This window comes from Bufo gargarizans, chromosome 9, assembly GCF_014858855.1.
Source record: "Bufo gargarizans isolate SCDJY-AF-19 chromosome 9, ASM1485885v1, whole genome shotgun sequence".
Taxonomy (NCBI): Eukaryota; Metazoa; Chordata; class Amphibia; order Anura; family Bufonidae; genus Bufo; species Bufo gargarizans.
Window position 1 is genome coordinate 192,799,437 of NC_058088.1, and position 288,358 is coordinate 193,087,794.

The 288,358-nt window shown below is 47.6% G+C and overlaps 11 protein-coding genes across 16 annotated transcripts; 4 read left to right on the forward strand and 7 right to left on the reverse strand.

Annotated features, from left to right (window-relative positions):
* Positions 1 to 3,933: 3,933 nt before the first annotated feature.
* On the reverse strand, positions 3,934 to 5,568 carry FUT7 (fucosyltransferase 7). Its single transcript, XM_044268467.1, has 2 exons — positions 5,398 to 5,568; positions 3,934 to 5,154 (listed from the first exon to the last, which is right to left on the reverse strand). Exon 2 carries the CDS (start codon positions 5,147 to 5,149, stop codon positions 4,115 to 4,117), a length of 1,035 nt encoding a protein of 344 aa, XP_044124402.1. The 5' UTR covers positions 5,150 to 5,154; positions 5,398 to 5,568; the 3' UTR covers positions 3,934 to 4,114.
* A 40,431-nt stretch (positions 5,569 to 45,999) lies between these two features.
* ABCA2 (ATP binding cassette subfamily A member 2) lies at positions 46,000 to 123,259 on the forward strand. 2 transcript variants are annotated; one of them, XM_044306658.1, is made up of 49 exons: positions 46,000 to 46,323; positions 74,558 to 74,651; positions 76,876 to 76,878; positions 79,005 to 79,116; positions 81,298 to 81,461; positions 81,951 to 82,072; positions 82,310 to 82,417; positions 83,424 to 83,606; positions 83,688 to 83,906; positions 84,228 to 84,565; positions 86,096 to 86,255; positions 88,977 to 89,105; positions 89,283 to 89,450; positions 89,536 to 89,632; positions 91,115 to 91,288; positions 100,148 to 100,250; positions 100,338 to 100,452; positions 101,348 to 101,538; positions 101,837 to 101,987; positions 102,157 to 102,361; positions 102,695 to 102,859; positions 103,154 to 103,334; positions 103,693 to 103,905; positions 105,465 to 105,661; positions 105,743 to 105,913; positions 106,006 to 106,172; positions 107,869 to 107,989; positions 108,074 to 108,355; positions 108,768 to 108,974; positions 109,672 to 109,774; positions 110,065 to 110,390; positions 112,526 to 112,739; positions 112,820 to 112,925; positions 113,007 to 113,179; positions 113,261 to 113,435; positions 115,078 to 115,193; positions 115,625 to 115,772; positions 115,857 to 115,980; positions 116,732 to 116,864; positions 117,798 to 117,918; positions 118,498 to 118,676; positions 118,931 to 119,072; positions 119,187 to 119,321; positions 119,410 to 119,513; positions 120,001 to 120,093; positions 120,354 to 120,456; positions 120,560 to 120,697; positions 120,897 to 121,103; positions 122,468 to 123,259. In XM_044306658.1, the coding sequence occupies exons 1-49, from the start codon at positions 46,258 to 46,260 to the stop codon at positions 122,501 to 122,503; spliced, it is 7,482 nt and encodes a 2,493-aa protein (XP_044162593.1). In that variant the 5' UTR covers positions 46,000 to 46,257; the 3' UTR covers positions 122,504 to 123,259. The 2 variants fall into 2 exon arrangements, with proteins under 2 accessions (XP_044162593.1, XP_044162592.1); XM_044306657.1 differs by having other exon boundaries at positions 46,001 to 46,323; positions 112,523 to 112,739.
* A 5,289-nt stretch (positions 123,260 to 128,548) lies between these two features.
* CLIC3 (chloride intracellular channel 3) lies at positions 128,549 to 153,035 on the forward strand. Its single transcript, XM_044268292.1, has 6 exons — positions 128,549 to 128,696; positions 137,176 to 137,285; positions 147,464 to 147,589; positions 148,014 to 148,120; positions 148,341 to 148,516; positions 151,839 to 153,035. The coding sequence occupies exons 1-6, from the start codon at positions 128,661 to 128,663 to the stop codon at positions 151,998 to 152,000; spliced, it is 717 nt and encodes a 238-aa protein (XP_044124227.1). The 5' UTR covers positions 128,549 to 128,660; the 3' UTR covers positions 152,001 to 153,035.
* Positions 152,481 to 157,784, reverse strand: PAXX (PAXX non-homologous end joining factor). The gene is made up of 7 exons (XM_044268293.1): positions 157,656 to 157,784; positions 155,935 to 155,995; positions 155,771 to 155,817; positions 155,316 to 155,506; positions 154,578 to 154,652; positions 154,272 to 154,359; positions 152,481 to 154,013 (listed from the first exon to the last, which is right to left on the reverse strand). The coding sequence occupies exons 1-7, from the start codon at positions 157,754 to 157,756 to the stop codon at positions 153,980 to 153,982; spliced, it is 597 nt and encodes a 198-aa protein (XP_044124228.1). The 5' UTR covers positions 157,757 to 157,784; the 3' UTR covers positions 152,481 to 153,979.
* Positions 157,785 to 157,998: 214 nt separating this feature from the next.
* LOC122919887 lies at positions 157,999 to 177,598 on the forward strand. Its single transcript, XM_044269071.1, has 18 exons — positions 157,999 to 158,003; positions 160,281 to 160,349; positions 161,192 to 161,404; positions 163,087 to 163,267; positions 165,001 to 165,232; positions 165,480 to 165,574; positions 168,935 to 169,131; positions 169,722 to 169,800; positions 170,612 to 170,790; positions 171,899 to 172,600; positions 173,310 to 173,501; positions 173,580 to 173,652; positions 174,394 to 174,534; positions 175,052 to 175,269; positions 175,861 to 175,937; positions 176,015 to 176,212; positions 176,443 to 176,527; positions 177,461 to 177,598. The coding sequence occupies exons 1-18, from the start codon at positions 157,999 to 158,001 to the stop codon at positions 177,585 to 177,587; spliced, it is 3,063 nt and encodes a 1,020-aa protein (XP_044125006.1). The 3' UTR covers positions 177,588 to 177,598.
* A 45-nt stretch (positions 177,599 to 177,643) lies between these two features.
* Positions 177,644 to 182,642, reverse strand: COQ4 (coenzyme Q4). 2 transcript variants are annotated; one of them, XM_044268669.1, is made up of 8 exons: positions 182,324 to 182,642; positions 181,948 to 182,124; positions 180,682 to 180,778; positions 180,395 to 180,497; positions 180,134 to 180,263; positions 179,962 to 180,055; positions 178,866 to 179,019; positions 177,644 to 177,730 (listed from the first exon to the last, which is right to left on the reverse strand). In XM_044268669.1, exons 1-8 carry the CDS (start codon positions 182,400 to 182,402, stop codon positions 177,692 to 177,694), a joined length of 873 nt encoding a protein of 290 aa, XP_044124604.1. In that variant the 5' UTR covers positions 182,403 to 182,642; the 3' UTR covers positions 177,644 to 177,691. The 2 variants fall into 2 exon arrangements, with proteins under 2 accessions (XP_044124604.1, XP_044124605.1); XM_044268670.1 differs by lacking the exon at positions 177,644 to 177,730 and adding an exon at positions 177,772 to 177,869.
* A 283-nt stretch (positions 182,643 to 182,925) lies between these two features.
* Positions 182,926 to 195,133, forward strand: EDF1 (endothelial differentiation related factor 1). Its single transcript, XM_044306583.1, has 5 exons — positions 182,926 to 183,078; positions 186,477 to 186,528; positions 186,634 to 186,794; positions 193,680 to 193,773; positions 194,658 to 195,133. The coding sequence occupies exons 1-5, from the start codon at positions 183,001 to 183,003 to the stop codon at positions 194,717 to 194,719; spliced, it is 447 nt and encodes a 148-aa protein (XP_044162518.1). The 5' UTR covers positions 182,926 to 183,000; the 3' UTR covers positions 194,720 to 195,133.
* Positions 195,134 to 195,659: 526 nt separating this feature from the next.
* Positions 195,660 to 226,213, reverse strand: MAMDC4 (MAM domain containing 4). Of its 3 annotated transcripts, none has more exons than XM_044268307.1 (28): positions 225,837 to 226,213; positions 224,325 to 224,420; positions 223,915 to 224,088; positions 222,460 to 222,585; positions 222,176 to 222,318; positions 221,996 to 222,080; positions 220,976 to 221,095; positions 220,757 to 220,873; positions 219,700 to 219,782; positions 219,212 to 219,367; positions 212,821 to 212,905; positions 212,148 to 212,216; positions 211,082 to 211,153; positions 210,792 to 210,923; positions 210,574 to 210,704; positions 210,179 to 210,281; positions 209,112 to 209,219; positions 208,903 to 209,037; positions 202,918 to 203,039; positions 201,998 to 202,217; positions 201,781 to 201,918; positions 201,458 to 201,594; positions 200,736 to 200,826; positions 200,476 to 200,625; positions 199,870 to 200,004; positions 199,430 to 199,557; positions 199,245 to 199,353; positions 195,660 to 195,910 (listed from the first exon to the last, which is right to left on the reverse strand). In XM_044268307.1, the coding sequence occupies exons 1-28, from the start codon at positions 225,883 to 225,885 to the stop codon at positions 195,711 to 195,713; spliced, it is 3,414 nt and encodes a 1,137-aa protein (XP_044124242.1). In that variant the 5' UTR covers positions 225,886 to 226,213; the 3' UTR covers positions 195,660 to 195,710. The 3 variants fall into 3 exon arrangements, with proteins under 3 accessions (XP_044124242.1, XP_044124240.1, XP_044124241.1); XM_044268305.1 differs by having other exon boundaries at positions 195,660 to 195,916; positions 225,837 to 226,212; XM_044268306.1 differs by having other exon boundaries at positions 195,660 to 195,916; positions 201,458 to 201,591; positions 225,837 to 226,211.
* Positions 226,214 to 229,209: 2,996 nt separating this feature from the next.
* Positions 229,210 to 234,134, reverse strand: PHPT1 (phosphohistidine phosphatase 1). The gene is made up of 3 exons (XM_044306195.1): positions 233,958 to 234,134; positions 230,624 to 230,751; positions 229,210 to 229,648 (listed from the first exon to the last, which is right to left on the reverse strand). Exons 1-3 carry the CDS (start codon positions 234,103 to 234,105, stop codon positions 229,556 to 229,558), a joined length of 369 nt encoding a protein of 122 aa, XP_044162130.1. The 5' UTR covers positions 234,106 to 234,134; the 3' UTR covers positions 229,210 to 229,555.
* An 8,298-nt stretch (positions 234,135 to 242,432) lies between these two features.
* Positions 242,433 to 249,523, reverse strand: AJM1 (apical junction component 1 homolog). The gene is made up of 2 exons (XM_044305264.1): positions 249,474 to 249,523; positions 242,433 to 245,770 (listed from the first exon to the last, which is right to left on the reverse strand). The coding sequence occupies exon 2, from the start codon at positions 245,712 to 245,714 to the stop codon at positions 242,433 to 242,435; it is 3,282 nt and encodes a 1,093-aa protein (XP_044161199.1). The 5' UTR covers positions 245,715 to 245,770; positions 249,474 to 249,523.
* Positions 249,524 to 256,458: 6,935 nt separating this feature from the next.
* On the reverse strand, positions 256,459 to 280,792 carry RABL6 (RAB, member RAS oncogene family like 6). 2 transcript variants are annotated; one of them, XM_044306118.1, is made up of 16 exons: positions 280,692 to 280,792; positions 278,265 to 278,613; positions 274,653 to 274,787; positions 273,551 to 273,598; positions 273,145 to 273,200; positions 271,368 to 271,459; positions 270,889 to 271,029; positions 264,818 to 264,923; positions 263,326 to 263,429; positions 261,433 to 261,773; positions 260,953 to 261,103; positions 260,656 to 260,853; positions 260,385 to 260,583; positions 259,891 to 260,059; positions 259,743 to 259,798; positions 256,459 to 257,876 (listed from the first exon to the last, which is right to left on the reverse strand). In XM_044306118.1, the coding sequence occupies exons 2-16, from the start codon at positions 278,392 to 278,394 to the stop codon at positions 257,673 to 257,675; spliced, it is 2,130 nt and encodes a 709-aa protein (XP_044162053.1). In that variant the 5' UTR covers positions 278,395 to 278,613; positions 280,692 to 280,792; the 3' UTR covers positions 256,459 to 257,672. The 2 variants fall into 2 exon arrangements, with proteins under 2 accessions (XP_044162053.1, XP_044162052.1); XM_044306117.1 differs by having other exon boundaries at positions 260,953 to 261,106.
* Between the last annotated feature and the right edge of the window lie 7,566 nt (positions 280,793 to 288,358).

The following is a 288,358-nucleotide window of genomic DNA, read 5'->3' on the forward strand; positions in this document are numbered from 1 at the left end:
CAATAAAAATCATATATAACATAAATGAGAGGGAAAGAGAGGGGAAGGAAAGGGAAGGGTTGGGGAGTTTTCCCAACTCCGTCAAGGAAACTTCCTATATGTCTTCCAGGGTGACCAGATTTTCAGAAAGCGGGAACGCGTGCAAGATTCCCAATGGGCCAGCTCTTCGAATCTGTAGATCTGATCCACCTTATTCCTCCACATCGAAATAGTAGGAGGTTCAGTATCCTTCCAAAGCAGCGGGATGAGCATAGTAGGGAGATCAGATCTACAGGGGGAAAGCGAGTCATTAGGGCACCAAAGCAGGATCAGCTTAACCTGCTTAGCACACACCTCATTTATCAGTGCTTCTATACCAGACCAGAAAGCTGTAATCTTTTCACAATGCCACCAAATGTGTGACAGAGAGCCTACGTCTTTTCTACACCTCCAGCACTCACTTGGGAAGTCTGCATTAAGCCTATGCAAGAACTCCGGGGACTTGTACCTATAGTAGTTATATTCTTGTACATAGGAGGCAGTATTATAGTAGTTATATTCTTGTACATAGGAGGCAGTATTATAGTAGTTATATTCTTGTACATAGGAGCAGTATTATAGTAGTTATATTCTTGTACATAGGAGGCAGTATTATAGTAGTTATATTCTTGTACATAGGAGCAGTATTATAGTAGTTATATTCTTGTACATAGGAGCAGTATTATAGTAGTTATATTCCTGTACATAGGAGCAGTATTATAGTAGTTATATTCTTGTACATAGATGGCAGGATTATAGTAGTTATATTCTTGTACATAGGAGCAGTATTATAGTAGTTATATTCCTGTACATAGGAGGCAGTATTATAGCAGTTATATTCTTGTACATAGGGGCAGTATTATAGTAGTTATATTCTTGTACATAGGAGGCAGTATTATAGTAGTTATATTCCTGTACATAGGAGCAGTATTATAGTAGTTATATTCTTGTACATAGGAGCAGTATTATAGTAGTTATATTCTTGTGCATAGGAGGCAGTATTATAGTAGTAATATTCTTGTACATAGGAGCAGTATTATAGTAGGTATATTCTTGTACATAGGAGCAGTATTATAGTAGTTATATTCTTGTACATAGGAGCAGTATTATAGTAGTTATATTCTTGTACATAGGAGCTGTATTATAGTAGGTATATTCTTGTACATAGGAGGCAGTATTATAGTAGTTATATTCTTTATCAAATTTCTTTTTATTTGAGAAATATACATAGTCATGTAGAGAATCATACATCTTGTGTCCAGACGCAGCTGGAAAGGTGCATAATCAGCAAGCACAATATGTGCAAAAAGATGGCATACACGACTTCAAATAATAGAGTGACAAAAATGAACAAATAACTGACGAGGGGGGTTATAACAAGACAAAGGAAGGTGGAATAGGGGAAAAAGGGGAAGGGGAGAGTTGGATGTCAATCAACGCCTTAAGTCAAGACATGTCTAAACCTAGAATTTGCGATATAGCTTCCAAGGAGACCATACTTTTACAAAAACTGCTCTAGAATCGTTTTCCCAGTGGGCTAATTCTTCAAACCGATATAATTGGTCAATTTTTTCCGTCCACATCAAGAACGAAGGGGCTGATTCATTTTTCCATAAAAGAGGGATCAGCAGTCGAGCTGCTGTAATAAGCATGGTTGGTAGATTATACTTTGAAGGGGTGAGCGTGCTATTTGGGCACCAGAGCAGCAGGAGTTTCGCATCTAAAGTAATCTGGGTGTTACAAATCCTGTTTATAGCTGCCCCTACTTCAACCCAGAACGGTTTGATTTTCTCGCAGCTCCACCAAATATGAGACAAAGAGCCAATGTCTCCTCCACACCTCCAGCAGCCGTTTGGGATAGCGGGATTGAGCTTGTGAAGGAATTCCGGCGTCTTATACCATCTTGTAAGTAATTTATAAGAGTTTGCCTGGATTTTAATACAACGATTGAAACCATGTGAGTGTGTGAGGATGAACGCCTTTTCAGGTTCTGACAGAGTCAGAGACAGCTCCTTCTCCCAAGCTGCAAGGAACCACAGATCTGGAGGTGCGGAGGAGAGTAACTCCCTGTAGAACGTGGAGAGAGGTTTCTTGGGGCGAAGGGCGACAGAGATCTTCCCCTCCAACCAAGAGGGACCCACCGTGGGCCTGGGCAGAGATTTCAAAAGCGCCAAATCTTTCTTAAAAGCGATAAGCGATAGGAAAGAGGCTCCTTGAACCCTCGGGATTTCATATATTTTACTCCAATTTAAGGCACCTGATACAGTTATGATGTCTGTCAGTTTAAGGTTGCCTAGTATAGCCCAAATTCCTGTTGCAGCAGAGGTGGCCGGGTGTACATACGCCTGCAGCAGATCTAAGGGGAGACTCAAGCTTGGGAACCTAAGGGTAGTGGACCCATATAATTTGGTCCATTCCAGTAACAGACCTTTCCATAATGGTGAGGTGAACTTATTATTAGCAGTACATTTGCGCAAGCCCCAAAGAACTAACTTGTCCCTATATGAGAGCAGATGGCACTCCAGTCGGGAGACGAGGCCGAGAGGGCGCCAGGCGATGAGGCTCAAAGCTCTGTTCAGCATCGAAGCTTTGTAGTATAGGTATATGTCAGGTAGGCCGAAGCCTCCCAACCTCCTCTCCCGAGTGAGAGTGGCATAAGCCAATCTAGGGGACCCACCAGACCAGACAAAGGTTGAGATGACCCTGCGGACCTCCACAAAGAAGGAATGGGGTAGCCAGATAGGGAGTGTTTGGATGAGATACAGCAGTCTGGGGACAATAAAAGCTTTAATGAAGTTTTTCCGCCCAATCCAAGAGATAAATAGTAGTTATATTCTTGTACATAGGAGCAGTATTATACTAGTTATATTCTTGTACATAGGAGGCAGTATTATAGTAGTTATATTCTTGTACATAGGAGCAGTATTATAGAAGTTATATTCCTGAACATAGGAGCAGTATTATAGTAGTTATATTCTTGTACATAGGAGGCAGTATTATAGTAGTTATATTCTTGTACATAGGAGCAGTATTATAGTAGTTATATTCTTGTACATAGGAGCAGTATTATAGAAGTTATATTCTTGTACATAGGAGCAGTATTATAGTAGTTATATTCTTGTACATAGGAGGCAGTATTATAGAAGTTATATTCTTGTACATAGGAGACAGTATTATAGTAGTTATATTCCTGTACATAGGAGGCAGTATTATAGTAGTTATATTCCTGTACATAGGAGCAGTATTATAGTAGTTATATTCTTATACATAGGAGCAGTATTATAGTAGTTATATTCTTGTACATAGGAGCAGTATTATAGTAGTTATATTCTTGTACATAAGAGCAGTATTATAGTAGTTATATTCTTGTACATAGGAGGCAGTATTATAGTAGTTATATTCTTGTACATAGGAGGCAGTATTATAGTAGTTATATTCTTGTACATAGGAGCAGTATTATAGTAGTTATATTCTTGTACATAGGAGGCAGTATTATAGTAGTTATATTCTTGTACATAGGAGCAGTATTATAGAAGTTATATTCCTGAACATAGGAGCAGTATTATAGTAGTTATATTCTTGTACATAAGAGCAGTATTATAGTAGTTATATTCTTGTACATAGGAGGCAGTATTATAGTAGTTATATTCTTGTACATAGGAGCAGTATTATAGTAGTTATATTCTTGTACATGGGAGGCAGTATTATAGTAGTTATATTCTTGTACATAGGAGCAGTATTATAGTAGTTATATTCTTGTACATAGGAGGCAGTATTATAGTAGTTATATTCTTGTACATAGGAGGCAGTATTATAGTAGTTATATTCTTGTACATAGAGCAGTATTATAGCAGTTATATTCTTGTACATAGGAGCAGTATTATAGTAGTTATATTCTTGTACATAGGAGCAGTATTATAGTAGTTATATTCTTGTACATCGTAGACAGTATTATAGTACTTATATTCTTGTACATTGGAGACAGTATTGTAGTAGATATATTCTTATATGTAGGAGGTAGTATTGTATAGTATAGTAGTAATACATTTTAGGATTGACCTCAGCCCCCTTATGTAAACATCAGCATTAATTGGAATCATTCAATGTTTTCACTATTAAACCATGCCTCTATATCTGTGTAGACTTTGCTCTTGGGTAGACTCGGGTACTTGGAGCAGATCATGCAGAATCTTTCCCTCCAGTCAGTGTACAGTTTGACACCATATACTTGCCTCCAGCGGAGGAATTCTTGGTAGCGTAGTGGGGTCATTGTCTGTAAAAAGATTGCCAGATGTTTGGGAGATGGAAAGTCTGACACATGGATAAAGGAGTCGCGAGGTATAAACTTTTCATAGTTTTCCCGTGGTGGACCTAGTACAATCGGGACTGCCCCAGCGAGGAAGGCGTTCCTCCACAGCTTCTCTGTGATGTAGTCTTTATGGACAGAGTTCTCCAATGCCAGATAGAAGTAGTATTTGGACATCTTCTGGAGAAGACCTGAGGAGCCTAAAGGTTTCCTACTGGCTTTACCAAATACATCAACCTTGAGGTATGAAGAAAGCTCTTTGTAAAATTTTGCCCTTTCTTGAACCTGATGGTAGTTACTGACAACCCAGGAGACTAAACCTGTCTTCAGGGTGTCATTCCATCCCATGATCAAGTTCGGAACCATCTTTGCATACGGAACAAAGATATCTGAATCCTCTCGATAAGTCAATGTCCAGTTGAACGTGTTATTCCATTTCTCAAGACCTTTAGTATTGGTAGGAGATTCTAGAGTTGCCCAAACCCACATCTGCTCAGAAGGTCTAGGTCCAGTAGGCATCTTATGACCTACGGTCTGCAGTTCTTTGTGGTGGAAGACAACCACATTGCTATTATTGAACATGTTTCGGTCATCCGTCAGTCTACAGTTCTTGATGTTGTAGATGTTAAGGCAAACATCTCCTGAGAGGTTCATGGGCTTGTGGAATGGCCAATGCCAAATCAATATGGTGGTAATGGTGTTAGGAGAAGCCAAGTTTCCTTCAGAGTCCAAGAACTGAAAAAAATGGATGTTCCAGGCAAACATTGCCAAGGCAAAGATGCTTGCTAATGTAGACCCTTGCCTCAGTCTCCGCGTTATTGACATTGTACCTAGGGAAAGGCAGGAGATGATCCTGGTTAGACAGTCAACCCATGAAGACCTAAAACTATTTGGAACCCTACTGATCCCGAGATCATTGGCTTTGATACCTCTCAGTCATTTTAAATGAGGGTGATGACAACTACATGGCCTTCTCTGTATTTAGGGACACAATGGTGAGGAAGCCATAAGCAATTTCCACCATTCACTAAAATCTGAAATTCTTTCCCTTGGGAAAAGGTCCTTCAACCTACCTTAATGTGTAGTTGCTGGAGTCCCGGCTCGTAAAGTGATGAGTGTATAGAGGTCTGCAGTGTCATAAATCAGATTCATTGGCTGGAGGCAGTAAGTAGAGGCTCCATCACCCAGTGTCTACACCCCTCCGGATGGTTAGGTCCTGGGCAGGCACAGATTGTAGGCAGGTGTTTCAGTGGAGAGTCTGTGGGAAGTGTCTTCAGAGTTTCACACTCAGTTGCTTCTGCTTTTGGCCGTCTGTGCCCTCCTCCTTCCTTTCCACAAAACTTTGTACCCATAGTATTCCGGTGCTGATATGACTACACTCATCCGTTGCGCTATGCCAGTCATACAAGGACGACCTTCACCATAGACCATCAGTGGTAAAGTCTATGCCCCCATAGAACCTCATAATACACCTCAGCTTCAGAACATCATAATACACCTTAGCTGCTGCAGAGCCTCATTATACACACCTCAGCTACTGCAGAACCTCCTAATACACCTCAGCTGCTGCAGAACCTCCTAATACACCTCAGCTGCTGCAGAACCTCCTAATACACCTCAGCTGCTGCAAAACCTTTATAATACACCTCAGCTGCTGCAGAACCTCCTAATACACCTCAGCTGCTGCAGAACCTCCTAATACTCAGCTGCTGCAGAACCTCATAATACTCAGCTGCTGCAGAACCTCATAATACTCACCTCAGCTGCTGCAGAACCTCGTAATACACCTCAGCTGCTGCAGAACCTCATAATACTCAGCTGCTGCAGAACCTCATAATACTCACCTCAGCTGCTGCAGAACCTCATAATACTCACCTCAGCTGCTGCAGAACCTAATAATACTTACCTCAGCTGCTGCAGAACCTCATAATACTCACCTCAGCTGCTGCAGACCTTCTATCTGACATCAGGGGGCACAGTTTTGCTCTCTATGGAAAGCTACAATCAGGTGCCGAAAGTTATAACAGTAACTTGAGAGAATCACCCACAATATTTAGCAATCCGTACTATTACGGTAGCTGGTAAGTACTTCCCCTTTAAGAGCAGCATTTGCACTAGTTTTTATGTGGCACCGCACCCTGCTAGTGCCCTCTGCCACTGGGTCCTGGTTGAGGTTGGCAGAATAAACAGGAAACCAATACTCGGAGCAGGTTTGGTGGCATCTCATGGGCTTTTCATGCCCTTCGCTGGTTAGGATGAGCCAGAAGCAGCGTCTTATTGGAACATAAATTTTCCAATTTTTTTTTGCTGACTTTCAATAAATACATTTATTGGAAACAGTCAGCAAGCTGATGGACAGACAGGCCCCCGCAGCTTCTATAATGCCGGAGGGCATCAGATGTGTGTACAGAGCCTGGTATAAAGACAATGACAAGCTGTGTGCAGCTGGGAGATTTCAGCTCTGAAGCTTAACGCTTGCCTACATAGCCCTCCTTTGACATGCAGCCCAGCCCTCGTTGATATCATCAACATGAGTGAACAGGTCACCGTCTCCTACATTCCTCTCCTGAAATACTCTGCGCTGCTGGGAATGATCAGTAGAATGTTTGTCCAGATGACATCGTCGGGGCCCAGCACACTCCACCATGCTGGTGACATCACAATACCAGTGACATCACAATAGCTTATCCAGCCCTTTAAAAGCCCAAGCAGCTGGAGTGCCCCCATAACAAGACCAGAGTGCCCCATAAAAAAACCACCACCACCAATAGTAACAGACAATGGGATCCCCGATAACAGAAGCAGAAAGTCCAGAGAGGTCCTACCAGGAGCACAGAGCCCCCATAACAAAGCTAGAGCCAGAGTACTCACATGAAGGCCTTATTACTGGGCCTCAGTGCCCCATAATATAGTCAGAAGGCCTTATAACTGGACCAGAGTGCCCCCATAATATAGTCAGAAGGCCCTATAACTAGACCAGAGTGCCCCCATAATATAGTCAGAAGGCCCTATATCTGGACCAGAGTGCCCCCATAATATAGTCAGAAGGCCCTATATCTGGACCAGAGTGCCCCCATAATATAGTCAGAAGGCCCTATAACTAGACCAGAGTGCCCCCATAATATAGTCAGAAGGCCCTATATCTGGACCAGAGTGCCCCCATAATATATTCAGAAGGCCCTATAACTGGACCAGAGTGCCCCCATAATATAGTCAGAAGGCCTTATAACTAGACCAGAGTGCCCCCATAATGTAGTCAGAAGGCCCTATAACTAGACCAGAGTGCCCCCATAATATAGTCAGAAGGCCCTATATCTGGACCAGAGTTCCCCCATAATATATTCAGAAGGCCCTATAACTGGACCAGAGTGCCCCCATAATGTAGTCAGAAGGCCCTATATCTGGACCAGAGTGCCCCCATAATATATTCAGAAGGCCCTATAACTGGACCAGAGTGCCCCCATAATATAGTCAGAAGGCCTTATAACTAGACCAGAGTGCCCCCATAATATAGTCAGAAGGCCCTATAACTAGACCAGAGTGCCCCCATAATATAGTCAGAAGGCCCTATATCTGGACCAGAGTGCCCCCATAATATATTCAGAAGGCCCTATAACTCGACCAGAGTGCCCCCATAATATAGTCAGAAGGCCTTATAACTGGACCTTAGTGCCCCCATAATATAGTCAGAAGGCCTTATAACTGGACCTTAGTGCCCCCATAATATAGTCAGAAGGCCCTGTATCTGGACCAGAGTGCCCCCATAATATAGTCAGAAGGCCCTATAACTAGACCAGAGTGCCCCCATAATATAGTCAGAAGGCCCTATAACTGGACCAGAGTGCCCCCATAATATAGTCAGAAGGCCCTATAACTAGACCAGAGTGCCCCCATAATATAGTCAGAAGGCCTTAAAACTGGACCTTAGTGCCCCCATAATATAGTCAGAAGGCCTTATAACTAGACCAGAGTGCCCCCATAATATAGTCAGAAGGCCCTATAACTGGACCAGAGTGCCCCCATAATATAGTCAGAAGGCCCTATAACTAGACCAGAGTGCCCCCATAATATAGTCAGAAGGCCCTATATCTGGACCAGAGTGCCCCCATAATATATTCAGAAGGCCCTATAACTGGACCAGAGTGCCCCCATAATGTAGTCAGAAGGCCCTATAACTGGACCTTAGTGCCCCCATAATATAGTCAGAAGGCCTTATAACTAGACCAGAGTGCCCCCATAATATAGTCAGAAGGCCTTATAACTGGACCTTAGTGCCCCCATAATATAGTCAGAAGGCCCTATATCTGGACCAGAGTGCCCCCATAATATAGTCATAAGGCATTATTACTGGGCCTCAGTGCCCCCATAATATAGTCAGAAGGCCCTATAACTGGACCAGAGTGCCCCCATAATATGGTCAGAAGGCCCTATAACTGGACCAGAGTGCCCCCATAATATAGTCAGAAGGCATTATTACTGGGCCTCAGTGCCCCCATAATATAGTCAGAAGGCCCTATAACTGGACCAGAGTGCCCCCATAATATGGTCAGAAGGCCCTATAACTGGACCTTAGTGCCCCCATAATATAGTCAGAAGGCCTTATAACTGGACCAGAGTGCCCCCATAATATGGTCAGAAGGCCCTATAACTGGACCAGAGTGCCCCCATAATATAGTCAGAAGGCATTATTACTGGGCCTCAGTGCCCCCATAATATAGTCAGAAGGCCCTATAACTGGACCTCAGTGCCCCATAATATAGTCAGAAGGCCCTATAACTGGGCCTTAGTGCCCCCATAATATAGTCAGAAGGCATTATTACTAGACCAGAGTGCCCCCATAATATAGTCAGAAGGCCCTATAACTGGACCAGAGTGCCCCCATAATATAGTCAGAAGGCCCTATAACTGGGCCTCAGTGCCCCATAATATAGTCAGAATGGAAGCGTTTCGCTTGGGGGACGCATGGTGACACGGTCACTTTGGTTTTTGGTGGTTATGGTTGGTGGTTTTATTGTTTTGGTCTGTGTTGTGGTATGTGGTGTCCCCCCCCCTTGTTATTTGCTGGTCCAGGTTCTGTTTCTGCCCGGCGACAAGTTCTCTTGGGTCAGTTGTCCATTGGTCCAGATGTCCAGCAGCGGGAAGATGATCTTCAGCTGATTGGAGGAAGCCTTCTTCTGCGGGAAGCCTGTGGGTTTAAAAGAGAGGACATGGCCGTTAGATGGTCGTGACCAGCGCCCACCCGCCCTTATAGTCGTGTGGCTTATTTGGGCGATATTGTCGCCCAGCTAATGCTCGGTGGACTTATTGGCTGATATTTTATTGGTTATTGATTACTTTATTTATTGATGGTTATTTATTAATTATTTATTCAGTAAATATTTATTTATGTAATTTGGGTGAACCCGAATAAAGCAGCACGGCCGATTTATCCAAAGTTAAGTGTCTGGTTTCTTATTTATTCTCTTAATTGAAGTAATATGTGACCTGTGTCACCACGTCCTATAACCAGACCACAGTGCCCCCATAATAGAGCCAGGATGTCCTATAACTGGACCACAGTGCCCCCATAATAGAGCCAGGATGTCCTATAACCGGACCACAGTGCCCCCATAATAGAGCCAGAATGTCCTATAACTGGACCACAGTGACTCCATTATAGAGCCAGAATGTCCTATAACTGGACCACAGTGCCCCCATAATAGAGCCAGAATGTCCTATAACTGGACCACAGTGGCCCCATAATAGAACCAGAATGTCCTATAACTGGACCACAGTGCCCCCATAATAGAACCAGAATGTCCTATAACTGGACCACAGTGACTCCATAATAGAGCCAGAATGTCCTATAACTGGACCACAGTGACTCCATAATAGAGCCAGAATGTCCTATAACTGGACCACAGTGCCCCCATAATAGAGCCAGAATGTCCTATAACTGGACCACAGTGCCCCCATAATAGAACCAGAATGTCCTATAACTGGACCACAGTGCCCCCATAATAGAGCCAGAATGTCCTATAACCGGACCACAGTGCCCACATAATAGAGCCAGAATGTCCTATAACCAGACCACAGTGCCCCCATAATAGAGCCAGAATGTCCTATAACTGGACCACAGTGCCCACATAATAGAGCCAGAATGTCCTATAACCGGACCACAGTGCCCCCATAATAGAGTCAAAATGTCCTATAACCGGACCACAGTGCCCCCATAATAGAGCCAGAGTGTCCTATAACCGGACCACAGTGCCCCCATAATAGAGCCAGAGTGTCCTATAACCGGACCACAGTGCCCACATAATAGAGCCAGAGTGTCCTATAACCAGACCACAGTGCCCCCATAATAGAGCCAGAATGTCCTATAACTGGACCACAGTGCCCCCATAATAGAGCCAGAGTGTCCTATAACTGGACCACAGTGCCCCCATAATAGAGCCAGAGTGTCCTATAACTGGACCACAGTGCCCCCATATTAGAGCCAGAGTGTCCTATAACTGGACCACAGTGCCCCCATAATAGAGCCAGAGTGTCCAATAACCGGACCACAGTGCCCCCATAATAGAGCCAAGATGTCCTATAATCGGACCACAGTGCCCCCATAATAGAGCCAGGATGTCCTACAACTGGACCACAGTGCCCCCATAATAGAGCCAGGATGTCCTACAACTGGACCACAGTGCCCCCATAATAGAGCCAGAGTTTCCTATAACTGGACCACAGTGCCCCCATAATAGAGCCAGAGTGTCCTATAACTGGACCACAGTGCCCCCATAATAGAGCCAGAGTGTCCTATAACTGGACCACAGTGCCCCCATAATAGAGCCAGGATGTCCTACAACTGGACCACAGTCCCCCCATAATAGAGCCAAGATGTCCTATAACTGGACCATAGTGCCCCCATAATAGAGCCAAGATGTCCTATAACTGGACCACAGTGCCCCCATAATAGAGCCAGAGTGTCCTATAACTGGACCACAGTGCCCCCATATTAGAGCCAGAGTGTCCTATAACTGGACCACAGTGCCCCCATAATAGAGCCAGAGTGTCCAATAACCAGACCACAGTGCCCCCATAATAGAGCCAAGATGTCCTATAACCGGACCACAGTGCCCCCATAATAGAGCCAGGATGTCCTACAACTGGACCACAGTGCCCCCATAATAGAGCCAGAGTGTCCTATAACCGGACCACAGTGCCTCCATAATAGAGCCAGGATGTCCTAAAACTGGACCACAGTGCCCCCATAATAGAGCCAGAGTGTCCTATAACTGGACCACAGTGCCCCCATAATAGAGCCAGAGTGTCCTATAACTGGACCACAGTGCCCCCATAATAGAGCCAGAGTGTCCTTTAACCGGACCACAGTGCCCCCATAATAGAGCCAGAGTGTCCAATAACTGGACCACAATGCCCCCATAATAGAGCCAGAGTGTCCTATAACCGGACCACAGTGCCCCCATAATAGAGCCAGAGTGTCCTATAACTGGACCACAGTGCCCCCATAATAGAGTCAAATGTCATATAACTGGACCACAGTGCCCCCATAATAGAGTCAAAATGTCCTATAACTGGACCACAGTGCCCCCATAATAGAGTCAAAATGTCCTATAACCGGACCACAGTGCCTCCATAATAGAGCCAGGATGTCCTACAACTGGACCACAGTGCCCCCATAATAGAGCCAGAGTGTCCTATAACCGGACCACAGTGCCCCCATAATAGAGCCAGAGTGTCCTATAACCGGACCACAGTGCACCCATAATAGAGTCAAAATGTCCTATAACCGGACCACAGTGCCTCCATAATAGAGTCAGAGTGTCCTACAACTGGACCACAGTGCCCCCATAATAGAGCCAGAATGTCCTATAACTGGACCACAGTGCCCCCATAATAGAGCCAGAATGTCCTATAACTGGACCACAGTGCCCACATAATAGAGCCAAGATGTCCTATAACTGGACCACAGTGCCCCCATAATAGAGCCAAGATGTCCTATAACCGGACCACAGTGCCCCCATAATAGAGCCAGGATGTCCTACAACTGGACCACAGTGCCCCCATAATAGAGCCAGAGTGTCCTATAACTGGACCACAGTGCCCCCATAATAGAGCCAGGATGTCCTACAACTGGACCACAGTGCCCCCATAATAGAGCCAGAGTGTCCTATAACTGGACCACAGTGCCCCCATAATAGAGCCAAGATGTCCTATAACCGGACCACAGTGCCCCCATAATAGAGTCAAAATGTCCTATAACCGGACCACAGTGCCCCCATAACAGAGCCAGAGTGTCCTATAACCGGACCACAGTGCCCCCATAATAGAGCCAGAATGTCCTATAACTGGACCACTTTGCCCCCATAATAGAGCCAGAATGTCCTATAACCGGACCACAGTGCCCACATAATAGAGCCAAGATGTCCTATAACTGGACCACAGTGCCCCCATAAAAGAGCCAGAGTGTCCTACAACTGGACCACAGTGCCCCCATAATAAAGCCAAGATGTCCTATAACTGGACCACAGTGCCCCCATAATAGAGCCAAGATGTCCTATAACCGGACCACAGTGCCCCCATAATAGAGTCAGAGTGTCCTATAACCGGACCACAGTGCCCCCATAACAAAACTACAGCCAGAATACTGCATCGCCATGACCGACCTGTCCCAGACTCCACCAGTCGGTAGACATATTGTCGCAGACTATGACGACCATCAGCAGAGCTTGCCCACTTGATACAGAAAGCAGAAGCTCCGCCTCTAAATGCAGACCACGCCCACACAGAGTGCCCCCCACAACAAAGCCGACCCCCCCCCAGACTCGTAGATTGGTACGATGTCTACCTACAGCTGGGTTCTACTTTGCCCATACTGCAGGCTGACAGCCTGGGAGAGGCATGTGTAGGATACAGCTGGGTGCTACTTTGCCCATACTGCAGGCTGACAGCCTGGGGGAGGCATGTGTAGGGTACAGCTGGGTGCTACTTTGCCCATACTGCAGGCTGACAGCCTGGGGGAGGCATGTGTAGGGTACAGCTGGGTGCTACTTTGCCCATACTGCAGGCTGACAGCCTGGGAGAGGCATGTGTAGGGTACAGCTGGGTGCTACTTTGCCCATACTGCAGGCTCACAGCCTGGGGGAGGCATGTGTAGGGTACAGCTGGGTGCTACTTTGCCCATACTGCAGGCTCACAGCCTGGGGGAGGCATGTGTAGGAAACAGCTGGGTTCTACTTTGCCCATACTGCAGGCTGACAGCCCTGGAGAGGCATGTGTAGGGTACAGCTGGGTGCTACTTTGCCCATACTGCAGGCTCACAGCCTGGGGGAGGCATGTGTAGGGTACAGCTGGGTGCTACTTTGCCCATACTGCAGGCTCACAGCCTGGGGGAGGCATGTGTAGGGTACAGCTGGGTGCTACTTTGCCCATACTGCAGGCTCACAGCCTGGGAGAGGCATGTGTAGGGTACAGCTGGGTGCTACTTTGCCCATACTGCAGGCTCACAGCCTGGGGGAGGCATGTGTAGGATACAGCTGGGTGCTACTTTGCCCATACTGCAGGCTGACAGCCTGGAGGAGGCATGTGTAGGATACAGCTGGGTGCTACTTTGCCCATACTGCAGGCTGACAGCCTGGGGGAGGCATGTGTAGGATACAGCTGGGTGCTACTTTGCCCATACTGCAGGCTGACAGCCTGGGGGAGGCATGTGTAGGATACAGCTGGGTGCTACTTTGCCCATACTGCAGGCTCACAGCCTGGGAGAGGCATGTGTAGGGTACAGCTGGGTGCTACTCAGCCCATACTGCAGGCTGACAGCCTGGGGGAGGCATGTGTAGGGTACAGCTGGGTGCTACTTTGCCCATACTGCAGGCTGACAGCCTGGGAGAGGCATGTGTAGGGTACAGCTGGGTGCTACTTTGCCCATACTGCAGGCTCACAGCCTGGGGGAGGCATGTGTAGGGTACAGCTGGGTGCTACTTTGCCCATACTGCAGGCTCACAGCCTGGGGGAGGCATGTGTAGGAAACAGCTGGGTTCTACTTTGCCCATACTTCAGGCTGACAGCCTGGGAGAGGCATGTGTAGGGTACAGCTGGGTGCTACTTTGCCCATACTGCAGGCTCACAGCCTGGGGGAGGCATGTGTAGGGTACAGCTGGGTGCTACTTTGCCCATACTGCAGGCTCACAGCCTGGGGGAGGCATGTGTAGGAAACAGCTGGATTCTACTTTGCCCATACTGCAGGCTGACAGCATGGGAGAGGCATGTGTAGTGTACAGCTGGGTGCTACTTTGCCCATACTGCAGGCTCACAGCCTGGGGGAGGCATGTGTAGGGTACAGCTGGGTGCTACTTTGCCCATACTGCAGGCTCACAGCCTGGGGGAGGCATGTGTAGGAAACAGCTGGGTTCTACTTTGCCCATACTGCAGGCTGACAGCCTGGGAGAGGCATGTGTAGGGTACAGCTGGGTGCTACTTTGCCCATACTGCAGGCTCACAGCCTGGGGGAGGCATGTGTAGGGTACAGCTGGGTGCTACTTTGCCCATTCTGCAGGCTCACAGCCTGGGGGAGGCATGTGTAGGGTACAGCTGGGTGCTACTTTGCCCATACTGCAGGCTCACAGCCTGGGGGAGGCATGTGTAGGGTACAGCTGGGTGCTACTTTGCCCATACTGCAGGCTCACAGCCTGGGGGAGGCATGTGTAGGGTACAGCTGGGTGCTACTTTGCCCATACTGCAGGCTCACAGCCTGGGGGAGGCATGTGTAGGGTACAGCTGGGTGCTACTTTGCCCATACTGCAGGCTCACAGCCTGGGGGAGGCATGTGTAGGGTACAGCTGGGTGCTACTTTGCCCATACTGCAGGCTGACAGCCTGGGGGAGGCATGTGTGGGGTACAGCTGGGTGCTACTCTGCCCATACTGCAGGCTCACAGCCTGGGAGAGGCATGTGTAGGGTACAGCTGGGTGCTACTCTGCCCATTCTGCAGGCTCACAGCCTGGGGGAGGCATGTGTAGGGTACAGCTGGGTGCTACTTTGCCCATACTGCAGGCTCACAGCCTGGGGGAGGCATGTGTAGGATACAGCTGGATGCTACTTTGCCCATACTGCAGGCTGACAGCCTGGGGGAGGCATGTGTAGGATACAGCTGGGTGCTACTTTGCCCATACTGCAGGCTGACAGCCTGGGGGAGGCATGTGTAGGGTACAGCTGGGTGCTACTTTGCCCATACTGCAGGCTCACAGCCTGGGGGAGGCATGTGTAGGGTACAGCTGGGTGCTAATTTGCCCATACTGCAGGCTCACAGCCTGGGGGAGGCATGTGTAGGGTACAGCTGGGTGCTACTTTGCCCATACTGCAGGCTCACAGCCTGGGGGAGGCATGTGTAGGGTACAGCTGGGTGCTACTTTGCCCATACTGCAGGCTCACAGCCTGGGGAGGCATGTGTAGGGTACAGCTGGGTGCTACTTTGCCCATACTGCAGGCTGACAGCCTGGGGGAGGCATGTGTAGGGTACAGCTGGGTGCTACTTTGCCAATACTGCAGGCTGACAGCCTGGGAGAGGCATGTGTAGGGTACAGCTGGGTGCTACTTTGCCCATACTGCAGGCTCACAGCCTGGGGGAGGCATGTGTAGGGTACAGCTGGGTGCTACTTTGCCCATACTGCAGGCTCACAGCCTGGGGGAGGCATGTGTAGGAAACAGCTGGGTTCTACTTTGCCCATACTTCAGGCTGACAGCCTGGGAGAGGCATGTGTAGGGTACAGCTGGGTGCTACTTTGCCCATACTGCAGGCTCACAGCCTGGGGGAGGCATGTGTAGGGTACAGCTGGGTGCTACTTTGCCCATACTGCAGGCTCACAGCCTGGGGGAGGCATGTGTAGGGTACAGCTGGGTGCTACTTTGCCCATACTGCAGGCTCACAGCCTGGGGGAGGCATGAGTAGGGTACAGCTGGGTGCTACTTTGCCCATACTGCAGACTCACAGCCTGGGGGAGGCATGTGTAGGGTACAGCTGGGTGCTACTTTGCCCATACTGCAGGCTGACAGCCTGGGGGAGGCATGTGTAGGGTACAGCTGGGTGCTACTCTGCCCATACTGCAGGCTCACAGCCTGGGAGAGGCATGTGTAGGGTACAGCTGGGTGCTACTCTGCCCATTCTGCAGGCTCACAGCCTGGGGGAGGCATGTGTAGGGTACAGCTGGGTGCTACTTTGCCCATACTGCAGGCTCACAGCCTGGGGGAGGCATGTGTAGGATACAGCTGGATGCTACTTTGCCCATACTGCAGGCTGACAGCCTGGGGGAGGCATGTGTAGGATACAGCTGGGTGCTACTTTGCCCATACTGCAGGCTGACAGCCTGGGGGAGGCATGTGTAGGGTACAGCTGGGTGCTACTTTGCCCATACTGCAGGCTCACAGCCTGGGGGAGGCATGTGTAGGGTACAGCTGGGTGCTAATTTGCCCATACTGCAGGCTCACAGCCTGGGGGAGGCATGTGTAGGGTACAGCTGGGTGCTACTTTGCCCATACTGCAGGCTCACAGCCTGGGGGAGGCATGTGTAGGGTACAGCTGGGTGCTACTTTGCCCATACTGCAGGCTCACAGCCTGGGGGAGGCATGTGTAGGGTACAGCTGGGTGCTACTTTGCCCATACTGCAGGCTGACAGCCTGGGGGAGGCATGTGTAGGGTACAGCTGGGTGCTACTCTGCCCATACTGCAGGCTCACAGCCTGGGAGAGGCATGTGTAGGGTACAGCTGGGTGCTACTCTGCCCATACTGCAGGCTCACAGCCTGGGGGAGGCATGTGTAGGGTACAGCTGGGTGCTACTCTGCCCATACTGCAGGCTCACAGCCTGGGGGAGGCATGTGTAGGGTACAGCTGGGTGCTACTTTGCCCATACTGCAGGCTCACAGCCTGGGGGAGGCATGTGTAGGGTACAGCTGGGTGCTACTTTGCCCATACTGCAGGCTCACAGCCTGGGGGAGGCATGTGTAGGGTACAGCTGGGTGCTACTTTGCCCATACTGCAGGCTCACAGCCTGGGGGAGGCATGTGTAGGATACAGCTGGGTGCTACTTTGCCCATACTGCAGGCTGACAGCCTGGGGGAGGCATGTGTAGGATACAGCTGGGTGCTACTTTGCCCATACTGCAGGCTGACAGCCTGGGAGAGGCATGTGTAGGGTACAGCTGGGTGCTACTTTGCCCATACTGCAGGCTCACAGCCTGGGGGAGGCATGTGTAGGGTACAGCTGGGTGCTACTCAGCCCATACTGCAGGCTCACAGCCTGGGAGAGGCATGTGTAGGGTACAGCTGGGTGCTACTCTGCCCATACTGCAGGCTGACAGCCTGGGGGAGGCATGTGTAGGATACAGCTGGGTGCTACTCTGCCCATACTGCAGGCTCACAGCCTGGGAGAGGCATGTGTAGGGTACAGCTGGGTGCTACTTTGCCCAGCTTGTAGGCTGTAAGCCCAGGAGAGTAGGCATGTTAGAGTAGGCCCCATCTGATGAGAAGCCACCTTGACGTCTGGTAGACGGGCCCGACATATGTTTGATCAGTTATATGCGCAAAGAGCTTCCAGCTGCACTCGCAGTAAGTATGGCCACCAAGCCGCCATTATTCTTTCAGTGTTTGCTTATATCTTTGTGCAATTGACTAGCAGAGTGCTGTTACCTGTAGTTCTACCTACAGGACACGTGACCTACTCCCATCATCCTGTCCCTGGGCGTCGTCACCATGGAGGACGCTCCTCCGGAGCTGCAGCCAATGTTATCTGCAGACAGAGAGCGACTGGGAATGAATCACCTCAGCAACAAGATGTCTCCAAAGAGAAGATCATCATCATCATCGTCACCAAAGCTTCAGGCCGCGGCTTACATACACACTCGTGCCCACCGTCCTGGATCCAGGGAGACAGGCCCGACTCTTGGGGGGTGTCCTTCTGTCCCACTACCCCCTAAGCTCTGTTCTCCCCTTAAGGCCTCATGCACACGACCCTTCTGTTTTTTCCGGTCCGTGTGCCTTCTGCATTTTGTGGAACGGGCGGCCCATTGTAGAAATGCCTATTCTTGTCTGCAAAACGGGCAATAATAGGACATGCTATAATGTCCGCATCTTTTGCAGCCCCTTCGAAGTGAATGGGTCCGCATCCGAGCCGCCAAAACTGCGCCTCAGATGCGGACCAAAACAACGGTCGTGTGCATGAGGCCTAAGGGGATATCACACTGTGTGTGTGGGGGGGGGGGGCATCCTTCTATTTTGGAGGCCCCCAAAATGTTGTGGCACTAAAGGAATATCCTTACTATGCAAGGGGAGCACTAAGGGGGTATTCTTACTAAGCCAGTATGGCACTAAAGGGGTATTGTTGCTATGCCAGGGAGCACTAATGGGGTATTTTATTTATTATGGGGGGCACTAACGGGGTATTCTTAGTATGGAAGGCACTAGGGGGGGTATTCTTAGTATGGAAGGCACTAAAGGGGGTATTCTTAGTATGCCAGGGGGCACTAAGGGGGTATTATTACTATAGGGGGGCACTAACAGGGAATTCTTTCTATGGGGGGCACTAAATGGATATTCTTAGTATGGAAGGCACTAAGGGGGTATTCTTACTATGCCAGGGGGCACTAAGGGGGTATTCTTACTATGCCAGGGGGCACTAAGGTGGGTATTATTACTATGCCAGGGGGCACTAAGGGGGTAATCTTACTATGCCAGGGGGCACTAAGGGGATATTCTTACTATGCAAGGGGGCACTAAGGGGGTTTCTTACTATGCCAGGGGGGCACTAAGGGGGTATTCTTACTATGCCAGGGGGCACTAAGGGGGATTCTTACTATGCCAGGGGGCACTAAGGGGATATTCTTACTATGCCAGGGGGCACTAAGGGGGTATTCTTACTATGCCAGGGGGCACTAAGGGGGTATTCTTACTATCCAGGGGGCACTAAGGGGTATTCTTACTATGCCAGGGGGCACTAAGGGGGTATTCTTACTATGCCAGGGTCACTAGGGGGTATTCTTACTATGCCAGGGGCACTAAGGGGGTATTCTTACTATGCAGGGGGCACTAAGGGGATATCTTACTATGCCAGGGGGCACTAAGGGGGTATTCTACTATGCCAGGGGCACTAAGGGGATATTCTTACTATGCCAGGGGGCACTAAGGGTATTCTACTATGCCAGGGGGCACTAAGGGGTATTCTTACTATGCCAGGGGGCACTAAGGGGGTATTCTTACTATGCCAGGGGGCACTAAGGGGTATTCTTACTATGCCAGGGGGCACTAAGGGGGTATTCTTACTATGCCAGGGGGCACTAAGGGGTATTCTTACTATGCCAGGGGGCACTAAGGGGATATTCTTACTATGCCAGGGGGCACTAAGGGGGTATTCTACTATGCCAGGGGGCACTAAGGGGTATTATTACTATGCCAGGGGGCATAAGGGGATTCTTAATTGCCAGGGGGCACTAAGGGTATTCTTACTATGCCAGGGGCACTAAGGGGATATTCTTACTATGCCAGGGGGCACTAAGGGGGTTACTCTACTATGCCAGGGGGCACTAAGGGGATATTCTTACTATGCCAGGGGGCACTAAGGGGGTATTCTTACTATGCCAGGGGGCACTAAGGGGGTATTCTTACTATGCCAGGGGCACTAAGGGGATATTCTTACTATGCCAGGGGCACTAAGGGGGTATTCTTACTATGCCAGGGGGCACTAAGGGGGTATTCTTACTATGCCAGGGGGCACTAAGGGGGTTCTTACTGCCAGGGGGCACTAAGGGGATATTCTTACTATGCCAGGGGGCACTAAGGGGGTATTCTTACTATACCAGGGGGCACTAAGGGGGTATTCTTACTATGCCAGGGGGGCACTAAGGGGATATTCTTACTATGCCAGGGGGCACTAAGGGGGTATTCTTACTATGCCAGGGGGCACTAAGGGGGTATTCTTACTATGCCAGGGGATACTAAGGGGGTATTTCTTACTATGCCAGGGGGCACTAAGGGGATATTCTTACTATGCCAGGGGGCACTAAGGGGGTATTCTTACTATGCCAGGGGGGCACTAAGGGGGTATTCTTACTATGCCAGGGGGCACTAAGGGGATATTCTTACTATGCCAGGGGGCACTAAGGGGGTATTCTTACTATGCCAGGGGGCGCTAAGGGGGTATTCTTACTATGCCAGGGGGCGCTAAGGGGGTATTCTTACTATGCCAGGGGGCACTAAGGGGGTATTCTTACTATGCCAGGGGGCACTAAGGGGATATTCTTACTATGCCAGGGGCACTAAGGGGGTATTCTTACTATGCCAGGGGGCACTAAGGGGGTATTCTTACTATGCCAGGGGGCACTAAGGGGTATTCTTACTATGCCAGGGGGCACTAAGGGGATATTCTTACTATGCCAGGGGGCACTAAGGGGGTATTCTTACTATGCCAGGGGGCACTAAGGGGGTATTCTTACTATGCCAGGGGGCACTAAGGGGGTATTCTTACTATGCCAGGGGGCACTAAGGGGGTATTCTTACTATGCCAGGGGGCACTAAGGGGATATTCTTACTATGCCAGGGGCACTAAGGGGGTATTCTTACTATGCCAGGGGGCACTAAGGGGGTATTCTTACTATGCCAGGGGGCACTAAGGGGGTATTCTTACTATGCCAGGGGGCACTAAGGGGATATTCTTACTATGCCAGGGGGCACTAAGGGGGTATTCTTACTATGCCAGGGGGCACTAAGGGGGTATTCTTACTATGCCAGGGGGCACTAAGGGGGTATTCTTACTATACCAGGGGGCACTAAGAGGGTATTCTTACTATGCCAGGGGGCACTAAGGGGTATTCTTACTATGCCAGGGTCACTAAGGGGGTATTCTTACTATGCCAGGGGGCACTAAGGGGGTACTCTTACTATGCCAGGGGGCACTAAGGGGATATTCTTACTATGCCAGGGGGCACTAAGGGGGTATTCTTACTATGCCAGGGGGCACTAAGGGGGTATTCTTACTATGCCAGGGGGCACTAAGGGGATATTCTTACTATGCCAGGGGCACTAAGGGGTATTCTTACTATGCCAGGGGGCACTAAGGGGGTATTCTTACTATGCCAGGGGGCACTAAGGGGGTATTCTTACTATGCCAGGGGGCACTAAGGGGATATTCTTACTATGCCAGGGGGCACTAAGGGGGTATTCTTACTATACCAGGGGGCACTAAGGGGGTATTCTTACTATGCCAGGGGGGCACTAACGGGATATTCTTACTATGCCAGGGGGCACTAAGGGGGTATTCTTACTATGCCAGGGGGCACTAAGGGGGTATTCTTACTATGCCAGGGGATACTAAGGGGGTATTCTTACTATGCCAGGGGGCACTAAGGGGATATTCTTACTATGCCAGGGGGCACTAAGGGGGTATTCTTACTATGCCAGGGGGCACTAAGGGGGTATTCTTACTATGCCAGGGGGCACTAAGGGGATATTCTTACTATGCCAGGGGGCACTAAGGGGGTATTCTTACTATGCCAGGGGGCGCTAAGGGGGTATTCTTACTATGCCAGGGGGCACTAAGGGGATATTCTTACTATGCCAGGGGCACTAAGGGGGTATTCTTACTATGCCAGGGGGCACTAAGGGGGTATTCTTACTATGCCAGGGGGCACTAAGGGGGTATTCTTACTATGCCAGGGGGCACTAAGGGGATATTCTTACTATGCCAGGGGGCACTAAGGGGTATTCTTACTATGCCAGGGGGCACTAAGGGGATATTCTTATTATGCCAGGGGGCACTAAGGGGATATTCTTACTATGCCAGGGGGCACTAAGGGGGTATTCTTACTATGCCAGGGGGCACTAAGGGGGTATTATTACTATGCCAGGGGGCACTAAGGGGATATTCTTACTATGCCAGGGGGCACTAAGGGGGTATTCTTACTATGCCAGGGGGCACTAAGGGGATATTCTTACTCTGCCAGGGGGCACTAAGGGGGTACTCTTACTATGCCAGGGGGCACTAAGGGGATATTCTTACTATGCCAGGGGGCACTAAGGGGGTATTCTTACTATGCCAGGGGGCACTAAGGGGGTATTCTTACTATGCCAGGGGGCACTAAGGGGATATTCTTACTATGCCAGGGGGCACTAAGGGGGTATTCTTACTATGCCAGGGGGCACTAAGGGGGTATTCTTACTATGCCAGGGGGCACTAAGGGGGTATTCTTACTATGCCAGGGGGCACTAAGGGGATATTCTTACTATGCCAGGGGCACTAAGGGGGTATTCTTACTATACCAGGGGGCACTAAGGGGGTATTCTTACTATGCCAGGGGGCACTAAGGGGGATATTCTTACTATGCAGGGGGCACTAAGGGGATATTCTTACTATGCCAGGGGGCACTAAGGGGTATTCTTACTAGCCAGGGGGGCACTAGGGGGGTTCGTACTATGCCAGGGGGGCACTAAGGGGGATATCTTACTATGCCAGGGGGCACTAAGGGGGTATTCTTACTATGCCAGGGGGCACTAAGGGGGTATTCTTACTATGCCAGGGGGCACTAAGGGGGTATTCTTACTATCCGGGGGCACTAAGAGGGGTATTCTTACTATGCCAGGGGGCACTAAGGGGGTATTCTTACTATGCCAGGGGGCACTAAGGGGGTATGTCTTACTATGCCAGGGGGCACTAGGGGGTATCTTACTATCCAGGGGGCACTAAGGGGTATTCTTACTATGCCATGGGGCACTAAGGGGGGTATTCTTACTATGCCGGGGGGCACTAAGGGGTATTCTTACTATGCCAGGGGGCACTAAGGGGGTATTCTTACTATGCCAGGGGGCACTAAGGGGGTATTCTTACTATGCCAGGGGGCACTAAGGGGGATATTCTTACTATGCCAGGGGGCACTAAGGGGTATTCTTACTATGCCAGGGGGCACTAAGGGGTATTCTTACTATGCCAGGGGGCACTAAGGGGGGTATTCTTACTATGGCCAGGGGGCACTAAGGGGATATTCTTACTATGCCAGGGCACTAAGGGGGTATTCTTACTATGCCAGGGGGCACTAAGGGGTATTCTTACTATGCCAGGGGGCACTAAGGGGGTATCTTACTATGCCAGGGGGCACTAAGGGATATTCTTACTATGCCAGGGGGCACTAAGGGGGTATTCTTACTAGCCAGGGGGCACTAAGGGGGTATTCTTACTATGCCAGGGGGCACTAAGGGGGTATTCTTACTATACCATGGGGGCACTAAGAGGGTCTTCTTACTATGCCAGGGGGCACTAAGGGGGATATTCTTACTATGCCAGGGGTCACTAAGGGGGTATTCTTACTATGCCAGGGGGCACTAAGGGGGTATTCTTACTATGCCAGGGGGCAGGGGGCACTAAGGGGGTATTCTTACTATGCCAGGGGCACTAAGGGGGTATTCTTACTATGCCAGGGGCACTAAGGGATATTCTTACTATGCCAGGGGCACTAAGGGGGTATTCTTACTATGCCAGGGGCACTAAGGGGGTATTCTTACTATGCCAGGGGGCACTAAGGGGGTATTCTTACTATGCCAGGGGGCACTAAGGGGATATTTTTACTATGCCAGGGGGCACTAAGGGGTATTCTTACTATACCAGGGGGCACTAAGGGGGTATTCTTACTATGCCAGGGGGGCACTAAGGGGATATTCTTACTATGCCAGGGGGCACTAAGGGGTATTCTTACTATGCCAGGGGGCACTAAGGGGGTATTCTTACTATGCCAGGGGATACTAAGGGGTATTCTTACTATGCCAGGGGGCACTAAGGGGATATTCTTACTATGCCAGGGGGCACTAAGGGGTATTCTTACTATGCCAGGGGGGCACTAAGGGGGTATTCTTACTATGCCAGGGGGCACTAAGGGGATATTCTTACTATGCCAGGGGGCACTAAGGGGGTATTACTTACTATGCCAGGGGGCGCTAAGGGGGTATTCTTACTATGCCAGGGGGCACTAAGGGGATATCTTACTATGGCCAGGGGCACTAAGTGGGTATTCCTTACTATGCCAGGGGGCACTAGGGGGTATTCTGACTATGCAGGGGCACTAAGGGGGTATTCTTACTATGCAAGGGGCACTAAGGGGGATATTTCTTACTTAGCCAGGGGGCACTAAGGGGTATCCTTACTATGCCGGGGTGCACTAAGGGGGTATTTCTTACTATGCCAGGGGGCACTAAGGGGGTATTCCTTACTATGCCAGGGGGCACGAAGGGGGGTATTCTTCCTTACTATGCCAGGGGGCACTAAGGGGGTATTCTTACTATGCCAGGGGGCACTAAGGGATATCTTGACTATGCCAGGGGCACTAAGGGGGTATTCTTACTATGCCAGGGGGCTACTAAAGGGGGTATTCTTACTATGCCAGGGGCACTAAGGGGGTATTCTTACTATGCCAGGGGGGCACTAAGGGGATATCTTACTATGCAGGGGGCACTAAGGGGTATTCTTACTATGCCAGGGGGCACTAAGGGGTATTTTACTATGCCAGGGGGCCTAAGGGATATTCTTACTATGCCAGGGGCACTAAGGGGTATTCTTACTATGCCAGGGGGCACTAAGGGGGTATCTTACTATGCCAGGGGCAACTAAGGGGGTATTCTTACTATACCAGGGGCACTAAGGGGGTATTCTTACTATGCCAGGGGGCGCTAAGGGGTTTCTACTATGCCAGGGGGCGCTAAGGGGGGTATTCTTACTATGCCAGGGGCACTAAGGGGGTCTTCTTACTATGCCAGGGGGCACTCAGGGATATTCTTACTATGCCAGGGGCACTAAGGGGTATTCTTACTATGCCAGGGGGCACTAAGGGGGGTATTCTTACTATGCCAGGGGGCACTAAGGGGGTATTCTTACTATGCCAGGGGGCACTAAGGGGATATTCTTACTATGCCAGGGGGCACTAAGGTATTCTTACTATGCCAGGGGGCACTAAGGGGGTATTCTTACTATGCCAGGGGGCACTAAGGGGTATTCTTACTATGCCAGGGGGCACTAAGGGGGTATTCTTACTATGCCAGGGGCACTAAGGGGGTATTCTTACTATGCCGGGGGCACTAAGGGGATATTCTTACTATGCCAGGGGCACTAAGGGGGTATTCTTACTATGCCAGGGGCACTAAGGGGTATTCTTACTATGCCAGGGGGCACTAAGGGGGTATTCTTACTATGCCAGGGGGCACTAAGGGGATATTCTTACTATGCCAGGGGGCACTAAGGGGGTATTCTTACTATGCCAGGGGGCACTAAGGGGGTATTCTTACTATACCAGGGGCACTAAGAGGGTATTCTTACTATGCCAGGGGGCACTAAGGGGGTATTCTTACTATGCCAGGGTCACTAAGGGGGTATTCTTACTATGCCAGGGGGCACTAAGGGGGTACTCTTACTATGCCAGGGGCACTAAGGGATATTCTTACTATGCCAGGGGGCACTAAGGGGGTAGTCTTACTATGCCAGGGGGCACTAAGGGGGTATTCCTTACTATGCCAGGGGGCAACTAAGGGGATATTCTTACTATGCCAGGGGCACTAAGGGGGGTATTCTTACTATGCCAGGGGGCACTAAGGGGTATTCTTACTATGCCAGGGGCACTAAGGGGGTATTCTTACTATGCCAGGGGGCACTAAGGGGATATTCTTACTATGCCAGGGGGCACTAAGGGGGTATTCTTACTATACCAGGGGCACTAAGGGGGTTATTTCTTACTATGCCAGGGGGGGCACTAATGGGGATATTCTTACTATGCCAGGGGGCACTAAGGGGGTATTCTACTATGCCAGGGGGCACTAAGGGGGTATTCTTACTATGCCAGGGGATACTAAGGGGGTATTCTTACTATGCCAGGGGGCACTAAGGGGATATTCTTACTATGCCAGGGGGCACTAAGGGGGTATTCTTACTATGCCGGGGGGCACTAAGGGGGTTTCTTACTATGCCAGGGGTGCACTAAGGGGATATTCTTACTATGCCAGGGGCACTAAGGGGGTATTCTTACTATGCCAGGGGGCGCTAAGGGGGTATTCTTACTATGCCAGGGGGCACTAAGGGGATATTCTTACTATGCCAGGGGCACTAAGGGGGTATTCTTACTATGACAGGGGGCACTAAGGGGGTATTCTTACTATGCCAGGGGGCACTAAGGGGTATCTTACTATGCCAGGGGGCACTAAGGGGGAATTCTTACTATGCCAGGGGGCACGAAGGGGCGTATTCTTACTATGCCAGGGGCACTAAGGGGGTATTCTTACTATGCCAGGGGGCACTAAGGGGTATTCTTACTATGCCAGGGGGCACTAAGGGGTATTCTTACTATGCCAGGGGGCACTAGGGGTATTCTTACTATGCCAGGGGCACTAGGGGGGATATTCTACTATGCCAGGGGCACTAAGGGTGGTATTCTTACTATACTATGCCAGGGGGCACTAAGGGGGTATTCTTACTATGCCAGGGGGCACTAAGGGGGTATTCTTACTATGCCAGGGGGCACTAAGGGGATATTCTTACTATGCCAGGGGGCACTAAGGGGGTATTCTTACTATGCAGGGGGCACTAAGGGGGTATTTTTACTATGCCAGGGGGCACTAAGGGGATATTCTTACTATGCCAAGGGGCACTAAGGGGGTATTCTTACTATGCCAGGGGGCACTAAGGGGATATTCTTACTATGCCAGGGGCCATAAGGGGGTATTCTTACTATGCCAGGGGGAACTGAGGGGGTATTCTTACTATGCCAGGGGGCACTAAGGGGGTATTCTTACTATGCCAGGGGGCACTAAGGGGTATTCTTACTATGCCAGGGGGCACTAAGGGGATATTCTTACTATGCCAGGGGGCACTAAGGGGATATTCTTACTATGCCAGGGGGCACTAAGGGGGTATTCTTACTATGCCAGGGGGCACTAAGGGGGTATTCTGTGTCGTAATAATTATTGGCCCGAAACGAATCAAACATGAACTGCTATGTTTGATGCTGTGGCCTCTGGCCTCCTGTGATATGTGCACCGTGTTGTGTGCGTCTATGGAAAGGCCTCACGTTCCTGAAGTGCATTCTCATAGTTTTCTCTATAATTGTGTCATATTGGGAGCAATGAGGAAGATAGTGTGTCCTCTAATCGTCTGCTACTAATCCCCCCGCAGCGTCTGTCTGGTAATGAAGCAGGGGAACGAGATAAGAAACAAATCTGTGAAAATATATATATATACAGTGGATATAAAAAGTCTACACACCCCTGTATGTATCCTCTATATATATACAGTGGATATAAAAAGTCTACACACCCCTGTATGTGTCCTCTATATATACAGTGGATATAAAAAGTCTACACGCCCCTGTATGTGTCCTCTATATATACAGTGGATATAAAAAGTCTACACGCCCCTGTATGTGTCCTCTATATATATACAGTGAATATAAAAAGTCTACACGCCCCTGTATGTGTCCTCTATATATACAGTGGATATAAAAAGTCTACACGCCCCTGTATGTGTCCTCTATATATATACAGTGGATATAAAAAGTCTACACGCCCCTGTATGTGTCCTCTATATATACAGTGGATATAAAAAGTCTACACGCCCCTGTATGAGACAAAGATAAATCATTTCAGAACTTTTTCCACCTTTACTGTGACCTATAAACTGTACAACTCAATGGAAAACAAACTGAAATCTTTTAGGTGGAGGGAAGAAAAAATATACAACTAAAATAATATTGTCACGAGGGTATCGAGAACCACGCCTGACTCCGTTATACCCGGGGTCAGGAAGTCGCAGCGGTTGGCTGCACGATCTATGTAAGATAGGGCTGTTTTCCTTATGGTAGCTTTCTGGGTTTGCTTTACAAACCCTTTTGGCTCACTCAGGGATCCGTAGCTCCTTCTCCTCAGCTGTTCCTTGTCCAGCACTCCCAAACCTCCTTATATTCCTCTCTCACACTTCTCTGGTTGCCAGATATAGAGCTTCCTGCCTGGACATCTATACTGACCCACTGGAGCTGTGTTGCTGCGTTCTCGGATGGTTGTTTCAGAACGTTTCCCTCCGGATCCCTGTTGAACCTTTGTGGACTGCTGTGGTCGCCCACCTGGGTGTATGTGTTTGTCTGTCCTCTCCCTGGTGTTTCCCTCTTAGTGCAGTGGTGAGGACTAGCGATCCCACCGGCCCGTTCACTATCTAGGGCTCATTTCAGGGAAAGCCAGGGTTTAGGCACGTGATCGCCGCACGGGTGAGGAACCCGTCTAGGGACGTCAGGGCAGTCAGGTGCCAGCTGCAAGGTGAGTTAGGGGTCGCCACCTTTCCCTCTCCCTTGGGCAGGACTTTCACTGTTTTCCTCCCTGTGTGTGTTGTCGGTCATTACATTATCTCTGGCCCTTATTTTGTGTAGGTAAAAAAAAAAAAAAAAAAAAATTTTTTTTTTACCTACTTAGAATCCAGTATGGATCAAATTGCTGCTCTGTCCAAACAATTTCATGGCCTGTCTTTGGAGGTGGTAGAATTGAAGGCGTCGGTCCTCCAGCAACAGCAGCAATTACAACTGACCGCAAGCCCAGCGGTTGCTACTGGTAACCAGGTTGTTGCGGAACCCAAGGTCCCTCTCCCTGACAGATTTTCTGGGGGAAGGAACAAGTTTTTGACGTTCCGTGAGGCCTGTAAGTTATACTTTAAACTGCGCCCTTACTCCTCTGGTAATGAAGATCAGCGGGTGGGGGTTGTTATCTCCCTGCTGCAGGGAGACCCGCAGTCCTGGGCGTTCTCTTTACCTACTGATTCCCAGGCTCTTCGGTCAGTGGATGAGTTTTTCGGGGCCTTGGGTCTCATATATGACGACCCTGACCGAGTAGCACTGGCTGAATCAAGATTACGGAGACTCTTACAAGGAGAGCGGCCGGTAGAGGAGTATTGCTCTGAATTCCGTAGGTGGGCTACGGATACCCAATGGAACGACCCGGCTCTCAGGAGTCAGTTCTGCTCTGGGTTATCCGAAAGGGTTAAGGATGCGCTTGCATTATATGAGACCCCCGTTTCCCTTGATGCGGTTATGTCCCTTTCTATACGTATAGAGAGACGCCTTAGGGACAGGTTGAAAGAACCGGAGAAATTAGTAACCCCTCCCAAGCAGCAGTTAGTCTGTACGGACTTAGACGAGCCTATGCAGCTAGGAGGAACCACTCGTCAGGTCCGTCCTCCGGAGGTTCGCCGTAGGCGTGGGGTTTGTTTTTTTTGTGGGGAGAAGGGTCATTTCATTAATGTCTGTCCTTCTTTCCTCAGAAACAAAAGACCGTCGGAAAAACTACTAACCCCAGGCTGTGCGGAGGATGTCAGCCGGGGGGTATACGTCTCCTCCATACGTACATCGCAATTTGTGTTGCCGGCGGTTATTATTTTTGGTGATAAGACGGAGACTATTTCTTTCTTTCTAGACAGTGGAGCAGGGGTAAATTTGATAGATGCCCATTTTGCCCGCACTATGGGTTTGTCTCTCTGTACGTTACAGAGACCCATTCCCATATTCGCTATTGATTCTGCTCCCCTGTCTCAGAGAAACCTCACCCACATCGTTCATAATTTACACCTTCGGGTAGGGGACCACCATAACGAGATGCTTTCATGTTACGTTCTGGAGGGCCTTCCCACTCCAGTGGTGCTGGGTCTTCCCTGGTTGGTAGCACACAATCCAGTAGTGGATTGGCAGGCCAGGGAGATATTAGAGTGGAGTGAGCATTGCAGAGAGAATTGCTTAAATAGCAATTGCTTAGTCGCCTCCATAACTACCCTACCTACATTTATTTCGGATTTTGAGGATGTTTTTTCTGAAAAAGGTTGTCAGAAGTTACCACCTCACCGTCCTTATGATTGCCCGGTTAACCTTATTCCCGGCGCAAAATTACCCAAGTCCAGGTTATATAATCTTTCGGGTCCAGAGAGACAAGCCATGAAAGATTATATCTCCGAGAGTCTGGCTAAGGGACACATCAGACCCTCTTCTTCACCCGTGGCTGCAGGGTTTTTCTTCGTTAAAAAGAAAGATGGGGGCCTGCGTCCTTGCTTAGATTTTCGCGAATTAAATCGGATAACCATCCGAGACCCATACCCTCTTCCTCTCATTCCTGACCTGTTTAATCAGATTGCGGGTGCTAGGTGGTTCTCCAAACTTGATCTTAGGGGGGCCTACAATCTGATTCGTATTAAGGAGGGGGATGAGTGGAAGACAGCGTTTAACACCCCTGAGGGGCATTATGAAAATCTAGTTATGCCTTTCGGTCTGACCAATGCTCCTGCCGTCTTTCAACATTTCGTTAATGACATTTTTAGTCATCTAATCGGCAGGTTTGTGGTAATATACCTAGATGATATCTTAATTTATTCGTCTGATGTGAGAACACATGAGGAGCATGTCAGACAAGTACTGCAGGTCCTACGGACGAATGAATTATATGCTAAGATTGAAAAAAGTGTCTTCGCCGTTCAGGAAATACAATTCCTAGGTTATTATTTATCTGCGTCAGGTTTCCGTATGGATCCTAGGAAGGTCCAGGCAATTTTAGATTGGGATCTTCCTGAGAACCTCAAAGCACTACAACGGTTCTTGGGCTTCGCAAATTTCTATAGGAAATTCATTAAAAATTATTCGGTGATTGTAAAACCGCTTACTGACATGACTAGGAAGGGGACTGATTTTTCTAAATGGTCTGACGCCGCTAAAGTTGCTTTTTCCTCTCTAAAAGAGAGGTTTACCTCGGCACCTGTACTAGTCCAACCTGATGTCTCTCAGCCTTTTATTGTTGAAGTCGATGCGTCAGAGGTGGGAGTGGGTGCGGTGCTGTCTCAGGGTCCGTCTCCTGGCAAATGGTGTCCTTGTGCTTTCTTTTCCAAAAAACTATCTGCAGCAGAAAAGAACTACGATATTGGCAATAGGGAACTATTAGCTATTAAACTTGCGTTTGAGGAGTGGCGTCACTTCTTAGAGGGGGCAGTCCACCCCGTCACTGTGATTACGGACCACAAAAATCTCCTGTACCTCGAATCAGCTAAGCGTCTCACCCCTAGACAGGCTAGGTGGTCGCTATTTTTTACCAGGTTTAACTTTGTGATTACCTATCGTCCTGGGGCAAAGAACACCAAGGCTGATGCACTATCTCGTTGTTTCCTTGGAGGAGGTACTGTGAGCGATCCGGTGCCCATTCTTCAAAGAGGAGTGGTTGTCTCTGCGGTACACTCTGCTCTGGAGGGGAAGGTGTTAGAGGCCCAGGGGGACGCCCCGGTCTCTTGCCCCTCAGAGAAATTGTTTGTACCGTTGAACCTACGTTTCGAATTATTAAAGGAACATCATAATTCGGCACTTGCTGGGCACCCGGGTAGTAAAGCAACCTTGGAGCTATTGTCTCGTCGTTTTTGGTGGCCAAGGTTGCGTCAGGATGTATTAGATTTTGTCTTCTTGTTCTACCTGTGCGCGCGCAAAAGTTTCACATACACGTCCTGCAGGGTCTCTATTACCACTCGTCATTCCCAATAGACCGTGGACACATCTGTCAATGGATTTTATCACTGACTTACCTTTGTCTGCGGGTAAAACAGTGATTTTGGTAGTAGTGGACAGGTTTAGCAAAATGGTACACTTCATTGCGTTACCCACACTACCTAATGCTAAGACTCTTGCTCAGGTATTCGTCAGTGAGATCGTGAAGCTTCACGGGGTCCCTTCCGAAGTTGTTTCGGATCGGGGTACCCAGTTTATTTCTAAATTTTTGGAAAGCTTTTTGTTCCCGTTTGGGGGTACACTTGTCCTTTTCCTCAGCTTTCCATCCTCAGTCGAATGGACAGACTGAGCGTACCAACCAAAACCTTGAGACATATCTAAGATGTTTTGTGTCTGAAAACCAAGAGTTGTGGTCGTCATATTTACTGTTAGCTGAGTTTGCCATAAATAATCGTCGCCAGGAATACACTGGCAAGTCACCATTTCTTGGTGCATATGGTTTTCATCCCCAATTCTGTACTTTCAAAGAGGGGGGGTCTTCTGGAGTTCCCGAAGAGGAACGTTTTTCGTCATCTCTTTCATCAGTATGGCAGAAGGTGCAAGCTAACTTGAAAAATATGGGAGGTAAATACAAATGCATGGCTGATAAGAGACGGTCGCCAGGTCCGGACCTAGGAGTGAATGACTATGTGTGGTTGTCTACTAGGAATATTAAATTGAAGGTTCCCTCTTGGAAACTGGGTCCTAGGTTTATTGGCCCTTACAAAATTGTAGCCATCATCAACCCCGTGGCTTTTCGCCTGGAGTTACCTCAGACTTTTAAAATTCATAATCTTGTTCATAAGTCGTTACTCAAAAAATATGTTCCACCTCTAGAACCATCACCGCTGCCACCCCCTCCTGTTGTCGTGGGTGGTAATCTAGAATTTCAGATATCCAAAATTGTTAATTCTCGTCGGGTCCGCCGCTCTCTCAATATCTGGTGCACTGGAGAGGTTACGGTCCCGAGGAAAGAATGTGGGTTCCTGCGTCTGAGGTAAACGCCGACAGGCTAGTTCGGGTTTTTCATGCCTCTCATCCTGAGAGACCTGGTCCTGAGTGTCCGGAGGCCCCTCGTAGAGAGGGGGGTACTGTCACGAGGGTGTCAAGAACCACGCCTGACTCCGTTATACCCGGGGTCAGGAAGTCGCAGCGGTTGGCTGCACGATCTATGTAAGATAGGGCTGTTTTCCTTATGGTAGCTTTCTGGGTTTGCTTTGCAAACCCTTTTGGCTCACTCAGGGATCCGTAGCTCCTTCTCCTCAGCTGTTCCTTGTCCAGCACTCCCAATCCTCCTTATATTCCTCTCTCACACTTCTCTGGTTGCCAGAGATAGAGCTTCCTGCCTGGACATCTATACTGACCCACTGGAGCTGTGTTGCTGCGTTCTCGGATGGTTGTTTCAGAACGTTTCCCTCCGGATCCCTGTTGGATCTTTGTGGACTGCTGTGGTCGCCCACCTGGGTGTTTGTTTGTATTTGTCTGTCCTCTCCCTGGTGTTTCCCTCTTAGTGCAGTGGTGCGGACTAGCGATCCCACCGGCCCGTTCACTATCTAGGGCTCATTTCAGGGAAAGCCAGGGTTTAGGCACGTGATCGCCGCACGGGTGAGGAACCCGTCTAGGGACGTCAGGGCAGTCAGGTGCCAGCCGCTAGGTGAGTTAGGGGTCACCACCTTTCCCTCTCCCTTGGGCAGGGCTTTCCCTGTTTTCCTCCCTGTGTGTGACGCCGGTCATTACAAATATAGTTTCATAAGTGTGCACACCCTTAAACTAATACTTTGTTCAAGCCCCCTTTGATGTTATTCCAGCGCTCAGTCTGTTTGAGTCTATCAGCATGGCACATTTTGACTCTTTGCAGAAACTCTCCAAACCTGTCAGATTGTGAGGGCATCTCCTGGGCACAGCCCTCTTCAGATCACCCCACAGATTGCGAGGGCATCTCCTGGGCACAGCCCTCTTCAGATCACCCCACAGATTGGGAGGGCATCTCCTGGGCACAGCCCTCTTCAGATCACCCCACAGATTGCGAGGGCATCTCCTGGGCACAGCCCTCTTCAGATCACCCCACAGATTGCGAGGGCATCTCCGGGGCACAGCCCTCTTCAGATCACCCCACAGATTGCGAGGGCATCTCCTGGGCACAGCCCTCTTCAGATCACCCCACAGATTGCGAGGGCATCTCCTGGGCACGGCCCTCTTCAGATCACCCCACAGATTGCGAGGGCATCTCCTGGGCACGGCCCTCTTCAGATCACCCCACAGATTGCGAGGGCATCTCCTGGGCACAGCCCTCTTCAGATCACCCCACAGATTGCGAGGGCATCTCCTGGGCACGGCCCTCTTCAGATCACCCCACAGATTGCGAGGGCATCTCCTGGGCATGGCCCTCTTCAGATCACCCCACAGATTGCGAGGGCACCTCCTGGGCACGGCCCTCTTCAGATCACCCCACAGATTGCGAGGGCATCTCCTGGGCACAGCCCTCTTCAGATCACCCCACAGATTGCGAGGGCATCTCCTGGGCACGGCCCTCTTCAGATCACCCCACAGATTGCGAGGGCATCTCCTGGGCACAGCCCTCTTCAGATCACCCCACAGATTGCGAGGGCATCCCCTGGGCACAGCCCTCTTCAGATCACCCCACAGATCGTCAATCGGATTCAGGTCTGGGTTCTGGCTGGGCCATACCAGAACTTTCCTCTTCTTCTGGTGAAGCCATTCCTTGGTGATTTGGATGTATGCTTTGGGTCGTTGTCCTGCTGGAAGATGAAGTTCCTCTTCATGTTTAGCTTTCTAGCAGAAGCTTGAAGGTTTTGGGCCAATATTGACCGGTATTTGTACCTGTTCAGAATTCCCTCCAGCTTAACTAAGGCCCCAGTTCCAGCTGAAGAAGAACAGCCCCTTGGCATGATGCTGCCCCCACCATGCTTCACTGTGGGGATGGGATTCTTCTAGTGATGGGCAGGGTTGTTTTTGGGCCAAACATATCTTTTGGAATTATGGCCAAAAAGTTCCACCTTGGTCTCATCCGACCAGAACACCTTTTCCCACATGCTTTTGGGAGACTTCAGATGTGTTTCTGCAGAATGTAGCCCGGCTTGGATGTTTTTCTTGGTAAGAAGAGGCCTTTGTCTTGCCCCTCTGCCCCATAGCCCAGACATATGAAGAATACGGAGATTGTTGTCACATGGACCACACGGCCAGGACTGGCCAGATATTCCTGCAGCTCCTGTAATGTTGCTGTCGGCCTCTTGGTCGCCTCCCAGACCAGTTTTCTTCTTGTCTTTTCATCAGTTTTGGAGGGACGTCCAGTTCTTGGTGATGTCACTGTTGGGCCATATTTCCTCCACTTGATGATAACGGTCTCCACTGTGTCCCATGGTAGATCTAATGCCTTGGACATTCTTGTGTCCCCTTCTAAGAATGCTTCCAGCCCTAAAATATAGGAAGAATCTTTAAGTGTTAGACTGTGTTAATGAGTCTCTGTCCGAAGAAAGCTATGTTATTCTAAGTGTCTGCAAGTGTCCGATTATATTGGTATCTGTATCATAGATTTATGGTATGGGAACCATCACAATGGTTCCTTGGAGTCTAGAATATAATTGCTAGAAGTGTCAAAATTAATTCGTTAACTTTGATTTAAGCTTCCAAATGAGAGGTGTGTGTATTGAAGATGAAGTCAGACTTGCATAGTTAACTCTTTAGGGCTTGATGCTTATGACTTATACAACAGTGCCACCTAGGTATGAGTAGGTAAGAATGCAAAAATGCATTCTAAATAGTGTTATGATGTCATATTGCTTATCAATGTACACGCCTATCCAACAATGATTGGAAAGTTCCAAGCTAGAAGGTGTGCTCATCTGATACGTTTTTGGTTTTAGAAACCACATAGGGGTGGTAAAAAACAAACTAAGAGAGCCCCAAGGCTCTCGGAGGGACCAAGCAACCAGGAGATCAGAAAACCAAAGAGCTAGACAGCTACAGAGGTTAGAAGACAGGCTTAGACACACAAGGACATGTTGAGTTCTCAAGAGGGGGCTATCAAGATGAAAGTCATGGTAAGATATGCAATGATGGACCACCAAGCTTTCCTAGGAGCAGAAGTGAGATTCCTACTAGTCCTGCATACACAACTTTTGTCTCCACTCCAAAATCATCTTCTGAGCGGAAACATAACAAACCCCATTATAGTCTATTGGGTCCTATAACGGAGCAGGAGAACGGAAAGGCTGAACGCTGGTGTGAACTCAGCCTTAGATATAATAATAGCTTGTAGTTTGTCTTAATAGTCTTACCAAGGTCATATGTCTGAAAATAGTCCAGGATGGGGCGGAAGGATACAGTTATCTCTTCTAAGTCATATCCTTGAATGGATTTGCCCATTCTGGAGGTCATGTGATGTGTAGTTGGTTAGAAGGGGGCGGAATGTATTTAGCTAGGAGTGTGTATTATTGTATAATGCAAAACTACACCTCTAGCATTAACGTCATCTCACGTCTAAAGAACGTATTATCTGATGAAACAGTCGGACTCCGATGTGAATTGTATCGATTAGGTTGTCTACAACTCACCAGGTCATAATTTCAAGAAATCAGGACAAATTTCATAAATTGTATTTTTTCATGGTTAATTATTTTAAGACCATAATTAATAATTCTTAATTGAATTATTACCGCCCAACATCTGACAATGTGTGGGACACTGTTACTGTGTTGGGGTGGGATTGGGCGCATATAGATAAAAATTGGGGTTACGGGTTTGCATTAGTGCCGCTGATGTTGTCCCTCCTTGTTTTTTTTGTTTTTTTTAAGTTGGGAGGATTGCCTTCATGTGCAGGTGGAGGGGCAGGACAGTGCATCACAACTCTTCAACGAGTCAATGAAAGTCGGGTGTGAAAATCATGAAGAGTTTCTAGAACGTTCCGGACTGATTCATTTTTCACAGTTCCATCTTGTCGTCACATGGAGCCGTGCACAGCCTGCTATCTACCATCTGGCCACTAGATGGCGGCACAAATTACATTATGTGCAGAGCTCTCCATAGTATAACAGGAGAGGGACACCCCCAGGGACTGCAGGGGCGCTTGAGAAGGGAAGTGGATCTGACAGGAGTTGTAAGAATTCTGCTTACTGTCAGTGAATGGAAGAATTTATTAATGTCATTAAGAGGCTGAAAGCTTATCCAAATGACTGCTCATGGGTTTATGTGATATCAGGCAGCCCCTATACAACGATTTCTATAAATCTACTCAGTTTCTACCACTAATGACATGGCTGATAACAGGGGGCAATAGACTGTATTCTCCTGTCCTTCAGTCATCCTCTCCCCTGAAATGGCTGATAACAGGGGGCAATAGACTGTATTCTCCTGTCCTACAGTCATCCTCCCCCCTGAAATGGCTGATAACAGGGGGCAATAGACTGTATTCTCCTGTCCTACAGTCATCCTCTCCCCTGAAATGGCTGATAACAGGGAGCAATAGACTGTATTCTCCTGTCCTACAGTCATCCTCTCCCCTGAAATGGCTGATAACAGGGGGCAATAGACTGTATTCTCCTGTCCTACAGTCATCCTCTCCCCTGAAATGGCTGATAACAGGGGGCAATAGACTGTATTCTCCTGTCCTACAGTCATCCTCTCCCCTGAAATGGCTGATAACAGGAGGCAATAGACTGTATTCTCCTGTCCTACAGTCATCCTCTCCCCTGAAATGGCTGATAACAGGGGGCAATATACTGTATTCTCCTGTCCTACAGTCGTCCTCTCCCCTGAAATGGCTGATAACAGGGGCAATAGACTGTATTCTCCTGTCCTACAGTCATCCTCTCCCCTGAAATGGCTGATAACAGGAGGCAATAGACTGTATTCTCCTGTCCTACAGTCATCCTCTCCTCTGACATGGCTGATAACAGGGGGCAATAGACTGTATTCTCCTGTCCTACAGTCATCCTCTCCCCTGACATGGCTGATAACAGGGGGCAATAGACTGTATTCTCCTGCCCTACAGTCATCCTCTCCCCTGAAATGGCTGATAACAGGGGGCAATAGACTGTATTCTCCTGTCCTACAGTTATCCTCCCCCTGAAATGGCTGATAACAGGGGGCAATAGACTGTATTCTCCTGTCCTACAGTTATCCTCCCCCTGAAATGGCTGATAACAGGGGGCAATAGACTGTATTCTCCTGTCCTACAGTCATCCTCTCCCCTGAAATGGCTGATAACAGGGGGCAATAGACTGTATTCTCCTGTCCTACAGTCATCCTCCCCCTGAAATGGCTGATAACAGGGGGCAATAGACTGTATTCTCCTGTCCTACAGTCATCCTCTCCCCTGAAATGGCTGATAACAGGGTGCAATAGACTGTATTCTCCTGTCCTACAGTCATCCTCTCCCCTGAAATAGCTGATAACAGGGAGCAATAGACTGTATTCTCCTGTCCTACAGTCGTCCTCTCCTCTGAAATGGCTGATAACAGGGGACAATAGACTGTATTCTCCTGTCCTACAGTCATCCTCTCCCCTGAAATGGCTGATAACAGGGGCAATAGACTGTATTCTCCTGTCCTACAGTCATCCTCTCCTCTGATATGGCTGATAACAGGGGGCAATAGACTGTATTCTCCTGTCCTACAGTCATCCTCTCCCCTGAAATGGCTGATAACAGGGGGCAATAGACTGTATTCTCCTGTCCTACAGTCATCCTCTCCCCTGAAATGGCTGATAACAGGGAGCAATAGACTGTATTCTCCTGTCCTACAGTCATCCTCTCCCCTGACATGGCTGATAACAGGAGGCAATAGACTGTATTCTCCTGTCCTACAGTCATCCTCTCCCCTGAAATGGCCGATAACAGGGAGCAATAGACTGTATTCTCCTGTCCTACAGTCATCCTCCCCTGAAATGGCTGATAACAGGGAGCAATAGACTGTATTCTCCTGTCCTACAGTCATCCTCTCCCCTGAAATGGCTGAAAACAGGAAGCAACAGACTGTATTCTCCTGTCCTATTGCCCCCTGTTATCAGCCATTTCAGGGGAGAGGATGACTGTAGGACAGGAGAATACAATCTATTGCCCGCTGTTATCAGCCATTTCAGGGGGGAGGATGACTGTAGGACAGGAGAATACAGTCTATTGCTCCCTGTTATCAGCCATTTCAGGGGAGAGGATGACTGTAGGACAGGAGAATACAGTCTATTGTCCCCTGTTATCAGCCATATCAGGGGAGAGGATGACTGTAGGACAGGAGAATACAGTCTATTGCCCCCTGTTATCAGCCATTTCAGGGGAGAGGATGACTGTAGGACAGGAGAATACAATCTATTGCCCCCTGTTATCAGCCATTTCAGGGGGGAGGATGACTGTAGGACAGGAGAATACAGTCTATTGCCCCCTGTTATCAGCCATTTCAGGGGAGGGGATGACTGTAGGACAGGAGAATACTGTCTATTGCCCCCTGTTATCAGCCATTTCAGGGGACGGGATGACTGTAGGACAGGAGAATACAGTCTATTGCCCCCTGTTATCAGCCATTTCAGGGGACGGGATGACTGTAGGACAGGAGAATACAGTCTATTGCCCCCTGTTATCAGCCATTTCAGGGGACGGGATGACTGTAGGACAGGAGAATACAATCTATTGCCCCCTGTTATCAGCCATTTCAGGGGAGAGGATGACTGTAGGACAGGAGAATACAGTCTATTGCCTCCTGTTATCAGCCATTTCAGGGGAGAGGATGACTGTAGGACAGGAGAATACAGTCATCCTCTCCCCTGAAATGGCTGATAACAGGGGGCAATAGACTGTATTCTCCTGTCCTAGAGTCATCCCGTCCCCTGAAATGGCTGATAACAGGGGGCAATAGACTGTATTCTCCTGTCCTACAGTCATCCCGTCCCCTGAAATGGCTGATAACAGGGGGCAATAGACTGTATTCTCCTGTCCTACAGTCATCCCCTCCCCTGAAATGGCTGATAACAGGGGGCAATAGACTGTATTCTCCTGTCCTACAGTCATCCTCCCCCCTGAAATGGCTGATAACAGGGGGCAATAGATTGTATTCTCCTGTCCTACAGTCATCCTCTCCCCTGAAATGGATGATAACAGGGGGCAATAGACTGTATTCTCCTGTCCTACAGTCATCCTCCCCCCTGAAATGGCCGATAACAGGGGGCAATAGACTGTATTCTCCTGTCCTACAGTCATCCTCTCCCCTGAAATGGCTGATAACAGGGGGCAATAGATTGTATTCTCCTGTCCTACGGTCATCCTCTCCCCTGATATGGCTGATAACAGGGGACAATAGACTGTATTCTCCTGTCCTACAGTCATCCTCCCCCCTGAAATGGCTGATAACAGGGGGCAATAGATTGTATTCTCCTGTCCTACAGTCATCCTCTCCCCTGAAATGGCTGATAACAGGGAGCAATAGACTGTATTCTCCTGTCCTACAGTCATCCTCTCTCCTGAAATGGCTGATAACAGGGGACAATAGACTGTATTCTCCTGTCCTACAGTCATCCTCCCCCCTGAAATGGCTGATAACAGGGGGCAATAGATTATATTCTCCTGTCCTACAGTCATCCTCTCCCCTGAAATGGCTGATAACAGGGAGCAATAGACTGTATTCTCCTGTCCTACAGTCATCCTCTCCCCTGAAATGGCTGATAACAGGGGGCAATAGACTGTATTCTGCTGTCCTACAGTCATCCTCTCCCCTGAAATGGCTGATAACAGGAGGCAATAGACTGTATTCTCCTGTCCTACAGTCATCCTCTCTCCTGAAATGGCTGATAACAGGGAGCAATAGACTGTATTCTCCTGTCCTACAGTCATCCTCTCCCCTGAAATGGCTGATAACAGGGGGCAATAGACTGTATTCTCCTGTCCTACAGTCATCCTCTCCCCTGAAATGGCTGATAACAGGGGGCAATAGATTGTATTCTCCTGTCCTACAGTCATCCTCTCCCCTGAAATGGCTGATAACAGGGGGCAATAGACTGTATTCTCCTGTCCTACAGTCATCCTCCCCCCTGAAATGGCTGATAACAGGGGGCAATAGACTGTATTCTCCTGTCCTACAGTCATCCTCTCCCCTGAAATGGCTGATAACAGGGGGCAATAGACTGTATTCTCCTGTCCTACGGTCATCCTCTCCCCTGAAATGGCTGATAACAGGGGGCAATAGACTGTATTCTCCTGTCCTACAGTCATCCTCTCCCCTGAAATGGCTGATAACAGGGAGCAATAGACTGTATTCTCCTGTCCTACAGTCATCCTCTCCCCTGAAATGGCTGATAACAGGGGACAATAGACTGTATTCTCCTGTCCTACAGTCATCCTCTCCCCTGAAATGGCTGATAACAGGGAGCAATAGACTGTATTCTCCTGTCCTACAGTCATCCTCTCCCCTGAAATGGCTGATAACAGGGGGCAATAGACTGTATTCTCCTGTCCTACAGTCATCCTCTCCCCTGAAATGGCTGATAACAGGGGGCAATAGACTGTATTCTCCTGTCCTACAGTCATCCTCCCCCTGAAATGGCTGATAACAGGGGGCAATAGACTGTATTCTCCTGTCCTACAGTCATCCTCTCCCCTGAAATGGCTGATAACAGGGTGCAATAGACTGTATTCTCCTGTCCTACAGTCATCCTCTCCCCTGAAATAGCTGATAACAGGGAGCAATAGACTGTATTCTCCTGTCCTACAGTCATCCTCTCCTCTGAAATGGCTGATAACAGGGGACAATAGACTGTATTCTCCTGTCCTACAGTCATCCTCTCCCCTGAAATGGCTGATAACAGGGAGCAATAGACTGTATTCTCCTGTCCTACAGTCATCCTCTCCCCTGAAATGGCTGATAACAGGGGGCAATAGACTGTATTCTCCTGTCCTACAGTCATCCTCTCCCCTGAAATGGCTGATAACAGGGGGCAATAGACTGTATTCTCCTGTCCTACAGTCATCCTCCCCCTGAAATGGCTGATAACAGGGGGCAATAGACTGTATTCTCCTGTCCTACAGTCATCCTCTCCCCTGATATGGCTGATAACAGGGGGCAATAGACTGTATTCTCCTGTCCTACAGTCATCCCCTCCCCTGACATGGCTGATAACAGGGGGCAATAGACTGTATTCTCCTGTCCTACAGTCATCCTCTCCCCTGAAATGGCTGATAACAGGGGGCAAGAGACTGTATTCTCCTGTCCTACAGTCATCCTCTCCCCTGAAATGGCTGATAACAGGGAGTAATAGATTGTAAGATCAGCATGCCCCCTTAAATACTCTGTGCTGCTGTGATTATTTCCAGGATCTGATTGGCTAGGTGCTTTTTGTAAAAGTGATGACTCAATATGATGTCCTGGTCTTGGGCTCATGAGTTTGTTTCCAGCCATGGTAACATTTCCATGGGGTTTGCATACTGTCTATGTTTGCCTGGTGCTCTGAACAAGCAAAACCGTAGTGTGGACTCCAGTGTACAGTGCAGGTAACGCTCCATGTCACAGGAGACGCGGGGCCCAGGGATCTCTCCAAGTCTTCTTATGTGCTAAACACAAAGGTTCATTTATAGGACAGACGGGTGACGACGCTACAGGGGCCACCCATACAAGACATGTGTGATACAGTCTGCTGAGCCGTGTATCTAATCCTATCCTGTGTGATACTGTCTGCTGAGCTGTGTATCTAATCCTATCCTGTGTGATACTGTCTGCTGAGCTGTGTATCTAATCCTATCCTGTGTGATACTGTCTGCTGAGCTGTGTATCTAATCCTATCCTGTGTGATACTGTCTGCTGAGCTGTGTATCTAATCCTATCCTGTGTGATACTGTCTGCTGAGCTGTGTATCTAATCCTATCCTGTGTGATACTGCCTGCTGAGCTGTGTATCTAATCCTATCCTGTGTGATACTGTCTGCTGAGCTGTGTATCTAATCCTATCCCGTGTGATACTGTCTGCTGAGCTGTGTATCTAATCCTATCCTGTGTGATACTTCCTGCTGAGCTGTGTATCTAATCCTATCCTGTGTGATACTGTCTGCTGAGCTGTGTATCTAATTCTATCCTGTGTGATACTGTCTGCTGAGCTGTGTATCTAATCCTATCCTGTGTGATACTGTCTGCTGAGCTGTGTATCTAATCCCGTCCTGTGTGATACTGTCTGCCGAGCTGTGTATCTAATCCTATCCTGTGTGATACTGCCTGCTGTGCTGTGTATCTAATCCTATCCTGTGTGATACTGCCTGCTGAGCTGTGTATCTAATCCTATCCTGTGTGATACTGTCTGCTGAGCTGTGTATCTAATCCTATCCTGTGTGATACTGTCTGCTGAGCTGTGTATCTAATCCTATCCTGTGTGATACTGTCTGCTGAGCTGTGTATCTAATCCTATCCTGTGTGATACTGTCTGCTGAGCTGTGTATCTAATCCTATCCTGTGTGATACTGTCTGCTGAGCTGTGTATCTAATCCTATCCTGTGTGATACTGTCTGCTGAGCTGTGTATCTAATCCTATCCTGTGTGATACTGCCTGCTGAGCTGTGTATCTAATCCTATCCTGTGTGATACTGTCTGCTGAGCTGTGTATCTAATTCTATCCTGTGTGATACTGTCTGCTGAGCTGTGTATCTAATCCTATCCTGTGTGATACTGCCTGCTGAGCTGTGTATCTAATCCTGTCCTGTGTGATACTGCCTGCTGAGCTGTGTATCTAATCCTATTCTGTGTGATACTGTCTGCTGAGCTGTGTATCTAATCCTATTCTGTGTGATACTGTCTGCTGAGCTGTGTATCTAATCCTATCCTGTGTGATACTGCCTGCTGAGCTGTGTATCTAATCCTATTCTGTGTGATACTGTCTGCTGAGCTGTGTATCTAATCCTATCCTGTGTGATACTGTCTGCTGAGCTGTGTATCTAATCCTATCCTGTGTGATACTGTCTGCTGAGCTGTGTATCTAATCCTATCATGTGTGATACTGCCTGCTGAGCTGTGTATCTAATCCTATCCTGTGTGATACTGTCTGCTGAGCTGTGTATCTAATCCTATCCTGTGTGATACTGCCTGCTGAGCTGTGTATCTAATCCCATCCTGTGTGATACTGTCTGCTGAGCTGTGTATCTAATCCTATCCTGTGTGATGCTGCCTGCTGAGCTGTGTATCTAATCCTATCCTGTGTGATACTGTCTGCTGATTTAGTACTCAGAGTCTGATGAATTGGTTTATCTATTCAGCAGACAGTATCACACAGGATAGGATTAGATACACAGCTCAGCAGGCAGTATCACACAGGATAGGATTAGATACACAGCTCAGCAGACAGTATCACACAGGATAGGATTAGATACACAGCTCAGCAGACAGTATCACACAGGATAGGATTAGATACACAGCTCAGCAGACAGTATCACACAGGATAGGATTAGATACACAGCTCAACAGACAGTATCACACAGGATAGGATTAGATACACAGCTCAGCAGACAGTATCACACAGGGTAGGATTAGATACACAGCTCAGCAGACAGTATCACACAGGATAGGATTAGATACACAGCTCAGCAGGCAGTATCACACAGGATAGGATTAGATACACAGCTCAGCAGGCAGTATCACACAGGATAGGATTAGATACACAGCTCAGCAGGCAGTATCACACAGGATAGGATTAGATACACAGCTCAGCAGGCAGTATCACACAGGATAGGATTAGATACACAGCTCAGCAGGCAGTATCACACAGGATAGGATTAGATACACAGCTCAGCAGGCAGTATCACACAGGATAGGATTAGATACACAGCTCAGCAGGCAGTATCACACAGGATAGGATTAGATACACAGCTCAGCAGACAGTATCACACAGGATAGAATTAGATACACAGCTCAGCAGGCAGTATCACACAGGATAGGATTAGATACACAGCTCAGCAGACAGTATCACACAGGATAGGATTAGATACACAGCTCAGCAGGCAGTATCACACAGGATAGGATTAGATACACAGCTCAGCAGACAGTATCACACAGGACAGGATTAGATACACAGCTCAGCAGACAGTATCACACAGGATAGGATTAGATACACAGCTCAGCAGAGAGTATCACACAGGACAGCATTAGATACACAGCTCAGCAGACAGTATCACACAGGACAGGATTAGATACACAGCTCAGCAGAGAGTATCACACAGGACAGCATTAGATACACAGCTCAGCAGGCGGTATCACACAGGACAGGATTAGATACACAGCTCAGCAGACAGTATCACACAGGATAGGATTAGATACACAGCTCAGCAGACAGTATCACACAGGATAGGATTAGATACACAGCTCAGCAGGCAGTATCACACAGGATAGGATTAGATACACAGCTCAGCAGACGGTATCACACAGGATAGGATTAGATACACAGCTCAGCAGACAGTATCACACAGGATAGGATTAGATACACAGCTCAGCAGACGGTATCACACAGGATAGGATTAGATACACAGCTCAGCAGTCAGTATCACACAGGATAGGATTAGATACACAGCTCAGCAGGCAGTATCACACAGGATAGGATTAGATACACAGCTCAGCAGACAGTATCACACAGGATAGGATTAGATACACAGCTCAGCAGACAGTATCACACAGGATAGGATTAGATACACAGCTCAGCAGACAGTATCACACAGGATAGGATTAGATACACAGCTCAGCAGACAGTATCACACGGGATAGGATTAGATACACAGCTCAGCAGACAGTATCACACAGGATAGGATTAGATACACAGCTCAGCAGACAGTATCACACAGGATAGGATTAGATACACGCTGCAGTTTAGTGCCATATCTGAGACCCGCCGGCGGTTTTACTGTGCAGATTTTACGCGTCATATAAATGTGTTTCATCTGTAAAACCGCAGTAAAATTGTGTTAAAACGGTGCAGTTTTCAGCCGTGGATCTCAACCGCAATGTGTGAACAGACTCCTGTGGAGCAGCAACTGCAACAGATGTCCAGGGAAGAAGGCCCTGTGCCTTTAAGGGTGGGCGGGGCCCTGAGAGACTGTCAGAGGATGGGCGGGGCCCGGAGAGACTGTCAGAGGATGGGCGGGGCCCGGAGAGACTGGCAGAGGATGGAAGTGAATGCAGTAAGAGGAGGAGGAAGCGGAGATGAAAACACAGCTGATAGCGGCCAGACAGTGTGCCACCTCGGAGCATAGCCGGCCGCAGCGGGGGGCTGTCCCCGGAGACCCTCTTCTCCCACAATCCGTTGCTGCCCCGGTCTGCTTCATTGTGCTATGTACCTGATGTCCTGGACGGCGCTGTGCCCGCTGCCCGCCTCCCGGTAACCCCGTGCACTGTAGGCGGGGGTCTCGGCGCCCACCATGGGCTTCCTGCACCAGCTGCACCTTTTGCTTTGGAAAAATGTCACCCTGAAGCGGAGGAGCCCGGTAAGTGACCGCAGCCTTATACGGGCACGGCAAGGGTTAATGGCTGTGGGCACGGAATGGGTTAATGGCTGTGGGCAGCGGCAAGGGTTAATGGCTGTGGGCAGCGGCAGGGCCTACCGTGCAGCACGGATAGGGAGCGGGCACTGTGCTGCCACATGTATGGCGGGTGTCAGCGCTCTGGTCCTGGATGTCTCTTACCTTTGGCTTCTGCTCTATCCCTACTGTCTCTCACCCTGCTGTCTCTCACCCTGCACTCTCTCTGCTCTGTCCCTGCTGTCTCTCACCCTGCACTCTCTCTGCTCTGTCCCTGCTGTCTCTCACCCTGCACTCTCTCTGCTCTGTCCCTGCTGTCTCTCACCCTGCACTTTCTCTGCTCTGTCCCTGCTGTCTCTCACCCTGCACTTTCTCTGCTCTGTCCCTGCTGTCTCTCACCCTGCACTCTCTCTGCTCTGTCCCTGCTGTCTCTCACCCTGCACTCTCTCTGCTCTGTCCCTGCTGTCTCTCACCCTGCACTCTCTCTGCTCTGTCCCTGCTGTCTCTCACCCTGCACTCTCTCTGCTCTGTCCCTGCTGTCTCTTACACTACTGTCTCTTACCCTGCTGTCTCTCACCCTGCACTCTCTCTGCTCTGTCCCTGCTGTCTCTCACCCTGCACTCTCTCTGCTCTGTCCCTGCTGTCTCTCACCCTGCACTCTCTCTGCTCTGTCCCTGCTGTCTCTCACCCTGCACTCTCTCTGCTCTGTCCCTGCTGTCTCTCACCCTGCACACTCTCTGCTCTATCCCTGCTGTCTCTCACCCTGCACACTCTCTGCTCTGTCCCTGCTGTCTCTCACCCTGCACTCTCTCTGCTCTGTCCCTGCTGTCTCTCACCCTGCACTCTCTCTGCTCTGTCCCTGCTGTCTCTCACCCTGCACTCTCTCTGCTCTGTCCCTGCTGTCTCTCACCCTGCACTCTCTCTGCTCTGTCCCTGCTGTCTCTCACCCTGCACTCTCTCTGCTCTGTCCCTGCTGTCTCTCACCCTGCACTCTCTCTGCTCTGTCCCTGCTGTCTCTCACCCTGCACTCTCTCTGCTCTGTCCCTGCTGTCTCTCACCCTGCACTCTCTCTGCTCTGTCCCTGCTGTCTCTCACCCTGCACTCTCTCTGCTCTGTCCCTGCTGTCTCTCACCCTGCACTCTCTCTGCTCTGTCCCTGCTGTCTCTCACCCTGCACTCTCTCTGCTCTGTCCCTGCTGTCTCTCACCCTGCACTCTCTCTGCTCTGTCCCTGCTGTCTCTCACCCTGCACTCTCTCTGCTCTGTCCCTGCTGTCTCTCACCCTGCACTCTCTCTGCTCTGTCCCTGCTGTCTCTCACCCTGCACTCTCTCTGCTCTTACCCTGCTGTCTCTCACCCTGCACTCTCTCTGCTCTATCCCTTCTGTCTCTCACCCTGCACTCTCTCTGCTCTATCCCTGCTGTCTCTCACCCTGCACTCTCTCTGCTCTATCCCTGCTGTCTCTCACCCTGCACTCTCTCTGCTCTATCCCTGCTGTCTCTCACCCTGCACTCTCTCTGCTCTATCCCTGCTGTCTCTCACCCTGCACTCTCTCTGCTCTATTCCCTGCACTCTCTCTGCTCTATTCACTGCTGTCTCTCACCCTGCACTCTCTCTGCTCTATTCACTGCTGTCTCTCACCCTGCACTCTCTCTGCTCTATTCACTGCTGTCTCTCACCCTGCACTCTCTCTGCTCTATTCACTGCTGTCTCTCACCCTGCACTCTCTCTGCTCTATTCACTGCTGTCTCTCACCCTGCACTCTCTCTGCTCTATTCACTGCTGTCTCTCACCCTGCACTCCTCTCTGCTCTATTCACTGCTGTCTCTCACCCTGCACTCTCTCTGCTCTATTCACTGCTGTCTCTCACCCTGCACTCTCTCTGCTCTATTCACTGCTGTCTCTCACCCTGCACTCTCTCTGCTCTATTCACTGCTGTCTCTCACCCTGCACTCTCTCTGCTCTATTCACTGCTGTCTCTCACCCTGCACTCTCTCTGCTCTATTCACTGCTGTCTCTCACCCTGCACTCTCTCTGCTCTATTCACTGCTGTCTCTCACCCTGCACTCTCTCTGCTCTATTCACTGCTGTCTCTCACCCTGCACTCTCTCTGCTCTATTCACTGCTGTCTCTCACCCTGCACTCTCTCTGCTCTATTCACTGCTGTCTCTCACCCTGCACTCTCTCTGCTCTATTCACTGCTGTCTCTCACCCTGCACTCTCTCTGCTCTATTCACTGCTGTCTCTCACCCTGCACTCTCTCTGCTCTATTCACTGCTGTCTCTCACCCTGCACTCTCTCTGCTCTATTCACTGCTGTCTCTCGTCTCTCACCCTGCACTCTCTCTGCTCTATTCACTGCTGTCTCTCGTCTCTCACCCTGCACTCTCTCTGCTCTATTCACTGCTGTCTCTTAACAAGCACTGATGTGGAAGTCTCCAGATCTTCTTAAGCTGTCAGTCTTCTTCATCCTTTATGACAGTCTCTTATCTGCATAATCAGGGACTTTATTGCAGTCTCTTATCACTGTCACTTTTTGACTCACTGGGGGTCATTTTTTGACAGTCTCTTTACTTCCATTTACACCAGAAAATATTGTCACTTGGCCATTTAAAAAGTCGTGGGTCAATTTTACACCACAAAGTCGTAAAGCCGTTAGTAAATGACCCCCACTGTCTCTTACCTGTGTGTTGGGCTCTGTCTCTGCCTGACCCTTCTCTCTCCTCAGTCTCTTACCTGCATGTCTGTCTGTCTCTTGCCTGTACCTTTTCTTCTGTTTAGCTGTCTCTCACCTGTGCATTCTTTGACCGTCTTTTCTACACTATATTCACCTGTCTCTTACCTTTTGTACTGCTGTTTCTTTTACATTTATGTTCAGCTGTCTCTCACCTGTGCATTCTCTGGCTGTCTCTTCTACACTATATTTCGCTGTCTCTAACCTGTGCATTTCCTTGCTGTCTCTTCTACAATATATTCAGCTGTCTCTTACCTGTGCATTGTCTGGCTGTCTCTTCTACATGATGTTCCGCTGTCTCTCACCTGTGCATGTCCTTGCAGTCTCTTCTACACTATGTTCAGCTGTCTCTCACCTGTGCTTGTCCTTGCAGTCTCTTCTACACTATATTGAGCCGTCTCTCACCTGTGCATTTCCTTGCTGTCTCTTCTACACTGTATTGAGCTGTCTCTTACCTGTGGATTTCCTTGCTGTCTCTTACCTGTGCATTCTCTGGCTGTCTCTTCTACACTCTATTGAGCTGTCTTTTACCTGTGCCTTCCCTTGATGTCTCTTCTACACTATGTTCAGATGTCTCTTGCATGTCTAGAGTGCAGCTGTCTCTTTTGCGGTCTCCATTGATTTGGGGGGCAGCGGATAGAAGAATGCAGGGGGATGCTGCCCGTTTGGTGTACGCTGCCCCCCCCCCTCCCCCCCCTCCCTGCAGAACTTCATCATTCATCTTCATTACTGGGCACAGCTTGTCTATCCGCATAGGGTCTCTCATTTAGAGTGCAAGCTCCTGTGTCAAGGACTCCATCATTGCAGGCAGTGCACGTCCTCCCCCAGCATCTGCTTTACACCCCGATCTGTCCTCTGCTTTGATTGGCGGCCATCTTGCCTTACTGGTCACCTGCTTCAATACTGGTCCATTACTCAGATGCAAAGCTGCCCATGTGGACGTGCATGCGGTCGCCCATCACCTGTCTAATGATAAACGGGGGGGGGGGGGGGTACCGATACCTCAGATAAATACTCTGATGAAATATTTTTTTTTTAACTAGTAGGATGCTGTGACAGATAAAAATCCATGATTTAGGGGGTGTGAGTACTTTTTCAATCAACTGCCATATGGGCGTGTATATTTATGCACTCAACTAACAGTCATTAAAAATTGTTGCAATCTTCGAGGGGATGATCCGAGAGTGAAATCGGAGCACGAAACGAACCATTCTGCGGAGATGGGCTGTCTACATTGCAGAGGACAAGGCTTGTCACTGTCACTCCATGGATAGACCCCCCCAGGCCGTGATCGAAGGTTGTCTCTAGATGGGTAAGATGACGACGCTCCAGTCGTCGATGACACGAGGGCCTCGCTACCCCCTCCTGCGGTGCTGAGGAGCCGGAGCCGCAGCTTCTCAGCTCCACATTTCACATTCCGCCCCCTGCAAGACGAGAAGCATCTATAAACCCAATAACACCGTGACTCAGTTTGTGTTATGTACACACGGCGAGCGCTGGGGCTGTAACTGGGTCACATACCGTCTGTGTGCATGCAAATCCTCATGGCAGAAATCTGCTGTTCTGCTAAACTTAAAGGGCAACTCCATCTCCTATGGATGGATAGAAATCAGTGATGCAGCAATCATTCCGAAAAGAGATTTCAGGATTATTCTTTGGTCTCATCATTGTTATTCTAAATGCGCCGCCTTCCGTTATTACCTAAATGGAGAACAGATTTCATATATTTTATTTTTTTTATGCCGAGGAAATTTCATCATTGTTATTGAGTAATGTATGGGTTACCCGGAATGAAAGCTCAAGGGAAAGGACTGCTAATCTGGCCAAATACCACCCTGTGTTCTAAAATATAACATACTACTGCCTCCTATGTACAAGAGTATAACTACTATAATACTGCTCCTATGTACAGGAATATAACTACTATAATACTGCCTCCTATGTACAGGAATATAACTACTATAATACTGCCTCCTATGTACAGGAATATAACTACTATAATACTGCCTCCTATGTACAAGAATGTAACTACTATAATACTGCCTCCTATGTACAAGAATATAACTACTATAATACTGCCTCCTATGTACAAGAGTATAACTACTATAATACTGCTCCTATGTACAGGAATATAACTACTATAATACTGCCTCCTATGTACAAGAATATAACTACTATAATACTGCCTCCTATGTACAAGAGTATAACTACTATAATACTGCTCCTATGTACAGGAATATAACTACTATAATACTGCCTCCTATGTACAAGAATATAACTACTATAATACTGCCTCCTATGTACAAGAATATAACTACTATAATACTGCTTCTATGTACAAGAATATAACTACTATAATACTGCTCCTATGTACAAGAATATAACTATTATAATACTGCTCCTATGTACAAGAATATAACTACTATAATACTGCCTCCTATGTACAAGAATATAACTACTATAATACTGCCTCCTATGTACAGGAATATAACTACTATAATACTGCCTCCTATGTACAAGAATGTAACTACTATAATACTGCCTCCTATGTACAAGAATATAACTACTATAATACTGCCTCCTATGTACAAGAGTATAACTACTATAATACTGCTCCTATGTACAGGAATATAACTACTATAATACTGCCTCCTATGTACAAGAATATAACTACTATAATACTGCCTCCTATGTACAAGAGTATAACTACTATAATACTGCTCCTATGTACAGGAATATAACTACTATAATACTGCCTCCTATGTACAAGAATATAACTACTATAATACTGCCTCCTATGTACAAGAATATAACTACTATAATACTGCTTCTATGTACAAGAATATAACTACTATAATACTGCTCCTATGTACAAGAATATAACTACTATAATACTGCTCCTATGTACAGGAATATAACTACTATAATACTGCCTCCTATGTACAAGAATATAACTACTATAATACTGCCTCCTATGTACAAGAATATAACTACTATAATACTGCTTCTATGTACAAGAATATAACTACTATAATACTGCTCCTATGTACAAGAATATAACTACTATAATACTGCTCCTATGTACAAGAATATAACTATTATAATACTGCTCCTATGTACAAGAATATAACTACTATAATACTGCCTCCTATGTACAAGAATATAACTACTATAATACTGCCTCCTATGTACAGGAATATAACTACTATAATACTGCCTCCTATGTACAAGAATATAACTACTATAATACTGCTCCTATGTACAAGAATATAACTACTATAATACTGCTCCTATGTACAGGAATATAACTACTATAATACTGCTCCTATGTACAAGAATATAACTACTATAATACTGCCTCCTATGTACAAGAATATAACTGCTATAATACTGCTCCTATGTACAAGAATATAACTACTATAATACTGCCTCCTATGTACAAGAATATAACTACTATAATACTGCCTCCTATGTACAAGAATATAACTACTATAATACTGCTCCTATGTACAGGAATATAACTACTATAATACTGCCTCCTATGTACAAGAATATAACTACTATAATACTGCCCCCTATGTACAAGAATATAACTACTATAATACTGCTCCTATGTACAAGAATATAACTACTATAATACTGCCTCCTATGTACAAGAATATAACTACTATTAGCGGCCGCTGCAGCACAGGCTGCACAGTTTTCTTTTTCTTTACATTCCTCAACATTTTTAAGATCTCTGCTAGCTGTCAACCAATAGCTACATTTCTATTCCACATCAGGAGGCTGAGGATCTGTCCTATGCTCACAGCTGAGGGGTTGTTACAATTGTATCCAGCCAGTGCTGTACCTGGACTCCAGGTTGATACGTTGTACCTAACTGCTGGGACAGGAGACATTTGTGCTGCTGATTGTCCAGACTGGATACAGACAGCGTAGTGCAGTGCTTAAATACTCTGCAGTGCTGCTCCGAGTGTATTTGCTTACATCCATCTTTGTTTTATTTTTTATTTTTATTGCTGGCAGGGTAAATGGTGGGTAATCTTAGCGCTTACTGGGTATACTTAGTGATATTTTAGATCTGTGAGCGCCCAGCTGGGTGAGTTGGCATCTGGGTGAACCTCCTTTTATTAGGTTATTACGCAATTTATTTCACGCCTTTGTTATATTATATGGGGCGTTGTTTGGGCTCAACGAGCTGAAGGTAATGGAGTTCTTATCAATGCTATTAACTAGGACAGGTGACCTCTATGTTCCTGCTATAAGCCCTCATGGGGGGCTGCGGGGGGTAACAGTCTGCAGGCCGGTACTGCTCTGCAGATCCTGATGTCAGGGTATTTAATGGTCTCCACGCTGGGTTTTCTTAAGGGGCCCCTGAGACGTGGAGCTTGTTTATAGCAGCTGCCGCCTCCTCCGCTCCCCCAGGATGGGGCCCCGGGGGACGGGCCCTATAATAACCGAATGCCTCCAGTCTGTAGGGCAGAAGGGAAAGAGGATTCTATACCAAGCAGAAGATCTGCATTCTTAGTTCTATCTGGTCCTGGGAAAGCTGTGTGCAATGGCTAATATAATACTACCCAGAGGGGTATTACCCAGCTTTCCTGGACTCCTGAGAGTAAATCTTCCCAGTTTAATACAGATCGGTGTCCTAAATGACTGCACCGCCATACAGGACAAGGTGACAGCCAGCCTGTATCTTCAGCAGTATATGGCAGTACTATATGGGAAGGGAATGGTGGTATCACGTGGAATAGACGCGGCATGCTGCATTTTATTTGGCCACTATATGTTGGTGTCATGTGATCTGTATGTGGCAGTATTATCTTGGTATTTCAAGGTGGTATTATGTGCTCTCTAAATGGCAATGTTATATTGACACTCTCTGATAGTATTATGTGAGCTGTGTGTGGCAGTATTATCTTACTACCTTATATGGCCAATATAATATTGCCATAAAGTATTATTATGAGGGCTGTATATGGCAGTATTATCATTACACTATAAGGTGGTATTATGAGGTCTCTATATGGAAAAATAATATTAAAACTCTATGATGAATTGGGTTAATTAATATATATGGACCTAATGGGGATAATAAAAAGTTTTTTGAGGAAATAGGCGCGCGCCGAGGCACTTTACGGCAGCATAATGTTATAGTGGGAGGGGACATGAATACAGCGATGGAGGGCAGGGAGGATCGTAAATCGGCCAGACCAATTACACGGACAGTAGTAGGGAGAGAACGTGATCTCATGGACCCCTGGAGAACAGTTAACCCTGAAGGGCGAGAATATACTTTTTACTTAACGATTCATGGTCTCGTATCGATTACTTACTGGTTTCGTCCTCCATGTTTCACATGATTGACAACCCCAAGATCCTAGACATGGTAATCTCGGATCATGCCCCAATCCAGCTGGATCTAAAGGAACAAATACAAAAAGGGAGATGGAGGTTTCCTTCTTTTCTAGGGGAGAATGAGAACTTTAGAGACCTACTACGAGGCTGGCATTTAGAATATCTGACAGACACAACACAGAGACGATCCGACGTTATTATGGGATACTGAGAAAGCCGTTCTACGGGGTAGGATAGTGTCCTATGTGCAAAAACAAAGAAGAAACGAGGAGAAATGACAGATATCCTTAGAAAGACTTATTCAGATTTCCTTCAAATCCCATCTGAAAAAACTAAGCTAGAGTGGATAACGGCAAAGAAAAACTTAGAATTAAGGTACACCAGACGGGCGAGGATGTACAGTTCTCAGAAAGATTCCAAATTATTTAAATATGGGAATAAATCTGGAAGGCTGCTGGCGAGACTGTCTAAAGGTCCCCGAACCCAGTTGGTTTCCCCAACGTTATTAGATGGGCAAGGTAAACATCAAAATAAGCCGGAGAAGGTCCTGGAGATCTTTAGAGAATATTATATGGAATTGTACCCGGCAGGACCTGACACCCAGCCGTCCCTGGGCCATTATCTTGATAGGACTGATATACCGAGACTACAGGACAGTCAGCTACTTGGCCTTAATAAGCCAGTGTCACTGGAAGAGGTCTCAAAGACAATTAGCAATTTACCGTCAGGAAAAGCACCAGGACCGGACGGATACACAGGGCCGGACGGATACACAGGGCCGGACGGATACACTGGTGAGTTCTATAAATTATTGAAAGACGACATATCTCAAATACTGACAGAGAATTTGAATAAGGTGTTGGAGGGCAAAGTCTCACAACTGACTAATAAGACAGCATATATACGCCTGCTACCGAAACCTGGGAAGGATCAGCTATTGCCATCCTCGTACAGACCTGTCTCATTGATAAATGTAGATCACAAGTTACTATCTAAGATTAGCTGACATGTTGCCGAACTTGATTGGGCCCAGGGGCGTACCTAGAGCATTTGGCACCCGGGGCGAACCCTTTGTTTGGCACCCCCCCACCCCCCGCCCAAGAAAGTTAAGAAAACATGCACAAACTTTTTTCAATGTTTTCAATAATATTTATTACAAATTACACCCCCTCCCTCCCCACCTTAATTACACCCCCTCCCTCCCCACCTTTAATTACACCCCCTCCCTTAATAACACCCCCCCTTAATTACACCCCCTCCCTCCCCACCTTAATTACACCCCCCTTAATTACACACATCCCCCCCTTAATTACACCCCCTCCCTCCCCCCCCTTAATTACACCCCCTCTCTTCTCCCCTTAATTACACCTCCTCCCTTAATTACCCCCTCCCTTAATTACACCCCCTCCCTCCCCACCTTAATTACACCTCCTCCCTTAATTACACCCCCTCCCTTAATTACACCCCCCCTTAATTACACCCCCTCCCTCCCCACCTTACCCCTCCCTTAATTACACACACACATCCCTTAATTACACCCCCCACTTAATTACGCACACACACACCCCTTAATTACACAATTATTTACTCACATTTTGATGATGCCTCAGGCTCCGTCCGACCGCTGGTAATGGATCCTTCCGCTTTGGTGAAGGCGGCGCGGCGTCAGCGTCGTGACGTCATGTTGCGCGCTGCCGCAATAATCCTTCCACAGAAGCCGGCGCCTGGCGGAGTCGCGTCACGGTGCAGCAGTGGATGGAGGGGTGACTCCGTCATGGCACCCCCCTTGTGAGTGGCACCCGGGGCGGGCCGCCCCCCCCTTGGTACGCCACTGATTGGGCCATCTCAGGTGGGATTTGTAAGAGGCAGATCTGCAGTGTTTAATATGGCGAGGGCGCTGACTGTCCTGGACTCTGTGGCTAGTAGGCCTCAGCTAAATGAATCGCCCGCGCTTCTTACAATAGATGCCGAAAAGGCGTTCGATAATGTGAACTGGGGGTGGCTGGCAAAGGTATTAGATGCAATGAATATAAAAGAGGCCTTCCGAACCTATGTATCGGCTTTGTACTCAGACCCTAAAGCACAAATTGTATTACCAGGATTTCTTTCCCAATCTTTTCCACTCTTAAAAGGGACGAGACAAGGCTGCCCCTCTCGCCCTGGCTGTTCAGTATAGCCTTAGCGCCACTGGCTAGGTATTTACTAGGTATTTAGAAAAGTCAAGCTCTTTTGAAGGAATAAAAGTAGGGTCGAGAGAAGTGAAACTGTCATTGTTTGCTGATGACATTATGATGTTTCTGGCGAATCCTTCCAGAGATATACACAGTATATTTGAAGTGATAGAGGATTTTGGGAAAAGTTCAGGATTTAAAGTTAATATCGAAAAATGTGAGCTCTTATATATAGGAAGTGAGATCTCCAAAAATAGGCCAATAATACATGATTGCCCCGTTGCTGTATCAAAAAAACATATCAAGTATCTAGGTATTAAAATTGGACCATCACCTCATTCTCTATAGTCTCCATTATACACCATTGAGAAAACAAGAGCGAGAGAGATGGCAATCACTGCCTTTGTCTATGATGGGAAGGTGTCATCTGATAAAAATGGTCAGTGTCCCCAAAATATTCTATCCTATGCAAACATTGCCCATCCCGATTAAACATGGTGATCTACAGGAGCTAAATAGGGTTTTCTCGAAATTCATATGGTCAAAAAAAAGAGCTAGGACTTTATTTACCGGTGGAAAAAGGGGGGGGGTGAGGTTTCCAGATCTTAGAAGATATAATGTGGCTAGTCTTTTTCGTCATTGTAGGGATTGGCTGGCTAAGACATCTTACTATTCAAATGTGCAGCTGGAAAAAGAACTGGTCCAGGGATGGGATCTGGGAGCATTGCTTCACGCGCGCTTAGCTTCGCTACCAATAGATATTAAGAGCTCGGTACTATTGAGAGATACCATAGTAACGTGGAAGGAAGTGAGAAAATTGTATAACCTATCCTTTAGATCTGGCATGCTCAACCTGCGGCCCTCCAGCTGTTGCAAAACTACAACTCCCAGCATGCCTGAACAGCCTACAGCAGGGCATTGTGGGAGTTGTAGTTTTACAACAGCTGGAGGGCCGCAGGTTGAGCATGCCTGCTTTAGATCTTCTAAATATATGTATTTATGGGCCCATCCAGAATTTGAGGCAGGAAATGCTAACAAACTTTCCCAATACTGGAGGGAGAAGGGGATCGATACTGTTCTACACTTAATAAATATTCAAGAACAAAGGTATTTATCGCTACAAGAACTATGTGACAAGTATGGCCTTCGTAAAGGGCAGGAAATGCAATACTATCAGATGATGCACTTTTGCAAGGCTAGGCTGAAACAGGTCGCAACAGAATGTAGAGTTAGGGTCCATTCACACGTCCGTTTTTTCTTTCCTGATCTGTTCCGTTTTTTGCGGAACAGATCAGGACCAGATCAGGACCCATTCATTTTCAATGGGTCCTGGAAAAAATCGGACAGCACAATGTGTGCTGTCCGTTTCCGTTCCGTTCCGCATGTCCGTTTAAATATAAAACATGTCCTATTCTTTTCCGCAAAATTCGGATCCTGGTACAATACAAAGTCAATGGATCCGCAAAAACGGAAGACATTCGGATGTCATTCCGTACGTCTTCCGTTTTTTTGCGGAATCCGTTCCTGGAAACACATAGCAAATTTCTTTTTTTCTTTTTTTTTTTTTCAAAGAAATCCAAACAACTTTATTTGATTATTGAATGTATACATGTTTCCGTTTTTTGCGGATCCGCAAAAAACGGATGACATACGGAAACATTTTCAGGAACAACGGATCCGCAAAAAACGGATGACATACGGAAACATTTTCAGGAACAACGGATCCGCAAAAAACGGACCGAAATTCGGATTATAGAAAAATACTGACGTGTGAATGTAGCCTTAATGGATTTGATGCACTACTCAAACAGATGGGAAGCAAGTGGTCACTATCTGACATATACAGACAGCTCAGGGACAGGGATAATGACAAAGCGGTAGCCACGATTAGTAAGGATGGGGCAAACTGTTGGCGGGCGAGGAGACTGGAGAGAGAAGATAATGACAAGAAAAGCAGCAGTGTGTGAAAAATGGAGGGATGCACAGGGCCATATATGCTTTCAGCATAACTCATTGGGGTAATTCAGAATCGTGGATAAATAAATGCCCAAAGTGTGGTCTACCAAAAGCAGATTTGGATCATGGGATGTGGTTATGTCCTAAGGCACGACAATACTGGGAATGGATCAAGGGCACGTGGCATAGAGTTACCATGTGACCCAGGGGTAGTTCTGTTTCATATATTCCCAGACACGGTGCAGGTACCCAAATTGGTAGATGGGGTGTTACTTGTGGCCTTGAAATGCTTATTACAAAAATGGCGAGATCCTAAAACGCCCACAGGCACAGAATTCCTCAGTCTAAGGCCCCATGCACACGGCCGCTGTTCACAGCCGTGTGCGGGCCGTGGAACCGCGGCCTGGATCCCTCCTGAGAGCAGGAGCGCACGGCGTCACTGGTTGCTATGACGCCGTGCGCTCCCTGCTGCCGCCGCAATACAGTAATACACTGGTATAGATCATACCAGTGTATTACTGTACTGTGCCGGCAGCAGGGGGCGCACGGCGTCATAGCAACCAGTGACGCCGTGCGCTCCTGCTCTCAGGAGGGATCCAGGCCGCGGTTCCACGGCCCGCACACGGCTGTGAACAACGGCCGTGTGCATGGGGCCTAATGAGACCTTTTCTGCTAATGGATCCGTTAGATGCAGAGACCAATAAAAACAAAGGTTCAGCAGCTTTTTTGAATAAATGGTCAAAATTTATTGTCAAGCATCTGTCGACAGAAGACACAAAAACGCTCATGAACAACTTTAAACCTACTGAGTGGTACCTGCAGAAGGACATAAGAGGCACTTTGGGAAAGTTAAGTGACATAGGTATAGGAGGTGTATTTTAGATGTGGCTATCCGGATTAGGATTCATGTAGGCGAGGTAAAACGGAGAAGAAAGATGACATTAAGGTGGCGTTGCATCCAGACAGTAGGGGTTGGTGGGGGGAAGGGGTGTTGAAATTGGTTTATTATTCATTCACCGGATCTAATGCTCCTTATTTGGCTATTGTCAGAAACAATATAATTGCTATTAAGTGGCACCTAATACTTGTGCAATATATGTATCGTATATTTGTGAGCATTGATGTAAAAAGGAATAAAATGTTTTGAAAAAAAAAAAACTCTATGATGGTATTTGTGAGCTATATATGGAAATATTATCTTAGCACTATATAATGGTATTATGTGGGCTGTATATAACAGTATTATATTATCACTATTGGCAATATTAGGTGGGCTGGATGTGGCCGTATTACATTGCCACTGTTTAGTTGTATTATGTTGGCACTATATAGTGGTATTATGTATGCTGTATATGGCAGTATTTTATGTTGGCACTATATAGTGGTATTATGTATGCTGTATATGGCAGTATTTTATGTTGGCACTATATAGTGGTATTATGTATGCTGTATATGGCAGTATTTTATGTTGGCACTATATAGTGGTATTACGTGAGCTGTAAATGTCAATATTATCTTGGTATGATGTGGGCTGTGTATGACAGAATTATACAGGCACTATTTGGCAGTATTATGGACCGGCCCACTTTTCTTCAGAACCGCCCTTACATATGTCGGTATTTTCCTCCGATATTGATAGAAGCTCATCAATGGTAAAGGCGGTTGGTGACCCCGCGGATCCGAGACCTGAGCGCTCTTTGCAAACTCAATTGATTAAACTTGAATTGCAGAGCGGTGACTGAGAGTGCAGGGGACTGTGCGGACGCGCAAACCCTCCTGATTTATTGGCTGCTTCATTGAAATCCAATGTTCCCAGCATTGGGCGTAAAATGAGTGGATGGCGACGTTTCTAATTAACGTAATGTACATCGCAGCCGATGCGTAGGCTCCTGCCATTAGACTGCAAAATCCTCGACTGTTCATTTGATAATGTACATAGTGGAGAGCGGCCCAAATCCCCCTTCTATCCCATGGTGCGATGTAAGGACAATAGTCTGGGAGCCCTCACCTGTTATCCAGTGGATGCATGCATTAGGCTAGTGCTCCACCATGACATTTGTCGCACCAATGTCGCATGACAGTTTTTATAATAATAGTCTATGGTGTTGCACTGCGACATGCGACACAACACCGCGGCGTAGTTGTGCCCTATGGGGGCCGCGCGCGGCACAGGCCGCGGCGTAGTTGTGCCCTATGGGGGCCGCGGCGTAGTTGTGCCCTATGGAGGCCGCGCGCGCGGCACAGGCCGCGGCGTAGTTGTGCCCTATGGGGGCCGCGCGCGGCACAGGCCGCGGCGTAGTTGTGCCCTATGGGGGCCGCGGCGTAGTTGTGCCCTATGGGAGTCGCGCGCGGCACAGGCCGCGGCGTAGTTGATTTCAATCCAGAGGGGAAAAAAAGCCGTCTGGTTTGAGAGCTGCACTTATACAAGCAGGCAAATAACGCGAGTTTGTGAGCGTCCGCGTGTTTGATTTCCAGTGTGTGTTTGTATTAAGTGCGTGACTTCAGATTCAGGGACTTTAGGAGGAGACGACAGTAAGTTACATTCTTCTCACTGCACTGTATTGTATTGTATTTTTTCTCTTTTCTTGCTTATCCCCATTTAGTATGTGTCCGTTATTGACAGCGCCGTCCAGCGCACGTCTTGTCTGATGTCTGCAGTCCTGGAACAGCCGTTTTCATATCTTTGTTCAAAATGTGAGCAAATTGCCCGTCTGGAATCGCACATCGAGTATTTAACCGGGTGAGGGGGGTCTGCCTTTATGTAAAGTCCTGTCTAAAGCCCACAGTCCGAGAAGATATAAGTGAGGGACATGGACATGTGGAGTCTCTGTGGGGAGAGATACATGGAGGCAAAACCAGATAGACGCGGCAGCAGATCATAATGAGGTGGTTATTATGGGGGAACTCCGCAGATATAGACTGGGAAACTGAAACTTGTATATCTCATAAGGAAACTGGTTCCTGGCAATAACCGAAGACAATTACCTTTCCCAACTGGTCCAGGACCCGACTAGAGGGGCGGCCATACTGGACTTAGTATTAACCAATAGACCTGACAGAACACGAGACGTACAGGTCGGGGGACACCTGGGAAATGGTGACCAATTTTAAAATCTCAGTGTGAGAGGTACCTTATGGGAATAAACGGTTAAAGGGACACAGACAGGGCCAATAAGCATATTGAGGTATATATCTGGCAGTACAGGTCTTATAATGAGTATTACAATCATATAAGTATCCCCCCTGTCCACATTATACAAACGGTAAACTTTAAGTTTTATAACCTGCTCTAACGGTCTTTAATCTGCCCAACAGGCGGCGTTTCACCTCTCTTGCGCCCAGCCAGCCTCCCCCAACTGCCGATTTGAAGCACCGCCCAGCTCATGAATATTCAGTTTGCTGGGCGGCTTCTGCGGTCCCCGCTCTGAAGTGCTTCGCTTAACAGTGCCCGGCGCATGCGCCCGGATCTTGTGAAGTCCGGTACAGTAAGCGCCGCCCAGCTCATCAATATTCACTTCGCTGGGCGGCGCTTACTGTCCCCGACTTCACAAGATCCGGCGCATGCGCAGGGCACTGTTCAGCGCAGCGCTTCAGAGCGGGGACCGCAGAAGCCGCCCAGCAAACTGAATAATCATGAGCTGGGCGGCGCTTCAAAGCGGCAGTTGGGGAGGCTGGCTGGGCGCAAGAGAGGTGAAACGCCGCCCCTTGGGCAGATTGCAGACCGTTGGAGCAGGTTATAAAACTTAAAGTTTACTGTTTGTATAATGTGGACAGGGGGGATACTTAGATGATTGTAATACCCATTATAAGACCTGTACTGCCAGATATATACCTCAATATGCTTATTGGCCCTGTCAGTGTCCCTTTTAAGGAACAAGAAGAAACCAATGTGGATAAACAGAACTGTAAAGAAAGCAATAAATTACAAAAAGAAAGCATTTAAATCACTAAAACAGGAGGAGAGCGAGGAAGCACTGAAAAGCTACAAGGGAAAAAATAGAACATGTGAAAAACAAATAAAAGCGGCCAAACTAGAGACCGAGAGATTAGTTGTCAAAGAGAGCAAAATTAACCCTAAAATGTTCTTCAATTCACCACGCAACAAAAAAAATTACTTTTCATCTGCTACTGGGCAAAAACCGAGTGTGCGGATTACAGATCCGAAGTCAGAATTGTTGTAACGCGTCACAAAATTTTGCTAAGCATAAGTAAGCCTAAATAAATGAAGCACCTGGAAAGCATTGAATAATTTTGAACAGAACGAGTTTTACTCCAACAATTCCCTGATCTACATCAATGTTTGCGTAGTAAACGGTGTATGAAAATGTACTGGAATAACAACATTTCAAAAAGTCTCGTTTTTCAGTTTAAGCGTTTTTACTTGAGCGAGGCCCAGCGCTGGTGAAAGTGCTTCAGGCTTCTGCTTCTGCTTTTGTGAACGGCCATATTTTCCCGTTGCAAAAACCAGCAGTAGTCCCCCATCATGCTGGGATTCCAGCGGCCTCCATACCTGTTCTCCATTGTAGAAATATCTTTATGGAACCGCTCTCCATGTTCGTCACTTACGTGTCCCAAATTGGGTGGGAAAAAGTCAAGATGGGAATGTAAGAAATGCACTTTCAATGACATTCGGCAGCCAAGCTCAGCATAGTCTGCAGCTCGTCTGTTCCCAAGGAAGTTCTGCACTGCGAGCACAAACGCATCCCGAGCTGCAAGACGCACTCGCTTTGTCAGAATCTTGCGCTGATCATAAGTAGTGTATTTGCCACATATGTAGCAGAAATTGTCTGGATCGGTAACACATATAAGATGGATAAACGCAAGTTTCAAAACTGATAGCACTGTAACAGATCACTTTATCAAAATGTGTCCAGCTCACCTTATATACTTACTGCTGACATCAGCCTGAGTGCGTCTGGACAGGTCTATTGGAATATCTCCAATATAATGCACTAATATTATAACTGAATAGGCTTTTCATGTACGTTTCTAGACGTTTCAGGCAAATTCCGAGTTCATATTTGCAATCCGCGCACTGATTTTAGTATAAATCGCATGTTTTTCTCTCAGTAGCAAAATCATTGTTGTGCGGTGTTATATAAATGGTACAAAGTATAAATCTGAAGGTGTCGGCCCTCTACAGAGTGATGAGGGGGGAGTTGCAGAGAGCGACGAGGAGAAAGCAAAGCTATTAAATAATTTTTATTCCAATGTATTCACTGTCAGATGAAATGCAGAATGTAAAAGTAAATTCCCCTTTAAAAGTGTCCTGTCTGACCCAGGAAGAAGTACAGCGGCGACTTAAAAGGATTAAAATAGACAAATCGCCAGGACCAGATGGCATACACCCCCGTATCCTAAGAGTATTAAGAAATGTCATAGGCAGACCCATATTTCTGATATTTGCGGAGTCTATACTGACAGGGAGTGTTCCACAGGATTGGCGCATGGCAAATGTGGTGCCAATATTCAAAGGGTCCAAAAACAGAGCCTGGAAACTATAGGCCGGTAAGTTTAACATCTGTCATAGGTAAACTGTTTGAAGGTTTTCTGAGAGATGCTATCTTGGAGGACCTCAATGAAAATAAGCAAATACCGCCATATCAGCATGGCTTCATGAGGGATCAGTCATGTCAGACTAATGTAATCAGTTTCTATGAGGAGGTAAGTTCTAGACTGGACAGCGGCGAATCAATGGATGTCGTGTATCTGGACTTCTCCAAAGCATCTGACTCTGTACCACATGAAAGGTTAGTATCTAAAATGAGAATGCTCGGACTGGGAGAAAACGTCTGTATGTGGGTAAGTAACTGGAGGAGGGATAGAAAACAGAGGGGGGTTATTACTGGTACACACTCAGATTGGGTCTCCGTCACTAGTGGGGTACCTCAGGGGTCAGTACTGGAGGGGTCACTGTCACTAGTGGGGTACCTCAGGGGTCAGTACTGGAGGGGTCACTGTCACTAGTGGGGTACCTCAGGGGTCAGTACTGGAGGGGTCACTGTCACTAGTGGGGTACCTCAGGGGTCAGTACTGGAGGGGTCACTGTCACTAGTGGGGTACCTCAGGGGTCAGTACTGGAGGGGTCACTGTCACTAGTGGGGTACCTCAGGGGTCAGTACTGGAGGGGTCACTGTCACTAGTGGGGTACCTCAGGGGTCAGTACTGGAGGGGTCACTGTCACTAGTGGGGTACCTCAGGGGTCAGTACTGGAGGGGTCACTGTCACTAGTGGGGTACCTCAGGGGTCAGTACTGGAGGGGTCACTGTCACTAGTGGGGTACCTCAGGGGTCAGTACTGGAGGGGTCACTGTCACTAGTGGGGTATCACAGGGGTCAGTACTGGAGGGGTCACCGTCACTAGTGGGGTACCTCAGGGGTTAGTATTGGAGGGGTCACCGTCACTAGTGGGGTACTTCAGGGGTCCGTATTGGGCCCTATCCTCTAATATATGTATTAATGATCTTGTAGAAGGCTTGCACAGTAAAGTATCTATTTTTGCAGATTACACTAAACTGTGTAAAGTAATTAACACGGAAGAGAACAGTATACTGTATATATACTACAGAGGACAGTATACTGTATATATACTACAGAGGACAGTATACTGTATATATACTACAGAGGACGGTATACTGTATACTACAGAGGACAGTATACTGTATATATACACTACAGAGGACAGTATACTGCTACAGATGGATCTGAATAGATTGGACTCTTGGGCAGAGAAGGGGCAGATGAGGTTTAACACTGACATATTTAAGGTTATGCACATGGGAAGGAATAATGCAAGTCACCCGTACATACTAAATGGTATAACACTGACCTGGAAAAGGACCTGGGAATTCTAGTGAACAGCAAACTAAGCTGTAGAAACCAGTGTCAGGCAGCTGCTGCCAAGGCCAATAAGATAATGGGTTGCATTAAAAGGGGCATAGATGGCGGTGATGAGAACATAGTCCTGCCACTTTACACATCACTGGTCAGACCACACATGGAGGACTGTGTACAGTTCTGGGCTCCTGTGAACAAGGCAGACATAGCAGAGCTGGAGAAGGTCCAGAGGAGGGCAACTAAAGTAATCACTGGAATGGGGCAAATACAGTACCCTGAAAGATTATCCACATTAGGCCCCACTCACACGTCCGCAACTTTGTTCCGCATTTTGCGGGTGCGCATTTTGTGGATCCGCAAAACACGCTACGGACGTGTGAATGGACCCTTATGGTTATTCACTTTAGAAAAAAGACGACTGAGGGGGAGATCTAATTACTGTGTATAAATATATCAGGGGTCAGTACAGAGATCACTCCTATCATCTATTTATCCCCAGGACTGTGACGAGGGGACATCCTCTGCGTCTGGAGGAAAGAAGGTTTGTACACAAACATAGAAGAGGATTCTTTACGGTAAGAGCAGTGAGACTATGGACTCTATACTGTAAGAGCAGTGAGACTATGGACTCTATACTGTAAGAGCAGTGAGACTATGGACTCTTTACTGTAAGAGCAGTGAGACTATGGAGCTCTTTACTGTAAGAGCGGTGAGACTATGGACTCTCTACTGTAAGAGCGGTGAGACTATGGACTCTTTACTGTAAGAGCAGTGAGACTATGGACTCTATACTGTAAGAGCAGTGAGACTATGGACTCTTTACTGTAAGAGCAGTGAGACTATGGACTCTATACTGTAAGAGCAGTGAGACTATGGACTCTATACTGTAAGAGCAGTGAGACTATGGACTCTATACTGTAAGAGCAGTGAGACTATGGACTCTCTACTGTAAGAGCAGTGAGACTGTGGACTCTATACTGTAAGAGCAGTGAGACTATGGACTCTATACTGTAAGAGCAGTGAGACTATGGACTCTATACTGTAAGAGCAGTGAGACTGTGGACTCTATACTGTAAGAGCAGTGAGACTATGGACTCTGTACTGTAAGAGCAGTGAGACTATGGACTCTCTACTGTAAGAGCAGTGAGACTATGGACTCTCTACTGTAAGAGCAGTGAGACTATGGACTCTGTACTGTAAGAGCAGTGAGACTATGGACTCTGTACTGTAAGAGCAGTGAGACTATGGACTCTGTACTGTAAGAGCAGTGAGACTATGGACTCTATACTGTAAGAGCAGTGAGACTATGGACTCTTTACTGTAAGAGCAGTGAGACTATGGAGCGCTCTGCCTGAGGAGGTGGTGATGGTGAGTACAATACAGGAATCCAATAGGGGCCTGGATGTATTTCTGGAGCGTAATAATATTACAGGCTACAGCTACTAGAGAGGGGGCGCTGATCCAGGGAGTTATTCTGATGCCTGATTGGAGTCGGGAAGGAAGTTTTTTCCCCTTAAGTAAGGAAAATTGGCTTCTACCTCATATTATTTTTATTTATTTTTTGCCTTCCTCTGGATCAACTTGCAGGATGACAGGCCGAACTGGATGGACAGAGGTCTTTTTTCATCCTTATAAACTATGTTACTCTGTAATGGGCACCTTGTAATACTTCACTTCTCCTGTGGAGGCGCTGCAGGATAATTGAACACTTGCTGCAGCAGGTTACTGGTGACTACGTGGGTCCCAGCAGTGATTCGTTTAGTATCGGGGGGACCTTCTAACAAAAAAAAACAAAGCTTGAAGTGAATAAACCCTTTAGGCCTCTTTCACACTTGCGTTGTCCGGATCCGTTGTGTACTCCACTTGCCGGAATTACACGCCGGATCCGGAAAAACGCAAGTGTACTGAAAGCATTTGAAGACGGATCCGTCTTCAAAATGCGTTCAGAGTTACTATGGCAGCCAGGACGCTATTAAAGTCCTGGTTGCATAGTAGTAGTGGGGAGCGGGGGAGCGGTATACTTACCGTCCGTGCGGCTCCCGGGGCGCTCCAGAATGACGTCAGAGCGCCCCATGCGCATGGATCATGTGATCCATGCGATCACGTCATCTATGCGCTTGGGGCGCCCTGACGTCACTCTGGAGCGCCCCGGGAGCCGCACGGACGGTAAGTATACTGCTCCCCGCTACACTTTACCATGGCTGCCAGGACTTTAGCGTCCCGGCAGCCATGGTAACCATTCAGAAAAAGCTAAACGTCGCATCCGGCAATGCGCCGAAACGACGTTTAGCTTAAGGCCGGATCCGGATCAATGCCTTTCAATGGGCATTCATTCCGGATCCGGCCTTGCGGCAAGTGTTCCGGATTTTTGGCCGGAGCAAAAAGCACAGCATGCTGCGCTATTTGCTGCGGCCAAAAAACGTTCCGTTCCGGAACTGAAGACATCCTGATGCATCCTGAAGGACGGACTGTCCATTCAGAATGCATTACGATAATCCTGATCCGTATTCTTCCGGCATAGAGCCCCGACGACGGAACTCTATGCCGGAAGACTATAACGCAGGTGTGAAAGAGCCCTAATTGGGGAAGAGAGAAGTCCTCCTGTTTCTATAGGGTCGTGGGGCCTGGACCTCTGTATTCTGACCCTCTAAATGCCACTTTGAGGAATCCTTTATTGGTTGAGTTTTGCCCGTTTTAATTGGGTACATTTCAGGCTCCCAAATTTACAAGCAGAAGGGACGGGTTCCTTTAAATTCAGCTGGTACCTGTTCTCGTAATTTGTATGCAGGAGGCGCGCAGGTTTAGCTCTGGGCAGTTTCCTGTATCCTACACCTAAGCTGGTTGTTACTGGTGTAATAGTTGCTACGGAGGCGTTGGAAGGTAATGAGGGAAGCATGCATTTGGGGTGGAGTTACCCTTTAAGGCCTCCTGCGCATCAACTTTTATTTTTTTATTTTTCGTTCCATTTTTGCGGATTCCATATGCAGAACCATTCATTAAAAACAACGGAAGGTACACCGTATGCATTTCGTTTCCGTATTTCTATTCCGTTCAAAGATAGAACATGTCCTATTATTGTCCGCAAATCGCGTTACGTGGTTCCATTCAAGTCAATGGGTCCACAAAAAATCCCCGAATGCATGCGAAATGCATCCGTATGCCTTCCGTATCTGTTCCGTTTTTGCAGAACCATCTATTGAAAATGTTATGCCCAGCCCAATTTTTTTATGTACTAACTGTTTAAACATTTATTGTATGCTTCCGTTTCCGATCCGCAAAAAAACGGATCACAAACAGAAAGGCGGAACGGAAGCGGTAAAACTGATCCGTTTAAAACGGGCCGCAAAACCATACGGTCGTGTGCAGGAGGCCTGTATCTGTGATAAAGCTGTAGATCCTCTGGTGTATGGAGGACCAGATACTGAATGCAATACAAAGCCAGTATTGAGGTAACATGGAGGCGCGAGGTCCTGGCTGTTCTCACCCCCTCACACTGCTGAATTAATTGGGGGGCCCTATAGATAAGAATGGTCCGGGGGGGTCAACAAAGGTCCCCTTCATGGTCTCTGGGACAAGTCTCCGTTGTACTGTTGGATTTTTTGGCACGCTTGTGCGTTGTTGTGCTGCTTGGTAGGAGAATATTATGGAGAGTCATGTCCGAATTTAAAGGGGAACTCCACTCTTACAATATTATAAGTCAAAAACTCCATAAAATTCCTAGAAACTTTGTAAATACTTTGTTTTACTTATTTTACTTCTCCATTCACATCTAAAGCTGACCATAGATTCTGATTTTTTTTTTTTTTTTTTTTTACCCAGTCCGAATTCCCTGCCAGCAAGCAGAGATGTACTCACTGTTGTCAAGCTCCCTGGCAGTGAATGGAAACATGACCAAGTCCTGCTCTGTGTTTGTTACAATTGTATCCAGTTTAAACAAGGGAGCTGCACAAATTAGGCTCCTTTCCTGATACATTGTAACAAACGATCAGGTAATGTTTGGAGCTCACAGAGGATTGTCTCCCCTGGATACAATTGGAACACAACCTCAGCTGTGGGAAGTGCTAGGTACCTACAGGTTTTCAGCCTGTGTGTATGAGTAAGACTGGTTCCATTCCCTGATGGCAAGCAGAGATTTTGAAAATGGTGAAGAATTTAGACATAAATTGTATTAGAAAGTTGTGGAACCTGAACTTTTATTTTTCAGCCATTCACTGTCAGCAAGTAGAGATTTCCTCATTGCTGTTCAGGATCTCTGCTTGGTGTCAGTGAATGAAAACATTCTGGGTTTTCATTCCCTGGATGGAATTGCTCCTGCTCAGGGTTTGCTGCAGTTGTATCCAGTCTAGATATTTACCAAACATTGCCTGTTTGTTACAGTGTATCAGCACAGAGGATTGTCTAGACTGGACACTTTTGAAACAGACCCTCAGCTGTGAAAAAGGATTAGGCCTAGGCCTATAAACTAGGATGTTTCCATTCACTGACTGCAGAGGTCTTGAAAATGGTAAAGATTTACAGTTGTTACATTGTAACGCAGGATGAGGCTGTGGTGTAACATGCGGCTCCCAGCTCCCCCCTCCGCTCTTATAATGGTGCTTGGCGCTAACTGGAGTTTATAGAAATCCCCTTTCTTTCCCGGATAAAAGTCCCCAGTGTTGGTGCCAGGATGTTTATCACAGACGGGCCCCTCATAATTGGCCCCTTGTTCTTAATAGGGCACACGGATTAGATGTGGCACGCTTGCTTGGAGCCGGGCAAGACCGAATGTGATACCCTTTATTATAGGAGGGCAGTGTCCGACAACAAATGGGTGAGGCTTGAGTCGTCATCTGCTGAGAAGCTATGGAAAAGTCAGGTGACAGTATGGCCACCCTCCAATGATAAGCCACCACTCTTCAATTATTAGATACCCAGGCAGATGCCTTTCAGGACTCTAGAAAAGCTTGGTGGCCACTTCTGAGCTTCAGAAGTATTTTTAACATATTGAAAATCAGTAATATTTAATGGGGGGCATATATATTTTTTAAAGTGTGCCGGTCAGTAGGATCAACTCTAGAAAACCAGGCATAGTGTCTGGTAGGGTTAATCCTGGTGATTAAAATGATACCAGTCTTGTGAAAATCGGTTGTGGCGTTCCCAAGAAACAAGACTTTGATTCTTTGTGCAAAAAGAGGGTTTCAGTGCCCTGAGGGGTGTGGTCAGTACAGAGTGGTCAGGCCACACCCCTTGGGGCACTGCAGCCATAATTTGCACAAAGAATAAAAGTCTCTTTTCTCGGGAATGCTACAACCGATTTTCTCAAAACAGGGATCATTTTAATCAGCAGGAACAACCATATCAGCCAGTATGCATGGTTTAATAGGGTTGATCCTGTCTTTTAAGAGACATATCCAGGTAGAATAGAATATCTATGGATAAAATCAGCCTCTGTATAAAAGTAGATGAAGGGGTAAAGTTATAAAAGATCCCCCAAATGTTTTTTATTGATATAAAATTGATGATCATGATCCTTTGTGAAAGCTCACCCTAGAGTGGGATGGGCTTATATCAGTATGGGAGGGGCTTACAACATGGTTTGGGAGTGAGAACTAATTCTGAAATATGTAAAATATCCCTGATTTAATTCACATATGCCATAGTTGGAGTTACTAGGAGGCCCTGTGGAGTTAGGGTGCATTCACACGACCATATTGCGGATCTGCAAAAAATACGGTTGACATCCGTGTGATGTCCGTGCTGCATCCGTTTTTTTTGCAGACCCATTGTAACAATGCCTATACATGTCCGCAAAATGGACAAGAATAGGACATGTTATTATGTCTTTTTTGCGAGGATGAGAATGGACATACAAAAAATGCGGATCGGATGAGGACTAAAAATAAGTCTGTGTGAATTAGGCAGGTATATCTGTACCAGGGAAAGCTGGGTGACAACCAAAAGAGTCACTATTGTAACAGTGGCAGAGGTTGTCACCCTGAACAGCAAACCTTCAAAGCAGAAGGCATGCACTATGCAGGTGTCTAGGAAAGATAGGGGAAAACTTAAGTGTCAGCTGTGATGGTGGCCATGTGGAGTGTCACCCAGCTTTCCCAGAAACGGATACAACTAATAAAGGGGTTGTATTTTCTAATAATTTGAGTGAAGATGGCGACTCGTGGATTTCATGCCATTGGGATATTTGGGGTTTTGGGAGAAGATTCTCGTGTTTCTACCAATGGAAAGATAAAGCGACGGCGATAAGAGACTTCCGTTTTTTCATGTATTTCATGTGGACTTTGCCCCCGCTGCTGGGCGCTGCACCTGTCTCCTGGGCCTTGACTGCCCCCCCTTCATGGAGTGTAAATGGGTCATAGATCAATGTGATTTGGAGCATGAGGGAGGAGATGGCGGTACATGGCTGCCAGTGGGCGGAAATATCTGTGTGATCATCCTGCAGCCTCCGTACAGAGTCCTGATGACTCCCAACATCTGCTCTGGTTACCAGCTTAGCGTGTCGGCCACATGGTGCACACAGACCGCAGGGCAGGAGATCAGCCCGACAGTACACTGGCATCAGCCTTCCCTGCCTCCTCAGCTGCTGCCATCACATTCAGTCATTTACTGTTTAGTTTACAGTCACCTTATTAAAAATATATGTTTTGGGGAATTATTATTTATTTATTTTCTTTCCCAATTATCTTAGTTTTTATCTTTTCATATTTTTTTAGGATCTTTGATATTTTATTTTGTATATTATTTTTCAGATTTTATTATTTTGTATTGCGGACAAGAATAGGACATGCTCTATTTTCTCGCGGAGCTGCGGACCGCAAGATTGGTGGCGCGCTCCGGAAATGAGGATGCGAAGAGCACATAGTTTGCTCTCCGCATCCATTCTGTCCCCATAGAGAATGAATGGGTCCGCACGCGTTCTGCACAATTGCGGAACGGAAGCGGACCACACTTACGGACGTGTGAATGGACCCTAACGCTGTATTCTATGCTATTTATCCTCTTCCAATGAGATATATATAATTTTTTATTTTTTCGCTTTTTTAATATTTATTTACTTTTTATATTTATTTTAGGTTCTTTTAAGTTCACATCCCAAGGTTTGGTCAGTGAAAAATCGGACACATATTTTTGCTAAAGGACCCGGGGCAGAAATCCGATAATCCGTGCAGCAGGTTTGCATTGGATCTGCAGAAGGATTAACCCTTCAGTCTCTCTGGATAATCTGTGGCTTTTCGTCACGGATTGCAGGGACCCCAATTACTTTCGTGGGGGCAGATTGAAACGCAAACTACAAATCTACCACGGCACATCCCCCATTCTTGTCATAGTTACTGGGGATATGTGGCATCGGCTGTAGGAGAGCTGAGTGACCACCCCGTCTGAGTGGGGGTGGGGGTGGGGGAGTCTATATGCCTTTCAGGGCCTGAGAGCGGCAATTTAGGCTGTCTTCCAACATCTGCAACATAGCCGTTAAGTTTCAGAATTGTTGCAAATTGGAAAAAAAAGTGTAAACTGTGAACTCGCCCTTAGGCCTATTGCACACGAACGTGGGACTACATTTGCGGATCCGCAATACACGGGCACCATTGTGTGTGCATTCCGCATCACGGATGCAGACCCATTCACTTCAATGGGTCCGCAAATCCGGAGATGCAGAATGGTGCGAAACGGAACCCTACGGGAGCCCTACGGAGTGCTTCCGTGGGGTTTCGTCCCGTACTTCCGTTCCGCAAAAAGATAGGACATGTTCTGTCTTTTTGCGGAACGGCCAGATCGCGGACCCATTAAAGTGAATGGATCCGTTGCAGCTCCCCCACGGACGGTGTTCGTGCATTGCGGGCCGCAGCACGACCACGGGGCACACGTTCATGTGCAGGAGGCCTTAGAACTACTGTTTTCTAGACCTGCCACAAGGGGGAGCGCTCTACATACAAATGTATACAGCTACCATTGAAGTCAATGCAGTGAGTGAGCACACCTGCCTGCCAATATCATCCCTCTGCTCTGCCGGGTGTCTGAGAGATGTTCCCTCTTGTTGGTCACTACAAACTATTTGTATTCAGGTGGAAGGAAAAAATTAAGTTCACTAATGTTACTGACAAGCTGGCAAAATGTCTAATATGGGGGAAGCACACCACCATTTTGTGTTCCCACTCTGTCTTTCCTTGGTTCTAATCAACCAATCAGAAGCCTTGTTTCATCTCTCCAGGGCTGGTGAGGAGATGTCAGCTGAGTTCTGATTGGTTGTCATTATAAGCTGAGTGCTGATTGGTTGCTATGGGCAACAAACCCTGTCTTTTTCTGAGGAGGCAGTTTTCATACAATATGACCGCCATATTTGTTCATCTTATTTTGCCAAAGAGGTGCATGCAAGTGCCTGTAGCTGAGTATATTACGCTGGGTTCAGACCTGAGCGTTCGGGATTTCGCGGTCTGTATGCGCGAATCTACGGGCGTCTGAAATATGCGGCTCCGGAACAAGTGAACGCCTATTGTCGCGCGTTCCCGCTAAGTCTATGTACGGGAACGCACGACAAGACGCCCCAAAGGAGCTCATGTACTTCTTGGGGCGTCGGGCGTTTTACAGCGCGATCGTACGCGCTGTAAAACGCCCAGGTGAGAACCATTCCCATAGGGAATCATTGGTTCTTGCCTGTTGAGCGTTTTACAGTGCGTAGGAACGCTCTGTAAAACGCTCAGGTCTGAACCCAACCTTAGGGTTTAGCACCATTTCATGAAGTAGATAACAGTGTCTTGTGTTCAGTGAGTTGCACCAATTATTAAGCAGGTGACATTTTGAGAAAAACATCAACCATCTTGTCTTTTGTGAGTTTTTTTCATAATGGTCCCAATTAAAAGGACACGTGGAGGGGATTTTGTAAATGTGCTCTAAAGTGGACCTTTAGGTGGGATTATATGGCGTTCCTGAGTGTATGGCGCAAAATATCCGCACGCAGGTAGCCATATGTCAGACAGCACCCAGTTATTCCATGATTTGGCTTTGCCTGCCGTGGAATATCCATCATGTGCGTTTCATACACCTTTCTATGACTGTCTGTCTGATGATACAGAATTTCAGATAATCTGCCACCTCTGGGGTCCGGATTGAAGGTATTTCTCTGTATCGCCTTTACCATGTCACGTCTCTTCCTTGCAGTGGGTCCTGGCGTTCGAAATCTTCATCCCTCTGGTCCTGTTCTTCATCTTGCTGGGACTGCGCCAGAAGAAGCCCACGATCCGCATGAAGGAAGGTAAGTCCTGTGACCATGAAGGGTTAAGCTCGGCCCTGCTTTTGCTATCTCTTTGGCAGGGAAATCGGGTCAGAGCTCCTGATGAGCAGCGAAGTAAAACCGCTTATCTGCCTCGGTTTTATCAATCAGTGGCTGGCACTTTTTTACCTCATTTTTTCTATTTATTGGCTTTTATTTTTATATATTTTTTACCTCCAATTTTTTAAATACTTATTTTTTTACAATTTGACCTTTTTTTATTTTTACCCCTTTTGACCTTTTTTCATTTTTTTTCATTTTTTACATTCATTCAAATTCAATTTTTTACCTCTATTTTTTTATTTTTTTTACCTTTTTTTTACCTTCATTTTTTATATTAATATTTTACTCTTTTTGATGTTTCTTTTTTATATTTACCTATATAATTTTTTTAAAGTCTATTTTTCACCTTTTTTTTTTTTTTTTTTTTATAATTTGCTATGAGCCAGGACATTTTTGTGTGATCAGTGGGGATTAGAACTTTATTGATTACGTCCTTCCCACAGTTTGTCTGACAGGGGATGCACATAAGTCACGGATCATTCTCCTTGGTGGGGGTGTTTCTCAGGGTTAATTATGTAATGGGCCATGGGGTATATATTGTATATGTACTGACAGCTGATACTGGGAGTCCTGGCCTTCACCAGCTCCAGTGATATTTCACCTCCTCTGTCATTAGTAGCAGAGAGGCCCCGCATCCCACCCTCCTCTGCTATATACTGTACTACCTACACACTGGTGGCCATTTTGTATTGAACCACACTGTCCCCTGTCCTTCCATGAGCACCAAGCTTTTTTGCTTTTTTTTTGGGGGGGGGGGGGGGGATCGTTGCTTGATATAATTTCACCATTGCATGAAAATCATGTGAATTTTGCATTGGTTTTCTGAAATTATTTTAATGGCTCAGGAGAATTTATGAACTACAATGCAGGAAAAGATGGCACCCCCTCAGCTAGCGCCTCCTTGATTACCAACCATACTTTAAATGGGGTCTCCACTTTGGATAGTCCCCTAGAGATCACCTGTAATTTGTGGGAAGACCTGGCAGTAGGTGTTCAGTTTCCCTGCAGTGTCCCCGGAATGAGGTATTACAGTGTCCATTCACATCAATGGGTTGTCTGTGTAAAACAGGACAGGGCGTGTCCTCCAGAATGAATGACGCTCCAAGAGATGGGGATCCTGAACCGAGCCGAGCCCCTCCTAGTGTCCCCACAATCATTGATTAACACCAGCTATCTGTCTTAAACCCCCTTTGTTTACGTCAGTAAAAAGGCGTATTGGTGGTCACTAAGGGGTTAAGGGCAATCTCTTATGTGAATATCTTATAGGGTGGAGTTGCCCTTTAATCCACAGAGATGGTTCCTGATAGATAAGACTTGGCCCTGTCTTGCCATAAGTCAGGTAGGAACACGTCATGAACGCGGCAGCTGCCACGGTCGGGTGTTTTCCCCGGTCACTGATTACACTGCTCCTATATTACGGTGTAATTACATCGCGTCACTAATGGTGACTGGTTCTCCTTGTGACCCGGACATCGCCCTGCTGTATCAGCGTTATTGCTGCAGTGTCGGTGTAGATAGGTGTCCGCCTAGCCTTTCTGCTGCCTGATGCGAAAACTGAAACGGCGCCCCCCTTCCCTTCCAAATGCCAATTTCTTAACCTAACCTTTTTGCCACAATGAAAGCGCTCATTGCCCATGGCCCTTCCGCTGCCCCCCCCCCCCCCCCCTACCGGGTGCTGCCTGAGGCGATTGCCTCACCTGGCCTCATTGGTGGTGCGCCCCCGAGTGTAGATTATCCACACTACAGGGTCAGCCAAGAGAGCTTTACCATAGTAGAGTCTGATAAAAAATAGTCCGCTGTATGAACAGGACTAGGAAAGACGAGTTTTCTGCCTTCACTGACAGCAAGCAGAAGTCTTGAGAATGGTGGACAATTAGAGATTAAAACCTTATTGGAACGGGCAGAGCTAGGGTCTGACGGATGCGCTCACTGATTGAGGGGAGTGGCGAAATGCGTTGCTCCTTTTGTATTGGGGCCACAGATGGGCAGGTAGGGGCCCCTTCTTGCGTGTAGTCTTTATCTGTGGTTGGACATTTACATTGACGAATGTTTATTTATTTGCCTTTTTTTTCCCCTTTTTCCATGCGTTTGTTATATTTTCGTTCTTCCACATCACTGTCTGACTCCACATCGCATGCCGCAGTCTGTAAGTTGTCCGGTGGTATTTTGGGGGTCACCTTCATGTCGTAGAGATGCTTTGATTTACAGCCTTTCACCTCCACGTTAGTGCCACCTTTGTGTTCTCTGTGTTACAGCCTACCTTGGGTTCCGCGCGTTTCGGCTTTCAATATGGCACACCATTAGCTTTTAAGATGTGCCTTCCTAAAAAAGATGGCCATACTCATACAGGCCTCTGAACCCCCCCCCCCCCCCCCCCCAAAAAAAAAAAACCCAGCAGATAAAATACTCAGTTTTGGCCTTGGTTTTCAAAATAATCATAATGCGAAAAGTACATGAGAGACACAAGGGTGACGGCTGCCGTGGAGGTGGGAATGGCGCCTTCTCCTGTAGTAATCACTCTCTGCTCCTGACAGGCGGGGTATTGCTTCTGCTGCAGTATCATGGAGTACTCTGACTTCAGTGCCTCACCTATCACTGTCCTCACATGCACATTATTACTAGTAGTATATAGTGTGAGGGGGTGACCTCTGGTAGTGCCATACAGCTCCCTCTGCTGCATAGGCAACATCTAGCAGTGCTCCCTCTGCAGCGCAGGCAGCGTCTAGCAGTGCTCCCTCTGCAGCGGAGGCAGCGTCTAGCAGTGCTCCCTCTGCAGCGGAGGCAGCGTCTAGCAGTGCTCCCTCTGCAGCGGAGGCAGCGTCTAGCAGTGCTCCCTCTGCAGCGGAGGCAGCGTCTAGCAGTGCTCCCTCTGCAGCGCAGGCAGCGTCTAGCAGTGCTCCCTCTGCAGCGCAGGCAGCGTCTAGCAGTGCTCCCTCTGCAGCGCAGGCAGCGTCTAGCAGTGCTCCCTCTGCAGCGCAGGCAGCGTCTAGCAGAGCTCCCTCTGCAGCGCAGGCAGCGTGTAGCAGTGCTCCCTCTGCAGCGCAGACAGCGTCTAGCAGTGCTCCCTCTGCAGCGCAGGCAGCGTCTAGCAGTGCTCCCTCTGCAGCGCAGGCAGCGTCTAGCAGTGCTCCCTCTGCAGCGCAGGCAGCGTCTAGCAGTGCTCCCTCTGCAGCGCAGGCAGCGTCTAGCAGTGCTCCCTCTGCAGCGCAGGCAGCGTCTAGCAGTGCTCCCTCTGCAGCGCAGGCAGCGTCTAGCAGTGCTCCCTCTGCAGCGCAGGCAGCGTCTAGCAGAGCTCCCTCTGCAGCGCAGGCAGCGTCTAGCAGTGCTCCCTCTGCAGCGCCTAGCAGTGCTCCCTCTGCTGCGCAGGCAGCGTCTAGCAGTGCTCCCTCTGCTGCGCAGGCAGCGTCTAGCAGTGCTCCCTCTGCTGCGCAGGCAGCGTCTAGCAGTGCTCCCTCTGCTGCGCAGGCAGCGTCTAGCAGTGCTCCCTCTGCTGCGCAGGCAGCGTCTAGCAGTGCTCCCTCTGCTGCGCAGGCAGCGTCTAGCAGTGCTCCCTCTGCTGCGCAGGCAGCGTCTAGCAGTGCTCCCTCTGCTGCGCAGGCAGCGTCTAGCAGTGCTCCCTCTGCTGCGCAGGCAGCGTCTAGCAGTGCTCCCTCTGCTGCGCAGGCAGCGTCTAGCAGTGCTCCCTCTGCTGCGCAGGCAGCGTCTAGCAGTGCTCCCTCTGCTGCGCAGGCAGCGTCTAGCAGTGCTCCCTCTGCAGCGCAGGCAGCGTCTAGCAGTGCTCCCTCTGCTGCGCAGGCAGCGTCTAGCAGTGCTCCCTCTGCAGCGCAGGCAGCGTCTAGCAGTGCTCCCTCTGCAGCGCAGGCAGCGTCTAGCAGTGCTCCCTCTGCAGCGCAGGCAGCGTCTAGCAGTGCTCCCTCTGCTGCGCAGGCAGCGTCTAGCAGTGCTCCCTCTGCTGCGCAGGCAGCGTGTACTCCTCCTTCTGTGCAGGCAGTGTATAGCAATGCCGTTCCTATTGGATTTACTCTGCTAACCGATTAACCCCTCTACTGCTGGTAACCTGGTTTTGGGTGCTCTTTATGGGTGGGAGGTGTTGCATTGTAATTGTCTCTGTATTTTCCTCTTATTCCTGCTCTAATACGATTAGTGTCCAGTTCCCGCTCCTCGCTGTGCCTCCGTAATCCGGCAGGTGTCCAGTGTGTGTCCAGTGCTGCGGTCTCCAGTGACCGTCTCTTTCCATGTCTCGCTCTCACCCCTGTGTCCTGTCTCTCTCAGCGTTCTACACTGCGGCACCTCTTACCTCCGCCGGGATCCTGCCGGTCATGCAGTCTCTGTGTCCCGATGGCCAGAGAGATGAGTATGGGTTCCTGCAGTACACAAACTCCACGTGAGTAGTGACAGCCCGGCGACGTCACCTTCCTGCCAGCAGCCATTTTATTTACTGGAATTGTTCCTGTTTTCAGATTGAGCAATTTCCAAAAAATACTTCTCCCCTCTACGGTGACGTCCATTCTTCAGGACCTAAATGACTATTTACTGACTATACAGATGATTGCTGCATACATACAAGGGCTTAGATACATCAGAGGCTCCATAGACAGGAGCACACAGGATAGGATGAGATACACAGCTCAGCAGACAGTATCACACAGGATAGGATTAGATACACAGCCCAGCAGACAGTATCACACAGGATAGGATTAGATACACAGCTCAGCAGACAGTATCACACAGGATAGGATTAGATACACAGCTCAGCAGACAGTATCACACAGGATAGGATTAGATACACAGCTCAGCAGGCAGTATCACACAGGATAGGATTAGATACACAGCTCAGCAGACAGTATCACACAGGATAGGATTAGATACATAGCTCAGCAGACAGTATCACACAGGATAGGATTAGATACACCGCTCAGCAGACTGTATCACACAGGATAGAATTAGATACACAGCTCAGCAGACAGTATCACACAGGATAGGATTAGATACACAGCTCAGCAGGCAGTATCACACAGGATAGGATTAGATACACAGCTCAGCAGACAGTATCACACAGTATAGGATTAGATACACAGCTCAGCAGAAAGTATCACACAGGATAGGATTAGATACACAGCTCAGCAGACAGTATCACACAGGATAGGATTAGATACACAGCTCAGCAGACAGTATCACACAGGATAGGATTAGATACACAGCTCAGCGGGTAGTATCACACAGGATAGGATTAGATACACGGCTCAGCAGACAGTATCACACAGTATAGGATTAGATACACAGCTCAGCAGACAGTATCACACAGGATAGGATTAGATACACAGCTCAGCAGACAGTATCACACATGATGGTATTAAATACAAAGCTCAGCAGGCAGTATCACACATGATAGGATTAGATACACTCCTCAGCAGACAGTATCACACAGGATAGGATTAGATACACAGCTCAGCAGACAGTATCACACAGTATAGGATTAGATACACAGCTCAGCAGACAGTATCACACAGTATAGGATTAGATACACAGCTCAGCAGACAGTATCACACAGGATAGGATTAGATACACAGCTCAGCAGACAGTATCACACAGTATAGGATTAGATACACAGCTCAGCAGACAGTATCACACAGGATAGGATTAGATACACAGCTCAGCAGGCAGTATCACACAGGATAGGATTAGATACAGCAAATCAGCAGACAGTATCACACAAGATAGGATTAGATACACAGCTCAGCAGACAGTATCACACAGGATAGGATTAGATACACAGCTCAGCAGACAGTATCACACAGGATAGGATTAGATACACAGCTCAGCAGACAGTATCACACAGGATAGGATTAGATACACAGCTCAGCAGACAGTATCACACAGGATAGGATTAGATACACAGCTCAGCAGACAGTATCACACAGGATAGGATTAGATACACAGCTCAGCAGACAGTATCACACAGGATAGGATTAGATACACAGCTCAGCAGAAAGTATCACACAGGATAGGATTAGATACACAGCTCAGCAGAAAGTATCACACAGGATAGGATTAGATACACAGCTCAGCAGAAAGTATCACACAGGATAGGATTAGATACACAGCTCAGCAGACAGTATCACACAGGATAGTATTAGATACACAGCTCAGCAGACAGTATCACACATGGTAGGATTAGATACAGCATCTAGCAGATAGTCATGATGGGCAGAGATGCTGCAGCCCTACAGACAGTATAACACACAGGGATGAATGCAGCAGCTCTGTAGACAGTATCATGCATGATGGGCTTAGATACAGCAGATTAGTAGAAAGTATAACCCATGATCAGATTAGATACGTTGGCTCAGTAGGCAGAATCACATATATACTGTGATTGCACCCATGACCGTTTACAGTTGCCCCAGTTGATTGCAGGACTAAATAAATTGATCCCCTTTGTAATACAGTAAATCGGCTGCTCTAGACAAAGACTTTGGGGTCTCGTTGTACTGCATGAAAATGAGCCTCAATATACCCAACCTCTAAGGTGTCTGATGTGTCCCCATGTTGTGCCGCTCTGCAGGGTCACCCAGCTCCTGGACCGGCTCACAGAAGTGGTGGAGAGCAGCAACCTGTTTGATACAGACAGGCCGGGGTTGGAGGAAGAGCTGGAGTCTCTGAAGAATCACCTGGAGTCATTGGGCAGTGACCGAGGCTCCCTGGAGAACCATTTCCACCGCCAGTCAGGTACAGGCTTGGTAGAGTCCTGTGGGCCTCTAGCGTTACCCCCGCAGTCCTGTGGGCCTCTAGCGTTACCCCCGCAGTCCTGTGGGCCTCTAGCGTTACCCCCGCAGTCCTGTGGGCCTCTAGCGTTACCCCCGCAGTCCTGTGGGCCTCTAGCGTTACCCCCGCAGTCCTGTGGGCCTCTAGCGTTACCCCCGCAGTCCTGTGGGCCTCTAGCGTTACCCCCGCAGTCCTGTGGGCCTCTAGCGTTACCCCCGCAGTCCTGTGGGCCTCTAGCGTTACCCCCGCAGTCCTGTGGGCCTCTAGCGTTACCCCCGCAGTCCTGTGGGCCTCTAGCGTTACCCCCGCAGTCCTGTGGGCCTCTAGCGTTACCCCCGCAGTCCTGTGGGCCTCTAGCGTTGCTCCCGATCGTTTAAAAATAAAAATCCTGCACAGTACAAATGCCGTGACTGCCAGAACCATTATGTATGACCTCTGCTTTCTCTGCTGCAGGCTTTACTTTGGATTCAGTAGTAAAAAACAAGACGGATTTCCGTGAATTCCTCCAGTCCAATCTCTCCCTGCCCAGTAACGTTGTTGATTTACTGGCCGGCTCCAGTATAAATCTGCAAGCGGTAAGTGGACATAATTACTTGTATTATATAGTCTATCTTGTGTTAGACAAGATTAGCTCACTTCTTACCTGAAATCCTCTGTGCTGCCGAGGACCCTGCTCCTTCCACTATGTAACTCTGTGACTGGGGTGCCCTGTTCTTATTTCTGTGTTAGGCAGGGATCTCCCGATCCTCCCCACGGCCCTCCATCTGTCATGGTGTCATATTGAGCCCTGACCAATACCTCTGTCTCCTCAGGTTTACAACTTGCTCTTCAGCCCTTCTCACCTGTCGACTGAGGATTTGTCAGCTAAGAGCCCCTGGGATGCAGCCACATCAGCAGGAGGGCAGATCTTCAATCTCCATGTGAGTGTCTTCTGCTGCCGCTCAAGGAAAGAGACTAGGAAGGGATCCCCCCAAGATGGTAGGACTTGGGTCATTTGTACATGTAAATGCTATTGAGGTCCCTATAGGCAGCTGTCTTGGGGCTCTTATTGAGGTTGTCATCTCACTTCCACTACATTAGTGCTTGCATCCTATGGCTCTCCAGCTGTCGTGGAACTACAACTCCCAGCATGCTGTGAAAGCCTGCCACAGCTTGTAGGCTCCAGGTCGTAGACCACTGCCTTACATAGAAGGCTACTGTAACTCCAAGCTGAGCAGGAAAGCCCACCGGGCTGGGCCCTGGTCTCCTCTCTTACTATGGGCCCCAAAAGGACCGTAATCCCAGGAGCAAACTAAAACAAGTGGTATTCTTTAGGAATTATATTGTAGTATTATGTGGGTTCTATATGGTAGTATTACCTTGGCACTATATGTTGGTATTATGTGGGCATTACATGGAAGTATTATCTTGGAGTTATATGGCGGTATTATGTGGGCTCCATACGGTAGTATTTTCTTGGCACTATATGTTATATTGTGGGCATTACATGGAAGTATTATCTTGGAGTTATATTGTGCTAAAATGTGAGATTTATGTGGCATGTTTATCTTGGCACTATATGGAGGTATTATCGGGGCTTGCATGGCAGTATTATTTTGGTACTATATAATGCTATTATGTGAGCTCTATATGGAAGTATTATTTTGATGCTATATGGGGGTGTAATGTGAGATTTATATGGCAGTATTATCTTAGCATTATATGATTGTGTTATGTGGACTCTATCATGGCAGTATTATCTTGCCACTATATGGAGGTATTATCGGGGCTTGCATGGCAGTATTATCTTGCCACTATACGGCATTATGTGGGCTAAAATTCTGAGAAATAACTGTTCAAAATAGGAAGCAGTGACTTCCCTATTATTTTTTCTAGAAAACTGTCCATATGCGCATTGTAACTCCAGATGTCGTCATATTTTTCTAGGGGAACGTTCTAGGCAAATGGAAATCATTCCAGGAGGGGTTGATTCACAAGGCCCTCCGAGACCCTCTGAAATCCGAACACAGGGTGGCGCTCCTCAGGCTCCTGACCCTTGCACTCGGCCTTGCCATCCACGATGTGTCGTCTGAAAGCTACGACCCTCAGGCCGCGGTGAAGGAGATAGAGGTAGACCTGACGTCCTGCCCGCGCTGCGGAACATGTACGGTATGAACTTTCTCTCTGTTTCTTACTGAGGTGTCTTTTCAGGAAATTCTCTTCACTCCAAAAGAACTGGAGTTCCTGACTTGTGAAGGGAGTTTGGATCAGCTCGGGAGTATCCTTGGAGTATCTGAAGCCAAGCGACCCCTGCTCGCCTCCTATAAGAACATTGTATGTGATGGCAGTGAGCCTGCACGGATGGAGCGTTTCCAAGAACTGGCCGGGGAGCTGAGGGAGCAGGTGGACATACACAAGACGGTCAGCCGTGTAAGTGCCCTCAATTACCACCACCACTTCTGAGGCCACGTTCATGCTGCAAGTGCATGGTGCGTTAGGAAAATCTCCCTGTGTATACGTCCATAAGCCCCGTCCACCTGATTAAGGTCATGCGAGAGTACTTTTGGCCTGTTCCTTACGGAGGTAGCCAGTAAAAAAAAAGTATACCATGCGCTAGGAAATCCTGTTCAATCCTGCTTCATGAATAGCATGCTAGATCTTCAGTGAAGACTGACTTGGGCAGAGCAGTAGGGATGTCATTCTTGCACTGTAGACGCTGTCATTGTCAATGTTGTGCAACCTTCATTTCAGCTTCGCCTGGATGAGGTAAATGCCAATGAAACACAGCACCGACTGCGCTCGCTCCTGGAGGATCTGCTGCAAGTGGAGAAAATCCTGAAAGACGTGGATATACTCTCTGCCCTGGCCAAGCTGTTACCCAAAGGCGCCTGTGCCAGCAAAAGCAACCCAACGTCGGTTAATGCCACTAACTGGAACTTCAACACCACCAGTAATGCCAACTCCACCGGAGAAGAGGAAGAGGGCAGAGTCCATGGGAGCAAGGCAGATGAAGAAAACCCCCGCAGCCAATTTTCGGCCTTTGTTCAGCTCTGGGCTGGCCTGCAGCCCATCCTCTGCGGCATCAACCGGTCAGTACCAAATAAATAGCGCGGGCATGAAACTGTACCGAGCCCTGCATGCTCCATCCGTAACGTCCTCACCGCTGGTGCCCATGCAAAACATTGCAGACAGTGCATGTTGGCATCTACCTACTCCAGTTGGCATGCTTTCCTGGCACAGAACAGATGGTAATATAAAGCCTAGTTGCATCTATCAGAAGGCTTTAGGGAATTGTTTAACCCCTTAGTGACCATCAATATGCCTATTTACGGCAGTCTAGTCTAAGTGCTGCACGGGCTCCTACTCTAACGGGTACGACTGACAGAAGCGCAGATATGGGCTTTTTTTTTATATCAATAGTGACGTGGCATCTAAGGGGTTATGGAGGGAGTCCATGAGCACCCCACAAATGAGATTGCAGGGTGCCAGTGTCAGCCTGAGACCTAATGAAGGCCCTTGGCTTGCGTGTTTCTCATCAGGCTGCACCTCTCTCGCACACCAGCTCGGGTCGAGAAGACGCCCCCCCCCCCCCCCAGTGATCAACTGCATCAGAGTAGCTGTGGCACCTGAACTTCTCAACCGTTGTGCAGTGGATGGAACTGGTTGAGTAAAACCCCTTTAATCCATATCCTAGTATGTTCTAATAGGGTTGGCAGTGATGAATCTACATTTAAAGGGCTATTCCTATTTGATATCACTAGGATACACCATGACTTTTTAGTTTTATCGTACCTCGGAGACCCCCGCTGATGCTGAGAAAGTTGCTGCATCCCCTTCGCTGTATCTCCCCGCACCGTGGAGTGCTGGCTGCCCGCTGTACAAGGAACTGCTGCTCGGCCCTATCCAAACGAATGGGGCCACACTGCAGATCCCCGTTCAGCCAGGACCGCTGCTGTGCTGGGAAAACTTATAAGGGGACACCGCGCTCAGCTAGCACCGCTGCCCCTCTGTTAGGACCTGTGGGGGGGTCCTAGAGGTTGGTACCCCCATCAATAATGAAGTGTGGGCATATCCTAGCTGTATGCCATCGCTTTACTTGACGGGGATACCCCTTGAAAGTGGATCTTCGGTTTAACCTATAAAAGGTCCTGTGAGGATGTCCATGAGGATAGGACAGAATTTTACTTCCTGGCTGCCATTGGATCCATAGGAGAAGAGCGGAGGAGATAGCAGGGCCATTTATAGGGGGCGTGGGTGACTCTGTGACTACATCATGGCTGGTGTAACAAAGCATCTATTTGTCTGTAATAACGGGAGGAAGGTCAGGAGTAGAACTGTCTGATAACGGAGGATAACCTAATACAATAAATAGCCTCTGCGAAGCTAGGCTTGAATGATCATCCTGCCAGGGTTGCAGATCCGTGAATGGGTTTATCCGACAGTTCCCTCGGCCTATTGGGAGGTAGGCTTGATCATTGCTGGGATTCTTCTCCTAGATCCCCATGGCCTCTAAACGGGCTGCCTCTATAGTATGTGCACGATGTTCCTTCCATATCACACGACTCTTACCTGTTGTCCCTTCACCCCCTAAGCTTCCGTTTTTGGCTTTTGTCTCTCAGAACCATTGAGCCAGAAGCCCTGAAACAAGGGAATATGAGCTCCCTGGGCTTTACCAGCAAAGAGCAGAGGAACCTGGGGCTTCTTGTGCACCTCATGACCACCAACCCCAAAATCCTTTACTCTCCTGTAGGAACGGAGGTTGACAAAGTCATCCTGAAGGTACGCGTTCAGTATATGTCTTGCTTTTAAAGAGTGAATACCTTTTTACATGAGGAGGGGTTCAGGTGGAAACTGCTTATTTGAGTTGGCTATAGGTTTATGTGGGCGACAGAATTACCCTGTGGCCCCTGTGTACTCCACCCTCCAAGGCCAACACTGCAGATCATGGGGTAGGGGCAAGCACAGTGGGGTTCAAACTTTTTTGGTTTCGGAGCAAACAGAAATAGAAGATTAGAATAGAAGTATAGAAGTAGCACAGTGCCCGCAGAAAGTGATGCCCAGCAGATGCTTAGAAAATGCCACACAGTGCCCATATCACTAGTGCCACACAGTGCCCATATACAGGGGCAGATTTAGCATTCCTGGGGCTCCAAACAAATGTGTAAGGGCCACAGTATCTTAAAACCTGAATAAAACGCTTCCGTTTTATTTAATCCATCCGGATGCCTCCGTTTCGTCCGGATCCGGTTGTATTAAATAGAAACTGAACAAAATCATTATAATGGGTGCCGGGTCCGGCATCATTGACTTGCATTGATTTTCATTCCAGATCCGGTTTGTTAATTTTTCGCAGACCGGGCACAAAATCACAACTTGCAGCGGTTTTGTATCCGGTCAAAAAACGAAACAAACCGGAACAGAATGCATCCTGATCTGATTTCTCTTCTGTCCCCATTTACAATGAATGGGGACAAAACCCAAGCGTTTTGCCCCGGTTTTGAGATCATCTGCAAGACCACAAAACGCATATGTGGAAGTAGTCTAAGCTCCTCCTCATTACCCGGCTAAGTTTTACCCTATTGCACAGCTAAGCGCCACAACCCTCCGTTCGCTAAGTCCCACGCTCAGCTTAAAGGGGTTCTCCGGGAATTTGGAAAATGAAAATACTTAAATATTACTTTATTGTAAATATATTCCCATATACCTTTTCATTATTTATAACGGCTCATTTTGTTTAGGGAGCAATCAATAGGAGAAACAAAATGGGCGCCATCCTATTAATACACACAAAACCTGTCCTGTTCCTACAGGAGGACATGTTGCTTCCGAGCACTGAGGTTAAGAGCTGCCTCGTCCTTCTCTCCTACTTGTCTGGGGTTATGATCCTGAATACAGATTATAAGAACTTTAACTGAATCTCTGTAGGAACGGAGTCCATGAGGAGACATAAAGTACAGAGAGGACAGACTGTGGGAATGGAGACTGCATACAAGCGCTGCTACACATTATCCACATCACCCGCACCCTCCTCTCTGTACTTAATGCCTCCTCCTGAACTCAGTTTCTACAGAGATTTAGCTGAAGATCATATTAAACTGTATTCAGGATCATAGGAGATGATGAGGCAGCTCTTTAGCTCACTGCTCTGAAGTAACCTGTCCTGCTGTGTGATTAGGACAGGTTTTGTGTGTACTAATAGGATGGCAGCCATTTTATTTTTCCTAATGATTGCTCCATAGACAAACCGAGCCATTATAACTAATGAAAGCTATTTAGGAATATATTTATAATAAAGTATTTTCATTTTCCTAGTTCCCGGAGAACCCCTTTAAGATGGTGAATGGACTGGATCCATGTTCCGTCCGTGTTTCCGTTCTTTGCCCTCCATATGTATAGCAACACTGCTTGGCTGAAAATTTGTTTCCAGTGCATTTCCTACCAGTGTTCGGTGCAAATCATCACAAACAAAACACGGGTGCCATCCATGTTGTTTCTGTGGTTTCTACTGACTCGTAGACTATAAATACAACCATGAAATACTGGCCAAGGGGGAAAAAAAACTGAAAAAAACTAACGCACAAAAATTGCAAATAATGCAGTCTTCACGCCTTGCGTTTTTGCAGCTGTCCACATTATTTGCAATTTTTTTTTATATATATATTTTATGGTTGCATTATATATTTTCATGGCGACCGTGTTCCTCTTTATGGACACATTTTTCTGTGTAGTTTACAAGGGGATAAATGGAATCTGTGGGTGTAGTCGGAGGGGGTGGTTCTACATCTCTTCAGTGAGATTTCTGTAAAGTCTGTGACGTGATTTATGATGAGATAAGCTGTGATTAAGCCCTTTGAACTCTGGACGCCTGAGCCTCTTCATGGAGGTACGTCACATTTTGAACTTTGAATCCATTGTTTTTCGTGTTTCTGTATGGACGCCGGACATTGCTCTATTGATTTGGGATTTACTTCCCTGCCCCCAGCAAAGTGTTTTTGCGTGCATACTGCTAATCAGTGGCCGGAGGATTCTGCTTATGGAAATGGCGCAGTGCCCCAGTAGTGCCCAGTACCTGTCCTCACTTCTATAATGTGCCTGGATGTTTAGACCTTTTCAGACGGGTCACATAAGGGATTGGAGCACTTAACACCCGTCTGGACCTGTTTGGTCACGATGCTATTCATTTGTACACACCTAGCAACCTACCTACATAATTAGTAATATTAATAGCTCTAATGAGGCTGGTAGGATCTGTATGTGTCTGCTATTCAGCTACACGGTATATACCTCTGTATGCATATCGCCCTCTAGTGGCAGAAAACAAGATTACTATAAATCTCTGTGGAGTACTTGAGCTTGTTAAAAAATAAAAGTAAAATCTTTTTGGGTATGTGCACTGTTTATTGGAACCCCCAAAGTTTCACACATAAAAAAAACAAAAACAAATTTGGTCGTCATTTCCAAAATTCGTTGCCATTTATGTGACTTCTGTTTTTGTCATAGGCCAATGAGACGTTTGCATTTGTGGGCAACGTGACGCAATACGCCAAGATGTGGATGAACATCTCGGCAGAGATCCGCAGTCTGCTGGAGGACGGGATGCTGCAGCAACGTATCCAGCGGCTGCAAGAGGTGAGCGACAATACGTCTCTGTACCAGTGATGTAGAAGCGGAGCCAGATCGGGCACCCCTTACTCGCTCAGTTTGGTGGGATATCCTCCACTGTCGCCATCACGTTTATTTGCAGGACCTCCGGCACCCGCCTCCTGTCTCTTTAACCCCCGCACTGTCGGGTTTCATTTCTCGCAGGTTACCAGCTATCTGCAGAAACTTCCAGAGTTTCAGAACGGCTCAGACAGCGAATTGCTGCGCGCGGTGCTCAGCTCTAACTTCACCGCGCTCAACGCCAGCACCCTGCTGCAGCAGCTGGACACCATTGACAACGCAGCGTGCGGCTGGACGCGCTTTATGTCTAAGGTGGGACAGAGGTCGCAATGTGGCTTTGTGTTTTTACTGCAGGTTATGTCAAATGATTATTAGCTTTTGTTCTTTTGCCAAATAGGTCAGCGTAGACATATTCAAGGGGTTCCCCAATGAGGACAGCATTGTGAATTACACCCTGAACCAGGCCTATCAGGACAACGTGACGGTGTTCGCAAGTAAGTCTGTGCAACATATACAGTGACGGAGGATATCCTGGTGTCGGCCCCATGATGTCCCTCTTGTCTATTTTTCCCATTTGTGGTGCTTTAACAATTACAAGTGGACCCTGGTGTCTCTGGTAATGTAAGAGGAAGGGGAACATGCAGAGACACACAGACATGCAAGGCTAACTGCGTGATGATATTACCATTACGATAGAGCAATCTCATATAATTACGTATCAGGCGCATGACGTCACTAGCTGTTGGATTGTGTCATGACGTTCTAGATATCTAGTGAACGTGAAACTCCATGACATTCATTGTTGAGTATCTTTATATATACTTTGCTTTATTGTTTTGCTGTGATTTTAAGCTTTTTTTTTAATTCTGCTGGTTGCCCTTGGAAACAGACAGCAGTATGGCTCAAACCCGCTGTCAGACTGCGGGAAATCGTGCAAAACTTAAGAACTCCTCACACCACTAAAATGCGTACAAGATAAGTAAAGGATTTAGAAAGTAAGGGCTCATTCACGCTACTGTACGGTCGCCGTGCCCGTGTTGCGGTCCGCAATGCATGAGCATCGGCCGTGTGAATCCTGTATTGCGTTGCGAACCCCTTGACTTGAATGGATCCATGATCCGCAAAATACATAGGACATGTCCTATCTTTTGCCGTGCGGAAACACAAACCCGAACGCCCATAGAAGCTCTTACGAGTGTTTCCTTGGGCTTCCGTTTCGTGCCTCCGCTCCACTAAAGATAGGACGTGTCTTTTGGGGTATCTATTGAAGGCAATGGGTCCGCGTCCGCAGCACTGAGTTCACAAGGCCGGTGCCCGTGTATTGCGGACCATACGGTCGTGTGAATGAGCCCTACATAGTTTTAATACTATGGAGCAGTGGCATACTTGCAATGGAAGCAAACCATGCAACTGCTACAGAGCCCGGCGCTGGTCTGATGTGAAGACGACTGCAGTCACCACTAGGGGGAGTTAAGTGCAAAGAGATGGACTGAAATGAAAGCTGTAGTTATCTCTTTGCACTGAGCTCCCCCTAGTGGTGGCTGCAGGTAGCCAGCTTCGTAATAGATGGGAAGCAGGAGATTTATCTATATATTTATGGCAGTTATCTGGTGTGAATACTTTGAGAAATTATAGTGGTCAGACCCATATTTATAAAGCACCTGTTCAACTTCACTGACCTAAAGGTCAGATGTGAGGGTGGATGAGGGTGACTTTATTTTTTTTTTATTAAAATTTTGTCTTCTTAATAAAAAAAAAACATCATATCTGGGGTGTTTGCATTCTGCATTGCTTAGGAGTACTGTAATTGGAAAACTGGGTGGGGAAGGGGGCCCACATTAAGTTTTACTATGGGGCCCTATGAGATTTGTGTGCGCCCCTGCTGTGCAGTGTTGGAAAACTGCTGTTTAAAAGTGTTAATTACCTGTAAATTTTAAATCTGAGCGATTCCGTGAAGATGCTGTATTATTTTATAGGTGTCATCTTCCAAACCAAACCTGATGGTTCTCTCCCTCCGCACGTCATGTACAAGATCAGACAGAATTCCAGTTTTACAGAAAAGACCAATGAAATCCGCCGGGCGTACTGGAGGCCCGGACCCAACACTGGAGGCCGCTTCTACTTCCTTTACGGCTTTGTCTGGATACAAGGTCATTATAGTCTTCTATTGTCTTTCTTTCGTGCAGAATATTAACATGATAATGAACTTTATTTTTTCTGTTCCTCACCATTAAGATCCCTGTGAAAACAGTCATGTACCGAAAACCTGTCTCATGTCCAGCTGACACGTCTACATGTTCATACGGCTTAAAGTACACGTTGGTAAAATCCAACCTGTATTTGCCACAGAATCTGGGGAAGATCCAAGGCTGACTTTTTGGGATTTCTGCTGCAGATTTGCAGTTTGTCATGCCACGGGTCTGACCACGGATTAGCCCTGTTCAGTGGTGAATGCGCGCCCTAATCTTCATTTTAGCAATAAAAGGGAGGTTCTGCTTCGTCGCAAGTCCACAATGGAAATGGTCTCAATGGTATAAATATTCTTCTTTAATGGAAACAACGCTTTTCGGGGAGTAAAACTTCCCCTTCATCAGGTTTCATAGTATTACCATAGTATATATAATCTTTATTTTACCATATAAATATACCCTTAGAGAAAGGCCACATGTGGAGTCACTGATGTGGCAAAGATGTGAACGAAAAACCACAGCGGTCACATTTTAAAGTTGATTATTAAGTAGCCGCCTGATTTTGACAGAACACATCTGTTTCACCAGCAAAACCATACAGCAGATTGCAGGGGTGGACTGGCCATAGACCTTAGGGCAGGGCTGGACAACCTGCGGCTCTCCAGCTGTTGTAAAACTACAACTCCCACCATGCCCTGCTGTAGGCTGATAGCTGTAGGCAGACTGGGCATGCTGGGAGTTGTAGTTTTGCAACAGCTGGAGAGCCGCAGGTTGGCCATACCTGCCTTAGAGGGACAGTTCCCAGTGCGGCGATGCTCTTTGGGCCGCTGGCCGGGTACATAATGACCTGATGCTCTCAGCATTAATTAATAGTAAGAGCATCAGGCATATATGTACCTGACCAGCGGGCCGCAGGGTCTTCCTGAACTCACTGCATCACCATCCTTGGAAAGCTGTTACAGCTGAATACTGTGGTGAAATCGGAAGTATTTTATGCTCCACTGTGGTATTCGGTTCTGCTGGGGCGGTATTTTTTACTGCATTACAGTATTACAGACTCCGCTGACTTCTGATGTCTCTGCCTACTTGTGTTTCCCCACCTTCTGTCAATTTAGCCTCGCATACAATATGGGGACACTCTCTCTACGTTTTTTTTTTTTTCCAGGGCCTCTTTAAGTTCCCAGTCTGCCTAAGGGTCCATTCACACGTCCGTTGTATCTTTCCTGATCTGTTCCGTTTTTTGCGGAACAGATCTGGACCAGATCTGGACCCATTCATTTCAATGGGTCCTGAAAAAAAACGGACAGCACAATGTCAGATTTTTTTTCAGGACCCATTGAAAATGAATGGGTCCAGATCTGGTCCAGATCTGTTCAGCAAAAAACGGAACAGATCAGGAAACAAACAACGGACGTGTGAATGGACCCTAAGGCCTCTTTCACACGGGCGTTGCGGAAAAATGTGCGGGTGCGTTGCGGAAACACCCGCGATTTTTCCGCGCGAGTGCAAAACATTGTAATGCGTTTTGCACTCGCGTGAGAAAAATCGCGCATGTTTGGTACCCAAACCCGAACTTCTTCACAGAAGTTCGGGCTTGGGATTGATGTTCTGAAGATTCTATTATTTTCCCTTATAACATGGTTATAAGGGAAAATAATAGCATTCTGAATACAGAATGCTTAGTATAATAGTGCTGGAAGGGTTAAAAAAAAAAAAAAACGTTAACTCACCTTATCCCCATGATCGTGTAGTTCCCGGTCGGTCTCTTCTTTAGCTGTGGGCTTGGGCTGAATGACCTTTGGTGATGTCAGATCACATGCTCCAATCACATGGTCCATCACCATGGTGATGGAGCATGTGATCTGACATCACCAAAGGTCCTTTAGCCACAGCTAAAGAAGAGACCGACCGGGAACTAGGCGATCATGGGGATAAGGTGAGTTAACTTTTTTTTATTTTTTAACCCTCCCAGCACCATTATACTAAGCATTCTGTAGTCAGAATGCTATTATTTTCCCTTATAACCATGTTATAAGGGAAAATAATACAGTGAATAGACTGTCACCTAGAACCCATGCGTGAAAATCGCACCGCATCCGCACTTGCTTGCGGATGCTTGCGATTTTCACGCAACCCCATTCATTTCTATGGGGCCTGCGTTACGTGAAAAACGCAGAATATAGAACATGCTGCGATTTTCACGCAACGCATAAGTGATGCGTGAAAATCACCGCTCATGTGAACAGCCCCATAGAAATGAATGGGTCAGGATTCAGTGCGGGTGCAATGCGTTCAACTCACGCATCGCACCCGCACGGAAATCTCGCCCGTGTGAAAGGGGCCTTAGGCAGATTGCAATGATGGCGTTGTGCAACTGCCACAAAATTGTGTGGCTGCCTAAAGGGCCCCTGTCAGCAGATCTGTCCCTATGACACTGGCTGACCTGTTACATGTGCGCTTGGCAGCTGAAAGCATCTGTGTTGGTCCCATGACTATATGTTTTAATATATGCAAATGAGCCTCTAGGAGCAACGGGGGCGTTACCGTTACACCTAGAGACTCTGCTCTCTCTGCAGCTGCTGTGTCCTCTGCACCAGAGGTGATGACATTTTAACTGCCTGGCCCTGTCAATCTAAGTGCAGAGGGCTCAGCAGTTGCCTAGAGAGCTGAGCCTCTAGGTGTAATGCAGGGGCGTAACTAGAAGTGACTGGGCCCCACAGCAAATATTTGTAAGGGCCCCCTCAGCGCGCTTCGCATCTCCCTCCTCCTGTGTAAACCCCACTCCTTTGGCACAGTGTAGCGGTATACTGTATATTGTGTGGCACAGTGTAGAGGTATACTGTATATTGTGGGGCACAGTGTAGAGGTATACTGTATATTGTGGGGCACAGTGTAGAGGTATACTGTATATTGTGGGGCACAGTGTAGCGGTATACTGTATATTGTGGGGCACAGTGTAGAGGTATACTGTATATTGTGGGGCACAGTGTAGAGGTATACTGTATATTGTGGGGCACAGTGTAGAGGTATACTGTATATTGTGGGGCACAGTGTAGAGGTATACTGTATATTGTGGGGCACAGTGTAGCGGTATACTGTATATTGTGTGGGGCACAGTGTAGCGGTATACTGTATATTGTGTGGGGCACAGTGTAGCGGTATACTGTATATTGTGTGGGGCACAGTGTAGAGGTATACTGTATATTGTGGGGCACAGTGTAGAGGTATACTGTATATTGTGGGGCACAGTGTAGAGGTATACTGTATATTGTGTGGGGCACAGTGTAGAGGTATACTGTATATTGTGTGGGGCACAGTGTAGAGGTATACTGTATATAGTGTGGCACAGTGTAGAGGTATACTGTATATTGTGGGGCACAGTGTAGAGGTATACTGTATATTGTGTGGCACAGTGTAGAGATATACTGTATATTGTGAGGCACAGTGTAGAGGTATACTGTATATTGTGGGGCACAGTGTAGAGGTATACTGTATATTGTGGGGCACAGTGTAGAGGTATACTGTATATTGTGTGGCACGGTGTAGAGGTATACTGTATATTGTGTGGCACAGTGTAGAGGTATACTGTATATTGTGTGGCACAGTGTAGCGGTATACTGTATATTGTGTGGCACAGTGTAGAGGTATATTGTGAGGCACAGTGTAGAGGTATACTGTATATTGTGAGGCATAGTGTAGAGGTATACTGTATATTGTGTGGCACAGTGTAGCGGTATACTGTATATTGTGTGGCACAGTGTAGAGGTATATTGTGAGGCACAGTGTAGAGGTATATTGTGAGGCACAGTGTAGAGGTATACTGTATATTGTGAGGCATAGTGTAGAGGTATACTGTATATTGTGAGGCACAGTGTAGAGGTATACTGTATATTGTGTGGCACAGTGTAGAGGTATATTGTGAGGCACAGTGTAGCGGTATACTGTATATTGTGGGGCACAGTGTAGCGGTATACTGTACATTGTGGGGCACAGTGTAGGCTATATGTGTATAACATAAACATATTTCATATGAACACTTACAATTTCTTGGCTTGGCCCTTGGGGATCTCGGACGCCACTTCCACACTTAGCCCTTGGGGGTCTCGGACGCCACTTCCACACTTTGGCCGGGGGCTCGGCGGAGCTGATGTTGTGTTTTATCCTAATGAGAAAGATTTCATAATAAGGATTTGGAGAAGGGGCAGAGGGATAGCAGAGCAGGGAGAGGCTGGTGCTGCTACTAGGGGCTCATACCATGGGGGAGTAATAAAGCCCACCATAATGCCCACCCAGTTGTAATAATTCTCTTTATAATGTGACAGTGCAAAAATACCCCCTTGTAATGCCCCCAGTTGAGCTAATGTCCCCATAGTGCCCCCATAATGTGCCAGTATAAAATGCCCCTATATAGTGCCCCCAGTAAATTCCCCTATAGTGCTCCTCTCCCCCTTCCTGCTAGTGCCCCCCATAATGTACCAGTATAAAATGCCCCATATATAGTTCCCCAGTAGATGCCCCTCAGTGTCCGGCCTCTGATAGGCTGCCGGCCTAGTGTCCCCCATAATGCCCCCCAATAATGTGCCAGTAAGTGTCCCCATAGATGCCCCCCCATCATGTGCCAGTATCAAGTGCCTCTCCCCCCCCCCACATGTCCCAGTATTATAGTGCCATCTCCCCCCATGTGCCAGTATCAAGTGCCTCTCTCTTCCCCCCCATGTCCCATTATCATAGTGCCATCTCCCCCCAAAAAAAGTGCCAGTATTAAGTGCCTCTCCCCCCCCATGTGCCAGTATCATAGTGCCAACCCCCCCCCCCCACATGCCAGTATCAAGTGCCTCTCTCCTCCCCCCCATGTCCCAGTATCATAGTGCCATCTCCCCCCCCCCCCACAAAAAAGTGCCAATATCAAGTGCCTCTCTCCCTCCCCCTCCCCATGTGCCAGTATCAGGTTCCTCTCTCCCCCCCCCCCCCCATGTGCCAGTATCAAGTGCCAACCCCCCCTCTCCCCTCCAGGTGCCAGTATCAGGTGCCTCCCCCCCCATGTCCCAGTATCATAGTGCCATCTCCCCCCCCCCCCCACACACACACACACACAAAAAAAGTGCCAGTATCAAGTGCCTCTCTCCCCTCCCCCCCACCCCATATACCAGTATCAGGTGCCAACCCCTCTCCCCCCCCATGTGCCAGTATCAGGTGCCAACCCCCCCTCCCTCCCCCCAGGTGCCAGTATCAGGTGCCACTCTCCCTCCCCCCCCCATATGCCAGTATCAGGTGCCACTCTCCCCCCCCCCCCCATATGCCAGTATCAGGTGCCACTCTCCCCCCCCCCCCCATATGCCAGTATCAGGTGCCAACCCCTCTCCCCCCCATGTGCCAGTATCAGGTGCCTCTTCCCCCCCCGCCATGTGCCAGTATCAGGTGCCAACCCCCCTCCCCCCCAGGTGCCAGTATCAGGTGCCAACCCCCCTCCCCCCATGTGCCAGTTTCAGGTGCCTCCCGCTCCCCCATGGCAGTAACAGTCGGGTATTAAAAAAATAAAAAATAAACACTTCTACTTACCTCCATGTCAGCGATGCGATGCAGCCTCTTCCTGTGTCCCGCCTTGTATGTCCTTATATGGAGTCAGTGCTTGTATTTGAGAAAAGATTCTGCTGGGATTCGAACCCACGACCTTCTGCTTCAGAGGCAAAGCAGCTAACCACTAGACCATACCAGCTGCCTTGTGGCTGACTGAAAAAATATGAGACTTCTACTGTTATAGCTGGCTCACATCTATACACATGACAGCTGCTCATATATAGAGATATAGCAGAGCTGAATGTGCTGAGACAGCTGTCATATACAGATATAGCAGTATCTCAGATATATCTCTATATGACAGCTGTTCCAGCCCACTCAGCTCTGCTATATCTCTATATATGATAGCTGCCCCAGCAAACCCAGCTCTGCTACATCTATGCATATGACAGCTGCCCAAACACACCCAGCACTGCTATATCTCTATATGACAGCTGTCCCAGCACACTTAGCTCTGCTATATCTTTAGATATGATAGCTGCTCCAGCACACCCAGCTCTGCTACATCTATATATCTCTAAGTATTGCTATACAGTAGATAGATATATAGAGATATAGCAGAGCTGAGTGTGCTGGGGCAGCTGTCATGTGTATAGATGTAGCAGAGCTGGCTGTGTTTCGGCAGCTGTCATGTGTATAGATGTAGTAGAGCTGGGTTTGCTGGGGCAGTTGTCATATATAGAGATATAGTAGAGCTGAGTGTGCAGCTGTCATGTGTATAGATGTAGCAGAGCTGGGTGTGTTTGGGCATCTGTCATGTATAGATGTAGTAGAGCTGGGTTTGCTGGGGCAGCTGTCATATATAGAGATATAGCAGAGCTGAGTGTGCTGGTGCAGCTGTCATGTGTATAGATGTAGCAGAGCTGGGTGTGTTTAGGCATCTTTCATGTGTATAGATGTAGTAGAGCTGGGTTTGCTGGGGCAGCTGTCATATATAGAGATATAGCAGAGCTGAGTGTGCTGGGACAGCTGTCATATAGAGATATAGCAGTGCTGGTGTGTTGGGGGCAGCTGTCATGTGTATAGATGTAGCAGAGCTGGCTGTGTTTCGGCAGCTGTCATGTGTATAGATGTAGTAGAGCTGGGTTTGCTGGGGCAGCTGTCATATATAGAGATATAGCAGAGCTGAGTGTGCAGGGACAGCTGTCATATACAGATATAGCAGTGCTAGGTGTGTTTGGGCAGCTGTCACGTGTATAGATGTAGTTTTTTTTTTTTCTTTCCTAATCAGTTGTAATGCAGCCTTTATGGCTGTGAGGGTAAATGCTTTGCCACTGGTTCACTGATAGATTGGAGGTTGTGGGTTCGAATCCCAGACCAGGAGACTTTAGCAGACAGTAAGATTAGATCACACTAGCGGCTGCTGTGAAGGGGCCCTGCGCACGATATTTAACTAACTTGAAAATAAACTGTCACACACGCTGCTGGGGCGCCGGGCCCCGAAGCAGCTGCTTCCCCTGCTTCCCCGGTAGTTACGCCACTGGTGTAATGGTAACGCCCCCGTTGCTCCTAGAGGCTCATTTGCATATATTAAAACATAATTTTTCTCAGCAATGCGGGCACATACGAACATGGAACTAGGGCTGAAACTATTACTCGAATTAATCGATTAACTCGACACAAAAAAAATCCTCGAATCGATGATTCGTTTGTGACATGTGACCACAGAGTGTGAGTGAAGAGCTTGTTATTACTCACGTTCCGTGGTAACCCGCCTGCCCGCACAACGCTGCACTAGATCCTGACGTACACATATCGTCGGGACATTTTAGTTCACTGGCTCTGTGGCTGGGCACTGATGGCTAGGAGGGGCAGTGGGGGAACTGATGGCAGTGGGGGGAGCTGGTGGCACTGGGAGGGGGAGCAGCTGATGGCTCTGGGGTGGGGGAACGTGGAGCTGAAGGCACTGGGGGAACGTGGAGCTGAAGGCACTGGGGGAACGTGGAGCTGAAGGCACTGGGGGAACGTGGAGCTGAAGGCACTGGGGGGACGTGGAGCTGAAGGCACTGGGGGGACGTGGAGCTGAAGGCACTGGGGGGACGTGGAGCTGAAGGCACTGGGGGGACGTGGAGCTGAAGGCACTGGGGGGACGTGGAGCTGAAGGCACTGGGGGGACGTGGAGCTGAAGGCACTGGGGGGACGTGGAGCTGAAGGCACTGGGGGAACGTGGAGCTGAAGGCACTGGGGGACGTGGAGCTGAAGGCACTGGGGGGACGTGGAGCTGAAGGCACTGGGGGGACGTGGAGCTGAAGGCACTGGGGGGACGTGGAGCTGAAGGCACTGGGGGGACGTGGAGCTGAAGGCACTGGGGGGACGTGGAGCTGAAGGCACTGGGGGGACGTGGAGCTGAAGGCACTGGGGGGACGTGGAGCTGAAGGCACTGGGGGGACGTGGAGCTGAAGGCACTGGGGGGACGTGGAGCTGAAGGCACTGGGGGGACGTGGAGCTGAAGGCACTGGGGGGACGTGGAGCTGAAGGCACTGGGGGGACGTGGAGCTGAAGGCACTGGGGGGACGTGGAGCTGAAGGCACTGGGGGGACGTGGAGCTGAAGGCACTGGGGGGACGTGGAGCTGAAGGCACTGGGGGGACGTGGAGCTGATGGCACTGGGGGGACGTGGAGCTGAAGGCACTGGGGGGACGTGGAGCTGATGGCACCGGGGGGACGTGGAGCTGAAGGCACCGGGGGGACGTGGAGCTGAAGGCACTGGGGGGAACTGATGCACTTGGGCTGATCGCACAGGGGAGGATGAAGGGTGTGGAGACTGATGACAGGGGGTCTGATTAATTTTTATAAAGGAAAACAGTCTATTAATTCATTTTTTCTTATTAGAGTACTCAATCATAAAAGTAATCAGTAGAATACTCGATTTCTAAAATAATCGTTTACTGCAGCCCTACATGAGACCAACACAGATGCCTTCAGCTGCCAAGTGCACGTGTAACAGGTCCGCCAGTGTCAGAGGGACAAATCTGCTGACAGATGCCCTTTAACAATTAATTTGCGGCAGCCCCACACCACTGCAATTTATGGCCACATCCCGGCTGCCTGAATGCCGCATGTGGCCCGGCCCTTATACACAGTATTGATACATGCACATATATCAGCTGGACATGTTAATGGCAGTTTTCAGAGAAAATTTATTGACAAGAGGCAGAGATCTTGAAAACGGTGATGAACACACAATCTATTAGAAAGCTGAAGACCTTCTCACTCTATGATTAGCAATCACTTCTCATTACAGATATGATGGAGAGAGCGATAATTAATACCATTGTGGGCCATGATGTAGTGGAACCTGGAAACTATGTGCAGATGTTTCCATATCCGTGTTACACGCGTGACGAGTAAGCATGAGTTCGATATTACTATTATCGTGTATCGGGGCCCCATTTTTGGAACAGAGTTTAATTGCACGGAATATTTGCCTGCAGCTTCCTGTTTGTGATCGAGCACATGATGCCGCTGTGTATGGTCATCTCCTGGGTGTATTCTGTAGCTATGATGATCCAACACATAGTAGCCGAGAAGGAGCATCGTCTGAAAGAGGTAATGGAAGTGTCTTCCAAAATGAGATAAAAAAAGTTTAGCAAAAAGCACACAGAGTATGATTTGTAATACACTACAGTGGTACTATTGCCAATAGCAACAAATCGCCAATCCCCTGGCGCTCCCATTCCACTGCTTCCTTCCTGGGTACTCCTGACACACAGGAAATGTACGCTCGGCCAATCCCAGGCCTTAGTGGAGACCCGCCTCAGCCAGTGATTGGCTGAATTGGCATTTCCTGTGTGTCAATAGAAACCATGAAGTGTTGAAAGGGGAGCAACGGCATATCTGATGGTAAGTACCATAGGGGGGATTTACCAAAACCGGTGTCGTGTACGGCGGTCTTAATCTGCCCTGCACTAACGAAAGATGCAACAGATTGAGTAAGAGATGCGAACCTCTTGATAAACTTGTTGTTTTTTATGCCATCCATGCACCAGAAATAAAATCTACTCCAGCCCGGAGCTGAAATAGCTTTCTGGTGTAACGTGTGCTAATTTCCTGATGCACATGTTGAGAGTCGGGCTGCAGAGCCCCCGCCCATGGCCCACCTCCTTCTGCCCACTTTTTGGAAACGAGGCAAGTGTGTCCAAAAAGGTAAAAAGTTGCAAATTTGTCTCAAAATGGCACTTGCAACAAAATATGCAACTTTTCCACACCAGAAAACTGCCATAGAGCTTTCATAAATTTTTATTTTTTGTTTGTACCATTCTATAAAAAATATTAACCAGACAACCTCCTCAAGATAGATCTTTTTCACAGAATGCCAACAGCAAGTAAACCATTTTGCACATAATCATTTTTGATCCATGAGGCCAGTTCTATAATGCCGCTGGCATTGTCCGTGGTGCCATTCATTTCTAACCGACTGAATTGTCCTTTTTGTGGCCCTCAGGTGATGAAGATGATGGGTCTGAATAACGCCGTGCACTGGGTGGCCTGGTTTATCACAGGCTTTGTTCAGCTCTCCATCTCCGTGACCGCTCTTACCGGCATCCTAAAGTACGGCCAAGTCCTCATGCACAGCAATGTCTTCATCATCTGGCTCTTCCTCTCCATCTACGCTGTGGCCACCATCATGTTTTGGTGAGTATCACTGAAGATGAGCTCGGTAACAAACAAATGAAGGCTAAGCAGCCGCCATGATCTTTGGTCACTACTTTAAGGAGGCTATAGAGCAGGGATGCCCGAGCCGCTGTTCCAAAACTACAACTCCGAGTATGCCTGGACATCCTACAGCTACTAGGGCATGCTGGAAGTTGTAGTTTTGCAACAGCTGGAGGGCCGCAGGTTGAGCATCCCTGCTATAGAAGATGATGGGGGTGGGGGACATCCATAGACATTACTTGTCCTTACCCTCTGACTATAACTCGCCTCCCTGCAGCTTCCTGGTGTCCGTACTTTACTCCAAGGCTAAGTTGGCCTCTGCCTGCGGTGGGATAATCTACTTCCTCAGCTACGTTCCCTATATGTATGTCGCGATCAGGGAAGAAGTGGCACATGATAAAATCACCGCCTTCGAGAAGTGCATTGCCGTAAGTATGGTCATTCAAGTCACCAGTTTCAGGTGCATAATAAAAAAAATACCCAGGAAATATCATTATGTACGGGAAAAAAAATCACTAATCTCCTAAATATTGTGCCCTCTGCCTATATCATCAGCCAGGCCTTACAGATTGTGTTTGTCACCCTTTACCCATACAGTCGCTCATGTCTACAACTGCCTTTGGCCTCGGCTCCAAGTACTTTGCATTGTACGAGGTGGCAGGGGTCGGAATCCAGTGGAAAACATTAAGCCAGTCTCCGGTGGAAGGGGATGACTTCAACCTCATGCTGTCCATGATGATGCTGATAATTGATGCAGTAGCGTACGGCATTTTGACCTGGTACATTGAAGCCGTTCACCCAGGTATCGTCATGTTCTTGGAGTGGTTACCTTAGAGTAAGTTCAGACTTGGCGGATTCTGCAGGTTCAGCAATTTACAGCACAAGACGTATGTGGAGGGGGTTTTCAAAACGCCATCCACATGTAGCGGAACATTTCCAGCATGTTTATTCTTGTGCTAACATGCTGTAGATCTCAATCCAAGATCTTGACCCTTTAACATGAAATTTTGCAGTAAACCTACAACACAATCCGCACCTAACGCATGCAGATTAAGGCGGTGGTATCACCATAGTTTAAGGACCTACCTTTTAGAGGCTGGAATATATCATTTATACACAAATATTTTTTTTCTAGGCATGTATGGACTTCCCCGACCCTGGTACTTTCCCTTCCAACGATCTTATTGGCTCGGAAGTGGTCGTATAGAAACCTGGGAATGGTCTTGGCCATGGTCGCGGCCAACTCGTCTTAGCATCATGGAAGAAGACCAAGCCTGTGCCATGGAGAGTCGAAGACTAGGTATGTATTGTCCTAGCTAGGTTGCAACCAGGGTAAGGCTACACGGCACGCCTGGTGTTGTGGCCGGTATCGCAGGGGCATCACAGTGTAGCGGTGATCCCTTAGAAATGATTGAAGTCGCAATGCTAGTTTAAAAAAAGATCCAAAACTAAATCACAAAAAAGCGATATATTTTTATTTATCAGTCGCTGTGACCCAATTAATTTCTATGTGATCACCATTACATTGCAATGTAGCCGTAGGAAAAACCTAGTTGACCAAATTGACCTAGTTTTGCATTTTTGACCCTACCAGAGGAGACCCGCGGAATAGAAGAAGAACCCAATCATCTCCCGTTAGTTGTTTGTATTGACAAGCTGACTAAAATCTACAAGACCGGTAAAAAGCTGGCACTGAACAAACTGAGCCTGAATCTGCACGAGAACCAGGTGGTGTCTTTCCTAGGACATAACGGAGCGGGAAAAACCACCACCATGTAAGTCTTTACTCATTCTCCAAACAAGAACAGATTTGGCAGTCTTGTAAGACTAAGTTCAGATGTTACGGCTTTGTTGTCCATTTGCAGTACGGATTCTACACCAGTAATCTGCAGTAATTATAAACCCCATCTACATGAAGCAGAAAAAAAATCTGGCCCAACTTAAGGGCATGCCAGATTTTTACAGGACGTGCCAACACTTGAACAGGGAGGAATCCTGCAGCACAATATGCAGCAATATCTGCATTTAACACTTGCGGATTTTGCTGCAGATTCGCTACGGATTTCCAGCAAAATCTACGTCTGATTTCTTCTGCTACATCTGGACTCACCCTAGCACTCTCCGCCCGTACAGGTCCATCCTCACCGGTCTGTTTCCCCCAACCTCTGGTTCAGCCACCATCTATGGACATGATATTCGCACTGAAATGAATGAGATTCGGAAGAGTTTGGGCATGTGTCCTCAACACAACGTGCTCTTCGACAAACTGACTGTAGAAGAACATCTCTGGTTCTACTCCCGACTGAAGGGCATGGCTGAGGAGGCAATACGCAAGGAGATGGGCAAGTATGTACTGAGAAAACCTTACTGAGGTCATTTGAGTTTAGTTATGTATGTAAGTTCCAAAAGACATCATAGAGGGGGGTACCCCGCTCAGGACACCCCTCATGTGCCGCTTAGGGGCGCTTCACCGCTAAGGTCAGTGCACGTGATGATGGTCCAGAGGGGATCAGAAGCAGCGTGGACAGGACCCTTAGTGCTGGAACAGAGCGCCAGTGAATAGGTATGTGTCGTTAGTGGGGGTCAGACTTTGTGGCATGTCACGTGATGAGCCCCACCGCAACGCTATGCTCCAGTTTGCCTTTACGGCGGGTATACCGCTAGGTCTGCCTGTTCTCTGATATTTCTTTCTGAATCCCCAGAGGAGAGGAGTTTCTCTGAATCTCTTTTACTTGTGTAATTGTCTTCTAGATGCTGATGCCAGATGATTACCACGATTTGTTAAAAGGTTAAATAATTCATAACATAATGGAAGCCGTTTACAGATAATTGAGATTTATCTGTGGCTTTGACATCTCTGTAGACAGAGGCATTTGGAAGGATATAGACATTGCTGTTGGGCACATTCACCCACTGGCTGTATGCCACCTGCTGCCTTCTGAGGTCTGATGCATCCTCTGTCTAAAGCTGGCCATGCACATTAGGGGGCTTGTGGCCAAACACTCTCCCGACCTCTCCAATGGTTCAGCCAAGCATGCATGTGTCCTAAACGGGTAAAAAGCCACTGCCAGACACCTCTGGCATCGGTATATCTCCTCAAGGAGCAGCTTAGGCAGGGTGCTGAATCTCCTTGAAGAGACTAGTCCTGTATGCTCCATGGAAAACAAATATGCAAAGAGGTATCTCCCAGGAAAGAAAACCATCTCGGCAGCGCCACCTTGTGGAAGTGGCTCCCTGTGAGTCAAGATCCGACTTTTCAACAAACCTTGGGATTTGACATGGGAATATAGCCAAGCCAGGTATCCATCTGTAGATAGCTGTTTTGGGGTGGCACGGGCGAGATGGTTCTCTTTCCTTGGAGATACCTCTTTGCACATTAATTTCCCATGGAACACTTCCAGTAAGTCTCCATACAGGACTGCTCTCATCACCATGCCTAAGAAGCTTCCAAGGCATCTCCCTGAACCAGCCAGAATCCTACTTCTTACTGATGAGGGGCAAGCAGCCCGAAACAGCTGTCTACGGATGGATATTTGGCTTGGCTATATTCCCTTGTCAAATCCCAAGGCTTTGTGGAAAGTCGGATCTTGAATCATAGGGAACCGCTTCCAATAGTTGGCACTGGCAAAATGGTTGTCTTCCTTGGGAGATACCTCTTTGCATCTCCACAAGAACAAAAGGATTGGGCAGTAAAAATCCAATTGCCCGACCCTTCTTTCCCTCAGCATCTGACCTCGAGGGAGAGTCAGGAGGCCCACACATACACATAAGGTGGTTGGACGGTCCAGCCAAAATTGGGGGGGCTTCAGCAGACCTTTATCTAATGTGTACTGGTTGACTTGGAATTCACTAAACCTCATCAGGAGAGGTCCATATTTATTTTACCTCTATCCTGCCCTCTTCAGGATGATTGAAGACCTGGAGTTATCAAACAAGCGTCACTCTCTGGTCCAGACCCTATCCGGAGGAATGAAAAGGAAGCTGTCCGTGGCGATTGCTTTTGTCGGTGGGTCCAAAGCTGTTATATTAGACGAGCCAACAGCCGGCGTTGACCCCTATGCAAGAAGGGCAATATGGGATCTTATTCTGAAGTACAAACAAGGTGAGACCCTCAAGAGCATTTCGCTCTTTATTCATTTTCGGGGTTTCAATGGCGGCTTTTGAGCATTCGATTTTTCCGTAGGCCACACCATCCTCCTCTCCACCCATCATATGGATGAAGCCGATCTTCTGGGTGACCGCATTGCGATCATTTCTCACGGGAAGCTAAAATGTTGTGGCTCTCCGCTGTTTCTGAAGAGTACCTACGGAGATGGATATAAATTAACGGTGGTGAAAAAGCAGAGTGGCCCAGGTTGGTAATAGAGGTGCCTCCAAGTCACTGAGAAATGGGGTTCTGTAAGCAACATGAGTATTGCAGTATTATTATTTCTACCCACTCTTCAGATTTCGGCTCAACCTCCTGTATCAGTCCCTGTTCAGAACCGCGGGTGTCTCAGTTTATTAAGAAATATGTGGCCTCCTGTCTCCTGGTCTCTGACACAAATACGGAGCTGTCCTACATCCTCCCCAGCGAGTCCATCAGGAAAGGCTGTTTTGAGCGTCTCTTCCAGGTAGGTACCTGAGCTTTGAGCTCTCCTCGTCCAGTAAGGTATCTGAACCTTCCGTCAGATGCTGAGACTATTGCCTGGTGTATATCCACTGGGTTCCGAAATATGCCACTGTATAGGCACATTTACTATAGTGTTTGCACCTGTTTTTAGTTGAAAATATGGTGTTTTATATACCAAAAGTGCGTCTGTTTTGGAGGGTTTTGCGCTTCATTCGACTCATAGGTGCACATATTTTACGCATGAATTAGATGCATAAACAGTGTAATTCAAAACATTTTATTGAAACACACTTGCAAACTCACAAAATAGAAAATCTGATGACTCCATTCCAACACAAAGAATGGTACAATGTAAAAAATTAATATTTAAAACTTTTATAAAATACGTGTGTATATGTTACACCTGTGTCTTAATATTAATGTTATATATTTTTTTAATTTTTTTTATATTTATATGTACTGTATTTAAAAATTACAATAAAAATAATTTAAATAAAAATAATAATAATATTAATAAAAAAAGTCTCATTCAGTCTGGGCAACTCCACTCCAGGACTGGCTTCTTTTATTTCACAGTTTTAAGTGGTAAAGTGTGACCTTTTTTTTTGCATTAAAAGTCGCACTTTCAGGGAGCAACTTTTCTGTGCACAGATGCAACTATTTTTCATGTGCAAATATATTAGACCAGTCTAAGTGAATATGAACCTGTCTGAACTGAAAAACAACCACCAGAGGTCAGACTAATACCAATACTCCAAGTCTAATCCATCAACTGCTGTGTGACTTTTAATAAATACTCGGCAAAAGACTGACAACCGAATCAAATATGCCTGTCTGATTTTTATGTCTGAAAGCAGACGAGCTTTATAAATGTGCCCCATAGTGTTGCCTATTGACTCCTATGGTTAAAGGGGTCTCCGAGACTTTTATACTGATGACTAACCTCCAGCACTCCAGCTGTTGTAAAACTACGACTCCCAAGATGTACACTTGCTTGGCTGTTCTCAGAACTCCATAGAAATGAATGGAGCATGCTGGGAGTCGTAGGTTAGCCATCACTGTCATCAGTATCTGATCGGTGGGGGTCCGACTCATGGGACCGTGGCGATCAGCTGTTTGAGAAGTCCCAGGTGTTAGCACCACGGCCTTTTCCCAGATCACCACTCACAGCGCCGTACATTGTATAGTGGCCGTGCTTGGTATCACAGTTCAGCCCCATTAACTTCAATGGAGCTGAGCTGCTCCTAGACCACTTGACCGATGAATGTGACGTCACTGGTCTAGGTAAAGGTGGAAGAAGACTGCAGCGCTACTGCAAGCATCGGTGCCTTCTCAAACAACTGATTGGCGGGGCCCCCGCTGATCAGACACCGATGACCTATCAAGAGGACAGGTCATCAGTATAAACTCTTGGAAAATCCCTTTTAAGAAAACATAGAAAAGTATAGTACACATCTCGATACAGTAAAAGATATGCCAGTGTATACCAGGACACTGGGTGACCAGATCCTTGATGCCAGGAACTTTCCTGGTATATACAGCAAACATAGTCTTACTCTGATTGCCTAGCATTGTTAGTAGATTTTGACACTACACATGGTGCAAGGCGAAACTGATTGACACCATCACCACTCACGTACTACGCCTTTTAAATGTTTTTAGTGTTTTACCCCTTGCATTGCATTTATCCCTTCCAGCACCTTGAGCAGAGCCTTGATGATCTAGACTTAACCAGCTTTGGACTGATGGACACGACCTTGGAAGAAGTTTTCCTCAAGGTGTCAGAAGAAGACCAGTCCCTTGAAAACAGTGATGCAGGTTTGTCCCAGAATATTAGCCAGGCTTGAGTACTGGGTTGATGTCCTCCATATCCTTCTTCATCACGACCCTCTTGCCTTCTAGATATGAAGGAGTCGAAGAAAGACACTTTGCGGCCTATTATTCAGCCAGATTCCAGCACTGATCCATCATCCTTGACTGATCCAGAAGACAAACCCGAAGTAGAACTCAACAACTTTGCATCAGAAGTTCTCCCGGGTCTGTCCCCTGGTTCCCTGCGTTCTGGCTCATCCTCTTCTGTGGGATCTGTGAGAGGAGAGGAAGGTGGAGCGTACGCCGAGTTCTACGGTGACTACTCGCCGTTGTTTGATACCTCACAGGATGTGGAGAACCTAAGCCTGCAAGGTAAGTGGCTTAAAAACCAACACTTCAATGCAGCAATGCATCCAAAAAAAAACTAAGGCCCAGATGCATTAATGTGTCTGCACCAAAAGTCTGTTTAAAAAGTGGTGCAATTTGGCGCATCTAGGGTTTGTACCCTTTATTTTTCCAGACATGCTCAACAAGGGGGTGGTGCTTATAGAGAAAGGGGCAGGGCCTAAGATGCGCCATTTTGCACCAAAATTGTGCCACAATTCTGACAAATTGAGACAACCAATAGTTGGCATAATCTGTCTTTGCTCCAGATTCATCATCCAGCCTGAGCCCCTGTGACAAATCTGGTGCAGATCTAGACAGCCAGTCTTGGCTTACGCCATCTTCAGGGTTGGGACATCTGGGTCGTAGTTCGATATGACCATCTTTTCTTGATTTACAGATCCAGAGGTCGAGGAGCAGGTCATAGACGGTCAAGGCAGCTACAAGCTGGAAGGTTCCTGGCTGAAGCTGCGGCAGTTCCATGGACTGATTGTAAAGCGTTTCCACTGTGCAAAGAGGAACACCAAAGCCCTCTTCTCCCAAATTCTTCTCCCCGCATTCTTTGTATGCGTTGCCATGACTGTGGCATTGTCTGTGCCCGAGATTGGTAAGTGACGGTTCTGTATTTCTGGGTTTTGCTTACTGTGCCAAGACCCCCCATAATACGGAACTGCAATCTGCCATTTTGATAACCATATGGCCGCCTGGGGAAGATATGTTTATCTGATCACACACAAATTACCGTAGATTAATATTGGCTGAACCTGAGACCAGACGATCATCTAATGTGTATCGGGGTCTCCTGACTCTACCCGGATGACAGATGTCAAGGGAATAAAGGATCGGGCTGTTAGATTTAAGCATGAGATGCCTGCCAGTGGTTTAGTGCCCTCTTCCCATTGACAACACGTGCATCCTTGGCCTACGCGAGCATACACGTCTATGGGCGGTTGACATGAATGTGTGTAAGCCTGGCATTGAGTAGGGTCTTCGTTTATCAGCAGATTGCAGACTATAGACCACCTTACCATATAATGGTGGACATTAGGACCCCCCCGGCATGCACTGTATTATGGACTTGTTATGTATGCAGTTGCCTGATATATTCTAGAAGAAAGCACTGACGTGGAGCTTGACGCATTTACTGTTTTCAGCACATTTACTAGTGTCGTCCTTTGGCCTTTTGTCTACAAATTATTATTCTAGGCCGTGGTTTAATTCATCTTCGTGTATCGGGAAGACAGGCACCTGCATTATTTATGCGTCTGCAAGATTTCTGCTAATTAGTGTGTTTTTTCCATCAGGTGATCTCCCGCCGCTGATCTTGTCCCCCTCTCAGTATCACAACTATACTCAGCCCAGGGGTAACTTTGTTCCTTACGCTAATGAAGAGCAGCCAGAGTACAGGTACGCTGTGCACCAGGCCCATGAAAATGAATGTAATGCAAAGAAAACGAGGGGATTAGCCGCGTAGTCCGCTCATTATTCATCTGTGCTAAAAACGGAAGGAGATTATAGAAATCTGTGTATTCTGGGCCTAGTGTGGCCCTTAGTAGTATAGCCATTCTCAAGCAATGGATGCTATTACACCATATCCAGCTGCAGATGACCTTTCTGTCTGTCTGAGCATGGAAGAGGACCCTGGTGTCCACCCAGTCTGGCAATGCCGTATTTGTATGTGCCTCTTGTTCTTCCAGGTTAAAGCTGTCCCCAGACGCCAGTCCTCAGATGCTCGTTAGCACGTTCTACCTACCTTCTGGTATCGGGGCTACCTGTGTTCTAAAGACGGCGTTTAACAGCACCTTGGATCAGCTGGTGCAATCCCTCAATTTAAACAGCAATGAGTCCAAGATGCTGGCAGCCCAGTACTTTGATGCCATGTGCGTGGATTCTTTCACCCAGGGGCTACCACTCTCCAACTTTGTGCCTCTGCCGCCCTCTCCGGCCCCTTCGGAGTATCCAACAGAGGAGGACCTCGCTCACCTGTGGAATGCCACTACTTATCTACCTCCCTCTGTACCTGGTAAGATTATGTAGAGACCTACTGACCGAGACAGAACCACTCAGTACCTATGTGATCAATCAAAATAGGATTAAAGTCAAAATTGGTCCAAGTGACCAAATCAATTTACATTTTGGAGACTGGATGAGCCTTTAATGTACATTTTGCATGTGACTTTCAAGAGGACCGTGTGGCTCATTCCTCTTGACGCAAAAAATAATAATATTTATATATATATATATATATATATATATATATATATATATATATATATATATATATAACTCCATAGAAGGAAAAATAGGATGGTCGGCACCACACAGAACACTATAGAAGTCCAGATTAACAATGGGGGTGCTCAACAGAGGAAGGCAATACATGAAAAAAGTCCAAGGTAAATATAGATATATTCCACGGCACTCACCCCGGTTAGTAGAAAGTTCACTTTATTGAACTACATGGACATTGCAGGGAAAAACCTTGGTATTAGCATGGCTGTAATAGCTGATCCGAGACGGCTCTTACTGGGATTAGTCAAAGTGCTGGGTGGGTGACTACTCCCCATGTTCCAGGCCGGGTTTTGCCAGGCATAAAAACCAGCCAGCACTGCCAGGTGGAGAGGATTACCTCCGTCTGACAGTGGAGCTCAGGAGTCTGTGTGCTGGGATCTGAGGCCTGTGCTGGGCTGGAGAGCGGAGACCCGTGTGTCAGGGGAACAGGCCGCCTAAAGCCTGTATTTGAACTTTCTGAGGCAGAACTGCCACCAGGGTGACTTTTGTTATATTAACTTGCCATTGGGTGTGAAGTAAAAACAACACTGCAAAAGTGACGCATGTCACACACTGCATGTGTGAATAAACACTGAAGTTTAAATTACGAACTTGTACTTTGCCTCTGTACTGCGCCCGCTTATCCTAACTACCAGAGTGAGTATATATTATATATAATATTATAAAAGCCACGGGGAAGACCTGCATTGAAGGCTCATCCAGTCTCCACGGTAATTTGTTTACTTAGCGGTCTTACTATGCTTCATCATATTAGGGTGCATTCACATCACCGTTTAGCTTTCCGTTCTTCTGATCTGTCAGAATATGAGAGAGAGAAAAAAAAACGGATCCTGTTGCATCAGTTTGAGCCATTTCTGTCTGAGATCCGTTTTTTTAGACGGGAGAAAAAATGCAGTACTTTTGTTTCCATCTAAAAAAATGAATCTCAGACGGAAATGGCTCAAACGGATGACAACTGATGCAACAGGATCCATTTTTTTTTACTGGATCCTGTAAAAAAACGGATCCTATGCATAACTGATGCAACAAGATCAGTTTTTACCCCTATAGAGCACTCGTATACATATGCACAGACACATTTATACACGTGCATACAGATACACAAATGGATACAAATAACGACTCATGCATACAAGTGTATATTTATACGCACATATACTGTTGCACAGACACAAACAGCTCCAGCGGGCACTTACCTCCTCCTTTGCTGCACGATGTCATAAGTTGAAGGTCCGGGTTCTGAGCAGAGAGTCTCCATTGCTTCCTCCGCTGCTAAGGCCTAATCCATGTAAACTGCAGATCTGTAAAATACGGATGCGCTCCATGTGCTGTCTGCTTTTTTTTGGAAATCCATGGACTTCAGCCTTTTGCTGAAATATTTTACCTTTTTTAGGATCAGACATACGGATGTGGAAAGCACGTGCTTTCTGCATCTGTATGTCTGTTCTGCAAAAGGATAGAACATGTCTTATACTTGGCCTCAATGAGGGCCGCGGATCCATTGAAGTCAATGGGTCTACAAAAAATGCAGATGCAACACGGGAGGTATGTGTATTTTGTGGATCCGCAGTTAGCAGACCGCAAAATGCATGTGGTCGTGTGCATGAGGCCTAACTCCTTCATGTGTGGACAGGAGGAAAGGCTATAGCAATACCAGCCAAGTGGCGCCCCCTTGATTTAGGGAGGGTTTAGCGCCTTGTGTGGCTGCGCAGGTCCAGATTAGGCCGGCCCTGATTAAAAATATGAAAAGGGAAAGGTTTCCGCTTCTAACAACATCACCAGGAAGACTTCCACGCGCAAACTGTTATGATGACATTGGAAGCCATTTCCACCCACTGAATAGATCCTTTGCCTCTCATCCAGCAGAAGACATCACCACCACTCCTCCTCTGCCCCGGCGCATCCATGAGCCAGTCAGATGTACATGTTCCATGCAAGGAACCGGCTTCTCTTGTCCAAATGGGGTTGGTGGCCACCCTAACCAAATGAAGGTTGTCACTGGGGACATCATGGTGGACATCAGTGGACGGAATGTGAGTGAATATCTGCTGTACACCTCGGATCGATTCAGACTACACAGGTAAGTCACGGGGCACCGATATGATCTGCTTCCTTTGAATAAAAGTACCGTATGGGTTATTTCCAATTTTCTTAAACTAGGTACGGGGCAGTGACATTTGGAAATGTGCAGAAATCTATCCCAGCATCCTTCGGGACAAAGGCGCCCCCTATGTTACGGAAGATTGCGGTTAGACACACGGCTCAGGTCGGCTCATTTCACGTTTTCTAAGACCATCTGACAACGCGGCGCCAACAGTCTTGACTAACGACCTGTTTCATATTTTAGGCATTTTACAACAATAAAGGATACCACAGTATGCCCACCTACCTCAATGCCCTGAATAATGCCATCTTGAGGGCCAACTTGCCAGCATCCAAAGGAAACCGTGCCGCCTATGGTATCACCGTTACCAATCATCCGATGAACAAAACTAGCGCCAGCCTCTCCTTGGACTACCTGTATGTAAATGATGACCCTCACCCATAGGTCTGAGCCGCGACCTCCCGGTCTTCTCACGAGCTCCTCTCGTCCATGTTTAGGTTACAAGGCACAGATGTGGTGATCGCCATATTCATCATTGTCGCCATGTCCTTCGTTCCTGCGAGTTTTGTCGTGTTCCTCGTAGCGGAGAAATCAACTAAGGCAAAGCACCTGCAGTTTGTCAGCGGCTGCAACCCTGTCATCTACTGGTTGGCCAATTATGTTTGGGACATGGTGAGATTGGCCCCTGCGGCTTCACACGTAGCAGACGCTTTCTGGCACCGACTTTACAGTAAAGGGTGAAATCTGCTGCTGAAATCCCTGGCTTTTCTGTAGCGTCGTGACAGGACGGGGATTTCAATTTCTACATCATTTGTGGAAGCCATACGCAAGTCCGTATACGGATCTCATAGGGCCCTACGAGTCCCCCTGCCCCCTCCTAGTTTTCTAGGACGCCTGCATCCAGTGTCGGACTGGGGTACCAAGGGCCCACCAGTAAAATTTATTTTGGGGGCCCACCGTACAGATACACTCAAATATAATAAATAATCTGCCACATTTTTTATATGGACATAGGCTGGTTGAGGTGATGTACATTGAATATATGTAGGTAGTGCAGTAAGTCTACTGTGTTATGTGCAGGTGGTGGGAGACTAGGGGCCCACCGGGGGATTCCCCTGTACCCCTGTGGGCCAGTCCGAGCCTGCCTGCATCAGTCCCTTCCAAGCAGTGCAGAATGCAAACCTCAGTGCCCCAGATTTGGCTTTTTTTTGCATTAAAGGTAACCTGTCACCAGTTCCATGCACATGACCTTACCCTTTTTGCTTTCTGCAAATTACGGATCCGCAAATTACAGATACCTTTCATGTGCAATCTTTCTTAGTTCCATTGATTAGAAATGGCTATTCTTCTCTGGAAAACGGACGAGAAAAAGAATAGGACATGTCCTGTAATTTGCAGGATAGACATACGGATGCCTCTGTGTGCGATCCGCAAAAAAAAACGGACATGTGTATGAGGCCTTATGCTGCTATGTTCTAACAGCTCCAGTAGATGGCAACAAGTCTTGATATTCATGAGCTTCTGGCTTCCTCTATGCCACTGACATTTTTTTTTTCCCAACTGAATTAAAGGGGTTATCCCATCTTAGACAATGGGGGGCATATTGCTAGGATATGCCCCCATTGTCTGATAGGTGCGGGTCCCACCTACAAGGAGAACGGAGCGGAGAAAGTTGAGGAGGGCGCACTGCGCATGCGCTGCCGCCCTCCATTCATTTGTATGGAGCCGCATAGCGATATGCCCCCATTGTCTAAGATGGCATAACCCCTTTAATAACATAGGGGGGAGATAATCAAGAGGTTGTAATACACAGTTCAATACACGATTTTAGCAGAAAGTGACCCAGCATTTTGCTAAGAGGATCTGTGTGCCCTTAGTTAGGACACCATAAAACTGGGGACAGATTTCCTTAGAAGAAATTTTAATGGAAAACAAATTGTAGTAGAAAAGCTATCCCCACCTCGCCGGCTTTTTCCCGAAAACGTGGAATGGGTGCTTAAAAAAAAAAATTGCACTTTTTCTGAACACCTTATATACCCATATATACGAAAAAATCTTCCTCTTATTACAAAGCTGGCTGGGTGAAGCCACCACTAGGGGGAGCTTAATGCCTAGGAATTGACACAATTACCATAGACTACAATAGAAGCCGGGCCAGTGGCAGTCGGGTGGTCTGCCTCCCTTGAAGGGACACCATTGCCCAGATACTTTTTTTTTTTATTGCAGCAGGTTTGACATTTATCTGTAAGGCTTTGCATTCAGAAAAGAGTTTATTTTTAATTTTTTTATGTTCCCTTTTTTTTAATTTTTTCAGCTAAATTATCTGGTTCCTGCTACTTGCTGCATCATTATCCTGTTTGTGTTTGACCTTCCTGCGTATACGTCTCCGACCAACTTCCCAGCTGTACTGTCCCTCTTCCTACTCTACGGGTGAGTTCTGCCAATCCGACATGTGGGCATTGATGGGTCATAGTGTCTGAAATAGCCCATTGTTCTTAGGGCCCATTCACATAACCATACGCTCGCAGTGCCCATGTTACTTACTGCAAACAGCGCTCCGCGATACATGGACATCAGCCGTATGGACCCCATATTGCGGTGCGGAGGCATGGATCCGAAAGCCCACAGACCGGCTTATGAGCTTCTGATCCGTGCCTCCGCTCCGCAAAAAATAGGACATGTCCTATCTTTTGCCGTATCTTGCAGATTGCTGACCCATTCAAGTCAATGGGTCCGCAACCGCCATGTGGGGTTCACAGGGCCGGCGCCTGTGTTTTGCAGCCTGGCTGTTTGCGGTCCACGACACGGACACGTTGACCATACGGTTGTGTGAATGAGCCCTTACACCAATGTATTTACAGCTGGTCAATCACACCCATCATGTATCCCGCCTCCTTCTGGTTTGAGGTGCCCAGCACGGCCTACGTCTTCCTCATCGTCATCAACCTGTTCATTGGGATTACAGCCACTGTGGCCACTTTCCTGCTGCAGCTGTTTGAACATGATAAGGTAGGTGGCACGTTACGGGCAGGGCTGGTGTGGCCATGCCTGCTCTTCTTGGATATCACAGGGGTCCTTGCCTTGTCCTTCCAGGACTTGAAGTTGGTGAACAGTTACCTGAAGAGCTGCTTCCTCATCTTCCCCAACTACAACCTCGGGCACGGACTTATGGAGATGGCCTACAACGAATATATTAACGAGTACTACGCGAAGATCGGTAAGAACACTGGATGCCAGAACCACCGCAGCCCTCCTCAAAATGTATAGATGTGAAGCGGCTGCGTTTCATCCAGAGCACCGCTTCATTTACACCCAGTCTATTCCTCCAGGCACTTCCGGAGCTGCATTCAGAATCCTACCGGTTTATGTCCACAACTCCCTGCATCCCCCTGATGGTGAAATGCGGGAGAAGAACATATTCTCTTCTCACCTAAATGTGGGAGACGCATCTTGTACACCGGGCACTGAGCATTTTTATGGTGTGCAAAAAAAATCTCCCATAATGCTCTGCTCCAGAATATAGCATATTGTCAATGCTCAGTTAGGAAAGGTGGGGGGGGTTCCGATACTTTACTACTGATGACCTATCCTCGGGATCTGTGGGGGTCTGACACCCAAAACCCCCGCCGATCAGCTCTTTGAGAAGGCGCCATTGCTCGCAGGAGAGCTGTGGCCTTCTCTTAGCTCCCCAAGCACAGCGCCGTATATTGTATAGTCAATGCCTTCTCAAACAGCTCATCAACAGGGGTCCCAGGTGTCGGACACCCACCGATCAGATACTGATAAACTATCCAGAGGACAGGTCATCAGTATAAAAGCCTCAGAAAACCCCTTTAAACTTTTTACAGTCCGCTAATGGATTGTAAGCAAAGAAGAGTGATTTGAAGGCAGCTTTGGATGTGACTGGTGTATAAGACATAACGTAACTGTTGAATACTGGGAGTCATGGTGTCTTTTCCCCTAACTAGGTCAGTTTGATAAGATGAAGTCTCCATTTGAGTGGGATATCGTCACCCGGGGCCTGGTGGCAATGACCATAGAAGGGTTTGTCGGTTTCTTCATCACGATTATGTGCCAGTATAACTTCTTCCGCAAACCACAGTAAGTATTCCACCGCTGCCACCGTAGGGAGTCACTTCCACAAGGTGGCGCTAGCAGGACGGTTCACTTTCCTTGGGAGATGATGATGATGTATAGTCTTGTGTACATGCAGTCTTACCCTTAGGGCCTTGATACCTCTTTGTACACTGCTACCATATAGATCAGGGATTAGCAACCTCCGGCATTCCAGCCATCCTGAAACTACAACTCCCAGAATCCTCTTTTCACTTCTATGGGAGTTACAAGAACAGCCAAGAAAGTTTGCATGCTGGGAGTTGTAGTTTCACAGCAACTGGAGTGCCGAAGGTTTCTGATCCCTGATATAGATAGTCTAATGCAGGCATGGTCAACCTGCGGCCCTCCAGCTGTTGTAAAACTACAGCTCCCACAATGCCCTGCTGTAGGCTGATAGATGTATGTCAAACTCATGGCCCTCCAGATGTTGCAAAACTACAACTCCCATCATTCCCTGATAGCTGTAGTATGCCCTGGCATGATGGGAGTTGTAGTTTTGCAACAGCTGGAGGGCCACGAGTTTGACATCCCTGATGTAGGCTGTTCGGGCATGCTGGGAGTTGTAGTTATGCAACAGCTGGAGGACCGCAGGTTGAGCATGCCTGCTCTAATGTCTGTGAGCCCAAGGGATGCCAGTGTCAAAAATCCATGATTACATAGGATGAACAAGGAGATAAGCAGCATGATGCCACTTATCTTTACCAACTCTAAATAACTAATATGTAGATCCAGCTGAGCCAAGGGCATAATTATGGCTCTAAGTGATGCCATTCGCAGTCCTGTGCTGACTAGTATAATGCCCTGTATGGCGGTATTCACTGTGTAAGTGTATGGCAGTCATTTATGACCTATGATCTTGTGCGCTTATACAGGAAAACTCCTTCTGCGTCTGATTTAAATAAATGAATTTCCTTTCAGGCGTCTCCCCATTTCTAATAAACCCATTGAGGATGACGACATAGATGTGGCAAACGAGCGACAGAGAGTTTTACGTGGGGGAGCGGATAATGACATGTTAAAGATCGAGAATCTGACTAAGGTAACCTACTCCATAGCACGCCTTCTGTGATGATCAGCATTGTGCTGTACTTGGGCCTCATGCTCAGTCCTGCATTTGTGGTCCCCAATCCGCATATTATCTGTCAACGGGGCCGGAAAAGATGCGGACAGCACACCGTCTGTTCCGCCGCCCCGCAAAAAAGATAGAACATGTCCTATTCTTGTCCATTTACGGACAAGTGGTGGTATGAACACAGCCGGGATCCATGAGGCCTTACACTGTATGGATCTAGAGTTACATCACACTCCAGTCACATCCGAAGCTGCCTTCAAAATCCTGCAGTTTGCTGCTACTATATTACTGTGTTCTCAGGCAGTGTATTGTGGGAAACGTTTTGTCTACATCATACTGTTGTACAGTGCCCTTCAACCCACTTTAGATGACCGTATTATTTGTAACCAACAGTAAACCAGTTTTGGAATGCAGCTCTGGGTGTAACTGGAGTATAAAACAGAATCTAAACCACTACACATGCGGCAAGGACAGTAGTTATGTAATAATAACTTTTACAATCTTTGTGTCTGAACTTTGCTATGTTATAAAAAATTTCAACTCCAGGTGTATAAATCTCGTAAGATGGGCCGCATCTTAGCAGTCGATCGTCTTTGTGTTGGAGTCCAGCCTGGTGAATGTTTTGGCCTCCTCGGAGTAAACGGAGCTGGGAAGACCACCACCTTCAAGATGCTGACCGGAGACGAGAGCACCACAGGTGGAGAAGCCTTCATCAATGGTCACAGGTAGCTTTACTTTCATGGTCTCCTCAGATAAGACTTAAGACGTATGTCGGCTGAACCCCGGCAGATGTCAGGGGAGAGAAGGGTCGGTCATGGTGGACTGTAAAGGTGCCTGGCAGTGGCCTTCTGCTTTCTCCCATTCACAACACATGCATGCACAGTCAGTCCGAGCATGCATACTTCTAGAAAGATTGTGTTCCTCCACTATCTCCTGTACGGGCGGCTTTATTCTGCCAATCTTTCTCCTTCTGTGGCAGCGTGTTGAAGGAGCTTCTTCAGGTGCAGCAGAGCATCGGGTACTGCCCACAGTTTGATGCGTTATTTGACGAACTGACGGCCCAGGAACACCTAGAGCTTTACACCCGTCTCAGGGGGATCCCATGGAAAGACGAGGAAAGGGTGAGTCTGTCGGGCCACAACTTAATGACAATCGCTCGGCACCTCCCTAAATTTAGGACCCCTATGATTATTGCGGTTTTGAGGTTTTTGTTTTTTTCTTCCTGTCCATGCCAGGTGGTAAATTGGGCTTTGGAGAAACTGGAACTGACTCCCTACGCGGACAGACCAGCGGGAACCTATAGTGGCGGCAACAAGAGGAAGTTATCTACGGCCATTGCTCTTATCGGCTACCCGTCCTTCATCTTTCTGGTGAGACGTGGGTTATGCAAGGTGATGGATCTGTGCAGGATGGTGGCTGATGAGCTGGGAAGTGACCGTTACAAATGTATTTCTACAGGATGAACCCACAACGGGAATGGACCCCAAAGCTCGCCGTTTCCTGTGGAACCTAATCCTGGATATTATAAAAACGGGGCGTTCTCTGGTGCTGACGTCACACAGGTCCTCTGCCTCATATTATTATATAAAGAATCCATGAGTGTGCTGTGTATCTCCCCGCACGTAAAGTGAGACCCGCAACAACTTGCCAAATGGCATCCTAGCGTTTTGTGCGATCTGTGCGTCTCCATATTAACACCCTTCCCTACTTCTTACTCACAGAGGTCGGGGACGGATAGATGGCAATATGACTGCAGGATCAGACTACAAAGAGTTTGTTTGTAGTCTGTTACCATGGCGACCTATGGGGATGCATAAGAGCTGTAGACACTGAAAGCTAAGATCTCTTTAATTAAATGTATTTCATGTTTGATGTATTTGGGAGAATTAAAACATTGATTGTGAAGGTGGATGGAGCCTTAAAGCACATTTTCCAACGTATTTTTATAGATCAGTGGGGCGAATGCTTCTTACCAGTCGCCAGCCATTTTTATCTGTGATGTGAAAGGCCAGTCGTATTAAAAGTAACACTCTCCTCTGTCTTTTCCAGCATGGAAGAATGTGAAGCTCTCTGCACTCGCCTGGCGATTATGGTGAATGGGCGTCTCAAATGCCTCGGGAGCATCCAGCATCTGAAAAACCGGTAAGAAAATATCTTGCAGACTCCAAATATCTTGCGACACATTCCCAGTGCAAAATTTGGACTATGGCTTCCTTGAAAAGGGAAGATATAGCTTGAACCCAGGAGATAAATCCGTCCTTGGGGGCCCCCCTTCCCCTTCCTCAAACAATTACGTGTAACGGTTCTATATGGTCCCTCAAGAACCAGGGCTTAACCTATGCAATAAATAGGTGCACCCGTACCATCACACAGCCTAAATAATACCGTCCTGTGTTGCACAGATTTGGTGACGGGTACATGATCACAGTGAGGATGAAATCCAGCGTCAACGTTAAGGAAGTCGTACGGTACTTCAACAGGAACTTCCCAGAAGCTATTCTCAAAGTGAGTGCAATGGTCGTCCCATCCCATACCCTTACATATAGCGGGACGGAGATAAGCATGGTGATGTATACGTATCCCTTACACCCCTCCGTGTGTCCTGCAGGAAAGACACAATACTAAAGTCCAGTACCAACTCAAGTCCGAACAGGTCTCTCTTGCTCAAGTCTTCAGCAAGATGGAGCAAGTGGTGGACGTGCTGGGGATCGAGGACTACTCTGTCAGCCAGACCACTCTGGACAATGTAAGTGAGACCTCTCCCTTTACATCTCCCCCACCCTCTAACCACATGGTCATTCCCTTGTAAGCCCCCCCCACCCCAAAAGTCTACATGATAATAGTTTGCTGGTCAGTAGGGGGTGCCAAACACTTGTGGCACTGCTGATCTCCAAGATGATGAAACCTACCTCACTTCTTATGAATCGCATATTTTTCCTGTGCAGGTATTCGTCAACTTTGCAAAGAAGCAGAGCGATAATCTGGAGCAACAAGAGGCAAACCATACTAACACGGTGCCGTCCTCCATGGAGCGAGTGCTGAGCCTCCTGCGACCCCGGACCACCCCCACTGAACTACGGGCCCTTGTGGTGGAGGAGCCAGAAGATCTAGAGACTGATGATGAAGGCCTGATCAGCTTCGAAGAGGAAAGGGTAGGAACTTATTGGGATTTCAAATGTTAACCACGTAGCTGGGAATTTGTTCATACCCAGCGTAGGCTGCCCCCATCTCATAGCAGCTGACCGTAGATTAAAGCCAGACCAACCCTCCGAGACTAATGTGCATGATGGCCTCCTAACTCTCTTCCCTAATGGCAGGTGTCAGGAGGAGGAGGCTTGGATTTCAACATGCCCGACCCTTTTGTTCTCGGGGGAATTGTCTGGCAGCAGCTTTCTCCCCTCTCCCCATTCAGAATACGCAGAATGGCGGCTTAGAGCCAAGAAGGGACATGGCCGCGGCTTTAAACTGCCGCCCTGCAGTCTTCAGCACTGCCTCCCATTGAAATGAATGGGAAGCAGAAAGGACGTGGCTGGTGGTGGGATTTCGGTGTCCCACCAAAATTCCACAGAAAAAAACGGCGTGTGAACATTCCCTTAGCATGCAGAGGGTCTGTGGGATAGTTATTGATCTGACTGACTTTTCTCACCATTTTAAAGAGCTCTGATTGTTGTCAATGAATGGAAAGATTACTGTTTACATCCACAGACCGCCAACGTGTACAGTCCTTATACCTCTGTATTAGCTGAGTGTTTGCTACAATGGTATTCTACCCAGACAGTGATCTGTTAGGGCTCTTTTACACTAGCGTTTTTCTTTTCCGGCATAGAGTTCCGTCCTAGGGGCTCAATACCGGAAAAGAACTGATCAGTTTCACCCCGATGCATTCTGAATGGAGAGCGATCCGTTCAGGACGTCTTCAGTTCAGTCATTTTGACTGATCAGGCAAAAGAGAAAACCGCAGCATGCTACGGTTTTATCTCCAGCCCAAAAAACGGAACACTTGCTTGAATGCTGGATCCGGCATTTTTTTCCACCGGAATGCCGGATTCGTCCTTCCGGCCTGCGCATGTGCAGACCGAAAAAAAAAATGGAAAAAAAAATAAATGCCGGAAAGATGGATCCGGCGTTTCAATGCATTTTTTAGACTGATCAGTCTTACAAATGCCATCAGTTGGCATACGTTTTACCAGATCCGGCATACATTTCCGGCGAGGTAACTGCTTGCCGGATCACTATGCCGCAAGTGTGAAAGTAGCCTTAGAACACAATGGCAGCGCTCATCTCGCTCACCCTGATATTTTGTTACAGTGTATCAGCGCAGGTACAATGTATCAGGGGCCACATTGTTTAGTTCACAATAATTTTTTAGACTTGATAAACAATCAACAATCAAACAATTTTTAGCCTCTAAATGTAACCAGGAATGTTCCCATTCACTGACAGCAAGCAGAGGAAACAATGCAGAATATCCAGACATGTTTGCTTATTCATTGATCTATATCTATTTTCCCCACAGGCTCAGTTGTCTTTTAATACAGACACGCTCTGCTGAGAAGACGTCTTCATTCTGCAGTAAAACCCAATACGCTGGAGACCACTGCCCCATTTTTACTACAACCCCCCCCCCCCCCCCCTCCTTCCTCCAGGAATCAAACCCAGGGGTTGTATGGAAATATTGTCCACTGTGCCGGACAGCTGTGTATACAGTGTACACGGACCTGGCTCAGGGTGCCACGTATACCACTGTCCATGCACAGGGGGTACTGCTCTGAAATGGACAGAGAGAGCAGACTCCATAACTGAACACAGCCGAGGCCATAGCAATGGCGCGTCAAAGACGTGGGTAGACATGGGGCCCCGCGGCATCTGCTAGGGCCAGAGAATGGATGAGACTGGCTGCAGCAGAGGATTCTCTTTACTGATGTCGTTTTAGGAATGTATATACGTCATGCTGCAGACAGGAGGCGCCACTGTCCTTGACGCACTTTCATTTTTCAGGACATTCGCAGCAGACGCGGTGCTCTGCTCTCCGGGCATTACTATGATTTGGTTTTACGTTTTGCTGTTTTTAGTGCTGATGTCCCCTTTTTTCCCCCCGTCTGTTTGTGCAATATAACTGTGCCAACCACTGTACATAGTGTCGCTGCAGGGGGCGCTCATGGCCAGCAGGTACCCTTGTGGCCATTTTAAGGAACTGCACTGCCAAAAAAATATGGGTTATGTATGTTGTATATAATGCTTTATTTTGTGTTTTTGTTTGCCTTTTTCCAAAAATTGCAAATTAAATGACCAAAATATGTGCACTTTATATCATGGTTGTCTCCCATTCCTGACTAGGTAGGGGGGGGGGGGGGGGGTATGGATGTAAAATCAGCATGGCAAGAATGGCTTAGCTGTATGTAGTAGGAGCCAGGGAAGCGGCTTCCAACTGAGAAGGGGCCCACTCGGGAGAAACACTAAGGCCCCTTTCACACGGGGGAGTTTTCCGTGCGGGTGCGATCCGTGTGGCGAACGTATGGCACCCGCACTAAATCCTGACCCATTCATTTCTATGGGGCTGTGCACATGAGCGTTGTTTTTAACGCATCACTTGTGCGTTCAGTTGAAATCGCAGCATGCTCTATATTGTCCGATTTCGACGTGACGGAGGCCCCATAGAAATGAATGGGGTGTGTGAAAATCGGATGGCATCCGCAAGCAAGTACGGATGCCGTGCGATTTGCACGCACGGTTGCTAGGAGACAATCGGGATGGAGACCCGATCATTATTATTTTCCCTTATAACATGGTTATAAGGGAAAATAATAGCATTCTGAATACAGAATGCATAGTAAACCAGCGCTAGAGGGGTTAAAAAAAATAAAATAAAAATTAACTCACCTTAGTCCACTTGATCACGAAGCCCGGCATCTCCTTGTGTCTCCTCTGCGCTGAGCGGCTGAACAGGACCTGGGGTGAGCTGCTCCATTAAATATCGGTTAAGGACCTTCGATGACGTCACTCCGGTCATCACATGGTCTTTTACCATGGTGAATCACCATGGTAAAAGATCATGTGACGTACCATGTGATGACCGGAGTGACGTCATCGAAGGTCCTTAACCTGTATTTAATGGAGCAGCTCACCCCAGGTCCTGTTCAGCCGCTCAGCGCAGAGGAGACACAAGGAGATGCCGGGCTTCGTGATCAAGTGGACTAAGGTGAGTTAAAGGGGTTCTGCACTTTCAATTAACTGATGATCTATCCTCTGGATAGATCATCAGCTTCTGATCGGCGGGGGTCCGACACCCGGGACCCCCGCCGATCAGCTGTTTGAGAAGGCAGCGGCGCTCCAGCAGCGCCGCTGCCTTCTCACTATTTACCGCCGGGCCGCCCGCCCACTGACGTCACGACTAGTATCAACTACAGTGGGCGCGGCTAAGCTCCATTCAAGTGAACAGAGCTTAGCCGCGCCCACTGTAGTTGATACAAGTCGTGACGTCAGTGGGCGGGCGGCCCGGCGGTAAACAGTGAGAAGGACGCGGCGCTGCTGGAGCGCCGCTGCCTTCTCAAACAGCTGATCGGCGGGGGTCCCGGGTGTCGGACCCCCGCCGATCAGAAGCTGATGATCTATCCAGAGGATAGATCATCAGTTAATTGAAAGTGCAGAACCCCTTTAAAATGTTTTATTTATTTTTTTTAACCCCTCTAGCGCTGGTTTACTATGCATTCTGTATTCAGAATGCTATTATTTTCCCTTATAACCATGTTATAAGGGAAAATAATACAATCTTCAGAACATCAATCCCAAGCCCAAACTTCTATGAAGAAGTTCGGGTTTGGGTACCAAACATGCGCGATTTTTCTCACGCTAGTGCAACGCATGACAATGTTTTGCACTCGCACGGGAAAATCGCGCATTTTCTCGCAACGCACCCGGCTCTTATCCGGGCAAAAAAAATGACGCCCGTGTGAAAGAGGCCTAAAAGGTTTTATTGTCGGGGCCCCTCAACAGTATTATACAATGACATTATATATGGCCCTCCAGCTGTTGTAAAACTACAAATCTCATCATTCTCTGCTGTAGGCTGTCCAGACATGCTGGGAGTTGTAGTTTTGCAACAGCTGGAGGGCCGCAGGTTGGGCATCCCTGTTATACAGTGACATGACATACCGTATACACGTGTAGGAAACGAACGGAGCGGCTGAGGGCCTGGTCTGAGAGAGCCATCTTGACTAGCCACGGGAGAAGGGGGTTGTAAAGAAATTTTGGGGGTGGGGGGGGGCCCTGTTCAAAAGTGGGGCCCAGTCATTTCTAGTTACTCCACTAGGTAAGAACAAGCAGTTGCTGATCTTCAGGGATAGACTATGGACCCCCGGGGACCACTGCCTTAGAATCAAATATCTGTTAAAGTTATGGAGCAAACAATTCCTATAATTGCATTATTGCATAGCCTGACAGCAAGCGGAGATCTTGAAAATGTTGAATCACAACGGATAGAAAGTTGCAGGATTTTTGATTACATAGTAATGAAGCTTCATTTGCTCTGCGCGGATTGTTTTCTTGTTGCCTGTATTGACCTGAACTTTGAAATTTGAATGCTAATGATCACGCAGCTCTGGATGTGACTGGAGTATGAGACGTGATTTACAGAGATGCAGATACATTGACTCCACCATAGAAGCAATGTCCTAAATAACCCCATATCCTTTAGGGCTTATTCAGGCAACCATAATTTTGCGGAACGGGTGCGGACCCATTCATTTCAATAGGGTCTGTGCTGTGCTGTCCGCATCTGTGGTTCCGTTCCGCGGCTCCGTAATCGTGGACAAGAATAGGCATTTTCTATTATAGTTGCGGCTATGCGTGGTCCGCAAATTGCGGAACGCACACAGCTGGTATCTGTAATTTGCGGATCCGCAAAGCACTACGGCCATATGAATAGGCCCTTAGTGTGAGAATTATTGTCTGTTTCCAGCCCTATATCATGCAGGCATGTTACCAAGTCAGGGGCTTAGCCCAGAGCGTCCCCAAGAAGCTAAGACTGAGAAATGTCACCACACCGGACATAGTGCGTTCTGTTCTGGTCGGGCAAGCTGACAATCCTAACACTAGCAATAAAAGATACAGCCTTCACAAATCAGAAAAATGATCTGTTTTTTCTTTTGCCCACAAACAGCGCCACCCGTGTCCTCATAGCCTGACTCTGGTATTGCAGCTGAGCTCCAGTCAAGTGAATGTCAGCACAACCCATAGAGGACAGTGTTAATGTGTCTCTGGATGAAACACTATTCCCTTCTGTCTTATATTGTGGTTCTTAGAATAGAATTAAAAGGGAGATATAAAACACATCAGGACTAGAACCCTCCACGCCCAACTCAGGGGTTTTTTTCTTGGTGAACTTTGATCTCCTGTATTCAAAGTGAGGATTTTACAGGTTTTTGTACCTATTAAAGTGCAATACATTATTGTCTTTCATTTTCCCAGTATGGAGGAGAAGGCAATACAGAGCAGCTCCAGTCACTGCAAACAATAAGAACCTGAATTGTGTAGTAATGTACAAGAATATAACTACTATAATACTGCCTCTTATGTACAGGAATATAACTAACTACAATAATACTGCTCCTATGTACAAGAATATAACTACTATAATACTGCTCCTATATACAAGAATATAACTACTATAATACTGCCTCCTATGTACAAGAATATAACTACTATAATACTGCTCCTATATACAAGAATATAACTACTATAATACCGATCCTATGTACAGGAATATAACTATTATAATACTGCCTCCTATGTACAAGAATATTACTACTATAATACTGCCTCCTATGTACAAGAATATAACTACTATAATACTGCTCCTATGTACAAGAATATAACTGCTATAATACTGCCTCCCTATGTACAAGAATATAACTACTATAATACTGCTCCTATGTACAAGAATATAACTACTATAATACTGCTCCTATGTACAAGAATATAACTACTATAATACTGCTCCTATGTACAAGAATATAACTACTATAATACTGCCTCCTATGTACAAGAATATAACTACTATAATACTGCTTCTATGTACAAGAATATAACTACTATAATACTGCCTCCTATGTACAAGATTATAACTACTATAATACTGCTCCTATGTACAAGAATATAACTACTATAATACTGCCTCCTATGTACCAGAATATAACTACTATAATACTGCCTCCTATGTACAAGAATATAACTACTATAATACCGATCCTATGTACAGGAATATAACTATTATAATACTGCCTCCTATGTACAAGAATATTACTACTATAATACTGCTCCTATGTACAAGAATATAACTACTATAATACTGCCTCCTATGTACAAGAATATAACTACTATAATACTGCTCCTATGTACAAGAATATAACTACTATAATACTGCTCCTATGTACAAGAATATAACTACTATAATACTGCCTTCTATGTACAAGAATATAACTACTATAATACTGCCTCCTATGTACAAGAATATAACTACTATAATACTGCTCCTATGTACAAGAATATAACTACTATAATACTGCTCCTATGTACAAGAATATAACTACTATAATACTGCTCCTATGTACAAGAATATAACTACTATAATACTGCTCCTATGTACAAGAATATAACTACTATAATACTGCTCCTATGTACAAGAATATAACTACTATAATACTGCTCCTATGTACAGGAATATAACTACTATAATACTGCCTCCTATGTACAAGAATATAACTACTATAATACTGCCTCCTATGTACAAGAATATAACTACTATAATACTGCCTCCTATGTACAAGAGTATAACTACTATAATACTGCCTCCTATGTACAAGAATATAACTACTATAATACTGCTCCTATGTACAAGAATATAACTACTATAATACTGCTCCTATGTACAAGAATATAACTACTATAATACTGCTCCTATGTACAAGAATAGAACTACTATAACTGCTCCTATGTACAAGAATATAACTACTATAATACTGCTCCTATGTACAAGAATATAACTACTATAATACTGCCCCTATGTACAAGAATATAACTACTATAATACTGCTCCTATGTACAAGAATATAACTACTATAATACTGCTCCTATGTACAGGAATATAACTACTATAATACTGCCCCTATGTACAAGAATATAACTACTATAATACTGCCTCCTATGTACAAGAATATAACTACTATAATACTGCCTCCTATGTACAAGATTATAACTACTATAATACTGCTCCTATGTACAAGAATATAACTACTATAATACTGCCCCTATGTACAAGAATATAACTACTATAATACTGCCTCCTATACACAAGAATATAACTACTATAATACTGCAGATAACTATGACAGGAGCAGGTTTTAGGGGTAGGAATGTCTCCCAGGTTGACCGGTATTTGGGTGGTCAGGACATGTATGACTGAAATGACTGATCAGGAGGGTCATATGTGTAATAATAGAACATGAATGATCAGGAAGAGCATATCTGACTGATGCGTGACATGTCGGAATGTGGTTTGTGCAGCTTTAATGGGAAAGGGAGTGTCCCTTAGTTCTAAACAGCAAAGAAAACCAGAGGCGAGGATCACACCTGCACAGTCAGAGTCAAGATAAGGACCTGACGATCTGCGCCCACCACAGAGGGGACCCTCCACGCCGTCACCAAGCAGCACAATGGTGGACGAACCCAAAATTGAGCTCTTCGTCAAGGTAAAGCATTGACCTCATTCTCTGCTCATCCCTGCAGAGCACAGTACATGCAGACGCCCGCACCCCCATAGGATCACAACACAGAGCATGCCGACTTGCAGTATTATTCTAGACCAGGCATCCTCAAACTGCGGCCCTCCAGCTGTTGTAAAACTACAACTCCCACAATGCCCTGCTGTAGGCTGATATCTGTAGGCTGTTCGGGCATGCTGGGAGTTGTAGTTTTGCAACAGCTGGAGGATGCCTGTTCTAGAGGATTGCAGTTTGCTTGTGAGCGGCTTGCCTCTGACCCAGCCAGAAGTCATCTTGATGATTACATTAAACGAAAGGCTATTGCAAATCAGCAGAAAATACTATCCAGTTACGTGGAAACTGTCAACAAGCAGCTGTTGATGGATCTGAGCATTGCGGTACATGTCTGTATGTAGTGCTGTAGGTCTAATTTGGCTCATTAATTCTTTGAATACCTCCTGCAGCCTGACTTGCGGATACAAAGTGTTCATCGGCTGGTTGTGTGATAATAAATCAGGCTGCCCCTGGTTATCACATTACACAAGTCGTGGTAAGATCTGTTAGCAGCACATTGTCTACTTACTGATGGTTTCCATTCAATAACCCTTTTTCATGCTCTATGCAGAGTAAAAACAAACTAAAAATAAGTAAAAATTAAATAAAGGTGATTAAGATCAATTACAAAGATGCGGGATTTAGTCTAGGGCTACACAGCGACAGTTGTTATAATGACAATCGCACCATAGACTACCATTACAACGCGTTGCAGTGTAGTTGTACCCTTTTGTCAGGCGACTTATTGTAGCCATACCATTAAACTCCAGTCTACAGTTTAAAATTGAGCTTTCCCTTAAAAGGGGTCACACAGTCCCTTAAAATATTTCATACTGCAAGTATGATCGTGTGACCAATGCAGCGGACAACTCTGAGATTACCGCTGGAGGCCACAGTAAAGAGACTGGCGAGGGACCCGAGTAGCAGTGGGACATGAGCGGCGTGGATGGGTAAAGTAAGTCTTCGGATCGGTTTATTATTTTATAGCATTCTAAACTTTTCATAAAAAGTGTAAAGGTACTGGAAAGCTCTTTTAAGACTATATCAGGATTTGTCTGTGTGCAGGGTGATATTCTGTCTGTGTTTATTAGATACAAATAATTCTAAAATGTAGCAACATGGTAATTCATGTGGTAGTATTCTTATTCTCATCATCATTACTCGAATATATCTTTTATTTATAACAACATTAATTTTAGCAAACTTTTCAAAGTGTTACAAGGTTTTACCAAAATTGTTTCATCTCCACTGGAAATATTCAGAAAAGTATAATACTGCCCCCTATGTACAAGAATATAACTACTATAATACTGCCCCCTATGTACAAAAATAGAACTACTATAATACTGCTCCTATGTACAAGAATAGAACTACTATAATACTGCTCCTATGTACAAGAATATAACTACTATAATACTGCTCCTATGTACAAGAATATAACTACTATAATACCGCCTCCTATGTACAGGAATATAACTACTATAATACTGCTCCTATGTACTGGAATATAACTGCTATAATACTGCTCCTATGTACAAGAATATAACTACTATAATACCGCCTCCTATGTACAGGAATATAACTGCTATAATACTGCTCCTATGTACAAGAATATAACTACTATAATACTGCTCCTATGTACAGGAATATAACTACTATAATACTGCCTCCTATGTACAAGAATATAACTACTATAATACTGCCTCCTATGTACAAGACTATAACTACTATAATACTGCCCCCTATGTACAAGAATATAACTACTATAATACTGCCTCCTATGTACAAGAATAGAACTACTATAATACTGCTCCTATGTACAAGAATATAACTACTATAATACTGCTCCTATGTACTAGAATATAACTACTATAATACTGCCTCCTATGTACAAGAATAGAACTACTATAATACTGCTCCTATGTACAAGAATATAACTACTATAATACTGCCTCCTATGTACAGGAATATAACTACTATAATACTGCCTCCTATGTACAAGACTATAACTACTATAATACTGCCCCCTATGTACAAGAATATAACTACTATAATACTGCTCCTATGTACAAGAATAGAACTACTATTATACTGCCTCCTATGTACAAGAATAGAACTACTATTATACTGCCTCCTATCTACAAGAATAGAACTACTATAATACTGCCTCCTATGTACAAGAATAGAACTACTATTATACTGCCTCCTATGTACAGGAATATAACTACTATAATACTGCCTCCTATGTACAAGAATATAACTGCTATAACACTGCCCCTATGTACAAGAATATAACTACTATAATACTGCTCCTATGTACAAGAATATAACTACTATAATACTGCTCCCTATATACAAGAATATAACTACTATAATACTGCCTCCTATGTACAAGAATATATCTACTATAATACTGCTCCTATGTACAAGAATATAACTACTATAATACTGCTCCTATGTACAAGAATAGAACTGCTATAATACTGCCTCGTATGTACAAGAATATAACTACTATAATACTGCCTCCTATGTACAAGAATATAACTACTATAATACTGCCTCCTATGTATAAGAATATAACTGCTATAATACTGCTCCTATGTACAAGAATATAACTACTATAATACTGCTCCTATGTACAAGAATATAACTACTATAATACTGCCTCCTATGTACAAGATTATAACTACTATAATACTGCTCCTCTGTACAAGAATATAACTACTATAATACTGCCCCCTATGTACAAGAATATAACTACTATAATACTGCTCCTATGTACAAGAATATAACTGCTATAATACTGCCTCCTATGTACAAGAATATAACTGCTATAATACTGCTCCTATGTACAGGAATATAACTACTATAATACTGATTCTATGTACAGGAATATAACTGCTATAATACTGCTCCTATGTACAAGAATATAACTACTATAATACTGCTCTTATGTACAGGAATATAACTACTATAATACTGCTCCTATGTACAGGAATATAACTACTATAATACTGCTCCTATGTACAAGAATATAACTACTATAATACTGCTCCTATGTACAAGAATATAACTACTATAATACTGCTCCCTATGTACAAGAATATAACTACTATAATACTGCCCCTGTGTACAAGGATATAACTGCTATAATACTGCCCCTATGTACAAGGATATAACTGCTATAATGCTGCTCCTATGTACAAGAATATAACTACTATAATACTACTCCTATGTACAAGAATATAACTACTATAATACTGCTCCTATGTACAGGTATATAACTACTATAATACTGCTCCTATGTACAAGAATATAACTACTATAATACTGCCTCCTATGTACAAGGATATAACTGCTATAATACTGCCCCTATGTACAAGGATATAACTGCTATAATACTGCCCTCTGTAATATGAACATGTAGAAATCTTTAGAAAGACAATTGTATTTCATAAGGGGCAGAATATAGGGACGGTCTCTCGGGGCCAGAACTTCCTGGGGCCCCAGTTCTGGATGTTGTGTTTTTAGTGTCTTAAAGATAATTGTAGTTCTGATCCTGCAAATGTCGTCCCTCGTCCATTTCTTCCGGTGATAATTGGTAGGTGCACTTAGTTTCAGTAACATACCTTGACTAATTAGATGCTTCAGTCACCTGCAGACCTGCTCAGGGTAACGTTGCGCTGAGTATTGTCTTTAGTAGACAATAAGATCAGCTGTGAACGTGATAACTGCTCCATTTAATGCTCTTAAACGGGACCTGTACAATTAATAAATTAGTGCAACCGTCAAGGGGGGCTGCAGCACTTCTGATACATCCAAAAATATCCCCTAGTCAGGAGATCAATAGGGCAGCATGCAGCAGTAAAGCTTGCTGCCAAACTGACTGACACCACATTAGGACTCCCGATTGCTGACTGTTACATTCTGCACTACCAAACATACAGGAGAATACAGCACCACATACCTATTACATCCAATGACGTCTCCTCTGATGGTCATGTTTTCTTTCCTCACCTTCTCCATTCAGGCCGGACCCCCATGATGACTTCTTTCAGCCTCGTCTCCTCAGAGATTGTCACACAGACATGTTAGGTTCCTCACAATTCCAACATCCCAACCTGGTGCCCCCACAGACCTGCTGCCATCTCCAATACTGTGCCCGCTGTGCTCCCTACTGCAGCCAAATAATCTACTGCAGAAACAGATAGTCCCGCTGAAAATACTTTTACCACATAGATAGTGCCTCCTTCAATAATTATTACTACAGTGCCCTCAAAAATAACTGTGCCCAGAAAATAGTGCCCCTAACACCAGTAGTGCCATAAGCATTGTCTCGCCCCAAAATAATTGTGCTAAGCTGATACTGTGCCAGGGTGCCCACAGCAATAGTGCTCCTAAAAGTCCCACCAAAAGTAATAATTCTTTCCCAGAGTGTCCTTAGTAGTAATAGTGCCCCCAATAGTGATAATGCCCCCAGTATGCTCCAGAGGTAATACTGCCACCATAGTGCCCACAGTAGTAATTATGTTCCACATAGTCTCCCAGTAATAAAGCCTATAATAATGCCCCCAGTATTAATAAAGCACACCACAGTACCCCCAGTAATAATAAAGCTCATCATGATGCGACCAGTAGTATTAAAGCCCCTATAGTGTGCCCAATAGTAAAAATGCCCGTTTATGGTGCTGCAGTAGTACTTATGCCCGCTATAGTGCTCCCAGTAGTAATAAAACTCCCATAATATGCCCCAGTAGTAATAATACCTTACTGTAGTGCCCACGGTAGTACTAATGCATGCACCCTCTATTTTCCCCCAGGAAGAAATAAAGTCCACCATAGTGTCCTCCAGTGGTGATAAAGCCCCCCTACTATGCCCAGTAGTAATAATACCCCCCTAAACTGCCCCAGGACATGGATCTCTTCCGTTTTGCGTCAGGCGGTCGCCACCACTGGCTTCAGTCCTAGTGGTCTGTGCATGGCACGGCAGGTAGACACTGGCACCCGTGCCCGGTGTAAGGCAGGGACGGGCCTCATATATGAAGGACGGTATGTGACTCCGAGAATGATGCAGGAAACCTATTAAGGAGATGCTTATGGTGGTTTGCTGTGGTGCACCTGAGACGTGCCACCAAGGTACCCGGCCTCGGTGGAGTGGAAGCCATTAGATAGATTGTCCACTAAGATAGATGGTGGACCTCGATCACCGTCCTGAAGAAGGCGATAATGTGGAGAGGCCGCGGCCACCTGCAACAAAACATTGCTAGGTGCTAGGACAGTGCCGCGTACCCCCTCACCCTGCAGCGCGTCCCCCAGGTTCAGACACACTGCTGTAGACATCTTGTGCATGCAGACCTGTCATAGGTGCAGAACCCTGTATGTCATACTCCACTCCAGCCCTGAGGCAGAGGGATGACGGGTGTATATTGCATAGTCATACTTCTTACTAATTGCCTTTGGGGCCCCAGATATAACCCGTTGAACAACATATGGAGGACATGGCTCCGTACATACATGAGCTGCCCTCCCCCCTCCATGACCACTTTTTCAACCAAAGCTAAAAAATCGACGACAACCCTTCCTCTTCTTTTGCTCCGACATTCAGTGTTGTCATAGGGATATCCTCTGGATCTCAACCTAATCAATCTGAATGCCCTTGGTGCCGATAGATATCAGTATGGATCCTCACAATATCCCTGCGGAGCACAATGATGGAAGAGTTGTCATAGGCACGGAAGATGCAGAGTAGGTATTTTTTCACAGCACAATGCGGTTTTCTTGGTGTTTACGTATGGCGAATAGGTTGGGACGGGTTCTCTTGTATAGAACATGAAGACAGAGGGACGTTTGTAACGTCGATTTTGTATATTGGGCTCCTGGGCAGTCTGGTGCAGGCGCAGGGTGTGGCGGTAGTAATTAAAAATGACGCCTCTAATTAAATGAGTCATCTTTGGCAAACAGAAACTCATTGTCCTCAATGTAACGAGCTGGGATTCCTAAAAAAGCTGCTCCTAGCGCCAACTGCACAGACCCCGTTTTCCACCATTTGATAGGCCCCAAAGCATGGGCTCGGGGGTGCACCTAGCCCTTCTGTTGCCAACCCCCTATGCCAATTTCTTAACCTAACTCCTTCCCTCCAGCCCTACTGTTAAAGACATACTTGGAAAACATTTCATAAGGCGCTACAAAACATACAAGGTAATACACCGCCACATACTGTGCCCGCTGTGCTTCCCAATACTATACTGCAGAAACACCACCAATGGGGCAAGGTGAGGCGGTCTGCCTGGTGGTGCCCTCCTGCTTGGACCCAATGCAGTCACCCATGGGCGTTCACATTGAAAACCCGCGTGCCCCTTATTTTTTTGACGCATCTCCCATATTAACCTGTCACGCCTGCTTCTATAGGACCCTGCCCTCTTTTTGGGCAAGCCCCCCGCCTTTATATTCTCTGAAAATCAGCAGAGAAAAAAACTCCCCTTTCGAATTTACAGGGAAACATTTGCCTAAGGGTCCATTGACACGTCCGCAAAAGGGTCCACACCCGTTGCGCAATTTTGCGGAACGGGTGTGGACGTGAAGCGGAGTGCACACTATGTGCTCTCCGCTTCTGCATTTGCGGTGCGCGGCCCCGAACTTCCGGGTTTTGGCCCCGATCTTCCGGTCCGCAGCTCCGCAAAATATAGAACATGTCCTATTCTTGTCCGCAGCTGCGTACAAGAATAGGCATTTCTATAGCGGGTGCCGGGCGGGTGTGTTGCGGATCCGCAGCACACCACGGACGTGTGAATGGACCCTAATTTTGTCAAAAATGTATTTAATTTGTGCCGATATCGATGTGTTCTTCTTCTTGGCAGGGGTGCACCACCAATCAGGCCTGGTGAGGCAGCACCCAGTAGGGGCAAGAGGGGGGCAGCGGAAGGGCCATGGGCAATGAGTGCTTTCATTGTGGCAAAGGGGGTTAGATTAAGAAATTAGCATGGGGGGGGGGGGTGGCGTTTCAGTATTCGCCCCAGGCAGCAGAAAGGCTAGGGGCACCCCTACTGCCAAGCAGTGCATTGTGGGAGATCAGGTGACCGTTACACAGTGGCAGCTGAGTGATTAGGTCACATGACTGGCAGCGGGGTGGAGACAAACTGATGTCTGTTTCTACGGGCAACCAGCAGAAGTTTAATACCACCAATGTGTATTAATGCAGGGAAAATGGTAGTGCAAAAAAAAAAATCTAAAAAATTGTAAATGTACTCTTCTTTTTATGCAGATTTATACAGTGAAATGTCAGGATGGTCATTGCGCTTGAAGCTAAATATTGAACCAGTCGGAGCTTTTCTTTTCCAGATACAGAGCTCCAAAACCCTTGTATATAGCCACAGATTCCAAAGATGAGGTGCTACCACTAGGGGGAGCTCACTGCATATACTGTAAGCTCCTCAGCTCCCCCTGGTGGTGGCTGCAGGGTAAAGCGCACTGTGTAGGGTCGACTCTAACCCCGGGGCCCACATACCGGCCTCAGGAAACCTACAGATCAGCATCTTTGGAGACCACAAAGCTGCTCTACAAACACCCTATTGCGCTTCCACTGTATGGGCGAGCGAGGCGGATACAAACCCATCTGGTTTGTCTAGTAAATCCTGCTTCTAACCCATCAGTATTTCCTCAATAGTCTTCTCAGAAGGACCAACACCCATGGGTGGGACAAATAGGTGTGAACTAGTTTCTATATGGCGGACGGAAGTTATTTATCTTGTGGGTAAACAATTACACTGTCTACACCCCAAATATTCCGCCGCCCCCGAATACTTGTAATTCCTCCGCTCCCTGACAGGAGATTCTTCTTAGGCTACATGCACACGACCGTATTTTGTTTCAGTGTCCGATCCGTTTTTTTCAATGGGTCCGCAAAAAACACGGACAGCACACCGTGTGCTGTCCGCATCAGTATGTCCGTTCCTCCGCCAAAAAAATAGTGCATGTCCTATTTTTTCTAGTTTGCGGACAAGGATAGGCATTATTACAATGGATCCGCAAAAAAAAACTAATCCGCAAAAAAACGGATGCCATACGGAATGTCATCCGTTTTTTTTGCAGAACCGCAATTTGCGGACCGCAAAACACACACGGTCGTGTGCATGTAGCCTTAGCTGCAGAGTTTCCATTCTTCCTGCAGGTTGACGCTAGTCAGAGATGCATTGAAATGTATACAATATACACTAAAGATATGTAATATACCTGCACTAGTAATTGTGACTGCTGAAACGGACTTGAGAGGGCGGAGTATGACACTAGAGAATCCCTGTCTTATGCTCCACCCCCTCAGGCCCTGTACAAGGCATAACTCCTTATATTACTTTTGTATAGAGTGTTCTTTAAATATTTTTATAATTGGCGAACCCTATATATTGTTGTATTCTAGTCCAGTGAAGATGGTGAAAGTATTGGAGCAAATCCATTCTCGCAACGACTGGCCATGATCTTGATGTTTAAAGGATGCACATTTACACTGAACACTGTGGACATGAAGAGGTGAGTGCAGCAAAGAAGTCTCCGTCCACATGTAAGGAGCAGGGAATGAGTGCAAAAAGTATATTGTTTTAGGACATATTTAACAATAAAGCAACTCCAGGTACTAAAACCCTGCTGCAGTAACCTCCTTACTATATTACTGCCCCACCCATATACAAGAATATAACTACTACAATACTGCTCCTATGTACAAGAATATAACTACTACAATACTGCCCCCAATATACAAGAATATAACTACTACAATACTGCTCCTATGTACAAGAATATAACTACTGTAATACTGCTCCTATGTACAAGAATATAACTACTATAATACTGCTCCTATGTACAAGAATATAACTACTATAATACTGCTCCTATGTACAAGAATATAACTACTATAATACTGCTCCTATGTACAAGAATATAACTACTACAATACTGCCCCCAATATACAAGAATATAACTACTATAATACTGTCTCCTATGTACAAGAATATAACTACTATAATACTGCTCCTATGTACAAGAATATAACTGCTATAATACTGCTCCTATGTACAAGAATATAACTACTATAATACTGCTCCTATGTACAAAAATATAACTACTATAATACTGCTCCTATGTACAAAAATATAACTACTATAATACTGCTCCTATGTACAGGAATATAACTACTATAATACTGCCTCCTATGTACAAAAATATAACTACTATAATACTGCTCCTATGTACAAGAATATAACTACTACAATACTGCCCCCAATATACAAGAATATAACTACTATAATACTGTCTCCTATGTACAAGAATATAACTACTATAATACTGCTCCTATGTACAAGAATATACCTACTATAATACTGCTCCTATGTACAAGAATATAACTACTATAATACTGCTCCTATGTACAAAAATATAACTGCTATAATACTGCTCCTATGTACAAGAATATAACTACTATAATACTGCTCCTATGTACAAGAATATATCTACTATAACACTGCTCCTATGTACAAGAATATAACTACTATAATACTGCTCCTATGTACAAGAATATATCTACTATAACACTGCTCCTATGTACAAGAATATAACTACTATAATACTGATCCTATGTACAAGAATATAACTACTATAACACTGCCTACTATGTACAAGAATATAACTACTATAATACTGCCTCCTATGTACAAGAATATAACTACTATAATACTGCTCCTATGTACAAGAATATAACTACTATAATACTGCCCCTATGTACAGGAATATAACTACTATAATACTGCTCCTATGTACAGGAATATAACTACTATAATACTGCCTCCTATGTACAAGAATATATCTACTATAATACTGCTCCTATGTACAAGAATATACCTACTATAATACTGCCTCCTATATACAAGAATATACCTACTATAATACTGCTCCTATGTACAAGAATATATCTACTATAATACTGCCTCCTATGTACAAGAATATAACTACTATAATACTGCTCCTATGTACGAGAATATAACTACTATAATACTGCTCCTATGTACGAGAATATAACTACTATAATACTGCTCCTATGTACAAGAATATAACTACTATAATACTGCTCCCATGTACAAGAATATAACTACTATAATACTGCTCCCATGTACAAGAATATAACTACTATAACACTGCCCCCTATGTACAAGAATAACTACTATAATACTGCTCCTATGTACAAAAATATAACTGCTATAATACTGCTCCTATGTACAAGAATATAACTACTATAATACTGCTCCTATGTACAAGAATATATCTACTATAACACTGCTCCTATGTACAAGAGTATAACTACTATAACACTGCCGGCTATGTACAAGAATATAACTACTATAATACTGCCTCCTATGTACAAGAATATATCTACTATAACACTGCTCCTATGTACAAGAATATAACTACTATAATACTGCTCCTATGTACAAGAATATAACTACTATAACACTGCTCCTATGTACAAGAGTATAACTACTATAACACTGCCGGCTATGTACAAGAATATAACTACTATAATACTGCTCCTATGTACAAGAATATAACTACTATAATACTGCCTCCTATGTACAAGAATATAACTACTATAACACTGCCTACTATGTACAAGAATATAACTACTATAATACTGCCTCCTATGTACAAGAATATAACTACTATAACACTGCTCCTATGTACAAGAGTATAACTACTATAACACTGCCGGCTATGTACAAGAATATAACTACTATAATACTGCTCCTATGTACAAGAATATAACTACTATAATACTGCCTCCTATGTACAAGAATATAACTACTATAATACTGCCTCCTATGTACAGGAATATATCTACTATAATACTGCCTCCTATGTACAAGGATATAACTACTATAATACTGCTCCTATGTACAAGAATATACCTACTATAATACTGCTCCTATGTACAAGAATATAACTACTATAATACTGCTCCTATGTACAAGAATATAACTACTATAATACTGTCTCCTATGTACAAGAATCTAACTACTATAATACTGCTCCTATGTACAAGAATATAACTACTACAATACTGCTCCTATGTACAAGAATATACCTACTATAATACTGCTCCTATGTACAAGAATATAACTACTATAATACTGCTCCTATGTACAAAAATATAACTGCTATAATACTGCTCCTATGTACAAGAATATAACTACTATGGGGGCGGAGCCTGGCTGCAGACCTAGCCGGACGCATGTAGGAGAGCTCTCCTACCTATCACCCTGCTAACTGGTAAATTTAGCGATCCAAACTACTCCAGAATGGGAAAAGTCGGCAAATATATACCCAGTGAGAAGCCAGAAGCCTGCAAACCGGAGCGCAGGGTCTCCAACATGGAGAAATACCTCAACAAAAAATCGCCAGCTCCTGCACCGGCCGGTCCTAAGATGGCGCTGCCGGAAGAAGATGACTGGGGCAGAGAATCGGAGGGAGAGGAGGAAGCAAGCCTTGAGGCAGGCCCTGCATCACAAAGCCCTGCTCCGATCTCCAGGAAATTCATACAACAGGCGTTATCAGCGGCCCTCACCCCTGTTATACAGGACCTGCAAGAAATAAAGGCAGATCTAAAACACATCGGCGGGAGGGTGGAAACGCTGGAAAACAACCAGTCGGCCATCACGAATTTCGTCAGAGCAGCAAGCGATAACACCATGGCTCTGGCAGCCTCGCTAGACACTGCATACTCTCTCATTGAGGACCAGGAGAATAGGAATAGGAGGAAGAACCTCCGGATCCGCGGCTTGCCTGAAAGCATCCCTCATGAAAGCTTACCAGAAGCTGCCGGCGCCATTTTCTCCTCACTCCTGGGAAGTTCCAGTGCGGCCGATATTCAAATAGAACGCATCCACAGAGCGCTCAGGCCGAAACCGAAAGAGAAGGAGAACCCCAGAGACGTGGTGTGCGGTCTCCTGAGGTATGTGGATACCGCTGCCTTAATGCAAGCTGCCAGAAATCAGAAAGAAATCCTGCATGAAGGTGCTAAGATCTCCATCTATCAAGATCTGGCATCCTCCACACTGAATAAACGGAGGGCGCTGCGGCCCCTCACTGACCACCTGCGCCACCACAAAGTGCCATATAAATGGCTATTCCCCTTTGGCCTCACCTTCACCATAGATGGGAAGCGCTGCACCATTCGCCTGCCACAAGATCTCCAGGCAGCCTGGGAGCTGCTGCAAACAGATCCACTAGATGTGCCATCATGGCTGCCGTCTGCAGAGATTGGGACACAGCTGCCAGAACTTCCAGAGGCTTCAGGATGGCTTCCAGCCCCACAGAAGAAGAGGAACCAGCACAGGTCTAGAGACACTTGAAGTCCTAGAGACTATATTGATGTCCTCGCTGACTCTTTACTGCGTCTCTACGCAATCTCCAGAGAGGGGAAGGTTTCTACTTGTTTTTTGCTCGCCATAATTCCGCAAGTATACCTGTATACCACTTGCATTGTATTGCTCCTGTTCTTGTTAGTGCCGGCAGGGTAGATATTCTGCCTTGTCAATGTTACTTTTGTGTAGAACTGTTTGGACCAAATGTACACGGTGCTATTTCGCACCAGTTCAGCGGGTGACGCAATTTGGATACCATCATGAGTAAATGGTTCCACTTTGTACCCCCCCCACCTACCAGGGTTATCTTGGCACAAACCTGGTACATGTGCCTAATTGCATGGCTGCTCACGCCCGCTTCACTGCAGCTAAGTGACCTGCTGCAGTGTTGCTGGCATGGGAGCCATTACACAGTACTATTTGTCATGTTGACAGAGTATTTAGTTGTGAAGTTTTCTGTTCACCCCCTAGATACGGTCAAATGTGCATGTCTGGAATTTTCGGTTCCAAAGTTGCCCTATTCTTGCAATGATGTCGTCCATTAAATGTACAACGTACAATGTTAGGGGCTTTAACACCCCACAAAAGCGCTCTCAGGTCATCCGTCTGCTAAAAAAGAATAACACAGATATCTGCTTCTTTCAGGAGCTGCATTTTAAAGAGTCTCATATACCCAAAATTCAAAACCCATACTTCCAGCACTGGTATTTTAGTGCTTTTGAAAAGGCAAAGAGAGGGGTGGGTATTGCTATTTCTAAGAGAGTACCATTTACATTGATATCTAAGCTGACGGACCCTGAGGGCCGCTTCATATTCGTGAAGGGCCTCATTGGTACACAAAAGGTTACGCTTGCCAGTTTATACAGCCCTAACCGTGGTCAGAAACGCTGGATCAAGATCACTCTGAGTAAACTGGAGCTATTCGCTGAAGGGATTAGGTTGATTGGGGGAGACCTCAATGTTACGTTGAATCCCATCATTGATGCCTCTGATGGTTCCTCCCAGTTAACCCAGTCAGCTTTAGGATGTATAAACAGATACATTTCAGATATGAACCTGCTAGATGTCTGGCGACTGGCCCACCCAGATACTAGGGATTTTACTTTTTTCTCTGCACCGCATAAATCGCATAAGCGGTTAGATTACATATTATTGTCCAGCAACGCTGTAGATATGGTGGACTCGGCAGACATAGGTGTTGTGTCCGTCTCTGACCACGCCCCAGTCTCCGCTGCCCTTAGATTCTCCAGCCTTCCAGCCTCAGTCAGACAGTGGCGTCTAAACGAGACGTTATTGGATAGACAAGCAGATACCTTGATCCTAGGGCAAAAATTAAGGGACTTCTTTGTAGCAAATGCAACACCCGGCATGCCCCAGACGACACTTTGGGAGACACATAAGGTGGTTATCCGGGGAGAATTAATAGCCTTAGGCAGTAGAGTCAAGAAAGAGAAGCAAAAGATCCTACATGATCTCTTGGTTCAGATAGCAGACAAAGAAGCGGTCCATAAAAGATCTAAAGCGATAGATGCTCAGACCGAACTGAACAGGCTGAGATCGCAGCTAAAGGACCATTTAAACATCCAAAACGCTAAAGCCTACCAATACGCCCAATATAAACATTATTCCCATGGGGACAAGGGATCTAAGTTAACATCTTCCCTCACGAAACAAAAGAGAGATTCCATGTTCATTCCCAACATCAAATCCAGAAATGGTAGTATGCTGCATAAAACAGCTGATATTGCAGAGGAATTCCAGGAATTCTACAAACAACTTTATGGCCTATCGGACCCAGACCACCCAGACCCTTCATTACAAGAAGCAACAGACTTGTTTCTGAGAGGCCTTAGTTTACCCCAGATATCCCCACAAGAAGGTGATACCTTATTAGAGCCGGTCACTGAACTCGAAGTAAAAACCCTGCTAACCTCTATGCCCATGGGCAAATGCCCCGGCCCGGATGGATTCCCGGTGGGCTATTATAAAAAATTCCCAGATATATTGATCCCACATCTAGTAACGTGGTGCAATGCACTCCTGAACGGGGAAACCCTACATAAGCAATCTCTGGAGGCCACAGTCACCATACTCCCAAAGCCTGGGAAAGATCCCCTTCTCTGCGGTAGCTATAGGCCAATCTCACTACTTAACGTAGATATAAAAATTTGGGCCAAACTACTAGCAACACGGCTGAGTCGCCTGCTCCCCAAACTCATTCACCCCGACCAATCTGGCTTTGTTCCTGGGAGGGAAGGGAACCACAATTCCTGTAGACTGATCACTGCAATACAGTGGGCCAAGAAGAAAAATCTCCCTTTAGCGCTTCTTAGTGTTGATGCGGAGAAGGCCTTCGACCGGGTGAGCTGGGATTTCATGAGAAGGACAATGTCGAGGTTTGGAATCCCGACAAGATTTCAGGAAGCTGTCATGTCCCTATATAAAGGCCCGAGCGCAAAAATCAGGGTCAACGGTACATTGTCTCCGTCCTTCCCCATCTGTAATGGGACGCGTCAGGGCTGCCCCTATCTCCCGCCTTGTATATACTGGTCATGGAGACTCTCCTTCAGGCTATTAGGGAGCATGTGGATATTCGGGGGGTGAAAACAGGAGATAACGGTGCAGAATATATTAATGTGGCTTATGCCGACGATTTACTGATCATGGTCTCCAACCCGGTCGAGGCCTTCCCGCATCTTCTGAAGCTATTTGAGGAGTATGGTAGGCTATCGAACTACAAAATGAATTATTCCAAGTCAGAAGCTTTAAATATTACTGCCCCGGCGAGCTCTATAGCCATTTTAAAAACCACTACGCCCTTCAAATGGCAACCCACATGTGTTTCCTATCTGGGGGTTAAGATCTCCGCGTCCACGGACGATCTATTTCGGCTCAATTATACTCCCCTATTAACAGAGGTCCAAAAACTGCTTCAATCACTACGCCTCCCCTATTCCTCTTGGATGGGAAGGAAAAATATCTTAAAAGCGTTTGTCCTTCCAAAAATTATGTATATACTACAGATGTTGCCAATATTCCTACCTAACTCGTACTTTACAAAGCTCCGTAGGCTATTTGCGACTTACTTGTGGGGTGGGAAGAAGGCTAGGGCTCCTCACCAGAGGCTTGTACTGGGGCGTGGTCATGGAGGTATAGCACTGCCAGATGTACAAACATATTACAGGGCCATACACCTGAAGAGGTGGTTGCAGCTCCACTCCCCTGCCTATCACACATTGGGCACGGAATTGGAACTAGGGCAGCTTACCCAACAGCAGAAAGCAGCTTTATGGGGTCAATCCAATGCATCACTGCACTCCTACGTGCTCCTAAAGGGCACCAGTTTGGTCATTAAACAGCTCAATAAGGCTCACGGGCTCCTACAGAACCCTCCCGGTGCGATGCCAGCAGACCTTATACCACACACTATCCAATCTTCAGGTACTCAGGTCTCACAGATCTGGCACAGATTCAGAAGTTTTTCCGCAGCCGATTTTATAGGGAAAGTACGCGGCACCCTACCGGAACAACACCCACTCAGTCTGATTTGGAAGGCAGCTAACTTCCTAGACCTCATATCTATAACAGCTGCTGGGAAACAGCTACTCACCCAGAAACCATGTGTACTGACCTCGACATGGTTCGAGAAGTTAGCGAGCCCCCCCTCCCCTCAACGCAAATTGATATCTAACATATATACGGCCTTGAATACGCCTCAGCGCCACATAACCCCACAATATGTTCACACCTGGGCCAACGACCTTCAGACCACTTTCTCAGAGACGGATATTCTCCGCATGCACGCTCACTCGCATGGCTTCTCCCGCTGTGTGAAGATCCAGGAACATTCATATAAGGTTCTCACGCAGTGGTACCTTACCCCCAAACAACTATTTCTTAGTGGCTTGAGTGACCACGACAGGTGCTGGAGATGTGGAGAGGAGGGTGGCACTCTTCTTCACATTTTCTGGTCCTGTCCTAAAATAAGAGGATACTGGGATAACGTCTCCCGGATCATTAACGAAATTCTAAACATTAAACTGACATTATCCCCTCAACTGGTCCTTTTATGGCTCCCAACAAAGGACCTTTTGCCATCAAAGAACAAGCTTCCTACACACCTGATTCAAGCTGCACGCTTACTCATCCCCCAAAAGTGGCTGAGTGAAGACCCCCCTACAGTCTCTCAATGGTTAAACAAACTAGATCATATACACCGTATGGAAGAACTGGCAGGGTGGGAACTTAGGACACACGAGAAACATAAGAAGTTATGGGCCCCATGGGTTGAGTATAGGCGAGTGAATGGTACTTCAGCATCTTAGGGTTTTTTAGCAGATAACAACCTTATGATAGCCTCATAGTCGTGACAGACACATTAGCAGGAACGGAAGAAGCCAACCATCTTCCTCTCTTTGGATCCATCAAATGCACCTCAACTGCCTGGACCGTATCTGTCCAGTTCTAGGGACATTTTGTATCCCCCCCCCCCCTTATTAGTTTATGTTGACCTTACCTACCTCAGGTTATACTTTGATTGTCAATTGCCAATATTTCCTGACCTTGACATGGAAAATGCACCTTTTATATGTCTTTGCATATGTCAATTGCGGATACGATTGTTCGCAACAATCTTGACATATACATCACTGTATGCTGTGCTTTTCTTGATGCTTTTCATATGTCTTAAGCATAATGTCTATGCATTTGTCATTTGCGGATATGATCGTTTGCAAGAATCTGGATGTATACATCATTGTATGTTGTGCTTTTCTTGATGCTTTTCAATAAAAAGACAATTGACAAAGAATATAACTACTATAATACTGCTCCTATGTACAAGGATATAACTACTATAATACTGCTCCTATGTACAAGAATATATCTACTATAACACTGCTCCTATGTACAAGAATATAACTACTATAATACTGATCCTATGTACAAGAATATAACTACTATAACACTGCCTACTATGTACAAGAATATAACTACTATAATACTGCTCCTATGTACAAGAATATAACTACTAATACTGCTCCTATGTACAAGAATATAACTACTATAATACTGCTCCTATGTACAAGAATATAACTACTATAATACTGCTCCTATGTACTAGAATATAACTACTATAATACTGCTCCTATGTACAAGAATATAACTACTATAATACTGCTCCCATGTACAAGAATATAACTACTATAACTACTGCCTCCCTATGTACAAGAATATAACTACTATAATACTGCCTCCTATGTACAAGAATATAACTACTATAATACTGCTCCTATGTACAAGAATAACTACTATAATTACTGCCCCCTATGTACAAGATATAACTACTATAATACTGCTCCTATGTACAAAAATATAACTGCTATAATACTGCTCCTATGTACAAGAATATAACTACTATAATACTGCTCGTATGTACAAGAATATATCTACTATAACACTGCTCCTATGTACAAGAGTATAACTACTATAACACTGCCGGCTATGTACAAGAATATAACTACTATAATACTGCCTCCTATGTACAAGAATATATCTACTATAACACTGCTCCTATGTACAAGAGTATAACTACTATAACACTGCCGGCTATGTACAAGAATATAACTACTATAATACTGATCCTATGTACAAGAATATAACTACTATAACACTGCCTACTATGTACAAGAATATAACTACTATAATACTGCCTCCTATGTACAAGAATATAACTACTATAACACTGCTCCTATGTACAAGAGTATAACTACTATAACACTGCCGGCTATGTACAAGAATATAACTACTATAATACTGCTCCTATGTACAAGAATATAACTACTATAATACTGCCTCCTATGTACAAGAATATAACTACTATAATACTGCCTCCTATGTACAGGAATATATCTACTATAATACTGCCTCCTATGTACAAGGATATAACTACTATAATACTGCTCCTATGTACAAGAATATACCTACTATAATACTGCTCCTATGTACAAGAATATACCTACTATAATACTGCTCCTATGTACAAGAATATAACTACTATAATACTGCTCCTATGTACAAGAATATAACTACTATAATACTGCCTCCTATGTACAAGAGTATAACTGCTATAATACTGCCTCCTATGTACAAGAATATAACTGCTATAATACTGCTCCTATGTACAAGAATATAACTACTATAATACCGCTCCTATGTACAAGAGTATAACTGCTATAATACCGCCCGCTATGGAGTAGAATGCACCTGACAGTCACCGTTGCTCTTTTCTACGCTCAGGGCCCCTGATGTCTTGAAGATCTTGGCTCCGGGGACACAACCTCCATTTCTTATTCACAATAATGAAGTGAAAACAGACGTGAACAGTATTGAAGAGTTTCTGGAGGAGACATTGACGCCTCCGCGGTGAGACGGACGGGGTCTGATATTAGGGCTGTGACGATGGGAGTTCTAGTTTGTCATTCTGTGGGTTAGGGTCCATTCACACGTCCGCAACTGCTTTGCGGTCCGCAAATTGCGGATCTGCAAAACACGGACACCGGCCATGTGCGTTCCGCATTTTGCAGACCGCACATGGCCAGCACTATAATAGACGTTCTATTTTTTTGCGGGGCCGCTGAACGGAAGTGCAGATGCGGACTCCACGGTGTGAAAATGAATGGGTCCGCACCCGTTCCACAAAATTGAGGAACGGATGCGGACCCATTTTCCGGATGTGTGAATGGACCCTTAGGATAAATGTTGGGGGTTATCGTCCAGTACAGTGTGTTGACCACTAGGGGGCTCTTCCTCTATATACACGAGATGCTGATGGGCTTTCTCTTCCCAGTTATCCCAGTATGGCTCCCAAATACAAGGAATCCAACACGGTTGGGAACGACGTCTTCCAAAAGTTCTCCGCATACATCAAGAACCAATCTGCAGCCCAGGAGGACAGTGAGTACTAAGCATGTAGCACACTGAATGATCCCACCCTTAAAGGGGCTGTCCACATTATCACGTGTGGTCCATGATTACCAGAAGTAATGGAGCTGGGGCCCGCCTCAGCTTGATGGTTGCATTTCACACAGTGCCACTGTCGTTCACGTGGTCACACCCACGCTGATCCGAATGCCATGGAATATCCCTTTAAGGAGTTATCCTCCATTCTTTCCAGACCTACAGAAGAATTTGCTGCGGTCGCTACTGAAGTTAGATGTTTATCTAATGAACCCCCTACCCCACGAGCTTGCCGCTGACCCCAAAATGGCCGCCTCAAAAAGGAAGTTCCTGGATGGAGACAACCTGACGCTGCCCGACTGCAACCTCCTGCCCAAACTCCACATCATCAATGTAAGCCATAATCCCTGGTTGAGATCGTGGACAACTTGTGCTTGCTCTGCGGTTCCCATGGCAACATGACCGGAAGTGCAGGCCCAGTTAGGCCTCTTTCACACTACCGTTTTTTTTTTCCGTTTTGCGGTCCGTTTTTTGCGTTCCGTATACGGTCCGTATACGGAACCATTCATTTCAATGGTTCCGCAAAAAAACAGAATGTGTTCCGTATGCATTCCGTTTCCGTATTTCCGTTTTTCCGTTCCGTTGAAAAGATAGAACATGTCCTATATTTGGCCGCAAATCACGGTCCGTGGCTCCATTCAAGTCAATGGGTCTGCAAAAAAAAACGGAACACATACGGAAATGCATCCATATGTCTTCCGTATCCGTTCCGTTTTTTGCGGAACCATCTATTGAAAATGTTATGGCCAGCCCAATTTTTTCTATGTAATTACTGTATACTGTATATGCCATACGGAAAAACGGAACGGAAACGGAACCACAACGGAAGCAAAAAACGGAACAACGGATCCGTGAAAAACGGAACGCAAAACACTGAATTCAACATACTGTAGTGTGAAAGAGGCCTTAGGCTCCATTCACACGTCCGCAAAATGGGTCCGCATCCTTTCCGCAATTTTGCGGAAAGGATGCAGACCCATTCATTCTCTATGGGGACGGAATGTGCTGTCCGCATCCACATTTGCGGATCCGCACTTCCGCATCCGTGCTTCCGTTTCCGCAAAAAAATAGAACATGTCCTATTCTTGTCCGCAATTGCGGACAAGAACAGGCATATTCTATTATGTCGGCAATGTGCGGTCCGCAAAATGCGGAAAGCACATTGCCGCTTTCCGTGTTTTGCGGATCCGTGTCTCCGTGTATCCGCAAAACACATTGCGGACGTGTGAATGGAGCCTTAATCTGTTGATGCTACAATTGGCAACTCCAGAGTAAAGTCTTCATGGGCTTCTTGTCATGTGACCTATACTTGTTCATAAGAGCTGAGGTCATTTGGCAGGAAGTACCTGCAGTGGTTAGTCCCTAGTTGTTGCCACGGTAACCCCCTGAGCAAGCACAAATCCTACAAGATTGTAGCATATTAAATGCAGCTCTGCTTGCCACCCGGCCAGTAACTCAACGGCCAAGCTGGTAATTTACTGCCTCAATAATAATTGCAAGTATTTTCCTGTAAGGACTGTTACTAAATAGGGGGCATTATTAATTCTGGGGGACATTAATGGGGGCATTAATATTAATGGGGGAATTAATAATTCTGGGGGCACTAATATTAATGGGGGAATTAATAATTCTGGGGGCACTAATGGGGCATTAATATTAATGGGGGGTACTAATGGGGGCATTAATATTACTGGTGGTCTCTAATGAGGGCACTATTAATTCTGGGGGACACTAATTGGGGCATTAATATTACTGGGGGTCTCTTATGGGGGCACTTAATTCTGGAGGGCACTAATAGGGGCATTATTAATTCTGGTGGGCACTAGTGTTGGGGGAGCACGCTTGGCTGAACATCATTTTGACTTGATCATCGCGGTGTTCGGCTGAACATGTTCAGCGTGGATGGGCCGAAGAGGAGGAAGAGATTGAGAGTCATCCTCCTGATGAGGACAGCGATGTTTTGCCTGTTGGGACTCTGGCACTCATGGCTGACTTTATGTTAGGCTGCCTTTCCTGTGACCCTCGTGTTATACGCATTTTGGACACCGATTACTGGGTGTTCACCCTTCTCGACCCCCACTACAAAGAGAACTTCTCATCTCTCATTCCTGTGGTGGAGAGGACGAGCAGAATAATAGTGCAAGAGCAGAAGGTCCTTGTGGAAAAATTGCTCCAAAAATTTCCAGCTGACAACGCTGGCGGCGGAGTCCGTAGTTCCTTGGGGAGACGAGGGGAAGACACAGCAGTTACAACAGAGGCAGGGCAACACTCTCCAAGGCCTGGGACAGTTTCATGACACCCCGCCAGCACCCTCACCCTGATGCGCGGCCTAGTGTCACAAGGAGGGAAAAGGTTTGGAAGATGGTGAACATAGCAGACCGTATCAGCGTCCTCAGTGCCTTACATCTACTGGGTGTCCAAGCTGGACACGTGGCACGAACTGGCGCTCTACGCCTTGGAGGTGCTGGCCTGCCCTGCCACCAGCGTTTTGTCTGAGCGGGTATTTAGTGCTGCTGGGGGCATAATAACTGATAAGCGCATCCGCCTGTCAACTGAAAATGCTGACCGGTTGACTCTTATCAAAATGAACAAGGCCTGGATTGCCCCTGACTTCTCTGAGCAGGCCCTCGCCCCTAATGTTTTTGGGGGTCACCAGCAGCAGGCCCTCGCCCCTAATGTTTTTGAGGGTCACCAGCAGGCCATCAATCATAATTTTTCAAGGCTGCGTATGATGCCCTCCTTTATGTGTAATAAAGGGTGTATTGGAGCGCCGGATCCTTGTAATTTTTGGCAGCCCTTTCCCTGAGTGCATAGGCTTTATGAGTGTAGGGGTCCCACTACCTGAACCATTGTAGGCCCTCCTTTATGTGATATACAGGGTGTATCTGAGCGCCTCGTCCTTGTCATTTTGGCAGCACTTGCCCTTTATATAGAAGTAAATATACAGGAAAGAATTTTTCCTAACAATTTTTCCTCTAAAATCGATTTTATCTTCGGTTTTGTGCGTATTATTGTCAGTCTGTAAAAGTGGCGTACTACTCGGACAAAATCGTTTCCAGCAGCGACCTGGGAGTCCAAGATGCATCCAGACATCCTCGCCCTGCTGTTCCCGAACCATTTTACTGGTGTTTCCATCAATTTCTGACCTTTTCGTGTGAACCAGACGCCGTCCCCTCCTCAGAGCAGGGGGTGCCTGGTTTAATGCTCGGGTTCTCCCATTGACTTCCATTGTGCTCTGTAGGTGCACTTTGGTGCTCGATCAACACTAGTGGGCACGAATGGAGGCATTAATAGGGCCGGTATTTTTTTGTTGGGAAAGGTGGCAACCCTACTCCCGATTAGGTAGTCACTCGGCTTTTCTGGAGTCCTGAACAGTATGTTTGCCTATACTTGTGCAATGAAACTAGGCAGATTTGCCTTTCAGGAGTCTAGGAAAGATGAAGGCGGGTTGGTGCAGGAACAGCGCCACACCTGTCCACAGGTTGTGTCTGGTATTGCTACTCAACTCCATTGAAGTGAATGGAGGGTAAGCTGTAATAACACACACAACCTGTGGACAGGTGAGGCGCCGTGTTTGGAAGACAGCAGCCATGTTTTTCTGAACCTGGACAAACCCTTTAATGGCAGCAGATTTTATCTTTTTTTTCTACCGCAGGTTGTATGCAGACACTACCGCAAATTTGAGATCCCCAAAGACCTGCAGGGCATCTCCCGCTACCTCCAGCATGCCGAGGATCTGAAGGCTTTCAAGTACACATGCCCCAACGCCAGCGAGATCATCCTCTTTTACCGGGATGTGGTCCGGAAAATGCCCTAGGCCCGGACGGACTGCAGTATGACGCCTTGTGAGCCTTTCTTCTGTGTGGAATCGGCACAAAATACACCACCATTGAACACCAGAGAGACTTGAGTGAAAACAGTGTGACAGCTCACAGGACACACCCGTCAGATGAACTGTTAGCCTGGGGTACGTGCACCCCCGGGGTACACGCCCTGCTTTTACAAGAACCCGTCTGCTCTACCGTTCTAGTAAAACAAGTGTATTCTAATTTTAGAACTCTGTATTGCTTTGCCCCTCTATTATTCCTCCTGGAAATATATGAATAAATTGAGTATTATTCCGACTATCCCCATGGCAAGCCCATACACTGTCTGATGCTGCCCAGTCAATGCTGACATGACAAGGACACACCCAATTGACAAGGGGAATGGTAACGCCCTGGTTATCGATTTATTCATAAATATCCAAGAGAAGTAACAGAAGAACAATGCATAATTTAAAAAATAAAAATAAAAAAATAAGTCATTTATTTTATTGAAAAATATTAATTAAATACAGTTCCATTAAACAAAATATGAAAACATTAATATTTTCACGCTTGACGGCGGCCATTTTGTGGTCATCAGACCTACTTCTCAGAATGGCTGCCAGCAGGCACATTAAAAGGTCATTCTTCAGCTGAGCCTTTCCGTCCACACCTTAAGTTCTGTGACAGCAGCCATTTTCTACCTTTATGTTGAAAAGAAGTCACCGGGCACTGAAATACGGACCAGCAAATTTACTGCATTACAAGATGGCCGCTGTCGCTAAACCACACCAATTCCGATTCACCCTGGACAGTTAAAGCCATTTAATAGGGGCTTCATATATAAAAAATGGAAGACCTGATCCACATTTTTAGGCTTTGCAAAGATCCGCTGTCGTAAACATGTCGCTATGGCGAACAGTATTATGGAAGTCGCCAGGGCCTTTAAAAAATATTTATATATTTTTCTTCACATTGTGCATTGATGTAAAATGTATTTAACTTGCTGAAAAGTCCAATTGTAAATAAATACGTTTTAAAACAAAGTCATGTGACCGTGCCACGGAACGACATGAAGATGGATGTGGAGACGTGGAATCCTATTGTGGCAGTGTTCAAATTGGTAACTGCGGACGTTCTAACTAGGCCACAGAACATGTGGTTGCTAGGGCTGCCCATGGCAACCAATCAGGATCCAGCTATCATTTTGTCCAGCACAAGTTAGAGACTGAAAGAAGCAATGTGATTGGCTGCTCAGGACATCTCCTCCATTTTATGTCTGCAGTCCTCGTTTCCTCACAGGAAAGTTGGCAGCCATTTTGTATATAACCTTGTGTTCCCATGAAGGATTCTTTTAATCCATTCGCTGTTTCTTCCAGTTCTGTCATATTTTATAGTGAATGTGGAAAATGTAGCCACGACGAAAGCCTCCGATAACTGTCTGCCTACAGGTCTCAAGCCGTTACCATGGTAACTGCATTACATTCTCCTTCTAGGCGCAGTGTCTCCATCGCCATGATCTTGCGATAGTCATGTGATAACGCAGTGCTGCCTCCATATTTACAATCGCAGTCTTCACCCTAAAGAGAGTTTCAACTGATTGGGTAGAGTTCCATCCGTCGGAACCTCCATGGCGACTTTTGGCATCAATATCACTTCCTTAATGTTCTGCTACAAGGTTAGGGCGTGACAACAAAGTCGAATTGCGACATTGCAAGCAATAAATGCCAATGCGGTCGCAAATGCGAGATACAATAAAAAGTACACTGGCGGACATATTGGAATTTTTGCTATTGATCCGTGAATTTATCCCCATAGGGAAATATTGAGGTTGTGGTAACGCCACAAGGCTCTTCCCTAATGTAATAATATGCATTTTCTACTTTCGTGAGTTGCAGGTTCCTTGTACATAGAGGCCACCTCCTGCTTAAGATCACAAAATGGCCACCGCCGGTTTAAGATAACGTTACCTTCCTGCACGTCCTCATGATTATTCAAAATCGACCCCCTTGGCTGCTTTTTTACTACAAGGAAAGATCAGGTTCATGTTAGTGTTCAGTATAAAGGGATGCAGCCTGTAGTGTAAAGTATGGTGGTTTCTATTCTGGCTGTGACAGCTCGTCAACATGTATAATATAATATATCCATATACGGTATATAGTATAGACTAGAGGAGAAAGTGTAGTTACTGGTATACACATAGACATAGCCATGACAACCAGAAGGAAAAACCTCCATGCTTTACACTGAAGGTGTATATGAAGTATGAGACATCACGTTACCTCTTACAGCCAGGATTAATAAGCGATTCCCCAGGGAGCCTCTTCTTCACCTGTGAGGACGACCCCCCAAAACCTTTCTTTCTAACATCTGAGAACAAAAAGAAAATTGAAGGGATCTCCAATCTCCTCTGTGCAGCCATTTCTTAGTTCTAACTGTGTCAGGGAAAGCTGGGTGACATCTATAGGAGCTGTAATGGCGGCCATCTTGGTAGTCACCCAGCTTTCCCTGACAGAGAAAAAAAAATAATATAATATTAATTTTGTACAGCTTTCCCCCAAAACCCATTTGTGCAGACATTCACCCACCTGGAATAAGGAGCAGCTGGTTCCTCTGCGATTGCTTCGCTGGACTGACGGACGGAGCGGCGCTGTCCTCCCTATCTAAAAAGATGTTTAATACTATTTAATATGGTGTAATTTACTACAGTCACATCCAAAGCTGCATCTCCTAGAAAACACAGCTATTCCTTCTCTAGCCAGACTCCGAACCAGCAGGGGCCAGCACTCTGGATATTTGCTGCTGAGCAGAAGAAAAAAAATGGCAGAATTCTGAATGCAGCTTTGGATGTGACTGGAGTATAAGAAGTCAATATACAAAGTTACTCCAAATGCGCAGTACTACTCTATGGTACCTTTAAAATGCCCTGGATTATCAGTCCACAGTAGTTTACAGGTAAGGGCTCATGCACACAAACGTATTTTCTTTCCGTGTCAGTTCCGTTTTTTTTGCAGACCGTATGTGGAACCATTCATTTCAGTGGTTCCGCAAAAAATGCATTCCGTTTCCGTAATAAATAAATAAAAAATAATACGGTCTATTATTGTCTGCATTACAGCCAAGGATAGGACTGTTCTATTAGGGGCCAACTGTTCCGCAAAATACGGAATTCACACGGATGTCATCCGTATTTTTTACGGTTGTGTGCATGAGCCCTAAGTCTGTTGCTTGCAATACTGTTTTTTACCACCGTTGGCAGCACTGATTTCCTATATATTTCAATGCAATTGATCGATTATTACACATTACCGCAAATGTTTTTGTACCTTTAAGAAGCGCCTCTAAACTCCTCACTCGATCCGACAAGTGGAATAACACATCTTGCACCTGCGCTCGCGCCTCAGAGATGGGAACCTTTAAGAGGTCCAGGGAAAACTTCCCAGAATCCACCTGGAAAGACAAGCTCACAATGCTGCCCTGCACCGCTAGAAGTGGGGGGCTGCTCTGGAAGTGTTCCCTGTAGAAAGACACAAGTTATGGGGGGGAATTCATTAGCAGGACATGTATTAAGGGCCACATGTTGTGGCCCCTTTGTAGGAAATGGTCGTAGACAAGATGGCCACTGGGTGGACTTAGAGAACATGGAGCCGTGAACCTCCCTCCATGTATTTGGCTCACCGCTAAAACCACAAGATACCCCACAACATGGCCACCACCACTGACCCCCCTTGCTTTGCCCTCCACCACCAAAAAAATGGTGCCACCACCACTGAGAACTTACCGCAATTTGCTCACCAGATCACGTGAGGTCACATTACGAACCGCGTCCTAAAATACAGAAGTCACAGAACGGTGGGTGATGATGTCACTTTTGTCTAGTGATGTCACATGACTATAACATGAGGTAATGAGATGGGCCTACAGGAAGTTACACAGCCCCCTTACCCATTCCTCCAGGGCCTCCTCTATGGGGTCCGTCCTCCACACTTCATTGCCGTTAGTCACACTAGACAGAAACAAGGAGATCGAGTGACCATAGACCATACCTGCCAGCTTTATGCCCCACCCATATACAGTGTTTGAATCACAAATAGTACCTATGACTCCTTTCAGCACACCCTGAAAATACAGCCCCCAGACCAGACCCCTTAAACAAATAAAGAACCAAGACCAGGCCCCCTAAAAATGATCCTGCATAAAGATATTCCAGACTCCCTATAAAAAAAAAAACACACAACCTTAAAATACAGACCCCCTAAGTAAACAAAAAAAATATATATAAAACATATATAATATATACTCCACTCCCAAAAATATACAGACCCCAGACCGGACCAAAAACTACCCCTTTACAGACCCCAGACCAGACCTCAAACTATCCTTTAACAGACCCCAGACCGGACCTCAAACCACCCCTTTACAAACCCGGGCCCTCCAACTATTCTTTTTCCAAACCACAGACCAGATCTCAAACTACCCCTTTACAGACCCCAGACCAGATCTCAAACTACCAATTTACAGACCCCAGACCTCAAACTATCCTTTCACAGACCACAGAATGGACCTCAAAATAACCTTTACAAACCAGAGCCCTCAAACTATTCCTTTTCCAAACCACAGACCAGATCTCAAACTACCCATTTACAGACCCCAGACCAAACCTCAAACTACCTCTTTACAGACCCCAGACCAGACCTCAAACTACCCCTTTACAGACCCCAGACCAGACCTCAACTACCCCTTTACAGACCCCAGACCAGACCTCAACTACCCCTTTACAGACCCCAGACCAGACCTCAACTACCCCTTTACAGACCCCAGACCAGACCTCAAACTACCCCTTTACAGACCCCAGACCAGACCTCAAACTACCCCTTTACAGACCCCAGACCAGACCTCAACTACCTCTTTACAGACCCCAGACCAGACCTCAAACTACCCCTTTACAGACCCCAGACCAGACCTCAAACTACCTCTTTACAGACCCCAGACCTTCTACTAATCTCTCGCCATTCCTGCATTTCCCTCCACTGCAGATGCCAACAGATGGTGCCCAAGTAGTGCCATACATGCTCAAAATATGTCCTTGGTCCAAACCGCACTGCCCCTTTAACCCCCTCTAGGCAATATGACAGGCACCCTCTACATTTCAAGGTATTTTTAGGGTGGAAACTTGTATACATTATGGTGTAGCTGTCAGGATTACAGACCTCCCAAGTGTCCCTCTTTTTGACCCAAGTCCCTCTGTCCCTCTTTGCTCATTAAATGTCCCTCTTTTAGGTCTGAGAACAGATTTGTACATTTACAATATTGACCCAGAATGTGTTTCTCTGGTATATATATATATATATCTATTAAAGCCCGTCTTACACATTATTTCATGAAATTAGAATTTAACATTTTTATATTCAGCTAATTGTTCTGCTATTGTGTAAAAGAAAAACTATCGACATATATAACTATGCAGGAAAATGGGATCTTTCACCCAATAAACCACGAGTGTCCCTCTTTGACCGTCCAAAAAGTTGGGAGGTTTGGGATTATACGCCTTTTATCTCTTTTTGTTCTTTTTGCAGATGCTTCTGACTGACAGCAAGAGTTAATCATCGGTACCATCCCCATGCAACATGACCACCTCCAGGAGCCTAGTGGTGGACATTACTCACTGTATCCTGAGGTCGGTGCCAGTCTGGACTCTGCAGAGGCACAGGTAGCGCTGGCTGGCATGGGAGACCGTGCACAGGGTGGACCAGGGCTCAGCCTCCATTGTGAGTAAATTCAAACTTCACTTCCTGCAGCAGAAGGAGCTCAGACCATGATGGGAGTGATCTGCACACAAAAAGCCAGGGCCATGGGAGGAGGCTGCGGGGATTAACCCTTAAGGCACCATGTTTCTCTTACAATGGGAGGGCTGGAAAGTTTCAGCCTGGGGGGGATAACTGTAGAAGGATAACCTCCATCATTGTCACTGACCCTGGCCACCCGCAGACAAAAACTGAAACAAAACCTATGGCGTAAAGTGACCAAGTGCAACCTCGACTTTACGAATAGACAAATTCATGTTCTGGAGTCTGGGAAAGCTGGGTAACAACCAGTATAGCCTCCATCATTGCTGTCATAGAATGGCTGTCGCCCAGCTTTCCTAGACTCCTGACTGGCTGATCTGCCTGGTTATGTACTGACACATCCCCTGCTTCTATATTTCTGTACAACTAGGCAGATTTACCTTTCAGGAGTCTGGGAAAGTTTAGTGACAACCAGTAAATCCATCATTGCTCCCATAAAGGTTGTCACCCAGCTTTCCTAGACTCCTGACTGGCTGATCTGCCTGGTTATGTACTGACACATCCACTGCTTCTATAGTTCTGAACAAGGCAGATTTACCTTTCAGGAGTCTGGGAAAGCTGGGTGACAACCAGTATAGCCTCCATCATTGCTCCCATAAAGGTTGTCATCCATCTTTCCTAGACTCCTGACTGGCTGATCTGCCTGGTTATGTACTGACACATCCCCTGCTTCTATATTTCTGAACAAGGCAGATTTACCTTTCAGAAGTCTGGGAAAGTTTGGTGACAACCAGTAAATCCATCATTGCTCCCATAAAGGTTGTCACCCAGCTTTCCTAGACTCCCGACTGGCTGATCTGCCTGGTTATGTACTGACACATCCCCTGCTTCTATAGTTCTGAACAAGGCAGATTTACCTTTCAGGAGTCTGGGAAAGCTGGGTGACAACCAGTATAGCCTCCATCATTGCTCCCATAAAGGTTGTCACCCAGCTTTCCTAGACTCCCGAATGGCTGATCCGCCTAGTTATGTACTGACACATCCCCTGCTTCTATATTTCTGTACAACTAGGCAGATCAGCCATTCAGGAGTCTGGGAAAGCTGGGTGACAACCAGTATAGCCTCCATCATTGCTCCCATAAAGGTTGTCACCCAGCTTTCCTAGACTCCCGAATGGCTGATCTGCCTGGTTATATACTGACACATCCCCTGCTTCTATATTTCTGAACAAGGCAGATTTACCTTTCAGAAGTCTGGGAAAGTTTGGTGACAACCAGTAAATCCATCATTGCTTCCATAAAGGTTGTCACCCAGCTTTCCTAGACTCCTGACTGGCTGATCTGCCTGGTTATGTACTGACACATCCCCTGCTTCTATATTTCTGAACAAGGCAGATTTCCCTTTCAGGAGTCTGGGAAAGTTTGGTGACAACCAGTAAATCCATCATTGCTCCCATAAAGGTTGTCACCCAGCTTTCCTAGACTCCCGAATGGCTGATCTGACTAGTTATGTACTGACACATCCCCTGCTTCTATAGTTCTGTACAACTAGGCAGATTTACCATTCAGGAGTCTGGGAAAGCTGGGTGACAACCAGTAAATCCATCATTGCTCCCATAAAGGTTGTCATCCAGCTTTCCTAGACTCCCGAATGGCTGATCTGACTAGTTATGTACTGACACATCCCCTGCTTCTATAGTTCTGTACAACGAGGCAGATTTACCATTCAGGAGTCTGGGAAAGTTTGGTGACAACCAGTATAGCCTCCATCATTGCTCCCATAGAGGTTGTCACCCAGCTTTCCTAGACTTCCAAATGGCTAATCCGCCTAGTTATGTACTGACACATCCCCTGCTTCTATATTTCTGTACAACTAGGCAGATTTACCATTAAGGAGTCTGGGAAAGCTGGGTGACAACCAGTATAGCCTCCATCATTGCTCCCATAGAGGTTGTCACCCAGCTTTCCTAGACTTCCGAATGGCTAATCCGCCTAGTTATGTACTGACACATCCCCTGCTTCTGTTTCTCCGTGCAGCTAGGCAGACCTACCTTTCAGGAGTCTGGGAAAGCTGGGTGACAACCAGTATAGCCTCCATCATTGCTCCCATAGAGGTTGTCACCCAGCTTTCCTAGACTTCCGAATGGCTAATCCGCCTAGTTATGTACTGACACATCCCCTGCTTCTGTTTCTCCGTGCAGCTAGGCAGACCTACCTTTCAGGAGTCTGGGAAAGCTGGGTGACAGCTTCTGCAGGAGCTGTAAGAGAGGCCATGTTGACTATCACCCAGCTTTCCCAGGTGATATAACATTTTAACAGAGGAAGGCTTGGATTGTGCAGGTAAATGTTAATACACAGGGGGTCGGTGGGGGTTATGGCTGCGGTGGGGGCTCCATTATTTGGGGGGGGGGGGTGTAGTGGAGTAAACAGTAACCGGCGGCTGCTCCCTGCCTCCTGGAGGACGGGCCTCACCGCTGACTCACAGAAAACTAATTTATCCTTGTAGGAAAAGCAAACACTCAGAGAAGCTGCACTGGAGCCACAAGACGTCTTCAGCTGCAGGGAAGGAGGACAGGTAAGACGCCTGCAGGTCTCCTGCCCCTTATGAGACATTCATCTGCTGTCCTCCAAGCACAGGGACATCCCTTTATTCTGGCATCCAGAAAGCCTGATGTTCTGGCGCTAGTTTCCAGAACCAGCGAGGAGGTTCCTCTACCTCCAGAAAGTCAGGATACTTGATTATCTGTCACTTGTCCCCCCATGCCGGATTAAAGGAATTTTTATTGTACTTAAAGAGGTTGAACACATCCCCTTGGTTTTCACGCATCACTTGTGCGTTGCGTGAAAAGCGCAGCATGTTCTATATTCTGCGATTTTCACGCAACGCCGGCCCCATAGAAGTGAACGGAGTTGCGTGAAAATCGCAAGCGAGTGCGGATGCGATGCTTTTTTCACAGAGATGTTGTTTGCATACATTCCGTTTTTTATCACGCGCGTGCAGAACGCATCAAAACTGAACAACTGAACACGATCGCAGGCAAAACTGAATGACTTTGCCTGCGAAATCGCGCATTTTTCACTGAACGCATTGGCAACGCATCCGGACCTAATCCGGACACTCTCGTCAGCAAGGGTCCTAACTGTGACAATTTCCGTTTTATAATGAAATCCCCAAAATCATAAATGAGCAGCTCCACGTGAAATTGAGGAATTGTAACACAAGCAATTTCCCTGTTATATTAGGATAAGGTGCCCCTAGGCGGAGTACAAGACCCCATATCTATCCTGGACCATAAGGGCCACCACAAGCTGTAGTATAGTAAAGTCACATCGGGGATACTACAATAAGGGGGTTGTATATTCAGGGCGGTGTTACCCTTTAACATCTAGAACTGTATGCTCTGTTTGTTCTGACAGGCTCCTCATGGTGACAGAAGGGCTAACCGTCATGGACAGCCTACTGCCCCGGCTGCTCTCGCCATTGCCGGGCGAGGTGCAGGATTGCGTGGCCCTGTTGATGAGCGAGGTGCAGAATCAGTGTGAGGAGCTGGTGGACGCTCTGATAAAGGACCCCCAGCGTGATCAGTACTTGGCGGCCATGTGTAGATCCCTACACACGGCTAATGTCCGGTAAGTGTTGTCCACTCTGCCGCCATGCAAAAAGCCACAACATGCCCGCATTAATGCCGCCATATTGACTAAGAGAGCACAAAACATGATAATTCAGATCGTATTATGCTCAGTGCCAGTGAGCTGTCTGTCAGCGCCTGCATCTTTGTGTTGCTTGCTTTGTGCAAACGTTAACATAAGGGCTCCTGTTGCAGGGTTAAGGTAACGTGACATCACCCCGATCATGTCCACTTAAACCCATTAGACAAGCCTTAGAGAGGACATTAGCGGCATTAGCGGGGATTGCACTGCGGGTAGGCACATCAAACAAGCTGCACACAAAGTGTACTGAAGGTGGAGACAGGCCGAGGTGGGGCCCGGACCTTTCGTTGGGGATCATAGCATAATAGCGAGGCTGAGCGTAATGTATCCACAGGGTAAACATGTCCCCTGAGAAGCATGACAGATCCTCAGCAACCAAGCCCAAGATAAATGGTAGGTTAAGTAACAATCGCGAGAGAGTAAACAAGCCTAGCCAATGGGGAATATGCCAACGAGGACACCGCGCTGTGCCTCGGCGTCATGGCGGCTTAAACGTAAGAAACGCATTTACATCGATTGCCCATTTTTTATTCGGTGCCTTCAGTGATCTTCTAGCCATCTTCACAAGACGTCCTTGATGGCGGCCATGTTTCTATGGCCTCCTGCACTCCACCGTATCCATTTTACAGTCCGCAAATCGCGGATCTGCAAAATATGGATGCGGTCCGTGTGCATCCCACTGTAAAAAAAAAAAAGCCCATTCTTGGCCACAAGATGGCCAAGAATAGGACAAGTTCTGCAGTTGGCGGCCTGGCCGAACAGATGCAGACGGCACGCGGATGACATCGACTTATAGAAACAAATGTTTTTTTGTGCGATCCGCAAAATATGCAGATCTGACACGGACCAAAAATGCGGACATGTGCATGAGGCCTATGGCAGTGATCTCCGGCTGTTACAAAGCTGCCGTTGCCTCTGTAACCCATCGAAAAGCACCCGCTCAATGCCAATAAGCTGTCTGTCAGCACCTGCATTTTAGTACTGCTGGGAGTTGCTGATCTATAGGGAAAAACAACAACTGAATGTTGGAAACAATTGTAGCATTTCACGACAAATTGGTTACATTGAGGATAAAATGGATTATTTTGATTACAGAATAATTTCCGTAACCCTGATGCTCATTCTGTCATTGCACTTGGTTCGGTGCCGGTTTTCCTGTCATCCTGGGACCTGACGATTGAGCCGTCATTAGCAGCCGCGTTACTATGTGTCACAAGCACTCTCATTATGTTTTACTATGCATTAGGCCAGGGATTAGCCGGCGGTCTCTGTAAATTCCCAGTGATTGTGCTGGAAAACCCTCTGCTTAGCTGCCTGTTTACACGTCCACGCGCTCCGCAGATCCGCTGGCACCTCTCCATGCCTGCCTCCGTTTGCTTACAGTAGTGTTTCCCCAGTAACTGGCGAGCAGAGCTGGGTTGGTGTTGTTTACCAGGAGCCTCTCCTCCCTGCTCCAGCCCCTGAGATGAGGAGACTGTGCACCCGCTTATGTGGCCCAGGCATAATACTGGCAGAAAGTGGGCGATATTATTTCATCAATGTTATGGCACTACTATATGGAACCGATTCTATACAATATTATATGACTCCTGTCATTGCAGGCTCTGCAGTAATGTTGCCTACATTCTCGGTACAGCAGCGGAAGATCCAGGAGTCGCCGTCATGTTAGTGAACCTGGCAGAAAAGGCAACAGACTGGGACCTGCTGGGGAGACTGGGAGCAATGCTGCTGTGGGACGATGCAGAATCTGTAATGAATGCTGCTGGTGCCCTAGGAACACTGGTGAGAGATGTACTGTGCTCCAGAGCTGCACTCACTATTCTGCTGGTGCAGTCACTGTATACATACATTACTTATCCTGTACTGATCCTGAGTTACACCCTGTATTATACTCCAGAGCTGCACTCACTATTCTGCTGGTGCAGTCACTGTGTACATACATTACTTATCCTGTACTGATCCTGAGTTACATCCTGTATTATACTCCAGAGCTGCACTCACTATTCTGCTGGTGCAGTCACTGTGTACATACATTACTTATCCTGTACTGATCCTGAGTTACATCCTGCATTATACTCCAGAGCTGCACCCACTATTCTGCTGGTGCAGTCACTGTGTACATACATTACTTATCCTGTACTGATCCTGAGTTACATCCTGTATTATACTCCAGAGCTGCACTCACTATTCTGCTGGTGCAGTCACCGTGTACATACATTACTTATCCTGTACTGATCCTGAGTTACATCCTGCATTATACTCCAGAGCTGCACCCACTATTCTGCTGGTGCAGTCACTGTGTACATACATTACTTATCCTGTACTGATCCTGAGTTACATCCTGTATTATACTCCAGAGCTGCACTCACTATTCTGCTGGTGCAGTCACTGTGTACATACATTACTTATCCTGTACTGATCCTGAGTTACATCCTGCATTATACTCCAGAGCTGCACCCACTATTCTGCTGGTGCAGTCACTGTGTACATACATTACTTATCCTGTACTGATCCTGAGTTACATCCTGTATTATACTCCGGAGCTGCACTCACTATTCTGCTGGTGGAGTCACTGTGTACACACATTACTTATCCTGCACTGATCCTGAGTTACATCCTGTAATATACTCCAGAGCTGCACTCACTATTCTGCTGGTGCAGTAACTGTGTACATACATTACTTATCCTGTACTGATCCTGAGTTACATCCTGTATTATACCCCAGAGCTGCACTCACTATTCTGCTGGTGCAGTCACTGTGTACATACAATACTTATCCTGTACTGATCCTGAGTTACATCCTGTATTATACTCCAGAGCTGCACTCACTATTCTGCTGGTGCAGTCACTGTGTACATACATTACTTATCCTGTGCTGATCCTGAGTTACATCCTGTATTATACTCCAGAGCTGCACTCACTATTCTGCTGGTGCAGTCACTGTGTACATACATTACTTATCCTGTACTGATCCTGAGTTACATCCTGTATTATACCCCAGAGCTGCACTCACTATTCTGCTGGTGCAGTCACTGTGTACATACATTACTTATCCTGTACTGATCCTGAGTTACATCCTGTATTATACTCCAGAGCTGCACTCACTATTCTGCTGGTGCAGTCACTGTGTACATACATTACTTATCCTGTACTGATCCTGAGTTACATCCTGTATTATACTCCAGAGCTGCACTCACTATTCTGCTGGTGCAGTCACTGTGTACATACATTACTTATCCTGTACTGATCCTCAGTTACTTCCTGTATTATACTCCAGAGCTGCACTCACTATTCTTCATGCTTCAGAGCTGAAATCTCCCAGCAATGGCACACTGTACTCTTGTTACTGGTGATACAACGTTTCCTGCCAATGAAATCTGGCGCAGTCTTTGTGCACTGAACCTGCGGTCCTATAAGGCTGTGTTCACTCATGGCGTCCATGTCTGACTCTGTGCCATAGATGTCGTATGACTGATCCAGATGTGACCATTAACCCTTCCCCTTCATTCCTGCAGGCAGAGAACAGTCATGGCCGACGCTGGATTCTCTCGTCTCCGGATTCTGACTTCATCATTGAGAACATCACAAAACTTTTGGATTCCCCAAGTGACTGGACCGCCAGTAACTGCGCCCTGGTGCTCGCCCGCGTCTCAATGTGCCAGGAGGGGTGCGCACGGCTCCTGGAGCACCCGAAATCTGACATGATATTACAGAAGATCATCTCATCACTCCACGTGGATGAAGCAGGTGAGCAGGGGGGCTCCTCCAGAGACAAGGGGTGCAGTCTCTCATCCCAAATAGTGTTCCTTCCCATCAGTGTTCCCCAATGTAATGGCCTCCACTCATAGACCGATCACTGCTGCCTGTGATGTGGGGCTCCTGAATGACTCCCATCCTCTCCTATGGGGTGGAAGCCATGTCACATCCTGGACAGTGAGGGCAGACGTCACCTCCAGACATGGCTTCCAGGTGAGGAATCTCTGTCTCTTCTCAGGCTGCGGTCTGAACGCGGCTTTTACTCTCGGACGTCTGTGCGACACAGACACAGGGAGGAGACGAGTGCTGGAGCTGGAGGAGGCCGACAACATGGTGAGTGCTCCCACCACACCTGTACCAGCTCGGGTTCTTGTAGACTGCCCCCCGAGTGTCATAGTCCTGTACCCCGAGTATCATAGTCCTGTACCCTGAGTGTCATAGTCCTGTACCCCGAGTGTCATAGTCCTGTACCCCGAGTGTCATAGTCCTGTACCCCGAGTGTCATAGTCCTGCACCCCGAGTGTCATAGTCCTGCACCCCGAGTGTCATAGTCCTGTACCCCAAGTGTCATAGTCCTGTACCCCGAGTGTCATTGTCATCATCCTGTACCCCGAGTGTCATAGTCCTGTACCCCGAGTGTCATAGTCCTGTACCCCGAGTGTCATAGTCCTGCACCCCGAGTGTCATAGTCCTGTACCCCAAGTGTCATAGTCCTGTACCCCGAGTATCATAGTCCTGTACCCCGAGTGTCATAGTCCTGTACCCCGAGTGTCATAGTCCTGTACCCCAAGTATCATAGTCCTGTACCCCGAGTGTCATAGTCCTGTACCCTGAGTGTCAGTGTCATCATCCTGTACCCCGAGTGTCATAGTCCTGTACCCCGAGTGTCATCATCCTGTACCCCGAGTGTCAGTGTCCTGTTCCCCGAGTGTCAGTGTCCTGTTCCCCGAGTGTCAGTGTCCTGTTCCCCGAGTGTCATAGTCCTGTACCCCGAGTATTATAGTCCTGTACCCCGAGTGTCATAGTCCTGTACCCCGAGTGTCATAGTCCTGTACCCCAAGTATCATAGTCCTGTACCCCAAGTGTCATTGACATCATCCTGTACCCCGAGTGTCATAGTCCTGTACCCCGAGTGTCAGTGTCATCATCCTGTGCCCCGAGTGTCATAGTCCTGTACCCCGAGTATTATAGTCCTGTACCCCGAGTATTATAGTCCTGTACCCCGAGTGTCATAGTCCTGTACCCCGAGTGTCATAGTCCTGTACCCCAAGTATCATAGTCCTGTACCCCGAGTGTCATTGTCATCTTCCTGTACCCCGAGTGTCATAGTCCTGTACCCCGAGTGTCAGTGTCATCATCCGGTGCCCCGAGTGTCATAGTCCTGTACCCCGAGTGTCATCATCCTGTACCGCGAGTGTCATAATCCTGTACCCCAAGTGTCATTGTCCTGTACCCCGAGTATCATAGTCCTGTACCCAGAGTGTCATAGTCCTGTACCCCAAGTGTCAGTGTCATCATCCTGTACCCCGAGTGTCATAGTCCTGTACCCCAAGTGTCATAGTCCTGTACCTCGAGTGTCAGTGTCATCATCCTGTACCCCGAGTGTCATAGTCCTGTACCCCGAGTGTCATAGTCCTGTACCCTGAGTGTCATAGTCCTGTACCCCGAGTGTCATTGTCCTGTACCCCGAGTATTATAGTCCTGTACCCCGAGTGTCATAGTCCTGTACCCCGAGTGTCATAGTCCTGTACCCCAAGTATCATAGTCCTGTACCCCGAGTGTCATTGACATCATCCTGTACCCCGAGTGTCATAGTCCTGTACCCCGAGTGTCAGTGTCATCATCCTGTGCCCCGAGTGTCATAGTCCTGTACCCCGAGTATTATAGTCCTGTACCCCGAGTGTCATAGTCCTGTACCCCGAGTGTCATAGTCCTGTACCCCAAGTATCATAGTCCTGTACCCCGAGTGTCATTGTCATCATCCTGTACCCCGAGTGTCATAGTCCTGTACCCCGAGTGTCAGTGTCATGACCCTGTGCCCCGAGTGTCATAGTCCTGTACCCCGAGTGTCATCATCCTGTACCCCGAGTGTCATAATCCTGTACCCCAAGTGTCATTGTCCTGTACCCCGAGTATCATAGTCCTGTACCCCGAGTGTCATAGTCCTGTACCCCAAGTGTCAGTGTCATCATCCTGTACCCCGAGTGTCATAGTCCTGTACCCCGAGTGTCATAGTCCTGTACCCCGAGTGTCAGTGTCATCATCCTGTACCCCGAGTGTCATAGTCCTGTACCCCGAGTGTCATCATCCTGTACCCTGAGTGTCATTGTCCTGTACCCTGAGTGTCAGTGTCCTGTTCCCCGAGTGTCATAGTCCTGTACCCCGAGTGTCATTGTCCTGTACCCCGAGTATTATAGTCCTGTACCCCGAGTGTCATAGTCCTGTACCCCGAGTGTCATAGTCCTGTACCCCAAGTATCATAGTCCTGTACCCCGAGTGTCATTGTCATCATCCTGTACCCCGAGTGTCATAGTCCTGTACCCCGAGTGTCATAATTCTGTACCCCAAGTGTCATTGTCCTGTACCCCGAGTATCATAGTCCTGTATCCGGAGTGTCATAGTCCTGTACCCCGAGTGTAATAGTCCTGTACCCCAAGTGTCATAGTCCTGTACCCCGAGTATCATAGTCCTGTACCCCGAGTATCATTGTCCTGTACCCCGAGTGTCATTGTCCTGTACCCTGAGTGTCAGTGTCCTGTACCCAGAATGTCATAGTCCTGTACCCCAAGTGTCATTGTCCTGTACCCCGAGTGTCAGTGTCCTGTACCCCGAGTGTCATAGTCCTGTACCCTGAGTGTCAGTGTCATCATCCTGTACCCCGAGTGTCATAGTCCTGTACCCCGAGTGTCAGTGTCCTGTACGATGATTGTCATAGTCCTGTACCCCGAGTGTCAGTGTCATGTACGATGAGTGTCAGTGTCCTGTACCCAGAGTGTCATTATCCTGTACCCCAAGTGTCATTGTCCTGTACCCCAAGTGTCAGCGTCATTATCCTGTACCCCAAGTGTCAACGTCATTGTCCTGTACCCCGAGTGTCAGCGTCATTATCCTGTACCCCAAGTGTCAGCGTCATTGTCCTGTACCCCGAGTGTCAGCGTCATTGTCCTGTACCCCAAGTGTCAGTGTCATTATCCTGTACCCCGAGTGTCAGTGTTATTATCCTGTACCCCGAGTGTCAGTGTCATTATCCTGTACCCCGAGTGTCAGTGTCATTATCCTGTACCCCGAGTGTCAGCGTGTCATTATCCTGTACCCCGAGTGTCAGTGTCATTATCCTGTACCCCGAGTGTCAGTGTCATTATCCTGTACCCCAAGTGTCAGTGTCATTATCCTGTACCCCCAGTGTCAGTGTCATTATCCTGTACCCCGAGTGTCAGTGTCATTATCCTGTACCCCGAGTGTCAGCGTGTCATTATCCTGTACCCCGAGTGTCAGTGTCATTATCCTGTACCCCAAGTGTCAGTGTCATTATCCTGTACCCCCAGTGTCATTATCCTGTACCCTGAGTGTCAGGTTTCCATAGTCCTAGATCACTCAAGGTCTCCATGCTGCTTGTACCCTCCGGGGTCGTTTGGCCGCTGGTCCCACTGGTTGGGTTATTCTATAAGTCGTGTCTTTCCCTGATAAGTCTAGATCTCTGCACTGGAGGCCATGATGTCTGGAGGAGATGCAGGTGGAAGCAGAAATGCTTGCTTTGCCCTCACGTGCCTAGCGACTAGCCAAGCCGGCCACCACCACGTCCTGAAGAGCCAGCACTTCCCTCGTGTCCTCGAGACGCTCTGCCACCTCCTGCAGTCCCCGGAGCAGGACTCCTGCTGGTTCGCTGCCATGTAAGTCCCTCAGTTTCCCTTTGCGTTGCTGGGGGTTTGTCCAATGGTTAACGTTTCACTTGACAAAGGCAATGACCGATCCATAACGAGGGGCCATAACAAGGCCTTGGCACCGGCTCTGCCGCCAGAATCACTACACCGCCCTACAATGTATAATTACCACCCCAATGACTGCAATTAGAGCGAAAGTGACGCAGGTCAATAGGAAACCTTAGCCCTTTAAATCACTACCATATAATCAGACCAGGAATTAAAGGGGAATTTTATCTTAAAGGGGCTCTCCACTGAAATCAATCTTGTTATAATGGCAGAGACGGGTGCAGTCCTGTCCAGCCTCATTAACCCTTCTGCCTGTATAATCTAAGACAGACTGGTTGCTAGGTACACAATGCATGACAACCGTTTAGATAAGACTGGTTGCTAGGTGTTTCATCCCTAGCAACAGTGTGACTGTACCATTGCTTTGAATACCACCTTTTTGGACATGTTCAGCACATTGCCCATGATACCAATGCCACTTGGTCACCAGCGCCTGTTGGGTACACGCATAGATTCAGTGCACTGACAACTGACAACTTTATTTCTTATAGAACTGTTAAGGGAATATCCAAGTTTCCTTCAGGAGTCCTGAGACTACGGCAGCATCCTACACTTGAGTCCATCCTAAAAGTAAGTCATGTTCGTACCCGTGGGGTTTGTGTGGGTGCTACCCCTGTTCACAGGTTAGTCAGGTATTACAGCTTTGAAGTCCTGGGACTAAGCCTCAATACCACATGCAACCTGTGGGCAGGCGTGGCGCTGTTTTGGAAGAAAGCAGCCGTGTTTTTTCTAATCCTGGACATTCCCTTTAAGATTTAAAGAGACTTCATCCCTTGAAATGACCTTAGATGCCCCCTTGAATCATGTCATACGGTTCCGAGCAGAAATAACGAGTGTTATCCGTGAATTAATCACATGATGAAATATAACAACATGGAATGGCCCCCTGCCCCCGCGTCCAGTGTCATCTCTCAGCGCGGTCTCTCAGGAGAGTCTTCACGAGACCTCAGTATCAGTCGTCTCCATGGAGAACCCCCGTAAATACTTTACTGGTAACGGCGCTGTCAGCAGGAATTCTTGATAGGACAGCATTGAGATTAATGGTGGACTAGTTACCATGGAGACGATTGTCATGGTTATTTAAAACAATGGTGTCACCGGAGGACGCAATTCTAGCGACCAGAACAAAAACAATGGCGGCTTTTAATTGGGGGGGGGGGGGGGGGGGAGGGGGCTCATAGCTGATGAGCGAAGCAGCAGGTACGTCAAATTTGTCGAAATTTACTTGAAAATGTGTCGTCGGGTTGCAGGGAAGACATAGCAAATATGTATTCCCTGCACTGATATGTAATATGTCAAGGAATTGCTATGTAAGCGCCTGCGTTCTGATATGGCAGCAACTGTATAGTCTTCTCATGTCGTCGTGTCACCTGTCTAACAGAAAATCGCAGCATCGCCCACAGCTGGGGACGAGCTGCTGCAAGAGGTGGAAGGGACGTTACGGAGCCTCCAGCGTCTCCCGCAACCTGGTCCTCCCACAGCAAAGATCCTGGAGTCCGGGTCCGTGATGGTGGCCTGGAGGGAATACCGACCGCCCAGCGGCCTTACTGTCACTTACAGGTCAGTGTCTCCTTAAAGGTAAACTCACGGAATTCAGTATGTCCAGTACGTTTGCAAACACATTGGTTTGATCATTTCTATACTCCGGTCACATCTAGAGCTGCAACGGCCGCTTTCTATTTACCGCAGTGCATTCCATGAGGTTATAGGATAGAGTTAAGGTATTGAGTCAGGGCTCATGCACACAAACGTATTTTCCTTTTGTGTCCGTTCCATAACGAATAACAAATTTACTCCGTGTGCATTCCGTTTCTGTATGTCCTTTCCGCAAAGAAAAATAAAACCATGTCCTATTATTGTCCGCATTACGGAGAAGGATAGGACTTACATCATCCGTATTTTTTGCTGATCCCTTTTTTGCAGACCGTGTGCATGAGCTCTTACATGTTTAGAGCCCAGATAAACCGAAGACCCAGTCTAGGCAGCAGCTAACAGAATCTTTACATTCTCTTCGGAGGTAACCAGAGAAGAACATGATCACAGTCGGTGCTTTTCTTACTTTGCACCGATTTTTATATCATTCTTGCACATCAGTCATATTATAAGCCAAAGTAAAGTAAATATTAGGAACTGTCAACATGCATTGCAACAGGAGACCAGAGCAGATTTGAATGCAGCTTTGGAGGCGACTGGAGTAAAAGATATATTCCAAAGTTAGTAAAAAAAAAAACTTTTGTAAAGTGATTTTAACTTTTCTTGTGGAGCAAAACATTGCAAAAAGCAGGAGCGTATCCCGCCCTTCATAGAATAAGGCCTCATGCACACGACCGTTCCATTTTTTGCGGTTTGAAAACCGCGGATCCGCAAAAAACAGAAGCTGCCCGTGTGCCTTCCACAATTTGCGGAACATAATGGGCGGCCCATTGTAGAAATGCCTATTCTTGTCCGCAAAAGGACAAGAATAGGACATGTTATATATTTTTTTTGCGGGGCCTTGGAACAAAGCAACGGATGCTGACAGCACACGGAGTGCTGTCCGCATCTTTTGCGGCCCCATTGAAGTAAATGGGCTCGGATGCGGGCCCGAACAACGGTCGTGTGCATGAGGCCTAAGACTGTTTACTGTGCAAGTTCTGCTCACGGTTTGCATCCGCTCCCCTTTCTGCAGCCTGTATGACGGCGACCAGCTCCTGTACCGCGGACCGTCCTTCTCGTATGTCATACCTCACTGCAAACCAGGTCGTCATCGTCTCAAAGTGGTCATGGAAACTGAAGGAGACTGCAGCCCGGCCAGTCCCCTCACCCCAGTGACTGTGGAGGAGCCGCTGCCCAGCTGCCCCACAGACTTCCAGGTGGTAGGACGTACGGCCACAAAGGTGAAACTATCCTGGAGCCCGCCAGCAGCATCCAGCGCAGGTATTAGATACGTGGTGTACAGGGAGGACATCCTTGTGGATACCACGTCCGACCTGAGCTGTATCGTGGGCGGCCTGGCCCCTTCCACCAGCTACACCTTCAGTGTATGTTCCTGTAACTCAAGGGGCCACAGCCCAAGAGTCTCCTTGGTCTCCAGAACCATGGACAGAGGGGACCACGCTCCGGACAGACTTACGGTCTACGTCATTGGTCGAAGCGAAATGTTCATCACTTGGGAAGGGCCCAAAGATCCGGTTGGCAGGTTTTTCAATTATGAACTCAGCATGAATGGAAAATCTGTGTATCTGGGGACTGAGCGCTCGTACACGGCCCGCCGCCTGACGCCCAGCACTGAGTATACCTGCACAGTCTGCGCCATCACCAGCGAAGGACGCTTCGAAAGCCGCCCTGTCACCAAGCGCACCGCCAGGGATGAATATAGCAACCTAAACAAGTACGTATCCCTCTACGCATGGCATCCTGTCCGTGCCCATCTGACACAGCAGCATGGCTCGTTACAGTGTGTCAGCGCACTCTCTTCTTCCAACCAGCCCTGCACCTGTGTCAGCAGGGCAGGATCAAAACAGCCTCTGGGTGTAGATTAGAATGCTTCCACTCACTGGCAGCAAGCAGAGGTATGAAAGCAGCAAGGGATTGGAGTACAAAGTCTATTAGAGACTTAGAGTTCTTTTCATTACACAATGATTAGGATTATTTTAATAAGCTTTTGGTTTAACCTCTTAATGTCTGCCAACATGCCTGTTACATGGTGGTCATTGAGGGGCCTTGCCGTGTTTTAGAACAAGGTCTGCATGGGTGTCCTGTGCCGCCCTAGAGTGGATGACAGTCTGGCGGTCATTAATGGTTCAAAAAATTAAAAATACATGTTTTTTCCTATATTCGTGTCACAAAATTATACAAATCACACAGTAATGCCTAGGTCCTCCAAGCAACTAAAAAAGGATACAGTTCCATGTACTGCAGACACAATCATAGATCTGTCAATGGCAACTTGCTGACCGTTTCCATCTATCTTTTGCAAAGGTAAAATAGACTAAAAAAAGCCAAAAAGTTACCAAAGAGATATTCCGAATACGCAGGGTGTCATATTCACCGACTGTAAAGGCAAACCTGGTGACTCATCCTATATCCTTCTTTGATAGAAACCAAACTGGGGGCAGTCGCCACACGGCCAGTTCCCCTACCGCAGAGACAACGGATCAAAGCGAGAAGTCGCCGCGGACGGAGCCACCCCGGAGAAGTTCTCTGACTAAAAGCCAGAGCGTGCGGCTGGTCATGAGCAGACAGACTGGCAAGTCGAAACGAGACAACAAAGTCCTCTGTACCAGAACCCGGTATGTGACCATTGTGGGAGCGCCAGTAACACTGGGAATACAAGTACTGGGGTCTGACGTATTCCGCTCTGTGTCTAGGAGAGACTCCGTTATATCCTGGACTGCAGAATCCAATGACAGCCCAACGACAAATCAATCCTCTCCAACCAAGGTAAAGGTGCAGACCCCGCTAGACACCTGCAAAGTAAATGCTGACGCTGGAAAAAGCTACAGCAAAACCTGCAGCCATCCAGCGCAATATTTTTTATGCCGTGTGTAAATCCAGCCTTAGGGCTCATGCTTAAGAACAAATTTTTTTTCTGTGTCCGTCTTTTTTGCGGCCCATTAACTTTAAAAAAAACAGAAGTGACTCCGTGTGCATTCCATTTCCGTATATCTGCATGGCCATTCCACCCAAAAATAGAACATGTCCAATTCTTGTTCGTTTTGCGGACAAGGATAAGCATGGTTACAATTAGTGTTGAGCAAAGCGAACTTCGGATGCTTCATGCGAAGTCGCTTTGTTCAAAACTTCGGAATAATACTGTATGAAAATCAACTACCGAAGTTATTCAACAAAGTCACGCGCAACTTCACAAATAACTTACCCCATACATTCTAATACTGTACGGAGACGGATCGCTGTACAGTATTATTCCGAAGAAGCGATTTCGGATGAAGCATCTGAAGACACTAGATACAATGGATCTGCAAATAAAAAAAAAGTGGATGCAATACGGATGTCACACTGACGTCATCCGTATTTTTTGCACGACATACAATCGTGTGCATGAGCCCTTAACGGGATTATCCCAACTGGAGATGTCCCATCCATATGCCCTATCAGAGTCTAATATCAATATTATAGAGCAGGGTCCCCCCTCTCACCCATTCATGTATTTGCTTTCACCAGCCCCCCTCTCCCAGCGACATAACCCCAGGACAGACAAGCAACAAACCTCTGCAAAAAGAAAGCAGTAAATGCCCAGAACAGGCTGAAAACAACCATGAAAAGAAGCCAGAGCTGAGGAATCCTGCTGACATCTCCCCAAAGGTAGAGTATTGGCTCAACCCAAACACCCACCACGGCCTAAGTACCCATCATCTATCTACATCAGGCATCCTCAACCTGCGGCCCTCCAGCTGTTGTAAAACTACAACTCCCACGATGCCCCGCTGTAGGCTGATACCAGTAGGCTGTTCGGGCATGCTGGGAGTCTTAGTTTTGCAACAGCTGGAGGGTTGCAGTTTGAGGATGCCTGATCTACATCCATCCTCTACCTATAATATCACACTCCAGAGCTGTATTCACAATTCTGCTGCCGTGGTCTGTATTCTGGGAGGGTCTCTTCACCAGCATCTCCCAGAGTGACGTGCAGCAACAAACTTAGTGTTTTTTTTATGCAGCTTTGGATGTGACTGGAATCTAAAAAAAAAAAAAAGAGAGCAAGATATTTGCATAGTTACGGGACCGGACTGACTTGAATAAAGCCCGCCCATAGACACGCAGGATATGCTGCAATTTTGCAGGATTTTGGTCCTCGCCATTCACTTTACTTTTTTTATTGCAGCTTGCAAAGCAGGTTCCGTTAAAGACACCCGGCGTGTTGGCACAATCCAGCTTATCGCCTGACACCAGAAAGCCGCAAAGCGCGTTGGCTTTTCGTCTGACGCCTATTGCCTCCCTCTGCAGCCTGGAGCCAGAATATCTGATGATGAACAGCAGGGCCAAGACGGACAATGAACATCTCAGGCCGCCGCCGAACCAGGAGGGGCCCTCACAACCAATGTAAGCCTGAACTATAGTATAACGTGTGTAACTCTAGGGCAGGGGTCAGCAACCTCTGGCACTAACTACATCTCCCATCATGCACACTTGCTTGGCTGTTCTCTGAACTCCCACAGAAGAGAAAGGAGCATGCTGGGAGTTGTAGTGCCGAAGGTTGCTGACCGCTGCTCTAGGGACTGCAGAAGCAACCAGACCCCGGTGTCTATTCAGCCACATAGATAGCAAGATCAGGAGAAGTTGGGGTACACTGGTCTAATCCTGAGATATCTTGTAAGACACTATGTATGGGAGCTAAGGGGGTCCTGGGGGTCATTATCTATAATATGGGAGGCCCAAACTGCTCCTCTGTGTAACCTCATCTTGCAACGTGTGGTCCATAAGACCCCCAGCATGCACTGACGGCTTACATCCTGAGAGTTGTAGTTCCACTTCTCAGGCGACTTATTCCTTTGACAGGCAGGATATTCAGTGACTTGCATTTTTGTAATTTGCGCTGTAGACGGAAGAACATACTGGGAGCTATAGTTCTCCAGCTACTCTTAAAGGTACATAGACACTAAACTTTTCCCAAAATGTCTGCCTGATCCGCAGCCTCCTCCAGGAATGTCCCAGGGCATTGGATAAAGACAAATGTGCCACCCACAAGAGGACACTGCAGCCTGTGCGAGGTGAGGCGTCCGCACCTTTCACTTGTGTGTAGCGCTGATCGACTGGAAGCAATGACCTCACTTGTTAATCATGGCAGATCCCATCATCCGGTACAAGCACAGAGGCCTGAAGATCAACGCTTGGGACTTCACAGAAGCGCTAACGAGCGGAGAGAAAAAATTGTGCACATTCTCCACCACTTGTCCCTTGACTCCAACGGAAGAAGCCTTGACCAACCTTTCGGCAGTGTCCAAGAGCCTTGTACGCCAAGACAGCCTCCTGTCCCGCGGCCCAGGTGAGACACCACGTCTGGTTCCGTGTGGGAGACATGCTGAGATCTCATCGTCAGAGGCCCAAAGCCTGAGGCTGCACTACTAAGAAACTCGTGATGCTCCCATGTATACAGCCATATTTGATGATCTGGGTCTGTAAGACAACGATGCACCTGGCAGAGGTCAGAAGGGGGCGCGTTGTAGTTTTGGCGAGCCACTGGTCTGGTCTAACATCTCCGTGCTCTCACTACAGGTCACCAAGATGGCAGACGTCACTCCTGGTCCCACCTCCGTTCAGAACTGTCCTCTCTCCAGAGCCTAAAAAGCACAGAAGCAAGGTCAGTGGAATCCCTTCGAGGACAGAGGTAGGAGAAACGAGAGCCTGGAGCAATTCTTCTTGCCGGTACCACAAGCTTTTGGACCTTTTATAGTTTCTTAGGCCTCGTTCACACTTCAGTGTTTGGTCAGTGATTTCCATCAGTGATTTGTCAGCCAAAATCAGAAGTGGAGCCTCCACAGACATGAGGTAGAAGGGAAAGATCTGCTCCTGTTCTGTGTTTAGAGTGGCACCTGGTTTTGGCTGACAAATCACTGATGGAAATCACTGACCAAACACTGAAGTGTGAACGAGGCCTTAGGGTTTGTTCACACACAACATATTTGTTGCAGAAATTTCCGCAATTCGATATCGCTTCCGTGCATCTGAATAGGGACGTTTCTGCAGCAAGTGCCAGGATTTCTGTAAGCCTTATTCAAATGAACGGGACAGTCAAAGACATTTCTGCATCAAATCTGCCACATGTGAATACACCTTAATGAAGATGGACTTCCCCTTGAAGGAGCCAAGAAAAGGTTCTGCAGCAGATCTCTGGGATCAACAACCTTCGGCACTCCAGCTGCTGTGAAACTACAACTCCCAGCATGCTAACTTACTCGGCTGTTATTGTAACTGCCACAGAAGTGAGAGGAGGATACTGGGAGTTGTAGTTTCACAGCCGAAGGTCTAGCATGTGAAATTCACCGCGGGGTAGAAGTTAGGAGCGAACATCTGTTATACCATTTTCGTGACTTTCCCTAAAATACAAAGCTGGAGACGAGCGATGTGGTTTCGTGGCTTTGATGGCAACCTCCAGAGGTTAGGGTGCTGCAGGTGTAACAGCAAAAAAATGAGCTTCGTAGCACCTGCAGAAAATAGTAATCAAACACACAAGGGTTAAAAATAAGCCCCTGTAACAAAAAAGGGGATTTTTATTTTATTTTTGTCTTTTCAGGAGCAAAGGATCCTTATCTGGAAGTGTCCAGAAGGATGTTCATGTCCTAATAGGAGACTCGGGGGTGACATTCCGACTTCCACCCGCCCCTATCAGGATTCCGCACAGGGTCCGTCCCCACCACTGACTGTAGGAGCAGCATCATGCGCACCTCGGGGTGGCTCCCCTATAATTTCACAGTGCGTCACTGTAACCCAACACCCCGCCCCACCATGAAAAGGATCCGGGAGTTCAGCCGGGGTCACGTTTGGCGCCACAAGCTGCTGCAACCTGTAATTACAGGAACAAAAGGCGACTCAGAGGTAATGGCTGTAATAGGACGTTCCATATGTACGGAGAAGGACGGCTGCAATGCTGGAACCAAAGGCGGTTTCCACAGGAATCGACACAATTACTTGTATATTTCATCCTAAAATCAAGAACCCAAATATAAATCTTGACTCTTTCTCTTCTGTCGCATTAAAATAACATTCAGTCGGAAAGCCGAGTGACAAACAATATGGCTGCCATTTCAGCTCACTCAGAGTGGTCACCCAGCTTTCCCAGGTTCCTACCAACGTAGCAGAATGAGAGCAAGTGATGTACCACATGCCAGGGTATAGTTATTGGGGTATTCCCAGAGTGCCAAGCTACAGGTTTCTGAACGGTGGGGGTTTGACTCCCTGGTCCTCCACCGATCTAGCGAACAGGGATCCCGTTGCTCCGTTTTAATGGTGGAGCATACTTCGCTATCTCTGCCAGTCCTATAGGGATTGAATGCAGGGGTACTGCGCATACTCAACTGCAACTCCACTCAGTCAGGGGCCACAGGATCCCGGTTCTTAAGATCGGAGGAGGTCCCATTGCTTATCCGGATGACATCCTGCTTGTCTCCATATATCCTTTCATTCTATTTGTGAACAATCTCTCGCAAAGATTCAAAACCCCGGCACCCACAAAATATTATCTGACGCCGCCGATCAGAACAGATGGCATCCGCTAAGCCTGGCAGAGGTGACGCTGCCAGCACCTGAGCACAGATCATGGGGCAGGATACTTGGCTGAGAAGCGCAGGATTTCACAGCGGTGAACTACCACCTCCAGCTGAGGAGACAGAAGGTGTCGTGTCTGTGTCAGGCCACCAGGTGGCGCTGCTGATGTATAGGAAATAGTGTAATCCCCTATTAAAACACAGAAAAGTTCATAGAAAAAATATTTATTTTTTTAATTAAAGAATTTGATTTCATAAAAATGAAACACATTATACAATAAGATTCAAACAGTCAACTTCCTGACGTCAGGAAACAAGAGCGGGTCAGTCACTTACAGCTCGGAGCGCTTTTCCTATATTTCCCAGGCTGCACTGTAGTCGCCCAAGGGCCCCCCGATTAGGGGCGTCCAGTTATAAGAATGCAAACGTTCACACCTTGATGGTGGGAGGGGGCAGGACCCCAATCTCTTCCCTCAAGGACTCCACCGTCTGCTCCCATCGCTTCTCATAGTAGAAGTTAAGAACGCAGCGGGCGTTACGCCCAGTCTGCACCGCCCAGGGAACCAGCTCCATCAATTTCTTCTTCCTCCTTCAAAGAAATAAATACGAGAAAAACTCAACCTTGATGTGTCAGGTACCTGACAGGACATGAATAATCCAGCATCTGCTAATCCCAAAAAATCCAATAATCCAGTACAGAAGTTTAAAATAATGGAGAATGTCACAAGAGCTGAAGCAGACGCCTCCTCATAATGAGACAGATAAGTGACAGTGGCAGATGATGGGTTAACACGTCGTTTTTTAGGCTCAAGTAGGTTCTTGACCCTCGGTGGAATATCTGACAATCCGGCACCTGTCACTGGTGCTGGATTATAGGGTTTTAATATACTTTCAGTTTTAATTCATACAGGTCCAATACTTCTCACAGCTGGGGGATTGTTACAATGTATCCTGTCTAGACAATCCTCTGTCAGCTAAACAACCAGGACTCCAGACTGATACATTGTAACCATCTCAGAGAATTATCTGGACTGGACAAATTGTAACAAACCCTCAGCTGCAGGAGAAGGGACCTTTTTCCCCCCTCTGGATATAAACGAGAATATTCCCATTCCCTGACAGCAAGCAGAGATCGCCAGTATTGAGATGACTTATTGCATTAAAGAGGATGTTCTACCCCAGGGACCTTTCCTGCAGGTCTGCGGTGGCAATCATACTTACCTGAGCCCCACGGCTGGGTTCTGGCTCCATCGCCTCCCCTCAGGCGCCCCAGGTCAACATCCGGTTTGATATGGGTCACACGTAACCACTGTGGCCGGTCACTGGATGATGACGCAGGGAGACCTGTGGCGCCCCCAAGGGGGAGCGATGGAGCTAGAACCCAGCAGTGGGGATCAGGTAAGTAGGATTTCCATGCTGGGCGTGGAGTTTAGGAGTCTGCAGAAATGGCCTCCAGAGGCGAACATGATGGCAGACTATCATCAATAGTGCACGGCAGCAGAGATTCCTCCTCCGTCCTGTACGCTCCTACCTGGCGCTGAGGCGCAGCGGTCCAAACACAGCTCCCAGCATGCACATGGGCAGTCCGGTCTGCACCGCTTCAAACCACTTGACTACGACTTCCCCTGAAGGAAGAACACAATAGGATAAGCGGCATCAGTATCTCATCTGCCCCCTGCTGACCTGCCCAGTCTGACCCTCACCTAGCATGTTAGTCGGCATCCCCAGCAGGGTGTGCATGAGGTCATGGACTTCTCGGTATCGCTGGGCCACATAGGCCAGCTCCTCGTCATCAACAAACTTCACCGGCATGCGGGTGTCGGGCGTGACGTGCTGCGGAAAGACACAATATCCGTTAAACCCTGAGGAAGGGATCCACAGGCTGCATGATGCACTTTGAATGTGACTGGAGAAGAAGACAACATTCACCCTATGAAATATGGTAAAGGTGAGGGTACACTTACATTGACATCCAGGAACCTGACATATTCTCTGCCGAACGTCCCATCGGGCAACTCTCTAAACCTCTCAATATCCAGGTTAGACATCCGGATACGGGGGCGCTCCCTGCGGGAAGCAGCAGAGCAGAGTCAGCGGCGGTGCCTTCTCAAACAGCTGATCGGCAGGGGTGCCGGACCCCAACTGATCAGATACTAATCAAAATCCTGGAAACCCCTTTTAACAAGGCGTGAATGCAGCTCTGGATGTGACCGGAGTATAAGACGGGGCATGCTGCATACAGATAACTCACTGCAGGATCTGCACCCCCTCTGGGTCTTTGCTCATTGTCTCGCGCAGCTTCTGCAGGGCCAGGGCGCCGGTGGTTTCCCCGAGAACCGCGATCATATCTGAAGATCAGAGACAGAAATCTCCTTATAATTCACTCTAAGGGCAGAGCTGAATTGGAGGATTTGGAAATGATGAATTACCCTGAAGAGGGGCAACAACAGGGCTCAAAATGTACGCATATTTAAAGGGCGTGTGCACTTTTGCAAGCAATTTTCTTTTCGCTCCAATGCATCCAAGATTTTAAAAAAAGGGGTAAAGCCTCCTGTACCCGACCGTAATCGAGGATCCTCAAAATACAGATGCGGTCCGTGTGTATCCCGCACCTTTCATGGGCCCCATTGTAAAAATACCTATTTTTGTCTGCAGAACGGACAGGTTCTATCATTTGCAGCCTGACCTCAAAGAAATGAATGGGTCCGTATTGGATCCTCATAAAATGCAGACTGAAAATACGGTCGTGTGCATGAGGCCGAAGGCAAACGGGACTGATCAAGTATCCTGCAGCTCCCATGCAGAACTATGCGTCGCCATGGTTACAGATTACAAACCCTGTGTTGTCTAAAGGCTACTTTCACGCGTTTTTCTTTTCCGGCATAGAGTTCCGTCCTCGGGGCTCAATACCGGAAAAGAACTGATCAGTTTTATCCCCAGGCATTCTGAATGGAGAGCGATCTGTTCAGGATGCATCAGGACGTCTTCAGTTCAGTCTTTTTGACTTTTCAGGACGGAGATAATACCCCAGCATGCTACGGTTTATTCTCCGGCCCAAAAAACTGAAGACTTGCCTGAATGCCGCATCCGGCATTTTTTCCATAGGAATGTATTAGAGCCGGTATTCAAAATACCGGAATGCCGGATCCGTCCATGCGCAGACCGAAAAAAAAAGGTGAAAAAAAAATAAATGGCGGATCCGTTTTTCCGGATGACACCGGAAAGACGGATCCGGCATTTCAATGCATTTTTCTGACTGATCAGGATCCGGATCAGTCGGCATACGTTTTGCCGGATCACTCTGCCGCAAGTGTGAAAGTAGCCTAATCCTGCAGTCGTACTCCCCTCCACCAGACCAAGTGAGCAGGATCAGACTACACAGAGTTTGCTTGTAGTCTGTTACCATGGATACACAGAGAGAGGTGTTGGAGCTGTAGATGCAAACCGGTTGGAGAGTTTTACGTTTTTTGTTGTTGTCGTTGTTTTAGATGCATGGTCTGTAGGGATCGGAACTTACCGTGTCTGTAGGGGTCATACAAGGACATGAAGGCAGAGCCGGCGGACAGCAGCAGCTTCTGGAGGGTGTTGGTGGGGATGTGGTGCGGGTACAGGCCTTGTGGATCACCGATCTGTAGAGGGGGTTCATGGTCCTCCGCTGGGATGTCATAGGCCTGGACCGAGGCGAACCGGACACCTGTCAGAAAAGACATTGATTTCAGAGGCTGAATATACAACGCTCTCCACCAGGAGATCAGATCAAGTCATTTTAATGGAGGCGACACAGGATTGAAACTGCACGATAAGCGTGCAACAAGTGTGCGGTCGCCGCTTCTCCCCGGCCATTCATAAGGAAGCACTCTGCTGAGGTCAGGCTGAAGGTCATGGAGACTTGCCTTTGCAGAGGGCAGGAGCAGCAGCCCCCAGGGTCCTCCATGCAGGGGCCAGCAGCAGCCCCCTCACCAGCAGTCCCATTCCCTCCCTACAACTTCCAGGGCACACTGGCAATTGTAATACAGCAACAGCAGCAATTACACAGCCTGGCTACGGCTACCGACGAGGGTCAACAGAACTTCAGGTAGCTCGCCACCTTGCGGTCACTCCAGGAACTGCACCCATGCTCGCCCAACATTACAGCAGGCCTCTCCCACTGATTGCTCCGGGTTACATCAGTCGTAAGGCACGAAGAGACAAGGGTTAATATGTTGTTTATGCGCCTCTTACAACAGCTTTGACGAGGACAGTGTCCCCAGCCAATGAGGAGTCAGCACTGTCCGGGCAGAACGATACTTTTCATCCAATCGGGAGTTGAGAACAGATAACCAATCAACGCTTAGCGTCCTGGACCAGTAGAGCCAATCAGCGCGCTTCTTCGTACCAAACCCCAGCCTTCCAGATCTTTCCTCAGACTTTAGCCAATGGGGAAGCCCGGAGTTGCCCCACCAATCAGTGCTTGTATTTGGCTGAGCGATGGTTATTTTAACGAATAAGAACGCAGGGGAGGCGGGGCTTGTAGATTTCGGCCACCGTCTTGTGGTATTAGTGAAACGTCTGCTGAGTTAGAAGGCGAAACATGGCGGAGAGCGACTGGGACACCGTGACCGTGCTCAGGAAGAAGGGCCCGACCGCAGCGCAGGCCAAGTCCAAACAGGTGGGCGAGACGTTCCCTCAGTGACCCGGGAGGGGGCGGCACCGGCGCGGGGGGGAGGGTGGTATGTAGCGAAGGTGAGAGACTACGACTCCCAGCAGGTATCGGCGGCAGCTGGAGGGTCACGTGTGTACAGCAGGAGGCCGCGGTAACACGGCGGCTGTGGACAGGGTGGCTCTAGATACCTGGAGATAAGCGGCGCCGGGTATGTCTAGTGGCCGCTTATCTGCACCCAGCCTCATGATGGCCCAAAGGCAAGGTTCTGCGGCTTTCTAATACATGTTGAAAGATATCTGCTTGCTGTCAGTGAATGGAAACATTCTTGTTTTATATACAGGGCCTAATGAGGAACACTGGGCCTAGAAATTCTGAGGGTTTGTTACAGTGTAGACGCTACGGAGCCAGAGGGTGTTTATGATGCCAGCAGATCTGTGCCCCCAACCTGTGGAGCTCTGCCTTCCGTCCCATGACTGTCGCCCATCAGGGTTCTTACACCTGGGAGGGGGGCAGCCTAGTTGGTGGTGGGCACAGACGCGGGTCTCCAGGCTCGGAGGGTGGGATTCTGGTCGGCGCCACCCTCGTGGACGTGTTTCTGATGTGTTGAGGGCACACCCTGTACCTGCTGCCCCCATGTACCTGGGCTATGCAGTGCTGACTTCTAAAGGGACAGTAATTCAGTAATAACAGCTCCTGTGCGCCCATCTACCGGTCCGTGGCTTCCTCTCTGCCATGGGCATGATCGTTTGCCCCGCTGCAGCCAATCACTGGTGTCCACAAGAGACACATCACTGCTGAAGCCAGTCATTGGCTGCAGATGAGCCCATGCCAGGACACGAATTAAACAAGCTGCGGATCAGATGGACACACAGGACTAGCGCGACGGCGGGCAGGTATGGTTATTTCCATAGTGGAGGTGGGCTCCTATGAAAAGTTACTTATTCTCGGGCACCCCTTTAATGCGGTCTTTCTCGTCTAACAGTTCTGAGATGGTATTGGGCATGCCCGGTGCTGTACGTCCTCTTCTGGTCCTTGCTACTGAGCATGTGCAGCATAGGTAACTAAGAGCCTTGGAGAAACATGAAGATATATCATCCCTAGAACACCCTGCTTATCACTGTATATAGTATAAGGACAGGAGAGAACTGATTATCACTGTATATAGTATAAGGACAGGAGAGAACTGATTATCACTGTATATAGTATAAGGAGAGGTGAGAACTGATTATCTATCATCCCTAGAACACCCTGCTTATCACTGTATATAGTATACGGACAGGAGAGAACGGATTATCACTGTATATAGTATAAGGAGAGGTGAGAACTGATTATCTATCATCCCTAGAACACCCTGCTTATCACTGTATATAGTATACGGACAGGAGAGAACGGATTATCACTGTATATAGTATAAGGAGAGGTGAGAACTGATTATCTATCATCCCTAGAACACCCTGCTTATCACTGTATATAGTATACGGACAGGAGAGAACGGATTATCACTGTATATAGTATAAGGAGAGGTGAGAACTGATTATCTATCATCCCTAGAACACCCTGCTTATCACTGTATATAGTATAAGGACAGGAGAGAACTGATTATCTATCATCCCTAGAACACCCTGCTTATCACTGTATATAGTATAAGGACAGGAGAGAACTGATTATCACTGTATATAGTATAAGGAGAGGTGAGAACTGATTATCTATCATCCCTAGAACACCCTGCTTATCACTGTATATAGTATACGGACAGGAGAGAACGGATTATCACTGTATATAGTATAAGGAGAGGTGAGAACTGATTATCTATCATCCCTAGAACACCCTGCTTATCACTGTATATAGTATACGGACAGGAGAGAACGGATTATCACTGTATATAGTATAAGGAGAGGTGAGAACTGATTATCTATCATCCCTAGAACACCCTGCTTATCACTGTATATAGTATACGGACAGGAGAGAACGGATTATCACTGTATATAGTATAAGGAGAGGTGAGAACTGATTATCTATCATCCCTAGAACACCCTGCTTATCACTGTATATAGTATACGGACAGGAGAGAACGGATTATCACTGTATATAGTATAAGGAGAGGTGAGAACTGATTATCTATCATCCCTAGAACACCCTGCTTATCACTGTATATAGTATAAGGACAGGAGAGAACTGATTATCACTGTATATAGTATAAGGAGAGGTGAGTACTGATTATCTAATCCCCTCTAGAACACCCTGCTTATCACTGTATATAGTATAAGGACAGGAGAGGTGAGTACTGATTATCTATCACCTTCCGGCTCCCTTTATAGTCAGTATATAGTGGGCACCGCCTTTATTTTCGTTCTACTGCTTCTAATGGGAAACGGATGGCGCTGAGAGGAGCCTTAGCCGGATTCAGTACATTTCTTCTAACTAGCTTCTACTCCACAGCCCTGCATACCCGGCCTGTCTATGGTTGCGAGGACATATTGGGAGTTGTAGTGTTCTAACAGCGGTGAGATGGCGAGGAGATATTTACCTGGCTCATGGGGGCTGTTGCTGTCAGTTACCCTGCAAACTGCAGTTTTTACTGTCCCTTATGCCCTGTGTAGATGCCTAGGAGATGAAGGGTCCGTCAGGCTGGATGATCCTCTGGAGATAAGCGTCACCAGTTGTGTAGCCTGTGCTGGCTCCATCACATCATACACCACTGGTATCCGGGGGTTAGGTCCACCGCGGCAGCGCAGATACGAGGTGGACGGGAGCTGCTTCGCATGCGTGTCTGTGAGCTCCCACATCGAGCACGACCACCACTGCTGGATTGTAAGGTGGTCGTAACCCCTGGATACGAGCAGTGTATAATGTGATAGAAAAATGAATCAATCTAGCAAAGGAAGCAATATGGAGAATCACAATACATTAGGAAGTTGCTTGTATCCACTTTCTCTACTTGATAAATGCCATTTGCTGAAGTGAGAGGACCCCTTTTAAGATCCTTTGTTCGGCAGGCACCGGTGCCATATGGCGGGGGTCTCTTGTGCTGCCACGCCACTGACTGTATAATGTGCCGTTACCAGAGACGACACTTTACCACTTTACATATAGAAGCCCTGGGCGTATGGTCCTTCAATAGAGGGTGAGCCTCCCCTCAGTACCTACCTCTATAATCCGGAGGACAGAGCTGCTCTGTAAGCAGCCGTTACCGTACACCGGGTGCGCCTTGCTGTTAGTGTTTGGTGTACAGGAGAAGCTTGGATCCGTTCTAGATTAGGCCTGTGAGAAGCGGGTACCGGGTTTGGTTGGTTTCTGTGAGATGGTGACCTCATTGGGTTCAATGCTCCACCCTGTGTCTTCTGAGGCACCATAGTATTAATAAGAACATGGAAGGATGATTTCTTGTTTCTCGTGTCTTGCAGGCAGTGACTGCAGCTCAGAGAAGAGGAGAAGAGCTGGAGACGTCCAAAAAATGTAAGCTTAACCAAGGAGCTCAGGGGTCTGAATGTGCGGTGTACTCTGTGTGAACACTTCAGATGTAGAGCCCTTCCTTACGTGATGTCCTTACTGTGTCACCAGGGTCTGCCGGACAGAACAAGCAGCACGTCATCACAAAGAACACAGCCAAGCTGGACAGAGAGACCGAAGAGCTGCATCACGACAGGGTGCCGCTAGAGGTGGGCAAAGTCATCCAGCAGGGCCGACAATCCAGGGGCTTCACTCAGAAGGACCTGGCCACGGTAAGCACTTAGAGAACGCTAGTGTTTGGTTTTCAGGTGACGGCTCCTACAAGTGTTTCTGTCACAAGTTAAGGCCTCATTCACACGGCCGTTGTTTTAGTCCACATCCGAGGTGCAGTTTTGGTGGCTCGGATGCGGACCCATTCACTTCAATAGGGCCGCAAAAGATGCGGACAGCACTCCGTGTACTGTCTGCATCCGTTGCTCCGTTCTGTAGTCCGCAAAAAAATATAACCTGTCCTATTCTTTGTCTGCGCTTTCTGGACAAGAATAGGCAGGTATATAAAAGGCTGTCCGTGCCGTTCCGCAAAGGAGGGACCGTGACAGTAACACCCTTCTACGGGTGGCCTCTGGACACCCAGGACCGACTCTATCGGGATGCGCCCTCACAAGGCGATTGGCATTAACGTCTGTCTCAAGAACCCACATTCTTTCCTCTGGACCGCAACTCTAGCGGAGTAATAGTATAATCTGCGGCATCTCCGCTGGTAGTCCGATCTAGCATACAAGATATGGGTAGTGTAAGTAAAATTCCTTTGTCCCAAGAACTGGCCAGTTTGGGAGTCAACAACCACTTTTATTGTAATGTTTATATACAAGTCCCCATGCAAGGGGTTTCCATAATGGCATTTCAGGGGTTTTCCCCTAGTGGACTTAACCTGCAATGTTATTTACTTATGGTTCGTTACTTGTAAGACAAAATCTAATCAGTGACCTGCTGAGCCCCGTCTGGCTGTTCAGTATAAACACAATGGATACAATGTTAATGGGGTATCTCCCAGGCTGAGGGGAGGGGATGTGGGGCCTACACGTCTGTTAGTGAAACTAGCATATGAATGCCCTCGGTCTTGTAGAGTGTAAAATTAACACATGAATCCAGTCTTTGATATACTGAAGTGGCTAGGTTTTCAACAGTAACCCTTCCAGTGCACGAGGTACTGAAGAGATCCCCGAAGAATACGTGAGTTCACTATCCTGGCAATCTGAAACTCAAGATTACCATCCGCCATGACAGGAGGTGGTGGCAGGGAGGACGGTTCAGCATATCTTTTCAGCAATGACTTGTGAAACACATTATGAATCCTCAAAGCCTGCGGAAGCTCAAGACGAAAATCAACCGGATTAACAATGGCAGAGATCTTATGGCCCAAAAAACCTTGGCCCCAACTTCCAAGAAGGTACCTTCAACTTAATGTTTCTTGTGGTCAGCCACACAGAATCGCCCACTCTCAGGTCCGGACCACTCACACGTCTCTTGTCGGCCATAAGTTTATACTTTTTGCCCATTTTATTTAAATTGTTTTGAATCTTCCACCAAAGAGATGACAACGAAGAGGGGAATCTTTCCTCTTCACATACACCAGACATCTCTGTACCAGAAAATGTGCCAAACTGCGGATGGAACCCATATGCGCCAAAATACGGCTACTTATCAGCAGTGGATTCCTGTCTACAGTTATTTATGGCAAACTCGGCCAACAACAAAAATGAAGACCACTGAGGATGAAAGGCAGAAGAGAAGGACAATTGGACCCCCAGATGAGTACAGAACGCCTTCCAGAATCTGGAAACAAACTGAGTCCCCCGATCAGACACCACATCAGAGGGCATACCATGTAGCTTCACGATGTTATCGACAAACACTTGAGCAAGAGTTTTGGCATTAGGTAAACCTGATAATTGTATAAAGTCGCCATCTTGCTGAAGCGGTCAACAACTACCAGAATCAGTTTTCCCAGAAGAATTAGTCAAATCTGAGAGAGTCCATGGACAAATGAGTCCAGGGTGGGGATGGGATAGACAAGGGAAGTAGAGATCCTGAAGGCAGAGTATGTGTCGCCTTGTCACGCGCACAAGTCTCACAAGCTGCCACATAGCCCTCAACACAATTACGTAACCCTGGCCACCAGAATCTTCGCGAAACGAGATCCACAGTGGATCTGCTCCCAGGGTGTCCCGTAAGAACAAATAACTTCCCTGGAGGACAGGAATCGGGTGCCTCGCCCTGGGCCTCCAACACCTTTGCCTCAAGTTCAGTATAACCCCCCCTCCTAATATCCGAGCAGGACTGACTCTCTCATCTGGTTGCACCAGAATAGGAGCAGAAGCAAAACATTCCTTTATTGCTGAAAAAGCAGGTAATGCCTCATCCAACCAGCCTTTCTTAGTCATATCAGTTAAAGGTTTAGCAAGAGTTGAGTAATTCAAGATAAGTTTACGGTAGTAGTTGGTGAACCCCAAACAAGAGTGCCTTCGGGTCGTTCCCAGTCCAACACGGCACAGACTTTTTTTCAGATCCATACGAAAACCTGAAGATGAGTAGGTACCCCAGGAATTGCAGTTCAGGGACCGCAAATACACACTTCTCCATCTTAGCGTACAATTTATTCTCCCTTAGGATCTTTAAGACCTGTCTCACGTGATCCTCATGCGTCTCCATATCAGGGGAATAAATTAAAATATCATCCAGATAAACCACCAGATGATGAAAGATGTCATTGAAGTGTTGAAAAACCGCAGGAGCATTAGTCAAACCAAAAAGGCATGACCAGATTCTCAAATGACTTTAATAAGGAGTATTAAAAGCCAATTTCCATTCGTCCCCTTCATTGACTCTTACCAGATGATATGCCCCCCTTAAATTTGAATTTAGAGAACACCCTGGCGCCGACAATCTAATTTAATAAATCTGGGATCAAAGGAAGGGGAACGGGATCACGGATAGTGATGCGATTAAGCTCACGGAAGTCCAAACATGGCCTAAGTTTTTTTTTTTTTTTGTTTTTTTTTTTTTAACAAAGAAGAATCCTGCAGCCACTGGGGATTTGGATGGTCTAATATGACCTTTAGCCAAACTCTCGATGAGATATTCTCGCATGGCTACTCTTTCGGGTTCAGAAAGATTATACAACCGAGACTTTGGGAATCTAGCTCCGGAATAAGGTTGAGGAGGCAACTCCTGGTCTCCACCCTTAGAGAAAACATCACAAAGGAAAGGAGGTAACATTTTAGTAGGTACAACATAAAGCGACGTGCTGAGACAGTTGTCAAGGCAGAAATCACTCCAAGCGAGAATCTGTCTCATTTGCCAATCTATGGTAGGGTTATGTTTGGTTAACCATGGTAAACCTAGAACCAGAGGAGCAGGCAGACCCTCCAGCACACAACATGAAATGGATTCAATATGAGAATCTCCCACCTTTAGGCGAATGTCCTGCACCATTTGAGACAGACACTAGAGAGAGAGACTGAATCAATCGCAAACACAGAAATATATTTGTCTAATGCGCTTGTAGTCAAACCATGCATACAAACTGACCATCCACTAGGTTAAAGGGATTCTGTCACCTTGTTTTAGCCTATAGAGCTGCGGACATGCACGGCTACATCGCCGCTAGCATGTCCGCAATATACCGGTCCCATATCTGTGTGCTTTTATTGTGTTTAAAAAATGATTTTATAGATATGTAAATGAGCCTAAAGGGCTGTACGAGCCTTCTTGGAGCCCAGCACCACCTGCGTCCTCCAAATCTCCTCCTTGCTCAGTTAGATCGCTGTGAGCTTGCACATGCGCAGTGCCGGCATAGTGTTCCTTCCCTGTGCTGGCATCAGCCTCAGGGAAGGAACTGTGCATGCGCGGCTATCTTTGTGAGCAAGGAGGAGATTCGGAGGACGCAGGCGGTGCTGGGCTCCAAGACGGTTAGTACAGCCCCTTGGGCTCCTTTACATATCTATAAAATCATTTTTTAAACACCATAAAAGCACACAGATATGGGACCGGTATATTGCGGACATGCTAGCGGCGATCTAGCCGTGCATGTCCGCAGCTCTAAAGGCTAAAACGAGGTGACAATGCCTGCCCCACTGTCAATAAATACTTACTTTTCCACAGATTTTGAATCTAGCGCCACCTCGGCAGGCAGGAGAAATCGGGTACTACCGGTAAATGACAAAAGTACATTCTCAACTTCCCCATCCAAACTACCAAGATTAAGAAGAGGACTAAACACATGAGGACTTTTTTTTTTTTTCACCTTGATGTTTAACATTAGGACATACGTTAACAAAATGTCCTCATTTACCACAGAAAAAGCTGAGTCTTTCCTTAAAACTAAAGTTTTTATCCCCTGGTCCAGGTGTGACCTGCCCTCATTGCATTGGCTCATCACCAGACACGAGCTCGAGTGTCTCTTTACCCAGAGTGTCAGAAGAGACTGCTTCTCCGTATGATAACACGTCCCGAGCGAGAGGAACTTTAGATCTCTCCCTCAGGCGTCTCTCAATACGCACCGCCAGAGACATGGCCGCCTCCAATGACTCTGGATTTGCGTGATATGCCAAAGCGTCCTTCAGGTTCTCAGACGGCCCTTGACAGAATTGTACTATGGAGAGCTGGGTCGTTCCACTCTATCAGTTGCCTACCTCCTAAATTCAGAGCAATCGGACTCGGCAGAACACTCTCCCTGCCGCAAGCAACGCTAAGTTGATTCAGCCAGGGAAACCTGATCTGGGTCATCGTAGATAAGCCCCAGAGCTCTGAAAAACTTGTCTACGGACCGGAGGGATTGTGAACCAGACGGCAAAGAGAGCCCAAGACTGAGCGTCACCTTTCAGCAATGAAATAATAATCCCCACTCTCTGACTAGTCCCCAGAAGAGCCAGGACGCAGTCTGAAATATAATTTGCATGACTCCCTGAACCGAACAAAGTTGTCACTTCCCCTGGAAAACCTATCCGGGAGAGCGACCTTGGGTTCAGGGCAGGCCTGGTTCCCGCTGCCGGAACCCATCACCTGTGGTCTCTGAAACTGTGCAACGGCTGTGCGGAGGTCAGCCACCTCCAAAGACAGCCCCGGCATATTATCGACCAGTGCAGAAACAGTATCCATAGCTGCACTGATAAAACAAAGGATAACGCTTATGGCGGTTGATGTCACAGGTTAAGGGAAAACACCAAATGCACACCACAGCGAATAGACAACAATCTAGGCCTCAAAAGCTGAGGAAGAGGGATGGTGACCTCCTAGTAATTCCTAGGCCTTTCCCTAACTCCTGCCAGTATGAGCAGATCCTGATGGTGGAAATGCTCATACACCGGATACCTAAAGCCCTGCTAAAACGGACGAGCCCTAGGATAGGTAGCAGGAGATGAGACGGCTGGTTCCTTCCAAAATGAAGAAACCTGCGTCTCCCTGAGGCCTAGAAACAACACACCAGATAATAGGAAACAGCGAAGGCAACAAGTGCTTGGCTTAGAGGTGTTTGGAGAAGCAGGGGATCCAAGACAAACCAGCGCTAGCAACTCCAAGCTGAAACGATCAACCGCATGGTCAGCATCGTGAGGCGGATCTAAATAGAGCCTCCTCACTGATAACGAGCGGCACCTGAGGAGAGGTGAGATCCTGCCAAACAGAGGAAACCAGAGAGACCTGTCAGCCTCAAGTCTATACGATCTTCTCACCTCTCACAGGAGGGGCAGCAACAGTTTCCTGGGTTGACCATTCCATGGGTTATGCCATAAATGTCTTGATAGATGTGGGTCCGGCTCCGGCAATTCCACCAGGCGTGGACTGAGTTGTCCAGCCTTTACTAAGTGATCGCCTATCCTCAGCTGATTGGCAGGGGTCTGACATCCCCCCCGCTGTTTGGCTGTAGCACCATCTTGTTGACTTCTAAGTGAGGACCTATCCTGTGGATGAGCCACCACTTAGTAAAGAGGTTGTCTGGTATTATAAAAATCCAGGGGCAGACAGGACTGTAAAAATAAATAAATAATTTGCATAGGTTTTACCTGCGATTATTCCCAACTTGATTTCTAACAGTGGGATCTCTGTTGCTTGGACTAATGCTGTCATTCCATGCTTCTAGCTGCTACCATTCAGGAGAGATCAGCGGCTAAAGCAGCCCCCACCACTTCTGGCTGATCTCGGCTCCAGCAGAACAGTTAGGTGGTTAAAGGGAGACTGAACATGACCTACATTAGAAGCCTGCAGGTCTCTCTTACACATGGTCACATGACCCTTATCAGCCAATAGAATCTTGCAGGTCTTCCAGCCTCCACATAGTTTTACACCAGGTTTCCATAACAACCCAGACATTTTTCTTCCCTGCTGTAGGTCAGCTTTAAAAGGGGCAGGGCGCTGTAGAGGTCACTGTTATGGTGGATACTGTCTATCTTTTAACGACACACACAAACATTAAATGAAATATGCCCGTGCAAAACTATAAAAATTCTCATTCTAATAGATGGCGACATTAAAGGGGTCCTCTCACTTCAGTAAATAATATTTATGTAGAGGAAGTCACACTTACTAATGTTGTTATCCATATTGTTTCCTTTGCTGGCTGGATTCATTTTCCATGACATTATACACTGCTTGTTTCCATGGTTATGACCACCCTGCAATCAATCGGTGGTCGTACTTGCGTACTATAGAAAAAAAAAAGCACAAGCCTCTATGAGCTCCAATGGTCCCGGCCACCAGAGGGAACAGTGCTTATTCCTATAATGTGCAAGCACAACCACCACAGATGGATTGCAGGGTGGTCATAAACTTTAAAACAAGCAGTCTATAATGTGATGGAAAAATGAAGCCAGCAAAGGAAGCAATATGGATAACAACAATGCATTAGTAAGTGCCTTGTATTAACTTCCTCTACATAATATAGGCCAGTGTTTCCCAACCAGTGTGCCTCCAGCTGTTGCAAAACTACAACTCCCAGCATGCCCGCACAGCCAAAGGCTGTCCAGGCATGCTGGGAGTTGTAGTTTTGCAACAGCTGGAGGCACACTGGTTGGGAAACACTGATATAGGCCACTTGCTGAAGTGAGAGGACCCCTTTAATGTTCATCAATTGCCCCTAATATCTCCTAATCTATTTGCAGAAAATAAATGAAAAACCACAAGTGATTGCCGATTATGAAAGTGGAAAAGCGATTCCAAGCAACCAAGTCATGGGGAAGATTGAGAGAGCGATTGGTAAGTGCATCTGGATTTATAGGGGTTTTCCAGGCTCCACGTATTGATGACCTATCCGCAGGGTAGATAATCAATCTCCGAGCAGGGAGAGTTCAGCACCTGGCTTAGATGCGATTGCTCACCCTATAGTGCCACGAGGAAGGAGGTTTTGTTACATCTGAAATTCATTTTTAGCTTTTCTATCTTTTTACTGTTGGATGTTTTTAATGTGTAATCAATAAGAGGAATAGTTGGAAAGACACAAGCGTGCTGGAGGATTATTCCGGAGCCGAGCTCAAGATTCAGCACCTGGCTCCCTCCATAGTTTAGTGGCCGCTCACTTGTATGGAGCAATGCTTCTGGCTCTGGTGCTGCAGGGAACAAACTGTCTAATATTGATGACCTATTGACAGTATGTGGGGGCTTGGACACCCCTTAAAGGGAACCTGTCACCGGGATTTTGTGTATAGAGCTGAGGACATGGGTTGCTAGATGGCTGCTAGCACATCCACAATACCCAGTCCCCATAGCTCTGTGTGCTTTTATTGTGTCAAAAAACCGATTTGATACATATGCAAATTAACATGAGTCATATCTTACAGAAAAGTCATATTTTTAAGCTCTGACTCATCTCAGGTTAATTTGCATATGTATCAAATCTGTTTTTATACACAATAAAGGCACACAGAGCTATGGGGACTGGGTATAGCAGATGTACTAGCGGCCATCTAGCAACCCATGTCCTCAGCTCTATACACAAAATCCTGGTGACAGGTTCCCTTTAACTGAAATGAGCCTTGTTGATGCAGACTGATTCCAGGATCCAATTTGGGGTACGGGCTCCCCTTCCTAACATGGCCGCGTCTGCTGTAATTGATTGTATATTGGACCTTCCTGTCTTTCAGGTCTCAAGCTGCGTGGAAGGGATATTGGAAAACCACTCGAAGCGGTCCCCAAAACCAAATGAAAACAAAGCCTCGAAATCGGTGCGCCCCAGCTGATCTCGACCAGTCTCTCCCGAGCAGACTGGCTCTTTATATTGCCAAGCAGAACACGTGGGGGTTATTGGACTCTCCTCTAGATGGGACAGAATGAAGTCTTCTTACCTGCTGTAAAATAAGAATTAGCGCGTTTCTTCCAGATCCACCAAACCTGAACTGCAAGGTTCCTGCCGAGGGCGGCACTTTCTCAGCTGGGACTGGATGGCTAGCAGTTAGTTTTGGGGGGTTATCTTTATTTGGTTTACCCCCACATGCAGGTGGGTTGCTTTTCTTTTTTTTATTATTTCTGCAGCCGGGAGGCGCTGTTTCACTGTTTATATTACGTCGCCCATCCTTTCTTGTATGTAATTGTAAAATAAAATTATCTGCCTTCACCGAAATGTTGTGTGGGAAACTGCATAAGTGCTGCTCCTCTGCCGGTGTGTGCTGGATATCCCGCTATAGGTGGCTCCTGCCCCTCATTCATCCTGCAGTAGTAGTGGATCAGAGATTGGCCTTGTAATATGTGGAGGCCTGTACAGGGGGTTGTGTTTAATGGATTTTATTTCACTGCTGCCTGATCTGAGAGCAGGATATGATGGAGGGAGAGGAGCGGAGTTCTGTGATGTACAGGAATATGATCTGGAGCAGAGTAAATCCTGCCGGGACACCCGAGAGTGACCGTGCTGATGACCCCCACACACGGTGACGGACCGCCTTCTGTGTGCATGCACAGTTGTCGTGGGGGGGTTATCTGGATGGAGGGTTGAATGGTACGGGGCAGCAGCTGCTGCTGTACAATGGGGCAGATGCAACTTTGAGCTATGGCGTGTGTAACCTCACCCTCAGCCCCATCTAATAACCAGATGAAAGTGGCTTTTAGGGCAGTAGCGGCCCCATAGCTGTACATTATTAGTGACTTCCAAGCTGTGTAAAGTGTGGATTTATTTTACAAGAGTACATGAAAACATCTACCAATCAACCTTCTGTAGAATCAATGTCGTACGACACATTATCAAAACCGTCAATCTGGTCGGCTTGTTCGGTCAGCGAAGAGGCGCTCTCCTTGTTTCTCCTCCATCTGCGGTACACGAAGAAGAGCAGCACCAAGCACAGCAGAGCGATGATCACGCCGATGACTATGGCCCAGATCCGTCCTGAATTGTCTTTACCACCACCACCACCTGGAAGAACATAATATTGCTTCTAAGGACTCGCAAATCCATATATTAAAGGTATGTTTTCAGGAAAGGTGCTGCCTGACAGCTACATCTAGAGCAGTGGTGGTGAACCGGTGGCACTCAGAGCCCTCTCCGTGGGCACCCGCTCCCTGGTATGGTGTACCAGTATGCCTTAGACTTTTCCTGCCATTCATCAGCGCAGGCGCACTATGAACAGCACAGGCAGCGCACTGAATGTAGGCTATTACAGCTACATGATAAAGTACATGGAAGATACACTATATTGGCATTCAGGTTAAAGTACGTGTTGGCACTTTGAGATAAATAAGTGTGTTTTGGGTTGCAGTTTGGGCACTCGGTCTGTAAAAGGTTCGCCATCACTGACCTAGAGTGTGTATGGAATGATAAAACTCTGCAGCTTCCATAGTTACATACTGGAAACGAGCCCGGCGTAGCCTGGTCCTGCAGCCTTACTGTTCCATCTGTCCTTTAAGGCTCTCAGGCAGGCAAGAGTTAGAGGACAGATTGGCAACATGACTACACAGGGTATGTTTGTCGTCTGTAACCATGGAGATGCAAGTCTGCAAAGAATCTGTAGACACAATAGTAGAATTTTACCTTTTTTTTTTTTTATTACAAAGTTGCTTTACTTTGCAAACTGTGGTGCAGCACGGGTAGTGATATGTATAGTGCAGGGCGGCAGTACACGAGTCAGGGATTCTCTCTGGTCCCCTGCATCACCCCCCAGTTCCACACTAGGTAGAACAGGATGTTCTCTGAAGGGCTTTTTATAACCGTTATAGTAAATTTACTGTTTTAACATTCACTACAGCACTTTAAATGGGTATGGCGGTCAGCTAAAACTCGCTTATGATGCAGTTAAAGGGGTTGTCTCCCCAAAAATATTCAGTTTTCAAACCAGCACCTGGATCTGAATATTTTTGTAATTGCATGGAAATAAAAATGAGGTATAGCCACAGAGTTATTCAATAAAATGTATCTGTATAGCGCCCCCTGCTGTTTTTTTTTTCCCCCCTGCTCCCTAAGATGGCCACACATGCTCAGTTTCATCCTTCAACTGACTCCTGAGATGGCATAGGAAGAAAGGACAGTCTTTGAGCTGTCAGCGTGATATAAATCTAGCAGAGCAATGAATGGGGAGATCTCTGGATCCATGCGAGGTGCAGGGCTGGTTCTCGGTTTGTTATAAAGACACTGTCATGTACAAGAAGATTTCTGATTAATCATGGGATACCGCCTTTAAAAGCACTTACTGATATCCTTGCCATTTATCTGCCCTTCCCCAGGCAAGTCCTGTAGCTTTTGAGTTTACATTGTAATCTCAGGCTCCTGTGCAGTGATGGGAGACGACGCGTCCCTCTCCTCCTGTCCCTGCTTGGGACGAGTGACGTCTCCTCGCTGCACAGGAGGCAGTGGCTTCAGAAGCAACAGGACTTCCTTCCTGGAGAAAGTGTTAAATTACTAAACAGCAAGTACTTGATTAGTAAGTGCTTTAGCTGTATCAGATATTCCAAAGAGAAGAGTTTTTCCTGCCCCGAGTACCCCTTTAATAAGAACCAGTAGCTAGAAGATACCCAAGGGAGGTTAGACTGGCCTGGCTGGCAGAGAAGCAATGACCAATCTCACATATTAGGATATGCCACCAATGTCCGATAGGTGAAGGTCCCACACAGTTATAGAATGGAGCCCGCAAAGAGAAGGACTCTCCATTTCTATAGCCAAGGCGTGCACTCAGCTATTTCCAGAAGTCCCATAGGAATGAATAGGATATGGGGCACCATTTGTTCACACTGCTTTTTGTATAGACAAAATCTTTTTTAATTTTTTTTTTTTAGAATTCTGTCACAAAAATGACATTTTGTGCAACAAAATGACAGAAATTAATTTTGACTAAATCAATTCTGGTGACAAAATACCTTTCTGTGCGACAGATTACTGTAAATACAAAATGAGTTCTATGATCACTACATTCACTTTGTGTCACAAAATACATTGCGAACAAATGGCATCCGATAATGGGAAGTGCAAGCGTGTCACTGCTCGACTCACTTAAAGGATATGGACATTTTTTTTATTTTTACAAAGTACACAAATTTATTTTGTGGAGAAAATCACTATTTCTGTCTTTGTTTTCCTTCTACAGCCTCAGGTGCTTCCTATGCTCAGCGGCTGCTCTCAGCGAGTTTACAGAGAATCCGGCATCTGACGGATTTTCTGTAACTCCTCCAGTGTGCCACAGGAGCGCGCAGTGTCTTCCCCCTCCCAGTCAGGGGCGCTGTATCAGAAGCTGCCAGGTCTGAAACTCATAAGGCCCCGTCCCTCATGGGCATCTCTCTCTTACCAGGAGCAGCTCCAGACTACATTGTGGTTACAGGACCTGTGGTGATGTCACAGTCATGTGATCAGCCATATGTGTGGAAGGAGTTAGCGGGAACGCAGGCTTGGTGTAGGACTGTGCTATGGGTTCTGCTACCATGGACCATAAGGGTCCATTCACATGTCAGCAAATTGTGGATCCAAAAACTGACGCCAGCCATGTGTGTTGCGCGTTTTGCAGACCGCATATGGCCAGTGTACCGTTAGATTTCCCCGTCACTTCCGGCCGCAGCGGACATGACGTGAGGAGGTGCGCCACGCAGGCGCACAACGACGGGGTAGGGAAATTTCACAGCAGAGTTAGCTGGACACCGGCTGACACTGCGCATGCGTGGGGAGCCTCACCAGCGGTTGGGGAGAAGTTACAGGTCAGTGCACAGGCGTGGTGATCGGATGGATGTTCTCAGCTGGACACAGGCAGACACTGCGCATGCACTGGGAGCCTCACCAGCAGTTAGGGTAGGGAAAAAGCACTACATTTTTACCTACCCTAACCGCTGGTGAGGCTCCCGACGCAAGCACAGTGTCCAGCTAACTGAGCTGTGAAATTTCCCTACCCCGTCGTTGTGCGCCTGCGCGTCACGGCACACCTCCTCACGTCATGTCCGGAAGTAACGAGGGTAGGGAAATCTAACGGAACACCGGCACTATGATAGAAATGCCTATTCTTGTCCGTGGAATAGGACACGTTTTTTTTTTTCGCGGGGCCGCGGAACGGAAGTGCAGCCCAATTAAAAATGAATGGGTCTGCACCCCTTCTGCAAAATTGTGGACATGTGAATGGACCCTTGGTCAGCTGTAGGTATGAGCCATGTATTTTACAGTCAGGACATATAATACATGACCCCCTAGATGCAGTAACACTACTGATCACCCCCAGGTCTGCATCACCAAGTGTAACGTTGTGCAGTATATGTAACAGCCGCTTCCTCACCTTTCGGTTTTTCTACAGTATTACACAGCACGTCCGGGGTGTATTTCAGATCATCCAAGGACAGGACGACGGTGTGCGGACGGGTGCCCTTCACTGCCTCAAATACAATCTGTAAAGTGATAGAACATGAGGCGACTCCCACACAATAAATATCAGGCACAAGACCCATAAAGAGGTTGTATCACCTGAAACTCCACCGTGCTGTTCAGCTGCAGTTTCTCTTCCTGCCACTCGCTGCTGTGATACCCACGTAGCACCCAGACTGGCAGCAGGCCCTGACCACTGGTCACGTACAGAAGCAGCTCCGCCAGATCTGGAAAGGAAAGCGGAAGGTAAGAGTAAAAAGGAACACGGGTGCCATACCTACTGCAGGGCCTGAGGGGTGAAGCATGAAAGAAAGTACTTTTGTAAACAAAAAGATCCTTCGACTATTGGCTGAAAACATTAAAAACTTTTCAGACAATAATGGTCTTCAGTGTTAAATCTCCTCCCGACGTTTGTTTTGGTTGAAATCATCCGTTTAGATCATCTTTAGTCTAATGTGTATGGGTACCTTAAGACCTCAGTGTGGGGAATGTTCCGTACTACAGCTGCCTAGTAGAGTACATACAGCGCAGCGACTTACGGAAATGGTCTGGGGAGTCTGTGCGGTAGGAGAAGGTGAAGCAGGAGCCAGTGGTCGCTGAGAGGTGTTCACTGATGAGCCAGGCGGAGGAGCCGTCCACGTGCAGAGCTCCTGTGTCCACAAAGGCGTAGTGTCCTGCAGGAGATCACAGCGGCAGTAGGATCAGATGTTAACACTATGGCAAACACGTTTTATCTGATCACCTGGGGAATAGGACACTTGAGGTGGATTTACACGTTGCAATAATCGGGCAGATTATCCGGCCCGAACACTCGTTCCCGACAATCTGGCCGTGTAACGGTGCCACAGATCACCCGATGAACAAGCGACCCTGCCATTGGTGCAGGCACCGACATTATTGTTTCTGGGCGGCAGATTGTGCGGTTTAAACAGCAAATGTGACGAGTGATCGCAATAGAGACCACTTGTCTTCATACTGTGGAGGTGATCGCTGCGCGTAAATCCAGTGCTTCACCTCCACTTAACGAGCAGCCGACTGTCAGGAAGGAATCTGCTGCGCATGTAAAGGCACCTTTATCTTCTTCCTTCTTATCTGTATCAAACACTCCTGGGGTATCTAATCCAGTCACAATAGTAAAACTTTACCTTCTGCAGAGCCGAGGCTGCGGTCCTTCTCTGGGGTAGAGCTCGGCCTGTTTACAGCGGCTCCATTAGTCCAGTCCCAGTCATACGTATCCGTAAGAGGAATGCGAACATTGGTCCAAGAGCAGGAACCCCATTCAAAGTCACAGGTTGCTGCAAATGAGAAGAACAGTTAAGGGTTAATGACAACTGTGCAGACCATACTGACATACAAATAGTGGAGGGGAGCAGGCCTCTCCCGTGTGGTCTAAGATGTCAGGTACCCGATTCATGACATCGATGATGGCTGATGTGAACGTCATCCAGGGCGATGTACGCGCGCTCCCCGCCGGCACCAACAGCTTCAAACAGCAGCTGCAAGAAGGGCAGGTAGAAGCAAAGTGCGACGTAAACCATTTTTTCATAAACCTCCTGCTGGCTAATAGTTCAAGTTGTCCAGGATTAGAAAAAACATGTCTGCTTTCTTCTAAACACAGCGCCACCCCTGTCCCCAGGTTATTTCTGGTATTACAGCTCAGCCCTCATGAATTGGATGGGGATGAACTGAACTACCACAGATAACTGGTGCTCAGAGCCGCCACTAGTTTTGGAGGAGAGAACACACGACTAAGGCGGTTTTCGGATGGACAATAATAAGGGTGCATTTATTTAGGCCATTATTATATATAGACTATGGCGAGCTAACTCCAATTCTGGGGGTTTAATCTGTAATGTAGAAATCCACCTGTAATACGCTGGTCTTAAAATGGCCTCTGCACAATCTCTACACCCCAAACACCTCCAGGTCTGTTCAGATGAGGCAGCGTATCCTGCATGTGGAGGAGACGTTCACAACCCCGTCCACATGGCACAGATTTCAGGGCATGCAGCGTGACGCATGTCAAAAGGACACTCATGGATATGTCTGATGTCTGTGCCATGAGCCGAAAGTAGAATAAACAAGTCATGTGGCCAGAGCCTAATGGTTAGACGTGGCATCTGTTACCTTCCACTGCTGGTCAGCCCGGAGGGCCACGCTCCCGTAGCGCCAGCTGTCTGGTTTCGCATCGGAGATCCTCAGAATTTCTCTCTTCACTTTATTATTTCCAAGGTCGTCCTCAATAAATACAATCAACGTCCCTGCTGATTTCCATGTAGATTAGCAACAATGGGGTGACTTTGCCAAAATTACATTGCAGATAAAAATGTCCCATTTAACTACAGTAAAATTGCAATCATCTGATAGCTCAGCACCACCCTCTGGACCATAAAAAGTGCCACGTAGGGAGCCGGACTGTCAGAATCGTGTGTGCAGCTCATGTCACTCACCTGGATTGGTGCCCCCCATCTGGTACCAGAAGCTCAGGCAGCCCTCATCCGGCTGGGCTCTGTACACACCGGATGTCAGAAGCGCAGAGTAGCCGCTGGGCACTTTGCTGGAGCTGGTGTCGGCCACCATATAATGCCCTGTGGACGCAGACACAGTCGGTACAGTCACATTTGGATGTGGTCTGTGCAGAAGCCGGCGATCTGGGGTCTTCGTTACCTGTAAAACTCTGTAAGGTGTGATCATGGGACGGTCCCGCCTGGTGGTTGAAGTGGATGTTCTGATGTAAACTCCACATATAGGTTCCCTGCGAGGAAAAGCCGCAGGTTCCGGCCTCAAAAGAGCAGCGAGTGGGGGCTGCACAGGGTCCGCTCATCACAGTGATGTCATCAACGGCAATGTGGCCAATGGAGCCGTCACGCACAGCTTCGAAAATCAGCTATAGAGATATGAATAAGGACATTATAGTGGGACCTTCCCAGCACAGTCTCACTAAGGCCTTCTATACTAGAGCACCCCCCGAAATGATCAGGGCAGCCTGTGGGTGTCCACAATCAAGAGAACTACAAAATTACTTCTTTTTATTCTCAGAAATAGTGCCAGGTCTTATCCCGGACAAACCCCGCACACAGGAAATACTTAGAGGAGCGGTCGCCTGTGTCTTAGTAACTACTTGCATTCTCACTGTAATAACATTTCTGGAGCATCTGTTCTTAAGACTGTATGTTGTTCCGCTCCTCCATTATTCCTACTAGACGTAAAGCACTTGCCAGCAGACACACACACTGGTAACACCCAGATGGACCTTTACTGCCAAGTCATTCACTTCTAGTAGGAATAGTAGAGGAACGGCACAACAACGTCTTCAGAGTAGATGGCACAGAATTGCTCCCACATGAGGAATGCAAATAGTCACCAAAACCGACTTGTCAGCAGAGGAGCCCGCCTGTAACCGAAAATAGCTAAAATGCAAACGCTAGGAGTCACTAAGATGCATCTGGGTAATGAGGCGGACCGGTGCTCGTTACCACTGCGCCATCAGTCTATGCAGAGTCCTAGCACAGTGAAGGCCATGACTTGGGCTGTGTATATGCCTCCAATGCCCCCTGCACTAGTAGAAGTTCCACACAATCACATACCTGGTAATTCTTGCTAGTGAGTGTCACAGTTTCCCGATGCCACCGATTCCCATGGGTTCCTGTGCCCGTCCAAATTAACTTCTCTTCTCCCTGTTCATATTTGCTGAGCAGGTTTAATGTGCCTGGATGAAAATGAGATAAGAGACTGCCATGTGACGGGGCAGAGCGCACTGTATGTAGATCTATGACTGGTCTGTAAGAGGGCGATCACTGCAGACTGCCATGTGACGGGGCAGAGCGCACTGTGTGTAGATCTATGCCCTGTAAGAGGGCGATCACTGCAGACCACCATGTGACGGGGCAGAGCGCACTGTATGTTGATCTATGCCCTATAAGAGGGCGATCACTGCAGACTGCCATGTGACGGGGCAGAGCGCACTGTATGTTGATCTATGCCCTATAAGAGGGCAATCACTGCAGACTGCCATGTGAAGGGGCAGAGCGCACTGTATGTAGATCTATGCCCTGTAAAAGGGCGATCACTGCAGACTGCCATGTGAAGGGGCAGAGCGCACTGTATGTAGATCTATGCCCTGTAAGAGGGCGATCACTGCAGACTGCCATGTGACGGGGCAGAGCGCACTGTGTGTAGATCTTTGCCCTGTAAGAGGGCGATCACTGCAGACTGCCATGTGACGGGGCAGAGCGCACTGTATGTTGATCTATGCCCTATAAGAGGGCAATCACTGCAGACTGCCATGTGAAGGGGCAGAGCGCACTGTATGTAGATCTATGCCCTGTAAAAGGGCGATCACTGCAGACTGCCATGTGAAGGGGCAGAGCGCACTGTATGTAGATCTATGCCCTGTAAGAGGGCGATCACTGCAGACTGCCATGTGACGGGGCAGAGCGCACTGTGTGTAGATCTATGCCCTGTAAGAGGGCGATCACTGCAGACTGCCATGTGACGGGGCAGAGCGCACTGTATGTTGATCTATGCCCTATAAGAGGGCAATCACTGCAGACTGCCATGTGAAGGGGCAGAGCGCACTGTATGTAGATCTATGCCCTGTAAAAGGGCGATCACTGCAGACTGCCATGTGAAGGGGCAGAGCGCACTGTATGTAGATCTATGCCCTGTAAGAGGGCGATCACTGCAGACTGCCATGTGATGGGGCAGAGTGCACTGTATGTAGATCTATGCCCTGTAAGAGGGCGATCACTGCAGACTGCCATGTGACGGGGCAGAGCGCACTGTGTGTAGATCTATGCCCTGTAAGAGGGCAATCACTGCAGGCTGCCATGTGAAGGGGCAGAGCGCACTGTATGTAGATCTATGCCCTGTGAGAGGGCGATCACTGCAGACTGCCATGTGAAGGGGCAGAGCGCACTGTATGTAGATCTATGCCCTGTAAGAGGGCGATCACTGCAGACTGCCATGTGAAGGGGCAGAGTGCACTGTATGTAGATCTATGCCCTGTAAGAGGGCGATCACTGCAGACTGCCATGTGAAGGGGCAGAGTGCACTGTATGTAGATCTATGCCCTGTAAGAGGGCGATCACTGCAGACTGCCATGTGACGGGGCAGAGTGCACTGTATGTAGATCTATGCCCTGTAAGAGGGCGATCACTGCAGACTGCCATGTGAAGGGGCAGAGTGCACTGTATGTAGATCTATGCCCTGTAAGAGGGCGATCACTGCAGACTGCAATGTGAAGGGGCAGAGTGCACTGTATGTAGATCTATGCCCTGTAAGAGGGCGATCACTGCAGACTGCCATGTGACGGGGCAGAGTGCACTGTATGTAGATCTATGCCCTGTAAGAGGGCGATCACTGCAGACTGCAATGTCAAGGGGCAGAGCGCACTGTGTGTAGATCTATGCCCTGTAAGAGGGCGATCACTGCAGACTGCCATGTGACGGGACAGAGTGCACTGTATGTAGATCTATGCCCTGTAAGAGGGCGATCACTGCAGACTGCCATGTGACGGGGCAGAGTGCACTGTATGTAGATCTATGCCCTGTAAGAGGGCGATCACTGCTGACTGCCATGTGAAGGGGCGATCACTGCAGACTGCCATGTGACGGGGCAGAGCGCACTGTGTGTAGATCTATGCCCTGTAAGAGGGCGATCACTGCTGACTGCCATGTGAAGGGGCAGAGTGCACTGTATGTAGATCTATGCCCTGTAAGTGGGCGATCACTGCAGACTGCAATGTCAAGGGGCAGAGCGCACTGTGTGTAGATCTATGCCCTGTAAGAGGGCGATCACTGCAGACTGCCATGTGACGGGGCAGAGTGCACTGTATGTAGATCTATGACTGGTCTGTAAGAGGGCGATCACTGCAGACTGCCATGTGACGGGACAGAGCGCACTGTGTGTAGATCTATGCCCTGTAAAAGGGCGATCACTGCAGACTGCCATGTGACGGGACAGAGTGCACTGTATGTAGATCTATGCCCTGTAAGAGGGCGATCACTGCAGACTGCCATGTGAAGGGGCAGAGTGCACTGTATGTAGATCTATGCCCTGTAAGTGGGCGATCACTGCAGACTGCAATGTCAAGGGGCAGAGCGCACTGTGTGTAGATCTATGCCCTGTAAGAGGGCGATCACTGCAGACTGCCATGTGACGGGGCAGAGTGCACTGTATGTAGATCTATGACTGGTCTGTAAGAGGGCGATCACTGCAGACTGCCATGTGACGGGACAGAGCGCACTGTGTGTAGATCTATGCCCTGTAAAAGGGCGATCACTGCAGACTGCCATGTGACGGGACAGAGTGCACTGTATGTAGATCTATGCCCTGTAAGAGGGCGATCACTGCAGACTGCCATGTGAAGGGGCAGAGTGCACTGTATGTAGATCTATGCCCTGTAAGAGGGCGATCACTGCAGACTGCCATGTGAAGGGGCAGAGTGCACTGTATGTAGATCTATGCCCTGTAAGAGGGCGATCACTGCAGACTGCCATGTGAAGGGGCAGAGTGCACTGTATGTAGATCTATGCCCTGTAAGAGGGCGATCACTGCAGACTGCCATGTGAAGGGGCAGAGTGCACTGTATGTAGATCTATGCCCTGTAAGAGGGCGATCACTGCAGACTGCCATGTGACGGGGCAGAGTGCACTGTATGTAGAGCTATGCCCTGTAAGAGGGCGATCACTGCAGACTGCAATGTCAAGGGGCAGAGCGCACTGTGTGTAGATCTATGCCCTGTAAGAGGGCGATCACTGCAGACTGCCATGTGACGGGACAGAGTGCACTGTATGTAGATCTATGCCCTGTAAGCGGGCGATCACTTCAGACTGCCATGTGACGGGGCAGAGTGCACTGTATGTAGATCTATGCCCTGTAAGAGGGCGATCACTGCTGACTGCCATGTGAAGGGGCGATCACTGCAGACTGCCATGTGACGGGGCAGAGCGCACTGTGTGTAGATCTATGCCCTGTAAGAGGGCGATCACTGCAGACTGCCATGTGACGGGGCAGAGTGCACTGTATGTAGATCTATGCCATGTGACGGGGCGATCACTGCAGACTGCCATGTGACGGGGCAGAGTGCACTGTATGTAGATCTATGCCCTGTAAGAGGGCGATCACTGCAGACTGCCATGTGACGGGGCAGAGTGCACTGTATGTAGATCTATGCCCTGTAAGAGGGCGATCACTGCAGACTGCCATGTGAAGGGGCAGAGTGCACTGTATGTAGATCTATGCCCTGTAAGAGGGCGATCACTGCAGACTGCCATGTGAAGGGGCAGAGTGCACTGTATGTAGATCTATGCCCTGTAAGAGGGCGATCACTGCAGACTGCAATGTCAAGGGGCAGAGCGCACTGTGTGTAGATCTATGCCCTGTAAGAGGGCGATCACTGCAGACTGCCATGTGACGGGGCAGAGCGCACTGTATGTAGATCTATGCCATGTGACGGGGCGATCACTGCAGACTGCCATGTGACGGGGCAGAGTGCACTGTATGTAGATCTATGCCCTGTAAGAGGGCGATCACTGCAGACTGCCATGTGACGGGGCAGAGTGCACTGTATGTAGATCTATGCCCTGTAAGAGGGCGATCACTGCAGACTGCCATGTGAAGGGGCAGAGTGCACTGTATGTAGATCTATGCCCTGTAAGAGGGCGATCACTGCAGACTGCAATGTCAAGGGGCAGAGCGCACTGTGTGTAGATCTATGCCCTGTAAGAGGGCGATCACTGCAGACTGCCATGTGACGGGGCAGAGCGCACTGTATGTAGATCTATGCCATGTGACGGGGCGATCACTGCAGACTGCCATGTGACGGGGCAGAGTGCACTGTATGTAGATCTATGCCCTGTAAGAGGGCGATCACTGCAGACTGCAATGTCAAGGGGCAGAGCGCACAGTATGTAGATCTATGACTGGTCTGTAAGAGGGCGATCACTGCAGACTGCCATGTGACGGGGCAGAGTGCACTGTATGTTGATCTATGCCCTGTGAGAGGGCGATCACTGCAGACTGCCATGTGACGGGGCAGAGTGCACTGTATGTAGATCTATGCCCTGTAAGAGGGCGATCACTGCAGACTGCAATGTCAAGGGGCAGAGCGCACAGTATGTAGATCTATGACTGGTCTGTAAGAGGGCGATCACTGCAGACTGCCATGTGACGGGGCAGAGTGCACTGTATGTTGATCTATGCCCTGTGAGAGGGCGATCACTGCAGACTGCCATGTGACGGGACAGAGCGCACTGTGTGTAGATCTATGCCCTGTAAAAGGGCGATCACTGCAGACTGCCATGTGACGGGGCAGAGCGCACTGTGTGTAGATCTATGCCCTGTAAGAGGGCGATCACTGCAGACTGCCATGTGAAGGGGCAGAGCGCACTGTATGTAGATCTATGCCCTGTAAGAGGGCGATCACTGCAGACTGCCATGTGAAGGGGCAGAGTGCACTGTATGTAGATCTATGCCCTGTAAGAGGGCGATCACTGCAGACTGCCATGTGAAGGGGCAGAGTGCACTGTATGTAGATCTATGCCCTGTAAGAGGGCGATCACTGCAGACTGCCATGTGAAGGGGCAGAGTGCACTGTATGTAGATCTATGCCCTGTAAGAGGGCGATCACTGCAGACTGCCATGTGAAGGGGCAGAGTGCACTGTATGTAGATCTATGCCCTGTAAGAGGGCGATCACTGCAGAATGCCATGTGAAGGGGCAGAGTGCACTGTATGTAGATCTATGCCCTGTAAGAGGGCGATCACTGCTGACTGCCATGTGACGGGACAGAGCGCACTGTATGTAGATCTATGCCCTATAAGAGGGCAATCACTTGCAGACTGCCATGTGATGGGACAGAGCGCACTGTATGTAGATCTATGCCCTGTAAGAGGGCAATCACTGCAGACTGCCATGACGGGGCAGAGCGCACTGTGTGTAGATCTATGCCCTGTAAGAGGGCGATCACTGCAGACTGCCATGACGGGGCAGAGCGCACTGTGTGTAGATCTATGCCCTGTAAGAGGGCGATCACTGCAGATTGCCATGTGACGGGGCAGAGCGCACTGTATGTAGATGCAGTGCACTACCTGTGTGCCTTCAGTTTCTCATCACAGATTGGAGGCATGATACCTGATGCCCAGGTCTGCCAACCAAAGGTATGATCACATGTAGTCACGACTGACAGGGCAAGACATCCTCACAGTTGAATCTTCAATAGCCGACAGCTGTACTGCGCATGCGCCTAATGAAGAATCAACCGAGCTTGTGCAGGACTACAGGGTCAGGCAAGAGGTCAGCGAGGATGTCCGGCATTGGCAGTCAAGGCAAAAGCAGATGAGTTGAGCTGCACTAGGGTCCAACCCTTAGTGCACAGAAGCCCTCATTAGCATAATTACAAAATGGACGATTTGTCATGGATTTTAACAAAAGAGGTACTGTTTTAATCAGCAGGATCAACCCCATCAGACAGTATGGTTTAGTAGGTTTGATTCTGGTGGCGGATGTGCTTTATAGTACGTTCCCCCCCCACATGAGTTGAGGTGCAGGATGTGGATTAATGCTCTCACCTGTGTCAGGGCCAAACATTCTGTGGTGGAAGGACAGGCAGGAGGCGTCCGATGTGGAAGATTGCGGGTAGGACAGCAGGCGCGCCTTTGTACCGCAATCCGAGCGAGACTCCCCCGCCACAAACATATAGCGACCTGTGAGAGACGGAAGTCTTAGTGCGACATAGACAAACTGTGGAGGACAGGCCCGATCGAGCGGAGGAACGCACCCTGTCCTGTCGTGTGGTCAGACACGGTGCCCAGCTCCCAGTCAATGTCGTCTGCTACATCTTGATACCAGCCACAAAGTCCAGTCTCAAAATTACAAGTCACAGGATCTGAAAAATCCAGAAAAAAAAAAAAGCCAGCTTAATGTTAAAGGGAATCTGTCACAGGGATTTTGTGTATAGAGCTGAGGACATGGGTTGCTAGATGGCCGCTAGCACATCCGCAATACCCAGTCCCCATAGCTCTGTGTGCTTTTATCGTGTAAAAAAACGATTTGATCCATATGCAAATTACCCTGAGATCAGTCCTGTCCCTGACTCATCTCACGTACAGGACTCATCTCAGGGTAATTTGCATACGAATCAAATCAGTTTTTTTTTGACACAATAAAAGCACACAGAGCTATGGGGACTGGGTATTGCGGATGTGCTAGCGGCCATCTAGCAACCCATGTCCTCAGCTCTATACACAAAAACCTGTGACAGGTTCCTTTTAATGTCTCTATGCAATACACACTGACGAGACTCCGTAACACGGCAGGAAATCTGCTCCTGACTACAGGGTCATTATTATTATTTAAGCAAAAGTCTTTACCTTGAATATACAAGCTGAATGGGGCAGGAACATGACATCGCCCATGCTGTTTGCACGCTGCTTACACAGAGCCGTGTGCCGCCAACAAAGACGCAAATGTGTACACGGGGCAATGCTTCCGTTCCTGATCCTCAGCCGGAGTAAAGGGGCTCTTACTGTGCCCCCCCAAAAAACATATCTGCCTCCCTTGATTGCAGCCCTGACGTTTACACATAGATCTTCTCTACATGACGCTTATTAAAAATTAATGCTGTTTACATGTACGGCCCCCCATTTTTATTTTTGCCTCAAGGCAGCGGCGGTCCTCTAAAAGAAAATCAGAGATGGAGTGGGCTTCGAAAAAAATAAATAAAATAATAATAATAATAATAAAAAAATCTGCTTCATTGCTGCCCCCATCCTTCCAGAAACGGGTCCCAGCAGCTGAGCATCTTCTTCCCCGTCTGACCAGCAGCAGCAGGTCTCGCTTTCCTACCTTTCTTGACCAAATCCTTCCCACAGTCGATGAACTGTATTTCACTCACTTGAGCGGTCCAGTTCCCTACAGTTCTGGGGTCCACTGCTCCAGCCAAGATCAACTAAAACAGGATAAAAAAAATAAATCAGAGGCTCACTACCGCCCTCTAGTGGTGAACAGCATATTATTCCGTATGGAAATACAGGTCATCCCTGTCACATATAGCAAGTGTATGAAGGATTACAGGGTGCGACACGGCCTGACAGTACACGGCAGCTCTTTCTGGTTCCTTTGGAAAAGCTATCAGGGTAGATCTGACTGTTTAAAGGGGGCCGCTCCACTTACAAAGCAGAAGGAAGACTACCCCTTTAAATGCCTGGGATGTGGCAATTAAGAAGCTTCTCATTCAGTACCTGGAACTCTTGTGGTCGCTCTCCCAGTGGGATCAGGACGGATTTCGGTGTATTACTCCTCTCTCCGTGACTCTGCCAGACAAACGAGTGTGCATCGAGCTTTGGATCCCAGACACGGAGAGAGAGGAACCCTGAAACACACAGGGAGCAGGGCTCAGACCGGACATAGTAAGATGGGACGAGCGTTCTATTTCCCCACGGGCACCTCCATAACGTACCTGCAAGGCCAGTATGAAGGTGGTAGGTCATGTTCAGGACACAGGAGGGTCCAGTGGGGCACAGGAGACGACTGTGAGCTTCGGCATCCGTCTTTAAATTTCCCTCGGCTTTCAGGATAGTCAAAGACGAGCCTGAAATGAGAGCGAAAAGATCTGGATGAAGCGTAAAGAATTCATCTGCGTCCATGTCTGGATGTCGGGGGCGGTCACAACGTCTCGTCTGCTTGTTGGAGGACCCTCCGGTCAGGAAGACACTGACGCAGCAGCTTTACATACATGTAGGACTCTACCTGTAGGAGGCTTTCCCCACTTAAGGTCCCCAATACTGACATCCGTCCAGTCACCAACATGGGTCGCACTTCCTGTAGGAAAAAGCAAAAATCAAAAGTTATCCTTGCAAGAAGGGATGAAAGAAGACGGGTAATAATCCTCCCAAACCATTCACTGATCACTGTGGCCCCTGCTGCGGGGCTCCCGCTCCTAATCACCATGTGCTAAAATAGTACCAAGAGGTACAGGAAGCTCAAGGTTCATACAAGGGAAACATGGGACTTGCTGACCATTCAGTATGAGGCTGCTGATGAACATTGCTTAACACTACAGTTACATCAAGAGCTGCAGTCACAATTCTGCCTGGAACTTCTGGCAGTGCATCGCGCTCATGCCAACATTAGATTAGCTGAGATTCATGATGCATATAAACACTTCATGTCCCAGGCGAGGGTTGTACTGCAGGGAGTAACAGGCAGAGCTTATGGGAAACCAGAATACTTAGTGCAGCTCCTGCTGTGATCGGAGTATAAGAAATGAAGTAATTAAAGGGGTTATCCAACACCTATATTGCCCCCTAAAATGTTTTGATTTGTGTGATGGGGAGATGCAGCGGCAGCTGTGTGGGCATCAGGTGCGACGTGGGTGCCGGGGAGCAGGCAAGTATAATCTGTGTGAGGTGCCCGGGCATTATAGGGGTTGGATAAACCCTTTAAATACTAGATAGTGAAGATAATCCTATAGCAGGCATGCTCAACCTGCGGCCCTCCAGTTGTTGCAAAACTACAACTCCCAGCATGCCCAAACAGCCTACAGCCGGGCATTGTGGGAGTTGTAGTTTTATAACAGCTGGAGGGCCGCAGGTTGAGCATGCCTGTCCTATAGCATAGTGCAGGGACGCCCAACCCGCCGCCCTCCAGCTGTTGCAAAACGACAACTCCCAGCATGCTTGGACAGCCTATAGCTATCAACCTACAACAGGGCATGATGGGAGTTGTAGTTTTACAACAGCTGGAGGGCCGCAGGTTGGGCACCACTGGCATAGTGTATTTAACCAGGTAGCTAAGTAATATCTCATTGTCCTACCTGGTGCACAGGTTTCTCTCACACTTCTGATCACGCCGTCCTGTCTGGGTGAGAATATTCTAGATCCATCTGCAAAAGTAAAACGACATCTTTACAGTGGCTGTCTGGGGTGACTAGGTGCACATGGGCACCGCTGTGGTGAATCGGGAGCGGCATGCAGTACTATAGTCCATACCAGAGGTTTGCATTTATTGGGTTCTTGAGTCTCAGGGGGTTCAACACAGGGGCGGACCGAGTGGGTAGGGGCCAATGTCACCTTAAAAGTTAGGCTGCATGTAATGGACCGAGCTAGGGAATTTCATTCTCCGGTATCTGGATGGCTAGAGAGGTATTGAGGTGCTCTATAGTGAGCGGATTGAGAGCAAGGGGCCCCTTTGCTGATCTTTCACAGGGGCCCCTTTCCTGTCTGTGTCCTCCCTTGGTTCAACATATGTAAAAAGCCACCACAGACGGCATAGCAAGTATGAATATGGATCTGTAAATGTAGGGACAAGAAAGAGAGGAGACCTCATCCTGTAGAGTCAGGAAAGCTGATCCCATGTGTGGAGAAGGGGCAGCTGTAGATGAGAATTTTCGGAACTAGCCATGGCTCTGAAGGGATGAGGACTGGCGCTGTGCCCGTCTTAAGTGCAAAAGCCAGGCAACACTCCGATGAGGAAGCAGCAGAACCTACTGTGCACTTTGCATCCAGGAGAAAGGATCAGATCATCAACTGCGACGCTTCCCGGCACTCCGCCACTGGAGCCGTCAATGAAAATCTGGGATGGAGAGAAAGAGCGGCACTGAACATACGGAGAGCAAGTGAGGCAATTCAGCGCAAATCTGGCGCCTGTGACATCACGTAAAATGATAACTAGAATTACTTTCTGCCGCCATCTCATGGCCGTACGTGCACGCCAATACTGGGCGGGCGGCACGTCCCCGACTATGGCACAAGCACTGGAAGGCTGGTGCACTCGTCACACAGGACTAGTGTACAGGGCCGGGTATAAAGACTACATCACCCATCATGCTCTGTACAGAAACAAAACCCAAGTAACTGCAACCATAAAACAGGACACGTCGCTGCTCCAGTTACTGGATGCTGGAGGAACTCACACAGGCGGTGATACACTGGCGTGATATAGATCGCCATGCCGATATCACAGCGAGCAAAAACGAGATTTTTGTATAACTTACCAGTAAAATCTCTTTCTCGCTCTTTCCTTGGGGGACACAGAAGACCTTGGGTATAGCTCATCTCCCTAGGAGGCGTGACACTAAGAAAAAACTGTTAAGCCCCTCCTCCACAGCTATACCCTCAGCCTGGAGAGAAAGGCTGCCAGTTGCGTGTCCAAGTAGTGAGAAAAGGCAAAGCCCAAGAAGTGGAACCAACAAGCCAACTACCCAACGGGTAAAACAAACTCGGAAACTCGTGTAGAGAAAAAAACAAAGAATGGGTGGGTGCTGTGTCCCCCAAGGAAAGAGCGAGAAAGAGATTTTACTGGTAAGTTATACAAAAATCTCGTTTTCTCGCCCAGTTTCCTTGGGGGACACAGAAGACCTTGGGACGTTCAATAGCAGTCCAAGAGGGGAGGGACTACAGCACCAAGGCGAAGCACCCGAAGGCATCAAGAAACCGCCGCCTGCAGACCAGGCAGCCCAAGACAGCATCCGCTGAAGCCCGAGTATGCACCCTGTAGAACACGGTAAGGTGTGCAAGGAAGACCAGTGACCGCCTTGCACAAATGCATGGCCGAAGCCCAATGCCTCCGGCCCAGGGGACACCAACCGCTCTGGAAAATGAACAGTGACACCAAAAGCAGAACCCTGCCCCTGGTGCGGTAACCACAGCAATAGCCACTCTGAGAAAGCGGAGGAAAGCCACCCTGGAGGCCGCAACCCTTGCACGGACCTCCTAGAAACACAAGAGACCAAACGTCGACAAGAGCCGGAGATCTCCAAGTAAAAACGCAAGGCCCAAACAACGTCCAAACGGTGAAGTGTCCGTTCCCGGGGGCGGGAAGGGGAGGATGAATGCCTCGCGGAACTGAAAGACAAACACCACCTTCAGAAGGAAGGAAGAGACGGGATGGAGAACAGCCCTGTCCTAGGGAAAGACAGAAGGCTCGGAACGAGAAGGACCGCCACTCAGGCACCCGTCAGAGACCCGATGGCTACGGAAACACAACCGCACAGGACAGAAGGAGTAGAGAAAACTACTGTAACGGCTCCAAAGGAAAGATAGGAGCGCCAAGAACCCAGTATGTAGATCCCAGGGCGGTACCGGAGGGCAGTACAAAAGGAACCCAAGAGCCGCTCCATGGAAGAAGGTCTTGACAGACCCAGAGGGCCGTGGAACGCTGAAAGAGGAGGGACAGCGCCGACACGAAGCAACAGGGTCCCATTCCCAGGTCCAGGCTGGACTGGAGAAAGACAGAACCATGGAGAAAGAAAGGCAGAGAAAGGAAAAACGCCCAGCTTCCCATAGAACCCCAGGTAACAACCCTAAGTCCTACAACAGATCCTGGACAAAACACGGCCAGGAGCGAACACTAACGAGTCCGCTAGAGTCGCCTGGGCAAGCGGGCGAAAACCCAACGAGATCAGGCGCAGACCAGTAACACGGGCAGAACCGAAGACGTTCTACAGTCCCGGTGTGGGAGATCCATGGGCAATCCTGACCGAATGGTAGTCCTCCCAAGTTACCGAGAAGGTAAGTCCATAGCAGAACCACTGCCGAGAATGGAAAAAACGCAATCTGCACCCAGCTGGAGGACAAAACGCGGCAGACCCGGTAAATAGGCACACAGCTAGTACAGCCAGTGTGAACAAGGGAGACAGTACGAGGCCAAAAGGAACACCGGAACCATCCACATGAACAACCATGCTCTCCCCAGAGGGGAGGGCAGTGAAGGAACAGCCTCTGAAGCGTGGCCGGGACAGAAGCCACATCGGAGTGATCTGTACCGAGCGGGAGCCAAACAGAGCCGGCGAGAAAAGACAGTCGAGACAGAGGCCGGCATAACACCCTCCAACCGAAAGGAGGGGTGGGCAACAAGGAAGCCATAGGACAGCTCGAGAGCAGAACCCCGCTACACCGAGACGCCCGGTTCACCGCCTCGCAGAAGGCGAATACCCTGAAGAACCCAAGATGGAGGTCCTCCGGACCTGGGTACGCGAGCACCCAAGAGAAGCTGGGTGACCTTCCCGAGAAGAGCGGCCCGAACCTGGTAACAGATCAGACTGAAGCGCAGAGGGCGCCAGCCGGAAGGACTCATACCACACCGCATCTGAAGAGGAGGAAATGGTAGTAGGCGAGGGAACCGTAGTCCCGCCAGAGAAAACGCAGAATTCGAGGGACGCAGCTCTGTTACATGTGCGCTTGGCAGATGAAGGTGCAGCACTCTCGACCATGTGACCACTAACGCAGGGAAACAATGCCGCGGGAGGACGAATGTACGTATCTAGGGACCACGAACACACCCCGGGCGGAAGGGCCAACGAAAGGAATGAGTACCACCCAGCTCGGTGCAGTAGCGAACAAGTAGAGCTCGTCTACTTATACATAAGGTATATACCTTTGAACACATTGGGCAGTCATTCGCTGTTTGTTGACCACCACCTTAGGCTCACACAGGTGGACAGAACGAGCTCTTTAGAGAAATAGCGCAAGGCTTGCTGCAAGCATCGTATCTCAAGAGAAAAAAAGTATGTCGCAGGAGAACGGGAGGCATACGTACGAGTAGCCCCGTAAGCAGTGAGAAGGCCAACCCACCCATGGGAGGAGAAGGCACACCCGGCCCAAACAACGGACAGAGCGCACAAGAAAGTCCGCTCACTGCAAAAAAATAGTCACTCAGCGAAGAGTCAGCCAGAGTCCAACCGTACTAACGGAAGTGCAAAGTGCAACCTGAAAGGCAGTCATGCACAAGACCAGCACGGCATGCAATGGAACGCAAGCAGTCCGCCCAGAAAAGGGGGGAATGTACCTGGCCAACACTGCAGTCGGCAAGAGTGCAGAAGCCCGCCCCAAAAAGGGGGGATACCAAGGCCAGTACCTACTTCGGAAAAGTAGGACATACCATATTCCGCCCAGAAGGGGGCCATGCCTATGGCCGCACATGTCCAGCAGAACGCAGGAAGGTACACTTAGGGAAAGGGGGCATGCACAGGGTTATTCTATCATTAAGTGATTGTGCAAAAATCCACCCAACACCGAATTTCGTGAGAGTGCACCACTCCGCCAATGAAGGGGGACGTGTACCAGTCCAGCACCGCATAAACACGGACAGCTGTGGATCGCGTGAGCGTGCAAAATGCCGCCCATGGAATAAGGGGTGGCCATACACATAACCAGCACAGCTTCCAATGGGAGTGCAAGCATTCCACCCAAGGTAGAGGGCGGCAACGCACCCAGCGAGTGCAGTATTCCGCCCAGAAATGGGGGTCATGCACATGGCCATCATCGCATCCAGTGAGCGTGCGAGCACCCCGCCATGGATGGGGCCATGCACATGGCCAGCAACGCACTGGCGAGAGAACAAACACAGTCAGTGAGAGTGTACGTATGTCGCCTGAGGAAAGGAGACATGTCCAAGGCCAGCAGCGAAACCAGTGAGAGTGCGGCACACCGCCCACGGAAGGGGGGGGGGGGGTCATGCATATGGCCGGCAACAGATCCAGTGAGGTTCAGTGTTCCGCCTATGGAAGGGGAACGTGCACATGGCCGGCACCGTATCCGTGGAGAGTGCAGTGTACCTCCCATGGGAGGGGTACACGCACATGGCCGGCACCGTATCCGGTGAGAGTGCAGTATTCCGCCTATGGAAGGGTTCATGCACATGGCCGGCAGCGAATCCAGTGAGAGTCCAGTGTTCCGCCTAGGAAGGGGAACGTGCACATGGCCGGCACCGTATCCGGGGAGAGTGCAGTATACCTCCTATGGAAGGGGTTCATGCACATGGCCAGCACCGTAACCGGTGAGAGTGCAGTATTCCGCCTATGAAGGGGTTCATGCACATGGCCGGCAGCGAATCCAGTGAGTGCAACGTCCCGCCTGTGGAAGGGGGTCGTGCACATGGCCAGCACCGCAGCCGGTGAGAGTGCAGCAGTCCGCCTAGAAAAGGGGGGTCATGCACACGGCCAGGCTGCAGCCAGAGAGAGTGCAGTATTCCGCCTAGGAAGGAGGGCCATGCACCTGCAGCCACCAGAACTGGGTGACGAATTCTGGGCAGAAATTTTGCATGCACTTGGCCAGTGCCGTATCCCGGGAGAGGGCAAGAAAACGCCTGGGAGGGGGAACATGCCCTGGCCAGCGCCGCAGCCGGGGAGCGCGACACACCGCCTAAGAGAGGGGGGCATGCCTACAGACAGCATACCGAATGATGAGGCTGCCGCATCCTGCGCAGCCCACAAGCCCAGTTATTTAAAACAAAATTATAATAATTTTTTCATTTTTTTTTTTTTTTTTTTTTTTAATTATTATTATTATTTATTTAATTTATTTTTATTAATATTACAGCCTCCCTGAGGCAGAAAGGGGGGCCACCATACAGGGGCACAGGCCGTACAGGCCCATCAGGAGCCGGCCAAGTACCCAAAGGGTTAACAGGCACCTGGGCTGGGGGGCGCGCTGCGAACTCTTGGGGGCGGGGGAACCTCCAGGCGGGAAGAATTCGCGCCTGGAGAGTTCCCGCCCCCCCCCCACAGAGGCCTGAATTTGCGGCCTAGTAGGCCGTGAAGCCGGGGCCTAAATTTTAGCGGCGCCCGGACGACCGGAGCCGCAAGCATTTAAAGTACCGGCCGGGCCTAAGCCAGCCGCGGGTGCCCACATACCGGCCGCCGGAGCCCCCATACCGGTCGCGGGTGCCCACCCCGAGCGCCGGAATTGCGGCCAGCAGGCCGCGAAGCCTAAACAAACTATGCAGCGCCCGGCCGGCCGGAATGCACCGACGGCCGGCCGGGGCCTGTTGGAGCACAGCTCTAGCCAATGCCGGCCGCGGGTGCCCACCCCGCGGCCGGAAGAATCAGGGACCCGAGAGGAGCGTGAGGTGCGGCCCAGCAGGCGCGATGCCTGGGCCGAAATTTGCGGCGTCCGGCCGACCGGACCGATGGTCGGCCGGGCCTAGTTGGAGCATAGCTCGCACATGTAACGCCGGCCGCGGGAGCCCACCCCGCGGCCAGGAAGAGTCAGGTGCCCGGGAAGGAGCACCGGATGGTGCGGCCCAGCGGGCCGCGAAGCGTGGACTAAATTTTTTGCGGCGCCCTGAGCAGCGCACCGGCAAGCGCCCCCTCTTTGCGCGGACCTCCATCCTGCAGCCAGCTTATGATCTATGGAGGAATGGGTGAGTGCTGTAGCAGATTGCCGCCTTGCGACACCCCAGGGACCAGCCTAGGTCCAGCAGGGCCACCCAATAGCCACTCTGCTTGATAGGCTACCAGTATGGGGGTCAGTCACGCAGGAGACCGGGGTGGGGGGAGGGGGTCGTAGGGCTGGAGAAGCCACTCTCTCACCATAGCCGTCTTCACCCTCGGTCCGTTCCAGCAGGGTCGCCCCTTCAGCTACTGGCACCGTAGTGGCAGGACGCTGGAAGAGGGGCTTGGCGTGCGGGCGACCCTTGCGCTGGCGGGATGCAGGGGAGCTGGGCTGCCCTGGTCCACCTTGCCTTCTGTGGGGGAGGCAGCAGTGCGGATGACCGGCACTGGCGCAGCTCGACCCCGGGAGAAACAGAGAGGTCTAGTGCGACTCTGTTGTCCCTGATTGTCTGGAACAAAAAAGAAAAGAAAAAAGTAAAAATCAAAATTTAAACAAGGAGAAAAACAGCCCTGCAGAGCAGGGAGTGTCTTGCCTCCTTGGACACTAAGCAAAAACTGGCAGCCTTTCTCTCCAGGCTGAGGGTATAGCTGTGGAGGAGGGGCTTAACAGTTTTTTCTTAGTGTCACGCCTCCTAGGGAGATGAGCTATACCCAAGGTCTTCTGTGTCCCCCAAGGAAACTGGGCGAGAAATATCAGAGCGTTCACCATTTGTCCCGTGTGGTCCCCGCCATTCAGCCGCACCATTTACTGGCCGACCACGCGTTACCTGGAATGAATCGTTGGACTGAGAGAAGAAGACTCGTTCCCGGAGCCAGGTGGGGCCCCTCTGGCCCTGCAGCTTTAGGACAGCTACCTCACTCCTAGATGAGCCCACAGACAATGAGCCGGCGTCGGAGCCGTCCATGTAGTAATAGAACACGAGCTGTGGGGACAAAGGAACAATCAGGGCAAGGAAACGAAATCTGGGCCTACGATCAGCAGTCAGATATCATCTGTAGACCGCCATGGACCCCCCCCTATGGCCGATAGAGGACAGGTCATACACTATGAATCTGACAGGAGCCTCCTGGGCGGGGGTCCCACGGAGGACTTCCCTGATCAGGCGCTGTTCACACTTCTGCTTTTACAGGATATCAGCCGCCACGGTCTGGCAGGATCTGTATATGGCGGCAGCCATGTTAGACGGCGTTCAGTCGATGCAGCCATGTTGTGACCGTAGCAGTGACAGGAGGGCAGAATACGCAAGTGACGTACATAGCACGGCTGCGTCTCATCGACCCTCAGGGTGGGACTCGATAATCTGTGGACGCCGTTCTGTGGGGCTCGCATGAAGTGCCCTGAAAAGTGCGGGGAAAAAAACACATCGTAACCTGAAACAAGAAATATACCAACTGCCCCCAAACAACCCCCATCAGAGAATCACCCAGCACTACAACCCCCATCAGAGAATCACCCAGCACTACAACCCCCATCATGTGCTGTTACTGACTAGTTCGTATAATCTCTAGAGTCTTATCTAAGGCTATCCCGTGTGATACTGTCTGCTGAGCTGTGTATCCAATCCTATCCCGTGTGATACTGTCTGCTGAGCGGTGTATCTAATCCTATCCTGTGTGATACTGTCTGCTGAGCGGTGTATCTAATCCTACCCCGTGTGATACTGTCTGCTGAGCTGTGTATCCAATCCTATCCCGTGTGATACTGTCTGCTGAGCGGTGTATCTAATCCTATCCTGTGTGATACTGTCTGCTGAGCTGTGTATCTAATCCTATCCTGTGTGATACTGTCTGCTGAGCTGTTTATCTAATCCTATCCTGTGTGATACTGTCTGCTGAGCTGTGTATCTAATCCTATCCTGTGTGATACTGTCTGCTGAGCTGTGTATCTAATCCTATCCTGTGTGATACTGTCTGCTGAGCTGTGTATCTAATCCTATCCTGTGTGATACTGTCCGCTGAGCGGTGTATCTAATCCTATCCTGTGTGATACTGTGTGCTGAGCTGTGTATCTAATCCTATCCTGTGTGATACTGCCTGCTGAGCTGTGTATCTAATCCTATCCTGTGTGATACTGTCTGCTGAGCTGTGTATCTAATCCTATCCTGTGTGATACTGCCTGCTGAGCTGTGTATCTAATCCCATCCTGTGTGATACTGTCTGCTGAGCTGTGTATCTAATCCTATCCTGTGTGATACTGTCTGCTGAGCTGTGTATCTAATCCTATCCTGTGTGATCCCGTCTGCTGAGCTGTAGTATCTAATCCTATCCTGTGTTATCCCATTACCGCACCACCTCTCTCCTGGTGCCATCACCTGCCCGGCTGTTCTTGGTGTGGTCTCTCTCCGGTTTGGACTCGTATCCGGTCACTCCTTCCCATGAAGAATTCCACGCGCACCGATCACTTTCAAAGTCACAAGAGAGGAAGGTGTCTGACAGAAGACAGAGGAAGACGCTGATCAACCATCAGTACATCTCCCCCCCCCCCCATCAAAACCAAGGGACCCTGTAAGTGCTGAACTACAGGAACTCACCACAGCCGATCTCATCAGAACCGTCACCACAGTCATCAGAACCGTCACAGCGAGCGCCTGCCTCTATACAACCGCCACGACCACAGCGAAACTGGTCAGCCCCGCACTCTGCCTGCTCACCTGAGAGACAGGACGAGACACCCACACAATGTACACAGGAGGAATGTAACCCCCATAGAGGGCGGTATTATAGTAGTTATATCATTGTACATAGGAGCAGTATTATAGTAGTTATATATTCTTGTACATAGGAGGCAGTATTACAGTAGTTATATTCTTGTACATAGGGGCAGTATTATAGTAGTTATATTCCTGTACATAGGAGCAGTATTATAGTAGTTATATTCTTGTACATAGGAGGCAGTATTATAGTAGTTATATTCTTGTACATAGGAGGCAGTATTATAGTAGTTATATTCTTGTACATAGGAGCAGTATTATAGCAGTTATATTCTTGTACATAGGAGGCAGTATTATAGTAGTTATATTCTTGTACATAGGAGCAGTATTATATTAGTTATATTCTTGTACATAGGAGGCAGTATTATAGTAGTTATATTCTTGTACATAGGAGGCAGTATTATAGTAGTTATAGTCTTGTACATAGGAGGCAGTATTATAGTAGTTATAATCTTGTACATAGGAGCAGTATTATAGTAGTTATATCCTTGTACATAGGAGCAGTATTCTAGTAGTTATATTCTTGTATATAGGAGCAGTATTATAGTAGTTATATTCTTGTACATAGGAGGCAGTATTATAGTAGTAATATTCTTGTACATAGGAGGCAGTATTATAGCAGTTATATTCTTGTACATAGGAGCAGTATTATAGTAGTTATATTCTTGTACATAGGAGCAGTATTATAGCAGTTATATTCTTGTACATAGGAGGCAGTATTATAGTAGTAATATTCTTGTACATAGGAGGCAGTACACTTATTGATATCCTTTTCTTTTTATATAGTCATGTATACATAAATTGATTACGGCTTTGAGGGAATATAAAGTAACACAATACCTTGAAGGCCGCAGTGACGGAACTCCAGGTCGTCCACAGCAAAGTCTCCCTGGCTGAGAGCCTCCCGGGAGGCAGTCACAATGATCTGCAGAACGCACACATGTAAACGCACAATAAACGTGTGGGGGGTGGGGGGTGGGGGGGGGGGGGGTTCAGGGGTTATATGGGTCTAGGTTTCACCTGGAACTCTCCGGGGATCCTGCCAGTGAACACGACCAGGCGCCTCCATGACATTGCGCTGCTCTGTGTGCTCTCCCACAAGGTATATGTCTGGGTACGGTCGGCCAGATGCACCGAGAGACTCCCGTTCACCTGAGGAGAATCTAGAAATGTACACCGTATTTTTTTTTATGTCTGATAGGAAAACAATTTTGATTAAAGTTGCAGGCTGACGCGTGCGGTAGAACACACAGTCATGGGGGGGTTTAGGAGTCCTTCAGTTTCTGGTCATTACCCGGGCCTACCTGAGGAATACATGTGGTAGTGGATGTGGATTTCACACGTAGCAGCAGCGTCTCTGAGGACCGGGGACCGCAGTCGTGCAGATACAGCAGATTTGCCGCTCTGACCTTCCGCCATCATGAACCAACCTGTGAGAACAAATCGACCGTTTTTCACAAGCGTCCAGAATCTTCCTATTGCATCAGTGAATAACGGTGGATTGGGAAAAACTGGACTATATCCCCTGTGGGGGCTGCGCTGGCAGCCATTTTACCACCCAGCTTTCCCAGGAGCTTAGATACAGCCGAATGGAGTTCTTCTCACAGCGACATCAGCCCAATGGCTTCTATTAAAGAGGGATTCACAGAACTGTATCCGTTTTGCTGTCCGCAAATTGGATAAGGAGCGAAAATACGGTTCTGTGAACGCCCCCTAAGGGTCCATTCACATGTCAGTATTTTTACCTTTCCAGATAAACGTTCCTTTTTTTTTGCGGATCTGTTTTTCAGTACAACCTTCAGTTTTTTTTACTAAAGTGCTTACGAATCTGTTCTGTGTTTCCGTTATTTTTTCCCATTTATTTTCCTATCAACGGATCCGCAAAATCGGATGACATTTGGATGGTTTTGTGCATGTCATCCGCATTTATGCAGATCCATTAACTTGACTGGACAACGAACCCGAAAAACGGACAGAAAGTAGGACAAGCTTAATTTTTTTTCAGGATCCACATGCTCGAAAATAGGAAAACGGAACGGATTCCGTAATTCAGACAGCACTATGATCAGTGTCCGCATTTTTGCAGAGGCAATTGAAATTAATGGATCCGAAAAAACGTTCCGATTTAAATCGGAACGGAAACGGAGTGTTATAACGGACGTGTGAATGGACCCTTAGGGTGAGTTCACATCACCCTTTAGTGTTCCGTTCTTCTGATCCATCAGAAGAAGAGAGAGCGAGAAAAAAAAACAGGATCCAGTAAAAACACGGATCCTGTTGCATCATCTGTTTGAGCCATTTACGTCCAGGTTTTTTTTCGCTCTCTCTTCTGACGAATCAGAATAAAGGAAAGCTGAACGGGGATGTAAACTCAGTCTTAGGCCTCATGCACACGAACGTGTATTCTTTCCGTGTCCGTTCCGTTTGTTTTGCGGACCGTATACGGAACCATTCATTTCAATGGGTCCGCAAAAAAAACAACAAAAAAAAAAAAAAAAAAAAGTTACTCCGTGTGAATTCCGTTTCCACATGTCCGTATTTCCGTTCTGCAAAAAAAAACAGACCATGTCCTATTATTGTCCGCATAGGACGGTTCTATTAGGGGCCGGCTGTTCCGTTCCGCAAAATACAGAATGCACACGGACGTCATCCGTATTTTTGGCGGATACGTTTTTTGTGGACTGCACAATACATACGGTCGTGTGCATGAAGCCTTACTGGGTATTTTTTTTTGCCTGAAACTGAATTTGAGATTTTACCCCATCGGTTCCCCAGGGTGTGATCGGCATGGGGTCGTGACCGCCAAACAGGAGAGCCCCTCTGGTCTCGCACCCATCGGTAGTCGGACGCGCTTATGTCTTTCCAACCACAATCGCCATGTTCAAAGTCGCAGCTGAAGGGTCTCCTCCAAACTGGAGACTCTCGGTGATAACCTGCAGGGAGAGAGAAGACGATCAGATGTGCACCCCACCCCTGAACTACGGCATATGGGGTCACCTGAGCTGTCCAGGCAATGGCAAGAAGCCCAGTGACTGAGAGAAGCCATATCTACACAGTCAGGAAACATGGAGCACTGCTTCCCTTCACTGACAGCAAGCAGAGGTGCTGAAACAAAATAAATTAAGAGAAGCCAGTTCCTGCCGTGTGTGCGAGGCCGTCTCTGACTCACCGCAGTCCCGTTCGTCGGAGCAGTCCCAGCAGTCACATATGAAGTTACATCGGCTCTCCGTGGAGCCGTCGCAGGACGCGGAGGTGGAGCGAACGGCTAGGAGACAAAGCAAGCAGATTACTAAAGACAACCAGACCTGTATAAGGCCACATTCACACAACCGTATCCTTCATCAGGTCTGCAAATCACAGATGCGGTCCATGTGCATCCCGCACGCCCCATTGTAGAAATGCCTATTCTTATTATCCGTAAAACAGCCACGTTCTATCATTTGCGGCACAGATGCGGACGGCACACCGGTCAAAATGAATCGGTCCGCCAAACATTTGGATTGGACGAGGACAGACGATACGGTTTTGTGAATGTAGCACAGGGATCAGCTGCTGTGAAACTACAACTCCCAGGATGCACAACTATTCGCCTGTTCTTGTAACGCCCATAGAAGTGACAGGAGGATTCTGGGAGTTGTAGTTTCAGAACAGCTGGAGTGCCATAGGTTGCTGATCCCTGCACCTTCTAAGGATAAGCGGCGATAGAGGTGCCTGGAAGCCACTCATCTGCCTCTGCTTATTATGTGGTGGTTTATGGCTGGCTAGGACATGGCTATCCTGTACAGCACCAGGAGTATATTATTAACGGACCCGATCACTGGTTCCATCCCCCATACTGTGCAGCTGCAGTTCTGGATCGCGTCAGCGTCACGCAGTGTGAACCGAGACGTGGGAACAACCTGCCAGCGTAAATCAGAATGTGGGGTAACTACCAGGGCTCTGGGTGCAGGCCGGGAACTTACCCCTGGACTCCTGAGCACATGAACCATGGCGTCAGTCCAAAGCAAATTGAACTACAACTCCCAGCAGATCCTCTAATGCCCTCCCCAGGAGCTAAGGGAGTCTCCTTTTCTTGCACAACTACCAGAGCAGCTGCACATTATGGAAGCAAAGTCCTGGAGGGTGACCAGTGACCCATCAGCTGGGCAGGCTGGGACTTGTGGTCCTCCAGCACATCGTTGTCCACTGCAGACTAGTACGATGGATGGGGAAGCCTGGGACTGGCCATGGAGGTGTTCTGGAAGCTCTTGGGCTCCAGTGTAAAATATCTAATGGGCCCTCACCTACCTTGTGCCATTTATAATACTGGGGGCTTATGTGGCAGAAAGCTCCGTGGCCCGGTGAGAACCGCTAACTCTGCCCCCTCCATAGATGTGCCACTAACTAGTCACCTACAGACCCTGCATCTATGAACACAGTTCACACTGACATCAGGTACAGCCTCTAATGCCCGTACAGAGTGACCCCCTGCGAAAGGTCTCCAAAAAATAATAGGTCCATCACCCACTAGGGGCAGGTGACCGCGAGCGCTGGCAACGTACATGACCGTCGCTGGCACTGCACATACCAGCGTGCCCCCTCCGCCATACAGCCGCTTATCGTCAGCCATTTCTAATGGTGATAAGCGTCCGTCAGGAGACCACTAACCCCCCCAAACCAGGCTCTGACCGTCTGCACTTACCAGAGCTGAACAAGGCGAGCAGGAGCAGGGAGACGCGTGAGCTCCGCATGATCCCAAGAGCGCTCCGAACACCGCAGGAAAGTGCTGAGAAAAAGGGAAGTGGACTTTCACCCCTCTGGAGGTACGCAGGGCATGTAGCACCCAGGCTCTGAGCAAGAAGCAGAGACCGTGACCTAAGGGGAAGAATTAAAGGGCACAAAACGTTCGCCTGCGCTGGCACCGCTACAGCACGACTCAAGAGCGCCACCTAGCAGATCAGAAGGGCGGAAAATTCTACCAGGTGTTCGCATAGCAAAAATCAGAAACGGCTATGAAGTGTTAGAAGGGCTCAAGCACACGACCGTATGTATTCTGCGGTCTGCAAAAAATACCGATGACGTCCGTGTGCATTTCGTATTTTGCGGAACAGAACAGCCGGCCCCTAATAGAAGTCTTAGGGCTTATGCACACGACCGTATGGCATTTTCAGTGTTTTGCGGGCCGTTTTTAACATATCTGTTTTTTGTTTCAGTAATGTTTCCGATTCAGTTCCGTTTTTCCGTATGGCGTATACAGTAATTACATAGGAAAATTGGACTGGGCATAACATTTTCAATAGATGGTTCCGCAAAAACGGAACGGATACGGAAAACATACGGAGTACATTCCATATATGTTCCTTATTTTTTGCGGAACCATTGACTTGAATGGAGCAACGGAACTTGATTTGTGGGCAATAATAGGACAGGTTCTATCTTTCAACGGAACAGAAAAGCGGAAACGGAATGCACATGGAGTAACTTACGTTTTTTTTTGTGCAGACCCAGTGAAATGAATGGTTCAGTATAAGTAATGGATACTGGACTAAAAAAAACGGCCAGTATACTGAACACAAAAAACGTTCGTGCGCATGAGCCCTTATCCTTGTCCGTTATGCGGACAATACGAGGACATATTCTTTTTCTTTGCAGAATGAACATACGGAAACGGAATGCACACGGAGTAACTTACGTTTTTTTTTTTTTGTGCGGACCCAGTGAAATGAATGGTTCCGCATACGGTCTGCAAAAAACAAAAACAAAACAAAAAAATGGAATGGACAGGGAAAGAAAATACGATCGTGTGAATGAGCCCTTATGTACAGGATCCCTGGGGGTCTGAGCCCTGGGAAAACCAGGCATCTTGAGAAAGGGGGGCTTAGAGTCTCCTGTATGTGCAGAGCCGTACTGCACACGTGTGACCACCGCTCCATTCACTTCTGTAGGACGCTGGGGGAGCACTGTGCTTAACAGTCCCATAGAAGTCAATAGAGCAGTGATGCTGCGAGTGCGCTCCTGCTGCACTACCGATCCCAGCACTCAATCCAAGACTATCGCGAGACAAATGGGAAACCCCTTTAAGGGTAACCCCATACTGTATATGCCCATCTTACCCCTGCGGTCTCTATTCCTGGCTTCATCCACTTCTGCGCAAGTGCCGGACGCACCCAGTGCATGCACACATCCTTTACAGCGGCCACCCTATTAACACGACCCTTCAAGCCTGATCAATGTTCAGTGAAAACTTTTGTAACAACTTTAGTTACAATTCCTCACCGTTATCAAGATCTCTGCTTGTTGTCACTGAACAGGAACCATTCTCGTTTACATACAGCTTTCCTTGACTCACAGCTGAGGGTTTGTTACAATGCATCCAGTCCAGAGCCTCTTCTGTCGAGGGAACACATCAGCAGTACAGATCTCTCACAGTTTGTTACAATGTATCAGTGCAGGAACGAGGGTTAGAATAATCTTCAATGGGAAGTGGACGGATCAGTGCATAACTGGACAGACCTGACGCTCAGACGTCTCGGAAATCCGACCGACAACCCCTAGGGGAGTCATAAGGGTTGTCACCCGAATATTAAGTTACGTTATGTTCACTCAGGGCGGATTTGCTGCAGAAAAACCACCGCCGTCCCTGCTTGAAGTTGAACAGAATTAACATTTTTGATTGGACTCAGACCACAGATGGCCCTGTGTCAGTATACACTGTCGTTCTGTCTTGCTGTTCATAAGCAAGGCTAAATGGGTCTCTGGAATTGGAAGGGGTATATTGGCAGTAAGTAATGCTGTGACTGCAGACTCAGATGCAGGTAGTGAAGGGTTAATTACGGGGCAGCCGATGCGAGGTAAAATCTACACACAGCGCACGGGGCGACCCGCCACGGCTGACTCCGCGAGCACCTGACCTTAGCACCACACTCCGCTGATCGGGGCTATTAAGCCATAAAAATGAGCGCCAAGAATTTATGATCTGGCTAGCTGGACAATCGCAAGAACTAACACCCCCATCATCCTCACAGATCAGCGCTACCATTCACACAAGCGCAGGAAGTGACTGGAGCAGGGTCTCCAGGCAGCACAGAGTATTTCAGGAGAGGTGGAGGGGGCAGTCCACTCAGAGGCTGTGAGGAGGGCAATGGCGGACTTAGTTACATAGCAGAGTCCCCAGCAGCACAGAGTATTTCAGGAGCCAGGGATCCTGAGAGAGACAACCAGTCCGCTCACGCCGTGAGGACAGGACAGGATGTGACCAGGACAGCGCCATGATGTAAGGAGGGGAGACGAGTGGAAGGCAGGAGTCCAGCAGCACAGAGTATTTCAGCAGAGGAGGAAGGATAACCGATCCCCCTCAGGAGGGCAAGGATTTATGTACGGTAAGGTCATGACAATAGGTGTGGATGGGCAGTAAGTGACACCTAGAGGGCAGGGCAACTGAGCAGCACAGAGTATTTCAGGATATGTATTAGAAGGCTCTGATACGCTGCACCTGAGTATATAACCGTCACGCTCCCTCTTTGGTCTCTTACTGCCTTCTCACACCCACATGACGGGGGATCACCTACCAGGCCGCCTGATGTCGCAGTACCACAGGGCAGCACATACCCACAGACATGGCACCTTCTGCTCGCTCTACACCGACACAGGCCTTACACTCGGAGTGGTGGTCACTGACCTGCCCACCCCCAGCAGAGGGAGGGGGGGGGGAGCAGACACGAGCCCTTTAACCCTTTAATGGAAAGAGAGCAAGTTAATTATTGTCTATAAAATGCCTCCCTGAGCAGCGTTGTACAGATTGCAGCTTATTTTGCTTCTTGTTCTCCACTCACATCCAAAGCAGTTTTCAACATTCTGATCCCATCTGTCAGACATGTGGCCTCATCTGAGCTCCCATAATGCACTGCTCTCTGGAAACCAGCAGAATGACGACATTTGCTTTAGATATGAATGGAGGAGAAACCATGGAGAACCGAACAGCGACTCCTCGCTGTATAAGGATTTAGCTTCCGATTTTTCCGTACGCCGGTGGAGTTCTCCTATAAGTCGCGCAGTAATGACGCCGAGCCCCATTGTACATTGCCCACACGCTCATTTATTTACATAGGATTTAAGCATCAGGCAAACAACAGATATGGAACTGCCGGCGATAGGGGGCGACATGGGGCACACGGTAGTCGCTGGGGGGGGGGGGGGTCAGTGCAGTGTAAATTGTATTTAGGTTGCTGCCAACAGGTGGCGCTGCACTCATCCATCACCATACCACCTGGTGCGGCAGCGCCCGCTATACTCACACCGCCCCCGATCACAGTTCCATGGTAATAACAAATCTATTAGATAACACAGCGCTGCCCCCTTGTGGACATAAGGCAGAGGCACAGCACCTCGGTTCCACACGCGGTAGGTTGCTGCGGGGTTTCTTCAGTATCCGTCATCTGACCAGGTCACTTCATAGTCCGGATACTTCGCTTTTACTAACTCCATGGTCACTGCGTGTCTGGCCCGGCCGAAACCCTGCAGAGCAGAGAAGCAAGAGGTGAGCCGGACCGAGGGGATCAGTTACCTGGAGTGCCCCTTTAAGTTCTATAAGGCTAGTTTCACATCTGCGTTAAATCACCAGATCCGGCACCGTATAATGGTGTCCGGAGGGACACAAACCGCCGTATGGTGCAGTTACCTGCCACTGTCTGCTGGAATTCACACTGCAAGTGTGAACCTAGCCCAAGAGAAAATCATAGAGTATATCAGGGTGATGACCTCTCCATAACACAGTATTTTATACCGCCACACACTGCACCCATCAACACATCATTACAGACCTAAAAACTGCATGTCGTCACAGTGACTGCAGAATAGTGAGTGCAGCTCTGGAGTATAATACAGGATGTAACTCAGGATCAGTACAGGATAAGTAATGTATGTACACAGTGACTGCACCAGCAGAATAGTGAGTGCAGCTCTGGAGTATAACACAGGATGTGACTCAGGATCAGTAAAGGATAAGTAATGTATGTACACAGTGACTGCACCAGCAGAATAGTGAGTGCAGCTCTGGAGTATAGTACAGGATGTAACTCAGGATCAGTACAGGATAAGTAATGTATGTACACAGTGACTGCACCAGCAGAATAGTGAGTGCAGCTCTGGAGTATAATACAGGATGTAACTCAGGATCAGTACAGGATAAGTAATGTATGTACACAGTGACTGCACCAGCAGAATAGTGAGTGCAGCTCTGGAGTATAGTACAGGATGTAACTCAGGATCAGTACAGGATAAGTAATGTATGTACACAGTGACTGCACCAGCAGAATAGTGAGTGCAGCTCTGGAGTATAATACAGGATGTAACTCAGGATCAGTACAGGATAAGTAATGTATGTACACAGTGACTGCACCAGCAGAATAGTGAGTGCAGCTCTGGAGGATAGTACAGGGTGCACATTAACCCTACCACTGAGTTGTACATAGGACAGTGAGGACTGATTACCAAGGAGTGCCCATAAATGTGGATTTTCTTGTTGCTGCTGGAGTGGTTAATTCTGCCTCCTCCCAGACACTCGCAGTCATAGACCCGATCCTTCTCGATCTCTGCAGCCGCCTTATCATAGATATCAGCTGCAAAGAAGTAAATGTCAGAGGTTATTTTTACATACAATCATGGACTCGGCCTCTGCAGCTCCCATGCCTCCTCCCCTGGACGCATTCATTACATAATACCCCAGCGCGGGGAGTACTCTCGTTACCGACGCTCCCCCAGCGCGGGGAGCACTCTCGTTACCGACGCTCCCCCAGCGCTGGGAGCACTCTCGTTACCGACGCTCCCCCAGCGCTGGGAGTACTCTCGTTACCGACGCTCCCCCAGCGCTGGGAGCACTCTCGTTACCGACGCTCCCCCAGCGCTGGGAGCACTCTCGTTACCGACGCTCCCCCAGCGCTGGGAGCACTCTCGTTACCGACGCTCCCCCAGCGCTGGGAGCACTCTCGTTACCGACGCTCCCCCAGCGCTGGGAGCACTCTCGTTACCGACGCTCCCCCAGCGCTGGGAGTACTCTCGTTACCGACGCTCCCCCAGCGCTGGGAGCACTCTCGTTACCGACGCTCCCCCAGCGCTGGGAGCACTCTCGTTACTCATATTGCCCCAGTGCTGGGGGTACTCTCGTTACTGACGCTCCCCCAGTGCTGGGAGTACTCTCCTTACTCATACTGCCCCAGTGCTGGGAGTACTCTCCTTACTCATACTGCCCCAGTGCTGGGAGTACTCTCCTTACTCATACTGCCCCAGTGCTGGGAGTACTCTCCTTACTCATACTGCCCCAGTGCTGGGAGTACTCTCCTTACTCATACTGCCCCAGTGCTGGGAGCACTCTCCTTACTCATACTGCCCCAGTGCTGGGAGCACTCTCCTTACTCATACTGCCCCAGTGCTGGGAGCACTCTCCTTACTCATACTGCCCCAGTGCTGGGAGCACTCTCCTTACTCATACTGCCCCAGTGCTGGGAGCACTCTCCTTACTCATACTGCCCCAGTGCTGGGAGCACTCTCCTTACTCATACTGCCCCAGTGCTGGGAGCACTCTCCTTACTCATACTGCCCCAGTGCTGGGAGCACTCTCCTTACTCATACTGCCCCAGTGCTGGGAGCACTCTCCTTACTCATACTGCCCCAGTGCTGGGAGCACTCTCCTTACTCATACTGCCCCAGTGCTGGGAGCACTCTCCTTACTCATACTGCCCCAGTGCTGGGAGCACTCTCCTTACTCATACTGCCCCAGTGCTGGGAGCACTCTCCTTACTCATACTGCCCCAGTGCTGGGAGCACTCTCCTTACTCATACTGCCCCAGTGCTGGGAGCACTCTCCTTACTCATACTGCCCCAGTGCTGGGAGCACTCTCCTTACTCATACTGCCCCAGTGCTGGGAGCACTCTCCTTACTCATACTGCCCCAGTGCTGGGAGCACTCTCCTTACTCATACTGCCCCAGTGCTGGGAGCACTCTCCTTACTCATACTGCCCCAGTGCTGGGAGCACTCTCCTTACTCATACTGCCCCAGTGCTGGGAGCACTCTCCTTACTCATACTGCCCCAGTGCTGGGAGTACTCTCCTTACTCATACTGCCCCAGTGCTGGGAGTACTCTCCTTACTCATACTGCCCCAGTGCTGGGAGTACTCTCCTTACTCATACTGCCCCAGTGCTGGGAGTACTCTCCTTACTCATACTGCCCCAGTGCTGGGAGTACTCTCCTTACTCATACTGCCCCAGTGCTGGGAGTACTCTCCTTACTCATACTGCCCCAGTGCTGGGAGTACTCTCCTTACTCATACTGCCCCAGTGCTGGGAGTACTCTCCTTACTCATACTGCCCCAGTGCTGGGAGTACTCTCCTTACTCATACTGCCCCAGTGCTGGGAGTACTCTCCTTACTCATACTGCCCCAGTGCTGGGAGTACTCTCCTTACTCATACTGCCCCAGTGCTGGGAGTACTCTCCTTACTCATACTGCCCCAGTGCTGGGAGTACTCTCCTTACTCATACTGCCCCAGTGCTGGGAGTACTCTCCTTACTCATACTGCCCCAGTGCTGGGAGTACTCTCCTTACTCATACTGCCCCAGTGCTGGGAGTACTCTCGTTACTCATACGGCCCCAGCGCTGGGAGCACTCTCGTTACTCATACGGCCCCAGCGCTGGGAGCACTCTCGTTACTCATACGGCCCCAGCGCTGGGAGCACTCTCGTTACTCATACTGCCCCAGCGCTGGGAGTACTCTCGTTACTCATGCTGCCCCAGCGCTGGGAGCACTCTCGTTACTCATACTGCCCCAGTGCTGGGAGTACTCTCGTTACTCATACTGCCCCAGTGCTGGGAGTACTCTCCTTACTCATACTGCCCCAGTGCTGGGAGTACTCTCCTTACTCATACTGCCCCAGTGCTGGGAGTACTCTCCTTACTCATACTGCCCCAGTGCTGGGAGTACTCTCCTTACTCATACTGCCCCAGTGCTGGGAGTACTCTCCTTACTCATACTGCCCCAGTGCTGGGAGTACTCTCGTTACTCATATTGCCCCAGTGCTGGGAGTACTCTCGTTACTCATATTGCCCCAGTGCTGGGAGTACTCTCCTTACTCATACTGCCCCAGTGCTGGGAGTACTCTCCTTACTCATACTGCCCCAGTGCTGGGAGTACTCTCCTTACTCATACTGCCCCAGTGCTGGGAGTACTCTCCTTACTCATACTGCCCCAGTGCTGGGAGTACTCTCCTTACTCATACTGCCCCAGTGCTGGGAGTACTCTCGTTACTCATACTGCCCCAGTGCTGGGAGTACTCTCGTTACTCATACTGCCCCAGTGCTGGGAGCACTCTCGTTACTCATACTGCCCCAGTGCTGGGAGCACTCTCGTTACTCATACTGCCCCAGTGCTGGGAGTACTCTCGTTACTCATACTGCCCCAGTGCTGGGAGCACTCTCGTTACTCATACTGCCCCAGTGCTGGGAGCACTCTCGTTACTCATACTGCCCCAGTGCTGGGAGTACTCTCCTTACTCATACTGCCCCAGTGCTGGGAGTACTCTCCTTACTCATACTGCCCCAGTGCTGGGAGTACTCTCGTTACTCATATTGCCCCAGTGCTGGGAGTACTCTCGTTACTCATACTGCCCCAGTGCTGGGAGTACTCTCGTTACTCATACTGCCCCAGTGCTGGGAGCACTCTCCCCCCCCAGTTTATGAGGTAACCTCCCTCAGGTCTCTCCAGTCAGACGGGGGCGGGGCGCTCAGTCACACATGGCGGGGCGCTCAGTCACACATGGCGGGCCGCTCACCGTGATACTCCGCCCAGCCGTAGCCCCGCACAATGTCCTTGGACTCGTCCGAGCCTTCCCGCACACTGACCCGGATCAGCACGTACTTAAACACGCCGTCCGGGTCTATATCCACCACAGGAATCCTCTCCAGACCCTGCTCCGCCATCTTCTCTCAGGGAGAGCACAGCAGCCAATCAGCTATCATCCCGCCCTCGCCTGCCGCTCGGCCAATGAGAATCCAGAACACTGACAGAGGGAACGCCCTTGCCCTCGTGTCTACATCACTTCCTCTGACAGGCGTTACCATAGAGACGTGTTCTCAGCTAAAGTGGAGATTTTCTATAAATTATAATTATTGTAAATTATGTTCTGTGATCTGACCATTGGCCAATTTAAACTTATGTGTATAACATTTTATGTCTGTCTACCAAATCATTTTAATATTAATGTGTGAAATATTTTACATACTGCCCTACCTGACAACTTATTAGAAGCGGCATCAGGATATTCTGAGAAATGATGGGTTAACTGATGCAAGTTTTTTTTTATTTTATTTTTTACTAAATACAGACCCCAGACCAGACACCGTAAACGAATGCAGACCCAACCCTCTAAATTAATACAGACCCTAGATCAGACCCCATAAACTAATACAGACCCTAGACCAGACCCCAAACTAATAGAGAACCCAGACCAGACCCTCTAAATTAATACAGACCCCAGACCAGACCCCATAAACTAATACTGACCCCAGACCAGACCCCAAACTAATAAAGAACCCAGACCATACCCTCTAAATTAATACAGACCTCAAACCAGACCCCATAAACTAATACAGACCCCATAAACTAATACTGACCCCAGACCAGACCCCAAACTAATAGAGAACCCAGACCAGACCCTCTAAATTAATACAGACCCCAGCATACCCTGGCAAGTACCCTGGCCCACAGCTCCTGCGGGGGCCCACAGCACAGCTGCCAGAGGCCAGAAGCTATTAGCGCTTCCATCAATACAGATGGAAGTGCTCAATGCTGGAGCGCTGGGAGCTGCAGTCCTGTCACTCACCGCTCAGCTCCCTGCGCTCCTCCCCTCCTTCAGGCCGGTGTAACGTTACATTACCCTACTTCGTGAGATTTCCCTACCTCGTAACTTCCGGTCGCACCAGAAATGCCGTGAGGAGGCGTGCCGGAGTTGTGCCGATCTGCGCATGCGCAAAACGATAGTTTAGGGAAATCTCACAGCGCAGTTCAGCTGGACACCGGGACACTGCGCATGCACCGGAGAGCCTCATCAGCCTTAGGGTCGGGAAAAATTACGGCCCAGTGCACAAGCGCGGCTAACTACAGAACATCCATCCGATCTCCGCGCCTGTGCAGTGTGGGGGGTAGGGAGATCTGATGGCCATTTTTTCTGTTAAATAAATATATATATATATGGTGGTTGTCGGCCTGCGCAGTGTGGGGGGTAGGGAGATCTGATGGCCATTTTTTCTGTTAAATATATTTATTTAACAGAAAAAATGGCCATCAGATCTCCCTACCCCCACACTGCGCAGGCGCGGAGATCGGATGGATGTTCTGTAGTTATCCGCGCTTGCACACTAAGCCGTAATTTTTCCCTACCCTAAGGCTGGTGAGGCTATCCGGCGCATGCGCAGTGTCCCGGTGTCCAGCTGAACTCTGCTGTTAGATTTCCCTAAACCGCCATTTTGCGCATGCGCAGATCGCCCGGTACGCCCCCTCACGTAATTTCCGATGCGACCGGAAGTTACGAGGTAGGGAAATCTCACGAAGTAGGGTAATGTAACGTTACACCGGCGACGCACAGAATGGTGAAGCAGGAAGGCTTCTCCCCGCTCCACCATTCAGCCTGCAGCAACCAACAAGAATAAACTGAGATTAAACGGGTATCTCATCAAAAATAAATCCTTTATTGAATTAATGACGCATAAAAACGAGACATGAGACAACAGATAAAAAATGTGTCATTAATTCAATAAAGGATTTATTTTTGATGATATACCCGTTTAATCTCAGTTTATTCTTGGTGGTTGGTGTATTCATGTAAACTGAGTGGGTTTTTACTTACTCTTTCCGGGTTTATTTAACATAGTATATTTAATTACCATTTATGTGTATGTTTTGTGTAACCTACTTGTAATAATCATTCAGCCTGCAGGCACGGATCGCGCTGCTGGCCTGTATGGGCGGAGCCAGAAGCCTGGAAATCTGCATAAGCTCCGCCCACACTGTGCTGCAGAGTGATCTGTGCCTGCAGGGAAGAGAGGTATGTGAGCTTCAGGAACGGGACAAGGGGAGGAGTTACTGTGTTTTTAATACAGAGGGGGCACAGAGGACTTTATTACTATGGAGGGGGCACAGAGGACTTTATTACTATGGAGGGGACACAGAGGGCATTACTACTATGAAGGGGGCACAGAGGTCTTTATTACTATGGAGGGGGCACAGAGGACTTTATTGCTATAGAGGGAACACAGAGGACTTTATTACTATTGAGGGGGCACAGAGGATATTACTACTCTGGAGGGGACACCATGGGCATTTCTACTATGGAGGGGGCCCAGAGTCAGAGGGCACTACTACAATGAAGGGGGCACAGTGGGCATTATTACTGTAAAGGGGGCACAGTGGGCATAATTACCTGGGGCCGGCCCTGGACACGATGCTTGTGGCCACATCACTGCTGAAGCCAGTCATTGGCCGGAAAGGTGTATGTGACTATGTAGCACAGGGACCGGAAGATGGAGGCCGCAGGGACAGTGCGAAGGACCGGAGCGGTGGGGAGCAGGTAAGTATGAATCTTCGTATTGACTTGTATAATAGGCCGATGCAAATGAGCGCCAATTGACATATTTTTATTTGGAGCCCCTTGAAATACAGCGATGTGACAATGTGGCCCTCAAACCAAAAAAGGTTGTGCCCCCCTGCCCTAAACTAAACAGTACCCAGACCAGACCCCCTTAACTTGTACAGATCAGACGAATACTGACCAAAGACTAGACACCACACCTAAAGTAACACAGACCCCCTAAACCAATACACACCCAAGACCAGACCCCCTAAACCAATACACACCCAAGACCAGACCCCCTAAACTAATACAGACCCCCTAAACCAATACAGATCCCAGACCAGATGAATACTGACCAAAGACCAGACCCCCTAAACTAACAGAGACCCCTAAACCAATACTCCGCCAAGACCAAACCCCCCTAAACTAATAAAGAACCACTAAACCCATACATACCCAAGACCAGACCCCACTGAACTAATACAGACCCCCTAAACCCATACATATCCAAGACCAGACCCCACTGAACTAATACAGACCCCCTAAACCCATACATATCCAAGACCAGACCCCCTAAACTAATACAGACCCCCTAAACCAATACACACCCAAGACCAGAGGACCCTAAACTAATACAGACCCAAGACCAGACTGCAGTCACCTCTCCTTATACTTGCAGCTTGAGTTTCTAGGCCTCTTTGCTGCTGAGTACTGGCAGACTTTTAGGGATCTGCTGTCTGCAATTCATTTAAGGGTCAGCAATTAGTTTAGGGGCCCAGTCTGGGGCCTGAATGTAATCTAGGTTCTTGTAAGGGACTGAATTTACTTTGTGGAGGCTGGAAATGGCCAAAGATGTCGGCAGTAATCAGGAGAAGTCATCATAGCAGCCTGGGCTGGATGGAGAAGAAAGGGGAAGAACATGTCTACAATCAGAGAAGGTAGGAATATTCGGAAACAAATGGATATCCTGGCAAACCCCGCTCTGTGACAAGCCACACCCCCCAATAAACCACCATTTTGGGGGCACCATGGGCCTTGGAAGGTATAGAGAATAACGGATGTGACATCACACAGGAATGATGACAACAGTCCCTCGTACATTCAAGTTTATATTTTATTATAATCCATTAAAACTTTTATTTCCAATTTCTTTTCTGTCAAATAATTTTTTTTTTCTACAACAAAATATGAAGAAACACGAGTGCTTCCGCGTAATGCTGAAAAATCTTAGAAATACAGAGCTCTGCATGCTATCTAACCACTGACCTGAGACGAGAGCAGCCCCCACTTCTGTGACTGAGCCCCCCAATCATTCCCGGGCCATGAGTATATTTTCTACTAAATGTTCATGCACACGGAGGTGTGGTTAACCAGTATACGGTAAGTGCAACGTGAAAGGAGCGCTAACGTAAACAACAGCGATATATGGAGAAAGCGGGAATGAAGCTGCATGTCCAAGATGGACGTGACCCTCAGCTGTCATCTATGTAGAGCGGTCGCAGCCATTTTGACCGATGTTGGATCTCAAAAGGATATGGTCAGCCATGTTGGCTTTCCATGGCCTCTTTCTGACCTAGGACTCCAGTGCTACAAAATGGCTGCCTCCACCCAGAATGTAGATGACAGGTGCTCTTTCGATGATTGCAAATCTGTCAGGTAAAGTAGATTCGGTTTCTTTGGTGCGCTGTTATCAATGGTTGTCACATGGCGGTCTGCTGGACGTGTCCATCACCGAAAGGCACCACACAAACCCCATGATGGAGCCGTGTAAGCTATCATCGCCTTTAAGTATTGCTTCATATTCTGTTAACGCTGCCAGCATTGCTTCCTGCCCCCATTTTTACAACACCCTGGAGAGGCGTCTACATTGAACGGGGGAGGGCACGTTCTACTTTAAGACGGCGAGGAAATTCGTCCGTCTCCAGTCTGAAGTTTGTTTTACCGCAATGCTGTTACCGGATGTACTGTGCCGCTGATCAGCCATTTTGTGTGGTAACGTGACCCAAGGGAGCAATGTTCTGTTACCAGCGCTCTCTGAGTGGTAGTGAAATAAAATTATCGCGGGTGGAAGCTATCTTGTACATGGCAGCCACGGCACTCCAAACCAGCCTCATGCGTAAAAGTGTGGCGTGAAAGGGTGCGGCATCACGCAATGGTCCTGGGTGTAATGGCAGGAGTGGGGGAGGCTTGTCAATCGCTGTGATATAAAATATGAAGCAAGATCGCCAAAAAAACAAAGTTTCCCGCCATGGTTTTCCGGATGGTAAAAAAACTGATGTGAATGACGCATATGTGAATACGCTCTTATACTCTACTCACAGCCAAAGCTGTAACCATAATTCTGCTGGCTCCTATTCATTTAGAGCAGCACTGTAAGTTTTTTTTTTGTATTCTTGCTTCGGCTGTGACTAGAGTATAACACATGATATAACTCAGAATCGTAGGATTTACATGGTGATACTGTCACTCGGCATCACCAGTGATACAGCAATGAAACTGGTGAAGCCGGACGACCCCGTTGAGCAGAAATGATCCTAAATCCCGGTGTGTCATGACCTGGGATGTCTAAAAATTGAAAAAATATGACTGACGACTTCCATTTTGTCATGAAAAAATTAAAGCTGATTGGTTATTATAGTAAAACCTCCATTATCTACAGTCCCAAGAGTCAAGAATGGACTTAAAGTGCACTTCGCCTGCGTACAATGGAGGCAGCCATTTATTTTTTGTGCTGATCTGACCTATAGAGTCAGGAGGGAGGGTCTAAAACAAAGAAAAGTGGGGCTCCCCCTACTGGCATAAAAAGGAGGCCAAACTAGGCCTCGGACCGCTCCTTGTACACTGATTTTACCTCAGTCCATTACAAAATGGCTGCCGTAATCAGAGGTGGTCAGCAACCGATGGTGAAATTGTAACTCAGTGCCTGTCTACTGCTGTCAGGGCATGCTGGGAGTTGTAGTCTTGACACCTCCAGAGATATACTGGATAAATGCTGATTTTTGTCATACAGTAGATCAGATGTATACAGTGTGAGATCCATAAGGGATTGTCTGCACCTGATCGACAGCTCCTCCCTATACATTGTGCTACGGAAATCGCTCGCAGCGACTGAAAATTACACAATATTCCAATCACAGCTTACCACCGGCCCTATGGGTTACTCTGCCAGACCACCCAACATACATACAGGAACATGGATTTTATGGCGGACCCCGGTGGTCCTGATTCTTCCACCCAATTTACGAGAACTTCGAGACGACCATTCAGTGCAGTGTATACAGGCAGAGGAACACTTTAAAAGAGTTTTTCCAGGTTGGAAGGAACTGTATTCATTTAAATCCGCAGAATTTACAATTTCATACCCTCCAACCAATCGCTTGTCTCTAGGCAATCATGTGACTTGGTGACATCACTGTATTGTCCATGAGGATTGTCCATGCTTCAAGGTGTGGTCATGTCATCACAAAGACACACCGTCACCTCCGCCAGAAAGCTTAGGAGATGGGTGCCTAGGGGAATTAACTAAGACTGCCGCTTCAAACACTGGCCTTAGTCCAAAGTGCAATAGATTTAGTTATGGGCACAGGCCCTGTCCACACGCCAGAAAGCATACCTATGCCAGCTGTAGATTTGCGCTATAATTTACCCCGTGTAAGGGGCTGTTCACATCTCGTTTTTGCTGTACGTCAAGCGGTTTTGTAAAAAGAAAAAAACGTAGAAGACAGAAGACTTGACCTACAAATAGACATTGGGCAAATGTAGTTCATAAATGCATCATTTTAACTCCGTTTATCATTGTTTACGTTTCTGCATGTTTTTTTTTTTTTGCAGGATGAATAACGCAGCATACCACGCTTTTCTGTCCTGCAGAAAAAAAATGGATAGAAAGGTATACGATTTTTTTTATATTGCAGTGAATAATGCAGCATACCACGTTTTTTTGTCCTGCAAAAAAATAAAAATACAGAAGGGGATATACGATTTTTTTTTATATTGCAATGAAAAACGCGGCATACCACGCTTTTCTGTCCTGCAAAAAAATAGAAAGGTATATGATTTTTTTTTATATTGCAGTGAATGGGAGACGTAAGACAATACGTTTCCATCCGTTAAATGTATCCGTTTTTTTTCAAATAATGCCTCCAAATCTTTATAAAAAAAGTTTTTTCACAAAAAAATGACACAAATATTCTAAAAAACAGTATAGTTAACAGTATAAATAACCACAAAATTGCAAACGTTTGCATACGTTTTATTAGAGTCTAAAGGTATTGGTTTGACGTACAGCAAAAACGAGATGTGAACAGGCCCTACATGGCAGTAAATAGGTCGGGCCAAGGGAGGTTCGTGCTCTTTCACTAAGCAACGCCCACTTTTTTTTTTAAAGGGCTGTCATCTTCTTAAAGGGGTTGTCCCATTCATGACATATTAATAGTAAATGCTATAAATGTCTGATAGATGCGGGCCCCACCTTATGCCTTACGAACAGGGCTCCGCCGTGAATGAAGAGTATGCTGCGCATGCGCCTGTGTCCTCTCCATTCACTTTAATAGGGCTACTGAAAATAGCTGAGCGCACTCGCTTGTCTATTTTCGGAAACCCATAGTATGAATAGAGGGGTTGTCGCACATTCACTGCTATGGGACTACCGAAAATATCTGAGTGCGTTTACATAAATGTTTGCGCCTTTTTGACACTAGTTTTCTGCTGTAACAGCCATTGTAAATTCCCCAGCAAAGTGCATTTATATGAAGACGCTGTGGCAGCCATGTTTTTCCAGTGTTGTACAACCCCTATAAGTGACTTTACACTTTACACCATACAAACAAAATGGCAGTGGTCTTTACATCACATGGACACGCGATTCATCCTAAAACCGGACAACTCTTTTAAAGTGTTATGCAGCGAACTAACTTGATAGTATGGCCACCAAGCACACACCTTTAGGAAGCCATTTTGTGGACTGAACCGGGCTGAAAAATAATCTACGCTATGATGTCGGCGATTTCAAGGCCGCAACAGACCTCAACAGCCAAGAAAGCGATCTGCGGAGTCAGTGACTAATGGGTGACCTCGTGATCCAGGGTCAGTGAGCAGCGTCAGTGTACGGTATCACACGTCTCACATACACAGGAACATCCAAAATCCGCCATTCCTCTTGATAAATTCCTAAAAATTACCTCATTGCTTTCATATCAGCACCAGGGAGGAAACAGCCAATATATATATTATATATAATATTCATAAATCAGCAATCTACTCTATCGTCTTACTATAAAATAAACTATATCGTAATTGTATAGAAAAAGCCACCGCTGCTCCAGAATACCGCCCTCGGGTACAGAAGAGATTCCACCGCTGCACGGATCATATTGCATACCTACCACTAGGCTCTTGGTCTACAACCGGCAGCTCTTCAGTTGTTGTGAGACTACAGCTCCCATTCTTCCCCGACAGCCTGGGAGTTGTAGTTTTGCAACCACTGGAGAGCCTTAGGTTGTTGGCTCCTGCTCTCGGGGTTACAGTTCCCCTCTGTGCAGCCCAGCGAATCCTCATATCCATCTCCTGCCCGAAAGGCCGCACGGGAGGCCGACTCCTGATACAAAAGAATATGTCGACTACAAAACAAGGTGTCTGAAGGGTCGCTTTTGGGGTGTTTTTGTCTAGGTTGTGTTTTTGTCACATGATATCATCCAGAAGATTGGGACTTGCCACCCAATCAAGAGTCCTAGGCTCTGAAGCTGCCATAATCATGCACATGAACTGTTTGCCAGTCCTCCGATCGATGGGGTAAATTGTGGTGGGGGTGAACCTCTTATTGTTCTCCACGAACTCGCAAAGCTGCTGGTAGATCTTAGGGTACTCGTGTCGAAGGAAGACCCCCCTGATCCGTAACTCCCTCTGGATATGTATGAAGCAAACTTCCCTGGCCTTCCTCCCTTCTTCTCCATCCTTATCCAGGTCAGCGGTGCCCGGGGGTGGAGTAAGGATCAGGGTCTCCATGTCTTTTTCCTTTTTTGTGATCTTCCGCTCCGGACTAGAAGAGGCTAAGGCTATTTTGGCATACTTGCGAATAGTGGGGATGTGGTGGCCTCTGGACGAGAGTCGGTCAGAGCTACTTTGTCCCACCGCCACAGTTACATTCAACAGGAAACATTCCTCAGGGTCGTATTGGTTGCCTGCTATCTGAAGCTCCTTGGCATGTTCTCCGAGGTTGTCCGAGTAACTCTCGAGCTCCCTCAGAGATAAGTAGGTGGGAGACATGAGAAGTCCTTCCAGACCTAGCTGAAGGAAATTATCTGCAGAACCTGGGTTAGGGAAACCCAGGAAAAGCACCCCTCTCCCGCGGGACAAGTAACCCACCTTGGCGATTCTAGAAAAGGCTTTGTGCACCTCGGTGTTCTCTCTGCAAAATTTTAGCACATGTCTACAGACGCTACCCATTCTACCGTAGATACAGTTCTCCTTGTGTATGTCCCAGTCCTCTCGTCGGCAATTACGGGAACAGTAGTAGGTGTAGCAGCTATGGCAGGACTTGAAGTACAGGCAGGCATTGAACATGGTCTCTGTGCGTCTGCACTTGGCATTAGAACAGGTCAGTAGGTCATCTTCATCAGCACTGAGGTCTGGGGAACAGTCCTCTAAGGGTTTATGGGGGCTAGTCACTGGCACCTCAGGGAACGGCCCTCTCCTTTGACCTCTTTGATATTCGGGGAATGTTGGAGTTGGCTGTTCCTTGAGAGGTCGGTTTTGTAGCAAGTGGGCCATCTGCCCATACTGCTCTGATTTCCTCGGTATCCCTATCATGTCTTCTTTAATTAACTTCCTCAGTTGGTCAGCCAGGGCGTCTGCCTCGCTGGGTCGACGACTCGATGGCGGCTTATAATCAATTACCAGATCCGCAATGAGTTCATCAAGCTGCTCCAAGCTGCGGTGCCTCGAGGACCTGCTTGGCAACTTATCTTTGGCAGGATAGGAGGCATGGGTTGGGTAAGCGGGTGGTGACACTCCAGAATCGATCACATCCCAGCTGGCCGAACGCCGCTCACTCCTTCCCACCCCGTTTGCTCTTAGATCATTGTCTGTTATGGTGATTTCTGGGGTAACAAACCATGAACGTCCCATTGTGTACCTCCCGCCGCCCCCATCCGTTTGGACCTTTTCTATAATGGAATTCTCTGAGAGCGATAGGGCGGCGTAGCGCTTGGGAGAACAAGAGAGATTGACAACGACAGGTTGGCGTCTGTCATCTGGAGATAAGGCACGTCGCTCTCGGCACAACAGGTTCTCGTAGCTGCGCCCTCGCGAGAGTGGGTCCTCCTTGCGCCCACCAGTATTCAATATATTGTCCCAAGATCGAGAGTAATTTCTGGAGTCGGTCCCAAGTCTTTGCTGGTTCATGCTGTATGAAGCGTGCCAAGAAGAAAGCATTGCCTCCCTCCCACTGGTGTGCGTGGGAAATGTAGGCATCTGTATGGTCTGGTAAGGTAAGGGGCTCTGATCCGGAAAGTACCACTCGCTGAACTGCAATGGCTGAGTGCTCCTGGGATAGGGATACGTACGGGATAAAGCCTCTCTTTCTGAATACTTTGCTATATCCTCAGTAAAATAGAGCTTTGATGACGTGCTCTGAATCGGGTAAGTTCTCGGGTCATCTGCATAAAGGTTTTTAGTAGGGACACTACGAGGAGGGTAATAACGGGGATCCTCTCCATAAAACGTCCTTAGTGGGGCTTCCTGAATAGCGTAAGATCTGGGGTCCTCAATATAATAGGTCCTTGGCGCCAGAGTCGGGTTGTCCTCAGTGTAATATGCATGTGCAGGAACACCAGTATCAGGATATGGACGGGGATAATACCCTCTACTTTTGATTGGTATGGTTTGGCTGAGGTTGGCATCGTCATCAGTGTAGTAGAATGTCGTGGGCATGGTTGGGCTCATGTACTGCCCGCAGTCCCTGGTGGTGTACTGTGTGAAATCCCTCGGTGAAGCAACACTTTGGTATGGAATACTTCGCACATCTGGTGCATACATTTCTCCCCCTGGGGTACAGGCAAAATGAGTCATCCTTGGATCAACACTGTAGGAATCGCTTGGTGTGGGTGTACGGGACACAGACATAAGTCTTGCATTTGGCACAGCTAAGCTCCTTGGGGTGCCCGGTTGCCGTGTGCAGTGTTGCGTATCACCCCAAGCCTGACAGGGCTTAGAGGAGGTGTGGGCAGCATGCTGAATGACGGCGTCATCTGGCTTTATGTCCACCCGACAGCGCACGTGAGGGCTGGAGATTGGTTTCCCACTATGAGGGTCCTCCATGCAATTGTTGCTGATGCACAAGGGGGAGATGCGGCTGGCACTGTTGCGTCGTGGCTGTAATTTAATGGGGTGCACCTCGTTCATTAATACCTTTGTAGGCGCATAGGTGACCTCCCTTTTTGGAGAAGCCACTGATTTTTGAGGCTCTCGAGAAGACCTGGTAACTTCTCTACCTCTTCTGGAAGTCGGAGGTGGAGACTGCGAAGAAGACATCTGTATGGGAACTGATGTGAAGGTGGTTTTGGCCCGGGGTGCACTCTTTGACCTTGGTCGTCTTTTTTGTTCTTTGGATGCTTCTCTGGCTGTGTCCATCCCTTGGGAAGTATACTGAGCTTCAGTCCTGGTAGAAGACCTCCTCCCAACGGGCTGGGATGACGGTTCAGGGGTTCCGGCACGTCTGTGACCTCCTCGTTGAGGGTTTTCCATGACTGGTGGGTTGGTTACCTGGTCGTCTAAGGATTCGAGGAAGTCAAAGCTACGGCAGTGCCTCTTGTTGAATGGCGGTTGAGTGACCTCTCTGTGGCTAGACATGAAGCTGTCACATTGTGCAGTTGAGTAGGGGACTGGCGAATCTGGGTTGAGCGTCACCTTCACGTCTTGATAAACCGAAGACAAGAGTATGTCAGGCGGGTCGGTTCGTGTCATCTTAAAGTAGCGTGGCTGTGGAGTGACGTGTCTTCACCTCATCTCAACAACATGATCTGTGGGTGGAAAAGCAAATGTCAGCTCTGTTGTGCGGGGATATAAGACATTCATTTTGATAGGAAAATGTATAAATTAGACACATGACATATCCGATCATTAGAAACAGAAGCCATGACACTAGCGAGACCAACAGTCTGCTTTTATTATAAGGACACGGTATTGTTCATACATGCCACATTGAAGAAAATTCTGTCATTGCCTTAGGTTTCCATGCCAGATGACGGCCCCCGAATGTCTGCACGCCATCAGCTCGGCTCCTCAGCCAGAAGGAGGCTTCTGGTTACCTAGGTTTTGTCTAGCAATCCGTGACAGTAGTAAATTTAGAGGGGCCTGTGACAGCAGCGTCACCTTCTAGATAGTGTCACTCGCCCTTCCAACAAATTCCCCCTCGTTACCGCAACATGCAGCATAAAATGTGTTTGCCATTCTACCAAGATCCATTCTTACAAGCTCTGCCCTTTTAAAGAGGCATATTCCCATGCCCGGGAAGGATGAGGAAGCAGGAGGCATAGTGGATAAAATATTGCACCATGATCTGGCTTTCATGCGGCTGGACTAGATACCTGGACCTCCATGGGTCTACTGAACTGTACTTAGACCACAAGGAGGATCTAGGAGGATATTGCAGCCATAGTACAGATGCTAAAAAAGCACCCATTCTATGAATTCCTGTGCCCCCACAAAATTTTAAGTGACTGCCTGTGGATGGCACATAGTGATATGATGATATCTGTGGCTGGCAAGAGGACATGCATTATCAGCGACGGACACCATGTTAATGGAGTTGGCACCAGTCAGGGAGAGTCTGTGGCAGGCACATACTGATATGGCGGTATCTGTGGCTGGCATGGGGTCATGTGGTATCAGTGACGGACACGATGTTAATGAGGTTGGCACCTGTTAATGGAGTATATATAGTTGGCACCTGTCAGGGGGTGTCTGTCTATGGGATGATTGGGATCTCCTAACAAAGGGTCAAATGAAAAAGCATAAATCGCGCACACATGGCAGGCGGGGGAGGTGAGGACAGCTGGAGCCGGCGCTACGGGTATTAAGATGGAACGAATCATGGTAATATTGTCTTATTGGCGCGGGGCGCTGATGCGTTTCCTGGCGGGGGAGATTTATGATTATACATCAGCGCAGGATGTTGCTTTCAGGTCATGATTATCCTAACGAGATCTAAGGATCGCGGCCCAAGACTGCTAGACGGATGCAGAGGGAAAGGCCGTCGTAGGGTTATCCTAACGCCATTGACAGCTGGGATTCATTTCCCTCTCATTCTGCTGACAGAAGCAAAAACCTTAGAATTGTCACGATCCAGATCACGTTAGGTTCGGGCTGTTCGTTCACCATATACGCCATATGCACCATGTAATGCATAGCACCAATGCAAAAAATGCATACACCATCTCTATGGGTAAGCATGGCAGACAGCACTTATAACATATTTATAACATATGACAGTCCAGCGGATGCCATCTTTTGTCAAAACAGGGCCCTATGGATGCATTTGGCGCTTTCCAAGGGTACACTGCAGCGTGAGCACAGCCTTTACATAACATTTTTATTTATTTTTTTGCTGTGATTTTCATAATCACCATAAATCCATATCACTTTTGTAAAAAGAGCATAATGTCATCTTACACAGATATACCGGTATATATTATATACCCTTGTGGCTTGGGACATTACACTTGTTATAGATCAGTGGTTTACAACATTTGGCAGCCTGGCTCTGTTCTAACTACAACTCCTAACATGCCCACCAAGGCTTGCAGGGAGTTGTAGTTTCACCACAGCTTCTACTTTTATGCCTATGGATCAATGAGACAACGTACGCCATTTTATAGTCTGTGGTAAACTAGGCCTCACATAAATCAACAGCAAAGAGAGGCTGTTGCCCATGGCAACCAATCACATTCCAGCTTTCATCTCTTCACTGCTGGTTAAAAAATGAGAGGAGTAATCTTATTGGTTGTCAACAGCAAAGAGAGGCTGTTTCCCACAGCAACCAATCACATTTCAGCTTTTATCTATTCACTGCTGGTTACAAAAATGAGAGGAGTGATCTGATAGGTTGTTATGTCTATACTGAGGACCAGGGCATCTTGGCAGGCACATCATGGCCGTCCATATACTCCACAGACAATACTGAGTAAATTCATAAGACCATAAAAAAACCCTCATGTATGTCCTGGCAGGAAAAGAAGCAGTCACCGACATCACCCAATCAGATTACTCCTTTGATTTCTTAATCTACATGGTAAAGATGTAAGCTGGAATCTGATTGGTTTCTATGGGCAGCTGCCTCATTTCATTCCAGCTCATATATGAGGCCTACTGATAACATAGCCGTATGGTTATACACGTCTACATAATGCTGCCTCTGGAGTAACCTTTGGACGGCCATCTTGTGTCGCCAAGATACAATGGGCCTTAGTATAGACAAAGCAACCAATCAGATCTCTCCTCTCATTTTATAACCTGCAGTATAAAGATGGAAGCAGGAATCCGATTGGTTGCTATGGTGTTATATAAGGCCCGCCGTCCATATAAAGGTGTAAAGCCGCCATAACGGTACCAAATGGCCACAGTTCACAATTATCATCTCAATTCATGGCAATTTTATCCACGGTCGAAATTTCTCAGCGTGGGGTGCAGTATATACTCAAGGGGAGCAGCAAAGCACAACGTAATTATTACGGAATAAACATTTATTCAATCACTTTCTATAATGACACAACCGTACAACGAAAGCAACTACAATCTTATGAGAGCGCCAACGTCCTGGCATGCGGTATATGGTCGCCATAAAAAGTCTTTAAGGGCCAGCGCTGCAGAATATGACCTATACGCATGTGCATCCCGTAGATACAGCACATTACGTAACGTGCAGATAGTAAAAGCTGTAACGCATCCGTAATTTAGGACGCAATTCACACAAGCCCCTGAATCGTGTGGAATACAGAGCCCACCCCGGACACCATTGCTAGTCACGGTGAACTGCATGTAGACAGATGAGGTCATTAAATATGGCTGCACGCACATCTCAGGCTGCATCAGGGTCTCCCTCATGTGATGTGACAGTCCCGGATTTGCAGCAGTAATGAGCCCCTTGTTATAGGAGATCATTAGGCAGCCGTAATCCCGTGTAAGCCCGACCCCCCACTGGATGCTGCCGGGGAGACTGTGTGTGGTACCCAGGATGCAGGATGTGGCAGTGTGTACTGCATGATGGGTGCTGCTGTCCTCCGCTATAGAGGATGCATGCAGGATGTGACATTGCTCAGTGCTACATCTCCTGTGCCGTGGCCATTCTGGAGCCTGCAGCCATGATGTAGTAAAGCCTCTGGATGCAGGCGGCTGCCATCCCCGGAGAGCCTGCAGGCAGGATGTGCCTATAGCAGGCAGGCAGCTCCCGGGATGCTATGGTACACCCTGATGTGGCAGGATGCTGCTGACTGCCACTAGGATGCTGCTGGCTGCCACTAGGATGCTGCACTGCTTGGCTGCTGTATAATGCTGGCAGGATGCATACCCTGCTGCCTGTGACATTGCCCATTAGCCTGGCATGTATGCAGCAGGCTGGCATGCCCTCCATACAGGATGACATTGCCCCTGCATCACCACTCTCTGCTCCTATGTGATGCAGGATGGATGCATTGAGGATGCATGCAGACGGGGAGCCCCCCTTACCTTCCCCTGATCCTCCACAGCCATCTGTCCGGTGCCCCCCACTGCCCAGGCTTGCACTGCGGTCACCCCAGCCTCCCATGCTGCCTCCCGTGCTCCAGGAGCCCCCGGGTACCTGTTCATCTGCTGCCTCCTTAGAAGATTCCAGCTGCACTTTCAGCACCGGCAGCGCCCCTGGTGGACACTCAGCAGATTGCGCTTAAAGAGCCAGCGCTGCCGCCGCGGAATAGGCAATGAGGGATTTAGGAGGGTGGGGGAGGGAGGCCTCCTGAAGGAGCAGAGCTGACCAGTGCTGACCGTCCTGGAGACTCCTGAAGGAACAGAGCTGACCGGTGCTGACTGCAGAGGAGACTCCTGAAGGAGCAGAGCTGACCAGTGCTGACTGTAGAGGAGACTCCTGAAGAAGCAGAGCTGACCGGTGCTGACTGTAGAGGAGACTCCTGAAGGAGCAGAGCTGACCAGTGCTGACCGTCCTGGAGACTCCTGAAGGAGCAGAGCTGACCAGTGCTGACCGTCCTGGAGACTCCTGAAGGAGCAGAGCTGACCAGTGCTGACTGTAGAGGAGACTCCTGAAGAAGCAGAGCTGACCGGTGCTGACTGTAGAGGAGACTCCTGAAGGAGCAGAGCTGACCAGTGCTGACCGTCCTGGAGACTCCTGAAGGAGCAGAGCTTACCGGTGCTGACTGCAGAGGAGACTCCTGAAGGAGCAGAGCTGACCGGTGCTGACTGCAGAGGAGACTCCTGAAGGAGCAGAGCTGACCGGTGCTGACCGTCCTGGAGACTCCTGAAGGAGCAGAGCTGACCGGTGCTGACTGCAGAGGAGACTCCTGAAGGAGGCACATCCTCTGCTCCCCCTGTACATACACCTTCACATGTACTGTATCTAATCCTATCCTGTGTGATACTGTCTGCTGAGCTGTGTATCTAATCCTATCCTGTGTGATACTGTCTGCTGAGCTGTGTATCTAATCCTATCCTGTGTGATACTGCCTGCTGAGCTGTGTATCTAATCCTATCCTGTGTGATACTGCCTGCTGAGCTGTGTATCTAATCCTATCCTGTGTGATACTGCCTGCTGAGCTGTGTATCTAATCCTATCCTGTGTGATACTGTCTGCTGAGCTGTGTATCTAATCCTATCCTGTGTGATACTGTCTGCTGAGCTGTGTATCTAATCCTATCCTGTGTGATACTGTCTGCTGAGCTGTGTATCTAATCCTATCCTGTGTGATACTGTCTGCTGAGCTGTGTATCTAATCCTGTCCTGTGTGATACTGTCTGCTGAGCTGTGTATCTAATCCTATGTGATACTGCCTGCTGAGCTGTGTATCTAATCCTATCCTGTGTGATACTGTCTGCTGAGCTGTGTATCTAATCCTACCCTGTGTGATACTGTCTGCTGAGCTGTGTATCTAATCCTATCCTGTGTGATACTGTCTGCTGAGCTGTGTATCTAATCCTATCCTGTGTGATACAGTCTGCTGAGCTGTGTATCTAATCCTATCCTGTGTGATACTGTCTGCTGAGCTGTGTATCTAATCCTACCCTGTGTGATACTGTCTGCTGAGCTGTGTATCTAATCCTATCCTGTGTGATACTGTCTGCTGAGCTGTGTATCTAATCCTATCCTGTGTGATACTGCCTGCTGAGCTGTGTATCTAATCCTATCCTGTGTGATACTGTCTGCTGAGCTGTGTATCTAATCCTATCCTGTGTGATACTGTCTGCTGAGCTGTGTATCTAATCCTATCCTGTGTGATACTGTCTGCTGAGCTGTGTATCTAATCCTATCCTGTGTGATACTGTCTGCTGAGCTGTGTATCTAATCCTATCCTGTGTGATACTGTCTGCTGAGCTGTGTATCTAATCCTGTCCTGTGTGATACTGTCTGCTGAGCTGTGTATCTAATCCTATGTGATACTGCCTGCTGAGCTGTGTATCTAATCCTATCCTGTGTGATACTGTCTGCTGAGCTGTGTATCTAATCCTATCCTGTGTGATACTGTCTGCTGAGCTGTGTATCTAATCCTACCCTGTGTGATACTGTCTGCTGAGCTGTGTATCTAATCCTATCCTGTGTGATACTGTCTGCTGAGCTGTGTATCTAATCCTGTCCTGTGTGATACTGCCTGCTGAGCTGTGTATCTAATCCTATCCTGTGTGATACTGTCTGCTGAGCTGTGTATCTAATCCTATCCTGTGTGATACTGTCTGCTGAGCTGTGTATCTAATCCTACCCTGTGTGATACTGTCTGCTGAGCTGTGTATCTAATCCTATCCTGTGTGATACTGTCTGCTGAGCTGTGTATCTAATCCTGTCCTGTGTGATACTGCCTGCTGAGCTGTGTATCTAATCCTATCCTGTGTGATACTGCCTGCTGAGCTGTGTATCTAATCCTATCCTGTGTGATACTGTCTGCTGAGCTGTGTATCTAATCCTATCCTGTGTGATACTGTCTGCTGAGCCGTGTATCTAATCCTGTCCTGTGTGATACTGCCTGCTGAGCTGTGTATCTAATCCTATCCTGTGTGATACTGTCCGCTGAGCTGTGTATCTAATCCTATCCTGTGTGATACTGCCTGCTGAGCTGTGTATCTAATCCTATCCTGTGTGATACTGTCTGCTGAGCTGTGTATCTAATCCTATCCTGTGTGATACTGTCTGCTGAGCTGTGTATCTAATCCTATCCTGTGTGATACTGTCTGCTGAGCTGTGTATCTAATCCTATCCTGTGTGATACTGTCTGCTGAGCCGTGTATCTAATCCTGTCCTGTGTGATACTGCCTGCTGAGCTGTGTATCTAATCCTATCCTGTGTGATACTGTCTGCTGAGCTGTGTATCTAATCCTATCCTGTGTGATACTGTCTGCTGAGCTGTGTATCTAATCCCATCCTGTGTGATACGGCCTGCTGAGCTGTGTATCTAATCCTATCCTGTGTGATACTGTCTGCTGAGCTGTGTATCTAATCCTATCCTGTGTGATACTGACTGCTGAGCTGTGTATCTAATCCCATCCTGTGTGATACGGCCTGCTGAGCTGTGTATCTAATCCTATCCTGTGTGATACTGTCTGCTGAGCTGTGTATCTAATCCTATCCTGTGTGATACTGTCTGCTGAGCTGTGTATCTAATCCCATCCTGTGTGATACGGCATCTTCTAGCACATTAGCTTACTATCCCTGTGTTTACTCAGAGTCCGGGCAACCAGCAGGCTCGGGCTTGTCCCGTTCGGCCGAGTGCACAACCCCCGATCCGGTGCCTGCGGTAAACAATCAACCGTACGGTAACGTCATATAATAGTCACCCAGCTTTCCCAGAGCCCTAGCTGTACTCTGTAGTTTATAGCCGTCTCCACTGTCAGCTATATCGGACGCCAGGCTCCACCGCGGGGGCAGGGAGGAACCAGACTGTGTCCACGTCCTCCACATCCTACATGGACACGTCTCCCTCCGTCCTGTTTGCGGTGGTCACCCGCCTGACCCCAATCAATCAGTGTTGTCATAGGGGCGTTATGTGGCTCATAATCTACTGACTCTATACCAAGACTCCAGAGCTCAGAGCAGGAAGTGTTATCATAGGGACACAACCTTAAAGGGGTACTCCGCCTGTGATGGTCTGATCGCTGGAAGTTTCCCTATAGCTCCCCCACTGCGCTACTGGTCACCAATGAGGACGAGGATTACCCACAATCCACTGCTCAGCGCTGACCCCGGGGTTACGCTCCGCTTGGCTATTTTGTGGCAATTTTGTGTAAAACAAGTATTTTCCACCAAAACTAAATATAGAGGCTGCGGAGGGGGGGTGTTCCCAGGCGGAGAGAGAATCCAGGGTTTCCATAGCAACAGGTTTCCTTAGGCCACCGCACGAATACAGAAAACGCTGTTATAAGGAGAATCCTGGTGGCCGGGTCTTCTCTGCTCCGGAGGTGACACTACAAGAACGAAATCGGACCGCGAGCGCCACACCTGAACGTGAGGAGGAGCAGCAGCGGGAAAATGACTCAACTAAATATCCGCAACGGAAGAAAGCAAATATATACACAAATCTGTATCACAGCCTCATCTCATCATACATTATAGGAGCAAACCAGCAGAATAGTGAGTGCAGCTCTGGAGTATAACACAGGATGTAACTCAGGGTCAGTACAGGATAAGTAATGTATGTACACAGTGACTGCACCAGCAGAATAGTGAGTGCAGCTCTGGAGTATAATACAGGATGTAACTCAGGATCAGTACAGGATAAGTAATGTATGTACACAGTGACTGCACCAGCAGAATAGTGAGTGCAGCTCTGGAGTATAATACAGGATGTAACTCAGGATCAGTACAGGATAAGTAATGCATGTACACAGTGACTGCACCAGCAGAATAGTGAGTGCAGCTCTGGAGTATAATACAGGATGTAACTGGGGATCGGTACAGGATAAGTAATGTATGTACACAGTGACTGCACCAGCAGAATAGTGAGTGCAGCTCTGGAGTATAATACAGGATGTAACTCAGGATCAGTACAGGATAAGTAATGTATGTACACAGTAACTGCACCAGCAGAATAGTGAGTGCAGCTCTGGAGTATAATACAGTAGGTTTTAGGACAGTTGTTCCAGAGTAAATCAGGATACTATTATGGGATGAATATAAAAAACCTAAATTACAATCTCACCGCTACTTCTTGCAAAAAAGTTAATATTTGGGAGTTGCCATCTATGCGTTCCCCTTACACATGAGGGCTACTGGCCATAGCTGGATACCTCCGTTCTTGTGCGGTCCTGTCAGAGAACATATTGTTCGTCCGCAGGTTTTCAGTGCGTCTTGCGCCGCAGCTTCCTCCATCGTCTGCAGCAGGACGAGCACTTATCTGCTCCACAATGTCATATATCAATATAATTACTCCTCCAGTACGAGTGGAGCTTTCCAGAGCCGACTGCTGGCTTCCAGGAAGGCCTGTGCGATGATGGCCTAAGGCTTATTCATAAAGCTTTTACGGAGATTATAGACTGCGCTGCAGACAGGAAATCCACGCCGCGAGCAATCAATATGTCCAGGCCGAGGGTTGAAGCTCCTCAAGCAGCAGTGGAGCAGTTCTCATAGTTTTGTGGAGCGAGGCTTCAAATTTCGGAGGATCCAAATGGGGGGCTGGGGACTGACCGCCAACTGCACGGAGTCCAGTCAATGGGTATTCACCTGTGTCAGGTCATCTAGGGAAAGCCCCAAGCTTAATCGCGGGGTGCTCTTATGTGCGACTTTATTAAATGTCCCATTTAAAGGAGTTGTCTCATCTAAGACAATGGGGGCATATCGCTGGGACCCGCACCCATCTCCTAAAAAGACATCTCAGTGGTTCAGCTATTTCCGTTGGGCCCACAGAACTGAATGGGAGTTGTGGCCGGTGCCCTTCACTTCTATGGGGAGAGCACTTGGTGGTGGCCACATTGGGGTTCTCCAGCCACCACTTTGCAGGGCTCCGTTCTCGATATAGGTGCGAGTCCCAGCGATGGGACCCGCACCTATCAGCCAATGACGGCATATCTTAGCGATACACCCCCATTGTCTCAGATGAGACAACCACTTAAAGTTAATATGGTCCACTCCAGTCACAGCCAGAGCTGCATCCGGAATGTACAGACTCATATGAATCCCTGAACGCACAGCTAAGATACTATGATCCCCTGCAGCAAGGAAAGTCTGACAACAGTCAGAAACGCATTGTTGCTTCCCCTGAGTTAGCACCCGTTCATATGGTGTTTTATGCCACCGGAATCTTGGCACGCATTTTGCGCCAAAATTCTGATGGCGGCTGCGTGGTATCCGCCTCCCACTGATTTCAATAGCGGCAGGGCTGTTTGCACGGTTGATGGTTTAAAGCCATACCCGTACAAAGAAGATATATGTCCCTTCATGGCAGATGTCCATTCGAGATTTATCTCCATTCAATGGGGCTAAACCGCGAGCGGATCTGCTGCTTCTAGAGTATAAAATTGAGGCAGAATCCGCAGGCGTCCGTTCGCAATTTATCTCCATTCAATGAGGCCAGCAGATACGTGGCATCCAAAGTGAAACATTGAGGCAGAAACTGACGGTTTCTGTTGTAGCGGATTTGCAGAGGCAAAATTCCCTGTGTGAATGTATCCTAACATAACTGCAGGGATCAGCAACCTCCGGCACTTCATCTGTTGTGAAACTACAACTCCTAGCATGCAAACTTACTCAGCTGTTCTTGTAACTCCCACAGAAGTGAAAGGAGGATTCTGGGAGTTGTAGTTTCTGAACAGTTGAAGTGCTGGAGGGTGCTGATCCCTGCTCTACTGGTTATTTGTGTAAACCAGGCATGCTCAATCTGCGGCCTTCCAGCTGTTTTAAAACTACAACTCCCACAATGCCCTGCTGTAGGCTGTTCGGGCATGCTGGGAGTTGTAGTTTTGCAACAGCTGGAGGGCAGCAGGTTGAGCATGCCTGGTGTAAACCATACATGCACCACAACCAGGCCCCTTTACAAACAGTAAACCAGCAAAGTCTGCAAGGAATCAAGCAGAGTTTTGAATGCAGCTCTGGATGCATCTGGAGGAGAAGACATGATCTGTGCAACATACATGTTAGGGTAGTTCATATCAAAGTTATTTTTCCGATCCATCAGAAGATCAGAAAAAACAAAAACGGATCCTGAGAATCAGTTCTGCACATCTGGCATCCGTTTGAGCCATTTCCGTTATTTTATATGGAAAAAAAAAAAAAGAGTCGTACATGTAGGACCTTTTTTTTCCTGTCTAAAATAACAGATTCTGGAAATGGCTCAAATGTGCAGAACTGATCTCAGGATTTTCTTCTTTAATTTTCAGCTCCTCTGACGGATCAGAAGAACGGAAAAATAACGGTGATGTGATCTCACCCCTAAGCAAAGTCAAGTTTTTTCAATTACACGGAAATCAATCAGCCGTGGATCGTGGCAGGCTGCATGGAGTGCAGTGACGGCAACAAAACGTTTTTTTTACAATTTTTTAATGTGCATTTTTCCCCCCCAAAGTTCAACAAGCAATACGCAGACCTGTGCAAAGACAGGACGTCGCCTCCTTACAGATCTGTACAGTTGCATCAAAGCTTTGAGACCCTGTCAGGAGCCGGGTTCTGTTACGCCAGTGGAAGAACAAGAAGCCCCGGTGCATGGGAGAGGATTGGGGTGGAATGATCACCAGGGGACTTGAGCTCAGTGAAAGAACCGCTTCAGGGAGGTATAAAGACAGGGAATGGGGCACTGGAATGAACTGGCTGCATACCATACTGGTTCTGACCTCAAATAAAATTTGGTCACCAATGTTAGAAAGTAGCTCAACACTTCAAACACAGGGTTGTGGGCCGGGGGGGAAGACGCCTCTGTCGGCAAAAAAAAACCAAAAAAAAAAAAAACACTGAACAACCGCACTACAAACACAAAGAAAATGGAAACCTCTGACCGTTCACATGTAAAACCAATAATTCTCTGCCTCCCCCTTGATGGATTACATCAACTGGGGAGTTCTTGGATATACTGGTGCACTCCGGTGAAGCGGCCGCCTCGGTATAGGCAGCTGCACTTACCTTGGGTTAAAAACAATCCACAAAATTAGAGGAGAGATTAAAAAGGAAGGCGAAGGCCTAAATGTAACAGGGAGCGAGCCGCCAATATAAATGAACATGGGTCTGGAGTGTTGCTGCAGACAGACGCATGCTGGTGCGACTTTAAACCTTTCGGGGAGACCATCAGTAGAGCGATGGGTCAGTCACTGGCGAGGAGACTGCGGAGATTCCTGGAAGTGAGTGGCGATATCTCGCAGCCCGTCGTTTAGTGCAGAGATACAAGAATTTATTTTATTTTGTTCGTACAGTATGAAGGAAGTCAAGGGTGACTGGAATGATTACAGGGTAACGAGGGACCGCTGAAGGTTTCCAAGCGAGCAAGACACGTAAAACGCTACCTCGGTGTTCCTCCCAGATCTAGCATATTCTGTAGTGTTTCTCGCTTCTGCAAAGTTCTGGGTAATGAGCAATGATCCAAGAGGGAGAAGATGGGGAAAAAGGCGGACAACTGGTACCTCTCTCCATTTCAGATTTCTCACTTTCCGGCGGTGCAGCGCCGCCATGCTGAAGAACAAGGTTGTGCTTGCTCAGTGTGGAGCGCGTGGTGAGGAAGGCAGAGAGCTCAATCCACGAAGGAGCACGGACAACCTAGAGCTCCTCATATTCCCCACCTGAACTTGGCTTGCTGGGTACACCTCCTCCGAGGAAAGCCTCCAGTTCATCAAATTCCTTCTTTTCCTTGCTCTTCTTCGACTTTTTCTTCTTCTCTTCTTTGCCTTCCTCCTTCTCTTTGCTTTTCTTCTTTTTCGTGGGTTTCGTCTTTTTCTTGGTTGACTCCTCTTCTTCTGGAGCCTGTCAAGAGAAAGACATTAATTGATGGTAGCCTGAAGCATAGCACAGAGCCTCCCATAATATCGGAAAATGCAGTTTTTGCTAAAACATCAGTCTTCTCCCCCAAATAATGGAAAATTAACACAAAAAATCCCAGCACTTCGTCCCTTAATCTCTGCATTTTCTTTTGGATGCAACTGGTCTCTCATACGGCAATTACAAAATATAAAGAACAGTCTGCCTGCCACAGCCATGTCCCCCCTCCTCCTCCACACTATCCTGTCTGCAGCAGGAGCCTCCCTCCACCCAACCACTCAGTCACCAGCTGAAAATGGAAGAGAACCGCAGGAATTTAAATGGATTATTCAACTCCAATAATGACCCCCTCATATAGGTCATACTTATCCCACTCCCCGGAACCTGCGTGGCTTCTCATCCCCACAAGGCCGCCGCTGCATCTCCGGCGACAGGGTGAGTAACCAATAGCAGGCCACGACGGGGATGAGCCTCCCTAGTGTCACCTGGGTGCTACTGGCTGCTCCCCTCCTGTCGCCGCATGCTTTGATCCATGCGGGGATCAGAAGCGATGCAGGTGCCAGGGAGCGGGGTATAACCCTATATGAGACACCTGGGCATGGGGAAGGGGACAGGGGTCATTATAGGGGTTTGCCTCAGGATAAGACAGAAAATCTGGCACCCTGACAGCGTGACCATTACCCTGAGTCTACTTTAATCCTTCATTTTTAGGTTTAACGTCCCTTTAAATGCTACCCAGTGCCACTGTGTGTATGTGCAGGGCAGAGGGGGGCACCAAAATGCTTCTACAGGAACCTGAGCAAAAAATTTAATTTTGAGACCCAGTGTTGAGTTCCTTCCTGCAATATCCATTACTGTGTCTGAAGGGATTTCAGATAACTCTTCGTTTTGAAAACTGGGGTTAATGACATTACCATGTTCTGACTTATCATTGTAAAGCTGGCCATCTAGTGCCTCTTGACTTCCCCCGAAGGTGAGAGTGAAGGGTCAGGCAGTTTTTTCTTGGGGGAAATAAGACACCTTTGCAGGGGCTTTGTTCCCTTTAGAAACACATGCATGCTCGGCCTTGCCAAGTGCACATATGTGCATGAAGGGGGCAGGAGACCGCTACTTAAAGGGGTTGTGCAGCCTGTACATATTGATGACATCCTCAGGATAGGTCATCAATATCTGATCGGTGGGGGTCTGACTCTCGTATGAGTGCTACTTCCTCGTCAAGATAATAGTGCACGTTGTAATTACACTGCACCACCGAGACAAGTGCTTGTTCCATTCACTGTGCCGCCATTGCAAGCAAGACGATGCGCAGTGTAATCTTGAAGAGGAAGTAGCACTCGTACAAGCCCTGGCCTAAGATCTCATATTTCAAGGCCAAAACGCATTATAAATCATGATGCCATATCAAATTATCATCTGTGCTGAAACTACCCATTGGCCAGGCGTCCACAACCTCTGGCACTCGAGCTGTGGTGAAACTACAGTATGACTCCCAGCAAGCACACTATCTTGGCTATTCTTGGAATACCCATAGACTGTGAATGGAGCATGCTGGGAGTTGGAGTGCTGCCATAGGCTATAACTCAGGTAATGCCATCACCCGATTTTCCAACACCACCGTGGCTGCCATGTTAGATGGGAGGTTCCTTCCCGTAGTCTGCAAACTTGCCAGGTACAATGCGTATTGGCAGACTCAAACTGGAGTAAAGCCAGTGAAGCTATAGTTAAAATGGAGATGTCAGATCTTTTTGACCAGAGCGCAATATCGTAGAGGGCGAGCGGCTCAGTGGTTCGTAACAGGGCGATGACAGACTACATTACTGTGAGCTGCTCTTCTCATAACAGATACGTTACCTCCTTGGCTTTCTTTTTCTTCTTCTTTTTCTCCTTGGAGGTTTTGCTTTCCTTTTCTAGAAAAAAAAAAAAAAAAAAAAAAGTAAAGATTGGTGTCAATTAACCACGTACTAGAAGGACCAGTATGAACTGTGGCACCTTCACTCACCTTCTTCGCTGTCCTTGGCCACTTTTTCTTCAAACCCTAAGCCGAATAGATCGGCGTCTTGCCTCATCTTGAAGGCAGGCACGCTGGGCTTTACAGGTTGTGCCGGGAGAGATGAGAGCGTCTCCTCGCTGGAGCTTTCAGACATGTTGTTCAGCACTGGGAAATCTTCCTGTAGGACCAGAAGCATATGTCACTGCATGCATGTGAATGACTCCCTTTGGGAAAGTAAATCTCCTGCATCTTGGCAATCGAAGCATGCTGGGAGTTGTAGTTTTGCAACAGCATGGAGATCACCGATTAAGATTAGCATTGTAATTGCGAAGCTCCTCGCCTGCTTTGGATGGGTATACAATGCAGTAAAAATCTAGCGTTCAATAGTCCAGCAATTATCTAACCTGCTTCCGGGACAAAAATGGAAGACTAGTTAAATTAGATGAATCGCTCTCATCGACTTAATACATCAGTCCCTCTCGGTTTCTATACTTCAGTCTCACCTTTGCCTTTGATACCGGGGCTGAGTCTTCACTGTCAAAGTCCGGGTCATCCATAACGAAGGAAAGCATCTGTGTGGCTATGGGCCCTTCCTGATCGCTGTCCGAGTCCTCCTGGTGTTTTGCCTTATTTTTCTTGGCTTTAGACGAGGGCAACGTATCCTGCTTCTCAGGGCGAGTGACTGAGGACTGGGTTGGTTTCCTACACAACAGAGGTCATTATTACAGAACAGGAAGGGAATAACCATCCTGCATTTCATGCAACACAGCTCACCATGAGAATAACTCGGTGTCCACGTCTTCATCCCCAGCAATCTGAACAGGGGCATCAGTCTCCTCATCATCGGTGGACAAGACAATGTTCTTACTGGGGACGACGGCCACAGAAGATTTAGGAGCTATCCTGTCGTCAGGGTCCAAATCATCCTGGAAGCCGGCGACCATGGGGTTGGTCCCAGGTGCATCCCCATCACTGCAGGCAGGCAAAGTGTATCCCATCAGAGGAGAAAAACCCAGAGTCAGGTGAGGAGATGAAAAGAGGAGACTCATGTCTGAAAAATGTGGCCCCTACCTGTCGCTGTCTCGCCTTTCTCTTAGTGATGCTTTCCCTAGATCTTTATGAGTCGCGTTATCCTCCAAGAAGCTGCGATCTAAGCTGTCTTCGGGTACAAAGTCTTCTACGCTTTGCACTCTCACTGGCTGCATTGTGTGTGACGGGGTCTCTGCTGATGGACAAGATAAAAGAAGGGTCACAATCCCTGAATTTATTGCAAAAACAGGCCACAGACATAAGATGCCTACTGACAAATCATCAGCCAAAAAGGCATATTAATTCTATGGAGATAAGTGGCATAGATACATATGGCACTGCTTATCCCAAGAGAAACTAGATAAATGGGTAGGTAAAAATCCAACAAGCGTCGTCTCTGTCAGGGGTTTCCATTACAATCAGCAGTATGCACTGAAATCCCTAATGTGTATGGTCAGCAATAGCTGCCATCAATGCCAGTGACTAAGGATGCCCTGTAGGCCTCAGGCATTACAGAAGTACCTAGTTTGACTGGAGGGCTTTCAGGGGTGGAGGAACCGAAGAGACGGGACATGAAGCCTCGCTTCTGCTGAGGTTGCTGAGATAAAGGAGGAGACGACGCGGTGGAGGGAGAAGCCCCGGAGACTTCAGAGGCATCCGAGGCAGGAGGCGGTGGAGGCACAGCCAGGGGAGGAGATGCAGGCACTGTAGTAGGTATCTGAAGGGGCGTGCCAGGGCCGGAGCTGTCAGGAGACCCAGAGTTTATAGGGACCACAGGGGACTGAGAACCGGAGGACGGGCTTTGTCCGTTTGTCGCTACTGGAGAAGCCAGACGTTTATTATTCTCTAACATTTCCAGGAATCTGCAAGAACATACGGGAGATATTAGCCAAATGAGACAAACATCTCATCGACAGATTGTGCCGATACAAGAGACGTCATAATTCACACAGAAACACGGAAACATGCACAGAAAGAGAATGTCATCTGGCTAATAAGCCCGGGGTGAGTGGGAGGACGCAGTACATGACTGGGGGTGCCAACTTCGTTAAAAACATGGAGGGATCTGCAGGGCATACTGTATACTAACTACAGGAGAATAGGGGGAGAGAGAAATAGAGTTTACATCAAAACCTCTAACCCTGGATACATATGGCGCTGGTTTAGGTCGGCGGCCAGCTAAATGTTAGGTGCCTGGCGGTCAGAGAATGATGCAGACCCTGGAGTGCAGACAGAAGCCCCCAGCTTCCATTCACTTCAGTAGTAGCAGCGCTGCAGTGACCAGCTACATCCTCTACACCAGGGATCAGCAAACTTCGGCACTCCAGCTGCTATGAAACTACAACTCCCAGCATGCAAACTTACTCGGCTCTTTTTGTAATGCCCGCAGGAGGATTCTGGGAATTGTAGTTTCAAAACATCTAAACGTTGCTGATCCCTGCTTTACACAATGGATGGAGCCGTGTAGGTCAGAAGCTTCTCCTAAGCAGCAGACGGAAGGGGGTTGCTGGGAATCAGCCAATAAGCAATCGCCAGCCTATCCCGAGGACAGGCCATCAATATCAAACTCCTGGAATACCCCTTTAATGGCCTTTGAGGAAAAGCCAATTAAAAATAAACATTTAAAAAATGGGCTTTAAGAAAGGGCTCATTAGGACGTTAGCTTTTGATGCCAGGATTTTGGAGTAAATTCTACGCCAAAAAGCCGGTGGCGGTCACGTGGAATCTGCTTTCCACTGCTTGCAATGGGAGGCCACGCTGCCATTTGTGAGGCTGGTGTTTTAAATCTGCAACCGCGCAAAGAAAGAACATGCTCTTCCTTGGCGCAGTTTCTGGACAGAAAGTCCGCTTGAGGTTTAGCTCCAGACAGTGAGGCTAAACTGTTAGTGGGCCTGCAGCATCGAAACGGAAAAAACACTGTCAAAAAGCACCACGCAAACATAGCCTAAAAGGCAAAAATAAATAAAAAATATAAAAAAAACTCCCCAAAAAAATCTGCTGCTACCCAAAATAAGGCACGTGTTAAATCAGGGATGCCCAAACTGCGGCCCTCCAGCTGTTATAAAACTACAACTCCCACCATGCCCTGCTGTAGCTCTAGCCTGTCTTGCTATGCTGGGAGTTGTAGTTTTGCAACAGCTGGAGGGTCGCAGGTTGGGCATCCCTGTGTTAAAATCAAAATTAACAGTAGACAATGAGGAACGCAAATGAAGTCTATTTTATGGTAACACTAACATTACCAGAAAAATGCACTAAAATGTAGAAAAAAAGTTCACCTTCTCTCCTAATTTTTCAAACTATAAAAATTATGGGGGATAATTATTAATCATATATTACGCAAAACAGTGTCTCATGCACAACCCCTTTAAGCGACCCCCAACCTCCCCAGCACTCGTGTTCCAAGCAGTGACCTACATTTCATAATTCTGGTCCTCCGTCTCTTGCTGGACTGAAAGTTCCTCAAGGGTGGCATCGATGTCTAGCTGGTTGGTCTCCAGTTGCCTTAATAAGGTTTCTCGCTGCGGGACACAAGGGAAAAAGAACATAAAAGCTGACTGTCACATCTCTCTCCATTACCATGCAAACAAAAGCCGGGACCTTTAACCCTATCCTACCTGAAGGCCAGGGGCCGGGTCCCACAGTGTAGCGAGCGACAAGATTCAGCCACCCGAGGGTTAATAGTGTCAGGTTCAGTATAGGAATGAATAAGTAAGGCTGGGCTGGTGTCATGTGCCCTCAGGGAAACATTATACCCTTATCTACCATTACTGGAGCAATGATGGGGGTTGTAACTCCAGACACAGAGCTGAGCACGTGCTGTAACTTCAGATGCTTCCATGATCTCAGGTGTATGGTAGGCCATTCACAGAGGAAAGCCCCGATACAGGAGGAAAGGATAAAGATAACCCTGGCATCTCTTCATGGGAGATACCCATTGTTATTGGTACCGGATGATCAGCCCTGCAGGTGGTCTACAGCCGGTTACCCTCTACATAGTCAGTAATCTGTATATTAAAGGGGTGGTGTCATCACTAAATAGGGGACTAGGGGTCTGGGTGCTGCGACATCCACCGATCACCTGTGTTCCCGTACAAATAGAGTGGCAGGTCGGGTATGTGCACTGTGACTCCATTCAGTCTGTATGGGACTGCTGGAGATGGGCGAGCGGTGTACGACACTATATCAGTCCCTTTAGAGAATGACTGGACGAATGCACACCTGGCCTCTCCATTCATACGGGTGCATGGGACCCACACCATGCTGTTCCCCTTTCCTGTGGATAAGTTGGCATGACCCCTTTAAGGGGAACCGGTCACTGCCAAAATGCCCTCTATACCACTAGCAGTACCTCACAGCTGAAGTCATCGGGGTTCTAATGAGGTCCTTGTCCAATTCATCCGATGGGCAGGATCGTTGTATGCAAATGAGGATACTGAAATCAACCTAGCCACGCCCCTTCGCTTTTGACGGATGGCCTTGCTTTTTATTCTTCATGTGCGATTCCCCTAGAGATCCGGCACCGTACGAGCGCGTTTTTGTGCACAGAGTCCGGCTGTAGTGTATTTGGCGTTAGAGGCTCATTGTACAGGCAACGACTCCCGGATGCGAGGCCAATCCAAACTCACTGCGCTGGCGCCGAAAAAGAAATTGGACGGCGCAGGCGCGGGATCTTCTGGGAGATTGCACGTAAAAATAATAAAAAAAAGGCCATTAGCCAAATGCGAACGGGCAGCAGCAAGGTTGTCAACCGTCAAGGCCTTCAAGCCCCTCATCTGCATACAGAAGCATTAGCCAAAGCCTTCTTTAGAAACCAGATGACTTCAGCTGTGAGGTACTGCTGGCGGTTTAGAGGGCAGCAGCATTTAGTGTAACATAGGTGAGATAGGTTGTGATTTTAGGGACTTACCTGCAGCTGCAGAAAAGGGATGTTAAAAAATTTGTGCAAGTATTTCAGCCCAAAGCTATTCTTCATGGAAGACTCAGCGTATCGGATGTAGGAGGAACCGGGGCGCCTGTTAGGAGGAGCAGACAAGTGGTGACCTGGTGACACAGACTTCTGGGGCAGACACACAATTAGGAAATAATCTTATGGAGCTGCTGCTTTACTCTGACAGTCAAGGGCCTGACCATGACCCCAGGTCTTCCAGACGCATCTGCGTATTAGGCCTCAAGCACACGACCGTATGTATTTAGCGGTCCGCAAAAAAGAGATCCACAAAAGATACGGATGACATCTGTGTGCATTCCGTACTTTGCGGAGCGGAAAAGCTGGCCCGTAATAGAACAGTCCTATCCTTGTCCGTAATAGGACATGTTCTATTTTTTTGCAGAACGGAAATACGGAAACGGAATGCACATGGAGCACCTTCTGTTTTTTTTTTTTTTTTCCGGATCCATTGAAATGAAAGGTTAAGTATACGGTTCGCAAAAAAAGACCAAAACGGAATGGATACGGAATGAAAATACGTTAGTGTGCAAGAGGCCTTAGGCCATGCTAGAGGTGGGGCCTAACAGACTGCCTGTCAGCTTTACATCGACAGGCAATCATGACTTGGAATACCATGTGATCAACGGATAGCAGCTTCTAGGCTGCAACTTCTGCTGCAAAAATATTGACGGAAAAAAGTTCTGTCTCTGAAAGTGGCGCTCTAAAAATAAACTATGAAAAAAAGAAAGCATTTAAATCACTAAAACGGGAGGAGAGCGAGGAAGCACTGAAAAACTCTAAAGGGAAAAAATAGAATATGTAAAAAACAAATAAAAGCGGGCAAACTAGAGACCGAGAGATTAATTGCCAAAGAGAGTAAAACTAACAATAAAATGTTCTTCAATTATATAAACAGTAAAAAGTATAAATCTGAAGGTGTCGGCCCGTTAAAGAGTAATGAGGGGGGAGTCGCAGAGAGCGACGAGGAGAAAGCAAAGCTGTTAAATATTTTTTCTCCACTGTATTCACTAAGGAAAATAAACTCAGATGAAATGCAGAATGTAAAAGTTAATTCCCCATTAAAGGTACCCCCGTATCCTAAAGGGAATTAAGTAATGTCATAGCCAGACCCTTATTTGATATTTGCGGACTCTATACTGACAGGGAATGTCCCACAGGATTGGCGCATGGCAAATGTGGTGCCAATATTCAAAAAGGGTCCAAAAACAGCCTGGAAACTATAGGCCGGTAAGTTTAACATCTGTTGTGGGTAAACTGTTTGAAGGTTTTCTGAGAGATGCTATCTTAGGCTACTTTCACATTAGCATTCGGGGCTCCACTTGAAGGCTCTCACAAGCGGCCCCGAACGGATCCGTACAGCCCCAATGCATTCTGAGTGGATGCGGATCCGCTCAGAATGCATCAGACTGGCAGCGTTTGTCCTCCGCTCCGCTCATCAGGCGGACACCCGAACGCTGCTTGCAGCGTTCGGGTGTCCGCCTGGCCGTGTGGAGGCAAACGGATCCGTCCAGACTTACAATGTAAGTCAATGGGGATGGATCAGTTTGAAGTTGACAAAATACGGCTCAATTTTCAAACGGATTCGTCCCCCATTGACTTTCAATGTAAAGTCTGGACGGATCCGTTCAGGCTACTTTCACACTTAGAATTTTTTCTAAACTATAATGCAGACGGATCCGTTCTGAACGGATCCCATCGTCTGCATTATAGGAGCGGATCCGTCTGTGCAGACACCAGACGGATCCGCTCTGAACGCAAGTGTGAAAGTAGCCTTAGAGGAGCTCAACAGAAATAAGCAAATAATGCCATATCAGCATGGCTTCATGAGGGATCGGTCATGTCAGACTAATGTAATCAGCTTCTATGAGGAGGTAAGTTCTAGACTTGACAGCGGCGAATCAATGGATGTCGTATATCTGGACTTCTCCAAAGCATTTGACACTGTACAGCATGAAAGGTTAGTATCTAAAATGGGAATGCTCGGACTGGGAGAAAACGTCTGAATGTGGGTAAGTAACTGGCTGAGGGATAGAAAACAGAGGGGGGTTATTACTGGTACACACTCAGATTGGGTCACTGTCACTAGTGGGGTACCTCAGGGGTCAGTACTGGAGGGGTCACTGTCACTAGTGGGCTACCTCAGGGGTCAGTACTGGAGGGGTCACTGTCACTAGTGGGCTACCTCAGGGGTCAGTACGGGAGGGGTCACTGTCACTAGTGGGCTACCTCAGGGGTCAGTACGGGAGGGGTCACTGTCACTAGTGGGGTACCTCAGGGGTCAGTACTGGAGGGGTCACTGTCACTAGTGGGCTACCTCAGGGGTCAGTACTGGAGGGGTCACTGTCACTAGTGGGGTACCTCAGGGGTCAGTATTGGGCCCTATTCTCTCCAATATATTTATTAATGATCTTGTAGAAGGCTTGCACAGTAAAGTATACATTTTTGCAGATTACACTAAACTGTTAAGTAATTAACATGGAAGAGGACAGTATACTGTATATACACTACAGAGGACAGTATACTGTATATACACTACAGAGGACAGTATACTGTATATATACACTACAGAGGACAGTATACTGTATATATACACTACAGAGGACAGTATACTGTATATATACTACAGAGGACAGTATACTGTATATATACACTACAGAGGACAGTATACTGTATATATACTACAGAGGACAGTATACTGTATATATACACTACAGAAGACAGTATACTGTATATACACACACTACAGAGGACAGTATACTGTATATATACACACTACAGAGGACAGTATACTGTATATATACACACTACAGAGGACAGTATACTGTATATATACACACACTACAGAGGACAGTATACTACTACAGATGGATCCGGATAGATTGGACTCTTGGGCAGAGAAGTAGCAGATGAGGTTTAACACTGACAAATGTAAGGTTATGCACATGGGAAGGAATAATGCAAGTCACCCGTACATACTAAATGGTAAAACACTGGGTAAGGCCCCATGCACACGGCCGTGTTTCACGGCCGTGTGCGGGCCGTGGAACCGCGGCCTGGATCCCTCCTGAGAGCAGGAGCGCACGGCGTCACTGGTTGCTATGACGCCGTGCGCTCCCTGCTGCCGGCACAGTACAGTAATACACTGGTATAGATCATACCAGTGTATTACTGTATTGCGGCGGCAGCAGGGAGCGCACGCCGTCATGGCAACCAGTGATGCCGTGCGCTCCTGCTCTCAGGAGGGATCCAGGCCACGGTTCCACGGCCCGCACACGGCCGTGAAACACGGCCGTGTGCATGGGGCCTAACACTGACATGGAAAAGGACCTAGGAATTCTAGTGAACAGCAAACTAAGCTGTAGAAACCAGTGTCAGGCAGCTGCTGCCAAGGCCAATAAGATAATGGGTTGCATTAAAAGGGGCATAGATGGTGGTGATGAGAACATAGTCCTACCACTTTACACATCACTGGTCAGACCACACATGGAGGACTGTGTACAGTTCTGGGCTCCTGTGAGCAAGGCAGACATAGCAGAGCTGGAGAGGGTTCAGAGGAGGGCAACTAAAGTGATCACTGGAATGGGGCAACTACAGTACCCTGAAAGATTATCAGCATTAGGGCTAGGCCTCATGCACACGACTGTGGTGTGTTTTGCGGTCTGCAAATCGCTGATCCGCAAAACATGTATGGCGTCCGTGCGCATTCCGTAATTTGCGGAACAGCACGGACAACCTTCAATATAAATGCCTATTCTTGTCCAGAAAGCGTGGACAAGAATAGAACATGTTATATTTTTTTAGCGGGGCCGCGGAACGGAGCAACGGATGCGGACAGCACACGGAGTGCTGTCCGCATCTTTTGCAGCCCCACTGAAGTGAATGGGTAAGCATCCGAGCCGCCATTCAAAACAACGGCTGTTTATGAGGCCTTATTCACTTTAGAAAAAAGACGACTGAGGGGAGATCTAATAACTATGTATAAATATATCAGGGGTCAGTACAGAGATCACTCCCATCATCTATTTATCTCCAGGACTGTGACGAGGGGACATAGAAGAGGATTCTTTACGGTAAGAGCAGTGAGACTATAGAACTCTCTGCCTGAGGAGGTGGTGATGGTGAGTACAATACAGGAGGGGCCTGGATGTATTTCTGGAGTGTAATAATATTATAGGATATAGCTACTAGAGAGGTGTTTATTCTGATTGTAGTGAAAATTGGCTTCTACCTCACAGTTTTTTTTTTGCCTTCCTCTGGATCAACTTGCAGGATAACAGGCCGAACTGGATGGACAAATGTCTATTTTCGGCATTATAAACTATGTTACTATGTAACTCCATTCCACCGATATCTGCCTTGTGTATGGTACCAGGATGACAACACATACCTCTGGAGGGGAATGAATGATCGTAGGTTCTCTTACTCTTGAATTCTTCCACTTTAATGCCACTTAACCCCTTAAGGACAGGGCCCATTTTTTTTCCCCCCCACATTGTCATTTTCCATTCACACAGCCTCATCTTTTATGGGACAATTTGTATATATAGTTTTTTTAATTTAGCATGTCTTGTATTGGAAAACTGGGACGAAATGTAAAAAAAACTCACAATTCCGCCAAGGTTATTTGGGATTTAATAATACACAGTTTGCTGTGCAATATGACATCCTCGTTCTGCAGGTCACACAATTAGGGTCCATTCACACGTCCGTAAGCGTTCTGCGGATCCGCAAAACACGGACACTGGCAATGTGCATTCCGCAATTTGCGGACCGCACATCACCGGCACTATAATAGAAAATGCCTAATCTTGTCCGCAATTGCGGACAAGAATAGGACATGCTCTATTTTTTTGCGGAAACGGAAGCACGGATGCGGAAGTGTGGATCCGCAAATGCGGATAGCACATTCCGGCCCCATCGAAAATGTATGGGTCTGCACCCATTCCGCTATGATGTTCACCGCGCAGGAAAAACATTTTAATAGCTCAGGCATTTTGGGACGTGCGATGCCTGTTATGTTAAAAAAAATGTATGATTCATGTTAATATGTAAAATTGGGAAAGGGGATGATTTTAATTAATATTTCTTTTATTTTCAACTTTTTTTTTTTTTTTTTTTTTTTTTTTTTTACAGAAACTTTTAGTCCCCTTAGTAGACTGGAACCTGCAATCTTCTGATCGATTGTCCTACACAGACCGCAATAGAATCCTATTGTGGTCTATGGGATTCGGAGACACTGGCAGTTAACCATGACAGGCCTGGGAACCTTCAGAAGGCCCCCAGGCTGTTATGGTAACTGATCGGAGCCTTGGAGCTCTAATCGGAAAGCAGAGGGAGCCATCTCCATTATTCCAAAGGTGCTGAGGTCGCTATTGACTGCAGCATCTAAGGGGGTTAAATGACCAGGTTCAATGTCATTGCTGATTCTGGCCATTGTGGTCCAGTGCAGGCTGTATTATACAACTGGCACCTGCCGCATGTGGAGTGGGCTTAGCTCGGCAGCCCACTCCAAACAACCCCCTAAGCATAATTATGTAGCTTTACGTTATTATGCATTAAGGGGTTGTCTGAGTGTTTAGTACTGATGATCTAACCTCAGGATAGGTAATCAGTATCTGATCGCTGGGGATCTGACTCCCCGCACCCCCACCCATTAGCTGTTTGAGGAGATCACTACTCTCCTGGAGCCTCTTCCTAGGCCAGTGATGTCATATTCGTTGGTCACGTGGCCTGGAGCAGTTTAGTCCCATTTAAGTGAACAGGCCTGGCCTGCAATACCAACAACAGCCACTACCCAATGGACAGCGCTGTGATTGGTAAGCTGCAAGGAGACCATGGCACTCACCGCAGCTTCTTTAAACAGCTGAACAGCAGGGGGGGGGGGGGGGGGGGGGGGTGCCGGGCATCGGACCCCCACGGATCACATACTGATGACCTATCCTTTAACACTTTCAGATCCGCAGAGCCATGCAGCTCATGGTGATACAGGACACACATGATATATAGAGGTCACAGGTATTATTACTCACCGGTTCAGGCTCTGTATAAAGTCTCGCACGTCGTCAGGCAGGATGACCCTGTGCTCTCCCATATCTCGATGGTTTCCGAGCACGCACACCGGCACGTGGCTGGGGACCTTCGGAAGCTCCCGTGTGATGTAAGTAAAAGTCCTGAAACGCAAAAGAAACCAAAATGGATTGTCAGCTCTACACCGAGAATTCCCCTCTGGCTCCTGCCTTCATCTTGCTGCCCGATTACCATCTTCCAGGCCCTGATGGATGACAGCAAAGGAAGGAATCTGCAAATAAGGCAGTTATCCTCCAATCACCCCCAAAGCTTTCAGAAGACGACCGTCAGCAAAACAAGGATGATACAACAATGCATCACATAATAGTACGAGCATAAAGTATAGCGGATATGTATTAGTGCCGGACAGGCTCCTAGTTCTGCCAAATCTATCCCAAGTGCAGGAGCCAGCAGCTCTGAAATAATAGAGGGAGATACTTACCATTGCTTGGTGATGTCAAACATCATAATTACTCCATTGCAGTTCTGATAGACATCCAGAAACTCTGCATCTAGGGCCAGGTCGGAGTCAGTCTTTAAAAGACATAAAAAATAAATAAATAAATAAATATCATGATTTTGTGGTACGTTCTCCATTCACAGCAAAGCAAGACTTTTTGAAATGTGACCAGACGTCATGTGACCTAGCTGCCTTGGGAATGCACACACCGCCTTATGCACCGGTCATAAGAAACAATTAGAATAGTGAATGCAGCTCTGGATGTGACTGGAGTAAAGACAAGTCTGGTAGACCCCTGCTTCACTTTGGCGGGGAGATGCTCCACTGTAGCATGTTGTCCGCCCTCATGCACCTTCCTAACGGACGTTCACCTCTCACATCAATGGTACGTGGTGCTCCGCAGTTTCCATGTCACTTATTCACAATGGTGCTATTTGTCCACTCACCATACACTTTCAGCACAGCAGCATGAGAACGGTTCACATTGTGCAGTATCAGAAATACCGCCACATGGGGCCTGAAAGCTAATAATCCTCCCTTACTGCAACTCTGATAAATCGGCCCTTTTATCGCACACCTTATATACCGACCGAGAGATATGTGTGCAGACGGCCTATCACACCCCTTATATGCCCACCGAGGAATATGTGTGCAGACAGGCTAACGCACACCTTATATACCCACCGAGGGATATGTGTGCAGACAGCCTATCGCACCTTATGTTCCCACCGAGGGATGTGTGTGCAGACAGCCTAACACACACCTTATATACCCACCGAGGGATATGTGCACAGACAGCCTATCGCACACCTTACATACCCACCGAGGGATATGTGTGCAGACAGCCTATCGCACACCTTATATACCCACCGAGGGATGTGTGCGCAGACAGCCTAACACAGACCTTATATACCCACCGAGGGATATGTGTGCAGACAGCCTAACGCAGACCTTATATACCCACCGAGGGATATGTGTGCAGACAGCCTATCGCACACCTTATATACCCACCGAGGGATGTGTGCGCAGACAGCCTATCACACCTTATATACCCACCGAGGGATATGTGTGCAGACAGCCTATCACACCTTATATACCCACCGAGGGATGTGTGTGCAGACAGCCTAACGCACACCTTATATACCCACCGAGGGATATGTGTGCAGACAGCCTATCACACCCCTTATATACCCACCGAGAAATATGAGTGCAGACAGCCTATCACACCCCTTATATACCCACTGAGGGATATGTGTGCCCACAGCCTATCACACACCTTATATACCCACCGAGGGATGTGTGTGCAGACAGCCTAACGCACACCTTATATACCCACCGAGGGATATGTGTGCAGACAGCCTATCGCACACCTTATATACCCACCGAGGGATATGTGTGCAGACAGCCTATCACACACCTTATATACCCACCGAGGGATGTGTGTGCAGACAGCCTAACGCACACCTTATATACCCACCGAGGGATATGTGTGCAGACAGCCTATCGCACACCTTATATACCCACCGAGGGATGTGTGCAGACAGCCTAACGCACACCTTATATACCCACCGAGGGATATATGTGCAGACAGCCTATTACACGCCTTATATACCCACTGAGCCAGCTCACCACACGTGACTTCCTTCATGAGCTACACGCTACTGACGTTGAGAGCAAGAAGTGGTCAGAATAATGGGACTCGATAGTGTACTTGCAATACTTAACAGTGAAGCCTGATGACTGCATCGAGTTCTCTCACCTCTTGGGGCTCATTTTCCAGTTTTAAGGAGCCCTCGCCTCTCTTCTTGCCTTTACCTACAGAGCAATGAAAATTATTACACACAAAGTATATCTAAGTGCATTACATTATTATATAAGATATGCTATAACCTAGGTAAAAAAAAAGACTTAAGTAGAACAGTGCCCCCAGGGGTCATTGCATCGTTAATTTGATCTGCGTGGTCTGTCCTCCATGCTTTACACTGCAACACCACTTGTTCAGATTGGGAGGAAGCCAGTGCAGATCTTCATTACAGCGTAGATAGAATGACTACGAACAATGTGCTACCTATTGTACACAGGCTGAAGAGAAAGCTAGGGACTGTACAGATATGATCTACGAGGTCTAATACCAGCCCCCAATCGTAAGCACCAGTAGAACTTACCTTTATCCACCACGTCCCAAACCTCCACCTTCACTATGTCATCAGTGGCTGCAAAATCAAACATAAAATCTGTTGAACTGTAGGCTATGACATACAGTATGTGTCTTTATACCGCATTTTAGGGCTGAGGAGAGCAGGAAAAAAACTAACTGAGCTTTGATCAGGAGTAGTGCGAATATTAAGTTTTATTCTGCTCCTGCAAGTGCTCTCTGCACTGACCTGCCTCACAGCCCCCCCCCCCCCCCCCCACCGCTCTAAGGGTCCATTCACACGTCCGTTTTTTCTTTCCTGATCTGTTCAGTTTTTTCAGGAACAGATCAGGACCAGATCTGGACCCATTCATTTTTAATGGGTCCTGGAAAAAAATCGGACAGCACAATGTGTGCTGTCCGTTTCCGTTGTTCCATTCCGCATGTCCGTTTAAATATAAAACATGTCCTATTCTTGTCCTGAAAAATCGGATCCTGGTACAATACAAAGTCAATGGATCCGCAAAAAACGGATGACATTCGGATGTCATTCCGTATGTCATCCGTTTTTTGCGGATTCCGTTCCTGGAAACACAATTTTTTTTTTATTTTTTTTTCAAAGAAATCCAAACAACTTTATTTGATTATTGAAATGTATACATGTTCCCGTTTTTTGCGGATCCGCAAAAAACGGATGACATACGGAAACATTTTCAGGAACAACGGATCCGCAAAAAACGGACCGTTTTTCAGGATGAAAAAAAACAGGACGTGTGAATGGACCCTAAGTGACAGTGATGACATCCAACAGGAGACCATTACAGCTGTCTGTCACTCAGAGTATGGGGGAGGGGCTGTTAGGCAGGCATTTCACAGTGAAGCCCCGCCTCCTGGGCACTTGCATGAGCAGAAATAAAACTTCATATGCACACTACTCCTGATAACAAAAGCTACGTCTGTTCTGCTCTCCTCAGTCCCTAGTGCTGTCAGCAGCTCAATCCAACCTGCTGACAGACTGCCTTTATTGAGGAGTAAAAAACAGTCAGAGACTGCCGGACAAAAGAGAGCTGCACATATAAGAGACATCAGTCAGGAGCAGTGTGTACAGTAAGGGTAGACAGGAGACCTCTTACTCTTGTAGTTCCAGTGTATACTGGTGACCTGGATCTCCTGAGTGGGAATGTATTCTTCCACAAACTTCTTCCCCTGCAGCCGATGCCACAGCGTGGTCTTCCCTGTGTTCCTGTCGCCACGGATGACGATTTTCACTGGAAAACAAAGAGTTTTATCTCTTTTACCTCAAGTTTTCCTATAATCATTGCATAAAAATGTCCTGCAACTATTAAACCTACATTGTTCTTCGAACCATCAACATTTCAAGATCCCTGCTTGCTGTCAGTGAATGAGAACATTGAAGGTTCATGTTCAAAGGCTGACTACAAGGCCTGATATAGTCTTGCTAACAGAGACGCATGGGCTGGTACGACGCGTCAGTCTAGTCACCCGCCCACCACGACGCGTCAGTCACCCGCCCGCCACGACGCGTCAGTCTAGTCACCCGCCCGCCACGACGCGTCAGTCTAGTCACCCGCCCGCCACGACGCGTCAGTCTAGTCACCCGCCCGCCACGACGCGTCAGTCTAGTCACCCGCCCGCCACGACGCGTCAGTCTAGTCACCCGCCCGCCACGACGCGTCAGTCTAGTCACCCGCCCGCCACGACGCGTCAGTCTAGTCACCCGCCCGCCACGACGCGTCAGTCTAGTCACCCGCCCGCCACGACGCGTCAGTCTAGTCACCCGCCCGCCACGACGCGTCAGTCTAGTCACCCGCCTGCCACGACGCGTCAGTCTAGTCACTCATGTGATATGAACTCAGCAGCACAAAGACTTTGCCTGAAGCTTGTGGGTTACACAGGTTACAACAGGCGGCAGGAAATTCTGAGGAATCAGACATTGTGGTTTTCCTGCAATTCCAAGTTCAGATAGCGAGACTGTAAATCTGGTTTTCAGCCACAATGACCATGGCACGAAGGAATTGCACGACTAGCAACCACCTAAACACTTCGCAAGCCGGTGGGATCTGACAGTGCCATGCATTCTGCCCTTTCTTGGCAGGCAGCAATCACACTGCAGGGAACTACTTGTTAAGCGATTTCCCTATCTGATTGACACGCCTTCACATCGGTGCTCTGGGATGGTGGCGGCTCCGGCACCTCTTCTGTATTTACCCTGTCAGCGGGCGTCTCCGGCAGCGTGCGTCATTCCTTTCATTATTCCATGCTTAGTCGTGCTCTGTGTACACGTGGAAATTTGCTCCTAAGGGCGAGGATCTTCTGGAGCGTAGTGGGACCAGACTGTCACTTTCTCGCAGCTCTACACGGCGTCGCCATGAAGCCAGATGATCATTTCTATGGAGCTCCGCTATCTCCTGAACTCCTATAGAAATGAATGGCCGCTCTGTTCTTTCAAGGGGCTGCAGGGGGTACAGGCCACAGTCTGGTGATCCTACTGCTGGGACCGCCACTAACCTAATAGTTATCCCCTTTACAAGGTTTCCCTGCTTCCCCAGATCATAGGGGCTGCAGATAACTCAGCATCTCCTTTGGTTTATCTTGTGCAGCTCTTCGTCTGGTGTAATACTCCACTCCCTTCCAGAGCTGCCCCAAACACTTACTGTCCTTTGCAGTGTTGCATTCTGGGAGATGTCTTTTTTTTCTGCATTAGACTACTACTCCTTTTTGAGCCTCTCAGGTTTCTTGGTGTCAGATTTCCCCATGAACAGGCCTCTGTGTTGTGTGCGGGATTACATACCACGTGTGGTCACATGCAGACCATGAGGGTCTCCGCCGATCAGTTTCAGGCCACATTTCCCACATTCCGGCTTTCAGTGCTGTATCATCATATTGTTGTTATATTGTTCCCTGCATCCTGTGACCGTGAAACTGCCGGCCGCAGAGGTCAGGGCTGAACTACAGCCGTGTATTATGTACATATGATCAGAGGAGGCTGGGCCCTCGGCGATTCCAGAACGGACTCTCCTGTTGAATGATACAGTCATGTGAATGGCGCCCTATGGGGAGATCAGTGCTGGGAATCACACATATTACACAGAACAGTAGCCCCCCCCTCGTTTCCATATGGGGCCCCCGTTTTCATGATCAGCAGGGGTCCCAGTGGTAGGACCCCCACCAATCAGACCTTTTTGTATAACCGGAATAACCCTTTAATATGCGGTGGGCCCGGTATTTGGTGGGGGTGAGAGTGACAGATGAGGAAGTGTCACAGAACACGTAACACGAGCAAGAGCAGGTGAAAGAACTATAAAAACAGGCATGTAGAGGAGGGAGCGACACATGAGAACATGTAAGTAGACAGAGGATTAATAAATGAAAACATGTATGTAGAGGGAGGGGCGTTTGAGAACATGTGTTTAAAGCAGGCATGCTCAACCTGCGGCCCTCCAGCTGTTGCAAAACTACAACTCCCATCATTCCCTGACAGCCTACAGCTATCATCCTACAGAAGGGCATCGTGGGAGTTGTAGTTTTACAACAGCTGGAGGGCCGCAGGTTGAGCATCCCTGGTTTAAAGCAAGGGGTGATATATGAGATCATGTGTATAAAGCAGAAAGGCAATTTCTGAGAACATGTATGTAGAGCATGGGGTGATGTATGAGAACATTTATGTAGAGCATGGGGGTGATGTATGAGAACATGCATGTAGAGCATGGGGGTGATGTATGAGAACATGCATGTAGAGCATGGGGGTGATGTATGAGAACATGCATGTAGAGCATGGGGGTGATGTATGAGAACATGCATGTAGAGCATGGGGGTGATGTATGAGAACATGCATGTAGAGCATGGGGGTGATGTATGAGAACATGCATGTAGAGCATGGGGGTGATGTATGAGAACATGCATGTAGACTAAAGATTAACAAATAAAAACACATGTAGAGGGGGTGACGTAAGATTATGTATGTAGACTGATAATAAATGAACACATGAGTGAAAAGGAGGAGGTGATGCATGAGAACATGTATGTAAAGCAAGAACATGTGGGTAAAGCAGAAAGCATACAAACATGAAAGTGGATGAAGTATAAGAACATGTATGTAGAACAGGAGTGGCATACAAGTACATGTATGTAGAGCAGATGTGATGCATGAGAACATGCGTGTAGGCTAAGGATTAACAAATAAATACACGCGTGTAGCGGAAGGTGACATGTGAGATTATGTATGTAGACTGATGATTAATAAAAGAACACATCCATGAAAAGGAGGAGGTGATGGATGAGAACATGTATGTAAAGCAAGAGGTGATGTGTGAGAACATGTGGATAAAGCAGAAAGCATACAAACGTAATGTGGAGCATGTGGATGAAGTATAAGAACATGTATGTAAAACATGGGGTGATGAATGACAACATGTATGTAGAGCAGGAGTGACATACAAGAACATGTAAGTAAAGAGTTGACTTATGAGAATGGGGCTGACATATGAGACTGTATATGGAAAGCAAAGATGATGTATGTGAACATGCATGTAGAGCATATATGAAGTATAGACTGGGACAGCTGTATGAGAACATGTATGTAGAGTAAGGGTTAATAAATGAGAACATTTGTGACATGTCTTTAGTGGTGACACGCGAGGATGCAGAATATAAATGAGAACATGTATGTTCAGGAAGAGGTGATGCATAAGAACACGTATGTGGGTGCGGACACGCATACTCACTATTATACTGAACCCCCTTGGCGAACCTCCTCTGCAGGGCCTGGTTCATGGACTGCAGCCCGGCGGGGATGTTCTTGTCTCGTAGATTCGGCACTTCCGACCCCACAAGTTTCTTCAACGCTGAGAACATCTTGACCTCGGTGATGGGGGGGCGCCCGACCAATCAGGGCGAGGACGTCAATGTCACACGTCTTGGTAAATATCAGAGAGGAGATCAGTGGCGGACCATAGGGAGCACACCGGACATCACCAGCCGCAGGAAGCCATCACCGACCGCGTCCGAGAACACTAGAACACGCGAGACGTCAGGAGGGGCCCACAGTCTGCGCTGACACCCGGCTCACAGCTCCTAGGGGGAAGAAAAGCTGGAAGACTACCAACATGGCCTCCATGGTCACCCAGCTCTCCCAGACTCCTGAACGGTAAATCTGCCGAGCTGCGTGACTGCTGTGCAGGCCAAAAACACTGCACACGCTTCATACATGTGACCAACATCTGTGAGAATCGCCGTGTAGCAGAGAATACACAGGTAACAAAACTGCCCCACACCGCATGTGGCCATGTGACCCACAGCAACCAATCACATCTCTTCTGCTGCAGCTTGGAAAATGATGAGCTGTGATTGGCTGCTGTGGAGGGAGCGGAAGAGGAGACTGTATGTAGGACAATGACGAGAACACGTAAAGCGGGCAAGAACTTGTATGTAGAGCGTGGTGTATGAGAACATACATGTATGAGCAGATGGAAACATGAGGACATAGAGCAGAGGGGTCACATATTAGGGGGGACATGTTAAACATGGGGTAGTGTGACAAATGACAATGTAGAGTAGAAATGAGAATGTATGTGGTGGAGGGGGGGCGATGTGTGAGAACATGTATGTGGTGGAGGGGGGGGGGGGCGGGCGATGTATGAGAACATGTATGTGGTGCAGGGGGGGCGATGTATGAGAACATGTATGTGGTGCAGGGGGGGGCGATGTATGAGAACATGTATGTGGTAAAGGGGGGGCGATGCATGAGGACATGTATGTGGTAAAGGGGGGGCGATGCATGAGGACATGTATGTGGTAAAGGGGGGGGCGATGCATGAGGACATGTATGTGGTAAAGGGGGGGGCGATGCATGAGGACATGTATGTGGTGGAGGGGGGGCGATGTGTGAGAACATGTATGTGGTGCGGGGGGGGGGGGGGGGCGATGTATAAGAACATGTATGTGGTGGAGGGGGGGGGTCGATGTATGAGAACATGTATGTGGTGGAGGGGGGTGAGGCGATGTACGAGAACATGCATGTAGTATACAAGGTGGTGTATGAGGACATATATGTAGTGGAGGGGGGGGTGATGTATGGGGACACGTATGTAGTGGAGGGGGGGTGATGTATGGGGACACGTATGTAGTGGAGGGGTGATGTATGAGGACACGTATGTAGTGGAGGGGTGATGTATGAGGACACGTATGTAGTGGAGGGGTGATGTATGAGGACACGTATGTAGTGGAGGGGTGATGTATGAGGACACGTATGTAGTGGAGGGGTAATGTATGAGGACACGTATGTAGTGGAGGGATGATGTATGGGGACATGTATGTAGTGGAGGGGTGATGTATGAGGACATGTATGTAGTGGAGGGGTGATGTATGAGGACGTATGTAGTGGAGGGGTGATGTATGGGGACATGTATGTAGTGGAGGGGTGATGTATGAGGACGTATGTAGTGGAGGGGTGATGTATGAGGACATGTATGTAGTGGAGGGAGGGGTGATGTATGAGGACATGTATGTAGTGGAGGGGTGATGTATGGGGACATGTATGTATTGGAGGGGTGATGTATGGGGACATGTATGTAGTGGAGGGGTGATGTATGGGGACATGTATGTATTGGAGGGGTGATGTATGGGGACATGTATGTAGTGGAGGGGGGGTGATGTATGAGGACATGTATGTATTGGAGGGGTGATGTATGGGGACATGTATGTAGTGGAGGGGTGATGTATGAGGACATGTATGTAGTGGAGGGGGGGCGATGTATGAGGACATGTATGTAGTGGAGGGGGGGGTGATGTATGAGGACATGTATGTAGTAGAGGGGAGATGTATGAGGACACGTATGTAGTGGAGGGGTGATGTATGGGGACATGTATGTAGTGGAGGGAGGGGTGATGTATGAGGACACGTATGTATTGGAGGGGTGATGTATGAGGACATGTATGTAGTGGGGGGTGATGTATGAGGACACGTATGTAGTGGGGGGTGATGTATGTGGGGGGCGGGGTGACGCGGATGTGGGGAATGTGACAGCTGGCTGAGGTATCCCCCGTCCAGATGCGGATGCCTCAGCCTCCAGAAACGGAGCCTCCGCTCCAAGTCTCCCCAAAACCCGCTCACCCCAGTTTCCCCAGCCTAACCCCGAGGAGCGCTGCCTTACTCTTTCCCTCTCGCTCCCAGCCAGCACTGCAGCGCCGCCATATTCCTTCCTCCTCCTGCGAGCTTCAATAGGGCGGAGCCTCTGCAGCTGCTACGGCGCCGGGAGGGGTCAGACACCTCAGAAAGCGAAGCTGCCGCTGTGGTGGAGGACGCATGCGCAGAGCGGTCACGCCGACTAGCGCGCCAAGTGGACTCTTTGGAGAGTCAGTCAGTGTGTGTCCACCGCCTGAGAGAAAGTGACAGGAAAGACTCCAGAAAACGTAAGATATCTAGGGGTGGTCTGAATACAGACCAGACAGGTGTATTGTCGGCAGTATGACCCCAGGAGCGGTCACCTCATGAACCCTGTCACAAAAACGTCTTGGTTTGTGGAGAAATTCTGTCATCAGAAAGTGAGAAGACCACGAGCTGTACAGTAATAGTGGGGCCCAGAGCCTGAGGCTGCACTACTGAGGCAACCCCTATATAAAGCCTGTAAGGTGCTGGGTTATGTGTCTGTATATCTGCCGCTGTTCACACCAGGCAGGCTGTGGAATCGCGCAGTGTCCCCGCGGTGCCAGCTACACCCATATTGGGGGGACGTAAATTGTCTAATGTAGTCATCTGCGCCGTGTAGAATCGGCCATTACGATGAGATGTCACATGACTGCAGCGACCAATGACATCTGCCATCCACATGATGTAACCTGATTCCTCAGACCAGGCCACCTGGTGCCATCTCTTCTCCAGGTAAGTGATGCACACACACATGGCCGTCCACATGATGTAACCTGATTCCTCAGACCAGGCCACCTGGTGCCATCTCTTCTCCAGGTAAGTGACGCTCACACACATGGCCGTCCACATGATGTAACCTGATTCCTCAGACCAGGCCACCTGGTGCCATCTCTTCTACAGGTAAGTGACGCACACACACATGGCCGTCCACATGATGTAACCTGATTCCTCAGACCAGGCCACCTGGTGCCATCTCTTCTTCAGGTAAGTGACGCACACACACATGGCCGTCCACATGATGTAACCTGATTCCTCAGACCAGGCCACCTGGTGCCATCTCTTCTCCAGGTAAGTGACGCACACACACACGGCCGTCCACATGATGTAACCTGATTCCTCAGACCAGGCCACCTGGTGCCATCTCTTCTCCAGGTAAGTGACGCACAAACACATGGCCGTCCACATGATGTAACCTGATTACTCAGACCAGGCCACCTGGTGCCATCTCTTCTCCAGGTAAGTGACGCACCCACACACGGCCGTCCACATGATGTAACCTGATTCCTCAGACCAGGCCACCTGGTGCCATCTCTTCTCCAGGTAAGTGACGCGCACACACACATGGCCGTCCACATAAAGTAACCTGATTCCTCAGACCAGGCCACCTGGTGCCATCTCTTCTTCAGGTAAGTGACGCACACACACATGGCCGTCCACATGATGTAACCTGATTCCTCAGACCAGGCCACCTGGTGCCATCTCTTCTACAGGTAAGTGACGCACACACACATGGCCGTCCACATGATGTAACCTGATTCCTCAGACCAGGCCACCTGGTGCCATCTCTTCTACAGGTAAGTGACGCACACACACATGGCCGTCCACATGATGTAACCTGATTCCTCAGACCAGGCCACCTGGTGCCATCTCTTCTACAGGTAAGTGACGCACACACACACGGCCGTCCACATGATGTAACCTGATTCCTCAGACCAGGCCACCTGGTGCCATCTCTTCCCCAGGTAAGTGACGCACACACACATGGCCGTCCACATGATGTAACCTGATTCCTCAGACCAGGCCACCTGGTGCCATCTCTTCTCCAGGTAAGTGATGCACACACACATGGCCGTCCACATGATGTAACCTGATTCCTCAGACCAGGCCACCTGGTGCCATCTCTTCTCCAGGTAAGTGATGCACACACACATGGCCGTCCACATGATGTAACCTGATTCCTCAGACCAGGCCACCTGGTGCCATCTCTTCTCCAGGTAAGGCTACTTTCACACTGGCGTTTCTGGGTCCGCCTGTGAGATCCGTTTCAAGGCTCTCACAAGCGGCCCAAAACGGATCAGTTTAGCCTCAATGCATTTTGAATGGATAAGGATCCGCTCAGAATGCATCAGTTTGCCTCCGTTCAGCCTCCATTTCCCTCTGGAGGCTGCCTGCAGTGTTTTGTTGTCCGCCTGGCGATGTGGAGCCAAACTGATCCACTCTGAGTTGTCCCTAACACTAGTTCCTACCTGTTATGGGCCATGACAGCCACACAAAGTCCAGGGAACGCAGGTACAGCATGCACGCCAAGCACACTCTGCTTTTAACCCCGTCCGGTGCCATAACAGCTTCCATCGGATCCAGGGATACAAGTATGGATATGGTGCAATTGTAAACAGATCTGTCCCCCATTGACTTTCAATGTAAGTCAGGACGGATCCGTTTGACTTACACTTAGACTTTTTTCTGACAGATAATACCAGTGTTTGCTTTATATGTGAGGATCAGTCTGTGCAGATACCAGACGGATCGCACCAAAACGCAGGTATGAAAGTAGCCTAAGGCCCCTTTCACACGGGCGAGTTTTCCGTGCGGGTGCAATGCGTGAGTTGAATGCATTTCACCCGCACTGAATCCGGACCCATTCACTTCTATGGGGCTGTGTACATGAGCGGTGATTTTCACGCATCACTTGTGCGTTGCGTGAAAATCGCAGCATGCTCCATATTGTGCGTTTATCACACAACGCAGGCCCCATAGAAGTGAATGGGGCTGCGTGAAAATCGCAAGCAAGTGCGGATGCGGTGCGATTTTTACACACGGTGGCTAGGAGACGATCAGGATGGAGACCCGATCATTATTATTTTCCCTTATAACATGGTTATGTAGTGAGGGAAAATAATAGCATTCTGAATACGAAATGCATAGTACAATAGCGCTGGAGGGGTTAAAAAAATAAATAAATAAAAATGTAACTCGCCTTAATCCACTTGTTCGTCGGCCGGCTTCTCTTCTGTCTTCTTTTGTGAGTAATAGGACCTTTTGATGACGTCACTACGTTCATCACAATTGACAGTTGTACTTAAAAAATGCCCATGGGAGAAATAAAAAAGAAAACCTTGAATTGGGATAGTGACACTAGGTGTACCTGCTGCCACCAGCAGAGGACAGTGTGACTCTTACATGGTGCGGGAGAAGCACCCTGAGAAGTGATGGGAACGCTGGGACTATTGGCGCTTAAAGGAGTGTAAATTTGATCACTGCAAGACAGGCAACTATCCGGGCGCTGAAATCCTCTCGCTTCACTTTGGGAGCCCTGTTCTAGAGATAGGTGCCACTGCTGGGAACCGCCCCTATCTGATATTGATGGCGCATCTTAGCAACAACCTCTTTAAGGGTGAGTTCACACACGGCAGATTTCTGTGGCCCATAAAATGTGTGAAAGACAATAGTGATTGTGATCATAGGCTTTTTTTTTTTTTTTCTTGCTGTCAGGGAATGGAAACTATGCTTACATTGAACCTTGCTCAGCTCAGTACTGGAGAGAGCTGGTAATGAACAGTGCATCTGTGTGAGCGCAAATACGCCTCTCGGTATGAACAGGAGTGATTGTATAAATTGACAGGAAGCAGAGATCTTTAAAGGCTGAGTGTATTAGAAAACTACACAATCTTTCCACATGCGATGATTAACGAGGGATAATCTGGTGCTCGGGGAACCTCGGTGCTGGAGGAATAGGATGATGGGGGTTATCATCAGATGTGCAAGGTTTGGCAGGGCATCCTCAGTGTTGTCTTCATAACGCCAGCTGGAGCAGGGTCCCAGCAGCACAGATGATTTCAGGAGAGGATTGTGCTGATCTTGTGGAGGTCACAGGCTGAGAGTTACATAGTGGGGAGAGCAGGATTTTTTGCAGCACAGAGTATTTCAGGAGAGCAGTGTGCAGAATCTTTGTTTTATTTTTTTGATGGGTGTTTTCACAGACTGAGTTAAGCCTCATGCAGACGTCCGTGGAACACGGTCCGTGAGATACCAGACTGGCATAGCAACCAATGACGCCGTGCGCTCCTGCAATGCCAGTCCGGTATCTCATGGACGTCTGCATGAGGCTTTACATCAGTGGTGCACAACCTTTTCTGGTTGGGGGCCACATTGTCAGCCTGAACCAATTCCAAGGGCTGAAAATTAAACTTAAAGGGGTATTACCAACTGAAATACTGTATTTTTGGCATATTGAACATACAGTATTTTCTATAAATGTTTAGTTACAGTTCCAGGACTCCCATCGAATAGGAGAATACATGAAAGATACATGTAAAAAGCCATAAGACATAGATATACATGTCTTTTACCAGATGTTTGGGGGCCGCACAGAATGGTATCGAGGGCCGCATGTGGCCCCCGGGCCGCAGGTTGTGCACCCCTGCTTTACATAGTGGAAATTGCAGGTTCCCCAGAAGCACAGAGTATTTCTCCAGGAAAGGAAGGTCTGACCCGTCCACTCCTGATGATGTAAGTGGGGAGGACTATAATAAGCAATTACCATGTACGGTTAATCTATGTATTTTCTCATTTCCCGGCCAAAACTCATGACGACTTCCGAATCCAGTTCCAGTTCTGGGTAAAATCCACGGATCCATCCCAGCGTCTGTGAAACCCCTGCATCTGGGGGAAGGAAGGTCAGTATGGATCTCTACCCTCCGGGGCCTGGTAGCGGCACAATACTGTTATATAAATGTGGTCTGTGCAGGGGCTGATGTCGTCTTCCGTGCAGACATCGCTTTCACAGGTGACTAGTCGGCTCCACAAGCTAAACTGCATTTGTCATAACCGTCCGCCATTTATTTCCAGTGAACACTGGAGATGAGGAATCCTTTCTAAATCTCAACCATAAATGAGTGACCGATCCCGCTCAGTGCTGTTAATGACAACGCATCCGCCTCCATCAGTGTGCGTGTCTCAATAGACTTTCAGCTGTTTTGTATTGTTTACCAGTCACTAATGTCCGCCCCTCGGGCCAGCAGTTCTTCTGCAGTCTCTGACACCTTAAGGAAAAATTTGTGGTAAGTTAAAAAAAATATGGGAAGGATATTTGGTTGTAGGACAGTACTGTATGGACAATGTCTGACGTCCACACACAGGACCATGATTGGCCCAGGAAATGCGGTCTGTGAGTCGGCTGGTTGACTGCGGCTCCCCTGACCCGGCTGTACTGTATTATGAATTCCTATCTGATCGCGGGGCTATTACACTGCGCTCGCATCATCATGTCTACAATAGACTCGCAATCAGATAGGAATTCCTATGATACAGTTCTGATCAAGGGAGCTGCGGCCGACACACACAGACCATGTTTCCGATCACAGTCGTGTGTATGAGCCCTAAAGCCTAGGAAGCCCATTGTTGTCCATATAGCACCGTCCGACAACTAAATATGCTTCCTATTGTTTTCTAATCTGTACAATAGTGTATGTCATTTTTCAAAAGACTCCTCAGCGCAGTGATTCTAGATGGAGAGCCATTAAACGGTGCGGAGTAGCTGCGACTGCAGCGTATTTTGCTCTGGTTTTGCCGCTTTCTTAAAGATATCTTTGTAACAATGCAGTAAAAGATTATTATTTTTTTTTCTGTCACCTTTACAAAAGATCAAAAAAATAAGCAGCAAAGGTGGCATGTGTGAATACATCCATAGGCCAAAAAAAAGTAATGAGGGGTATGTATTAAAGCTGCATTTTCTGGAGTCCAAAAGAGGATATTTATTATTAATCTAACCCAGTTTTCTGGTTTAGAAAAGTCGTATAAGTTTTTCGCAGGTGCCAGTTTGCTGTAAATTTTGCAACTTTGACGTTTTCTCCGACGCCCTTTCCACTTTTCCAAAAATTAAGTGGAACCTCTGTGGCTCGACGCAGCTCCAGCTCATGGATGGCCTGACACAGTTATTAGGATGCATGTGCTTCTTATTAATTGTGGCACATCTTACGTCCGCGCAGGACAAATTAGGACCAACGTACATAATGTCAGTCTTGATAAACATCCCACAACTTTTTGAGCAAGCCGCAAACAAAAATATTTGTGTTAAAATAAAAAATTGTTGCCCGGTGTAAATGACACCTGAAATCTAAGCCCCAGTCTTAATACATTGTATCAGTGGAAATTTTAGAGGATCCCTTTCTCTGGCTCTACTTAAAAAATAATAATAGACCTGCTGAAATTTGGCGCCATCCTGTGGCCACTTAGCAGAATGCACCCTGTGATTATTATGACACAACCCAAACTTCAGAGCCTTGATAGTTTACCTCTGCAGTCAATTGAGTGATGTTGATTGCTTTTAAAAACAAAAAGTATATATTTTTTCTGTAAATGAAATTTAAACAATATGTGATGAAAATTCTGCTGCTTTGTGTGTTAATATCCTCGCCATTTGCAAATCTTTGCATGCTATCAGTGACTGGGAGCAATCCTGCTTGCATCCAGAGTTAGGCCTGTTTCACACGATCAGTATTTACCAGGAATAGAACCTACAGAGAAAATGTATCAGAAATATTTGTGCCTCTTCTGTGTTTTGGATTACAAATACTGATCAAATACTGATGCAAAATACTGACCACATACTTAGCATGTGACATCAGAAGGGCTCGTTAGGTGAGACACAGTAATAAGCCATGGACTTGTCCCGTTTTGGAATTACCTGAACAGGTTTCCAGTCACTGACGACAAGGAGATTTAGAAAATGGAGAGAAATGAAATCACAAAGATATTGGAAAGGTGCGGCTTTGTTTCCAGGTGTTTGATAGAAATCATGCAGCGTATGACTTGCCATAGTATTCTGATGTCACAGCATCGTCTACCTGCATTTTGACAGAGCAGAGGCGGAATGTCATTCTCATCTTGCACAATACCACCTGGCAAATAATGCATTAGTCAAAATGAGCGAGACCCTGTACAATGTATGAGACCCTGTATACGCCTGTTCAGCTCAAGACATCCTCAAATACAAAGAGGTCTCACAAAAAAAACGCTTCTGATCTGTTTTCAGTTTTTGTGTCAATAGAGCTTATAAAGCATCTTATTAAACCCCCCCCCCCCCCCCACGTCAACTACAAAGAGACTCTCCCTCTAGGACCCCGCGCTCCCTCCTTTACACAGACTGCCCTTAGGTTTTAATGAGCACCATGAAACTGTCATTTATCTTCTCAGATCCCTCCAGGATTTTATACAACGTCATCTGGACCCAGAGAGAAACCCACTCTGCAGACTGAACGGTGGGTGCTGAGAGAACGAAGTACTGTGCGTGGTACTGTGAGACTGTATAAAAAATGATAGGATTAGATACACAACTCAGACAGCATTGCACATGGTAGGATTAGATACACGACTCGGCAGACAGTATCACATAGGATTAGATACACAGCTCAGCAGACAGTATCACACAGGACAGGATTAGATACACGGCTCAGCAGACAGTATCACACAGAATAGGATTAGATACATAGCTCAGCAGACAGTATCACACAGGATAGGATTAGATACAGCAGTGCAGCAGACAGTATCACACAGGATAGGATTAGATACACCGCTCAGCAGACTGTATCACACAGGATAGGATTAGATACATAGCTTAGCAGACAGTATCACACAGGATAGGATTAGATACACAGCTCAGCAGACAGTATC

What these genes read in the sequence shown, in the direction of transcription:
- MAMDC4 (XM_044268305.1), bottom strand. Translation starts at nt 225,885, where the DNA reads ATGCGGAGCTCACGCGTCTCCCTGCTCCTGCTCGCCTTGTTCAGCTCT. An exon ending in TTCTGATGAGATCGGCTGTG is followed by an intron (nt 220,874 to 220,975) that starts GTGAGTTCCTGT and finishes GTCTTCTGTCAG; the next exon opens with ACACCTTCCTCTCTTGTGAC. An exon ending in TACTGTAGAAAAACCGAAAG is followed by an intron (nt 195,917 to 199,244) that starts GTGAGGAAGCGG and finishes ATGTTCTTCCAG; the next exon opens with GTGGTGGTGGTGGTAAAGAC.
- RABL6 (XM_044306117.1), bottom strand. Translation starts at nt 278,394, where the DNA reads ATGTTCTCAGCGTTGAAGAAACTTGTGGGGTCGGAAGTGCCGAATCTA. An exon ending in TTGGGACGTGGTGGATAAAG is followed by an intron (nt 273,201 to 273,550) that starts GTAAGTTCTACT and finishes ATTGCTCTGTAG; the next exon opens with GTAAAGGCAAGAAGAGAGGC. An exon ending in TTTGACATCACCAAGCAATG is followed by an intron (nt 271,030 to 271,367) that starts GTAAGTATCTCC and finishes TTTGCGTTTCAG; the next exon opens with GACTTTTACTTACATCACAC.
- EDF1 (XM_044306583.1), top strand. Translation starts at nt 183,001, where the DNA reads ATGGCGGAGAGCGACTGGGACACCGTGACCGTGCTCAGGAAGAAGGGC. An exon ending in CGCAGGCCAAGTCCAAACAG is followed by an intron (nt 183,079 to 186,476) that starts GTGGGCGAGACG and finishes CGTGTCTTGCAG; the next exon opens with GCAGTGACTGCAGCTCAGAG. An exon ending in GCTGGAGACGTCCAAAAAAT is followed by an intron (nt 186,529 to 186,633) that starts GTAAGCTTAACC and finishes CTGTGTCACCAG; the next exon opens with GGTCTGCCGGACAGAACAAG.
- FUT7 (XM_044268467.1), bottom strand. Translation starts at nt 5,149, where the DNA reads ATGTCAATAACGCGGAGACTGAGGCAAGGGTCTACATTAGCAAGCATC.
- AJM1 (XM_044305264.1), bottom strand. Translation starts at nt 245,714, where the DNA reads ATGACACGAACCGACCCGCCTGACATACTCTTGTCTTCGGTTTATCAA.
- COQ4 (XM_044268669.1), bottom strand. Translation starts at nt 182,402, where the DNA reads ATGGGACTGCTGGTGAGGGGGCTGCTGCTGGCCCCTGCATGGAGGACC. An exon ending in TGCTCCTGCCCTCTGCAAAG is followed by an intron (nt 182,125 to 182,323) that starts GCAAGTCTCCAT and finishes CTTTTCTGACAG; the next exon opens with GTGTCCGGTTCGCCTCGGTC. An exon ending in GAGGGGGTGCAGATCCTGCA is followed by an intron (nt 180,498 to 180,681) that starts GTGAGTTATCTG and finishes TGCTTCCCGCAG; the next exon opens with GGAGCGCCCCCGTATCCGGA.
- ABCA2 (XM_044306657.1), top strand. Translation starts at nt 46,258, where the DNA reads ATGGGCTTCCTGCACCAGCTGCACCTTTTGCTTTGGAAAAATGTCACC. An exon ending in GTTTTGAGCGTCTCTTCCAG is followed by an intron (nt 106,173 to 107,868) that starts GTAGGTACCTGA and finishes TATCCCTTCCAG; the next exon opens with CACCTTGAGCAGAGCCTTGA. An exon ending in AGCTGTTTGAACATGATAAG is followed by an intron (nt 115,773 to 115,856) that starts GTAGGTGGCACG and finishes TTGTCCTTCCAG; the next exon opens with GACTTGAAGTTGGTGAACAG.
- CLIC3 (XM_044268292.1), top strand. Translation starts at nt 128,661, where the DNA reads ATGGTGGACGAACCCAAAATTGAGCTCTTCGTCAAG. An exon ending in AACACTGTGGACATGAAGAG is followed by an intron (nt 137,286 to 147,463) that starts GTGAGTGCAGCA and finishes TTCTACGCTCAG; the next exon opens with GGCCCCTGATGTCTTGAAGA. An exon ending in CCAAACTCCACATCATCAAT is followed by an intron (nt 148,517 to 151,838) that starts GTAAGCCATAAT and finishes TTTCTACCGCAG; the next exon opens with GTTGTATGCAGACACTACCG.
- PAXX (XM_044268293.1), bottom strand. Translation starts at nt 157,756, where the DNA reads ATGGAGGCTGAGCCCTGGTCCACCCTGTGCACGGTCTCCCATGCCAGC. An exon ending in CCAGCTGCTCCTTATTCCAG is followed by an intron (nt 154,360 to 154,577) that starts GTGGGTGAATGT and finishes TTTTGTTCTCAG; the next exon opens with ATGTTAGAAAGAAAGGTTTT. An exon ending in ATTAATCCTGGCTGTAAGAG is followed by an intron (nt 154,014 to 154,271) that starts GTAACGTGATGT and finishes CTTTCCTTGTAG; the next exon opens with TAAAAAAGCAGCCAAGGGGG.
- PHPT1 (XM_044306195.1), bottom strand. Translation starts at nt 234,105, where the DNA reads ATGGCGGAGCAGGGTCTGGAGAGGATTCCTGTGGTGGATATAGACCCG. An exon ending in CGGCTGGGCGGAGTATCACG is followed by an intron (nt 230,752 to 233,957) that starts GTGAGCGGCCCG and finishes ACTTCTTTGCAG; the next exon opens with CTGATATCTATGATAAGGCG. An exon ending in ACATTTATGGGCACTCCTTG is followed by an intron (nt 229,649 to 230,623) that starts GTAATCAGTCCT and finishes TCTGCTCTGCAG; the next exon opens with GGTTTCGGCCGGGCCAGACA.
- LOC122919887 (XM_044269071.1), top strand. An exon ending in CTGGTGCCCTAGGAACACTG is followed by an intron (nt 163,268 to 165,000) that starts GTGAGAGATGTA and finishes TCATTCCTGCAG; the next exon opens with GCAGAGAACAGTCATGGCCG. An exon ending in TCCTGCTGGTTCGCTGCCAT is followed by an intron (nt 169,132 to 169,721) that starts GTAAGTCCCTCA and finishes TATTTCTTATAG; the next exon opens with AACTGTTAAGGGAATATCCA.